This window comes from Phocoena phocoena, chromosome 11, assembly GCF_963924675.1.
Source record: "Phocoena phocoena chromosome 11, mPhoPho1.1, whole genome shotgun sequence".
Taxonomy (NCBI): domain Eukaryota; kingdom Metazoa; phylum Chordata; class Mammalia; order Artiodactyla; family Phocoenidae; genus Phocoena; species Phocoena phocoena.
Window position 1 is genome coordinate 38122712 of NC_089229.1, and position 281702 is coordinate 38404413.

General features: G+C 35.7%; 1 protein-coding gene and 1 non-coding gene across 2 annotated transcripts; one reads left to right on the plus strand and one right to left on the minus strand.

Annotated features, from left to right (window-relative positions):
- Positions 1–9189: 9189 nt before the first annotated feature.
- PTPRQ (protein tyrosine phosphatase receptor type Q) lies at positions 9190–205552 on the minus strand. Its single transcript, XM_065887336.1, has 45 exons — positions 205499–205552; positions 205037–205148; positions 204139–204365; positions 203735–203804; positions 198944–199143; positions 197546–197795; positions 195623–195751; positions 192499–192645; positions 186500–186672; positions 177707–177887; positions 176155–176316; positions 175872–176051; positions 175162–175269; positions 174740–175018; positions 166669–166851; positions 166211–166312; positions 161958–162078; positions 143972–144132; positions 143137–143282; positions 139055–139223; positions 137290–137580; positions 136745–137020; positions 136221–136372; positions 131828–131969; positions 128944–129213; positions 99925–100248; positions 82028–82149; positions 75001–75187; positions 71552–71796; positions 69145–69211; positions 66027–66185; positions 65242–65464; positions 63146–63219; positions 53875–53974; positions 51259–51387; positions 35930–35956; positions 35199–35280; positions 31994–32084; positions 26781–26857; positions 20374–20508; positions 19997–20122; positions 19036–19184; positions 15558–15693; positions 9478–9601; positions 9190–9227 (listed from the first exon to the last, which is right to left on the minus strand). The coding sequence occupies exons 1-45, from the start codon at positions 205550–205552 to the stop codon at positions 9190–9192; spliced, it is 6900 nt and encodes a 2299-aa protein (XP_065743408.1).
- A 31482-nt stretch (positions 205553–237034) lies between these two features.
- On the plus strand, positions 237035–237141 carry LOC136131708 (U6 spliceosomal RNA). The gene has a single exon (XR_010656434.1). It is a non-coding gene; the product is annotated as a U6 spliceosomal RNA (small nuclear RNA).
- The last annotated feature ends 44561 nt before the right edge of the window (positions 237142–281702 follow it).

Consider the following 281702-nt stretch of genomic DNA (forward strand, 5'->3'; position numbering starts at 1 on the left):
TTGTTTTCTCATCTGTAAAAGGCAAATCACGGCACCTACTTCCAAGAATTGTTAGGAGATTAATTAATATTTGTAAAATCCTTAAAAGAGTGCCTGGGACATAGTAATGATTCAATAAAGAAAGCTATTAGTAATCACAATAAATAAAATTATGTCTATTTCATGTAAATTTTTCATATCACAGTTGTAAGTGTATTTTTTTAACATCTTTATTGGAGTATAATTGCTTTACAATGGTGTGTTAGTTTCTGCTTTATAACAAAGTGAATCAGCTATACGTATATATATATCCCCATATCCCCTCCCTCTTGCGTCTTCCTCCCGCCCTCCCTATCCCACCTCTCTAGGTGGTCACAAAGCACTGAGGTGATCTCCCTGTGCTGTGCAGCTGCTTCCCACTAGCTATCTGTTTTACATTGGGTAGTGTATATATGTCCATGCCACTCTCTCACTTCATTCCAGCTTACCCTTCCCCATCCCCGTGTCCTCAAGTCCATTCTCTACGTCTGCGTCTTTATTCCTGTCTTGTCCCTAGGTTCTTCATAACCATTTTTTTTTAAGATTCCATATATATGTGTTAGCATACGGTATTTGTTTTTCTCTTTCTGACTTACTTCACTCTGTATGGACTCTGGGTCCATCCACCTCACTACAAATAACTCAAATTTGTTTCTCTTTATGGCTGAGTAATATTCCATTGTATATATGTGCCACATCTTCTTTATCCATTCATCTGTCGATGGACACTTAGGTTGCTTCCATGTCCTGGCTATTGTAAATAGAGCTGCAATGAACATTGGGGTACGTGACTCTTTTTGAATTACGGTTTTATCAGGGTATATACCCAGTAGTGGGATTCCTGGGTCATACGGTAGTTCTATTTTTAGTTTTTTAAGGAACCTCCATACTGGTCTCCATAGTGGCTGTATCAATTTACATTCCCACCAACAGTGCAAGAGGGTTCCCTTTTCTCCACACCCTCTCCAGATTTATTGTTTGTAGATTTTTTGATGATGGCCATTCTGACTGGTGTGAGGTGATACCTCATGGTAGTTTTGATTTGCATTTCTCTAATGGTTACTGATGTTGAGCATTCTTTCATGTGTTTGTTGGCAATCTGTATATCTTCTTTGGGGAAATGTCTATTTAGGTCTTCTGCCCATTTTTGGATTGGGTTGTTTGTTTTTTTGATATGGAGCTGCATGAGCTGCTTGTAAATTTTGGAGATTAATCCTTTGTCCAGACACTATAAAATTCTTAGAGGAAAACATAGGCAGAACACTCTATGACATAAATCACAGCAAGATCCTTTTTGACCCACTTCCTAGAAAAATGGAAATAAAAACAAAAATAAACCAATGGGACCTAATGAAACTTAAAAGCTTTTGCACAGCAAAGGAAACCATAAACAAGACAAAAAGACAACCTTCAGAATGGGAGAAAATATTTGCAAATGAAGCAGCTGTAAGTGTATTCTTTAAAACATAAATAAATAAAAACTCTGGTGTAACAGCCCAGGGAGTAGATGTTGATCCTGTTAGCATGCACCAGCTTTATGAATGTGGTGCCCTCAAATTGATGAAGCTCTGTTTTCTAGTATGAGAGTACAGCAAGTGAATTCATCATATCTTCCATGGCAGTTCACCTGGTTATAAATACTAAGTGAATAAGGACTTAGTGAATTCTGTGGAAAGCACTTGCAGCATGTCAAGTTTTATTTTTAATGTTTAAGACACCGATTTTAGAGCTTTGGGAATGGAGTAAATAAATAACAAAGTAAGTAAATATTTCTCTCCATATTGCCCTCATTCAAGCAGGAGAGCAAAATACTTTGATAGATTCGTGAAAATAGTCCATAAACATTTAAGTCATTGTTATAAATTATTAAAGTTTAAATTGTACTTTTAAAATTATGAAATATTTCAAACACAAAACTTTAGAGAATAATATAGTTTTTACTCATTATTTAATTTTAACAAATCTGTGTTGCCACATATGCTTTAAACTTTAAAACAAAATTTACGAATGCGTTTGAAACTCTTGTGGATCCTCGTGATTTCCTGGCAATCCGTCTTCTCCCTGCATTCCTCCCACATCAGAGGAAGCCATGATTCTGATGCCAGTACCTACATTACCATTTATGATTTTATGTATGTACTATAATGAATGAATCCATAAAAATATGTACTACTTGTATTTTAAAAGCATAAATAGCATTCTGTAAATACTTAACTATTTTTTCATTATTCTATTTTTAATCAACTTTATTGAATTATAATTTACATGGAAAAAATGCATTCACTGCATGTACACAACTTAAAGCATTTTGACAAATGAATATACCTGTATAAATAACACTCCATTCAAGATACAGAACACTTTCCTCACCCCCCTAAAGTTGCCTTTTGTCCATTGCAGTTGATTCCCCACATATATACCGCACTTCAGGTAAACACTGATTTGATCTTCATCACTCTAGATTAGTTTGACCCGCTCCAGAACTACATCTGAATTGATTCTTACAGTATGCATTCCCTTGTATCTGTCTTCTTTCACTCAGTATGTTCTCATGTGTATCAATAGTTCATTTCTATTTTATTGTCAAAAAATACCACAACTTATTTGTTCATTCCTGCTGATGGGTATTTGGACTCTTTCCATTTTTGGCCATTATGAATAAAACTACTAAGAGCACTATTAATACAAGTCCATTTCTGGAAATATATTTTAATTTCTCTTGGATAAATGACTAGGAGTGGTAATGCTGGGTAATATGGCAATAGGGTATTATCTTTTTTTTTTTTTTTTTGCGGTACGCGGGCCTCTCACTATTGTGGCCTCTCCCGTTGCGGAGCACAGGCTCCGGACCTGTAGGCTCAGCGGCCATGGCTCATGGGCCCAGCTGCTCCGCGGCATGTGGGATCCTCCCGGACCGGGGCACGAACCCGTGTCCCCTGCATCGGCAGGCAGACTCAACCACTGCACCACCAGGGAAGCCCCCTACCGTATGATTTTTTTAATGACAAAAATCTATATTTTAAAAATATTTTTATGTCCAAACCAGAACAACAAAACAACTCCCAGTTAGTTAGTTGATGACATGCTATAACAAACATAATTAGTACTACTAATAAAAAGGGATAAATATGGACAAGTGAAATACATAGAAACCTGTAACAGTTAATAAACTTTTCCCAAATACAACTTCTAGCATGTTTATAAAAGAAATTAATTTGGTTCATTTTCCAAGCTTCCCAAAGGCTAAAGACAAATCCATTTAATGAATTATTTTCTATATGCCTATCAGTATAAACAGGGTAGGATGAGTAGTCAGTAACAGTGCTGAAGGATAACTGGGGCATGTGGGTTTCAGTTCTCCTATAATCCCCATCAGCTGCCATCCCCAAGACCCTGTCCCCACCCAGAGGTTTATAATGTAGGAAAAGAGAATGTCTGCTTTGCTAATATAGTTCAAGTCCATGTCTACCAGATCACTGCCACTAAGATCCTTCCAGGCAGAAATTCTAGAGCTGATAACTGCTTGAAGTTTTAGATATCTTACCAGGTTTTGTACCATGCACATTCTATCACTTCTCAGTTCAGCTACTAATCCATGTATATCCACATATCCATATATATCCACATATCCATATATATGCTTTATGCATATATATCCACAAAATCATGATCATTTATATGTTGTGTTAAGTGGTCCAGAGCAATAAAAACTCCTGTTGCGGAGCACAGGCTCCGGACCCGCAGGCTCAGCGGCCATGGCTCACGGGCCCAGCCGCTCTGCGGCATGTGGGATCTTCCTGGACCGGGGCACAAACCCGTGTCCCCTGCATCGGCAGGTGGACTCTCAACCACTGCACCACCAGGGAAGCCCGGGTATTATCTCTATAAGAAACTACCAAACTGTTTTCCAAAGTGATTGTACCATATACCATGCAGTTCCAGCTGCTCAAATTCCATGGTGGGATGACTTGATATTACCAGTCATTTTAACTTTAATCATTCTATTAGTATGGTTACTTCATTCTGATTTTTATTTGCATTTTCTTGATGACTAATGATGTTGAGTACCTTTTCATGTATTGGCCATTTATATGTGTGTGTGTGTGTGTGTATTATTCTGTAAATATATATGTATTCTGGATACCATTCCCAGGACTTGCATCTTGTCACATTTATTGTGAATATTTTCTCCCATTCTCTTCAGCCTGTGGCTTGACTTTTCATTTTCTTAATAGTGTCTTTTAAAGAGAAGAATGTTATAATTTTGGCAAAGTACAATATGTCAGTTTTTTCTTTTATATTTTATTTCTTTATATTCTGAGGAATCTTAGCCTGTCCCAAAGTCATGAGGATTTTCATACTTTTTTTCTATAAGCTTTATAGTTTTAGCTTTTACATTTAGATCTGTGTTGCATTTCAAGTTAATTTTTGTATTTGTTATATGGGCTAGAAATGAAGGTTCATGTTTTTCCAAATGGGCATCCAGTTGTTCCAACACTGTTTATTGGAAAGACTATCTTTTCCCCATTGAATTACATTGTCACCTTTGTCGAAAACTAATTGACCAACTGTGTGAGAATTTATTTTTTTACTTTCTATTTTTTATTTTAATGGAAATGCTGTAGATGTGTAGTATAAGTCATTCAACTGTGTTCTATTTGAATGTTGTTTTGGCTATTCTAGATCCTTTGCATCATTTCTATATAAATTGTAAAAACAAGTTTATTGATTTCTAGAAAAAAAGCCTTATGGGATTAAGATTGATATTCCATTTAATCCGTACATCAGTATGGGAATTGACTTCTCAGCAACATTGAGTTTTGAGTTCATGGATATGCATTTAAAAAATTTATTTAAGTCTTCTTTAATTCTTCTCATCAATATTGTTTTTAGTGTGTGAGTCTTGCATATACTTTGTTAAATTTACTCTAAGCATTTCATGTTTATGGATGCTGTTGTTAATGGTATTTTTAATTGCAGTTTCCAGTTCATTGATTAATATGTAGAGATAAAATTGATTGTATCTTGATCTTATATCCTGTAACCTTTTTAAAGCTATTTATTATACCTAGTGGCTTTTTCTCTTTTGTAGCTTTTTCAGGAATTTCCTCATACATAATTATACTCTCTACTCATATAGACAGTTTTTGTCTTCATTTACAAACCTTCCTTTTCTTTCTTTTTTTTTTTTCCTTATTGTAATGGCTAGAAACACCAGTACAGTGTTGAATATAAGTTGTGAAAGTGGGCGTTTTTCTTGCTCTTAGGATGAAGGCCTTTAATATTTCACCATGACATTAGCTCTAGTTCTTTTGTATTTGCCCTTAATCAGGTTTAGGAGGTAATTTGAGCACTTTGAATATGTCATTCCATTGTCAGTTGGCTTGCATTGTTTCTGAATAGAAGCCAGCATATTTTCTTATATTTGAACACCTCAGTAGGTCTCTATTTTCTTTGTTGCCTTTAAAATTTTTATCTTTATAATTGGCTTTCAGTAACTTGATTATGATATGCAGCTTCCATCTTTACTAAATGTGGTCTCTGGCACATCTGTTAAGCTTTCATTATATTTATCTGTAATATGGGACACTGCAGATCTTAGAGGATTTTGTGAGGATTAATCAGGATGATGGGGGTAAAAGTATTCTGAAAAGTTTATAATTTACTAAAATGACTTCTCAATCTAATACTTTCAGTAAAAAATTAAAATAATTTAAGCTTGTGATTCTAAAGAAACATAATCTCATTAACAAGGGAGAATAATGCTTTTCATCACCTTCTATTAAGTTACAGTTTTATTTTCAAATGACTGTATTGTAGACAGTGATTTAGTATGTCCATTTGAAACACCTGAAATGGAAATTTTCTTGATTTGTTTTCTAAATCACGATTTTTTATTTGTTTATTCACTTTAGTCCAAACATGCCTTGAGAATGCTCTTAATCATTCATGAAAAACAAAGTATCAGTGGTTTTATTTAGCAGAAATCAGTATATCTGCCATAATTTTCTCTTTAACATTTGCATGTGAAACAGACATACAAACATAGAATTAATATCACAAATACAATACAATCTTATAATGGGGTGCATTATCTTACTGATAAACATTACATACTGTCCAACCCGGGTAAAAAATTATCTTTGTAGAGTTCTTTGTACTTTTTGAAACACCTTCATATGTGTGATCTAATCTATTCCTCAGAACATCTTCATGAACTGATGGGTATATGAGTTTTGATTCCAAATGGAAGCTCTATGCATATTCATGATGTTATTTACCATGAAATATTACTTGTGCTAAGAAGGCAAGCTGTTTTGTCAAGATTATGCTTTATGAACTTTTTTATCCCACATTTTCACTTTTTAATACCATTCAGTTGAGAATTTCAGATCATTTTGTGTTACTGGCATCATCAAAAACTTTACTGTGAGTTTTCTAAAAGTTGAACTACAAAAGTGGACCTATCACAGTAATGTCATGGACGTGTAGAGTAGCTTGCTGAACTTAAATTTCATTTTTAAAATCTAGTGTTTGGTACCAGATGTGAAGAGTGAATCACCATCTCCTTTATGGAGAGGGAAAGGTTTAATTAGCTTTTTCAAAAGTCGTATCACACATTTCACCTATAAAGTGAAAGAAGAAAATTCTGTGTTTTAAAGCAGGATGAAAGTAGAGGTGATACCCACAGCTGCTCTCGTTTCTGGCAAACCATTCTGAGAGGCTCCAGTTTCATTTGGTTCAGATAAAACACATGTTGCTCATTTATTGTACATATGCTTCAAAGTATTTTGACAAATCTGATCTAAAAATGTTACAGATGTTCCTCATTATTTTAATTTGCACTTAGTAGCCACCTATAAAAATTTGGCTGTGAACTAGCATTTTCACAATATAATTAAGAGAAAATTTAGTTAACATTAATGTGTTTCAGTTCAATTTCAGTTAGTTTTGTGGTATAGCTAGTGAGCTATACACATTTAACAGGTGCTTTGTTATGTTTTTGATAATGAAGACAAATCTTTTTTAACATGTTTCAAATAATTTCAGATGGAAATAAAATTATTCTGATCCTGTCTTTTAGAGATTTGCTATTCAGTGTATGGCCCGAGCTCAGGCAGCAATACTATTACTTGAGTACTTTCTAGAAATGAAGAATCTTAGGTGCTCTCCTGGACCTACTGAAGCAGAATCTGCATTTTACCACAATCTGCAGGTGGTTTGTATACACATTAAAGATTGATAAGCACTCTTTTAGAGGAGGCCTTGTATTAAAACTTTTTTTATATGCACACACATGCATATATACACGGGTCAACTCTATTCTGTTCTCTCTGTTTTATATAGATATTATAGAAAATGGACTGGCTTGTGGATTGAAGGATTTATTTTCTTACCATTTAATACATTTAAAAGTAGACTCACCAGTACTTTCCACAGGCTGTTATCTGTCTTCCATGAATACAAAAACCCACATTAATAAGTACTGGCTTACCACTCATTTTCAATGACTGACACGTGAAGCAAACTGAAGACCTTGTCACTCAAACTTGAATCTTTTTTAGAGTTTTCATCATTTCTTATTGTTTTCTGTAACTTTCTATAGAGTAAACTTTTTGGTTGGAACATTAATGGATTGTATTTATTTACACACCCTTGCCATAAAAGACAGAAAGCAGGATTGCTTGTAAGACTAAAGGATTTAATTTCTTGCATAATAAATTCGATTTTAAAATTACTATCTTTGGATACCTTGGGAAATTATTATATCTTAATTATTTATACCACATTATATTACTGTATTGTACTTATACTTCATTATGTTAAGATAATTATTAATTATATCTTAATATGTGATACAAAGTCAAATTTATGTTTATAAGGACCTCTGAAATCATGTTGCAGAGTGACTCAGTTCCTTAAAATTCAATTTTATTGGCCATCACTTTTTCTATATGTATATTCCAGCAGAAATAAGTAAGATATGATTCTTACCATAAAAGAAATAAAATAATTAATACTATTTTATGACCCTTAATTGAAATCTATGACAAAATAATTTCATATAGTTCAAAACTTACTTTGTACATTGTTACTGTCTAACAAAAAGGAGGGTGAATTATTTGCTTTTAAAAAAAAAATCTCTAATTTGCTACAGTCTGGTTAATTTCTTTGTGTTCAGTTCCACCTAATACACTCCTCAATAATCAACCTTGGGAAATGAAATAAAGACCGTTTTATGTAATCTATTCAGAAGTCTCTGGTTGGCACCACAGCAGCACATCATTGGTTTATGACCTTGTAACACATCACATTTTTATTACTGTTTTCGTGCATTTCTGCTGAAGAAACCCTTCAAAATTGTTATTAGGTTGCATACATATCTAATGGACAAATACTGATACATTTAACTATGTATTCAAATATACAATATAGTGGTACAGCTTGTTCCTGAAAATGTACAAATGCAGACAGGCTACAAAAGTACTCGACAACTTCACATGAGCAACTGCACTGTTTAATTTTTCCTTTTGTTTTTCAAACTAAAGATTACAATGCAATTGAAATAGCCCTAAGTGTACCCGAAGAGCTACTGTGTGTTGTATAAAGGCTAAGTAATCCCAGCAGTGTCAGGGGGTTACTGTTCAGCTGTTCGAGATCATGAGATGATATCTCAGCAATCATAAAACAGGGGTTTCAAAACACAGGGGCATACATGGAAGTACAGATCATTATGACAGTCCTGGAAGTTATCCACGAGAAAAGTCAACACCCTGGAGGCCAAAATAACACTACTGAATCAACATTTACAACTTTTGTTCAAGATCAAATCCAATATGTAGGGAAAATTCACATTGAAACATTAATGTAAATATAATAATAATTTTATATTTGGCTCATTCCCAAAACATAGAAGGCTTCAAAAATCTCTGGGATATCTCTTCTTAAACATTTTACATGTATAATATTTATTCTGTACAAAACAGATAACTATCCGGAATTAGCTATTTCCTAGAACTATTCATAAAATGTCAATCCATTTAGTAAGGCACAGTAAGGGAAGCGTAGAGTTTTATTTAAGGTTGCACATTTTAATTCAGAAGAGTAAGGGGGTATTTTGGCCCCTGGGATTTGAAAATATCTTCCAGTTGTAATCTTTGGTCTGAATATTTACATGGTGGTTTCTTCCCATTCAAGCTCAACATCACCTATAATATAAAGTAACATGTCACAAGAGAGAATTGAAGTTAACAGTTCAAAAGATTTAAATGTTTCATGACAAAAATATAGTGTACCGGAAAGGCTATTATCCTAACTTGGATTAGAGAGAAATTAAAGAATTGATATGTGTGCCAGCCAAGCTTCTAAAACATTTTCAACATACGGTTACTATTAAATTAATGCTCCTGCTATAGGTGGTAAACTAGTAGTAAATTGATATACATTGCCTCTGTTTACCTTCCATGGTGTCCAAAGAGTCCATCTTTTGAAGTGCTGAATAGTTAACAAAACAGATGGGCTGATTACTTCCTTTACTTGATAAGAGATCCAGAACACACTGATGTAAAAAGATATACTGTGCCTAGACACCAAAGAAAGGATGGTTAAATAAATGGACGGGGTAGGGATTTTCTTATACGGGGGCTGGGGGGGGGCTATACTTTTACAGTGAAAAGTAATATTGAACTCAACAAATGTTAAATAGCTAAATTAGAGGCACAGAATTTACCATGAATATAAATGATTTTTTATCATTTCAAACATAAGATTTACTAAATTCCTGTGGCTTTTTGTAGTTTCCAGTTTTTAAAATTACTTGTCATTAAATACTAAGTGTTCATATGTTCTTTCTTTCTGTAATTTTAAAAAGTAGCAAAATATATTATTTAAATTTGTTTATAAGTTTCCTTTTTCCTGTTAGGCATAATTGAGTAATTTTTCTTATAAATATTTTTCTTGTTAGAATGGCTGTTGGAATGCAGATACTAAATTTACTTTCAAAAGCTGTGACTGAGCATATCTACACACGATCAGCATATTTAAAATATTTAACAATTCTGTTAATCACCCAACATTTGGCCTACTTAATGTCAAGGATCTGGTCTCTATTTGTAAATATAAGGCAGGACTCCGAACATTTCATCTAAAGTTAGGATGAAATTCAATACCATCTGGGTTCTTTAAGTTTATTCAATATAATTCAATAAACTGTTAGCATTTCTGGGTTTGGACTTTCCCAAAGGTAGTTAAGGTTAGTCATAGAAAAGCACCCTCATTTTTACATAGGGAAGGGACCTGAGGTTAAAGGAATAACCAAATGTTTAAGATTCACACACACACACACACACACACACACACACACAAACACACATACTGACAACTGATTTAAATAGAATGTCCTCTAAAGTGACCATCTTAAGAAATTATATTCATATCTATTGCTACTACACCTCAAACCCTTTTGGGAACTTCACTATTGAAACTGTCTCTAGAGATTGTTGGTCATTATTAGGAATACCTATTTCTTCGTGGATTACAAAATGTTTCCACACACATCTCATCACTGTCAGCTCTATGAGGACAGAACTCTGTCATATTCACTGCTCTATTCCCATTGTGTGTAATAGTGCCTGGAATGTGGTAGTTGCGTAATGAATGTTGACTTAGCCTCATTTAATTCTCACAGTTAGCAGATCTTTACCATTTCAGGACAGACTTGATTTGGAGAACATTCAGAAGTCATTAGGGATCAAGTTTGTGAGGTGGATGATCAAGTTACATAATTCAGTTTTGGTAAGAAATGAAGGATTGTTATAAGGGAATAAAAATTCTATTGAAATTGCTGTTAAATTTCTTAGGGTAATTCCAAATGAGTATTTTAAGATATGCACTGCACAATGAATAACATTATTGACAGAAATATATTGACATGGTATAATTTCTTTGAAAACAACAGTCATTTAAGTTTATGAGTTCTGGTATTTAAAAAAAAAACACATTTGAATTTGAAGTCACATTTGATATGTGAAACTTCTAACTGTCCCAATCTCATCTTTCTCCACTGGAAAGAATGATGGGTATAAACTCTGCCAGCAGGGCAGGATGAGCTCCACAGGGCAGTACTACATTTTCCAAGATCCCTTTGCCGTGGTGTGTTATTGCCAAAGAGGCAGTGAAGAGTTCAGTTCCAGTTTCTACCCTAGATAGTCCTGTTACCTTAAGAATTAAACTTTTCTGATGTTCAGTTTCCTCATCTGGGGGATCAGGAAAGCTATGTTGTGAGATTTAAGGCCAGCCATGTATATATGTTGGTGGCAAAAAATTAGGCACCAAAAATATGTTATTCTTTTTTCTTCTACCTCAGGAGTTCACATCAGTCAATTTTCAAGAGAACCAGAGCAGGAAAGGGATTCATCCAGACTAATCCTTTTTTTCAGGCAGGAATAGTATCTCAGGATATTACCTCACTGCAGAGTATTCTCTCAGAAAGCTCTTTTACATCTCCTGGGGCTGCTATGAACTGTGTTTTGGTAGACAGTGAAAGAACTTTAGGTTCTCTCCAGGGTCTGGGCCCTCTGGTGTCTTTTAGTGGTGATATATTGCTGAGGTTCCCACCTCCCCACCCCTGGCCATGGCCACTGTAGTATGTGCTGAGACAGCATTCTTCACAGAAATTGGAATCATTCCTAAGTGCAAGAGAAGAAACTAAGAAACCACTCTTGTGCAAGGCAATGCTGGTTTATAAGGACTGGAGCCAAGGTGTGGTCATTTTCCTTTCTTTCATCACAGAGAAAAGACAGTAAAGAGCATAGCTTCTGGGAACAAAGTCCGGTGAAAGAGAGCTTTGGAGTACCACATTTTAAGCGAGGATCTGAGAATTGTGATTTATATTGTTTACAAAATGGAGGCTAATTATTTAGTAAACATGGATGTATCTTAATTTTATAACCCCTTATGGAAGGGCTACCTATACTTTTTTTTTATAAATTTACTTATTTAATTTTTTGCTACATTGGGTCGTTGCTGCTGCACACGGGCTTTCTCTAGGTGCAGTGAGTGGGGGCTACTCTGTTGCAGGGCGCAGGCTTCTCATTGTGGTGGCTTCTCTTGTTGCAGAGCACAGGCTCTAGGCGCGCGGGCTTCAGTAGTTGTGGCACACAGGCTTCAGTAGTTGTGGCTCGCGGGCTCTAGAGCACAGGCTCAGTAGTTGTGGCACACGGGCTTAGCTGCTCCGCGGCATGTGGGATCTTCCCAGACCAAGGCTCGAACCCGTGTCCCCTGCATTGGCAGGCGGATTCTTAACCACTGAGCCACCAGGAAAGCCCTATACTTTTCTTGAATATCGATGAAGATGTACTTATTTCAAACATGCCAACTAATATTCATGACTTCTACCTGTTGATTCAGTAAGTGTTTATCAGGATTTTAACGAACTGCCACCTTTTTATCTTAAAAAGCGATCGGCACAACTACATTGTCAGACCTTTACTGCACGCTGGGCGTTTACTGCATGCTTGGTGCTTTAGATACCTTCTCTTATTTAATACTTACAATAGACTTGTGAAAAGTGTAACACAGCTATTTTACAAAAGAGAAATAACTCAGAGAGGTTAATTAAACAAAGTCACAAAGCCAGCAATTAGCAGGACTGGAATCTGAACTCAATTCTCTGACACCAAAATTCAGGCTCTTTTCATCCCCCTACCCAACCTGCAACATTTTCCTCTGGCTGGTTATTCCAGCATAATGTACGAAGTTTATAGCATATACTGAATACTAAATTGTGTGCAGTTATTCACAGGCATGCTTGAACACACTCTTTACAAAGTTTGGTTCCACAAAATTGTAGAGCATGACAAAATTCGACTTCTGTAATTTGAAGACCGAATCTAGTCTCTACAAGGAAATATCCCAATCATTTGCACCCTCTAACCTATCCTAGAGAGCCAACCAATCTCGATCAATGCCAAGAACATTGATCACCAGTGCACATGTGTACACCCAGGGACATGGGAGGAAAATGCTAGCTATTTATTCTTGTTCTCAACTAAAAATAAGAAAGAATTTGGTTTTAATAATCATTAATGGTAGTATTGATCTTGAAGCCCTTAAAAGATCTTTGGATAACAACCAGCTGCATAATTGGTGGGGCCCACTACAAAATGAAAATACAAGTTTCCTTCCTCAAAAATTATTAAAGATTTTCAAAACAGTGTCAGCAAACATTAAATCAAGTGCAAGGCCCTTTTGAGCGTGGGGACCCGTGAGACTGCATAGGCTACATACCCATGAAGCCAAGCCTGGCCACAAGTTGAAGTCCATTTCTGAAGTTTCCTAAGGGAAGAGTGATACTTCACTCATGTGCTCCCTTTCAGCATATAAGGGAATGCACATGGATTACAGTACCTAGTTTTACCTAGCCATCACATAACTGAAGTGGCTTAAAAAGATTCCTACAAAGAGACTGTGGATTAAAGATAAGATCCGTCAGGCAAGCACCAATGAATGACAATAAAATGGCAGTGCTGACACTTTTCATGCTCCTAGAATAACCGTCTTAGAGCCATGCTGTGAGGTGAAAGCAACAACAGCGTAATCAGATCTGACAAAAAGCTAGATCACTTTTTAAAAAAATGACAAAGAGGGCTTCCCTGGTGGCGCAGTGGTTGAGAGTCTGCCTGCCGATGCAGGGGACACGGGTTCGTGCCCCGGTCCGGGAGGATCCCACATGCCGTGGAGTGGCTGGCCCCCTGAGCCATGGCCATTGAGCCTGCGCGTCCGGAGCCTGTGCTCCGCAACGGGAGAGGCCGCGACGGTGAGAGGCCCGCGTACCGCAAAAAAAAAAAAAAAAAAAAAAAAAATGACAAAGAATTTAAAACATGCATTTAAAACCACTATTGAAACAATTATTTTCTGCTAAGTATTTATCTTTTGAAAATACCTTATGATAATATGAAGCCACCAGTATTAGCAAGGTTGTCAGAATTGCTTATTTGACCTTTATCTCATGTTTTTCAATTTCTTGTGTACGCTTTATAATTTACATAATTGCACAATCTACATTTTAAGAATAAATATATATGTATTGGAGTTGAATGCTCAAACATTTCTCCTGAAAGGGATGTGTGTTCCTAAAAGTTTGGATGTCTCTGGTCTAGAGCAGTATCTTCCTAAGAACATTAATGTTCCATGACATCATGGCATCATAAGTTTTGGGGTCAAAAAGTGTTCAAGGATTTCATAGTCATATAAGTCTGGGAAATGTCCACAAGGGCTCTGTATTTATAATTGTCAATGCACATTAGCATAGAGGCTGTAATTCTAAGAAAGTCTTTCTCAAACTTATTTTAGCAAAGAGCCTGTTTTCTCACACCTTTAATGACTGTAAAGCCACTTGTGTTTTCTAGTAGGTACCCTGGAAAATACCATTACAGAAGAACTGTATATTTACTATGAGAAAAATCTCTCTGTAGTATAAAAATATCAATCCAAAGATATGACAGGAACATCCTATGTATTATAGTTAGACAGACTTGGGTTTGAATTTTAGCTCTGACCTTGAAATATCACTGAATTCTTGAACATCTGCTTCCCTATTTGTAAAGCAGAGACCATAATACCTAGTCTGTTGATTAGTTTCATTGGCCCTGCCTTACAAATAAAGAATTAAATAAGATAATACACGTAAAGGATCTAGTATAATACTTGGAACCTACTAGACACCCAACAAGGTTTTTAGTTTCATTACCATTATACTGTATAATTTTTTAATTTTTATTTTTTGCGGTACGTGGGCCTCCCACTATTGTGGCCTCTCTCGTTGCGGAGCACAGGCTCTGGACCTGCAGGCTCAGCGGCTATGGCTCACGGGCCCAGCTGCTCCGCGGCATGTGGGATCCTCCCGGACCGGGGCACGAACCCGTGTCCCCTGCATCGGCAGGCAGACTCAACCACTGCGCCACCAGGGAAGCACCCTATCGTATGATTTTTTTAATGACAAAAATCTATATTTTAAAAATATTTTTACGTCCAAACCAGAACAACAAAACAAACAACTCCCAGTTAGTTGGTTGATGACATGCTATAACAAACATTATTAGTACTACTAATAAAAAGGGGTAAATATGGACAAGTGAAATACATAGAAACCTGTAATAGTTAATAAACTTTTCCCAAATACAACTTCTAGCATGTTTACAAAAGAAATTAATTTGGTTCATTTTCTAAGCTTCCCAAAGGCTAAAGACAAATCCATTTAATGAATTATTTTCTATATGCCTATCAGTATAAACAGGGTAGGATGAGTAGTCAGTAACAGTGCTGAAGGATAACTGGGGCATGTGGGTTTCAGTTCTCCTATAATCCCCATCAGCTGCCGTCCCCAAGACCCTGCCCCCACCCAGAGGTTTATAATGTAGGAAAAGAGAATGTCTGCTTTGCTAATAGTTCAAGTCCATGTCTACCAGATCGCTGCCACTAAGATCCTTCCAGGCAGAAATTCTAGAGCTGATAACTGCTTGAAGTTTTAGATATCTTACCAGGTTTTGTACCATGCACATTCTTTCACTTCTCAGTTCAGCTACTAATCCATATATATCCACAAAATCATGATCGTTTATATGTTGTGTTAAGTGGTCCAGAGCAATAAAAACTCCAGTTCTTCCAACTCCAGCACTGCAGGAAGAGTGAAATTACATGCAAATTATTCAGCAAAAAGCCTGTTTATGTTGATTGTGATGAAGGAAGTAAACTATGATAGCAATAAATTATAAATAGTTTCTTTTCTTATTGAAGGTGGATTTTCTTTGGAGCTTCTTTGGATTTATATTGTTCCCAAGACTGTTTCGACAGAGCAAGATGATTATCGTTAAATACTCTGTCAAATATTTGAGTTTTTTTTTTAACCAGTTGAACCTTCCCTCTTCTTTCATAATATTTTAAGGGTTGTAGTTGGAGAAGTATGGGGAAGAGTTTTTAAAAGTCATTGAAAATTCTTAACCCCAGAAACTTTTTATTGAATATATTTTTGGTTACCAATAGGAATGCTAAACATGAAAAATGTCAACTGTAATATTTAGCCCATATAGTACTTCCTCTGCATCACATTGATAGATTCTCATGTGTTCTTTTCACCTTCCCTAGAATTTTCTTTTCCTTCCTATAGATAATAAAATTGGAAAGCTATTTCCTTTTAAGAAATTAGTTTAATACTGAAGGACAGGTATGTGCTCCATATAAACTGTTAATTGATAAACCTGACAGGATTTTTTCAGAAATTCCAATTAGAAAGACAAGACTCCTAGGTACTTAAATGGTTAATATAGGAAGTAAATCTGAAAAAAAAAAAAAAAAACATTTGAAAGGTCACCTAATCTTAAATGTCATTTTGAACATCACGAAACTGCCATCTTTGTAGGTGAAAAATATTCTCTAATGTCGACAATACCTATGATTCAATCTAAGAAATAGCATTACAACATAAATCTGATCACTATAACACATACACATATATGCCCGAACAGAGTAATCAGTCATTACATCATTCAATATATTTTGAGTGTCAGACACTGTCCTAGGCATCTGGGGTACAGCAGTGAACAATACCAAGTCCCTGAACTTATGGAGCTTATATTCTAGAGGATGGAGAATGGTAGTCCACACAACAAAGAAACATGCATAGGATACACCCAGCCGCAATAAGTGCTATGGAGAAAGATAAATTAGGTTAAGGAGATAAAAGGTGATAGGGTAGGACAGGGTCATTAGAGAAAGGTTCTCTGACAATGTGATATTTGAAAAGAAACTTGAGTAGGGTTAGGGAGTACACCACCTGGGTACCTGGGAGAGGAGCATTACAGCCTGAGGGTGCAGGAAGAGAACAGATCTGAGTGGGAGAGTGTTCTGTGTGTTCAAAGAAAAGCAAGGAGACCAGGGTGGAGAGAGTGTGTGAAGAGGTGATGGGGGGCAGGGATCAGAGTATTTGCTGTTGGGTTGGATGTGGAATGTAAGAGGAAGCAGAGAGTTGAAGATGAGTCTAGGGTTTCTGTACAAAGCAGAGTGGACTGCTGTTTACCAAGATGGGGATGAGAAGGAGGGAGTTTGGAGACTGATCTAAGTGTTCTGTTTTGGACACATCAAATTTTCAGAATGTTGTGGTTAAACTGGAAGTTAAATGTATAAGTCTAAAGTTGAGGTGAGAAGCTGGGGTTGGAGGTAATCATTTAGTAGACAGTTTTAAAATGATATTTTAAAATGATCATTAATATAAGCATACTTTTTCTCTGGTCTCTTTTATGTATTTAAATCACAAAGGAGGAGACTACTCTTTTTGAGGCTACAAGAGAGATGGTACTTTTCTTTTTTAATGGATTTTTAAATCCACTGTTTTAATCCAGTGGCAGTGTATATGTAAAATATGGAGAAGCTGAAGGAAGGTTACTATCCGTTTTAATCATCAGTGATGCCAGTTTAAAATCAATCACTGACTTTATAAGCAAACTGTTATTCTATTTATACTATATACTGATCTGTTAAAAATTTTATATATATGGAGGGGATATGGAATTGGGAGGGTAAGAATGAGGCTTTTACTTTTAATTCTATATGCTTTTTAAATGTAAAAAAGATATCTCATAATGAGCAAGCATTTGTGTATTACTCTTACAATTTAAAAAATCTAAAATATTCCTGGAAGATGTAGACTCATTTAAATTACATGTTGAGTTTTTCCTCTAAAAAAAAAAGTTTAAAAATTGGATGGATTAATATTTTCTTACATATTTAACCACATTAATTATAGTATATTCCCATTAGAATAATTATCCATCAATTAATTTCTGGAATTATTATAATTAATAATAATGGGTTAAAAGATATTGTTACTTAAATTTTTTTATTGTAGCAAAAGATACCTAACATAAAATTTACCATTTTAACCATATTTAAGTGCACAATTCAGTGGCATTAGGCACATTCAGTCTTTTGCAGCCAACACCACTATCTGTTTCCAGAATATTTTCATCATCCCAGACAGAAGCTATGTATCCGTTAAACAGTAACTCTCCATTTCTCTCTCTCCCAAGTCCCTAGTAACCACAATTCCAGTTTATTGTCTCTATGAATTTACCTCTTGTAGGTATCTCATATAAGTGGGATCATAAAACAGTATATTATCACCCACTTTTTCTTTAATTTACAAACTACAACTGTTGACGAAACTCATGTTGAGATTGACTTAGATATATCATGTTATAAATCATAAATCATATCAATATGTCCAGAACTCTGAATTCTAAACAATTGTGAGTTTTATTTCTTTTTGCGGGGGAGTATTGGTATTTCAGTGGTATAAAATACCAGTGAAAATAAAGAGGGGAAAAATCTTCATTTATGGTCACATTCTATTTATCATATTCAAAAAGCTAGGTCAAAGAAAGATATTTGAATAGTTTGTAAAAACTTTGAATCATGCTTGGGTTGGTCACTTAATTTGATCTTTATTTTAAAGTTCATTTTCTTTATTCTTTGTAAGTCAAATCTAGAAACTTGCTTTTGCAAAAAAGTTTAAATTAGTATATTAGACTAATATCAGTTGAAATAATGAAGGATCAGATGTTTATTCGTAAAAATAAAAAAATCCTACATACCCAGACGCATCCATTTGATGTGTAGCCACATCAAAAATGGGCTACGATTCTTTCGTTTTTAATTTGAAGGCCTTCGAGAGGTATAATCCAGTCAAGATTTCAGGAAAATTCCTGTACCAGGATATATATTTTCCCTTGCTTTTAGACATAGTCATTACTCATTTTATCTCTACCATCTAACCTGTTATAAAACTACATCTCGATTTGTTATAACCAGTAAAATATCTGAAAAGTAAAAGCTGGATTGAATCTACATTAACATTCTGCCAGAAAATCAATGGTGTCGTGATAATAAAAAGGTCAGGCTGAGTTTCAGTACCATTTCTAGTGTTTCTAGCGTTGAGAGGTTCTAAAAATCTCTCTTTCTTACCTGCAGTGAACAACCATAGGTGTGGTGTCATGTGCTCTGCTTGCTCGAACCAACTTCACAAAGTGAACTAGAGGGGTACTGTTTTCAGGAACCCCATGCTCAGGCCAAGCAGTAAAGTTACACTGTCTAATGGTCATGCAATCCCCATGCTAGACAAAATGACATTAAAGAAACATGGTAAGACAGCTGACTTGCCAGGTTTTCAAGGTGATCTTTTAAAATGACAATTTACCAAACAGGAGAAACTGTGTTTTCATAGTTTCCTATAAGAGAAGCCTTCTACTATTGCTACAATAAAGAAAATTGCCTTTCTGTATGAATGCAAACAATGAGAAGGCTTGCAAGCAGATGATAATGTAGGGTATTTAAATTCAAATATAATGTAACGTTTTGTAACACCAGAGTAGTAGATTTTGAACAATTGTGACCTAACAACTTAAACACACTCACAAATTATTCACAACACAGGTATAGAGTATCTGATAATGTCAGAAAGTATAAAGATCCTTATATCATTTTCTGTGTTTATAGGCCTTTACGTTATATAAGTGGGATCCTATGCTATCGCTTCTGTATTGGTTCTGGATTAAACAGAAAATCCAGTTGTTAGGGTGTAGACAGAGATAAGTGATTTGGGAAATTCCTGTTTTAAATCAGATATTACAGTTTCTTTATAAAATAAGATAAACTTAGTGATCTAGTTGTTTCCTCCTTTTTCTTCCCCTGTCTACCTAAGAATTTGATATTAACTGGTTAATATGAACTTTATATAATTTGGAATTAAACACAGTGACGTAGACATTGAAGGCAGGTGCCAATTCAAAACTTCTATTTTGAAAATAATAGAAAAGCATTATTGAATATACAGGTATCAAGCAATATGTCTAGAAATTAATTTTACTTTAGACATTTAGAACATTCATATTTTATATCATGTTTGACTTCCCCTCGTTTTTTTTACCCTTTCAATTTTCAGATCTCTGATGGTCCAATCTATTTGAACATCCTCCATTAGCTTTGTAATCACTATATCTCCGAAGACAGTAACTGGTTTGTTGTCCTCTGGCCAATACTGATGGCATCTGATCTGTATTCAGAAAAGAATCACCAGTCATAAGAACCGTAGTTTTATATAGATACATTTGTCTGTGTGTGTGTGTGTGTGTGTGTGTGTGTGTGTGTGTGTGTGTGTGTATAAAATATCACAGTTATCGCTGCTAAGATAAAACTGCTTTATAGATGTCCAAGTCATTGATGACTCAAAGTATTAGCTAAAATTGTCACACATATATTAACAGAATTGTAAAAGTTTTGTGAAAAGATTTTCAAATAACTTACCCGCCCTTTTTCAAAACACTGTGTTAGCATTACTAATGTTTTTGCTCTGGTTTCCCACACCATTCTCCAAAAATCCCCAACTGTTCCTGGTAATGGACCTTGAGTAGCAATGAATTCATTTGGACATAAGTAGCCCTAGAATGATATAATTATAACACTGCATCAATATTTACATATATATAGTATTTTTTAGTTTTTGAGCAACGTAAGAAAAACATACTAGTTTAAGATGACCTAATATTTTAAAATATTGTACATTTTTGAATGCTAAATAATAATAGATACTCAAAATTTCCAATATTAATTTTAACCTCACAATGTAATATACTATTACAGCTAACTGTTCTTAAAATGTATTTCTAACTCTGAATAAAGCAGTAAAGACTAAAAAATACCACTTTACAGCAGACAATATGCTAAGCATCTTATAGTTAGTATTTCAATTAGTTTCTTATAAAAACCTTGAGAATTAGAACTATTATTATCCTCATTTTAGAGAGGAAGGTACTGAAGCTAAGGAATGTGAAGTAATTTGTGGAAGATTTCACAGTTGGTAAGGTAGTCTGAGTCCAGAGCCAGCGCTCTTACCCATTCCACTAAGTTACTGTCATATATTTAAAGACTGTGCAGATATTTTCATACTCTTTCTCCAAGAAATTACTTATCTATGTAAACTATGGCATTAGTAATTACTCTCCAGAGCTCCAAACCAAGAGTAATGTGAATAATAAGAAGGTTCATTTAACTACTATAGGACCTGAGATTTGTCTCAACCCTATTACGATAGCTCTTGTAGCTTTTATCAAGTTATTCTAAAACTCAGTCCATTCACCTGGAATGTAAGTATGCCACTTGAGTAATATCTGTGGATTTTTCTTAAAGGTACTGTATAAATAAAATATAGTAATGAAATTACATGTATTCCAAACATCAAAATATTTTGAGGAATGAGGATTAAAGGTGAATTTTATTTTTAAATTGGAATTGTCTCAGTAGCCAGAGAATATAGTATTACACTGAATAAATATACATTTTAAAGTTCAAGGGGCCCTAAAATCTAATCCAACTAGTGTATTTTACTTTAAAGAATAATGAGCTACTTGAGGTGATTTTCCCAAAATCACCCAGTGACAGTTTCTGGTATAAAACCTTGAGTCTCTTAAATAAACTATATGCTAAAGCATTTCTATGTTTCCAGTCTCAGTTGAAATATATAATTATTTTACATTGTAAAGGTTTTTTTTTTTTAGGTTAAAAAAGTAATATATAGTCAGTGTAGAATGTTTGGAAAATTCAGAAAAATACATAATAGAATGTGGAATTAATCTGTAATCTCACTATCCATAATGAAGCAGCATTAATATTTTAGTCACTTTCTCTGCAGACTTTTAAAATATGCACATTCCTCCATTCAAATAATATTTATGAAGGTCTACTGTGTGTCAGGCACTATTCTAGGAGCTGAGGATTCATCACTGACTAAAATTCCTACTCTCATTTATCTTATATTCTAGTTAGGGGAAATAGACATCAAGCCTATTAATAAGTCTATTAAATAAACAATTTACATAGAGTTTTTTAAAGTGATGTGTTGTGAGAGAGAGTTTTCAGAAAATAGGGTGTTCAGAAAAGACTCATGGGTGAAATCTGAGGAAAGAACTGAAGCAGAAAGGGGGTAATCCCTTCAAGATCTGAAGGAAAAGTGTTCCAGGTAGAAAGTCAAGTATAACAGCATTAAAGGAGAGATGTGTCTGGAATGTTCTAAGAACAGCAAGTGGCTGGAATGAGGGGGACAGTAATAGAAGGTGATGTCGGAAAGAACAAGGCAGGGAGGACAATGGTGCTTTAGGTCCTAGAGTAGGTAATTATAAGATCTTGGATTTTACTCTGAATGATATGGAAAGCCTTTGAAAGATTTTGAACATACAGAGTATATGGTTTAAGAGTTTCATCCTGGTTTCTGTAAGACAAGCTGATATGGTTTAAAGGAGAAAGGAGGGAGAGTAGTTAGAAGGTTATTGCAACAATCCAACCAAGGGTTAGTTTGGGCGATAGCAATGGGGATTGTGAGAAGTGATAAAATCTGGATAAATTCTGAAGACACAGCCAAGAGAATTTGCTTATGGATTGGATACTGGGTATAAGAAAAATAGAGAAGTCAATAATGATTCCAAATGAAGATGGGGAAAACTTCAGGAAGAGCAGACTTAAAAAATCTTTTTTTAACCTAAGTATAGTTGATTTGCAATGTTGTGTTAGTTTCTGGTGTAAAGCAAAGTGATTCAGTTATACATATATTTTTCGTATTCTTTTCCATTATGGTTTATTGCAGGATATTGAGTATCATTCCCTGTGCTATACAGTAAGACCTTGTTGTTGTTTATTTTATAGATAGTACTTTGTATCTGCTAATCTTGAACGCCTAATTTATCTGTCCCCTACCCCGTTTCCCCTTGGGTAACCATAAATTTGCTTTCTATGTCTGTGAGTCTGTTTCTGTTTTGTATATAAGATCATTTGTATCATATTTTACATTCCACATATATGTGATATCATATGGTATTTCTGTCTTTTTCTTTCTCTTTCTGACTTACTTCACTTTCTCTTTCTGACTTACTTCACTTAGTATGACAATCTCTGGGTCCATCTATGTTGCTGCAAATAGCATTATTTCATTCTTTTTTAATGGTCAAGTAATATTCCTATGTATATATACATCATATCTTTATCCGTTCACCTGTCGATGGACATGTAGGTTGCTTCCATGTCTTGGTTACTGTAAATAGTGCTGCTGTGAACATTGGGGTGCAAGTACCTTTTTGAATTAGAGTTTTCTCCAGATATATGCTCAGGAGTGGGATTGCTGGGTCATATGGTAATTCTATTTTTAGCTTTTTAAGGAAGCTCCATACTGTTTTCCACAGTGGCTGCACCAATTTACATTCCCACCAACAATGTAGGTGGGTTCCCTTTTCTCCACACCCAGGATAAGCAGGTTAAAAGGAAAATCAAGAATTCATAATGGAAATATTACACTTGAAATTCCTTTTGGATATTCAAGTAGGAATGTCATGAAGGCAATTGGGTATATGAGCTTGGAATTCAGAAAGAAGTCCAAACTAGAGACATAATTTCAAAGTAGTTACCAAATAGATCTTACTTAAAATCACAAGAATGGTTGAGATCGTCAAAGAAATGAGTTTGGAAAGAAAAAGTAAATTCAAGGATTGGGCTGCAGATAATTTCAGTGTTTGGTGGCCAAGGAGATAAGAGAGAACCAACGAGACTGAGATGAAAGTGTCAAAGCTGTAGATGGAAAATCGAGAGAATGGTGTCCTGGAAGCGTTTTAAGGGTGAGGACAATTAACTGTAATTGATCAATTTATTAAATGTTTCTCCTAGTTATTTGCATTTCCCTTTTTCAGGGATTCAGTGTCCTTTGGTACTATAATCTTCTACCAGAGTAGACGAAATCTGATGTTTGTGATACGATTACAGCTCCTTTGCATCATAGCCTTTAATCTTCAATCTCCAGCTATGGTAAAAGCCATCCTCAAATTGAAGTAATTTCAGGCATCTCAGGTTGACAGGAGAGATAATCTGGGGTGGCAGAGTCGGGGTCTTGTCCCATTACATAATGTTCTTATTGTTAGCTTTCTTGAAAACATTCCTAAAGTCACGTGTGCAATTAGTGGTTGTTTACAAGGATGCAGTATCTATTTTCCTCCCTACCTCTCTTCCACAGTCCATCCTTAATCAGCATTTTCCAGGCTCTCTTTGAGTCCTAGCTTCAGGAGCACAATTCCCAAGAAGAGCCAAGGGCAGAGAGATAAACATATAGTAATCTAATTACAGACCCAGGCCTGGAGTTTCCTAGTCTTAAAGTACATCCTTCAGACCACCTACTGGTCTTCCTTTTCCATTCTCCAGACTTCACTTTTTCTTTTCCATCTAAACACTAGTTATTTTGCTTTTTCTCTACCTTGCTCTATAGTTCTTCTCCCTTTTCCTCCAGCTTCCAAAGAAATAGGAATTCAGAGTCCATTTGTAGATGGCCTTTCTCTTTTTCTCCTGGAACAAGTGTTCATGAACTTTCAGATGGAGGTGCCATGGAACAAAAGTGGGGAGTTGGGGGAAACTGGGGTGTCAAACATTCATTCTGAGAAATCTTCACTATTTCTGAGGTGAAGACTGCCTGAATTTGGGGATAGAGAAGTGAGAGGCCACTATGGTATTATGACTTTGTCTATTTCCATCTGTTCCTGACATCCCAGGCGAAGGAGATATCCCTAGAAGTAAAAGCAATACAGCATACTGCCCACTCCAGTACTGAAACCTGCCTTAATATAAAGTGCTTTCCATCTAGGCCGGCTTACCATGTAGCTCAGTAATGATTACGCATATCATTACATATGGGTCATAGTGACTTTGTTGTAAAATTTATTATATTACAACATCACTTGACCACAGCAGAATATATATATATATATATATATGTGTACTCAGATTTAGTTTATTGCTCATCCTGTATTTTGATCTTCTTATGGTTGTCTCCTGACAACTTATAATATTTAGAGGGAACCCTGGGGGTTCATGAATATTCCTTTGTTTATGTGTGGTTCAGTTATACCTCCTAAAACTGTCTGGTTGCCTTCCCAATCATATTCATAACCTATACTGTCATCCCATAACTGGATGAACATTATAGGATATAAGCTATTCATTTGTATCTACTTATTGGTGAATAAAAATGATACGAATTAATAGATCACTGATACAACAATTTGTTCTTGCTCTGTTCTATGGTATCACAAAATATATGATCATTGATTAACTCTAAATATCTAAATGTATATATGCCTCATTCTACAAATCAAAGTAAAACTTCTACATGCTATATTGTTTAGGATACAATTAAAATTGGTAAGCACAAGATTTCACCAAAATCTTTAGAAAAGAATTACATTTTCAGGGAAGTCAATGATTTGATAAATGAATAAAATGTCATCACAATAGTAACTTTGGGTTTTCTTCAAAATAGATTTAAAGTTCTAGCACAAAAATAGGATGAAATTCAAAGGATGCCTTATTAACCTCTGCAACTCCCCTGTCACTTCTCCTATTAAGAAATCTTAAATGCTCCCATTGTTCACTTCTTTCACAATAGGATTCAATATATAATTGTAATTTTGGAGTAATTATCAACCAATATAAAATTTAGGATGAATTCTTCTTTTCCCCCTTAACAGAGTCTTGGGGAGAATGGGACATAGGACAGGTTATGTTTGATGTTGGGGAAAGGATGGAGCATCACATAAGCAGAGCCCCAGTGGGACCAAATGAAATGGCGGGCCTGGGTTAGAAGACTGAATAAGGAAAAAATAAAACACCAGTGGGAGTGTGGGCAGTAGAGGGAACCTTCAGGTTTCTGTATATTCATGATAAGAAGCATAGTTAACCTTGGTATGTATTAGAATTGAAGTCAGTGGTGAAAATGTAAGGGAACATATCTTGTTTTTATAAAACAACTGTGTATTTGAGTAGTTCAGTGATAGAATCATCTGCCTTAAGGAGGAAATAGGTGAATCAATGCCAAGAAAGGCTAATATCTAATTACAAGTAATTTTTCAGAAAGATTTCCTGGGTGAATGGTTGGATTAAATAACCACAAAAGCAGTTCCTACTCTCGGATTTTGTGATTGTGTCAACCCAAGTGGAGATCTTGGGTGCATCTAAGGTTTCTGTGTACCTATGATAGTGGTGAGCATTGAGAGAACAAAAGAGCCATGGAGAAGGAGAGGGAGAGATCCTTAAAACACTTTGGTTTATTCAACTTTCAGTCCAATGCAGCAAGCATTTATTATCTATGATGTGCAACATAGTATACTAGGCATGTCACAGTTCACCCCATGTTGGTTCACTTAAGATATGCTTGTTGAGTAGCTACAATGGAGTGCACGTTCTGTAAGTAGCTGAGGATGAAAAGAACAAGGCATCGTAGTCCCCTAGAAGGACTGAAAATCTAGAAGGGAGGAAGAGCATAATAGGTTTTTATATTATATGGACATGACTGTACATATGACTAATTTTTCTTTGAAAGAGAGGTTGGCCGACCTCATTGTGTACAGAGAATATTCTGACAAAGTAGGAAATAGTGGAAAGACCAGGGGATGTGTAGCTAGAAGTTGTACATCTGCCACTTATTAGTGAAATGATCACTGGGTAAATTGCAATCTGTTTGGAGCCTCCGTTTCCCCATGTATAAAATGGGGGTACATAATGTTGTTGTAAGGAACTGGTGCATTAAATTCATAGAGGTTGTAATGAATTTCTTGTTTTAAATAGTTTGAAGAGTAATACTGCAGTATTTATATTTTATAAAAATATATATAAAAATAGCAACTTACAGAAACATAGCTGGCATTAATATAATCCGATCCTGGAATACTGGCATCAGCTATCAGTTTCACTCTGTTATTGTTATCTAGAAGAAAATATAAGAAATTAATGCTAATTCACTTTGCTACTTTCTTACTATAGCAGTAATAGAAAGAAGTTCATGATATAACATCAAAAATTATAGACGGCTCTAAAATTTTAAATAGAAATTCCCTCTTATTCCATATTTCCACTACCCAGAGACAATGACTATTAATATGTTCTTGTATTTATTTCCAGGATTTTCTATATATATTCATATAAAATTGACCACAAGTGGGCAATATACACACTATTCTGCAAAAATTTCTTATTTACCTGTATCTTTCCATATTAGCATAAACAACAATATCTAGCTCATTACTTTAAAAAGCCATATAGTATTTCAGTGTTTGAATATAACATACTTATTTAGCTCTTTAGGGTGATTTAAACTCATCTCATTTTGTTATTATAAAAAGCTGAATAGGGGCTTCCCTGGTGGCGCAGTGGTTGAGAGTCCGCCTGCCGATGCAGGGGACGCGGGTTCGTGCCCCGGTCCGGGAGGATCCCACGTGCCGCGGAGCGGCTGGGCCCGTGGGTCACGGCTGCTGGGCCTGCGCGTCCGGAGCCTGTGCTCCGCAACGGGAGAGGCCACAGCTGTGAGAAGCCCGCGTACCGCAAAAAAAAAAAAAAAAAGTTGAATAAATATAACTGGACTTTTTGCACATATGTAGGACTGTATTTGTAGAGTACATTACCAGCAGTAAAATTCCCAAATCATATTGTGCATCTCAAAATTTGAAAGATATTGACAAATTGTTCTCAAGTTATATCACTCTGAACAAAAGTGCTTGAACAGTTTGAACTGTTTCCTCTTACTTTCACTGTCATATTATTAAACATTTTAATTTATGACCTTTTGATAGAAATTGATGTCTCGTAATATTTATATTGATTTTCTTAAATATGAGTGAAGAGCTTCTTTGCTTATGCTTTGGCCATTTTAAATAGATTTTCTATTAATTACATTTTCATATGATACTATTTTTCTATTTTTAAAAATATACTAAGAATGTTTTACATGTATTGAATTTTTCTTTTAGTTTGTCATTTGTCTTTGCCTCTAGCTATTAATCAGTTTATCTGCTAGCTACCTTCCCATAGATAAAATTTATATATTTTGTAATCAAATTTCTCATTATTTTTCATTATGGCTTCACTATGGCTTCTTGTGTGATATATACAAAGGTCTTTGTCACACCAATATTCTTATTTTCACAAATTCATTCATAGTTCCTTCTGGAACGTTAATAGGGTTTTCTTCTTTTGTTTTAAATATTTTGATTTTTGATCCATTGGGCTTTTTTTTCTTTTGAAACAGAATGAGGTAAAATCTACCTTTATTGTTTGTTTGTTAACATTTGGAACAACAAATAGTCCATCCTTACTCCCTTGTTCAAAACACCACTTTTATCACACACTAGTTTTCTCTATGTGTTTAGGGCTATTTCTGGACCATTTATACTCTTCCCTTAATTTATCTGCCGATTCTTTCTTTAATACCAAACTTTTAATTATTATTTTTTAGACTTTTAAGGTATGGCAAAATTAGAGAACCTTTACGCATTACTTTTCTTCAAAGAAAGGTATCAAAAATTATTTTTTCCTGAGAATTTTTACCGAGTTGGTATTATAATTGAAATGTCCAGTGCTAATTTTAACTAGACCAGAGAATGATATAAAGTATCTATTACTACTTAATTATTTTGAAGGTTTTTTGTTTGTTTTGTTTTGTTTTGAATCTTAATGGGAAGGCACTCGGTACTGAAGGAAAAATAGGTAAATGTGGGTTTATGTTTGAATTACAGATGATCTATCTACTATTTATGGCATTGGGCGAATTGCTTAAGTTCTCTGTTCCTTTGTTACCTCAGCTATAATATAATATAGTTATAATATTTATTTTGTAGAATCCTCTGAGGAAAACTTATACGAAAGCTTATGGAACTCATAAAGCTGTATAGAACAGAAAACACGTTCTTATGGTCTTAAAATTAAGCACGTTGTATGTTAAATGACTTTGCTGTACCATTAGTAATCATAATGACCTGACCAATGTGTTTGAATCTAAAGAAGGGGGATTGTTCAAGAAAATTTATGTGAATGATTTATATCCCAAAGATTTTGAATTTGGTATGATCTGCCTATTTTAATGACGTTGTGGCCAGTCATGTAACTAAGGAAGGGAAGCCATCAGGTTTCTATTCACTCGATATGCCTGCTTATAACTGAGTCAACAGCAAGCTAAACTTTTCTTCATGGTGTTGGAACACTTCTGAAGGTCATAGTGTCCTGTCATAGAGAGACTTGGAAATCTCTTCTGCACACATTTGCTGCTAATTCTAGTATCTTAAAGCCCTGTAAGCTAATATCTTCTAAAATGCACTGTGATATTTGAAAGCCTACTTCCTACATTACTCAGGGGAAACAATGAATCTCACTTAGCTGGCTCAAGCTAAAATTCAGACTCTATTAAATGAATTCACTCTCTATGGGAGAAATAAAACATTTCAGCTTTATGGCTTCTCTGCAAGCACAACGGGAGAATGTATTTAGTTTAAACATTTCATTTTCTTGTTCCACGTATATGTGGGCAGGGGCGAGGGTCTGTTTGTCCATATAGGCAGAAGTGAGTTTATAGCTTGTCTTCCTACCGAGGTTAGGGAAGTAGGTTTATCATCTCCAGACCGTAGACTCTAAGGGCCTGTTACTAAAATTTTTTCACCCAGAAAGTTAGAGGCTTTTAAAAATGAGCAGTCTATTGATCACTAACAATCATAAGAACTAATATTTAGGAGAGCTTCCTGTGTTCTGGTATTGGGCAAAGTGATTTACATGGTTATTTCATCTACTCCTGAAAGTTAGGAGGTCAACACCACTAAATAATATGTCCAGTCACTAAAGTAGTTAGTAGGTAAACAGAACTGCAGCTCAGGAAGTTTGATTAGAGCCCACATGTTTTTAGTCATTTTACTATACAGCAAGCAGTATGTATTAGTTGAATTAATAAATTATTCTAATAATATTCTTGAAAAATATAACATTCTTCCTAACAAAATTATTTCTTATAGGACCTCCAACTCTTTAAGAGGACACTTAAGAACAAGCCTTCCCCTAAAAATCCATTAAAGGATATTGGATGTGGATGTAGTACATTATTAGAAAAATTACCATAAGTTTTCTGTACTGAAATCAAGAAGAAAGCAGAATACAATTGGACATTATCCATTTGACTCTAGAAAAGGCGAAAAACATGCATGCAAAGCTTTTAATATTCCAAAACGTCCTTGGTTTACAATATAATTCCATCACTACTTATTTTTTGTCTTAGCTTTAGGTATCTGGATAATCTTACCCCTCAGTTCTCCTTGTTGTTTTAAGGATGTCTGTTTAGTTATATTGACCACTCGTATTCACTTCTTATGCTGTAAGAGCTAGCAAGCTAGCATTATGTGACTTTTCCTATGGCCATTATGTGAACCCCGAAAATAATGCACTGAGATCTTAATAATAAAAGACTGAAATGACACATTTTAAAAAATGTCTAACATATCAAATTTTTATATATATTTTTAAGTCAGATACTCTTTAGTCTTTGGAAATAAGTTAGATATATTTGATTTACTTATATATAGTGATACACATTACTTCAGCCAAATACACAATTGTAAATAAATATTAAATATTCCACAGTAACTGTCCTTCAATCACACTATAGTACTTGTTTTCACAGAATATCACTAAGTAATCATGAAGCAGAGAGTCTGAAGGAAATTTAGGTATAGGTGAAAATAAAAACATGAGAATTTCCGTATCTCTTAAATTTATGATGCATCCAACTCAAGTTAACTCTCTGAAAGGGAAAACAAAAGGACTTATTAAGAAAGGTCATGCCACAGGAATTGAGAGATGTAATACTAACATTCCTTATTTCCTACAATAATGTCTTATTTGTCAACTTACTCTTAAAGTCATTTACCTTTGATTTGTTTTGTTCCGGGAAGGATTTTAGGTGATTAAAGCTATTTGTATTTTCATCCTTTTCTAATTCTTGGGAATTAAGAGATTCCGTTAGATTACTACCTGCTATATCATGTTTCCCTAAATTTGTTTACTTCATGCCTCTAGTTCTAGAATAACAGAATATGGTCCATTTCTTCCTATCCATATCCTTATGATTTTACATTCTGTGATTACACCCTTCTTTAAGTCTGTGTCTTTCTAGACAGAAGAGTTCAATTTATATATATGTGGAAGTTTCTCCAATACAGTTTTGAAAAGGCATAGAACATAGAAAAATATATATACACTAACTCTAAAATTAGGAATATTTTAAAACTCTAGATTTTGAAACAGTACTATTTCAGAGCTTAACAAATACCACTTTTTAATTTCATATATAAAAATGTATTGAATCAGAATATAGTTAGTAGGAACATCTGTTGAAAAAAATATGATATCAAACATATAGCTATTATTAGCAGAGGAATGTTATATTTTTTTTCACATCACTGCTAAGTCTTAAAGCAATAATATGGTTTTTTTATTTCACATCAGTAGACACATTCTTTTTAATGATATATAAGGAATAATAACAGTGTACCATGTAAGATGGTTTCTTTTCTTATTGACTGAAAAATGAAGCCATGTTCACTGTGGTAAGGCACAAGCCCGCCTCCTTTGTAAAACCAATCCTGGTAAGCGTACCTTTACTCTGATCTTCAATGAATATTTTGCAGTGCATTTTTTATATTCCTTAACAAAGCACTGCCATGCTTTTAAGAAAACTAATGCACAAAGTTATGTGTGAACTTTCTCTTTTCATTTGAGAACTAGGTCTGTAGGAAGATATTAGAGAGGTTCGTTACTTGGGTTAAATTACAAAGCTAAGAAACTACTAGGTCTACAGTTTCTTACACCTGCATGAGTAAACCTTGTGTGAATAAGCTGAAAACCATGTACATTCACTTTAATAAATATTAACAAAGCAAAAGAGATACAATTTAACAGCTGCTAATAAAATGCATTATTATAATCCAATTAATACGTAATATATATTTAAGAAAAAATGCTAAAATGCATTTTGCTCTCATTTGAAAATGTTTCATTATCTAAAACCAGAAATAGTATGTACACATACATGGTTTTATGTTTGGAAAGCGGTTTTTTGCTCTGTTCCAAGGCAGATCAGCATCAGTGGAAGAAAGATCCTGAAGAAATTTTGGTAATTCCTGTGGATTGAAGTCATTGCAAAGTTTAGATTTATTTCAGAGGTAAACAAGAAGTTCCACTTAGTAAAAGACTATTCTTTATTCTAAATCCTTTTACTTTTAAAATGAAAACACTTCTCATAACTGCAGAAGCAAGGTCAAATTAACAGTAATGAACTTACATGAACTTTCACTGAAAATTCCTGAATAGAATTGATTAGTTGAGCTACTGCTTTCTCTGGCATAATTTCTTTGCCCTTTGGGAAGCTCTGGGGTGCAGCAACCATGTTAGTAACTCCTTTCATAATTTACTAATGGTTTTGTCAAATACATACTGTGTATTATTTAATATTTTAATGTCTACTTAGTAGGGTAAGGGAGTCAGTGATTTATTTTTTGTTTTTTCTCGTCAGGCAGTGTGATTTCACGCCTATTAATTGGTACAACATTGGTCAGTTTGTGAGAAAATGCCAAAGGTCAATTCCTGTTCTTAGTGGGCATTGTTAAATCGATAGCGGAATGCAAAGGTGTGATAAAGAATTATCAGAGGAAGGGTCAAGATCTGTTATTGACATTTTGGTGAAAAACCACGATATTATCCATTCATCATAAAGAAAGCTGGTGCAAGAAAATGTGCTCACTATTTTGTTGAACTGATGATTTACATTTATGAAATTTATAGTTTTCCATATTAGAAATGCCTCAATTTACCAAATTCCTTAAAAAGTGTTAAAAACGTGGGGTTTTGCGATTTTTTCCCACCTTATTATAAATGATTTCTTTTAATTGGATAATTTTCCCTTCTCCCTTATTTTTCCTCAAAGAGAATTCTGGACAGCATTTTACATGAGTGTGTATGTGTTAGAGAAGAGGGACAGTATTAAGCATCTGAATTCTGGCGTTTTGGCACTAGAGGCTTAGAAAAAAAATTTTTAACCAAGTGAGGAATCCTAGAACAGCTTCCTTGTGTTAGGTTTTGGGAGTATATGTCAGCATATTTATAAGAGACAAAGAAATAGAGGGGGAAAAGAAGATGAATTGGAATCACCTGAAAAGTGGTACCTATTTTTCTGTAGTTACAGAAGTTTCCATTTATAGATTTAAATGATTATGGCCTTGATAATTAACACCCAATTACTAGGTTGACTGTTTGGATAGTAATGTTACACTCAGTGGTCTTAGTCTTATCAGAGCACACAGGGCCTCAACCAACCTTTCCTATTTAGCTCTTTCTCCTACAGTTCCCACTTTTTAGTGGGATCACAGATGAGTGGAACTGCTTTGCATCCTTATGTTTTTGCATTCATTCTCTCTCTCTAGAATACCTTTCCCCCTTTATCTACTTATTGGACTTCTGCTCCATCCTAAAGTTCATCTGGCGGGTCACCTTTTTGTAAAGTCTTTTCTGACAGCTATCCAAACAGAGTTGAGCCTCACTTCTTTCTGCATACCTCCATCATGATACGGTGTCATTTGAGTTTTTTTAAATACATGTCTGCAGTTCTTCTTCATCATTTGAACTTCTTTATGAAATCATCACTATGATGGCAAATAGTTATGCCAGCCACTATTCTTAGTATTACACACATTCAATCAGTTTAGTATTTACAATTCAACAAGATAGATACAGCATTTTACAAGTGAGGACATAGAACAACAGAGAGTTTAAGTGATTTACCCAAGGTCACTTAGCTGTTCAAGTGTTGAATTCATATATATCAATAGCTGTCACGTAGTGGAGCTTATTAGTATTTAAGGTATAAGCGAATTACAAGTTTTATCAAACATATGCATCAAATATGCATTTGTTTATTAAAACAGTTTAAAAAATACAGCACTATAACTAAAAGCAATTAAAAAAACCGTGTTCCTTACATGTGAATATACATTTACCTAATATATACACACAACCTATATATTTATATAAAAACACCCAAGTACTTAAAACCATGATCTCCAAAAAAGTTAAACTAGAAGCTTTCTCATTATATGAGAAAATGTTATTGCTAATAAAACTTTTCATCTACTCAGTCATGTATAATGTTAACTATATTCATTCCTATTCTAATGAAACTACCCTCTTGTTCCTGAAAAATTGACAGTTCTTGCTGCATAAATGCTAAGAAGAGTTTTATGGTACCACTGATTTTGTTAAATCCAGACCAATATTACTTAAGAAGCATAACCAAAAGCTGTAGGAAATAACATTAATCTTCTCACATTTTTTGTGATTATTTCCTGAGAGACTGAAATATTACAATCCTGAATTATTCAAGCCAATTGTTTTTGTTCACACACTAAAAAGTTCATGAAAAACTAGAAATAAAGTTTTTGGTAACATTTAGAAATCTGTTTTATTTTTACGATACAAAATAAGTTAGGAAAGAGCCTCACAAGTTTTAAAATAGCTTGTAGACTAACACATGCCTTATGTTTTAATGTAATTTCAACTTTATGGATATATAAGATGCTAAAAGCAATAAAATTAATCTTAACTTTCAAAAAGTGTAAAAGTAACAAGTTCTTAACTTCATATATTCTCCATAACGTGATACTGCATTTATTCCATGATCACTTAAGTAATACCTGTGTTTTATAGGCTTCTTTTTATCTGTTTTTTATTTTTTAAAGTTCTAAAAATAACATTTTAAAAATAATTTCTGGAAACATCAAGTTCTGTTCTCAGGTTCATCTATACCACTAACATAAACTAAGCAGGCAAATATGAAATGGAATTATTTAGTTTCTAAATCTAAAATAGTTATTTAAATATAAAGCCACATTTACGGTACCACCCAAACCTCGTACACACACAAAACCTGATGCATACAGCATTCTAGAGTTGCATGTACATCTGGGTGAGAGAGCAAAGAAGAAACAGGGCCAGGCTGCCCTTGCTGGGGAGGTCTCTGATCCGGAGCACCTTTTCCTGACACAGTAGGTGAATAATTCTGTTCAGGTTGCACCGGAGGCTGCCCAGTGTAACGTTACTGTCCAAACAATCAACCTGGTAATTGGGTATTGATTATCAAGGCCAGAGTCCTTCATGGCCTTGCAAGCTTAAACTGGACATGAAATGTGACACATGAAACGACTGGAGGTCTGGCAATGTTGTGACAACTGCTAGTAACATACCGAAAATTCTTCTTGAAACTTTAGGTTGTTGTTTGTGCAAAGCTCTTCAACATGTTGCAGAAAGGATTTCTTGCTTATCGGCCTCCAAGCAAAGAAAGGTATAAAATGGAGTCATGTTAGGTTGAGTTCTTTTCCTTTAGCCTGGGCACTCTCTTTACAGTTGACAAGTTAGAGGACAAGGGGCATTTCAAAAGCACACAGCCCTTTAAAGTCACTCTATCATATTTACAAAATTAGCTTCCCCCTTTAAGTTCACTTTCTTTGTATTTCATGGTATAAAAATCCTTCAAATTTTAAGTGACTTTAAATGATTTAACATTTTAATGAAGAAAGTTTTTCAAGCAAATGTAAGGGCATAAAGTCATCATTGAATCCTAAAACACATAAAACCTCTTTGTCATACAGAAAACATTTTATACGTTACAAGGTTTTAGAAGATATAAAATATTGCAGTGACCTCATTCTCGTAACGACATGGTTTTTAAACCCTAAGGAGTTTAAATATCCCTGTATTACTTCCCAAGCTAAAATACAGACATGCAGGCTTCACCCCAGAGAGAGAGAAAGCATTTCTCCAGTTACCATGCAATTAGTCATGCTTTTATGATTTATATCCAGCTTGGAGGTTTTTCTAACAAACATACAAAAAAGGAACCACACATTGAGATTCATCGAATTAGGGAATCCAGAGTTGATACTCAAAAAGAAGAAAAGATATTTAACAAACTTACTTGATGGATTTTCTATAACTAAGTAACCTGCAACAGAGATTGTGTTAAATGGATTATGAGTTGAGGGTACAGCTCTTTCTGAGTTTTAGATTAAAATCAGAAAAACAGGGTAAATCAGCAAAATATAATATGCTATGCCTTTAATTGATATTTGATCATTATTTTAAATTCTATATCATTTTTGAAATTATATTATTTGGACCCAAATATGGCCAGATAATAATTTGGCTTCTTTCTCAAGCTAAGGAGGTACTATTTTATATTGTTAGGCATTTGGGGCATTACATCAAGAACAGGTCACTTTTAAATACATTGCATAGTATTTATTGGTCTAAAAAAGTTAATGTGAATTAAATTTTTTTCTTTGTTCATAAAAAGTGCTAAATCAGGGAGGGTGAATCTTTGAAAAATGACATCAGATTGCCTAAGTCTCGTTTCATGAGTGAGTTTTCATGAATATATAACCATAAAAAATGACAATCATTTCAATTACTTTAGATCTTTTGTGGCAGTTCATTGGTCAAGTTATTTATACTCTGAAAAAAACTGAAATAATTTTTAACAGCTAGACTATGCAACACACAAATTCAGAGATGGGTACATCTTTAATAACATTTGTCATGCACAAGTTAGCACTGCAAAAAAACACAAAAGGCACAAAGTACGATGCAATAAAATGAAGAACATGTACCTTTATCATCAAAGTTTTTAATTTGAAATATTATTAGAGATGATTTCACTGTATTTCTTAAGTGACAGATATTTACAAGAGGATATAGTTTTTGAAGTAAAGGACAAATGAAAAAAATTAGATTGAAAAATGTGGCTTAAATACTTTGAAAATGGTCACAGATGTGTGTGTTCAATGAAGAAAATGTGAGTCAAAAGAGTGTATTTCATTACAGCACAGGAATTGGTGAAAAATAATATGGAGGTGCTGGAGCAAGTATTATGAAGAAAAGTGGTAGAATTCTTGGTTAATGCTATAGGTGTCCCCAGGCAGAAGGAAGTATCTCTCAGCTCCTCAGGGTATAACCTAGTACAGCAACATAGCATAGCGTAGAATCATAGGTTAGAGCAAAGTCTTAGTGGATGAGCTTGTGGGCTTCTCACAATACCCTAGAGTGATTCTAAGGAGGCACCAGAGATATTCTGACTCTAACTAGATTGATATGGAGATGCCTGAATGGGATATTGAATCAGAAGAATCCTTAATTTGGGGACAGGAAAACAGAGTGTATGAATTGGAGGGCCTGGAAAGACTTCTGACACGTGCAGTGGGGACTAAGGCAGCAAGCAATCCCCGTTGAAAATAATTACGCCTCAGCAAAGAGCAGCAAGAAAAAAAGACAACCATGAGCCAGACACACACTACCCAAGACCCTGAAGATGCCTGATGCCTCAGTGTTCCTATGCCATGATATTCCTCAGAAATAGGAAAGGAACGAAGGTCAGGTTGGGCAAATACTAATGAATTGAGCTTAAGATAGAAATGAATGAGATACTTGAATTAGCAAGATCATTTTCCCTGCTACCACGCAGAAATGGGAATGCTTGAGTTAAGTGGAGATCACTTTTATAATAGGGAACATTATTGAGTTTGTGATTGGTGAAATTCAAACACTACATCTGCTTTAATGACAGCCATCCTACAGTGGGGAGATTCTCTTTTCCCAGAGGATCCAGGATTATTTGAGGTAGTACTGGCAAAAATATTTTTACTGTGCTATCTAGAACCTGAAATAGAGCTAGTTTGTAGAGCAAGAAATAGCTAAAGCACCAGATGATTATTCATATCCTTGTTCTATTTTCATTAATGTTCTATTCTCTCATTTAGAAATTATGATTAATACCTTTTAGCCAATTTCATTTCAGTGAAGAACTCCACAGAAGGTTGCTTTTATTTTACTATTATTATTTTATTTTGCATTTGAAAGATCTCTCTAGAGATACTGATTTTAAACCATAACTGGCTAGCTATTGGATTTGGGTGGATATTTGTGAATTCTTTTCTTAAAAAATACAATGCCCTTTGAAAAATGCTTTCAAATACCTGATCCAACAATTACCAGCTATATTATCTTGAGCAAGTTACTTAATCCTTCTTAGTTCCTAATTTAGAAAATAGGGCAAATATATGTAAATCAAGCTCATGTATGTAAAATGCTAGGAAACGCCCACCCCTGGCTTTGGAAGCAGTACGTAAATGTTAGTTACTATCATTAGTATTAAAATTGCTATTTCTAGTTTTATTGAACTCAAGTTCCTCCTACTGCTCTGTTCTACGATTGATACTGATATAATGATTTTTTTTTTGTTTCCAAAAAAATAAATTTTACTCAAAACTGGAAGACTAGATTGCACTAAATTAAGCAGCAAGATTTCCTATGGTATTCTTCCTAATCAGAGTCCCAGAACAAACAGTGATCACAAATATTTCAAAGCAAGATTTCCTATGGTATTCTTCCTAATCAGAGTCCCAGAACAAACAGTGATCACAAATATTTCAAAGCAAGATTTCCTATGGTATTCTTCCTAATCAGAGTCCCAGAATAAACAGTGATCACAAATATTTCAAAGCCACGTTTGGTTTTCTAGCTCTCAATTCAAATTCTAAATAAATCCCTAATAATATAAAGGCTGTAATAATTGTTTTCATATTATCATGTGAAAGCATTTCTAATCATGCCTGCATTTCTTACATTATTCCTTATAACTACCCTTCACATTACCCTGTTTGTACTCCAGATATTTTCACTATCAGTTTCTTCTACCGTTCCAGGTGTTTCCCCACAACCAGATTTTCCTAATTGCTTAATGGCTGATTCAAATGTTAACTCCCCCATGGACCTTACCCTGTTCTGTTACAGAGAAAATCATTTCTTCCTTCTATGAAACTAAATTTCTATGGACAAATCATCTTCCACCTTCTCTTACGGCTATATAAAAGTACATGTATTAAGGACACATGTATTGAGATTCATGTGTGCTTGAAGGCAGGGGCAGGATTAACACTTGGCTTACTACAAGTCTCTCATAAACTTATTCGTAGTAGACAGTGAATAAATCATTGTTAAATATAAAATTGTGGATGAATTCAGACTTAAGATACATAGTAAGCTAAATACAACTGCTCTGATTATTATGAGAAGATATCTGAATTAAATGAATTTTCCACAAAAGTATTAAGCGATTGAGAATTCTCAGCAGATCCTACTCAAAGGTTTAAATAAGTATGATCAATAGATGCATCAATAAACAGTATACAGGTCTAAACAAAGCCATATCAGATCCTCTCACATTAGAAGTTAACAGGTGCTAGATACTTAGGAAATTACATGAACAATAGAGTCACTCTTGTCTAGACAAGTAATTAAAAAAACAGGTTTTAAAAAATAAGATCTGTTTGGCTTTATGTATTTTTCAGTATCACTGTTTATCTAAACCCAATCACTTTACATAAGCTGTTCTTCACACTTGTATTTACATAATGTGAGAAACGAGGATTCTGACAGTCTGTTTTTATGTAATTTTCCAGTCTATGCTTATCTCACAATTGTGTGTGAACTGAAATCAAAATACCTATCTGGAAAGCTTAAATAGAGAAGACATTTTGGCATAAATGACCTGTTTCAAATTAAAGTTAGTTTTTTTCTTGTTTTTGTCTGTAGTCTCCATGTCATTGTCTTGATTCTTAGCCTCATATTGTATATTTTTCTCTTAACTAGTGGCTGCATTCTAAATTTTATTTTTCTTTGAAGTTTTAAAGTTTTGTTTGTAAACAGGAGAAAATAGTAATGTGGACAATTTATGCAGGGAATTAGAAAAGAAGGTGGCATATAATATGAAGAAAATGCATTGACTTGTTACTGATGAAAAAATTAAATTCCTTTAAGAAAAATTATTTGGTTAGATAAGCATAAAAAAAAACTCATAGAAATTGATGTGTATGAAAACCAACAATGTTATTTCAGGAGTGCTATTTTCAAATAAAGTGATCTATGGAGACACTATGAAGACACAAAAAACTTTCTATTAATATTTTTAAAAACTTAAAAAATTGTTACATGGAGAGCATGTTAGACTGGTATAGTCCTCTTATTTTATTCACTTACAATACAACAGTGAAGGATACTGTCAAATCATATTCAGTTCATTAGTGTATAAATCAATTTGGGAATTGTTCAGATTTCAGTAAGATAACTGACCACTTTCCAATATAAAGGGCTAAACACTTTTTATTACATGAATCTTAGCTTAAATCCTGTGCCCTTTTGTTGAAAAGGGTATTATTTCATGTCTGGGCTCATTTTTTTTTTTCAAAGTCTATCAAAAACTTAAATTCCGCTCAGATTACTCTTGATAGATCCAGAGAGGAACCATTTATTTATGTTGGCAGTGGTGATTGAAGACCATATTGTCACAGAGACTGAGCTTTACCTCAAGGTCAATTAGTTGAAATCTATAGGGAATTAAAATATAGTGCAAATAGAGAGCCATAGATGATAGCCTATAGATGAGCAGCTTAAATCAGCATTACCAGTGGAATAAGACAAATTGAGAAAGTGTTTTCTACTTAACTGGTTAAGTTAGGTTAAAAAGAAAAGAACCTCAAATTTTATTGCCTTAATGTAAAAATATGTATTTGTCACACTAACATACTTCATATTCAACTAAAAATGTTTGAAGAATCTTTCTGGTAAAACATGTTAACTGATCTTTCCAAGTTTTGTAAAATATTGAGTGTGAGGTTTTTAGTTTATATATTTCAATTCACTATTCCAACGTTTACATTTATTTCTACAATGATATTCTGTTACTTATCCAAAGCATTTACTGTAATGCTTTCAAAGGGATCTTAATTTTTGTTTTTTTCTATTGTTTTTATTTGTTATAGTCTTTCAAATAGTATCCTTTCAGACCCTCCCCCTTTCTTTTATCAAATCACCAATGACTTTTCTCTGGTCCTCAATACAAATTAAAAATATTATCCCAACCAGTGGCTAGTACTATACAGCTGACTCTAAAACTTCACCTTATAAGGTAGACATGCCACCTGAATAAGTAGTAATGCAGTATTTTTCTTACTATCTAGAAAAATAATCAATTAGTAAAGGCTATCTAAGTAGTTCCTCAGCATGTCTCTTTATATCTGTAAGGACAAATAGGTTATAAGGGAGCTTAGCTCTTTGAAGGGCAGCTCGTTAGAGGCAGTGCCCCTTCCTTTTTCATCACAGTATTTCCAGTGCCCGGCACTTGTAGGTGCCCAACTGATAGTTCTTTTATTCAAACAAGGTGAAATGGTCTTTTAAATACATATAGAAGAGCAACATTCTTGCTGACGTCAAAGAGGTGAGGTAAGATTCCCAGGGTGGCAAGAGTTGAATTTTCCTTATTACTGAAGCCTCTCCACATTAGCACATGTGAAACCAAATTCTTGACAGATTCTTATTTTGTAAACCATGTATTCTAAATTAAAACTGTGGTCATAAACCTAGCTACCTCCGGGGCAATAAGGCAGAAACAGTAGAGAGGATGAGGACACTGCCAACAGCTGTGTGAAGAGATGGGCAGAGATCTTAGTGAGGGGACCTAATGAAGAGGAGACAGATGACATAACACCATTTAAAAAGAAGTCTTGCCAGGCAGGTAAGCACAGAAATTCCTCTGTCAGGGGTTAGAAGGTGACCTCAAAAAACTAGATTTGAAAGAAAACTACATCTATTTTGACAAATGTGATTTATATAGAGGTGTTTAAAGGTTCTGATTAACCTGAACTATTAAGTTTAGTTCTATCGAAGTAGAAGCTCTGACTGAGCAGGACACTGTTCACTGATTCCAGGGGAAGAAAATATGGCGATAGAAGAGATACAGAGAGGGTTCGATAAAAATGGAAGCATTTTTCTCTGAGGTTAGCTATGATTCCAAAATGCTAAAGGTGATTAGAGTAGAAAAGGGCCTGGCTTCCTCTGTTTTAATCACGCTGAGTACTACTCACGGTCAATGGGAATGTCAGGAGTCTTGGCCCCATCCCATCCAGCCTTGCGGCTCACGGGACTAACTCTGCTGTAGTAGATCTGGGATTTTGAAATCAAATGCATTTTCACTCTCTGCCTCCATTCATATCCTTTACATGAAGAAATTGAGTATCTCTGGGGCACTCAATCAATTGTTGGGTCCCTGCTAATGCTGACATTTTGCTATGCTACCTTCAGAATGTATACAGCAATTTTTATCCTAGGATACAAAAGGCATTTCTGGGCATTAGGGCGATGCCTGAAAGCATGCACATTGGCCATCCATTGGTCAGGATAGAAGTCAAATTTCTATGAAATGTGTTGCTCAGTATATGCCCCAGAGTCAGAGAACAGGGAATGTCATTGTCTTAGGTCCTTACAGATTAGCACCTGCAGTAGTTGAAATGAGCTTGTGTGAAGTGTGAACCCAGACTCCACCCATCAGACAGAGAACTCAACTCTTGTGTCATCGTAATAGGACAAGAAGCATGTGAAGAAATCTAGGTAAAAACTTACTTTACTATCAAAGTTAACACAACGTGATAACACAGCAAATTCTTATGACATGCACATTGCAAGTCAATGTGCATTTTGATAAGGTTAACTTTACCATATCAATAGCATGCAATATCATAGAGGACACTTAGTAAGTAGAAAGTTTAGAGTATTTTGTTTTACAGTTTTTTGGGCTTTGGAAAAAATAGCACATTAACCAACAGCACTTCATATCTTGAATTTTAAAATATAGAGCACACCACCTGAAAAGATTAAAATAATCACAGCAGAGCTCTGCATCACCACAGTAACTTACTGGATGACAAAAATCTCCTTTCGTCTAAAGAAAAATGAAGAGTATCTGGAAGTAAAGATTCATTATTTATTTAGTATAAAAACACACTGCAGTATTTTTGTTTTGCTGCTATAAGAACATGAGCAGTAAATATCTTAAATTTCGTTCTACTGTAGGACATTTCTTGTCCCAAATTCACATTTTGTCCAGACATTTCTTATTTGGATTCACATATTTTTGCCATTGCTTGCAAAATAGTTAAGACAGAAGTAAAATTAATGACCAGAATCTGTCAAAGAACTGATGGCAATTAACATGCTAACAATTTTACAAAGAATTTCATATATCAGTCAAATTTTATGTATTCTTACTGAAGTCACAAGAATTGTACTACTATTTTCCAGTTTCTGCAAGATTGAACCTACACTAAAATGCCATCATTCCTTTGCCCCATATCACTAGAGAATAAGTAATTCAAAAGAAGTTCTTCCCTTAGAATCATTCTCTGTATAGAAAATGCTACTTGAAGAAGGATGTCATGGGCCCTTGTCTTTTTAAGTGGGTTTATATTGATTTAATCTAGTATGCTTCAGAGTTAAATACACACACACACACACACACACACACACACACACAATTATAGGTGTATGTTGATACTTCAGAATCAAACTGACCTGGGATCATCTTGGCTGTCCTATTTACTAGGTGCATGACCTTGGACAGTTACCTAAATTCTCTAGGCATCTTTTATTTTTCATCTGTAAAGTGGGGATAAGAGTACCTACCACAAATGATTGAATGCGTTGGGTGAGATCATTGCATACAAAATTTAACAAATAGTGATTGCTCATAAACAGTAGCAATTACTGTGTTAGCAAACCCTGGATGTGAAAGTAGACTGGGGTCATTCTTAATTTTACAGATATTATAAATAACAATAATAATACCAAATGTATTCTGATTTACAGTTTACAAAACACATTCATAGGATTCTTTTGAATGGTAAGCTTCCTGAAGGCATATATATTTAATAAAAATTTGACATGCAAACTTCTAAAGTTATTGAAGAAAGAAAGATACTCTTAAAATAGCCATTCAATTGTTTGCTTTATTTTGTTGAGAATTTTAATTCCATTCATGATTACTGGATTGGGCCTTGAGCCTTAACATAATGCACCATTACATTCACTCAACTAAAATAGGCAAGATAATTAGTATGGAATGATGCCTAAAATTTGGGGGAAAAAATTGAGGACTGGAAGAAAAGGAGTATCTGTCAAGTAAGAATAGTAGTGACATTGATCAATATTATTTTATTTTTTTTCTGATTTAGTCACTGAAAGAAACAAAACTTCTAACTGAAGTGTAGAAAGGAGACAGTGAAAAATAAAAAATTTTTAGCCAGTAGTATCTTTATCTTCTGAAAATTTTGTTGGGTTATTTAATTTTAAGTGTTATAACTCTCTTGGGAAGGTAATCTGTGTTACAGTTAAATTAGTTAAAAACAAACCACAGGGCCGGCTAGGCTCGGCAATGTTTTTGCTTTTTAAATTATATCTTTATTCTTTTAAACTTTCCCAAGAGTTTAATCCTAGATTTAATATAGGAATTATTTTGTAGAAGTACAGATAATCTATACAATTAAAATACTAGATCTTTTCAACTTCATTGGATCTTTTTAAATTGAAGTATGATTGAATTACAATGTTATGTTAGTTTCAGGCGTACAGCACAGTGATTCCATTTTATATGTGTGTGTATATGTATATATATTTTTTCAGATTCCTTTCCCTTAGAGATTATTACAAAATATTGAGTATATTTCCCTGTGCTATACTGTAGGTCCTTGTTGGTTATCTATTTTATATATCGTAGTGTGTATATGTTAATCCCAAACTCCTCATTTATCCTTCACCCCTTCCTTTCCCCTTTGGTAACCCTAAGTTTGTTTCTATATTTGTGAGTCTATTTCTGTTTTGTAAATAAGTTCATTTGAATCTTTTTTTTAGATTCCACATGTAAGCGATACCATGATATTTGTCCTTGACTTACTTCACTTAGTGTGAAAATCTCTAGCTCCATCCATATTGCACCAGATGGCATTATGTGGTTTTTTTTATGGCTGAGTAATATTCCATTGTATGTATGTATGTGTGTGTGTGTGTGTGTGTGTGTGTGTGTGTGTATATATATATATATATATATATATGGCACATCTTCTTTATCCATTCATCTATTGATGGAAATTTAGGTTGCTTCCATGTCTCAACTATTGTAAATAGTGCTGCTATGAACACTGGGGTGCAGTTATCTTTTCAAATTAGAGTTTTCTCTGGATATATGCCCAGGAGTGGGATTGCTGGGTCATATGGTTACTCTAGCTTTATTTTTTTAAGGAACCCTCCATACTGTTCTCCATAGTGGCTGCACCAATTGACATTCCCACCAACAGTGCAAGAGGGTTCCCTTTTCTCCACACCCTCTCCAGCATTTGTTGTTTGTAGATTTTCTGATGATGCCCATTCTGACTGCTGTGAGGTGATATCTCATTGTAGTTTTGATTTGCATTTCTCTAATAATTATTGATGCTGAGCATCTTTTCATGTGCCTCTTGGCCATCTGTATGTCTTCTTTGGAGAAATGTCTATTTAGACCATCTGCCCATTTTTTTGATTGGTTTTTTGATATTGAGCTGCATGAGCTGTTTGTATATTTTGGAGATTAATCCCTTGTGGGTCACTTTGTTTGCAAATATTTTCTCCCATTCTGTGGGTTGTCTTTTTGTTTTGTTTATGGTTTCCTTTGATGTGCAAAAGCTTTTGAGTTTAATTAGGTCCCATTTGTTTATTTTTGTTTCTATTTCCATTACTGTAGAAGGTGGATCAAAAAAGATACTGCTGTGATTTGTGTCAGAGAGTGTTCTGCTATGTTTTACAACTCTGTTCTAAGAGTTTTATAGCATCCGGCCTTACATTTAGGCTTTCAGTCCATTCTGAGGGTTTGTGTGTGTGTGTGTGTGTGTGTGTGTGTGTGTGTGTGTGTGTGTATGCTGTTAGAGAGTGTTCTAATTTCATTCTGTTACATGTAGCTGTCCAGTTTTCCCAGCACCACTTATTGAAGAGACTATCTTTTCTTCATTGTATATTCTTGCCTCCTTCATCATAGATTAGTTGACCAAAGATGAGTGGGCTTATCTTTGGACTTTCTGTCCTGTTCCACTGATCTATATTTCAGTTTTTGTGCCAGTACCATACTGTTTTGATGACTGTACCTTTGTAGTATAGTATGAAGTCAGGGAGTCTGATTCCTCCAGCTCCGTTTTTCTTTCTCAAGATTGCTTTGGCTATTCGGGGCCTTTTGTGTTTCCATATGAATTGTAAATTTGTTTGCTCTAGTTTGTGAAAAATGCCATTCATGATTTGATAGGGATTGCATTGAATCTGTAGATTGCCTTGGGTAGTATAGTCATTTTGACAATATTGATTCTTCCAATCTAAGAATATGGTATATCTTTCCATCTGTTTGTGTCATCTTCAGTTTCTTTCATCAGTGTCTTATAGTTTTCGGAGTACAGGTCTTTTGTCTCCTTAGGTAGGTTTATTCCTAGGTATTTTATTCTTTTTGATGCAATGGTAAGTGGGATTGTTTCCTTAATTTCTATTTCTGATCTTCCATTGTTAGTGTATAGAAATGCAACACATTTCTGTGTATTAATTTTGTATCCTTCAACCTTGCTGAATTCTTTGATGATCTCTAGTAGTTTTCTGGTAGTATCTTTAGGATTTTCTATGTATAGTATGTCATCTGCAAACAGTGACAGTTTCACTTCTTCTATTCCAATTTGGATTCCATTTACGTCTTTTTCTTCTCTGATTGCCATGGCTAGGACTTCCAAAACTATGTTGAATAATAGTGGTGAGAGTGGGTATCCTTGTCTTCTTCCTGATCTTAGAGGAAATGCTGTCAGCTTTTCACTGGTGAGTATGATGTTAGCTGTGGGTTTGCCATATATGACCTTTATTATGTTGAGGTATGATCCTACTATGCCCACTTTCTGGAGAGTTTTTATCATAAATCAGTGTTGAATTTTGTCAAAATCTTTTTCTGCATCTACTGAGATGGTCATATAGTTTTTATTCTTCAGTTTGTTAATGTGTATCACACTGATAAGCAGATACTGAAAAATCCTTGCATCCCTGAGATAGATCCCACTTGATCATAGTATATGATCCTTCTAATGTATTGTTGGATTCAGTTTGCTAGTATTTTGTTGAGGATTTTTGCATCTATGTTTGTCAGTGATATTGGTCTATAATTTTTTTGTGTGGTATCTTTGTCTGGTTTTGGCATCAGGGTGATGGTGGTCTCATAGAATGAGTTCAGAGTATTCCTTCCTCTGCAATTTTTTGGATGAGTTTCAGAAGGATAGGTGTTAATGCTTCTCTAAATGTGTTGTAGAATTCGTCTGTGAAGCCATCTGATCCTGGACTTTTGTTTGTTGGGAGTTTTCAAATCACAGATTCAATTTCAGTTCTTGTAATTGGTCTGTTTGTATTTTCTATTCCTTCCTGGTTCAGTCTTGGAAGGTTGTACCTTTCTAAGAGTTTGTCCATTTCTTCTAGGTTGTCCATTTTATTGGCATATAGTTGCTTGTAGTAGTTTCCTGTGGTCCTTCATATTTTTGTGGTGTCTGTTGTAACTTTTCCTTTTTTGTTTCTAATTTTATTAATTTGGGCCCTCTTCCTTTTTTTTCTGATGAGTCTGGTGAAAATGTAATCAATTTTGTTTATCGTTTCAAAGAACCAGCTTTTAGTTTCATTGATCGTCTCTGTTGTTTCCTTTGTCTCTATTTCTGCTCTGATCTTTATGATTTCTTTCCTTCTATTAATTTTGGGTTTTGTTTGTTCTTCTTTCCTCTATTTGCTTTAGATATAAGGCTAGGTGGTTTGAGATTTTTCTTGTCTTGCAAGGTAAGCCTGTATCGCTATAAACTTCCCTCTTAGAACCGCTTTTGTTGCGTTCAATAGGTTTTGGATCGTCGTGTTTTTGTTTTCATTTGTCTCAAGGTATTTTCTGACTTCCTCCTTGATTTCTTCAGTGATCCAGGCTCAGCAATTTTAAAGAGATAGGTCTGCGTTACCAGTGTGTGTATGCTCATCTTGCTAATATTTCCTCCTAGAAATGTTTCTCACTTCATTGTGTTAATGGCTGTGTTTTGAAGGAGCCATCACAAAATGTTGTTTTGTTCATCAAATAGCAAAACCCAAGGGTTATTTTCTAATCTGGTAAATGTGGAATAGATGAGCACAAATATCAAGAATTCTTCCCAAGAAATAAAGCTTGCGTTCACTAAACTTATATAGAAAATGTGCATAATGAAATGATGTCATTATCATTCCAAATAAGAACTTAAAAAACATTTTCTTGGCATATCTCTGAATGTTCTCATGGATTTATAGAGTATTAAATCTTTGAATTTTGTTCTCTTTCAAGAGAAGAAGAATGAGAGAATTCTTTTTCAGGTCCTTTGTGAAATAAGATATAATCAAATGATGAGAGCTTATACATATAAAAATTATAGGACAAATCTTAAAATGTATATAAATATATAGGCAGATATAAAATAAATAATTTCTTAACCACAAAACCCTAAATCCTGAAGGGGATTTAGTAACCAAGTATTGTAATGACCATTTTTGGTCAACTAGGGGACTCCCTGAAGTTAATATTTTAACTACTGATTAGATATTTTATCATTGCTGTTATGGACATGTGAAGACGTATAACACTGAGGAAAACTGCAAGTCCAATTAGCATCAAGAGAGTAGGCAGGTTGGAAGGAAAAGAATAAGCCTATGCCTCACGTATAAAGAGCGTATGTTAATTGGGTAGATTTGAAGGAAATTATCTAAGTTCCTTCTTGTAAATAACAAAGACATATGGCATAAGTTACTCAACAGTTTGGAAGCTGACTCCAGCTCTTTGGTTCTTCTGCCTCAGAATCTACCATTAGTCTTTGTGGCTCTACCCTCATCAGACATGTATGGCTTTGAATAGATTTAGATTTTCCAGCACCTGAAATACATGTGAAGAGCTTTAGAGCTTCAGTGAAGAATGACCACATGCATATGTGCACATGGCTAATTATGAATCTGTTAATTACTGTTTTCTCTAGTCTTATTGTCTAATGTATTAGTGACTTTATTAACATGAAAAACCTTCAGTAAATAATAAAGCTGGAGATCTCTATAATGAAAAGAATTACTACCAAACCACTTGATAGTTATTTTAATAAATTTCTGTAATAAATCAAGCAAATCATATTAGTATGTGCCATTGGAATTACCAATGAGAAAGTTTTTACAGTCACGAGTACTAGAATCATAACAAGTAAATGAGAAAGCAAAAAGCATGAAAACAAATTTCTAAGTGTGCTATGACTAGTGGTTAATACCCGTTTTCTATATGCAAAAACAGATAAAATTGTTTGAAATATACTTTAAAGGCAATTGTACATCCATGTACAAATAAAGTGACATATATGTAAATAAACATGGAACAGGAAAATAAATGAGTCAAGTATAAGGCTGTCCCTGAATTATAAGTACCTGATGATAAACAACCTATACAGTCTTTGCCCACCTTTTCCATTAGCTGTCATGACAGTCATTGTTTAAAAAATATATATCTTATCCCTTTTTGATAATGGCTGTGTTCAGCAGTGGAGTAGGGGGCAAGCTGTGAAAACACATAGAGCTTAGGGGATCTGACCTCACGTAGCCTCTATAGAATGGTAACCTCCTCGAAAAAGAATACTTTCTCCAATACTGACTGGCTTTTTTTTTCACTGTGTTATAACTCCTAAAGATCTACTTACTAGAGACTTTGGGGGATTAATAAAGAATCTTTTTAAAATGCTGTAAAATTGTTTGGGCACTTAGAAATTCACGTTTGAGTATGAACAGATTCATCTAAATTGTTCAAGAAACTAAAATTAATTGCACTCAGAGATTTGAAGTTCTATCCCTTGTATACTTTCACTTGTAGAAGAAAGAGATGGAGATCCCAGGCCTGAACTCAGAAAGGAGTGTGGAAAGGGAGTTGGGCCCACAGGGGTAAAGGAGAAGAAACTTCCTTTTACTATGCAGTATGACCCTTATAGAACTGAGACACAGAGCCTAATACTAGTAATGCTCTATTGTTGCTATGATATGATTTAACTTTGACAGGTTACCCTGAAAATCGGTTGATCTTTCATGTGGAAAACTATGTCCTGCTTAAGATATAACCATCTTACACATAGTCTTTGGAGCACTATCCATTTTAGATAGGAACAACCTGTATTAGAACATAAACAAATGTAGATAAATATAAAGAAGTTTTCATATCCAACAAACCAAATTTCTTTGTAATTTACTGATAAAACTGAATAACTTTCATTTTGTCACATTTGGAAGGACCCTGCTTATCAGATGACACTTCCCTCTATAGCACGTATATATACTTATACGTATATCTACGTATAGCACGTAGATATTTTTAGACATACTGGAAATATTTTTGTAAAGTCAGTCTATTAGGTAAAGACCAACTTTGGTAAATGACAACTATAAATGATTAATTCCTTTTTAAGTTTAAGACCTTTGATGCCATATTTTCAGAGTTGGTAACAATTCCTAAAATTCAGCACAGCTGTGCAGGTACTTTGTAACAACTGTCATGTGCTTGTAAGCATCACAAAATATTGGATCTCGTAAGAATTGAAACTTGTTAAGACAATCTGATGATAGTTTTTATTAAGAATTTGGAAAAAGAAAAAACTATCAATCACTGAACAAGCAAAAAAATAAAAAATATAAAAGAATTTGGTGAATTATCTTAATATAAGTTTTTCAAATGTGCTAACATTTTGAATAATTTATCTTTACAATTAAGCATTCTATTTCCAATACATATTGATGACATATTTAGTATACATATTTTTACTTTTCCTTTCAAAGGTAATTTTAACTTTGTATTTAATTCTTAAATACTAAGCAATTTAAAAAAATGAAGTGTTAATACACAATTTAGACTTCTAATGTCATTTTATACTAAAATAAGGAGGCATAAGACAGGCTTTTATAAAAATGATATAAACAATATCAAGTAGTTACAAATTTAAATTTGTGATAAAAAATGTGGACACCTCCAGGAAATCCAATGTAAAAAAAAAAACTGTCATCTGAAGTGGATTATTAAATATAATTTTAAAGATTTAATGTGTACAAATATTTGTCTCAGGAAAAAAAAGCTTGGTTGAACATTATAGTCCAAGGTTCCTATTGAACTCGAAAGTATTAGGAAGATTGATTCTCCGAACACCAGTGAGAAGTGTGTAGAAGATGGAGGTCACCCTTTGAAAGAAGATCTCTGCGACCTGTGTAAATAGGAGCCCCACAAACACTTCCAACAAGCATAGGTCAGAATAGGGTCATGGCTCCGGGCCCTCTGGACCACTGTTCGCCCAGAGGAGTGCTCACCGCGTTAATCTCTCGTCCTTCAGTTCCAGGTCTGCCACTGTGATGAGCTGATCTAGGTTGAATTTAGTGTCAATAATTTCTGCATCCCGAGGAGAATATGTCCCACCTTCTTTCTGCTTCTGTCGAATTCTAATAAAGTCCAAGAAGGGAATATCATAGAAAGCATATGAAATTACTTTTCTTAAGACATTAGTCAGATAATTTCTTTGTTGGGATCACTTCCCTGAGTATGCTGCAAATTTGCAGCTACTCAACTCTTTTTCCTGTTTTAATTCCACAGAATGTATTCTATAACTTTTTAACATGCTGCTTTTAATGAGAATTAGTTCATCAAGACCTGAGCCATTGGCACATTTAAAATACAGAGCAACTGAGACTGAGGCTGTGAGCTTGTTTCTCCTCCCTCAAGCTGTCTCATATGTTTGTCATAAAAAGGAAATATGCCAATGTGGACATAGCTCACTGCTATCAGCACCAGTGCTAAAAGACAATGCTCCATTGATTTTACATAACGTGAAAATACATAAAAATGTGTTTTGAATTGTCTCATTGGCTTTTATAAATAAAATGTAATACCTAAGTATAATATAACTATACAGATTATGTAATCTAAGAATATAATATATAACCAGAAAACTCAGGTTCAAAAATAAAATCACATGCATCTGCGAATCAAATCAAAGTCGCTTCATTCTGAGACCTTTTACACGTTTATTTTTATATGACATAGTACGGTATATTATAAAGTAATATTTAGCTATTCTATGTATCTTTTGCACTTCAAACATTTAACATTTATTATGATTTATGTGTTGAGGATGATATAGGAAGTATAAAATATGGTCCTTATCCTCAAGGACATAATTTAGTTGAGAAGTAGGATCTAAATGTAGAAAAAGCATAACAAAAGAGAAAAAAAGTCAAATTACAACTCCTAAAACAGTAATTGATTAGTTATAAAATGTTACATACGTGATTACAACTATTAGTATTTAGAGGAAGTAAAAAGTAGGATTTGACTTGAGTGTTCCAGAATCAGAAGGAGGAGGAAGCACACTTCCAGCTGACTGAACAAAAGCAGAGTTGTATGAAAACTGACGGAATGTTTAGGTGAGAACAGACTCTGTTGGCTGAAGAGCCGTATGTAGGAAAGTTGTAGGGAATAAGAGGGGCCCATTTCCTGCCCACAAAAGGAGTTCATCCTATAAAGAAATGATTTTAGAGCAGGAAAACGATATCAATATGGTGGATGCACATCCCTCAGGGACAAGGACCATATATTACACAACATAACTTTAAAAGTGCCTAAAATAACCTCTAAAAGTGCCTCTCACCATCTTCTGGCTGAATCTGAGAACACTCTCTGGTATATGAAAAATATCTTTCAAGAGCCCTTCAAATTATCCATCAAAATGATAATTTAAAAGATTCAAGATGAAACAGGATGCTTGGCAAACAGAATACAGGACACCATTCTTCGGATAAAATAGAGCCTATTGAGCTACTTAGGAAATTAGTATAATGGTTATTTTTACAAATGTAAGGTCCCTTTAACTCGGCAATCTACCTTATGAAACTAATTTTAGGATCACAACTAAGGTTTCTCCTGAGGTCCTGTAAACAACGGGAATTTTAAGAGACTGATACCGAGAATTTGAAAAGACACTTGGAAAACACAGTACAGACATTTTGATAAAGTAAACGTGAGAAAGGGGCCCACCGTATAAGGAAGTTGGACATTTTTTAAGTGTTCTTACTGGAAAAGTGACCTCTTCTGTATAAAATCTGAAATTTAGACCTGATTAAAATATTTTTCAATTAAACCTATCAGAGTTATAAAATATTCAAAAAGATGGAGAAAGCCTGGCAGCTTCCGCTTTTGGGTTACCACTTTGTCTCTCAGCTCTACATCCACACTTCTTTGCCCTGCTTTGTGATACTGAAATTAGACTCTAACATTTCTCCTTTGCCAGCTGGCTGGACGTTAAACTTTGTCAATAGAGGACACTGCAGTCATCCTGCAAGGCAACAGGGACAGGGAGATACTTCCCTTGAGTGTTCTAGCGCTGCAATATTCTTATTCATTGTGGAAGCCCAGCAGCCCACCTGCGTGAGCACTAGCTGCCTCTTAAGTTCATGCTCTCTCCATCAGTGAAGGATTCCAGGTAGCTCCAGCCCACCTACGTGATCAGGCAAGAGTGGGCTGCTTCCACTGTCTGATTCCAGCCTGCCAACTCTCCAGTAACGATGGGTAGCTTCTACAGATCAGCTCCAGCCCTTCCTCTGTCATATTTCTTTGCACAAAGGTAGGTGATAGGGCTGTGTGTGCCTGTGGTAGCCATTCCATGTCAAACTTGGGAGTGAGATTTCTTCTAGTTCTTTGTTCCTCTATTGTCCACTCTTCCTTAGCCTAGAGAGAGTAGCTTTGTTGCACTTGCTACTTCTGGATCCCTTAGTGTTTTCTCTTACCCCCTTCAGTTGTTAACTATTTTTACTAGTTAACATATTATTAAATGTTTCCCATTAAAGTAACCATTGTGGCTTCTGTCTCCTGATTGGGCCATGACTGAATGATGTCCATAAAGCATCTTAGGAATAAGTACAAATAAGTCTTACCTTGCAAATGCAAAAATAGCTGTTCCAAGAAGAATAATTGAAAGGATACACAAAGTGACTGAAAGTATAATCTCTACAGATCTTTCTGAAAGCCCTTCACCTGAAGAGGAAGACGTATAAAATCATTAATCATTATTATATGTAATACTACATTGGGTCTCAAAATACAGAAAAAAATTTGGCATATTTCTCAATAATGCTAATGAAGTGTACAAATGTGTTTCTCTTCTTCTCCTAGATCTTCTAACTTTGGAGCTCAAACCTTGGTGCTCCTCTTTTTTTCTATTTAAACTCACACCTTTGGTGAACCTGCGCAGCCTCATGGTTTTAATTTTCATCTATATGATGATGACTACTTAACTGTAATCTATATCTTTATTTAGAAGTGTAATTAAATTTTAAAAATCAAAATTTCCAAAGCTGAACTCCTATTCTTCCCTCCTTTCAACTGCATCTTTCTACATCTTAGTCGATGGCAACTTCATTGTTCTAGTTGCTCAAGCCAAAAATCTTGGAGTCATACTTGACTTTCTCTTTCATAGAACACATCCAAAATCTCTGAGGAAATCCTGTTGGCTCTATGTTTTTCACTAATAGAAACTAGGGAAACTTGGAGAGATAGTAATTCCAAAGTGTGATTAGGGAACAAAAGGAATTTGGGATATCTAATGGGGCAAGAAAGCTAAGAAATGATCAAAGCCTAATGGTATGGAAAGAACAAAAGATCATCTTGAAGAGGTGGCCAAAGATGGAATAATTTAAACTTTATAATGAATAAAAACTGAAATTGATTGAAATAGATTCAATATAAAAATCCATGAGTTCTAATATTATTCAATGAAAGAGAAATGAAAATTAAAACCAAAAAGGTACTAATTTGTAACCTCTGGTTTTAGCTAAACAACTCTTTTTTTCACTCTAAAAATTTGTAATTAAAGAGAAAATTAAGCATTTTTTCCCGTGGCTTTCTCATATGAACTGTTTTTTATAAATTAAAAAATAGCCCCAGTTAAGGAGATAAAGCTCCTTATTAGAGGAGAATTCTGTTTAATAAATGTGGAAGAAATAATAAAATTAGAAATTAATTTTGCATTCCTAATGAAATAATTGACTCAGGTAACAATCATAAGTGTATCTCTAAATGACTAGGAGGAAGGTTGAAAGGCATTTGGATATTTAGGGAATGTCAAACTATCATCTCACAGATTATCTGCTGGTTATAACAAGGGAAAAAACAACTTTCCAGTGAAAGGTCCTGCTGTCATTCCCACTAAACTTACTGATCAATTTTAACATCACTGAAAATGTGACAATCAGGTATTATACACCTCCTGATGTGAGGTATTTTGATCTACGCAGCAACACCTGTAAAGGAGCCCTGCCAAAAATGTTCATTGTGAATATTCAAACCTTTAGATCTTATCTCTAATTTATAAGAAAGTAGGAAAAGGAGTTAATGACACCAATAAAAAGCAATCAGACAAATTCAAAATATGGAACCTCTTGATCCTGTTTTAAACAAACTACAAAGAAAAAAATCAGAGGATGATTTGAAACTATATAGTTTTACATAATATCAAGGATTTATCATTAATTTTGTTGAACTGCAACAATATAACAACATACTTATTAGAGAAATATGCTAAACTGTTTTGGAGTGGAATATATAATGCTTTCTGTGATTTACTTTAACATACTTCAGAAGCAAAATGAAAAGTGTGTAATTAAAACAGATGTGGCAAACCATTAAAAATTATTAAATTTAATTAATAGGTATTTGGGGGTTCATTATACTATTCAAAACTTTCATGTACGCTCTACTCACTTCTCACTACCTCTGCTGCAAGCATCCTGATCGAGGCCACCATCCTGTTTTGCATGAATTGTTGTATGGACACCTAACAAGTCTTCCTATATCCACCCTGTCCTCTTTCCATCTATTCTCAACATAGTAGCAAGAGTAATGATTTTAAAACATTACCTGTCTACTTAAAATCCTCCTTATCTCTCTACTTAAAATCCTCCTTATCTCTCACAGACAAAATCCAAAGTCCTTCCAGTGGCCTATGGCCATAGGTTAATGGCCTCTGGTTCCCTGTTATCTGTTTGACTTCCCTTCCAATCTCCACCTTGCCTACAACTCTGGAGGCAGACTGGCCTCCCTATTGTTCTTGGGACACACCAGGTAACTCTTGATATAGGGCTTTTGGCCAGCTTCTTCCTGTGCATAGAAATGTATTTCTCTTATAGATCTGCCTGGGTAGCCATTTCATTACCATGAGGAATTTGCCCAAATATCACCTAGTCAGTGAAGCCTACACTGACCACCTCTTACGGACTGAACGTATGTGTCCCTCCAAAATTCATATGTTGAAGCCCTAACACAAATACAATGTGACAGTATTTGAGTAAGGAAGTAATTAATGCTATATGAGGTCACAAGGGTTGGGCTCTAATCTGATAGAATTAGTGTCCTTTTAAGAAGAGACACCAGAAAGCTAGTTCTCTCCCTCCGTGTGCACATGCTGAGGAAAGGCCATATAAGGACATAGCGAGAAGGAGGCGTTCTGCAAGCCAGGAAGAAAGCCCTTACCACATACTGAAGTGTCTGGAACCTTATCTTTGATTTCTTGCCTCCAGAACTGTGAGAAAATAAACTTCTGTTGTTTAAGCCACTCAGTCTATAGTATTTGTTATGGCAGCCCAAGCAGACTAAGACATTACCATATTTAAGATTGAAAGCTGCAACTCCTTCACTTCCTGCCTTCCCCCTTCTACCTCCTCTACACTCTGTTCTACTTTTTCTTTTCTCCATAGCCCTTGGTAACATCTTATAATTCATTTATTTATTATCTTATTGTTTATTACCTGTCCAGAATGTAAGATCCCTGAGGACAGGAGTCTTTGTTGTATTCAAAACTGTATTCCAAGTCCTGAGAACAGTATCAGGCACATAGCAAATGCTCAATAAATACTTTCTAAATTTACTGATATATAAAAATATCGATTTTGAAGTATACTAGAAATTAAAAGTTTTCAGGTTGAAGATTAGGCATTAAACCAAATAAGAATATATAAATTATTAATTATTTTGATACAACTAGTAATTATAACCAATTTTAAGTTATATAATGTATAATTTTACTGTAGAAAGTATTAGTCAAGTGACAAAATAGGTTAACTATCTGTAAAATACGCAGGGGTTAATGTTTCATCTTTTCTTCCCTGGATTGGTGCTTATGAAATGTTAACACTATGAAAGAGTTTCTGTGGCTATTCTGCATGGTGGATTTGAATGAACACTGAATCTTGAACAGTTATCAGAGTTTCACGGTCATTTAGAATCTCCAGCTAAATTTAGAAGACGCTAAAGGAGCATGTAGCTCATAAAGTATTTTAGATACACCTTTTTCATACATTAAAATATAAATGGTTTGTTTCATGAATTTTCACATGCTGACTCCTAACTGGATATGCTTGGGAAAGGAAACATGAAGATGAATAGAATCATCTTTATCAGGTAGTATTGAGTCACTGGACCTTGGAACCTAGTAGGGAAAAAATGATTTCATAGACCACAAAAAATTTTCAGATTAGATTACCATTTCAAAGCACTAGCCAAGTGAAGTGAGGAAATGACATATGATGTATTAATAAACAATAGGTAATCCTTTGGGCACATGTATTACAAATGTACTACTAGGAAAGGACAAAATGTACTATGACTGTCCCGCACAAATTTTGATTCACTGCTATGCATGTACCCACAGAGCATTACCAGTACAGAATGAGGTCATTTCTCTAAATCCTTTCACAGAAAACAAAACTCTTTCACTTAAAAATATAAACATGATTCTTTTTGTAACGTGTACATTTCCTGATTAGACTTAAAATCCATTGAAAGGTCAAATTAAATTGTTTTATTTGCATAACAGAATGTACTACTGTAGTAATTAAGCAAATCATAAAGTACTACCTAATTTTTCATAGTATTATCTTTTGATTATCATTATTTAAACTCCTCTATGGATCTGACTTTTTAATGCAGCTTTATATCTCTAAGAAGCTTGAACTAAATGAGTTATAAAGCTCCTAGGACAATGCCCGGCTCTTGATATAGGTACTTACTGCATGAAAGATCATCTTCTTAATATTATTATTAATCTTAAAAGAAAACAACTTCTTAGAACTTAAGTATGAAAAGTTCTTCTCTTTTAGCCCAGTATTAGCCATCCAGAATATTCAAATACTGCACAAAGAACTTACTAAGGTTCTCAATTTCATAATTCAAGAAATATAAATTAAAATACCCTAAATGTTTTTTAATACATCATATTGGCAAAATATTAGAAGTAGATAATAAACAGTGGCCAGGTTGCAAAGTCATACTTAGTCACTGTTAAAACAAACAAAAAGGAATTATTGCATCTTTATGTGTAAAAACAGTATACTTATGTATGAATGTTAGCCTCAGAAAGCTAAGATGAGCAGGTGCAAAGAGAACAGCTAGAAATAATTTAAAATGTTGAGAAGAGAAAATGGTACAGCAAAGATAGGAAGTCTGTGGGAACAGAAAAATCAGAAATAGTAATGAAATCAAAAGCTACTTGGACACTTAGTGATTTCCAGGCAACGCAGTACAGTGGTTATAAGCACAGCACTGCCTGAAGTCAGGTTACCTGGGTCTAAAAGCTGGTGCTGCCACTTCCTAGCTCTGTAACCTTGGCAAGATGCTTAAAGACCCAGCTTCAGATTTCTTACCAGGAAATTGGGGATACCTATAAACAGGAAATCGTGCTATAGGGTTGTAGTGAAAAATACATGAGGTTATATACAAAAAAACTCATAAAGGGCTTGTCACATAAATAATGTTTCCTATCTTTATTAATAACATTTCATAGTCATTAATCTGTCCATTCATCTGAGTTAATCTCCCAGTTAGTTTATGAAGTAGGTATTTTTATTCTCATTTTGGAAATAAGATTGCAGAAGTTAATTTGTTAAGTAACTAACCCAAGGTCACATAAATTCCATATATGCCAAAACTGCCTGAAATATGCTCGTCTGACTACAGAGTTTGCGAGGTTCACCATCACATTGCCACTGCCTCATTAACATCATAAAGCCTTCCCCTGCTCCTCTGGTGTGTGGGGGGGCGGGGGGCAAGTGATCCTTTTGCTGCAAAAAATATATAGTGACTCCCTATCTCTGTTCCCAAGTGAGCATATTGAAACTTTTCATTGTTAGCACAGTAATTAAATGAGAAGTATTATGACAAAAGAAAACAATCACAGAGCGCCTTTGCCATGAGGTTTAAGGTTTCAACTTGTTCAGTTTTAATGAAGCCCTGTGAGGTGCAGAAAGCAGTGTCTGGTTTTCAAATCACAGGAATCCTCTATAATTAAACCTTGCAATCAAAACATTGCCTACAAGCAGTTTCCATAAACTGAGATGCCTAAGGAGGTTTCTTAAAAAAAAATTTAAGAAGGATTCTTGGGAATTTTCTTAATAAAAATCCTAATGCTCAATCCTGAGTGAAAACAAAATCAAGTAAGTTGTAAGTATTTCTTTAGGGTCAAAATGATGGCACATGTCATTTCCCATTATTCCTACAGGCTATAAAGATTTCCCAACGTGCAAACCTCTTCCAGGTTATCAATCCTTATCCAGCAAAGCCCTGTCTGGCCCCTTCTTACTTGTACTGCTGTTAGCCTTTTTCCCAGAACTTAAGCCTTTTAGTTCATCAGTGATTCTTTGCCCCTAATTTTAACATCCAAATAATCTCTCTGACAGGCACAACCACTATCAAAATGGTCTGTCTTGTAAGTGTATGTCCTATACTAACTTAGAAACACAGCTTTGCAAAGGCACTTAAATCCTGAAGATTGTATTGATAGGCGAATCAACTTGAAGCTCATTGCCTGTGGTGTGCAAAATACCAGTACATCCATTGGTGGTTTGATGACCTAGATGGGACCTAGACTTCTTTCACTGAAGTGTGAGATGCACACCTGAGTGTTCGGAAGACCTGTTAGAAATGCTGGGAGCCACTAGCCTGTTGCAAATGCTATCCTATATCCCAATACATGACATGTTTGAGAGAAAAAAAGGACTCAATCATCCTTTGTATGCTTACGATGACACCAATGCATTTTACTATTTGCTTGCCTCCATTCTTATAGCCATGAAACCATTCTTGCCATTGACCACTGCCCACTGTAGAAACAGTCAACTTTATTTCCTTTTTGGGTCCTTCTACGATATCCTCCTCGGCAATATTCTTTTCCCAAAAACCCTATGACTCCATGGCCTTTTATTAATGCCAATTATAGACCAGCACCTTTTCTGGAGGGTGTTCTTTGGTTCCTGACTCAAGAGTGAATCTGATATACACAGAACCACAATATCCAATAGCCAGGTAGAAAATTAATATGAGGCCAGAAATTGATGGTGTTACATCCATTAACCAGCAAAATGACTGGGCTACTTTGATGGACATCAAGGAATTCTGCTCCTGTGGTACACACCATATTCCAAATCTGAACATTTCATTTCACCACAACTGAGGGTTGCACTCCTTTTAATTTCCTCCACTCCTGCCCGGCACTGTTTTCCTAGCTACAAATAACTATCTAGATAGCAGAATTTTATGTGGTCAATTGGAATAAGCATTAGAGAGCAAACTCCTATTATAAAGCTGCTATCTATCAGGAGAGAGCCCATGGGAGGCCACCCTAAGGAGGAGCCTGAAAGGCTATCGTGGTGTCACTGGTCTCCAAATAGCATATGAACCCTGAAAAATTGATCGTAGATACGTGGGACTCTTCCTTGTCACAACCCCTTACCAACCCAATGGCATTTCACTGACTGTGCCCAGCCTGTGTTTCCCTAGTCCCTCCTATTCTGACCTTGACAGGATCTGGTGCTCTGCCGTTCATTATACATCTTACATCCCCTTATACTCCTGCTGTTACCAGGGCACACAAACATTAGCACCTGGATGACTTGGGTGGTGGTGATGATTCCAAAAGGGGAATCAGAGAACTGACGGTGTATTTCTTCTATCTTCTAGAATTACTTATTGTATTCCACTGCCTTGGCTGAGAGACAAAGAAAGAAAGAGAAGACCGTCGCTGAGGGACATCTTGAGACTACCTGTGGCCAAAGTGATGGATGAGGCCCATCCTTGGCCAAACGGAAGCCATTTAGCAGAATCTGGGAATCACGTCCCTGTACACCTTGGTTCCTGATGCTTGGTTTCCCTCTTCTTTCCTTCCTATTAACCTAGATGTCTCAACTTTACCTTTCAGATAACTGGCTGAATATGTTGTCCTCATATCCATAATCTACATAAAACCAGCAAGCTATGAGATGAACAGCAAACAACACAACAAAGTGATCTCTTTTCAGCACCGTATCCTCAAAATATCATCTCTCTAAGACATATGAGCTAATCCACTTGTACTATGTTTTTTATCTTCCATCGGTAAATATACCGGGTCACCATTTAGCTGTGATAATACGTAGTTTCTGAATGCTGTAACCTAAAGGAAGTTAAGTTGATGCCATCAAAACATTTACTGTGGTGGTGTCAGGGTGTGATAAACTCACCTATCAAATGCAGAAACGCTTGACACAACTTCAAAACCACAAGTCTAGTCAGCTGATTTAAAAATGATTGACTACGTAAAATTAAACCAGTGATTTTATGGAATTTAAGCAGACAGCACAGCCAATGAAATCTATAAGTTATTCCCCTATAAGCATTAATGTAGCAAACCGTGTGCCCCTTCATTTCTTCAAGGTCCAAAGTTTCCTTAACTAAGTGGAGGTTGCAGAAACTGGTTTATACAATTAATGTTCCACAACCAGATGAGAATTTCTAATTGAAAAGGGTGGAACATTTTTCGTCTTCTTCCAGCCATAAATCTATTGCATTCATGATATACTGTGGATATACTGTGGATCAGAACAACACACAAAGTTCCACACTCTCAGAGCCTGACACAGAGGAAATAGAAAGCTGTGATTTACTCAGAGAAGTCCCAGGGAAACAATTTCTCCTAAGGAAATATATTTTTAAAATCTTCCATTATAACTCATCCAAAAAGAAGCTATTAAGCACTGAACACTTTATAACTATAAAATATTAATATCTTTACCTATATTATTTTACACAAATCTTTCAAGGCAGGAAATATCACCATTTTCCAAACAAGGAAACTGAGGTTTATAGAAGTTGTTTTCTCAAGTGGTAGAGCCAAGATTTGAATCCAGGTCTAAATCCTGCATTTGTATTGTAATGGTTGTAAAATTTGTGCCGGCAGAGCCACGTAATTACTTAATCTGGGCCGCGGTTTCCTCGTCTGTAACGTGGAACCAACACTGACACCTAACAGGGTTTCTGAACCTCAGCACTATTGACGGTGGGTTAGATAACGCTTTGCTGGAGGGGCTGTCCTATGCACTGTAGGATAGGTAGCAGCATCCCTGGCCTCTCCGCTCACTAGATGCCACTAGCTCAGCCTGCACAATTGTGACAACCCAATCAAAAATGGCTCCAGACATTGCCTAATGTCCCCTGGAGAGTAAAATCACTGGTTGAGAACCACTGACCTAAATTAAAGGACAGCTGTGAAGAGCCTCAGAGTATGTCTGGCCCAGAATATTTAATGTTAGATAGGTTGGTGGTGAAGAAGGACGAGGGGAGGAGGGGGAAGAGAAGAAGTAGTAGCCATAGTAGGGAGAGCAGGAGGGGGAGAGGAAGGGGGAGAAAAGGAAGAAGAAGAAATATACTTGCATCTGACTAAATTGTATTGATGTTTTATTCAGGCCTGACTGGGTGGATATAATTGAAAAACTCAGAGTTGATCAGAAAGAAAATAAAATTTAAAAAGACAGGTAGGCTTCTATCTTTTAGGATTATTTCAGGAAAGTTTCCATAATCCTTTTTCTTTTTTTATGAAGTAAAAATGTTTTACATATAAGATTACATATTAAACAGCCAAATAAACATTTGCTTAGTGTAATATTCCACACATCAGCCTAGACCAAATACCATATTGAAGTCTATGTCCAGATTTGAATAGATGGAACGTCCGTCACTTAAAAGAGTATTATAAATACTATTTTTGTCCTTAGGATAGTTAACCTTGAAATGATTTTATCCTTGAGAACATTTGTCATGGCTTAATACATTTACTAATGAATGTTACAGCTGAGATTAGCGTGTTGAGATTATAAATGAAATTAACTACAAAATATGTCTTACCTAAAGTCTTAACAGGATCAGAGTAATCAGAGTCAGTAAATTGTCCCATGACATTTGTGGCTCTAAATTTAAACCTATGAAATAAAAAACAACAACAATTTACATACCATATGACTTTTTTTTCTATGAATAATTTAACAAATGGCTGTGAAGATGACATTTTTGTTAAAGAGAAAGTTAACTTACAAAGCGTAAACCTGGAAATCAGTCACCATCAGGACAAATGAATAATATCTTTACGTGAAATTATCTTGTACATGGACCTCTTGAACTTCATGAGAGAGTGACCAAAAATTTGACCAGACTCATGAAGAGTCAGCAGGTTAATCAAATGAAGTAGATCACCTCCTTCATAGATTTATTTGGATGAAACCACTGAATGTCTGCACAAGCACACTTTATAAATATAAAGCATAATAACTGTTATACCTCAGCCACCTTTGAAAATGCCAATAAGCCAGATGTAGAATAGTCATATAAAACTCATCCTGTTCAAATATAAACAAATGAAGAACAATGCTGCTTAATTCCGAGTGTGCACAGCTGTATTTTCACTTTCTGTGCTTTCATGGCATATGAAATACAAAGTGGATGCAGAAGAAAGTCAATCTTAAAAATCACTGGTTGATTCTGTCACCACAGAGACAACCGAAATTTACCTTATTTTAAAACTATGGGACTTCCCTGGTGGCACAGTGGTTAAGAATCCACCTGCCAATGTAGGGGACGTGGGTTCAAGCCCCAGTCCAGGAAGATCCCACAGGCCTTGGACGAACTAAGCCCGTGCACCACAACTACTGAGCCTGTGCTCTAGAGCTCATGAGCCACAACTACTGAGGCTGCATGCCACAACTACTGAAGTCCGTGCTCCTAGAGTCCATGCTCCGCAACAAGAGAAGCCACCATGGTGAGAAGCCCGCGCACCACAACGAAGAGTAGCCCCCGCTCGCCACAACTAGAGAAAGCCCGCGGGCAGCAACGAAGACCCAACGCAGCCAAAAATAAATAAATTTATTTAAAAAAGGAAATCTTTAAAAAAACAAAACTATGAACCTACAAGAATTTTAAAATATAAAACCAATCTATATTAATAAATTGTACTTCATAATTTAATCCCTACTCTTCTCAAATTCTTATGATTTTATGGACTATATGAAATGTTTTGGAAAAAATGTAAAATCAACAATTCTTGGATAAATATTTAACTTTGTGGTATATCATTTCTGTAACTGATATTGTATGATGATTAATTTCAGGCCATAACTTAGTAACCCAAGTAATTGTACCTAATAACAGATAATAGAGCATTCTTTTTTCAAATGCCTAACTTCTCTAACTTTTCTAATGTTAACTTGTCCTAGGATGTTTATGAAGAACTTAACAGTGCTTTAGCAGGCAAAAATGAAACTAGCTGTATTTTTCAAATTTAGTAGTAAAAATTATATTTTGAAAATTAAATAATTTTAAAAATTATAGTCAAGACACAAAATAACAGTCAATTTAGTAGGAGAAAAATAACCAATTTAGCAAAATATTTAATAAAGCTAACATATCAGCACTGGTTTTTATATTAGATTATTATAATCTATACAATACCAAATATTAAAGTGAATTGTAAAGATTTCAATTCCTCATTCAGTTGTTTGATAGTATGAAAAGCTGAAAATGATTGCTATGACTGAGGTAAACTGAAGCCATAATTAACTGAAAGACGAGGATCATGTTTCTAAAAACCTGACATTAGCATGCAAAGCAGAGAAATGAGTGAAAAACACAAAATAGTACACATTAGTCACACTGCCCTTTACAGAAAGAATTAAATTCTACCTGTGTTCTCCAATTTGCACATTTTTCATATTGCCCTTAGTCACTTAACACGTCAAACCATAATTACTTTTAAGCTTGCCTACTTTCCCTACAACTGTATGTTTACGGGATATAAGTACAATGCCTTGTTGATCTTTATCATGCATTAGGTCACAATACATTATGGATGCCCAGCACTTACAGGAAAGATGACAGGAGGGGTAGATGGATGATGAAAGTTGTCAGCTAGCTTGCTAACATGATGCATAGTAAGCATAAACTATACTTACAAGTATTGCTTTTTTGGTTTCAGAGGTCCATTGCAGATTTTGTCTTCATTGCCAGGAATCATACATGTGTTATCAGCACCTATGATGTAAATTTCTTCATTGCCGCTAAACTTTGTCTTTTCCTCTGTACATGGGGGATTAGGAAAGCCTTCATTTGTAAAATATGGCCTTGGCTTATTAAAATATGCATCATACCACTTTGTTACATTTCCGTCGTGCTGAGCTATTTTCAGAAAAAAGAATAATGATTACAAGTAATATCCAAATGTATTTCACATTTATAAAGGGTGTTTCTATAATTGCATGAGGAAAATCTGGATGCAACATCTGTCACTCTATGAACCACCAGGGATGATTCAGCTGATCTACCTGGATAATTAGGGAACCCTATCCATTCCCATCACACATGAATCCATAGGCATTGTGGAGAATGACTTCTCGGAGAAAAAACATTCCTCAATCAAGGGTAACTAACTCTCTTTCACACCTCCAAAGAAGCTATCAAGACTCCATCCTGCCAAACTCAAAACAATCCTACCAGCATATGGAATAAATAAATCACATATTTTAACCATGCCTTTTTAAATTTTGGTAAAATATTTTAGGCATATATTAATGATCAGTAAAATTGATAATAAATTAATAATATTGACAATCTGTTAAACTCAAGAGATGTGTAATAATCAGGAGTCAACCTTATATTACTAATTTTGAGTTGAAATGTCTTTAGCATTCAGCAGTTCACACACTGCAATTTGACAAGATAAGCTGGCATGTGATGATACCTCCTGCTTCTGCTACAAGCACCTGTACATTTTTGATTGGTCCATGGTCATCATTATAGTAACATATTGGCATTCTGATTGTAATTGTTGTTGAAGTCACAAGAAGTTTTCCCGTGGCATCATAAATAGGGGTTGGTTTGGTTTTTGGTCGCGCTGGAGCTATAAACAAAGAAGAAATATCACTACCAATTCATTTTTTGTTTCTGCAGAGAAAATCATTTTGAATTCTCCTTTCATGCAGTAATTTACAGATAAGGTGATGACAAATATAAATAACAAGTGAAACAGATTTCTGTTTGGATACAGCAGATATTTAGCAATTATTACCTCCTAATGGTATAATTATATATTTGAGACTTGCCTAAGATAATGGGACCCAGGTGTGATTTTCAGACATCTGACTCCTCTTTATATATTAAAGAAATTCAAACTATAATTTTCACAAATGCATTAAATCATACTAGTATTTTCATGTTTTTTTTTTCTTTTACTTCCTTTAGCTGATTTACCAGTTTCTATTCTAGTCATACCAGGAGCCCTGCCCTCTAACCCTGCAGTTATCCATACCAAACATCTGGACGGTATCCTCACATATTTTTCTCTATGTTCACATAATCATATAAAAATACATAAACTCATACATAATGGATTCTTCTCACTGATATGTTTTAATGGTGCTATATTAAGTAGTATAATTACCCCACATATTGTTTTTCTCACTTAAATAAGACTTGTGTAAATCTTTTCAAGCCACCAAGTTCTGGCTAACTCATTCTTCTTAATGACTATGTTGTACATCATGGTGCAACTGCATATTTATTCAGTCATTCATCTAGTGATGGGAATTCACTTTTCCTTCAGGTTTTGAACATTTGCTTCACTACTCAGCCTTATACATTTAGCCTTATTTACTGATCCTTTTATTTCTATGGAATATATTCCCAAGGGCAGAATTTCTGGAACAAAAGAAACATGTACTTTTAACTTTAACAGATATTGCCAGAATAATCTTCTATAAGTGCCATGATAATTCACATTTTACCGTCAATGCATGCAAGTATCTCCAAAATCAACATTTGTAGAAGCTCCTCTTGTTTCATTTCATCTTATAGCTACATACACTAGCTGAGCATCAGTAAGTTGCCTAAACTTCAATTCTCATATTTATAAAATCTTTTTAAAAAGCCTCTCCGACAATGCCGTAAAATTGCCAATATCATTTCCATTTTATACATGAGGAAAATGGTCTTATGCTACGTAGCGGTAAGAGGGAACTATCAAGACTGGAACCAAATCTTTCTGACTTGATCCCTTAGCTCACTCCTCTGAGACGTAAAAGTTACGACGACATTAGATGTATAGAAGTCTATTGGGGAAAATTATGAGAATCAAGGGGCAGGGAGCAATAGCAGGTGGCACGATCACAGGCCTGACACTTGTGAATGGGGAGAAGGAAGGAAGAAAGGATCCAGCAGGAAGGGCCTCAGGTTTCAGGGAGTTCTGAGAAACTTTGAGAAAGGCCACTGGGGAGTCCCCAAGACAAGGTTTCCTGTTAGAGGAATCTGGCATGCGACAGTACTATCCAACTCGGTATTATCTGTCAAATGCAAATCTAATGAGACAACTATTAATCCAGTGTCACTCCATGTCAATAAAATCATGCATATTACTGGAGAAAAATTCATTTCTCTAGGGCCGAACCACTGCCCCTTAGTACTCATATATCTTCCCTAGATAACTGGTCATGAGTCTATCCACCCTATGTAAGGCATGGAAAGTCAGAACTAGTCATGTCTACCTGAGGATGAGCAAGTATCTGAAATGGGAAGTTTTACTAAATAAATATAATGCATCTATTGTTACCTGTATACTGAATATATGCATATGTCTGCCACTAAATAACAAAGAGAAATTAGGACGGTATGAGGTAAGCTCTTCTTTATGAAGTCATTTTCTAAAGTAGCTGATATTTTTTAGACTTCAGGAGTTTGTACATTCCAAGTACATATTTATCAACTAAAAGCAAATAACACAAATAGTATTATAGTTATATAAACGACCCATTGATAAAAAAGTCAAATTTATCAGCTTCATCTTACAGTGATCATTTCTTATTCTTAACAATGCTTGTTTCCAGGCACTGTCCCATGGGTTTTTCAAAGATTATCTCTTTTAATCCTCACAGCAACTTATGAGGTAGGAACTAGTATTGTCTCCATTACAGGCTTAGAGGTGTTAAGAAACTTGTCCAAAGTCAAACAGGTATCAAGTGGCCAATCCAGAATTCAACCTCAGCAACTTGACTCTAGACTCAGCCTAAAAGCTGGCACTGTTAATCACTGTGCTGTGCTACGCTTACCAAAGACTGAGAAAAGTTACTTTTTGTTTCAGAGAGAGGAGCAGCAGGTGGAATTCTACTAAAGGTCAATACACTTTTTTTTTTTAATCTCTCTGCAGGTTTTACACAGGATTTTAGAGAAGTGGCAAAACTGTGTGCATATTTTCAGTCTTGAGAAGGCACCTTGAATGACTGAATGCCCCTGAGGTCCTCTTAGTAATCTTTTATGGCTTTTGTGGAATTTGGTGGGGGAGGCAGTCTCCAAATTTTTGTATATTTTCTATGAAAAAACATCCCTGTCAATAATGAATTGTTCTACTTTTATAGTCAGAATCATAAAGTTGATTATATGGTAGTTCAGTAAGCACTATTTGATTAACTGAAAAGAATCTGACTTTCAAAATAAATAAAGATCAGTCAAGGAATCTAATTAGAACTAGTCAAAGTCTAGTCATGGGTAATTTAAAGGAGCTTTCTTTTCAATAAAATTTTAAAAACATAAAATACAATTATAAACCTTGTCTCAGAAAAGTTTAAATTTAGCAGAAAAGAAATATAAATAGCAGTGGGCATTCTCTGTAATTAACATGGTAATTTGCATTATGATTAAGACATTTTAATTACAGCCTGAATAAGCATATATTACTTATTACTTAATATATGCTTATTATATGCATATGCATGGTTTAAAAGCTTAACTACATCCTTAACTCTAATACAGAATACAAATTATAATTACTCTTTGATTAATAGTATTTCATGGGAAGGCAGCTCATGTACCTTTAATATCCATGGTTATTCTCATTTGAACGTTTGGCCCTGCACCAGCACTATTGATCGCATAAACCTAAAACAAAGAAACACCTTGTTATTATTTTCAAATTATTGCATATGTGTATGTATAACTGATTATGGTTATATGTCATTTTAAAATGATTGCACTTTTGAAAACAATTCATATAGTCTGTTAATTATATTTTCTTGCACTCAAATTAACATAGGGAGGAAGAACGTTAGCAATAAAATAGTTCTCACAACTGATACTATGGTACTAAGCCCTGAGAACAAAGGCTGAGTGACCTAAACAGCCCTATCATACAGACCAAGAATGATGTGGCTTCAGTTTGAACCTTTAGGAGGAAAGAGCAGAAAAGTCACTATGTCTACACTCTCTCCATCTACTCTAACATCTGTTCCTTCTCTCTGTAGCTAGGTTAACTCCGGCTTTCTTTAAATCCATATTCAAGACGCTCTTTTTTTTCCTTCTCTGAGATGAAACCCTATTCCTCAGCCTCCCAGTTTTCCTGTATTAAATCATCCCTCTGAAAGTTGGCCTTTATACCCTGCTTCACCCCTGCCCCAAAGTATCTGACGCTACACCCTGCATAATGCAGCATATACACATAAAGCATTTCTGTTTGTATCTACAGCGGGTGATTTACACAAATGTGAATCCTTTCCATTAACTTTGTGCTTAGGAAGCTGCAGACACAGGCTCTTCTTTTATCCACTTTATCTTGCTATGTAAAATAAAGACTGTGTTCTTGGCCAATTTCATTGTATTCAATAAACGCAATTCAGAATATATCATTTTTGGAATTAATAAATTTGTTTCATACGTTAGTGACCCACCCTCCACCCCCTGGATAGTTTTAGAAGTATTTTGATTGAATTAAAATAGTAATATACGTGATGTGGTAGGTATACTAAATAAACCAAGCCCATAAAATGTAGCTTCAAAATATCTAAAGGAAATATTTATTGGTGCATGTAATTTTAAAAAGGAAGTATTCAAAATAAAAGTGATGTTATGAAGTGCTTAATTATTTTTATTTCTTTACAATCTAACCTTTAAGTGAGATAATAAAGTTAGGCAGTGCTTCTCAACCTGCAGTGAGCAAAGAAGTCACTTGCAAACCCTGTTAAATAAGGATCTGTAGGTTTTGATTCAGTAGGTTGGGACAGGTGCGAAAGTTACACATTTCTAATAAACTCTCAGGTGTTGAGGACACTATGTTGCACTTTGCAAAGAATCAGATTTGTTTTTCTTTAAATTATGAATTGGTTGTACTTTATTTCCTGTATTTTTTTATTTGCAAGAGCCAAAACTGTTACACTTGCTACCTACCATAACTATTAATATCCTACATAGAAATTACTATTCTTATTACTAATTTTTCAGATAAGGAAACTGAGGCACAGATTTGAGGAAATTGCCCAGAAAGAAACTAGCAGAGCCAGAATTTGAACCTAGGTCAGTTCATTCCCTTAACCACCACCTTCTCTCTAATAGATCTTCTACAACGGGGGTTCATTTAATGGTACGTGCAGCAAGAATCCTAGCAAGTCAGATTACATAATGAGATATAAAGTTTGCGAGGGAACACAGATTATTAATGACAGTTTTCTGATATAAAGAGTTGATAGGAAGATTAGTTATGGAGCTACTTGAATGTATAGGGTGAATTCTATGTTGCTTAAAAGATGATTTTCTGAACTTTATGATTGTTTGAAAATTCCAAGACATGCAAAAATAGTGAAAGGATGAAACAAATTGTGTATGTGTTTGGGTGTATGTATATGAACTCACACACATATTTACTTTACCAAATGGATAATTTAGAATTAAGATGTAAAATAATATTAGCTTTTAGTAATAGTTGTGTGAAATACACGTGAATTTCAATCACATAGTTATTTCTGACTTCTGCCTTTGAAATTTGTTTTTCCATTTTCCACCTATAATCACACAGAAACAGTTTTTCTTTAGGCAGAATCATCTCATTATATATATCTGCTCTTTAACTTTTATTTATCGATTTTATTTATTTATTTTTGGATGTGTTGGGTCTTCATTGCTGCTTGCAGGCTTTCTCTAGTTTCGGCGAGCAGGGGTCACTGCTCTTTTAACTTTTAACGTGGATTTTCTTCCTGCTTTATTTCTGGATTTCCACTATAATTGTGCAAACATTTTTGTTGTTTACATATTTTCACAGGACTTGCTGTATTAAAATAGGAAAGCAGCAATTTTGTTTCTCCAAATTTATTTTCAGTTGGTATGTCTTAAGCGATCCCACGAAAAGATAGGAAAAATGTATTATGTACATAAGCTGCAGTATTTTTGAATGCTGAGTTTGTAAACCAACTTTGTAAGACAGGTGAATAATTAAAAGCTATGTATTCTTACACTGATGTTGTATGTATGTCCGCCTTTTAGTCCTTCTAACATCGCAATGACAGATGTGTCCGTTTTCTGGATAATACTGAGGTTGCGAATCTGGACAGCAGTGGGATCATCTTCTTGGTAAACCAAAGCTTGATACACTTGGATATTTCCATTAGGTTGAGAAGGGGGAAGAAATGTTAACTGAAATTTTGTAACTTCATCGGGTATCTTCTGAAATGTCATGTTGTTCGGTGGGTCCTTAGGCACTGAAATGAAATAATTAGCAATTACAATTTTTAAAAAATTTGTGTTCATTTTGATGTCCATATAAAACTGATTTGCTTCAAGTTTCTGTTTATAAAGAGTATTACACAGATCATTTAAGCCATTTAATTTTGAAAACAAGCAAAATGGCTCATGCATTATAGAATCACTGACATCTATAAATCACAGAAACCATAACAGTGATCCAATTTATTTGCTTATTTATTTAGCCTTTTATAATATATGTATTTTTATACAGAATGCATTTCTATGATACCCTGAACTTAAAAATAATGTAGACTCACAGGAAGTTGCAAAAATCATACATACAGTCCCCTGTAACCTTCCCCCAGCTTTCACCAGTGGTGATATCTTATGTAACTATTGTTTAGTATCAAACCTGGAAACAGACACTGGTACAATAATGTTGACTACAGACGTTATTCAGTTTTCACCATTTTTCATGCTTTCCTGTATCTGCATGTAGTTCTATGCAATTTAATCCCACGTGTAGATTCCTGTAACCATCACCAGAAATGAGATACAAAACTATTCCATCACCATAAAGAAATGTCCCCTTAGACTTACACTCCATGCCTCCTCACAACACTAATCAATCTCCATTTCCATAGTTTTGTCATTTGCAAAAGACAATAGCACAGTGACCTGGAGGTCCATCAGGGTTGTTGTATATCAATAGTTCATTCTATTTTTATTGCCGAGTAGTGTTCCATTTTATAGATGTACGAGTTTAATTTATAAAAACATTTGGGTTGTTTCCAGTTATTTTGTTGTTGTCATTACTAATAAATCTTCTATTAACATTCATATACAGATATTTGCATGGACATTAAGTTTTCAATTCTCTATGATAATTGCCCAAGAGTGTATTTGGTGGATCATGTGGTAAGTGCATTTAAAAAAAATTTTTTTTTTTAACATCTTTACTGGAGTATAATTGCTTTACAATGGTGTGTTAGTTTCTGCTTTATAACAAAGTAAATCAACTATACATATACATATATCCCCATATATCCTCCCTCTTATGTCTCCCTCCCACCCTCCCTATACCGCCCCTCTAGGTGGTCACAAAGCTCCCAGTTGATCTCCCTGTGCTATGCGGCTGCTTCCCACTAGCTATCTATTTTACATTTGGTAGTATATAAAAGATCACCAAACTATTTTTCCATTGTAGCTATACCCTTTTACATTGCCACTAGCAATGTATGAGAGATCTAGTATTTCTGCATCTTTTCCAACATTTGGTATTATCACTATTTTAAAAATTATTATTTCATCTGTTCTAGTAGATGTATAGTGATATATCACTGTGGTTTCAACTTGCATTTCCCCAATAGCTAATGGTGTTGAAAACCTATCTTATCATGAGTTTATTTGCCAGTCATATTTCCTCTCTGGTAAAATGTCTGTTCACGTTGTCAATTTTCTAATTGGATTCTTTTTAAGTGTTGAATTTTAAGATTTCTTTATGTTCTAGATATTCCAGTTTATTTTTGATAAATAAAAGTTATCCTAACATATAACTAGCTAAATATCAATAATTTTAAAATGATACACATGAGGATAAAATTATTTATGAATAATTTTATGAAAGACTAGTTTTTGTTGTACTACATGATCAGTGTTCTTTAAATAAATGACTCATTGAATGAACATATCTTATTTTGATCACATTGAAATGGATATTCCATTCTAAATTCTAAAATTCTAAGTAAAGAATTTCCATGAAAAGGCTGTTGATATTTGGCTGTCAATGATTCAGATATTCAGATATTGTTGCAAACATCCCTAGAGATTAGTGCCCTATGGCAAGCAAAAAATAAGTAAATAACAGTGAGAAAAAAAAAGAGAGAGAAAAGCAAATAAACATGTCATTGTGCCAAATATCACAGGATGAAAAAATGCATAGCTGAAATAAAGGTTACATTGGTTCAACACACATTTTCACAACATTTGCTGTTATACATTTTTGATACATAAGAAACATATATATTTTTTCTTTTTATAAGAATTGTTTCTCTAAAATTAGGATCAGCTTTAAAAAGTTGAATACATGAAAGAATTATCTGAATGCTAGAAAGAACCTTTTATCCGCCAAGTATCTTTCGTTTGACATCTCAAATTCTACTCTTAGAGGTTTAGTAGAAATTTATTAAACTATGATATCCTTGGAAGAGTTAGCACATTAGGATTTGCAATCAGTGCTTTGTGGTGTGAATGTGAATAAGTTTGGCAGCAACTTTCCTCACAGATAGGCAGGATGGGGGAGAAGTGCAAAAAGCATAATAAGAAAATAAGTACCTGGAATATACATGGCCACAAAATGGAAACAAGCAGAATTTTAGGGTGCTAAGGATAGGATGTACTTTTCAATTTAGAACCATAAGTTTATAGACAACAGAGTATGTAGCATAATGAAAAGACTAGCTAAAAAATATTTTACCTCCTATACTTACCTTACAGATAGCAACAAATAAACTATAGCAACACATCCCTTCATGTGCTCTTTCCAAAGATATATCTGGTGGCAAAGAACATCAGGAGTCTGAAGGAGGATGGGGCAAGCGAGTTCTAGGAAGTTGACTTTCCACATTAAATTCTTACTGGTTACAATCTTATTATTCATTCAGACCCTGTTCATAGGAACTGGAGGAAATCTGTACAGATTCTGACATTTATCAAATAGATTATGTAATAAAACATGTCACTTAACTAAGTGAAGAAAACAGATACGGTGAAACAAAACCTTCTACTTTTGAATTCTAGATTATTTAATAATGGAGTATTATTACTTTAATGTGCATTTAAACCATGGGAGAGAAATAATTAAAATGGAATTTAAGGTGAAGCTTTATTGGCTATAGACAGTTGGACAAAATCATCTCTTAGGCAAGGTAACTCAACTTCTGAAATAGTGTTTAAATAAATACAAAAAAGTACAATTGATTACCTTACTATGAACTAATTTTTGTATTTACAAGTATTGATTATTCTACATAATTCCACTTTGCTTCAAAAATGTAAATACAAAGCTTTACTCTTGTCAGTCACAGTGAGTCACTGAAGTTTAAACTTATATGCTTAAAAAATTTCTTTTAACACATATGCTTTGTAGGGTCAGGTGTGAGAAACTGTAAGAAAGACACCTAACTCAGTCAATTTTTAGCATGAAAAATAAACCTTACCTGATTCTAAAGTAGTAACAATCACTTCAGCACTCGACTTTCCTTCCACATATGCAGCACTAATATTTCCAGTGAATGCAGTGATCACCACGGAATACCTTGTGAATATTTTCAAATCTTTAATTTCTATGGTTTTATTTTCTCCATTTGACTTGATTAAGGAAATATTAAATTCATCACTATCTACCTACAGGAAAAAATAGCTAACAATTAAAGGAAGCAGCACTTGAGATACAAATCAATAAAACATAAAAATAGAAAGCTATGAGTGGTATATTTTTCTAGCCAAGATTTAAAAATTCTTTTATTTACAGTCAGACAGACCTGGGAAATCCGAAGTGCTACTTTAACAGTTTACTAATTACAATTATTTCAACAATTGAAAGTAAAAGAAAAAAATCAATCACAATTAATCAGAACAAGCAGAAATCATCTTCGCAGTCAATGAAATTTATACTCCTTTTTTTTTTAACATCTTTATTGGAGTATAGTTGCTTTACAATGGTGTGTTAGTTTCTGCTTTATAACAAAGTGAATCAGCTATATATACACATATATCACCATATCTCCTCCCTCTTTCATCTCCCTCCCACCCTCCCAATCCCACGCCTCTAGGTGGTCACAAAGCATTGAACTGATCTCCCTGTGCTATGCGGCTGCATCCTACTAGCTATCTGTTTTAGATTTGGTAGTGTATATAAGTCCATGCCACTCTCTCACTCCGTCCCAGCTTACCCTTCCCCCTCCCCGTGTCCTCAAGTCCATTCTCTAGTAGGTCTGCGTCTTTATTCCTGTCCTGCCCCTATGTTCCTCAGAACCTTTTATTTTTTATTAGATTCCATATATATGTGTTAGCATACAGTATTTGTTTTTCTCTTTCTGACTTACTTCACTCTGTATGACAGACTCTAGGTACATCCACCTCACTACAAATAACTCAATTTTGTTTCTTTTTATGGTTGAGTAATATTCCGTTGTATATATGTGCCACATCTTATTTATCCATTCATCTGTCAATGGACACTTAGGTTGCTTCCATGTCCTGGCTATTGTAAATAGTGCTGCAATGAACATTGGGGTACACGACTCTTTTTGAATTGTGGTTTTCTCAGGGTATATGCCCAGTAGTGGGATTGCTGGGTCATATGGTAGTTCTTTTTTTAGTCTTTTAAGGAACCTCCATACTGTTCTCCATAGTGGCTGTAACAATTTACAGTTCCACCAACGGTGCAAGAGGGTTCCCTTTTCTCCACACTCTCTCTAGCATTTATTGTTTGTAGATTTTTTGATGATGGCCATTCTGACTGGTGTGAGGTGATACCTCATGGTTGTTCTGATTTGCATTTCTCTAATGATTAGTGATGTTGAGCATTCTTTCATGTGTTTGTTGGCAATCTGTATATCTTCTTTGGAGAAATGTCTATTTAGGTCTTCTGTCCATTTTTGGATTGGGTTGTTTTTTTGATATTGAGCTGCATGAGCTGCTTGTAAATTTTGGAGATTAATCCTTTGTCAGTTGCTTCATTTGCAAATATTTTCTCCCATTCTGAGGGTTGTCTTTTGGTCTTGTTTATGGTTTCCTTTGCTGTGCAAAATCCTTTAAGTTTCATTAGGTCCCATTTGTTTATTTTTATACTCCAATGTTTTACAGAAGAAAGAATATAGGTTGGTTCCCAGCCATCAGGGGTTCAAATCCCAACCTGGTCACTTAATAACTCCTGTAGCATTTGATAAGTCATTTATGCTGTCTTACTTTCTGTATATGTAAGATTGAGGTGATAATATCTACTTAAAATATTTTGATGATTCAGAAAAAACAGATCTGAAGTAGCCGGCACAGAAATTTGCAATTTTTTTTTTTACCATGATCAACAAAAATGAAACATTTTGCAACATAATTCAGGATGTGTGTGTGTGTATTCTTTATGACTGAAAATTGCTTTTCAAAAATACAACTTCTGAAATGCACCTTGATATTTTCTGCTCTTTTTAATTTTATTCCAATTCATTTAAAAAATGCTGGTCATAATTGAAGTTTGAAAAACTGATCTAGCACCATGCAAGGCACTAAGTAAGGAATCAATTAATTAACATGATGTCATAATTATTAAATGTGTACAAATGAGTATGCTTAGGTATATTAAATATAGTTGTATAATTTATTAAAACATAGTCTGTCTTTGATGGAGAGTCTGGCCTATTCACTGTAGGAATTAAACACAGCTAAAGTTTCTAGCACTAAATAGAAGGGCTTTGCCTGAGATGAACAACAGCAAGTTTGAAATTCTATTATGCCTGCTTCTCTCAAGTACTTGAAAGACTTAAAAACAAGTTGGATACACTGTCCTCACTATCAAGTTCATTTTCAACCTGACCCTCTCTCATAACTTTGAAAGATGTTTTTTTGTTTAATATGTTCTTCAAATGCTCTTTTCTAAGAACTTTTTAAACTAAAAACGATGTTGCTATGAGAAACACAGCACAAGGCTGAAAAAGATCAGATCTGCAAAAAGTCAAAACAGATCGAACCAGAGCAGTGGAGGGAGGTGTTCCACTTCTAAAATGTCAGAAAAACAAATCAATCAGTGTAGGAATCCAATTGATCGGGTGCATGCACCCACTGGTAGAAAGTGTGTATTTAGTATTTAATTAGTTGTCAACATCTAAATATCTCATACAAATCGGGCTTTTAAAATTTCCCCTATGACTAGGCTTATATTCATGCTGGGTAACAATTATCTAGAGATGAGTGACAGGTGACTCCTCTAATGGGGCAGGGGTCTCCAATTCATCACTGAAGCTTCATTGTGACTGTTCCTTGATGTTCCTTGCCCGACTACTATAGCTATTTCAACTCTGATTTTATTGAGTTGAGCTGAATTCCTCAAGGTTCCATAGCAACTTGGTAGCTGAGACAGGATTTACTCCCAGGTCTTTGAAGAGTCCAGACCTCTCTACACCAAGTCATGGGGCGTGGTCTTATAAAGTAAAACGAAATTATTCCAATGCCTTCCATTAAAAAATGGATAACAAATAGCAAGTAGTAAAACATGAAATAACATGCATGTGGTCTACTATATCTTAAAAAATATACAGTAAAGTTCAAAAAGAATGCTGGGCCCTCAAATACTGCATGTGGAAAAATTCATTTTCTTTCTTCACTAAACCTACTATCATTAACTAATATTCGTCCACTTACCCAGGACTGAAACCCCAGACCTTTTTGACCCATCATCTCCCTTCAATCAGTTCCAGATTTGTTTGCTCACATTTGCTCATTGATTATGATGATGAAATGTCTGCCATATTTTTTGAAGTGTGGTTGTTTCATATACACTGTCAGTAATTAGATTCTGGTTCTATTTTCCTCTCCTTTGCCTGCCCCACCTGCACTCTTCCCCACCTGGTACACCCCCATTTAATTCTTACATCCCAGAACAGAACAAATTTCGTCTTCTCTGTGCAGTCTCCTCTATATATTATGTCCCCCATAATTAATTACTTGGTTAGTTTATATTCCAAAAAAGACTGCATACCTCATACTCTACAACTAGTTCTTTATATTCTGGTGTCATTCTCTAGAGTGTGAGCTACTTGGAAGCAGAACTTTGTTTTCCATCTTTGTCTTGGTGAAAGAAGCTACTAAGTATTTGCTAAGTTAAAAAATAAAGGGGCCGACAAACAAAGGGCCACAAAATGCATTAATTTCCAGTAGAATCATCCAGGATGATATCTGAGCCCATATATCTTTATTCAAGATTGTCAATTTTTGCTTAATTTGAGTCTTTTAAGGGAAGAGTTTTATGCCCTTGCGGTTAGTATTTGGCAGAGGCCAGGCTGCAGCATAAGTCCTAAATTCAGTGATATACGTTCTTCTTTGGCCTGCGAGCCAATGACTTTTGAAGGTAGATAGTTATATATTCATGAAATGAGCTGCAGATAAACTCTATAAGGATAATGACCACGTCAGACTTGTTCACTTCTACATACCCAGCACGTACCACAATGCTGGCATTTGAATGTATTTAAAAGTGTGTTGGGAGTTTGGGATTGACATGTACACATTGCTATTTTTAAAATAGATAACCAACAAGGAACTACTGCATAGCACAGGGAGCTCTGCTCAATATTCTGTAATAACCTAAATGGGATAAGAATTTGAAAAAGAATAGATGCATGTATATATGTATAACTGAATCACTTTGCTGTACACCTGAAACTAACACAACATTGTTAATCAACTATGCTCCAATATAAAAATTAAAAACATAAAGTGTGTTGAAAGAATGAAGGGAAGAAGGAACAAATGACAACTTAGTTCCAAGAATCCTAGGGAAACTCTGAAGTGTTAGAATCTGTTTGAATTTTTGCTATCTTTGATCCAAAGGTGTTTTGGTGAGCAGATATTTCAGTTTGGCAATTTTTATTTGCTTTTTGATGGGTTTTCCTATTTTCCATCACACCATTGTCTACTGGTTTTAGCCATGTCTTAATATTTGAGAAGTTATTTTTCATCTCTGTGCCTCAGTTCCCCTTTATGCAAAATGAAGATGATAACATTTACATCAAAATGTTATTAGATATGATAATACAATGCATATGAAGAGCTAATATGTAACTGAAATAAGCAATTACAATATTAGTTATCTTTCCATCCTTCTCTTTCCCTTGCTCATTTTTAATCTCAGTAAGAATGCTAAGAGAATGAGGTTATAAATCACTATTTTTACTGTTTTATTTTTCTCTCCTTTAAACACAACCAAATTCCAAGAGAGAGCTATTTTCCTTAATAAAGTGTCTTTTACTTGATAAAGCACAGCATTAACTTTTTTTTTTTGCGGTACGCGGGCCTCTCACTGTTGTGGCCTCTCCCGCTGCGGAGCACAGGCTCCGGACCTGTAGGCTCAGCAGCCATGGCTCACAGGCCCAGCTGCTCCACGGCATGTGGGATCCTCCTGGACTGGGGCACGAACCCGTGTCCCCTGCATCGGCAGGCGGACTCTCAACCACTGCGCCACCAGGGAAGCCCCAGCATTAACATTTTATAATTTGCTTTTAATGCTATTCCCAGAGCATTTGTCATTCGTGTTGATTATTTTTGGCTAATTATTAACTAAAAATCTTCACAGATATGCTCTAAAAAAGGAACATAAACTGAAGACTGAATGGGAGAACAAATGTACCAATAAACCCTGAAACTTTCTTTTAATCATGACACGTCTTTTGAGAAAGAAGTATTTCCTTTAAGAAATAATATAAAGACATAAAAAAATCATAAAAGTTAAACAAGGGATGGATAGAGACAGCAAGAAGGAGAGGAGAATTCACCATGAATTACCTAATTTAACGTGTTAGACGCAACCGTAAGAGACTGCTCATCAGGTCCAGTAAAGCTCAAGCAGGCTGGCAAGGAGATCTTTCCAATTCTAACCCTAGATAACAACTCTGCATTATTCACATTGTGCAGCACCCTGTCTTAGGTGAAAGGCTTGACTCTCATGCTTGGGTCTCCTTCTGTCCGGAAGGCTACTCCAATTTGGTGTCTTCAGGGACATCTTATTTAAATGTTTGTATTCCCCAGGATACTATCCTCAGCTTAGTTCTTACAGAAGAGGCTTTACATGTTGTGTAGTTAATCTCATCTACTCATATTATTTCATCTATCATCGAAACACCAACACTTCCCAAATCTGGGAATACAAACTTCCTCTCCGGAGCTACAGATCCACAAATAAAACTGCTAATGGGCTATCTTCATCTGGAGGATTCCCAGGCATCTTAAAGTTGGTGCATCTAGTACTGAATTCATGCCTTTCCTCTACAAATTTGTTCCTCCTCACAATTTTCCAAATCATATATCTTAAAGTCATCCTTGATTATTCTCTTCACTCACCATCCACAGATTTTTTTCACCAAATCCTGTAGTTTTAAATTATTTTTCATTCTGTTTTCCTCACTCCATTTCCTCTGTCCTTCTTTTCTTGTTCAGTTTTACTCTTTTGTGTGTGTGTGTGTGTGTGTGTGTGTGTGTGTGTGTGTGTGTTATGCGGGCCTCTCACTGTTGTGGCCTCTCCCGTTGCAGAGCACAGGCTCCAGACGCACAGGCTCAGCGGCCATGGCTCACGGGCCCAGCCGCTCTGCGGCATGTGGGATCTTCCCGGACCGGGGCACGAACCCGTGTCCCCTGCATTGGCAGGCGGACTCTCAACCACTGAGCCACCAGGGAAGCCCCAGTTTTACTCTTATAGTTTCCTGTCTCCTTATTTAATTTTGCACCCCCAGGACTTCTCTAAAACTATTCTCTACAATGCACCCATACTGATCCTGTAAAACAGAAATCTGTATCCCAACACTGCTTTAATTCCACAATTGGCACCCCACTGCCCTTACCATGAAACCCACACTCCATAACATGTTATAAGCCTGCCTCCTGATCTGGCCTCATCACTCAGCCTTTTCTTCTTGAAAGTTTTGACCAAGGATTCCAGAACTACTTGCTTTTTCCTGAAGGAAGCTAACTTTTCTATTATTCTAACTTCTATTACCATTTCCTTTTCATGTTCTGCTTCAGTTATTTTCAAAATTAAGCTCTGATGCTATCTTATTTGGGAGATATTTCTCCTAATGCCTTGTCCGTTCTCCTTTTATGTTTTGAGTTCGTTTTCACTGTATTTTAAACCAATATATTATTATCAACTTAACCTCGTTTATATACATCATCTATACCCTGACGATAAATACAATAATAACCATGGTGACAATACTTTATTTACATTTATTGAACACTTACTATGCGTCAGGCAATGTTTTAAGTTCTTTAGGTAAATTTTCTAACTCAGTCCTCACAAAATCTCTCTACACTGGGTAGTATTATCAATCTTTATTTTACAGATGTGGACACTGAAAGACAAACAAGTTAAGTAAGCTGCCTAACAGAGCTGAGATTAAAATTCAAAGTCTGGTTCCAAAACCTATATTCTTAACCATGCTCTATACTGTTTTTTGTAGAAGGTAAGACACGCCTTACCGATTTGACATCTATCAAATAGAATGTTGGTCCAGTAATGACAGCAGGTTCACTCCAGCTGATGTTGATGCTAAAAGGTGATGTTGCTACTACATACACATTTTCAGGAGGACCATCTGGAGCTATGAAAATAGAAAAAAATCGATTACCTTGCTACACTGAAGCTAGTATTTGCCACAATACGATAATAGAAAAGACCATAAAAAAGGATAATCATGCTGAATTAATTATACACAAATTTATAGTTCACAGCGTGCTAAAAGGCATTGGCAAATCAAATGATGTAATTACTTTCAAAATAATTACTACGCATAAAGAACTTCCATATGAGAAATTAATGGTCATAAATACATGATTTTTAAACTTGAAATAACAGTTGGAAAAGAAAGCATTACTATTGCTAAAATAAATCTTTTTGAACAAATCAATATTTTATTTTAAAATAATTAGCTTAACAATGTTTTAGGAAAACCTGCAGAAACTAAACATATTTGACTACAGAAAAGTGGAACTGGTTCAAGTGAATTATATTTAAAATGTATTGTCTTACAAATATATCAATAAATTGGGTTGGTTTATTGTTTTCACTGAGGGGGTAGCATAGGAAATAGGTTATACAACTGATCTTATTATTACAAATGTAAACATTTCCTGAGTTCATTATGATTCCAAACAAATTCTTTAATTTGTCTTGCTTTTATTATTGTTGTCTTTCCTCAAGAGTGCAAAACAAGAAATAATATTTTAAGGAACTGACTGATGAAAACCTGTGTTGAAATTTCAATTTGTGAAACTACTAGGAATTAGAAGAGTTTTCAGTATGTTAAGAAGGATTTAGTCACAGTTACTTTGACATAGACATTGACCTAGAAACACTGTTTACACATCCCTGTCCTATCACGGCCCCTCGTCAATTCCAGGGATATTAAATATTGGGAGATGAGTATTTCCCAGCATTTCTGATTTTTAAATCCACATGAACAAACATTACTGAACAATATCATTCCTTAGATCCTGAGAAGGGGTAAAGAAGAAGAGAAAATATTCACTTCCTCAAATTTATAACAGCAACAAATTGTATGATCTTGGCCAGACAATAAAATTTCTGGACCTCAGTTTCCTCTTCATATGCATACTTCACAGTGTTTTAAAAAGAACTGCGAACACAAAATGTGTGAAAGTAGCCCATTAGTTTAGTGTTTGGCCCTTTTTGTAAATTAATACAAAATATTATAACAAAGGGCAAAGTAAAGATAAGAACTAATTAGAAATACAAATAATCTACTATGAGACGGCAAAGACAGTGGTGAGTACAGTTGGGTGGGGAGTCAAGGTAAAGTTGCAGAGAGGAGCTGGGGATTGAATAGACTTTGAAACATGAGAAGGATTTCAATAATCAGAGGGGCAGGTTTGGGGGCACTTCTTTGCTAAGAAGGTCCTAAGCAAAGCCACAAAGATATAAACAATGGGATCCACAGGCAGAATACTATTTCTGCAGAACGGCTTTCTTACGCTCATTAATCTTATGCTTATTATTTTATAATTGAAAAATATAACTCTAGGAAGGGGTCCACACACTTCACCAGACTGTCCAAGGAATGCATGGTACAAAAAAAAAAAGAAATCGGAACCTCTAAATTTAAGGAATAGAGATATCACAGAAAGACCAGCATTAATGGAGGGACAGGGTAGGGAACAAGCCTCAAGCAGTCATTTGGGAACTAAGTTAGGGAGCACTCGATTATCTTAAAGTGTTTGAAGTTCATTCTTTAAACAATGGGATGTCACTGAAAGTTCTGAGAAGGGAAGTATTTTTCTAATGATTTAGGAAGAAATCTGATGCAGCTATGAAAAAAGATATGTGCTCTGAAGCAATGAGTCCAGATAGGCTATTTCCAAAAAGCCAGGTGAGATCTGATGAGACCCAAAAGTAGAAGAGTGACAGTAGGTAGAGATAGGAGGAGATGAATCCCAGAGCCCTTAGAAAATCTAATAAAAAGAACTGAAGGGCAGATGAGATGTGAAATAGAGGAATGCAGTAAAAGCTGACTCATGTATTAATCCTGGGAGAGTATTGCTAGAATTCACAACAACAGCACGTTCAGGAACAGACACTAGTTTTGGTAGGGATAAGACTATGGCAGGAGATGACAAATTTGGTCTGTACTCATTAAGTCTGAGATACTCACAAGGATTCAGATGCCTGCCTGGCAACTGGAAAGATGAGCCTAGAACCAGGGAGACAGGACCAAGATGGAAAAGGGTTTTAAAATTTTTCAGATAATTCTTTACAAATTGGGATAGTATAAATATGGCAAGTATATCTGGTTCAAGTGAGTCACAGGCTCTGAAGAAAGACAGAAGTTTTATTTCAACACCAGGTAGCTGTTTAAGATGCTAATAGTAGTGACAATCTTTGAACTATGAATGAGTTATTGGTACTTAGAACGTTTCCAAGAGAGATGATCAAATGTTACTATAGAGGACTCTAGGAAATGTATAAGAAAGTTTCTGTGGTAAAATGCTTTTGGGGTGACAAACATATGCTTCCTACTTGTACCTTTTCTGAACTTTGTGCAATACTCTGAACATTGACTCAGAGATCCAGTCTATATGGTCTCCAGGGGAGAGAGTGAGGAGGGGATGCTCCTGGATTCAGAGGTACGATAAGCTGAGAGGTGTTAAAAATAATGACAGAATTAGGCACATGATTTCTCTGGTGACTAAATGTGGAGAGATCATGGAATCTCAGCACTTAAACACACCCTGCATGTCCTGAGATCTTCAGTCTTATTCTAACTTTAGGGTCCTAGATTTAGGAAAACTGCCTCAAATTGTAGCATAATTCATTTAGATAACTATACACATAACAAATGAGAGCTACAGGAGGTCTCCTGCCACCAGCATAATTGTTTTTGGATGCCCTCACAGAATAATGCACTCCATATTCAAAAGTGGCAACTCTCTTTCCTTCCCAAGCTGGATATTCCTTAGAAATAAGGAGTGGATAGGCTTCAGGATTAGGTACACCATTACTGATCATCATTATATACTTTCCTCATGGAGAAATGGCTCTGAAAAATGTAAGATGTTTTGTGGGTTTCAATGGCCTGTCTCCTGCCTTTGACTCTGTAAAAGGGGATGGGCTAGAAGCTAAGTAAAGCTTTATTAAGGTGGCTATTGATTAATTATTTATCCTTTATTAATGTTTTTGCAAAACCTGCCTTCTAGCTCTGTGTGGACCATTGTGGAGAGGAAGAATTTTCTGACAGGCTGCACGTTTCAAGTGGTATGAGACAGGAAAATATTTTAGCCTACCTTTTCCTTTATTTCTACCAAAATGTTCTGTTGGCTTTTAGGTGAAATTTATGCATTTATCCAATCAATATTTATTGAGCATCTTCTATGTGCCAGGGACTGGGAAGACACCAAACTTATAGAAGTGATCAAGGTAGCTGTGGACCTATCCATACAGAGCTTCTAGTATGTACCCACTCTTCTTCACTCAGCAACTGTTTATTGAACACCTACTCAAGGCAGGCATTTTTGAGGTGCTGGGAATAGAGAAGAAAACCAAAGATACAAAGATCATGGAACCACTATTTCAGTGGAGGGAGACAAATAATATATAAGTATATTATTAAAAAATTATATAAATTAATATATAACATACAAATAAATGGTATACTATGTTAGGAAGTGATATGTACCATGACAAAAAATGAAGCAGGGTAATTGGGATGGGAATGTAGATAGGAGTTACTATTTTAAAAAATATGGTGGTCAGGCTATGCCTCTCCAAACAGGTAACATTTAAACAAAGATTTGAAGGAGGTGAGGGAGCATGGGAATGTTTGAAGAAGGAGTGTCACAGGGAGGAGAATGGCCAGTGCAAAGACCCTGAGACAGGACTGTGCCTGGTGTATTCTAGGAATAACAGGGACTCCAGTGGGGCTGAAGCCAAGTAAGTCAGAATGTTAAGTCAGACAGGAAATGAGGCCAGATTGTGTAGGGCCTTTAATGCCATGGCTAAGGTCTTTTAAGAACTGCTGTCACAGACAAAAAAGATAAACGCCATAGTTTAATAAACTAATATCATGAACTAGAAGGAGCCTCTATAGATTTTGGTGCTTGGTATCTAACTCATACCAAGAAGATGGGGCAAAATTCATTATATCAAAAGAGGACAGATTATCTCCAGAATGTTATTCTTATACCTCTATAACATATATAAACTCGATGGCTGTCGGGATTACACTTTTAAACCTAACTCATTCTAGCAGGCAGGCAAGGTGGTGCATTATTGTTGCCCAGATAACATGGACAGCTTACTGAGAATTTTCTGTGATAAGAAAGCCGATGAGATTTTTCTGTGACTAGGTTGATGGTAGCTTGTTTTTACAAATATTTTCTGGAAATATTCTTCTATGTCTGTGTCTTTTCTGCTCTGTAGTCTGGATCTTTGGGGTCTCAAATGAGGACAGATCCAAAACCATTCGCCAAGGAAAACCTCAGCTAGTCTTGCAAACATGTCTGTAGACCAGCTCAGAAAGCAGTATGATGCCTTGCTTCAACTTCTCGTCTTTCATAGTAAAATGTCAACCCTGCAATCATTCCTTTAATACCAGCAATCAAAGCCCTCATCAGGGAGTGTCTGGTACCCCAAGCAGAGCTGACAGAAAAACGACATTCAAAGATCATTCATGATACATACTAACCACTTGAACTACTAAATATTTTAGGTTCTATGCACTAATCAATCATTATAAAAAGGCAAAGTATTTAGCCCCTCACTGAGCTGTGCTTTAATTCTTGAACTTTCCTAAAGTGTTTTTTTTCTTTCTTTTTTAAGAAACAATCAGATTCTCTTAATAACATTTGCATTTTCAGTATACTTGATAAAATTGCCTGTTTTGTTACACAAGTGTTCCCTGTGTTAAAACCTTTATGAAATATTTCTCTTAGAACATATTATATTAATCTATATTCTTGAAGAATTATAATATGATGGAATAAGAACTCCTAAATCTGAAATTAAAAAAAGTAAACACATACCTAACTAAACTGATATGAATATATTATATGCACATAATATATAACTGAATATATATTTCATCTGTGTAAAGCAATGAAAGATAAACATTTGATTAATTCACGGATATTTTAAGAAAAATATTTAGAACACCAAATGCTCAAAGTATACTATAAAATAGTATCTAATTATTTTAATATTGTCCAAATATTATAATGTACTTTTAAGCAAATAACATTTTCAAGTTTCTTTTATGCAATTTTCTCTTGGAATTTATCAAAATTCCAAAAATGCATAATAAAATAATTCAGTATTATTTTTTTCTTTTATTCCAGTGTGTAGTAAACTATTATTAGAGTTACATAAGGGGGAATACAAAATTACAATTATGAATGTCAACAATCAAAATAAAGGAAGCTTAAAGCAGTAAAGGTATGGGGAACTGAAAATATGCCAGTTTAAAAGCTTAGTAATATATAAGCATCTTTGGGAGACTTTGTCTCTCCATAAACTGTCACATTCTGATTTAGGATTGTTTGTGAAATGAATCTAGTCAGTAGTAGGCCAAGATATCACTATACCCTTTCTCTTATAAATCACAGCAATTTACTCAGTAGGAATGATCTATCCTTATTCTCTCATTCCCCATAATCCAATCACTTCCTCTCATAAGCACTTTTCCCCTGGTTTTCGCAATAATGCATTTTCTGTAACTAACAACCATCATTTCCTGATTATCATGCTTCTATCCTTGCACAGGAATGTAGGTCTTATGTGGGTCAGGGTCATCTTTCCCATCCATCTGTGTCCCCATGCTAAGTGTGTTAGCTGAAAGGTGAGTCTGGATAGACCATCATTATGCCTAGTACATATAAAAGTTTGAATGCCCCCAAGTCTATGACACTTTGATTAAGAACCATCAAATTTTGGTGTGTCTAATACTACACTTTCAGAATAAGCACATTCAAAGAGTTATTAGAAACTTTGCCTTCTGCAGATCCCTGTAAATTTTATTTAATGATGAAAAATGTTGTAGAAAATACTCTGGTTTTTAATGCATGCTGTAGTGACCTTCCTAAAGAATAAGCATAAATAAATAAATGACCTGACAGCAACTCACAAGACAAAAAATATTGAGCTCTGTACACATGTATGATTTAGATTGTCTGCACATCTATTTGAATTTAAGTTCATTTCAAGTTTATTTAAAGGTCCTTCCCTTCAGGGTACTTTAGTTTCAGGATGTGGTACACTGGACCATCAGATTCCTATCTACTGTCATCACTAAATGAAGGACTCCCATTCTTTCTCAGCTTATACAAGTATTAACAGCCTCTAGGACTGTGAGTTGCCTTAGATTCACCATACCTGAAGGAATTTGCTTTAAGTTTTAGATGTCTCTCAGGACTAAACAAAATCTAATTGGCTGGGTGGTTCGGGTGGCTTCCTTACATCTTAAATAATTCAGGGTATCAAGAGCCCTGAAGAAGTTCAGCGATTAGATTGACCATATTGATGGAGGCCAAGAGCATCTCAGGTCACATCCGACTGGTTACAATACTGCACTAATTGGCTATCCTTCACTGGTGTTGAATGTTTCCCTAGAGCCCAGTGATTTCACTGCCCAGTATGAGATACTACTGTTGGTGTATGAAATATTTCCTACCCTTTTACAAGATTTTAATTTTGTTTTACAGTTAGATTTCCCAACAGCAAGACAGTAGCACAATGGGCAACTATTACAATCATAAGAATCTGACCTATTAGACTGTTTGATGAGTACTGAGAATGATTGATGGATGCCCACAGTATTAGACTTCATTGTATGACCATTTTCTTTGATGCTGAATGAGTAATTTTCTGAGTCATTTCAGGTTAGATTAGGTGGAAAAAAATACAAAATACAAAAAAACTCTCACTTCCAATATTAGCCATGCCAGGTAAGAATGGAAATATTCTCATATTAGTTCCACTGCTTTTAGGATCAGATAATACAACTTTTTCTAGAGTAGCATTATGTTCATAAAACAACTTTCTACAACAGTGGTTCTCAAAAATGTGGTCTTCAAACCAGCAGCATCAATATTACCTGGGAAGTTGTTAGAAAAGCAAATTCTGAGATCACACCCCTGACTTACTGAATCAGAAGACCTGGGTAGGGCCTAGCACTCCGTGTTTTAACAAGCCCTCCTGATGATTCTAATGCTCGTGGTACAAGTTTAAGAGCCACTGCTCTGTAACATCAACGTACTATTGGAAAAAGCAGTGGCACTGCTCTTCAGATCAGGTACCAATGATTAGAACTCTTGGTAACAAGGTTAGAAAGGGGGATTACTGTTTCTGTGAAGACTGGGAATGTAGTTAGTGGTGGAGGGCTTGGGAGCTGGTGATAAACATGGAAACTTGCATCCAGCTAACAGACACTCCACACACTGGTCTCCTTGTGCCTTTCATGTATTTTAATTCTGAATAAACGATGAAGAGGTTTTCTCCCTACCATCACTCCCTCTCATTCCCAAAGTTTCTAGAGTAATAACAGGTCATCATGTTCCGTAAGAACATAAGAAAACATCATCATTTCTATGGTACCTTGAAGCTATGTGCAGGAGCAACCTGGAATAATTCAGATAAGGCCATCACCATCACAGAGTGTTAGGGCTGGGATAAACATTGCTACTTCATTCTCCCATGCATTGTATGCAGGTATAATCAGGGTAAAATGACTATCAAGGGTATAATTAAAGAGAAGAGAAACTAAAAGTGTAGTTAGAGGTTATGTGTGTTAGGGCAAGTCCCATTTAATTTGTTTGGGAATGGAGATGGTTGGATCATGTATCAGAAGCTTGTACAACATCTCCAGGTCTTTCTTAGTCTCAGTTTTCAAAGCTAATAATGCCACATACTGATTATCCTTTAAGTTTCCTTTAACTGTTTGGTTTTTAGTGCTTTGCTGAAAAAGACATTCCACTTGTTCATGCAAATGGGGATTTCTAATTATTTTTATTTATATTCTGGAAAACTTGCTTAACAAACAACCTGGCAAAAGTTTTTTGTTTTTGTTTTTTTTTGAAAATAAATATAGAGTTCACCTAATCAAACTTACAAGCTTTTGCACAGCAAAGGAAACTGTAAACAAAACAAAAAGATAACCTACAGAATGGGAGAAAATATTTGCAAATGATGCGACTGACAAGGGCTTAATTTCCAAAGCATACAAACAGCTTATACAACTCAACAACAAAAAAACAACCCAATTGAAAAATGGGCAGAAGATCTACATAGACATTTCTCCAAAGAAGAAATACAAATGGCCAATAGGCACATGAAAAGATGCTCAACATCACTAATTATTAGAGAAATGCAAATAGAAACTACAATGAGGTATCACCTCACACCGGTCAGAATGGCCATCATCAAAAATCTACAAAAAATAAATGCTGGAGAGGGTGTGGAGAAAAGGGAAACTTCCTACACTGTTGGTGGGAATGTAAGTTGTTACAGCAACTGTGGAAAACAGTATGGAGTTTCCTCAGGAAACAAAAAAACAGAATTACCATATGATCCAGCACTCCCACTCCTGGCATATATCCAGACAAAACTCTAATTCAAAAAGATACCTGCACCTTTATGTTCACAGCAGCACTGTTCACAACAGTCAAGACATGGGAACAACCTAAATGTCCACTGACAGATGAATAGATAAAGAAGATGTAGTACATATATACAATGGAATACTACTCAGCCATAAAAAAGAATGAAATAATGCCATTTGCAGCAACATGGATGCAAGTAGAGATTATCATACTTAGATTATCATACTAAGTTAACTAAATCATAAAGATACCATATGATATCACTTATATATGCAATCTAAAATATGACACAAATGAACCTATCTGTGAAACAGAAGGAGACTCATGGACATAGAGAATAGACTTGTAACCACAAGCCAAGGGGGAGGGGGTTGGGGGAGGGACTGAGTGGGAGGTTGGGGTTATAGCTATTATATATGGAATGGATAAACAACAAGGTCCTACTGTATCGCACAGAGAACTATATTCAATATCCTATGATAAATCATAATGGAAAAGAATATAAAGAAGAATGTATATACAACTGAATCATTCTGCTGTACAGCAGAAATTAACACAATGTTGTAAACCAACTATACTTCAATAAAAAATTTTTTTTAAAAGAGTTGAATGCTTTATTAAATAGTTTAATTTTACATGCATTCTGTTAGTTCCTTTAAATTAGGGTTTCACCTATCTTCTCTTTGTATACTACTTAGCACCCTTCCATCTCTTAGTACTTTCATACCACCATGAGGCTTTACCCAAGTCTTTGTCAAGATCTAAGAGCACAGGCTCTAACCTAGAAAATGAGGTTCATGAATAAATCAATGTGTGTATAGTTCTTAGAATAGTACCAGCACATAATAAACACCTGATAAGCTTAGCTATTTCTGTCATTATTCTTAACTATCCAGCCAAGGAGTCTCAGCTCAGGTACTGTGCCCAACCAAAAGGTGCCCTCAACTACCAGACATAGCAATCCTATGGTTCTTCAGAAATGGGAGTTTTCCATAGTCAAATCAGAGTTCTCCCTTCTTCCTTAATAAATGCAGAAGAAAACAGAGCTGAAAATTTGTTGGCCTAGGGCCTAATACTGAGGCAGGCCTGAACTGAGGTTAATGACCAGAAATCACAAAGAATGAAATGTACTTCACACTTCTTTCTAAACCAAGAGAAAGAAGATTCTCAGAAAAGTCAAAATCAATTCAATTCAACATGAAATTTGAAGTTTGAGATGAGAAAGTGGGAGAATTCATTGAATTTTTAAAAGATAAAATACAGGTAGCTATTATTGGGAGAAAGATTGTTTCTTCTTTTATTCTTTTAATAACCAGGCTTTCTAGAGGCATACTTATGTCTTTTCATGTACCTTGAATGGTTCATCTCACAAAAATCCAAATAAACTGAAAGAAACCCCGATATGGGCAATAAAAGCATATAAGATTAAAGAAAAAAAAAAACCCCAGGCTTTCTATAATATTGATGATTTAAAAAATAATATAGTGATCATTCTTACCCTTTGATTTTTAGTGATTTTGCTGAAAAATACATGCTTATGTAATAGGATTTCAAAATATTTTTATTTATATTATGGAAAGCTGTTTAATAACCTGGCAAAAGCTCTTTTAAGTATACAGTTGAATGCTTTAATAGACAATTTTACATGCTTACTATTATGTTCTTTAAATTATGATTTCATGTAAATATCCTCTCTTTGTAATTATACTTAGCAACCCAAATTTATACATTGGTCTCCTTTGTTTTCTTCATGGACTATCAATCACAGTTTATTATCTCAGTTAATCATTTTGATACTATTAAAGCTTCAATCCACTCTGAAATAGGCATTTATTATTTTCTTTCATTGTCTGAAATCCTCCTCAATTTATTATGAGCAGATTCCTTTTCTACATGCAGTAATTCAAACTTATGTTAATTAATGAAAAAGAAAAAAAAATCAACAATATAAAATAGACTGGGTCTTTCTCACCTTCTGAGATGGCCCACACTCCGTCTGTGGAGTGTGTTTCTCTCTAAATAAATCCACTTCTTCCCCATCACTTTGTCTCTCACTGAATTCTTTCTGCAATGTGACATCAAGAACCTGAGCTTCATTAAGTCCTGAGACCAGCTAGACCAACTCCTGCTCATTGTCAACACCGTTGGGGACATCTTCTGTGCCGTTTCTTTGCGACAACTTTTGGGGCACTAACAACTGGTTGGGAGACTACTTTGAAAGTGATAGCAAAATCAAACTAAGGCCCCCACCCAGGTGGAAGGTGGTAACTTCAGGCAGAGTATAATTCCTGAAGCAACACCCTGTTACCTCACCACCAACCAATCAGAAGAAAATCTGCACACAGTGGAAGATAAGACTCTTGACACCCCTTCCCCAAATGATTAACTGCGATTAACTTCCCCTTCTCCCTTTAAAAACTTTCATGGTCAAGCAGAATCTTGGGAGTGGTTCTTGGATATGAGTCTGCCTTCTCCCCAGGTTGCTGGCCTCCTGAATAAAGCAATCTCTCCTTTACAACCAACCAACCAATAAATAAATAAATACATAAAATAAAATAAAGTAAAATAAAATAAACTGGTTTTGTGAAATAAAAGAAGCTGAACATGTCAAACATGAATGGAAACTGACCAGGAGAATTTTAATTTTGACAATAACCATGTAAATATTTGAAAGACAAGCTATAGTCAGAAAGAAAATCTGAAGAAAATTTGTACATTTTTGCAATATGGAGAATTTTGACATTGAAATACTTTCCAATTAAAGTCAAATGTCTTCCTTGAGTCCAAATGCCATATTCATTTAGTCTTAGATATTGAATAGGCATGAAGATTAGAAACATACATAAGACATGATCACCTGTCATCTCTGCCTGTAAGGAGCTCAGAGTTCGACAAGAGAGAGAGATAAACAATTATGATGTAATACGTTCAGTATTTAGAAACAATTTTTGGAAGGTGGGAGTGGAAAGAGGAATTTATAGATGGCTTTGCAAAGGAGATATTTGGTCTCCTTTGCAAAGAAGAGGCAGTTGGTCTCCAAAAGAGGACGGAAAGGACAGTAAGAAAGAACACACATACTTTGCTCTTTCTCTGGAGCACAAAGGAGAAAGAGCAAAGTACGTGTGGGGAATATGAACAAAAATCATAAATAACCATATAGAGCATACTAAAAATATAATTTTTACACAACAGGAAAATAGAAAACTATCAGATTTTAAGCAGAGGAATAATAGATAGGTGTATTCAAAAACTAGGTTCAGGTGGAGGGTAGAGGAAATGGGAACAGAAAGACCATTTAGATATCTTTTGTAATAATCTAGGAGACAGCTGAATTTAGGGAGCCTTAACAGAGAAACATAAACAAATTCAAGAAATATTTAGAAGGGAAAGTCAGTAGGAGTTAGGTATGTACTTGGGGGTGGGAAAGGCTAAAAAGAATTAAGAATGATTCCTAGATTGCTGGCTTGAACAATCAGACGAACAATGGTACAATACACTGAAACAGGGAACACACAGGTAGGAGGAGGCTTGCAGTGGGGCAGGAACAGTGGTAATATGGGGTTTGAGATGTCTGTGGAAACCTAAGTGGTCATACCAGTAACTTCAATCTACAGGTCTAGAAGAGAGAGAGATGTCATCTTGAATTACACATTTGGGAGTCTTAGGCAACTAACTTAGAAGACTTTCAACAGCATATAATTAATTTTGCAGAAGTACAACCATCATGTCTAGAATAAATTATATTCAATTCCTTTACTGGCACCAGGATAGAGCCTATTCTAAAAACCCACTGCCACAAAATGGGCTTCTTCATGTCATGAATTATATTTTCCTATTTATTTATGGCTAACATCTCTTCTTATCATTATATAATTGCTTCTTTATAGAAAGGAGAATACCTACCTCTGTTATGATAGCTTTCACCACTCTATAAGTGCATTATACCATTTAGAATATATGAAGAAAAATAATTGAATATACAGTAACTCATCAACAATGTCTCATTTTTAAAAATGTTAAGGAGTGCTTTGCCCTCTATTTGGTTTTTCTTCTTTTTAAATCATAAAGTTGCATTCCTTGGAAGCTTCTTTGATGAGGCATGTTTTGCTGAATTTTTTTTAACCTAACAGATGTTTGGGTAGTTAAAATTCCTCATGAGTATGGTATCCCGTGGTTTTCACAACCTAAGTGTTACCCCAGGAATTTTCCTTTCTTGCTGTCTTCCAGTCCTGGTGGTCTATAGGAGATGCACATTATGAGAGTCCCATTTCACTCCATACTAAATTTCACACCCACACTCTTTTAAAGTTGTACATTCCCTCCGCATTATAAGTACCTATTGTGCACCACAGAGATATTTAACAGCTTCCATTGTGCATTCCTCCCCCACACACAACTCAAATTGCTTTTGAGTATAAGGATAATCAGAAAAATAAGAGATGAGTAAAATAAGCTATAAGACTTTAATGTTTCAAGTTAAATATTTCTGCCATTTGTAATTTCTGTGCTTATGTTTGTATCTCTGCACACTTAGCATGAAGTACAGAGTAATGGCTATTATACAGATGATTTAAGCAGAAAAACAATTTGGTTTCAATTATCTAGATCAGAGTATGTGGGAGAAAGAAATGCTAGCTTGAGCTGACCGAATGTTGTTTCTTTTATTCACTCCAGTGTACAGTGGCAGATCTAGATTCAGAAAGTAACCCAATGTAATTCTCAGCTTGCATTCCAGCTTTGCTCCCTGCATCTTCAATTTGAGTGCTCTTCTTTATGAGCTCAGAGAGAGTTAATACAACATATTTTCTTATTCTACAAGTCATTTGAGAACATCATATAATATTTATTATTCCAACTGGGTGGTCTTCTTCTTTGAGCTATTCAAATGTTGAATAATCTGACCTCAAACTAGCTATCAATTGCTAGGCTCCTTATCAAAGAAGCTCCAGGTTTTGATAAGAAGTTCTGGGAATAAGTGCTTGGGCACAACTTGATGCTATTAGAGTAACATGCACAAATCTGAAATAGTGATTTTATACTAAGTTATACTGTTGTTTAGTGTTTTCCATAATTCAGAGGAATCATTCATTTTCATTGTTTTATTTTCTTATAAAACAACATAACACTTTTTTGGAATCAATGACATAAAAAACCGTATTAAATTTCTTCATCCAGATTACTTTTTATGTTTGCAAAATGTCTGTCATGCTTTTCATCTTTGGTATGTAGAATCAACATCTAAGCATTACTTGCTTTCAATCTTAAAAACATTACTACTCTTCAAGATTTTTGTTGCTTGACTGTTCTTATTTCTCATATTCTTATACAATATGTTAGTAGTTCACTATATATATTGTCTTGCAATAATATATGTAGTGTCTTTCTGTCTTTCATATCAAATGCCACCTCAGAGTATCTCTCCTTGGCTTAATAAATAAAACTTTTTTACCATACACTTATGAAATTCAAATACATTTATCATTAGAAAAATGTCCCTTTCATTTCTGAGACTAAATGAAGAGTGACCAACTCATTCTCATAACTTTCAAAATTAATTTATTATTACCACCCCCATATGACTACTCAGCTGAAAAGCTAATGTTTGAGAATGCCAAGAAAAATAGTAAGTCTGTTGTAACAAATTCTGAAATATATAAATCTTTTCACTTTTCTCTCTTAATCACAGTGGTAGAAAGGCAACTTTCCATGTATCCCCTTAAATCTTATTGATAAAGAACAGAGTAGAAAATTAGTCCTTAAGGATAAAGAACAATAAAAGGGAATAGGAGTAGCATAGAAAATCTACTTAACTACTGATAAATTTTTTTCACACCCAAGTACTCTCTGATGGAGAAGTCAAATTGTGGCAGTGAGATACCAGACCGAGAGAGAAGAAAAGTACCAGATAAAAGTCAAACTGGTACTCCATACGAAGGCACTCTTTCGATTAGTCATCAAGTAAAGATCTGGGAGCTGGGGTGAAAAAGAAGCCAAGATTATCCTCTCCATTCCATCAAGAACTAACAAATCAACCAACTAACCACCGATGGCAAAGGAACACATCCTAATAAAACTAGAAAAATAATGCTATTTATTTTTTAAAAAGCTCACACCGATTGTGAAATATTTGAAATATTCTACCATTATTCTTTTAAACTAGAATAGGCAAAGTGGAGTAGTAGGGAATTGAAAATGACCAAATTCTAGTGAGTGGGTCATAGACCTTAAAGTGGGGTTGGAAGTGGAGGGACTCCAGCGGGGGTGGGGGGGAAGAAATGACATTCAAGCAGAAAGACTCTCAAATTTTCAGAATAAGAATGGGGGATTCTTTAAAAATCCAACTTCCCGGGCTTCCCTGGTGGCGCAGTAGTTGACAGTCCGCCTGCCGATGCAGGGGACACAGGTTCGTGCCCCGGTCTGGGAGGATCCCACATGCCTCAGAGCGGCAGGGCCTGTGAGCCATGGCCGCTGAGCTTGCACGTCCGGAGCCTGTGCTCCGCAACGGCAGAGGCCACAACAGTGAGAGGCCCGCGTACTGCAAAAAAAAAAAAAAAAAAAAAACCAACTTCCCAGTTTCATTTACCAGCTTTTGAACTGGTCAGATTATATGTTGTTTTACGCTAATTGAACATCTTCCACCATCCTGTCTAGAGTACTTGAGGAAATGATACATTTAGAAATTCGAATTCCTGGCTCACTGTAGCAGGCTTCTGTCCAAGTGAGATGCTCCTAAGGAGTGGGACGGGAACCCTGAGTGGCAGCAGGTGCACAGGCATATGGTCTATTTTAATCAAAGGTAACAAATTAGCTGCCCACAGGCCAGATGAGGGCTACGGACGTTTGGTTTGAAAAACTAAATGTTTTTAAATTTTAAAAACTTGTTACAGCAAGAAATTAAGTATTTTCACATTAAAAAATCTAACTTTCCTGTTTCTTTGAAAACATCCTAAGTCCTAATAGCATGACTTCTCTATAAGACAGTAATCAGACAGAGGCGAGTAGTGGTTGCCCCTGCAGATGGCACGTTCTGTTAATCTGCCAAGGTTTCCACCACTCTCAATCGCCTTACATCAGCCTGCTTCATTCATTATGGTACCTGACTGATGTCTTCAGGTAACTTCAAGCTGTCCCTGGTCACTTGTAATTTTGGTTATTCTTACTGGCTGAAGCAACTAAAATTCCGAACTTTACCTATGTTCTAATCTCTAAGCATCTGTTTCTTTCTGTTTTCTAGTCAATTAGATTATCATAGTTATTTCTTCTCAAAGTTAACAGGCTCAAAATAACCATAATTACTGACTAAACGCAACCTGGATTTGATTTTTCCATATCTTCCTTTTCTTTTTTATGGCACTATCATCCTCTCTATCCCCTGCACTGGAAAACAGTTCATTCTGCCTCCCCCATTTTAGCTTATTTAATCAAGTTTAACGCGTTCAGGAAATATTTATGGAGTGCCTACTGTTGCCAGGCACCATTCTAGCCAATAAAGAAACAGCAATGGTCAAGACACCTTCTAAAAATAAGCAAATACATATAACTAAAAAATGATCAGGTAATTATAAATTTTCATTAAGATAAGATGATATTCTAGAAAAAACTGTATGGCTCTTTTAGATTGGGTGGTCAAGGAAATTCATTCTTAGCAGGAATCATTCAAGTAGAAGTATACATTATAAAAAGCTGCTCATGCAAAGACAGACGTGGAAAAACATTCCAATCCAAGCGAACAGGGCCAAGTTCTAGTACTTTTGTGTGTTCAAACAACACAAAAAATATCCAGTATGAGTGGAGGATAATGGTAAGTGGGAAAATGATTATGGATGAGGTTAGAGTGTTAGGTAAGAGCCAAGTCACATAGGGCTTTGTTAATCATGTTAAGAAATTTAAATCTTATTCCAAGAGCAATGGAAATTCACTGAAAGGCTTTAAACAAGGAAGTGACATCATCTGATTTACATTTTAAAAGGTCAGCGTGAAAGCTAAGGAGGTCAGGTTAACGCAGTGGTAGCAGTAATGAAGGATAGGACTAATATGCTGGTAATGCAAATGGAGGGATGTGTTTAGATAGCATGGTTGAAATAAATCATTGGCGGAGTAGAAGAGGAGAAGAACAGTGCCTAAATTTTCATTTTCTGCATTCGGACGATGAGACTTAGTGTTTAGACTACGTTAATTTTGAGAGGATATTAGACACACCTTCCCAATGATGTCAGTTAAATATACTGATTGGGTTCCAGGGAGCAATCAGAACTGGAAATAGATACTTGAGAATAATCACTATATAAGTAGACTTTAAAGCCATAGGACAGGATAAGGTCACTTAAGGTAAGATCTCATAGGGGTTGTGTGTTGATAAAGAAAAGGGCCAATGAAAAAGAAAAAAAAAAAAAAGAAAAGGGCCAAGTATATTATCTCTGAACACTCCAACACTTAGATTTTAAAAATGAGAGAGAGAGAGAGAGAGAGAATAAGCAAAAGAGACTGAGAAAGAGCTATCAGGGAGGTGAGAGAAAAACCAGAAGAGCAGATCTCACAGAAATCAAGAGTCCAAGAGCCACAAAGAAGAGAGGTTGGACGACTGTGTTGAAGGCTGAGTTGTCTGGATTCTGTCTCAAATGTTGAATTGCAGTAACAAACATTCATTGAACATTTACTATATAAACATTATGCCAGGTACTCTGGGGAATAGTAAGAAGATACACATTTGGCAACCTAAAAAATAAAACCTCTAGATCAAAGTTTATTTCACTGTTTATAAAGGTCTACAACAGCATCTATTTATCACTGGAACTCTATGTGTGTGTGTAAGCCTAAAGTCACTGAAAACATGGTAAAGCCTGGCATAAAAGCAGCAGAGCTTCCAGATATGAGGGGGAGATGTAGGCATAGATGAAGGGTACTTGATGGCTATCAGTATAGCCTAATGACAGACCACTTAGAGGATCAGAATGCTTTTTGTTACAATATAAGACTCTAGGACCTTGGTACCACTCTGGGAGTTTGCGAAAAGCCCTAATAATGACTGAAATTGAATTTCAGGGATTCAATTAAGAAAAAATAAATGCTATTATGGTTAATGATGTTTAAGCAATTAGGGCGACCAGTTAATTTTAAAATATAAAACTAAAGTTACAAGAGCAATTTTTACCTATATTTTAAAGTTACAAGAGCAATCTTTACCTATATTTTGAATGATTTCTATGGAAAAATATTTAAAGAGCTTTTTCTTGAATGCAGAAGTATATATACACATACAGAACAATACTTACGACCAGGCAGGGTTTGTGTAGATATCCAATTTGAAGCATCGCCATAGCCGGCATTGGTGCTGGCAGCCACTTGGAATCTATACCATCTAAATTTCTTTAAATCATATACTGTCTCTTCAGTTAGGTCAGCTTCGTAGAGGTATTGAATTTTTTGATATTCAACACATTCTTCAGATTCCCATTCTCTGCATTTTTGAGCCCGAAGTTGAGTGGTAATCTTATAATTTTGGAAGTAGCCAAAGATAGTGTCAGGTCTCATCCATGTCAATGTTGCACTAGTTGACTGAACATCAGAAAAAGCAATATTTGTGGGAGTGCTGGGAACTAAAAGTTGAAGGGAAAAAAATGGAAAACAATTGGAATTACCAAACATTGTGTGAACAGGAGGGAGAAATGGGATTTACAAATATTTCTTTACTATGCACGTAGTGGTGATCTCTTATTACAACTGCCCTTAGATTAATATCCCCACATTTAATAAGCAGAAACTTAAGGTGATGCTTCACAGAGCAATGGTCCAAAAGATTAGGGGACAAAACAGTTGTGATGTTTTTCTTCCTAATTTTGCTCCCAAATTCACTCACAATTTACTTATAAAAACTTACTTTGGTTCCTTATATAAGCACTGGTACAAAGAAAAATTGCATGCTCATATAATCCTATGTACTTTCCGAGGAAGGGTCTGAGTTTTTAATATTCAGTTCCCAAGAAAGACGTTCTTATATTTAAATGACTAGATAGACACAAACACGTCTTACATATAGTAGATGTTGATTATAAAATAACTTAAATAAACAAGATTATTAAATGAATTAATAATCTATACAATTTTATCTTGAACATATTTAAAATTAGTATAACCCTTTCTAGAACATCATCAAGCACACTGACATTAATACACAGAATAAAGTATCTGTATATCACCTACAATCACATGGTCCTACTTGGAGTCATTTATTAGATTTCGTATTAACCACTGGTTTGCTATATTCATACCATGTGTCAGGCTCTGAGGCTGGTGTTAGGAAATCAAGATACATAGGCTTATGTCTTGTTTTCAAGAAACAGTCACTTATTAGACAAGAATAATAATATAAGTGTGTTATGCTTAGAAATATAAAAGAACAATGAATTAAGTGACATGGGCACTTTTTTCATGCCTGTCCTTGTATATGTGCAAGGACCTTTTCTCAGAAGGCTGAGATAGGGAGACTGATAACAATGACTTGTATGAAAATTACACAATTCATAAAAACTATATGTTAATATGTGCAGTAAAGATAAGAAAATTAATGAGTTAGAAAATTCATTCGTAAAAAGGTCATTTATTCCTAAACATATCATATTGATTCAGATTTCAATAAATACCTAATGAGCATCTAATTTATGCCAAGTACTACTGTAGGTGCTGGGAATACAATGAACAAAATAGACAAAAGTCCCTACCCTGGTGTAATTTACATTCCAGAGGTTTATATAAAACACAAGTATAAATAAGTATTATATACAGTATTTTGGATGATGATTAGTGTTATGGAAAAAAATAAGAAAGGGAAAAAGGAGAAAGAGTTCAAGGATAATGAAATGAGGACGGCCCTTGGCTAAAAAAAAAAAGAAAGCGTGACTGATTAGGAGACATGAAGTTCCTGATGAAGGTGGGGAAACTAACCATGTGACTGGAGGAAGAACATTCCCAGCAGGGGGAAATGTGTGATTACAGGCCCTATGTTGGAATCATGCCTGGTATATCTGAAGAATAAAAAAGAGGCTAGCGTGGCTAGTAGGACGTGAGGTCTGAGAAGAAACACCGAAGGCTTGATTATATACGACATTGTAGAACTTTAAGACTTTCACATGAGCAGAGGAGTTACAGGCTCTGAAGTATGTTTTCACTCTAGCTACTGTGTTGAGACTAGACAAGGGAGAGAAGGATGAAAACAGGGAGAGTAATTAGTAGGCTACTGCAGTGTCAACACAAGAGATCAGGATGGCATGAGGCAGGACTGCAGCAGCAGAAATGAAAGCAAGTATTCAGATTCTGAATGTAATTTGCAGGAGAGCCGACAGGATTTGCTGCTGTGTGACATGTCAAGTATAACAGAGAGAAAGGAGTAGAAGAAAGCTTTAAGGTCTTCGGGTTGAGCAAACAGAAAGACGAAGTCACTTAACCAAGAAGGGGATGACTGAAAGAAGTAAGCTTTGGCAAGTAAGATTAAGAATTTATTTTGAGCATGTTAACTTGGAAATGCCTATCAGATACCCAGAAGGAGATGTCAAATAATAGATGGATGCATGAGTCTGGAGTTCTGTAGGGAGATCTGGACTTGAGTTAAAAATTTGGATTTCCTCTTAATTTTTTACTGAACTATCTACAGACCTATTGCTTGTAAATTTGCCTAAACCTGGAAAAGAAGAGAAAGTCTAATGCAATGGAAAACAAGTAGTAAATTACTTGAAGCCATGGGATCAGATTCAATTACTCTGTTTTCAAATACTAATATTTATCATCAAATCTTATTGTATTTAATTGAACAGTAACCTTTAAAAAGGTAGCTCTACAAACAGAACACTTATAATATGACTTACAACACACTATCTTTAGTTATGCATAAGAGCAATGAGAGAAAAAGTTATTTTAAGGAACAATTACCTTTATAGAGGAAGAAGTTTTAGAATTGACTAAAAAGTAGAGTTTCCGTAATTTATTGAAATCCTTCAGCTACTAGTTTGAATTCAGACCTCTTGGAGATAAGGCACATTTTCAAAATATTCTAACACAAAGCAGAGAAATATGACTGATTTGGGGGTTCAGGAAAAGTGTTAAGAGAAAAGGCTGCATGTGAGAGGAGATTTCACTAATAGTAAAGGTAGAGATTCAAGAAGAGGTGGGTAGTGTGATCTAAGTCAAGTTTACAGCTTATAATTGACACTGGCAATGACAAAGAGAAATAGTCTGAGGACATACTATGGCACAAGATCATAGATAGCTTCTCAGGCAATGGAAAGCTGTCAAGGTGACAGAATCAGATGTTCAGCAGTGCATTTTATCAAGTCCAGTCTGATAACTGCAAACAGGAAAAGGGACAAATTCATAGAACATTTGATTTGTTCAGCAAAGAAGAAATAAAATGATAGCAATAGGAAAGAGGTGAATTTTTAGATCTGTTTTGGTGGTAGAATCCATAGAACAGGCAAATGAATCAGAAGATCACAGAATCAGAATCTGAAGGAAACTTAGAGATCATCTTGGTCAACCTGTCTTGTTACGTCTGACCTTTATGGAGGCAGATGTCCCCCAAGAATTTTGGTACCTACACCCCTTCCAGTTTTTCAACCAAACGCTGATAGGTACTGATGCAAAAAAAAATTTTGCAGCTGTAATTAAGAATTCAAATCAGTTTACTTTAAAATAAGGAGAGATAATCCAGTGGGCCTGATTTATAATGAGTCCTTTAAAAGCAGAGAGTTTTCTTTGGGTAGTTACAAAAGAGGAAGTTAAGTATTCTAAGCAAGAGATTAGATTCAATGTACAAACATTTCTCCACTGCTGGCTTTGAAGAAGGAAGGGGCCACCAGGACATATTTAGGAGCTGAGGACAGCCCTTGGCTAAAAGCCAACCAGGAATTGGGGATCTCAGTCCTAGAACTGTAAGAAACTGAATTCTGCTGCAACCATGTGAGCTTGGACGAGGACCTGTACTCCACATGAGAACACAGCCCATGGATAACTTGATTTGACCTTGTGAGACTCTGAGTAGAGAATCCAGGCACAGCATACCCAGACTCTGACCTACAGAGCTGTGCTCTAATAAATGGGTGCTTTTTTTTTTGTGGTACACGGGCCTCTCACTGTTGTGGCCTCTCCCGTGGCGGAGCACAGGCTCCGGACGCGCAGGCCCAGCGGCCATGGCTCATGGGCCCAGCCGCTCCGCGGCATGTGGTATCTTCCCAGACCGGGGCACAAACCCGTGTCCCCTGCATCGGCAGGCGGACTCTCAACCACTGCGCCACCAGGGAAGCCCAATGGGTGTTGTTTTAAGTCACTAAGTTTGTGATAATTCATGACACAGCAATAGAAAACTAATATAATACAACTTCACTCTGCCAAATGACAATCTCTACTTATCTAGCTTGTTCTTAAATATACAGAGCAAAATCTTGAGGGGCTTTATTTTAAAATTGATTTCCAGATCGCTCTATTAGTTTGTACAGCCTTCATTATTTTGAACAGATATCTACCTTCCTATAAATCCTAATTCTACACTGAACACCCACCTCGAATAGTCCTAATCCTATTTTCCTCTCCACTTTACTCCAACATTTATACCGAAGAACTAGAAAGGTTTTTATTCTGCATTCATATTAATAAAAAAGATTGAGCAATTACTCCAAAATATATGTTTATTTACATATTATATACATATATGAATGCCAACCATAATTAGATTATGTCTCTGAAGGTCTAGATTAATTCTTGGAACACAAGAGGCATTTAATAAATATTTTTGAAAGTAGGAACAAATGAATAAGAGGGTATAACAGGAGACTTGATTTAGATAGATGGTCAGGAAAGGTTTTCCTGATGAATTATAATTTAATCAGAGATCTGACAGATAAGATGTAACTTCCCAGGGGAAAAGCATCAGGGTGTAAGACTCTGAGGAAGAGAATATGGCACACTGGAAACACGTAAAGAAGGCTGCTACATCCACAAGGAGATGAAGAGGAAGACAGAAGGTTGGAGATGTAGGCCAGAATCAGATAATGTTGAGCCTTGCAGTCTGGATTCAAGATTTTTAGTTTTATCCTAAGTGCAGTGGGAATACTTGATAAGTTTTATATTGACTTTTCATTTGCATTAAAACCATAGACAAGGGCTTCCCTGGTGGCACAGTGGTTAAGAATCCACTTGCCAACGCAGGGAACACAGGTTCAATCCCTGGTCCGGGAAGATCCCACATGCCGCAGAGCAACTAAGCCCGTGTGCACAACTACCAAGCCTGCGCTCTAGAGCCCACGAGCCACAACTACTGAGCCCACATGCCACAATGACTGAAGCCCACGCACCTAGAGCCCGTGTTCTGTGACAAGAAGCCATCACAGTGAGAAGCCCGCGCACCACAACGAAGAGTAACCCCCACTCGCCACTAGAGAAAGCCCGCGCATGCAGCAATGAAGACCCAACGCAGCCAAAAATAAATAAAATAAATAAAACCATAGACTCTGCTCTTCCCCATGAGAGCAAGGGACTGTGGTCCAGACGTTTCCCTTTCTTTCCAGTCCATCACTAACTACCCCTTTCATGTTTCAATTTCCTTTACCTAGGGTTTACTAAGCAACTAAAGGTGGAAGGAAAAAAGGATGCATTAGCTATTCAATGAACTGGAGAAGGTAGAGGAGGCTACCCTTTCCCCATATTTCATCAGGGGGGATGACTAGATGCCCATGGCTCTCTAACCAACTTTTTTAATACCCTCCAGTGTTTAGATTTCAGGAAAGAAAACTAATGGCAAAGTTTGTTGCACAGTAAAAAATTTTCAGCAGATTAATATTTGTCCACAGACTCCACTATTCTCCAAATAAGTGTTACAGAGAAGAAGAGGTCTAAATAGGACAGTACTTTAACTTGACAAAGAAACAAGATCCATACAAGAGTTATTTTTAACCTGGCTAAAGGAAGGGTAACAATAATTGCAATTGCTTTCCATGTGACAAGCACAGGGATGGGCCTTGCACGGGACACCCAGAGTCTGGCACGTATGGGCACTCAGTGAGTGTTGATTATATGAATAAATCATGGCTCATGAAACAGTCCTTTGGTTTCATGCAATACAAAATTTTGTCCACATTTTTCACTCAAGTGTATTTATAAAGATGAACAAGAAATAAATCTAATGAGGCCAAATATGTATAACTTGTAGACAATATTTTTCAACAAGGCTACCTCAGACGCACACAAAAATGACCAGCAGTATGTAGGCCTCATTTATATCCAGCATCTTCTCTTTTGATGAACCGTGTGTTGAACTAGACTATTTCAAGGCAACTGCCCTATTGAATTACAGATACAAAAAGGATTACACTCATTTTAGCATGGAGAATCAGATTTCCATTCTTTAAGAATGACTAAAAACCTCAAACTTTTTCTATCCACAGATGGTACTCATTTGAACACATCATTCCATGCTTCCTGGAATAATCATGCAGCTTGTTTAGATTTTCTAAACATGACTGAACTGTGATGAAGCGATCAACATTCTCTGCCAAGGTATTCCGTAAATTACATTTTTATTCATAAATTATTCTTACCGGCGATATACTTTCATCATGGTTGAATTGAAAGTCTGTAGATCTATCTATACAAGTAAAAATTTGTTACACTTTAAAGGCATGTCAGTTTTTAGTGATTATTTAGTATATTTCACTTAGAAGATGAAAATGTGTATAAAATGTAATTATTCTCTAAACTTCTGAATATCAATTATAAGAAGTTGCCAACCTCTTATGATAGGATGGTAGTTTGTACTGACTTCTCACTGACCTGGTTAAGTATACTAACATGGAAGACCAAGTTTCCTTAAATCTTTAGTCATGACTATATACATGTATCTTCAGGCAAAGATATACTCTCTTTTAAGCAAAACAGGTGTCCGAAAAATATATAAATACTTATAAAAGTTACAAAAGTATCAACACAATCTTTCCTAGTTTATTAAGAATATTTTTGTCTCTACTAATTTTTAACAAACTACAAAACACAAGGTACAAATATATGATCTGAACATACACAAACAAAAGTACAGTTTACTAACACTAACATAATATGGATCAATATAAACATAGAAATGCCTGAAAAGTCAGATGCAAAGAATATTTCCCAAACCAGATATACATTTTGCACTAACCTGAATTTAATCAATATCATTTACTAGACATTCAGATTGAGTGGTATTGGCAAGTTGTAAGTCTTAGGGTATAAGCCCTTCTTCATACATATATAAAAGTAATTTAGCTAATAGAAACTATCACAAATAGGTGATGCCAGGAGGAAGGCTCCATGGAAGGAGAAGATCTGTGAGCTACAACTTAAAGGAACAACTGATGATTAGTACAGGTGAGGAAGAAATAATGTTTTAAGTACATTAATATAGGGAGAGATACATAAATGGCAACAAGATGTTTGTCATGGTCTGGAAAGTATACCAGACTGGAGAAAAGAAAGTCTAAGGAAGTCATAAGAAAAAAGTTGTGGGCGGTGTAATATCAAGTGTGGTGCTACTGAAGGGCACTGAACGTTTGAGAGATGAATTTAGATGACTACTGCAGAACACAGAGAACAACCGACAGATTCACCGGTAAAGTATAAACTTAAAGAAAATCCTGAGCCTCCATATGGCTAGTCATTAGGAAACAGTAAACGTGATAGAAACTGGTTAGATACTGTATATATGCAGTACGATGTAGACTACAGTAATAAAGAATAATTAGGAATAGAGCTAAAAGGCCAAAGAATATTGGCAAAAATGTGATGATTTATTGGGCAGAGAAAAAAATAGGAGTAAAGAAATGGAATCAACCCAGCAATTAGGTTAATAGATCAAATGTACATTGTACACGTCCTAGAAGTAGGCTATGATTTGGCTCTGACGTTACAGAAGATAATACAAAGGAAAAAATTAAGACTGTAAATCTCTGTGACCATAAATAAAGACAAATTAAATAAGCAAGAAACATGAAATAAACTCTGGTATTGAGATCAAACGTAGATTTCTCCCCCAGAAAAGCACATAAACAATACCATGTAATTTAATAAACAGCGTCCTCAACAACATCCTTACATAGTAAATTCTAAGTATGTTTAACTTGGCTCTTTCTTATAATGTCTCTCAATATGGGTGGGCGGAATAATTATCAAACGCATTTTTGTAAAACTATTTCTTTATAAGTTCTAATTATTCAGTTCAGGTATACTTCTCTCTGTCGGTCTGGCTTAATTCAGAGATAGATTTTGGAGTAGCTGAAGCAAAACTTACCAAAATAGGCTACATAAACATGATTTTAGGTGATACTACAAAGCTGAGAATATGGAATGACACACTTATTAGTATGCCAAATTAAGTCATTTTAAAATATCCCATCTGCATGTCTTTCATGCTTGAGAAAATATCTATAAACAGAACTAAAGTTTTCTAAAATAATTTTTAAGTGTCTGTCACAGTGCATGTATAGATGGACAATTGGGGACCCAAAATTCTATGGACCACAGCTATAACAATATTAGTTATTAATCCAAAAATTATTGAAACATAACTTATTTATAAAAATATCTCAGTAAAACTTCTGGGGAAAATGTCACTTTTTCTTGGAGAACTCAACAAGGAAAATGATGAAACATATTCTATTTGGAGACAAAGTGAGTTGATTTGTTTTATAGAGTCATTAATTTGACAGCTCTATATAGCAAGTCATCTCCTGAGAATACCTATCAAAAATGACAACTTTGGGGGCTTCCCTGGTGGCGCAGTGGTTGGGGGTCCGCCTGCCGATGCAGGGGACACGGGTTCGTGCCCCGGTACTGGAGGATCCCACATGCCGCGGAGCGGCTGGGCCCGTGAGCCATGGCCGCTGGGCCTGCGCGTCCTGAGCCTGTGCTCCGCAACGGGAGAGGCCACAGCAGTGAGAGGCCTGCGTACCGCAAAAAAAAAAAAAAAAATGACAACTTTGTTTTGAAATAGTTCATCACAAGCAGTTCTTAGGGGAATAATTATATAGCAGAATTAATCATCTATTAAGACCACTCCTATAACACCTGGAGACTAAATTGAACCATTGACATTGATGAAACAATGAGAAAGGTATACGGGTTAGTGATAATGTGCTTGAGGATGGATATGAGTAAATAAAATGCTAGTTTCATATCTTGTTAGCATGAATAAATAGAGCTGTTTTGGGAGAAGCTTAGGTTAGAGAAAAAGGTAGGGGAAAACAATTTGGGATAAATATGTATACATAAGCTTTGAAACCATGAGAGTGAATGAACATATAAGGGGGTGGTATTTATAGTATCAGAAAAGCAGGCGATAAAAAAAACAAACTGAGTCTCTGTCAAGTCAATAGTCAATCCAGGGTAAATTATCAATAAAATAGGAAAAAGAGATCATAAGAAACTCACATAAGCCAATAATGTTTGGCACACATTGGTACTTAAGAAATATTTGTTTAACAAATGAATGAATAAATGAACAAACTAATGGATGGATACATGGATGCATTGATGAATGCATGGATTTCAAGAAGAAAATATCACCAATGTTGACTGATGAACAAGTGTCACCAATGCTGATTATAATCAAATGCTGCTTAAAACCATTCTTTTCTAAAAATTGGCTGTACAGAAAACCTTGATAGAGTAAAGTATACAAAAGGAGTCCTGGATGTAAGTTTGGGGAAAGCTCTACAGGACAGAAGAATTTGGATTTTTCAAGGATTCCATAAGAGAAAGAGAGAGACAGAGAGACAGAGAGACAGAGGAGGGGGGGGGAGGGAGGAAGGGAGGGAGGGAGGGAGGGAGAATACAAGGAAAGAAGGAAAGATGTAAGCAGAAACAATCAATAGAGGAGAAAGGATCAAAGGATAGAGACTGGAGGCACTGTGAAATAATGTAGCCAGTAGAAACATTCCAGATTGCCAAAATATTTTTAAGAACAAAAATACTGTTTAATTTAAAGTCATGTATATTATTGCAGTGTAAACCCTTCCTCTATGTACTCACAAAATGTTTGGTAAGGCTATTATACATAAAAGTGCACAGTGTGATTAGAACTGTCAAAATCGTGCAAAAAAATTTTGCTGCAGTAGTCAAAAATTTATGTAAAAATATTCCATTATCCAAACCTGATAAGTTTGAGGGATGTTCTGATGATGCCAGAATAGCTTGTGTCACACTAATCCTTCTGCAGATAACAGCTATAAACTCTGTGGCGGAGGGAGGGACAGCTTCTGGCTTGTGCTGTCAGGGAATGGGATGCAGGATTGCCAGAGTAGTTCAAAAAGGAAGAAACCACAAAGGCGTTAGACCCAAAATTACAGTTCTAAATTTCCTGAAAATCCTTGGCCAATCTCATAATTATGGAAGTATGAAGGACATGCCAAGAAGCAAAGTGGAAGGCAACAGATGAAAAACTTACTAGAAATTTTAGTTGCTTCCCAATGCAGAGGAGATAAAATTCAGAATTTGAATCCCACCAAAGTAAGGAATTGGTAAACAGCAGGCTTCATTTTAAAATCCCAAAAGGGCCACACATTTACTTTGCTCTATGTCCCAGGATTAAGGAATTCTCTCTACAAATAAGGTTGAAACCAAAATCAAACATTCACAAAACTATAATTCAGTAATTTAATGGCCTATTTGAATAAAAAGCCAACACCCTTCAAAAGAAGATACCAAAATCCAGAGTTTCTGCACAATGTCACAAACAATATCCAATATAAGTTTAAAAATTTCTAGGCAGGGCTTCCCTGGTGGCACAGTGGTTGAGAATCTGCCTGCTAATGCAGGGAACACGGGTTTGAGCCCTGGTCTGGGAGGATCCCACATGCCGCGGAGCAACTAGGCCCGTGAGCCACAACTACTGAGCCTGCGCGTCTGGAGCCTGTGCTCCGCAACAAGAGAGGCCGCCATAGTGAGAGGCCCGTGCACCGCGATGAAGAGTGGCCTCTGCTTGCCACAACTAGAGAAAACCCTCACACAGAAACGAAGACGCAACACAGCAAAAATAAATAATTAATAAACTCCACCCCCAACATCTAAAAAAAAAAAAAAAATTTCTAGTCAGGCAGGAAAATTACTATTGACAGGAAAACGTGACTTGTAGTCAGGAGGAAAAAGTGTTCAATAGAAAGAGATCACAGGATAATGCAGGTGTATGAAGTAGTAGAAAATTAATTTAAAGAAGCCATTATAAATATTTTATTTGACTTAATGGAAAACAAAGCAAATGGGGAATTTCAGCAGAGAAATGGAAGTAAGGAAACAGAACTAAAGGGAAATTCTAGAATTTAAAAGTATAATACCTGACATGATATTGGATTTGTTTAACACCAGATTAAAGATGGCAGAATACAGTCAATGAACATCATGTCACATCAATAGAACTCCAATCTACAGAATAAAGGAAGAAACGTGAAAAAATTTAATAAAGCCTCAGTCACTTAAGAGGCATGGAATTAGAGTCCCAGAAGAAAAGAAGATGGCAGAAAAATAATTTAAAAAATAATGGCCCAAAATTTCTCAAATTTTAGAAAAATATTAATTTACCAATACAAAAAACTAAATGAACCCACAGCAAAATAAATGAAACAAAACCCACACTAGCCATATTATTGTAAAACTGCTTAAAAGTAAGATAAAAAAAAACTTGAAAAGTGTCCCCCAAATAACATTTCATACACAAGAGCTAATGATAAAAATGGTGGTTGACATCTCATCAGAAATAATGAGTACTAGAAGACAAAGGAATTACATCTTTAAAGAGACAAATATTGGGTGGGAGAACTATCAACCCAGAATCTTATATCCACAGAAAAAGACCCTCAAAAGTGAAAACAAAATAAATCTATTTCCAAATAAATAAAATCTGAGAGAATTTGATGCTAGCATACCTGCACTAGGAGAAATTCTAAAGTGAGTTCTTTAGTTGAAAGGGAAATATTAGCTGTAATTAGCTGTAACTCATAACTACTGGAATAGAAGAACACCAATAATGGTAATTATATGGGAAATACATGGTCTTTTCTTAATTTATGTAAATGTCTACTGGCTCTGTAAGTAAAAATAATACCACAAATTGTGGGATTTACAATGTAAATATATGTAAATCATTTAAAATATATAGATGTCAAATGTATGACAAAATATAGGAATTGTACTTTTGCAAAGTTCATATATTTTATGTGAAGTTGTAGAATATTAATTTAAATACAATAAACTAAGGAATTATATTGTAATCCCTTGATCGACCACAAAAAATAATGACAAGGAAGCATAGATAAAAATCCTATAAAGAAATTAAAACAGAAAGCTAAAACCATCCAATTAACCCAAAGGAAGGCAATAAAGAAAGAACAGAGGAACTAAAAAAGAGCTAGAAAACAAATAGCAAATAGAACTAAACTCAACTAACTTAATAGTGACTTTAAACATAAATAGATTAAATGCTCCATTTAGAAGACAGAGATTGTCAAGTAAGATAAAAATAAAAGACTCAATTATATGCTGCCCACAAGAGACATAATTTGTCCACCAGACACACAAATTAAATATGATACAAATAATTCAAAAGTAAAGATAAAAAAGGATACAAAGCAAACCATAAACTAAAGAGCATGTGCCTATATTAATACCAGACTAAAGAATCTTTAAGACAAGGAATGATCTAAAGATAAAAGAGACAGTTTATAATGATTAATGGATCAGTTAGGAAGTTATAACAATTATAATATGTGTGTTTAATAAAAAACTTTGAAGTACATGAACCAAATACTGACAGACTTGAAGAAATAGACAAATCCACAATATATGTGGATATTTTAATATTTCCTTATCAATAATATATCGAATAATTTTTGTTGAAAAGTGGTAAGAATACAGATTTGCAAAACATTATCACACTGAATTAATACATAGAACATTATGGACAACAACTGAAGAATAGACATTATTTCAAGTGTGCATGGAAGAATATTCAACAAGATAAATTATATGCTGAGCCACAGAAACTGTCCCAACTAATTTTTAAAAATTAAGTGTTACAGACATATTCTCTAACAATAATGGCAATAAATGAAAAATTGATGACATGTGGATATCTAGATAAGTCCCAAATATTAGAAATTAAATATATTTTTAAATAACCATGGCTCAAAGGAGAAATTTCAAAGGAAATTAGAGAATATTTTTATCAAAAGTAAGAAGTCAAAATTTGTGATATATAATTAGGAGATTTATAGCTGTAAATGATTATATTTGAAAAGAAGAAAGGCTTAAAATCATTATGTAAAGTAAAATAAACTAGCTACAAGAAGATAAATACTGCAAGATCTCACTTATGTACGGACTCTAAAAAAGTCAAACTCATGGAAACAGAATAGAACAGTGATTGCCAGGGGCCGGGGGAGTGGAGGGGAGATAGTGGGATGTTTGTCAAAGGGTACAACTTTCAGTTATATGAATAAGTTATATGAAAAAGCTAATGTACGGCATGGTGACTATAGTTAATAATGATGTATCAATATTACATACTTGAAATGTGTTAAGAGAGTAGATCTTAAGTGTTCTCACCACACACAAACAAAAGGTAAATATGTGAGGTGATGGACAGGTTAATTAGCTTGATTGGGGGAATCATTTCACAATGTATACATGTATCAAAGCACTGCACTGTATACCTTAAATATATGCAATGTTTATTCGTGAATCATACCTCAATAAAGCTGGGGAAAAAAGACAGAAAGAAAATTAGGATAAAAATACAGAAAAAAAGAGCATATTAAAAGCAGAATATTTAGAAGGAAGAAAATAATAAAGATCAGGACTCAGTGAAATAGAAAATAGATAAATAAAAGAGAATATTAACAAATTCAAAAATTAGTTTTTCAGAAAAATTAATAAAATTTGTAAACACTTGTCAAGCCATATATAAAAGTATAGTGCATCTGATCAAGTGTGGTCTATCCCAGGAAGGTAAATTTCACTTAATATTAAAAAAGCGAATCATATAATTTACCACAGTAACAGAATAAAAGAGAAAAAGCATTCAATCATGGGCATCTACAGATATCCTACAGCACACATCATACAAAATAGTGAAGGATGGATGCTTCCCCTTTTGATTGGGAACAATGCAAGGATGTCTGCTTTTACTACTTCTATTTAATATAGTACCAGAGAGTCTAGCCAGTGCAATATGGTAAGGGAAAAAAGTCACAGGCTTTAGAAAGAAAGAGATAAAAATTACCCTAATTGTAGATGAAGTGACATTTATAAATGTAGAAAATTCTAAAGCAATATATAACAAAACTCTTCTCGGACTAATAAGCAAATTCAGCAGTTGTAGGATACAATACCAATAAACAAAATCAACTGCATTTCTAGATTCTACATCAAACAACTGGCGACTAAAATTAAAACGTTAAATAGGAATAATTTTAACAAAAGACATGTAAAATTCATTTGCTGAAAACTACAAAGCACTGCTGAAAGGAATTAGAGTCTAAAAATAGAGACATATACCATGTTCATGGACCAGATAACTCAATATTAAGATGGCATTTCTCCCTACATGAATGAATAGATTAAATGCAATCCCAATGAAAATGCCACAGGGTTTTTTTGGTAAAAATCAACAAGGTGATTCTAATAATAAAATTTATATGGAAATACAAAGAACTAAAATAGCTAAAACAACCTTGAAAAAGAACACATTTGTAGAATCTACACTACCTGATTTCAAGATTTGTTATAAAACTGTAGTAATCAACACAGTGTGGTATTCATAAAGGTATACAAATCAATGGAAGAGAATATATTCCAGAAAGAGATACAAGTGCATAGGGTCAACTGATTTTTGACAAAGCTACCAAGGTAATTCAGTAGGGAAAAGGAAAGTCTTTTAAAAAGTTTTGGAAAAATTGAATGAATATATTGAAAAGGAGCTTTAAATCATATCTCATACTATACACATACACAAAATTTGAGATGAATTATGGATATAAATATAAAAGCTAAAACTGCAAAATTTCTAGTATAAAAGACAGGATAATATCTTCATGATCTTGAAGTAGACAATATTTCTTAGGACACAAAATGTACTAATGTGAAATTAAAAATTGCTAATTTGGATTTCATCAAAATTAAAATAATCTGCTCGTCCAAAGGTACCATTAAGGAAATAGAAAATCAAGCCATTGACTAATAAGAGACAATATTTGTTATATATACATCTAATAAAGGACTTGTATTCAAAATATATAAAGAGTTCCTGTAACTCAACACCAAAAAGAAAAGCAACTTAATACAAAATGGGCTAAAGACTTGAACGAAAACCTGTCAAAAATGACAGAACAATCCTCACGTTGCATGTTCTAATATGCTTGAATTTCTGTTTTTATGGTTTAATTAAATAACACCTGTCTGCCCAAAACAGGAGTTAAACTTTGTTACCTTTATATATTAACTATGAGTTCTTGTATAAAGTACTTCACTGCTAGCTCTCCTGTCCACAAAATTGCTACCAACAAAGACCTACTGTATAGCACAGGAAACTCTACTCAATATTCTGCACAACCTAATTGGGAAAAGAATTTTAAAAAGAATAGATACATGTATATGTATAACTGAATCACTTTGTCGTACACCTGAAACTAACACAACATTGTTAATTGTACGCCAATATAAAATAAAAAGTTTAAAACAAATAAATAAAAAATGATTTGGTTTCACACACAAACAGATGTACATCATAATCAGAGACCAATAATATCATTTCTTTTGAAACCTATCATTGATTGGTCACTGTGCATCTGTTATTTAGTTCATGCACAGGCAGCAAAGTGTGTAGTTATGTGGCCTCCTTATCTCCCATGTGCATATGTCACATGCCCATATGCACGTTCAAAGCTAATCCAAACTTTGCCAAGTCATAGAAAAGATGCTCTCTCTATATCATAAGCTAAACAGTGAGAAAAAGCAAGTAACCACTCTTGATGTTTTTAATAAAGTGAAAGCTTTCATTCTCAGTTATTTCTAATGTTTTAAATTACAGTGTACTAAATATTGTTTTTGTTGTTTTTTCATTTCTATGTATTTATAACTGACAGTAAGAGAGTTTTTAATGTAGTGACAAAACACTTTGAAGGTTATGGAACAATCATCATTTTCCCTATTGATTATTAAGGTTGCTTTGCACACATTTTACAGACAGCTTTACAGTCATTTTTATGGTCCCACACTATCAGGTAAAGCAAAGACTGTCTTTATATGAATTATCAATAACCATGTTAAAGGATTTAACATCATTAGTCATCACTGAAATGAAAATTAAACTTACAATAAGACAGAAGTTCTTTTATACCAGCTAGACTGTCTAAAATTAAAAAAGACTGATAACACCAAATTCTGCTGATACCGAGAAGTAATTAGAACTCTCACATATGCTGTTGGGTGAGTATTTAAAATAGAACAACCACTTGAAAATCATCAGTTTCTTGAATAGTTAAACATCCATCTGGACTATGACCCAGCAAGTCCACAAAAAAGTTTTATACAAAAATATCTTTAACAGTTTTATTCATAACACTTAGTTTGGAACAATCCATATGTCCATCAAAAGAAAACAGGGCTTCCCTGGTGGTGCAGTGGTTGAGAGTCCGCCTGCCCACGCAGGGGACATGGGTTTGTGCCCTGGTCTGGGAGGATCCCACATGCCGCGGAGCAACTAGGCCCGTGAGCCACAACTACTGAGCCTGCGCGTCTGGAGCCTGTGCTCTGCAACGAGAGAGGCCGCGATAGTGAGAGGCCCGCGCACTGCGATGAAGTGTCCCCCGCTTGCTTGCCACAACTAGAGAAAGCCCTCACACAGAAACGAAGACCCAACACAGCAAAAATTAATTAATTAATTAATAAACTCCTACCCCCAACATCTTTAAAAAAAAAAAAAAGGGATATTAAAATGGTGGAAAATGACTCAATAATAAAAAGAACAAATTACTGAAACCCTCAACATGAGCTTCACAATTATGTTGAAAGAAATAGACCAGATATAAAAGAGTAAATATAGCTCAAGAACAACTGAAACTAATCTATGCTGATTGAAATCAGGATAGTGGTTGCCTTGGGGAGTGGGTGTCCAAGGGAACTTTCTGTGGAAGATGGAAATATTCTATATGTTGCTGAGTGGTGGTTACATGGCTGTATACATGTGTGGAAACTCATTTAATTGTATAATTAAGTTCTGTGCATCTCACTGTATATAAAATAATTTCCCATAATTAGAAAATGTTAAAAAAATGAAAAGAAAAAGGCTTTCCCATTAAATCGTACCAACAATATTCAAAATGTTATACATTTATATAGAAAATTAAAATCCTAGATACTAATACTTTCTAGCTAATATTTTATAAATCTAGACATTATGGAAAAAATCATGAGCTTTATTGTATTTCTCATGTATCCATACTAGAAAAGAAGCCTTACAGATTAGTCCAAGTACGTCTACAACTACTTTCAATTCTCTTTTGGTAACTGTTCAATCTTCAGACAAATTTTCTAATAGTACTTGTAAGAACAGCATTCTATCCAGCTTCTAGGGAGTATGTCTCACACAGTTAATAATTTCTCTGTAATAACATCCTAAATACAAAATTAGTTTTAAATTTCAGGCTAAACTTTAAAAATGTCAGACTGTCATACATAGAAAATATTAATGTAGTTACATTTTTAAAATTACTAACAACCTTCGCTTTTAAAAAATCCTATCTAAAGTAGGCTAATTTAATTAGTAATAAATGTCAGAAAATTGAGCTACTGTTTTTTAACATATCCTTTAACTGGTATAGATTTCATTATTGTGATCCATATGGAATTACATTTATTATCTTTCTAACACTGCAAATTGCCTTTAAAGTAGTAATTCTTCATAATAAGGTATCCAGGCACCGAACTAATGGGTGATTCAAGGATGCAGTGAATAGGAGGTGGTGAATATTCAAATTACCATAACATTAATATACTAAGAAATGTTACTTTATTTGAATTCTAAAAGTGGCTGCTATTTATGCATGTCTTATATTTATAAAATAGCTTCCTCCAAAAGTTGTTTTCTTATATACCATGAAACTTGTAATATTTTGAGATTAATGATAATTTGCACAACCTACTATTTGTTTAAAGCCTTTTCTTTGTATTCATATTGCATTTTTAAATTGTCTAAATTAATGTAATATTGTTAATGAAATTTTGCTATCATTAAAACTCATTTATTCTACATTTCAGAGTTTTTCCACCATTAGTAAATGTTTTTCCCTGAAGCTTATAATCTCATAGAAACAAGGAGCACATTCCTGAAGCTTTCAAGTCGTATGGCTACCAGAAAGAAAGAAAGAAGAGGAGCTTTTGCATGCACACACACGTGCATAATTTACTTAAAAAGGGAAGTAAAAGAGAATAAGAAAAAAATGAGGTGAAATGGAGGAGGAGGTTGATATGTAAAGGCTGTTATGAAAAGTATCAACTACAGCTGCATAAGACAGGAATGGAAAATAGGGTAATAAGATATGCCCCAGTTCCTAAATAAGTTAATAAAAATGTTGCTTGAAGAACAGCTGGCCTTAGCTGGAGCTGGGATGAAGAAAAGAGTGGTTGCCTGGACTCCACTTAATGAAAGGTATTAGAGCATCAGTGGGGTCAAGGAGAATTATGCAGAGTAACTCAGGTTCATTATTTTACAAAAGGAATTGCATTTAAAAGGACTTTTAAATTTATAATTTAGAATTTGATACCTAAGACAGAAATTCATAATAGCAAAGATTACACTTTTGGAACTGATCCAGGATAAAAAATGTGATATGTGGCTAGAAAGTATAAAATTTCCCAGAATGGCTTCAGTATTTTACAGATCTTACTATATTAACTCATAGTATTTTTAGTATTATAGGTTAAGCACGTATTTGATAATAGAAATTTAGTTTTCCTAAATTTTAAAACCATATTTGGACAAAAGTATGTATATACTCAGAACATATATATCCCTGTACAAATTAATGAAATTCGTATGATGAACCTGAATTTCCCCACTCCATAATGACTCTATTTAGATATTGTGAAATAATGAGAAAAACATTTTAATTCCAGTAAACACAAATGATCGGTTGAATTTCTAATGTAAGGGAAGTACCATAATATGGTAGAAAGAGTTCTGGATTAGTAAGAGTTCTACTAATAATTAGTTAAAGCACACTCTCAGCAGACACTAAACCTCTGTGCTTCATTTTCCACGCTTGCAAAATGAAATGGCTGAATGGGGTTATCTTTGAAATCCAATAAAGATCTAAAATTATGTAATTCTAAAGTTTAAAAGCACAAGAATATAATTTTATTTCATCATAGTCCTACCAGTAGTCTCTGGCAGAGTACTTCATATGTATTAAATAACTTCATCTTGAATATACGGATTTAAAAGGGTACCACACGTGATATTAAGCATATCCCCACAAATGAACTTCAGGCTTTGAAGATGGAGTAGATATATTTTCCCAGTTCCCTCCACTGAGTACAACTAAAACCTTGGACATTAAATATGAAACAAACATAAGAAGACTCTGAAAGGTGGTGAGAAGGCAAAGCAACTAGGGAACTCACGACCCAGGGAACAACACAGTGGTGAGCTCTCTGGCTTGTCTTTTTGCCTTGTATAGCCCCAAGGCCAGCAATCTCCAAATGCCAACCAGCTCAGACTAAAAAAGCCTCAGAAAAAGCCTCCTCCCTCTAACAGAAAAAAAACAGTGCAGCCTAGCAAGACAGAAAACTTTTAGACAATAACAACTCTACCCAAAAACTACAGAAAAAAGCTGTGGTCCCACTCCCTCCCATGACGACAAAGGTCAAATGAAGAAGCTAGTCTGCCTTTACTAGGCGGTAGTGAGGTACCTAAACCATCCTTCATAGAGTGAGGTAAAATAGGGAGCCAGAACTTTCACCCTTTCCGGAGGTAGTAAGTCCCCTCCACCGTGTCAGTGGAGAATATGAGGCACTCCTATCCTCCTTAGTGGAAGCCTGGTGGGCAGCCCTGTTTCTCATGCTCACCCAACATCCTCCCCTTGGGTGTCAGCAGAGGCCAAGTGGGGAATTTGGATTTCTACATACATCTGGCGGTAATGGAAAGGTGCCCTCCTTTTCTCTACCAGAGTGCTATCAAAGGAAACCATCACAAATTTAGTATCCTTAATAGTTGTAGGACTAGTCAAATCATGTATTTCATATTAACTGAGCTGTGGTCATTGTGATTTTAAAGAGTAAGTTCATATATCAATGCATATATGTGGAATCTAGAAAAATGGTACAGATGAACCTATTTGCAGGGCAGGCATAGAGACGCAGACGAAGAGAACGGACATGTGGACACGGGGGGCAAGGGGAGGGTGGGACGAATCAGGAGATTAGGGCTGACATATATACACTACCATGTGTAAAACAGATAGCTAGTGGGAACCTGCTGTATAGCACAGAGAGCTCAGCTTGGTGATCTGTGATGACCTAGAGGGGTGGGATGGGAGCGGGGTGGGAGGGAGATCCAAGAGGGAGGGGATATATGTATACATAAAGCTGATTCACTTCATTGTACAGCAGAAACTAATACAACATTGTAAAGCAACTATACTCCAGTAAAAAAAAAGTTCATTTCATCTAAGGTATAAAATTCTTGATATTATTCCCTTATTATCCTTTTGATGTCTGCAGTGATTTCATTTCTAAATATTGGTAATTTGTGACTTCTTTTTTTCTTTGTCGGGCTCGCTAGACATTTGTCAATTTCATCTTTTTGAAGAACCAGTTTTGTTTAACTGATTTTTCCTACTGTTTTTCTGTTTTCAGTTTCACTGATTTCTGTTCTTATTTTTATTATTCACTTCCTTCACTATATCTTCCTTTTCTTTTTCTAGCCTCTAGTGGAGGGGAGAACCTTAGATTATCGATCTGAGACTTTTCCAGTGTATGTATTTAATGCTATAAATTTCCCTCTCTTCACTGCTTTAACTGTTTCACACGTTTCGATATATCGTATTTTCATCTCATATCAATTCAACACATTTTAGTTTACCATATTTCATTATCTCTTGAGACTTCCTTTTTGACAAATGTATTATTTACAAGTATCACTTTCTGCAACTGATTCGATATACATTTCAGCTCCAACTTTGCATCCTGAGAACACTTAAACATAATTTTAAAACTCCCCAAAAAGAGATCTCCATGCCTCGATAGTTTCACTGGAGAACTCAACCAAATGTTTAAAGAAGAATTAACACAAATTCTACACAATCTCTTCCAGAAATTGAAGAGATTTGTATTATAAAGCTAGTATTCTCTGATACTGATACTAGACAAAGACGGTGAGACTCATCAAGAAAAAAGAAAGAGGGCTCAAATCAATAAAATTAGAAATGAAAAAGGACAAGTTACAACGGACATAGAAATAAAAGGATCATGAGAGATTACTACAAGCAACTATATGCCAATAAAATGGACAACCTAGAAGAAATGGACAAATTCTTAGAAAGGTACAATTTCCCAAGACTGAATCAGGAAGAAATAGAAAATATGAACAGACCAATCACAAGTACTGAAATTGAAACTGTGATTAAAAAACCTCCCAACAAACAAAAGTCCAGGACCAGATAGCTTCACAGGTGAATTCTATCAAACATTTAGACTTCTCTAAAGTTAACACTTTAGAGACTTCTCTTAGTTAACACCTATCCTTCTGAAACTATTCCAGAAAATTGCAGAGGAAGGAACACTCACAAACTCATTCTCTAACGCCACCATCACCCTGATACCAAAACTAGACAAAGACAGTGAAAAAAAAAAAACCCGCAAAACTACAGACCAATATCCCTCACGAATATAGATGCGATAATCTTTAACAAACTATTAGCAAATAGAAATCAGTAATAAGTAAAAAGAAGTACACCATGATCAAGTGGGGTTGATTCCAGAGACCAAAGATTTGTTCAGTATTAGAAAATCAATCCATTTAATCCACCATATTGACAAGCCATATTAACAAGAAAATTACATGAACATATCAATCAGTACAAAAAAATTTATATAACATTCTTAACATGACAATATTACAGAAAATGGAGAGCAAATTAGTGGCTATCAGAGGGTTAAGATGAGCAGAAGTACAAGGAGAGTGGGCAGGAGTTGGGTGTGGCCATAAAAAGGCAACATGAGAAATTATTCTCACTGAAATATTCTCTATATTGATTGCATTGATATAAATATGGTGGTTGTGATACTGCACTGCAGTCTTAAGAGATGTTCCCATTGGAGGGAACTAGATAAAGGGAGCACAGGAGTTCCCTATATTATTTCTTATATATGCACGTGACTCTATAACTATCTCAAAATAAAAAGTTTAATTAAAAAGATTTACCACAGAAGACATGCCTTTCTTAGATATTTTACCACATAATTGTCTAAACATAATTTTGTGGCTGAAAGTTTCTACTTCAGGCACCCAAAGTATGCATACTGAGTATTCACTGTGTCTCTATCACTCTTCTAGGCCTGTATATTGATTGGCTGATTCATTCATTCTTTAATAATATATTTATTGAGTATCACTGTACACCAGATGCATTCCTGGGCACTGAAAACAAGGGTGAAGTGCACAAAGGAAAATCCCTATTCTCATGGAGCATGCATTGTAATGAGGACAGATCCACAGATAATGATACCTATAACAGAGAAAAGTAAAGCAAGAAAGAGGCATAGAAAATTCTAGCTGGGAGGAGTTTTAATCATAAATACGTTAGATCCTCTTTGAAGAGGTGGTATTTGAGGCTAAATTTCAAAAGATGAAGGAAGAGACACATACATTACTAGGGAAGAGAATGCTAGGTTGAAAAAGGACCTTACGGACCATTAAAATGACTGTGGATTTTATTCTTTATGATTTGAGAGATTCAGTGAATTTGTAATGAACAAATCCTTCTCCATCTGAAGAGATTACTGCAGGGTTTTAGGAAAAGGGCCAAAAAAAAAATCACTGTTTTCAGAGTCAATTTATGTTGCTTCCTACTCTAAATTTAGCAGAATACCCAATTTCCATAATATTGTATTCAAATTTCTGCTACAACTATACAAAGCAGAGTAAGGTCCACCTGAGTTATTCGATCTCACGTCCTATACTCTTTTCAGTACAGCACCCTCTAGTCAGGCTTCCATCTCAGCCTTGACCCCTTATTACATTCCTTTGTACTACTATGTGTTTTCCCTTGCTGTGTCTTGGAATTTCTATTTACTCCCCTCTATCTATCTCACCATTTTCATGAATAGCGATGGGGCCACAGAGTGGCTTACCATAAGTGCTTTAGCATACCCATAATCTTCAGGTCTACCTAACCTCCGCCATCTAAGATTGCTCAAATAAAAAGAAGAATGTTCTTTGATATGTACAACTGACATTTTCTCATAGCATATTGAGGAACAACAAAAAGAATATATAGTAAACTTAGCTATTTTATTGATCTATACCAGGTAAATCTAAGTAAACATTAGTATACCTGACTATGAAATTCAAGTTGCAAAACCATATCATCATCTTCTAATTAGGTTACTGAGTCTAAACTTCTATAAAGCAATTCCAAAGCTATCAATAAGCAACATCCAGTTGCTATTCCACTTCTTCAATACGGCCTTCCATAAAAGGTATTTCTCCTGAATTCCTATTTGATTCAAGCTTCAATCCACACAACTGACATATTTATGTAGGTTTGTGTTTAATTGCTTTATATTTATTAGATATGTCTTTACAATAATGGTGGAGTTATTTGGACCTGCAGAGCCGAGATCACCAATGCCATTTGGGATTCAAACTTGAGTCTTGAACCCCAAACACAAAGCCTGGACTCAGTAAGCATTACATGAGTATATGCTGGTCAAATGTCCACCATACCACAAGTATAAAGGATACTTTTCACCTGATGTTCACTCTAAAGGAAAGTATTATATTTAATAATTAAGTCTGTATGAAATATATTTTGTAAAGCATTTGAACTTCAATTAAAGTAGCAATGCTAATAGCTATTTCTCTCTGATCCATGACAGGCAACTATAATGGCTTTTGTGCTTTCTACAATTACTGACTGGTAAGTAGAATGTGTCAATTCACTTGCTTAAGAACAAACAGGACCACACAATTTTCCTGCATGTTTGACTTCTCATCTCGACTGACAAGAGCAATGTCGCTGGGATGCAGACAAAGGAAAAAGTAAACTTCTTTTGAATTAGCACATTAATTTGCAACCTTGAGAAAACTTTTACCATCCACATCCACTCTATTAAATGGTACTTAAGAATGGTCTAAATTCTCATAAATGGTATATCTTATTTTTTTTAAAAAGCTGGTAAATGGAAGTTAGATTTTGTCCTAATCACAGTTCGCCCAGTAATCTCTACACTGCTCACAGAGGCCCACAAAATAGGGCTCCAAATAAAGTACATAACAAATACATTTCTTAAATAATTCTTAGGGGAACGGCGGTCATGGCTTTGTAGAAGAGGCCTGAGAGTTTACATATATGCTATTAAACACTACACAGTTATTTGAAAGAACCAAGAGTAGAAGGGGAAAAAAACAGGGATATTAAACACACTCCCATTCGGTGCTGATCCATTAATATATCTGCAAGCTCAGTGGACTTCCAGTGGGTCCATCTAGGTGCCTAATACCTCCTACTGAACAAAAAGCTAATAAAGAAATCACTGCTGAAAAGAACACCCCTAAAAACCACAACTGAGTATTTCACTTTCCCTCAATTAAGTTTTGGGCATCCAAGGGATATAGCTTATTTTCCTCTTTTGATTCTAAATTACTGAACTTGGAAGAGCGTTGAATAAATCCAAACTGTAAAATTATCTTCCAGAAAAAAAGAACAAATTTTCAAACTCAATATTAAATCACCATATTTACTAAGATTTGAAAATAATATGGAGAAGTGCACGCATTTTGAACTAATTTGAGATTTTAAAAGTTAAGTCCTGTATGCACTTGAACTTGCTATAATATTTCTATTGGTACATATAATATACTTGGACAGAAAATGCTATTAAAATTACTAGGTTTGGGGGCCTTCATCTGTATTTGCCTTATTCTGACGTGTTTGACTGCGACAATGGAACCAGTTTAGACACTGAACACTAATCTCCTCATAAATTCAATAATCTATGATGCATGTTTAACTGTGCCCGATATGACCAAGTTTACACTGAGAAAAACACCCAATAATCCCTGGAAGGAATGTTAAGGTCAGACACTAGGCAGCAAGGGAGTGAGAAGTACAGAGTCAGTGACTCACAGCTGACTCTACACTGTGACTAATCTTAGACCACCATAAATTAGAAGTTTGCAACAGCTATAAAACTGCTTCCATTCTGAGCAATGAATCTCCAGTTCTTACTAATGTCTTACCAACAAACAATTCATGTGAACCCAGATAAAAGCAAATTATTTACCTAGTAAAAATTGTAATCATAAATACAATTACATGCTAGATCTGAAAATTAATTTTAAAGATAAACAAATTATTTAAATATTTTTAAAGCAGCAGTTAATACTCATGTTTCATATGAATGACTCTCCTGAATTGAAAAAAATTACATCTGCCTGGGAGAAAATAGCTATAATTTTGCCTGATGAAAGTGTGGAAATAATACATTGCAGTGGAGTAACACCCTTATGAAAAATTATGAATTTCATGAGAAAACAATTCATTTCTTTCTTTTACAAAAATTTGAGTGCCTAGAATGCCCAAGGCTCTTTGCTATGAACTGTGAGTAAAATAAAGACAAATAAGACATAGCCCCACAAGCAAAGAGTATACAGTGGAATAGAATGGTTCTCAAATTTCAGCACTGTCTCTCACCTCACATACCTTGTTTAAAGGAAGATTTGTGAGTTTTATTTTCCAAACTCTGATTCCACAGGTCTAGAGTAGGGCCTCGGGGATGTACCTTCTGATGCAGGGAGAGTCAGCAGTCCAAACTTTGAGCAACATTTGTCTTCAGTAGTAAGGGAGCACATAATACATGGTACAATATGCCTAATACCTTCCTAATTCATTGGTTTAGAATTCCTTCCGTCTCCATTCATGCGATCTTTTAATCCTGACTTAAAATCTAATTCAAATCCTTAAAGGATTTTTTTTTTTTTTTAAACAAAGATCTGTCCTTAAGTTCAGGTGGCTCTACATCAAGTGTATATACTTTGATTATGCATCTCTGTTCTACTAATTAAACTTCTGCTTCATTCCTGTGACTGAGCAGTCACCTTGAGTACCAGTGGAATCAATAATAATGAGTCCTCTGCCCTGTTCTCTGAGTTCTGAACCTCTCATTTATCTCAGAATTACTGTCCTGTCTTTCGTTGCCAGTTCTCTAGGACTCAGCTCCCGTCCAATGATCAAGACCATTTCACCTGGTACTAGACCACCCTGATGCAGACCACCTGCCTGCATTTGAACATATTTCCTTCTCTCAGACTCTGTATAGCAATGATCTGCTGCCCACCCACTGAGGAAACACCTGCTACCCCTTTCTGGGCCTCTCTGACACTGTTTGCCTGTCCTCACTGCTACACATCACCTGCCATCAAAATTCCTGGGTAATCTAGTCCAGTAATTCAGAAAATTTACAGAGAATCATCAGAGAGATGCTTAAAACTACAGATTCTTGGGCTTCATCTCTTGAGGCTATGATTCAGCCAAGTCTAGGGTGAAGTCTAGGAATCTGTAGTTTTAATGCTTAGCATGTCATTGAAGACTTAAACACACTCACACACATACACACACACACTTAAGCTGGGCTTTTAAGAACTAATACAATTTTGTGTGACGTAGAAAGGGAGTAGGACAATCTGATGGTGAAAAGTATTGAGCAAGTTTAAAGAAGAGAATCTAATCAATTATTAGCCCATAGCAGGTGCTTAATAAATGTCTTTTGAAATGAATACATGAAATCTAACGTGCTGAATAAATAAAGTTTGGCTACAGGTATCAGTTATATGAAGAGATGCAGTGGAGGAACAAAAGAATGAAAAGCTAAACAGAAGTCAAATCTAACTGGTGATGAATTCTGGGCTATATTTTGTACACGACGAGAATAGGTAAAACATTTGGAGTATTCTGGGCCATCTCTTATACATAGTACCTTTCATTATCACCTCTATGCTTCAGATACTTAAATCTCCATGTCTACTTCTTACCCCTCAGGTAATAAAATTCAACAGCCAACACATAAATGCTCTAAATTGTATGTTAGGGCCAATTCAATCAAAATAAGTGGGTGGAAAGATGGTACTGACAGGCAGGCTGAATGAGTATGGGTGATAAGGCCCCTTTGGGTATTACTACAGGAAGCAACAAGTCTGATATAAAATGAGGGCAGTCAAGTTGAAGAAGGGGCAAATTGCAGAGCCATGGCAGAGACTGAATTGATAAGCTCTGATTATATGTAGGAGAGATGGGAGGAAAAATCACATAAGAATATGAGGCTTGATCCCCAACTGATTATAAAGAACAGGTACAGAAAAGTGAGGAAGAGAAGGAGAATTCATGTTACATAAATTCCATTTTGAATATGTTTAGGGTTGATATACCAACCAGGTCCTCAGCTGAAACTTTCTAACAATTTGTGTGGCTGTTGGTGTGTGTTTGTGTGTGTGTGTGTGTGTGTGTGTGTGTGTGCAAGAGACAGAGACAGAAGATAAAATGCAAGAGAAAGTAGATTAAATTGATGGAGTTATGTTCTAGAGGAAACGCGAGTTTGAAACAAAAATGAGCAGTTAGATTCCTGAAAAGAGGAAGGCAATGAAGTTCCCAAGGGAGGCTACCTTGAGAGCATAAATAGAGATATCGGTAAATTTTGAAGGAAGGCAAATCAATTCTCTTTGATGCTATTAGTAAAATGAATAATAACATCAAAGATGGATGATAGTGGGGGTAGACCATGTTCAGAGGAAGAGTAGAATTTTCCTATGGAAAATTGATTAAGTGTAAACAGGGATGTAGAGTAGATTGTGGAGCAATTGGGAGAGTTAAAGAATAGGTGAACAAGATAGAACCATTTACATTTTCTCCAGCACTATTCATCAGCCAGCATCTAGTGAAAACAAACAGTGGGGTCCTTTCAGAGTTGGGAATCTCCTGGAAGATGAGTTACAGTGACACGCCTTGCGATGTAAGGAGCAAGAGACAGTTGTTGTTGCAACGTGTCCATTCCAGATGAGTAGGTAAGACACTAAAGTCTCAAGAAATGTTGCCTTGAAAGGATGAGAAGAAAAAGATACTGAAATCAGAGAAGGTACACCATGTCTTGAAGTTCTGTGGTTTATAGCCTCAAAGATAGAAAAGTAGAGTAAAACTGGGTGATGCTGATTTCAAAAGGAGGAAAGGGTTAAAAGATATTTCAAAGATAAGGATCCAGAGGTGCCAGAGGTAAACAATTACGTCAATACCTACAGTCCCCAGTAGGGAGGACCTCCAGGGAAGTGGTGTTATTGGGAAGGAGTCAGGTTTTCATTTATATGAAGAGGTACAATATTAGAGAAGGTAGAAGATGAAAGAGATTATGACTTAGGGTGGATCACTGTTAGAGAGAGTAAGAGTTTTCCTCTTTAAAGACTAGAGCTTAGTGACCTAGATATTTTTATTCCAATAATACAAAAGATGAAGGCTGGTATAAAGAGAAGGAAGGAGATGAAACTGAGTCTGACACTGCAACTTTGGAATTCAGGGAAGCATCAAGAATGCCATAAATCAATTTAAAAAAAGATATATATGTGTGTGTGTGTGTGTGTGTGTGTGTATATATGTTACATATTCATTCCCTATTTTAAATTACAATAAAACATAGTTCAGTAAGTTTGGTGTTTGTATAATAAGAAATAGATACTTGTAAAAACACAATGAAGCAGATTTTCTCTTTTTTCCTTTCAGCCTCCCATTGCTATGGAGGTGGTTCAATGGACCACACAGCTGGCCCTCAGGTAACATGTGGGATGAAAAAGTATGTGTTATATTTTTTAATATTTCTTTTAAAGTTTTAGACAAATGTGCTATAAAGATTACAAAGGTTATTGACAAACGTAGGACACAGTCCAGGAACAGTTTTGTGTTTCAGGTTAGTTCTTTCAGGTAAATTACATGCTTCAGATCAGTTACCTGTTTCACATTTGTTACCTGTTTCGGGTAGCGTGCTGATGTTGCATGCACTTTCATCACCTTCACCAGCTGAGGTTGAAGCTCTTATTTTAAAGACATACGAGGTATTGGCGAGAAGTTTCATGAAAGTATACATGTGCTCTTGGGGAGAGATTTTTGTAGCATTCCTTTCAACTGTTATCATATAATGTGTAATTATTCCATTTGCCTTTTTGGGTGGATCCCACTTCACTAAAGCTGACTGCCAGCTAGTTGCCATACACTGTATGTTCTGTACAACATCTGGAACTTAAGAGATAAGCAAATGCCCAAAGTTAAAATTTATACACATGTAGTAGAGAAATGATTTCATTATGCAATTGCTAGAAAAAGTCATGTTTAGGAGTAGAGACAGAATAAAAATTTAACGTATCAACCTTTCAATGTGCGCTCAAAAAATTCTTAACATGGGCTGAATCAGATGGCAGTTGGCCCATTTTCTATGTTACCATATTTATCCTTACAATACTGAATCCATCACTGAATATTCTCCTAGGCCCAAGCAGCAATCACATCCTCAAATCCTCAGTAGCAACTATGTAGCCAGCCTCAAGCTCAGGCAGTGGTTGAAGCCTGCCCTCTTTACCTCTTAATGGGAAGGAGCAGTCTTAGCCATACTTTATGATGGAACTTTTTAATGCAAAACGTAGATGTAGGTGCCTCACTGAAATGGGTACTTCTCAGGGAAATGTCTGATTATATAATGTCCCCTAATGTAAGCATAGCTCTTTTTGTCACACTAAAAAGAGGAAGCTATAAAGAAAATTTGCATAGAGTCAATTTGTGGATTACAAACAGCAAGCGGTGAAAAGAAACAACTTGTCGTTGTGCAAAACATAGTTATTTAAAGAATATCCAAGTAATCTTTGACTTGCCTACAGTTCTCTCCTGTGGTGTAAATTTCTATCTTTACAAACGCTTCTTCCTCTGTAAGATAAAGGCATCAAAACTAAAAGAGAATAACTTGGGGGGGGGTGGCATTTAAAATGAAAGAAAAGCCAATTCCTAGGCTGATCCAGGGCTCTGGCAGTTAAATATGGTTAATTATTTGCTTTCTTATTTTCAAAAACATATACTAATACCAATAAATGAAAAAGAGACAGTTGCTAATTTACTTAAGTTTAGATTATAAACCTGGATTTTGTGAACAACTATTTCACTGACTCTCCAAACTTAAAAACAATTAATTAGCCAGCTGATAACACTTCAAGTTGAGAATTTTATTTAACCAATCAGGGCACAGGACTTTGTGGAATTATTTTATTTTGCTGGTAAAAAAAATTTTTATTGGTTTACATAATACTGTCTACAAGATTAGCCTTGATTTTTATCTATCTGTGTGTAAATAGTTAAAATGTTTTTTTCTTTACGGGTTTAGCCTTTTTTCTATAGTATCACTCAGTTATGATATGCATTTCCTACAGTCACGTCCAGTTTGTACTAGAGGTCAGACACGGATGTTCTAGTTCAGTTTCTTTACTAATTTTCTCAGCCCTTTTCATCTAATCTGCCTGAATCATGGCTTCTTCATCTGAAGTATGGGCACAGGGGCAACCGTAATGTTTTTTTAGTATCTGTGTGTCCAACACTCTAATAAGTGCTTCATATGGGTCTTTTCAAATATTTTTCCCAACAACCTTCTGGGTGGCTACTGCTAATGTGTGTTTCTTTTCAGTTAAAGATACAGAGGCTCAGAGGAGGCACGTGCCTTTGCCAGGGTTATACAACTAGCAAGTCACAGAGCTTGGATTCCAATCCAGGCACTGACTGCAGAGCATGAACTCTTATCCACTATAAATACTACTTACTTAGCCTGTCTTATAGGCATGCCATGAAAATAGTATCAGGTATTCATAAATTAATGTAAAATGGTTAATTTATCAGTGAGTGGTCTCCAATTTCAATTTAGAGATTCACTAAAACAAAAAGAAATGCACCCAGAGGTACAGGGAAGAAATGACTAGAGCAGGATCTTGAGCTTATTCAATAATCATTGACCAAAAAAAAAAAAAAGAGCGAGGAAGAGTTGCCTTTAAAAATATGGTCCAGGGCTTCCCTGGTGGCGCAGTGGTTGACAGTCCGCCTGCCGATGCAGGGGACAAGGGTTCGTGCCCCGGTCCGGGAAGATCCCACAATGCCGCAGAGCGGCTGGGCCCGTGAGCCATGGCCACTGAGCCTGCGCGTTCGGAGCCTGTGCTCTGCAACGGGAGAAGCCACAGCCGTGAGAGGTCCGCGTACCGCAAAAAAAAAAAAAAAAAAATACGGTCCAGTTGAGAGAAGGAAAAGTATTAAATCATTAAATCAGTTATAAATTAAAACTATTCAGTACACAGTTGAGTTATGACATGTAGGTGATGGACAGGTAAGTTGTTTAATTAGAGCGATGGTATTTCAGTCTTCACAGTCCCCTCCACATGTCACAAATGGACTACGGGAAAGTAAAAGCTTACATACTGACTAGTGCTCTTCAAATGTCACAACACATCATCTTTAAAAAATTACAGATTTTTTTTCATGAAAATATAAATCAACCTGTTAAAAGTGATTAATGGTTCATTTCTTTTTTCCCCAGCTGTCTCAGATGGTACTAAGAAGTAGGTAATTTTTACATATATCTAGAAGCCTACTTTGTTCCTAAAGTAGTCTTTTATTTCAGCTTCCTCAGTTCAAAGTGAAAAACCATGTGTAAATATGTATCTATTTGATTGCAAACAAGACAACCCAGCCTATCCTTAAAGCACTGAAATTCAACTTCCCTTTGAATGAACAATTAAATATTGATAGTCAAATAAACTGAGAAAGGAAAGGGAAAAGTGTTAAAATACAAAATCAAACATTTTAGGATCCAAAATCCATATCTAACCTGATTCTTGGGTTGTGAATTTTACTACGTTACTAAATTGATTGCCATTTCCAACTTTAGTAAAGGCAGATATGCTGATAGAATAGGTGCTGATGGGTTCCAGTCCAACAAGTTTGGCTTCAGTTTGCAAACCTGAAATATTCTGAAAAGCAGAAATAAAATTCTTTGTCACAATGCATCATCAAAAAACTTATTTATAACTGGAAGAAATATTTAATACATCAAAATTATGTCTTCTGTGTTTAGCCTATGATTTAGTAAGCACAGGTATTTTTTATTAAAAATTTAAAAATTAAACATTTTGTGTGTGTGCCCCAGGGTGTGCTCAGCTGATAAAGCAAGGATGAACTGGATACCCTCTCAGCACTGAAGAATCTCATAACTGCCATTTGTTTTTAAAGCTGAAGTGTTTTGTTTTCATTTTGTCTCCCTGATTTTTACTTGGAATTACATACTGATTACTTCCTTAAAATTGGCTAAAATTGAAGTCCTCAATTGAAATCCAACTTAAGAGCAGTCAGTGGTACTTGATTTTTCTTGAATTCATCTAAATTCATTTTTTAATTCTCAGTAGCATTTTGTGTAAATTAATTTATTCATCAGCTATTGTATGGTAGGCACTGGAAATACAGCAGTGAATGAAACAGAACCTCTGCTCCTATGAAGCTTAAACTATGAGTTTTCCCAGACAACTCCTAAATTTCTAATTTTATGCAATCTCTTAGGAAAATGAAAAAAAAGAACAGTTATCACAGTTGTTCAAAAGAGGATATTATTTCTCATAGAAAATTTTACCATCAAATATAAAGCCTTCATTCAAAGAGAATTGTCCTAATAGAAAGAGCACTTAAGATTGATAGTTACCCTATGGAAAAAGAAGACAATCTCCTATGTGGTATAATTTTAAGAATACTGCATTATATCTAATCCGAAATATAAACTACTTTCACTTATATATTAAACATTTCAGTGGCAGAAATTTAGCAAGACTACTAATGCTGAGGGCACTCACAGTTAGAATCATTATTTTAAATTAATCTCTTACAAGTCACTGACATACTTTATGAACTCACTGTATTATGCTGTTTTCTTTCATTCTTCCACAATTACTATATAGATAGTAAAAGATATATAGGACATGGTCCCTGTCATCAAGGAATTGTTATATTAATTAGAGAAATCTACCAACAACTGCATTCTAAGAAGAAATTAAACACAAGCAGGTAAATTTTGACTTGGGTTAGGAAGGGTGAGTAAGTACCCAGAGAAATGACTGAACTCAGGAGATTGTAATAAAAAGTGTGAGTAGCTTATTGGATAGTGGACAGACTGACAAAGTAAGTTGTAAGATGGAGACATGAGTAAGGAATATTGCCAAACATAACAGAAATTTTTTACTGAATAAAAATTTTTTTTCGGTATGTGTGAGTGACCCGAGTTACCAGCAGACCTGGGTCTTATTTATCTCCAAATGGATTAAACTGGATTGACTGAGATGGCAGGAACATTTGAAGTGGTTCTGGAATTATTATGCCTCCAGGAACTCACATACAATCTGAAAGAATAGAAAAGAAAAGAAAAGAAACTAACAGTTGGGACATAGAGGTAGCTGAAAACATAGAAAGGAAAACAGGACGACACACTCAAAGAGAAAGCCACACAGAGGGAGGAAAGCAGATAAAGAAAACTAGATGTTGAGAAAGGAAAAAAGATGGCACGAGGATACATTTAAAGGAATTTGAAAGAAAATAAGGCTATGAAAATTCAGGGAAGACACAATAGATGTAAAAAGGAATAACTAAAAGTAGTAGATTTTAAAAGAAAGCTACTCCTTCCACCCCAAAAAGGATATATTTAATACTTTATGGTATAAAGATTATATCTTCGCTACTAGTGAAATTTCAATGGTAGCATTTCTATTGAGAAAACAGATGTCTAAAACTCTTAGAATATAACCTACCCTCATATTCAGGTAGAGGAGTACTGTCATTTCAGGCTTAGTGCTATTACAATGCTGAATGGAATTTGTTCTTTTTTTTTAAACCATATACAAAAACAATAGCTACCACGTTTATCATATGCTGAGGATTGTTCTAAATGCTTTACATAGATTTTCCCTTACAATCTTCACTTTTTAGTGGATGTATCTTTACAGCTCCCATTTTGCACTTGAGGAAACTGAGTCATAAGAATTTAAGCAACTGCCCTAAAGCAGAACAATAAGTCTCAAAGTCAGGCTTCTAACCAGAAAATTTGATGCCAGAGTCCTTAATTCATGACTGTGCTAACGGTGTTGATGGTAGAGATCTCTGTTCTGAGGAAAAGATCACACATACACATCCACCCTTCAATATACATACATGTTCATCCTAGGAATGATCACATTCCTGGGATAATAAAGATTATTATCTTTAAAATATAGAAATATAGAAAATGATTCCTTCCTCCCCATTTGATACCTATTTACCAGTGATCCATACAGACAAAGCACGTTAAAAAAAAATGGAAAATGTTAAGATTAGACTAGAAATAGATACTAGAGGGCTAGAGACTCAGCACCATTAATGAAATTTCACACTGCTGGGAAACAGATTCCACATTTATGAAGAAATACAATTTGAATTCTACTCAGCCTATCAGATTTTAGAGTAGTATCTTGACTTCCAAAAAGAAAAGCATTATTCCTTATGACATAAACTTACACACTGCTTCTGATTTTTACTATTCACTTTTTAAGCTACACATGCTATAAAAATGATTTACCATCAGTAATAAATTATAATGCATATAATATTGGGGACAATGTTTATGCAAAGTTTTTGCACTCTCCTTGCTGCAACTAAAGAGCATTCCAGTACTTCATTTGCCTTTGGAAAAAAAATAAGAACACTTTCGCAAATAAATGCTAGTTAATTACAACATATTTTGGCAATTAAATGCTAGAAATCATATAGCTATATTTGAGACCCTTTGTTACATCAGTTCTTTGGGTATTTTTCATTGATTCTGAAACCTACAAATGGAGGAGTGAAAGGGCATTTAGCATTGAAACTAATTAGCATTGAAAGAAAAAGAATAATGATATATTTTTAAAGACCGATTAGTGTGGGATTACATGCTATCTGGAAAGGTTAACAGAAGTCCAGTATAAACACTTTTCTGAACAGGTTAAAAACATTCATTTGGTACTTCTTTTAACAACAAATACAATAGTCCCCCCTTATTCACAGTTCCATTTTCCACGGTTTCAGTTACCCACAGTCAACCATGGTCCCAAGATATTAGATGGAAAATTCCAGAAATAAACAATTCATAAGTTTTAAATTGTGAGCTGGTCTGAGCTGCATGATGAAATCTCGAGTTGTCCTGCTCCATCTTGCCCAGGGTATCAATCAACCCTTTGTCCAGCATTTCCCACCCATTAGTCAGTAGCCTTTTTGGTTATCAGATCAACTGTCAGATAGCGCAGTGCTTTTGTTCAAGTCACCCTTATTTTACTTAGTAATGGCCCCAAAGTACAAGAGTAGTGATGCTGGCAATTCAGAGATGCCAAAGAGAAGCCATAAAGTGTTTCTTTTAAGTGAAGATGATGAAAAATGTTCTCAATAAGGAAAGAAAAAGTAATCATATGCTGAGGCCGCTAAGATCTTCGGTGAAAATGAAGCTTCTGTGACATTCTATGAAATTGGGAAGAAGGGGGAAAAATGTACAAGTTTTGCTGTTGTACCTCAAACTGTAAAAGTTATTGCCATAGTATGTGATAAGTGCTTAGTTAAGATAGAAAAGGCATTAAATTTGTACAAGAAGATGTTTTGAGAGAGAGAGGGACCACATTCACGTAACTCTTATTACTGTTTGTTATAATTTTTCTATTTTGTTATTAGTTACGGTTGTTAATCTCTTACTGTGCCTTATTTATAAATTAAACTTTAGAAATTAAACTTGATGTATAAGAAAAAACACAGTACATATCGGTTCAGTACTATTCATGGTTTCAGGCATCCACTGGGGGTCTTGGAATGTATCCCCTGTGGGTAAGGGGGATGAATGTAGAAATATATTACCCTTAAGACAATAACAGATTTTAAATAGTCTGAAAAAATTTACTGTATACTTTCCAGCATTAACAAAATGGTGCAATTACTTCCTAACTTATAGCTATCTAGAAGTTATAAATTCTAAATAAAACGCTATATGAAGTACTTCACTTCCATATTTGACAAACGTTTGCTGTGTTTTCTGCAAGCATCCTTAAGTTGTAGGAAACCAAAAAGATTTTTTAAAAAGATGGTCCTTGTGTTAATTAAAGCAGTCCATTTTCCCCCTGCATGTCAATACTTTAATTGACTTTCTAAATTTTTGAAATAAATATATAGTGTTATCATCAACCTACCTTATAAAATATAGTATCAGTTTCATGCTCATGAATTTTTAAACTATATACTTTAACAATACCGCCTGGAACAGGACTCGGGCTCCATTTCAGCCATACAAGGTCTGAAGTGTAGTTGACTAAAGTCAAATTTTGAGGAGGTGCTAAAGGCACTGCAGGAAAACACATTATAAAACTTATATTCATAACATTTTTTAGCAGAAAAATATCATCGTGACTCTAGCTTCTTGAAGACACTAGTTAAGAAAGATTTATAAACTGATCATTTTAATTTCAGAAATAAAGAGCAGAAGTAATCATGCTTTTGTACTTGGAACTCAGTAGTTCCAAAGTAGCTTTAAACAGAACACCCTGTTCTGAAGATCACATTAAAAAAAAAAATGTTCAGCAAAGCAGATGAATAGTTGTCAGGCTGTTACAAATAGACAATCAAATATCCTTTCATTTTCCATGCTGTTCCTTAAAAAGAGAGAGCAAGTGCTGCAACAGTGAAATCATTGGAAGAAATATGGATTCTGGCTTACCTGACTCATCTGTGTAAAAGAAAAGAACACTGGAAGGACCCAGTCCTTTTATAGTTCTTGCAGCAGCAAAAAAACTATATAATGTAAATGGTGAAAGCTCGTCCAGTATTACATAGTTATCAGAAGTAACAAAAGAATAATTCTCACTTGGTCCTTGTAAAATTAAATCATAACTTATTATTGCACCATTTGGTTTTACTGGGGGATCCCATGATAAGAGAACTGAGGTAGAGGAAAGGTTTTTAAAAGTGTTGATTATTGGTGAAGTTTCTGGGACTATAAAAGAAAAAAAGAATATTAAGTGAAACAAAAGTGAGTTAGCATCAAGAAGAAGAGGCTTTAATAATAATGGGACTTAATTTTTATCAACAGGTAATTATTTTAATTTTAAGAAACTTAGAGCTTACTGTGTTTATTGAAAGGCTAATTACTTAAGAACAAACAGAATCTATGTAGTGACAAGAATAATGTTTTCTATCAGAAAGCAATATAAATAAGAAAACATCAACAATCTGCTTAATAGGCAATAAAAGGGTCCAGCCTACCATCTTCTTCAGTTTTGATGTGTAGTTGGGCAGTATAGGTATCAGAGAATCCCTTTTCTGTTGATGGAGTGATTTTTAATATATAATCAGTATATTTTTCCAGATTATCAAAATACATGCTTCTCTCATATGTAACTAGAGGTGGTCTCACGTGGCGAGGAGTTTGCTGTGAGCTCAGAGAAACATAGTAGAAGACTAGACCGTTTGGTTGAGACGGAGGGCCCCAGCTTACATTTATTGCAGTTGACGAAATGGACTTGTAAGTCAGGTTTCCAACAACTCCTTCAGGTACTATGACAGGTAATGTGCAAAATATAAAAATCATCAGTCACCCTAAATAAAATATAAGTAAATTCACAAACCGGAGGATAACTGTTGAAATGGCAACTACTACATCACCTGCTCTTACATTATTTAAATCCACATGTGGTAACATCATCTACTACAAAATATCTTCTAAATAATTATATTAAAATCATTCAAAATAAACCCTGTCACCTTTAATACGTGTGAGAACAGTTTTATGCAATATTTTCTTGGCTTTTCCTTCCTACAAGATGGTGATTATGAGTCTGTATATGAGATTATGAGTATGTGATGGAAATTATGTGTATGAGATTAGGAGTACGCACACATGTATGTGTGCATGTATACTCAGATATTTAAATATTTTGATAATGTATATTATCTAAACAATACTTTTAGTTTCTTTCTTCTAAAGATTATCCTTATTGTACATATGAAGTCATCCAGGGCCTCTCACTGGGAACAGTGCACAGTAAGTGTTTATTATTCATGGTGCTATAATAATAACTGATAAAACGTTATAGGTTGGTGAAAATCTTGGGAGAGATCTGCATTTAAAGAATTCCTGAAATGATATTGACCACAAATTGCACTTAACATTTTTGCTAAAGACTCCCCAAACTTGTATTTCCACATATCATATCTACTCTGCTGATCAATGAGTAAACAATTTAAAAGACTGTTCCAACAACAGGGAGAACATTCATTCTTCATACTTAAAGTATCTGTCAAATTTATAATCTTCAAATAATACACATAGAATTCTACTCTCAGCAGAAATTTAGGTCAGTATCATTTCTCAGTAAGAAGACTAATCTTTAAAAAATAAATGGACCATAGAAACAACCACAAGAAGAAATAGACAATGATCCATGTATCATCGTATTCTTGAAACTGAAACCTAAAAAACAGGAAGAGCTTCAGTCATTATAGTTTTCTGAATACTCAACACAAACAGGATTCTGCAGAAGCCACAAATGAGAAACTTCCAGAGTTAAAAAAAAAGATATTTTGGACATATTAGTCACAAACACAATAAGAACAAAGATGCTGCATAAAATCCTTTGTGGGTTCAAAGACTGAAAAGGAAACAAGTTGCTAGAGAGAAAAAAATGTCATTTCTAGAGCAAATGGATATTAAGTATTGGAAAATCCATCCACATACGCAACGGTTTTTTCCATGCCCATAACCGATGGCTGTGACATCTTTCGAAGCAATGAAAGTGACAGAATTTTTATAAATGGATGGTAGCAGTTTTCAGGAATAGAAAAGGCTGTTACTATTGTAATAGGTTTATAGCTATATTAAATGCATTTTCAAACTTCTATGACTGGTTAAATGTGCCTAAATAAAACACATATTTTATTACCAATACATACAAATAGAAAAAGATTCTGAAATAATTAAAGTTTTAAATTAATCCTATTAAACATTAATGAATGCTTTTCATTTACATACTGTCTTGATCTGTGTATACTTGAACTATGTCACTGCTTTTATTCCCATTTCCAACTGAAGTACTTGCTGTTACCCAAAATGTATAGTAGCTGAATATTGCCAGTTTATCTATTATTGCAGATACGGTCATATTGTCAAAGTCATTGGTTACTTCATGGAGTGTAAAATTCTGAAAAATAAACATATTGTTTTAATTGTTCAGAGTATATTTTTAGTATACATGAGCATTTCAAAGTAATTATTATTCATGGATTGGTTGCCTCAGTATTTTAATATGTTAATTTTTGAGGAAAATAAACAAAGAACTTTTTTATTGCAATAATTAAACTGGAAATATGTTTGTACTAAAAGAGGAATAGATGGTAGCAGTTTTATTAAATCAACATACAGAGTAGCAGAAACTCCAAGCTTAGCTGCAGTGAGGAAGGTCTAGTGGTGAACTGGAAATGCTACAATGTGCTGACCAGTGTCAGTTTCCCTTATGAAACATTCAAGTATTTTTCAAAACATTGACTATATAGTTTTAAACAAGTTTGGGAGTATTATAAAAATTTTAAGTGTTTTCTTCCTGTTAACAGTGTAGGAATTACGAAAGTGTTCACCTCTTTCTATGAACTCAAATGGTTATTATCTTTCATAGACCCTCTTTTTTTCTACAATCATGTAGAGAAATGGGAAGGCAGTTGGATACACTCTCATATGTGCTGAGTAAGAGAAATTTTAAAATTCTCTTGCATGACCCTAGTTATATTTGTCCCAAGGCATTTTTTGATAATTAAGGAATTACAATCATCCCTTCCTTGACCAAATTTTAAACACAAAACACATAGTCAAAATCAATTCTAAAATAAAGGAAAACAGACTTTTAAAAAAGTCACGTAGGTAATTAAATATGAATTAAGTATGAATAATTTTATAATAATGTCTACTTATACTGAGAAATCTGAATCATTCCAATCTGCACAAAGCCCTTAGAATCCAAAGACCTGCATTCAATTCTGGCAACAGCTCTGGATAAATCATCTGATCACAAAGCTTCTCCAACTGTAAAATGGGAATAATCATTTCCACTTCACAGAGGGCTTTTGAGGATTAGATAATATAAAGCATATAAAACAATACCATCTCTGGCACACGATAAAAAACTGATAATTAGTAAAAAGTTCATGAAAATTAGTAACACAGGATAATCAATTTGACTAAAATTTATAGTTATCGTGGTTCTGCAATGTATCAACAGACTAAATTCAGCAAATTTTTGTGGTTCTTTCCCAGTATAGGGAGTGGGGGAGAGTAAGTGTCAGAAAAGATCTATTTTACTTTTGTGGTGACTTATTTAGGAACAGACAAGTTAAAACATATTTAATCTCACACAAAATATGATCTGTGAACTTAATATCTTCCAACACATCTACTTTACACATGGCATAACTGGCTTACATAAATTCTCTCTTAAAATATTAATAGAGCTTTTTGACTTGACTTTGCTATAAAATTTATTCCGACTACCTATGACCTACCTTGATGACAGTATTAAGTAACAAATTATTTTTAATCACCCAGAAGTTATTCATGCTGAGTGTGAGTAAACATGCACAGACATGTAACAAATTTAGAATTATACCAGTTATCCAGATGATTATTCCATTCATCTATTTATTTTTGGAAAAAATGTCTTGTGGCTCAAACTATCTAATTAAGGTTTATTCTTTGTGTATATGAATGCAGTCAGAAGGTATTTAGTAAAAACTTCTCAAATTTGATTAATCAGCCAGTACTCATTTAACACTTTTTAATAAAAGACACTATGTCAGGCAAACTGAGGAAACATAAGTGAGTAAATGTTAAAATGTAGAAGAGTTAATATACTATACAAAACACAATATACCACAATTGGAGGAGGGACAAGATGTATTGCCAAGTAGTAGCAAAGAGATTAAATTCCACAAAGTCAGAAGAAGGAAAGATCACTTCACAACAAACTCAAGTGCTCCAAAATTATAACTAAGTACTGAAAATAATGTTGATCTGTTATAAGAATTTTATGTTCTATGATTAAAACATTTATTGGGCATTATCATACTGTACCAGAGGACTTCAGGGGATGGAAAGACAAGCGTCACACACAACTCTTTTCTTCATGTTATTTGCTATGGGATGAGGGAGCTAAGATAAGTAGCAGATACCAGGAATAGAAAGCAGAATATGATGTGCCATGCATGAGATATGCCACAAAGTTCTATGGGAAGAAGAAAGAGAAGGAAGAAAACAGCTCTACATCTATTCTGCTATATAATTTTCATTTTGAGGATTTCTTCTATTCTACCAATCCAAAATAGAAAATTAGGTAGTGAAGATTTTTATGCTATATTTAACGTTAACTTCAGAAATAAATTAAAGCACGGATGAACTTCAAGAAATATAAGAAATGTTTTAACATCATTAGCCTGTGTGCCCTCTTGCAGCTGTCACACCTAAAAGCACTCTTAAGATAATTTAATAAAAGATTACATTTTCTAAGATAGATGAATTGCAAATGGTATCATATTATATACTCAGGTTTGAATAAGAAGGTTCATAAAATCATGTTGAAATCATAGTTAAACATTTATACTCGATTACCTAGATGTGGACAAAGAGAACCAAAATTGAATCAGAGACAAGCCATAAAGTAAACTGTACAGAGGCAAAACCTTTGCTAAGATTCAGAACTACTGAATTTCGAATACTGAATATTGGTTAAATGCATGAAAAAAATCTGCAATTTGAATGGCCTCTATGACATAATGACACATTATTAAATTTGTGAACACATTGTGGTAAAAAAAAAAAAATTGCACACTGATCCTCATTCTTCCCCAAATACAGAACAAAAAGGAAGAGCAAAAATTGCTTGATGTACAGAGTTAAACAAACAGATCCTCTTTTCTTATGCAGTCCCACTCTGAGAGGGCCTTGAGCAGAATATAAAAATAGAACCAAACTCTGGACTGTCTTTTACTCACTGCTGAGTAAGGCTTAAGATAGCTTGCAAAGTTCTGCTCTGACCTTATTCATTAGCCTAAACTGTACTAAATCAAGTCATACTTTAGTCCCAGAGATTTCTGCTCACAAGAACTCTAGCGGCTACACATGGGTTGTTAATCACAAATGGAATTAGGCAACTTAGAATTAATAAGACTCATCTCTATCCTCCTTCTGCTTAAAAGGATGCAAACACTTAATAATGGTCAGAGTCATAATCAACATGCAGTCAACAGTCCGTATCAGTAAGGTACATATTCTGTGAATTGCAGTATTTCTTCTAAATTAGTGTTTTCCAAGTTATATTCCAACTCTCTCCATTCCTGATTCAATCACAACCAGTCCAGTTTTAATCTTTTCATCTACTAGAGTTCTGTGAAACAGTTTGGAGAAATAAAAGAATTTGGCTGAAAAATTAAAACTATTTCTTTAAACAAAATGCACTTTAGCTATTTTTATAACTGTTATTGTTCATATCTCAGAAAGTGTCCATCTGCAAAGTGTGCGACCCTATAACCTTGCATACCTCAAGTTAAATAAGCACATTTTAATAGTTTCATTACATCTGATACGAAGCAATGACGATGATGATGATGATAAGCCCTCCTGCTAACAACTGAAAATATTTTTAGAATTGAAGAAAAACACACAAACACATCCAAACATGAAAACTATTTATATTATATACAAACAGAAAGAAATTTTTTTTAGCTGAGAAATAATTGAGGGTAAATGAAACCATTAACTCTCTAGTGAACACTTCTTGGAGAAGAGGCACTCAGGGCCATATTTACATACAGAATTTTTAAAAGGTGGCAGCTTCATTGTTGGTAACACATTTGAAGCTGATAGAGAAACATGTGTGTGTTTGAGTATATGTGTGCATGCTTAGACAGTTTAAAATGTATTTATTTCTCCACCACATTTTTCTATGTCAATGGCAGTTCTACAAAATGTCTACACAAAATTCTAATAAGCAACTTTTTCTACCATGCCAAGTCTTTATCAACAGAGCTGAAGGATGTAAGTAAAGAAGCAGGAGAAAACTCAGGTCTTACCTGCACAAAAGTACCTGAAGTATTCCTGTAATAAACAGAATAATATTGTATAATCCCATTAGGTTTTGAAGGAGGCGTCCAAAAAAGAAGTACTGATGAAGAACTGAGGTTTGCATAATGAACATCTTTGGGAGGATCACTTGGTGCTAGAAAACAAATGATCGAACAAAAAACTGTACTTGTGTCTCTAAAATATGTGTGAAATGTTCTAAATGTTACCTGCCTTTGATTAGTTATGATAATTGTTTAAAAACTAAGAATAATATCTAATTAGAAATCAGAAATGAAATCCACAAGGCTCATTGGGCCATCCCCGTAACACTCTACCATAGCAATATCTAAGCAGAGACAGACGGATTTCTTACTCATAAAACACTATCCCAGTTCTAAAACATGCCTACTGCCCTAGATTTGAAAACAACATTATGACAAGTTTCCGATATAGAATGCATAATATGAAATTCTAATTTAACTTGCAATTTTGAAATTGAATAATAGAGGACAAAGGCAGAGAGCCGACTTCATGCGTTTTACTTTGTTTCATTTAAAAACACTAAATGCTTACTAAATGTTGAGTTCTGTGCTGAGTGCATTTACAAATATAAATTCATTTAATCCTCATAAGGACCCTGTGAGGTAGGTAACATATCGTTTCCATAATACAGATGGGAAATTGAGGCACAGAGATTAACATCACATAGGTAGAGCGTGAGCGAAAAGCAATTTTGCATGTAACCGTGACAGATATTAGGTTTAATGAGACATATTTATATTTGACACATTTTTTTTCTGAGTATGATATTCTTTTACTTGGCCTACATCCATAAGAACTCACCTCCTTCGGGTGTTCGAAAGTTAATGATATTGCTTCTCGTTTTCCCTTCACCAAATCGGGTGCTAGCTGTTACGTAAGCACTATATTCAACATTATAGTCCAAATCTGAAAACTCCAATGATGTTTCAGTTACATTAATGTTCTTTAATGATGATCTGTCCCTAAGAGGAAAATAAAGGATTATCTGCACAACTGACCTTTAAATTAAACGTTACAGATACATTTTGAGTACAAGTACATTAAAAATAAGCAACATTTATGCACAGATATTAATCCAGATTAATGGGATAAAGATGCTACTTATCCAGAAATGCTGAAAAGGACGAATTTCAGAATAATTCAGTGAGTAAATTCTTTTGTTTTCAAGTATACCCAGTAATTCAATCAAGTGTTAATAGGATGTTCATATTAAGAGTTTGCTTGGACTGATTTTAATGGCTCTCTAGGAATTCTGTGTGTTCAAAGTAATTACAGCATTCTCTTTCATACGAATGTTTTAGTTGTTCAAATATGTGTTCTACTGAAGTGTTGGCAAAATCTAATTTATACCATATATTTATCAAACACATTTTACATATATTGTACAAAAGTAACATTTACTTCAGACCAATTCAAATCAATTTCAAATGATAAATACCTGAATAGTAGTATCTAAAATAATGAGTATGGGTTATCCTTTATTTATGTAATTAGAAACAAGATTTAAAATAATGTATGTATAACATAACAGGAAAGCAAAAAGTAGAGCTCACATCTCTCACTCAATTAAAATCTTAAATGTATCTGAAATATCACTTCAGAAAAGAAAGTAAATATTGACTTAAACTCTCCAAGTAAGTACCAAAATGCCAGGAGAGGGGGGAAATGTCTAAAGAGCATACTGTTGCTAAGTAATACAGCACTACAATTAATTTCAGTCATGTTAATTCAGTTTCCATAGAATTGGGTATAGATTAGAATTTAAAGAATGAATATGTATATAATGGTACTGAAAACTATGCATTTTAAGAAGAAATTTTGATTTTTAAGAGCAATAAAGCGAGAGAGAGGCATGGACATATATATACTACCAAATGTAAGGTAGATAGCTAGTGGGAAGCAGCTGCATAGCACAGGGAGATCAGCTCGGTGTTTTGTGACCGCCTGGAGGGGTGGGATAGGGAGGGTGAGAGGGAGGGAGACTCAAGAGGGAAGAGATATGGGAACATATGTATATGTATAACTGATTCACTTTGTTATAAAGCAGAAACTAACACTTGTAAAGCAATTATACTCCAATAAAGATGTAAAAAAACTAATTATTAAAGAATTTAGATAAGAAAATATGAGTAATATCACAGAAAAGATACAAATCTCATGTAATCTCAGTTTTTTCTTCTTTCGAAGCACAAGGCATCCGAGAGGTAAATGGATATTCCCTCTGAACATAAAATGCACTTTCTTTACCACTGAAATATTTGAATCCTTGAATCATTAAGGGGAATAACAGATTCTAAGTGAATTAAGGATATCCACAGAGAGATACATTTCAGCCATGGTTTTACCATTACAAAAGCATCAATTCACTCCAAATATAAGTATGGTTATCTGAAAAATAGCTGGAAAGCTTACCATGGTGAGAAATATGGATTCAGAGTATGAGATTAGAGACAGGCAGGATTAGCCAGGCTATTCAGTAATTTGAAAGAGTTTCATCACACATCCTTTTTCAGAAGCCATAGGGAGAGCTGAGTTCTCTCTTTGACTTCGCTGAGACTATAGGAGAGAACCTTTTAAAACTCTTAATGCTGTGGCTATTAGGCTATTAGTCTGAGAAAGATGCCTTGTCATAGAAACTTTACCCAACTGCATACTCCTGTCATTGGTCACAGGTCATTAGAACACTACAGTATAGCTAGTCCAATTCAGATCTCTAAAGCTATGAAATTAGCTAAAGCAACCTAATTGCATTATATCTGTTTCAAAACTTTCTTTTCAAGCATATTTTTAATAATATCTGCTGCCTTGTATGACTACTTTCTTACCCTGATCTTCACAGCAAAATAGTGCAGATAAGGATCTGCCTACAATAAGAAAAACCCCAATTATGTTCCATAAGTAACACAGAATCGAGGCAATTAATTACCTGGAAAATGCAGGTCAAACATAAATTTTGTCTTAAATATCTGGATATTTCAGTAAAAAGAAGATAGTCTTTATAAATTATCTGAATAACAAATTCAATAGTCCACCTCAGCATACATAGGTATAGTTTCCACATCTACTCCAGTTTATCTCCAGGGACAAAACAGTGCTAACAAAAATTTTTCAAATACTGATATGTCTTGTCTGTTTGGCGTTTGTAGTTTAGAGTTGTGGCTGATATTTTCATAACTATGGTAGAAAAATATCTGAGCACAGATAATCTTCAATTGAAGCTTCAACTTCTGGTACAAGTTAAGAATGTATCTTGGGTACATAAGAGATGGTCTGCCATAAAACTGAGAACCCAGAAGTAGGAAAAGGAAAGAGAAGTGATGCTGTTCCCAAGGATCCGACTCCACCCTCCTTGCTCTTATGCTGCTGCCAGATTGGCGGAAACACACAGAAACCTCTGGGCTGAGGCCTGAGCTCTCTGCTCTCTGAAGAGCCATCTCATGGGCAATCCTACAGTTTCTCCCATGCATAAGAAACCCAGCTTTGACGCTGCTGGAATCAGTTGTTACTCCTGGTTTTAGCTGGTTTAGTTTTAAAATGTCTGTTTTGTTCTTATTAGTTTAAAAATATTATAATAGGATTATGATGTGTTCCACTACAGCATTTTATTTCCATTTATAAAAGTATATGTTCTATATCTTGATTTTTCTCATGTTTAAACAATAATCTATACCATTATTTTCTTTTTAGTTGCCTAATTTGGATATAGCATATTTCTTCAGCCTTCCCTCTATAAATTAACATTTAGGTTGTTTCTCTTTTTTTTCATATTACTATCAGTGATGCAGTAATCATTCTTACTCAAATATCTTTCCATAACAATACTTTTATTTCTGCAGGTTAAATTCCCAATAGTGTGACTGAGTCAAATGGTTTTATAAAATTTTTATTTTAATGATAATTAATAAATCATTATTATCTGGAGTCACAGCAAGTGTGCAAACTTTCACCACCTGTCTGGATATTAATTTTCTTAATTTCTGCAAATTTAACTGACCAGAAACATTTATTTAATTTGCACATCTCTGACGATGAGTAAAATAGATTATCTTCTTATTGGTCATTTGCAGTCCAATTTTTGGAATAACTTATTCATACATTTTCTTTTATATATTTTATTTTAGTCTTTTAAATGGAATACAGTATATGTCAGGGAGTTAAGGAGGCACTGTTCTTTTATAGTGCTCCAAATTGAGAAAGATAGATACCTTCCCCACTCCTTCTGTATTTAGTGATGATATGTATACAATCAATATTCAACAAAATTCAGCAAAATTCTTTGAGCACCTATTGTATGTCAGGAACTATTAAGTGAGTAAGAGACAGGCCTTACCCTCAAAACAGAGAGACAAAGCAGTAAGTAATTATAAAACAACTCATTAATAACAGTGTGATCCCCTTAAGGGCAGTAATTTTTCCCCTAGTGGCTAAAAGCAAAGAAAAAGAGAAAGAATGAGTGAGGAAATTAATTGTGACCCAAAAGTAGAAAAGGAGAATAAAGCACAGCCCCCAGAGATGCAGGAAACTGTTCACTAGAAAGCAAGTTTGTGAGGTTTGAGAGTAGAATAGGGAGTTGAGGAGGGAAGAGGAAGAGAGAAGGCCCACCTGACAGAGCAGGTCTAACTCTTACATATCCAAAGTCATAAACTGTGTGGAAATGGGAGGACCATAAATGTCACACAATACTTAACCTATAAAGTAGATAACTTAGAAAATCAGCCAAACCGCCCACGCAGTGCAGATTTTCAAACTGAGGGAAAAAAAAAAACTTGGGGAGTCTTCAGTGCTATCATTTTACTGGCCTCTCACTGTTGTGGCCTCTTCCGTTGCGGAGCACAGGCCCCAGACATGCAGGCTCAGCGGCCATGGCTCACGGGCCCAGCCGCTCCACGGCATGTGGGATCTTCCCGGACCGGGGCACGAACCCGTGTCCCCTGCATCGGCAGACGGACCCCCAACCACCGCGCCACCAGGGAAGCCCTAAAGCCTTTTTGAATTTGAGAAATCAAAAGAATTTGAATGACTTTGAAATTATTCTGAATAAATATAAGATGGAGTTTTTCTGTTTGTCTACACTCATTGGTAACATCAAGAAAACATATTGGGATGAAATTAATGGAGTCTTTAAGATGAAGTTATTTCCTAGTTAATTTACACTTCTTTTCAAAAGACAGACCACATTTTGACATCTAGGGCATAAAGGAAATTCTAGAGCTTAAGAGCAGTTTCTTTGCTCTGCTTTACCAATTCCTTTGCTCATTTCTTATCATATCAAGACTATGGTAAGCAACAACTGCCTAAGAGGAACCATGAATATCAAAACCATATGGAAAGACTTAAACAAAAGTCCCCATTTCCCTAACTGTGAACATGAATGGTTTCCTAGACAAGGTATGAGACTCTTTGAAAGGTCATGGTCTCAATTCTAATCTTCATCATTTGGTATTTTGTTCCATGTGGGCAATCTAGCCTGATGATACACCCATTCCTGTACATTCCTATGAATTTATTTTTAAAACTTTAATCTGCTATTATCTAAATATTCTACACTAATCCTTTCACTCACTAAATACCACTCCCCCAAATAAAGAATTTCAACATGCATTTACTTGACTATCAAATCATTTTCTCTCTCACATGACCCAGCAACTTCACAAATTTTCCTACTCCAATGACACTGGTCTTCTATGTTGCAATTACTCTAGAATAGTTACTCTTCATAGATGGATTGAATCAGTAGGTTAATAATTACATATCAAAGAACCCCAAACTAGCATAAATAGCTGCATATTCTATGATCCTAAAGCTTTACTAGAATCTCAGAGAAAGTCTGAGTGGAAGTAGGGTATTCATTTATTGTTACTCTTATTCCTGTTGTCATCATTTGCTTGGCTGGTTGATTTCACTTGATTTGGTTTGACTTTGTTTTGCTTGTTTGCATTTAGCAGAAAAGACACATTTATAAGATTAGAGGAGAATGAGGTTGAAGCTCACTTATACACTTATAAACCATCCTCTTGAAGCCAACATAGGAATTAGGGTCCACAAGACAGGAGGAGGGACTGTACTTAAGCTGGAGGAGAAAGATTTCATCCCCTGAGGACAGACACAATCCCTCGGGCCAAAATAAAGCATTTGGATTTTATTCCAAGAGTAATGGAAAGTCTTTTGAATGTTTTCTCCTGGGTGTAATCTTTGGGTGAGTGATGAAAATAAAATTTAAAAATCCCATTCAATACTGAGATTCATTCTTCTCTCTCTCTAGATAGACACACACAGGGAGGGAGGGAGGGAGGGAAGGAGGGAAGGAGGGAAGGAGGGAAGGAAGGAAGGAGGGAGGGAGGGAAGGAGGGAGGGAGGGAGGGAGAGAGGGGGGGAGGGGGGGAGGGAGGGGGGAGGGGGGAGGGAGGGGGGAGGGAGAGAGAGAGAGAGTGAGCGGGAGAGAGAGAGAGCTCCTTATTCAAGCCTCAAGTCTCCATGTATCTGGCCTGCCCACCCCTCCAGTTTCATCTCTTTCCACTTTCCTCCTGTGCCACTACACTCAAGACACAGGGTCATCTTGCTGTTGCCCACACCAAGCTTCTTGCTGTTAACCACACTTGATGAAATTATTTGAGTTTCTACATCCAGTTAGTATACCCCTGGACTTTTCAGCTAAATATGTCATTATTTTCCTTAAGCCAATTTAGGTTGGGCGCAATCATTCGAAACTAAAAGAATCTTGGCTAACACCTATTTCCATTATTTAATAGCTTATCATATGCCTCGATCTTGAGTATTTCCACCATCATCATCACTCCTTGCTGAACAAGCCTGCTTTGTCCATTTACCATTGTAACTGTGAGGACCAGTTACTCAACTGGTTTACACATAAAACAGTATGATCATGCTCTCATTAAGGGATAAAGTCCATGAAACTATGCAGACCAATATCAAGCCAGTGATTTCTTTTTGGTAGAAATATGCCATATGAGTTGACGCACTAAGCTTAATTTATTATAACTCCATTAGTCTTTAATCACAAATGCTGTTATCAAACTAAGACTTTCCCAATCCTATAAACATACTGTTGAGTTTTTAGAACAAAGGGCAATTATAACACTTATTCCTAGTGATTTGGGGAAAGCATGATCTGAGAGTAATACAGATCTGGTTATGATCCTAGTTCTGTCATCTTCTAGTTCTGTAACCTTAATCAACACCTTAACCTCATCAAGACTTAATTTCCACAACTGTAAAATGGTGATAATACTCTTCACTTCAAGGTTTTGTCATGAAAAACAAGTGACAGGTAAGAAGCCAAGCACAGCATTTGTCCCAAAATGTTAACTATTCCACGATCCCTCTTGAGTCCTTTTCTTTAGCTCTCCAAGATATTTTGTTCCCCAATCACAATCTTTCCTAGCTTTGTACATTTCACAAATGGGATGAGAAGACCCCTGAAATTGAAGGTATAAAAACTCAAGATCCACAAAGGCAAAGTAAATGACTAAAATGATTGAGTTTAAAACAGAGTGTGGTGGGAACTGAGGTAAACTGCAAAGCAAATGCTCCACCTAAAGACCACCTCTATTTAATTCCCGCTGATTTATTTTCATGGGGAATATGGCAAAAGAATTCTGATTTTTGTAAGAAACAAAGGAAGTTGAAGTTTCACTAGATATCTACTCACTATACTGACAGAATTCTATTCAGAATTTATTAACAGTTTGCTGGTCCAGCAAAGCGTGGGTGGCCTACCAATAGCCTGCTTGTCGCCTCGGTACCCAAGCTTCATCCAAGTCATTCAGGAAAATGATTAGCAAAAAAAGAGCTGAGACAGAGTTCTTAATATCCCACTAGAAACCTCAGGTTAAATGATCAAAAGCACCCTTACACTCAACCATTCCATCTACCTGTGTTTGTATCTCCCACCATCCTAATCCTGCCCCACTATTTCATGTCTACAATGCTACTTATCAACTTCTTGATATAGTTCATTCATGCTGCCTCCAAGCCTTCATATACTGTTCCCACTGAGATGTTCTCCTGACTTATCAATCTGCCTTTACCAACTTCATTCCAAACGGGAGGTGAACTCAGGAAATTTGAAACAGCCCCCTCCCCATTCTGATTATTGATCTATATCATATGTTCAAACTATTAGGTAGTTTTAATAGAGTGAAAATCGTTTAGAAAAGTGGAAGAAATAGGACTAAGCGTATCTTTTTAGCATAATGAAAGCCATTTCCAAAGGTAAGCTTTTATGCTACAGGGGGAATCATTTGACCAGTGACATTTAATAAAATGCTGCAGTAAAACTGCTTTGACTTCCTAATATATTGCTCAGCACGTATTTTTAAGTTATCTCACATGGGCATATTTTATCTCTAATTAGTCTAAATTATTTTAAGGTTCTATATACTTTTTATCTCCCCACAGAGTTTAATAAACATTTGTCAGACTGACTGATTCAAAGTTACTTCTCATAACAACTACTAAGAAGACCAAGAAACATTTAAAGGCCAAGGTTTGTATATAAGCTAGAATTTTCAGCATCACTTTCATTCCACAGTCTTTTAGCTACACCTTATGGGCCACTCACTTAAAAGTTTTATAAACAAGGAAGAAAACTACTGTTAAATTTTACTGACATTATGAATTGGTAAACAAATCCAAGTTGAATTCAACTCTAAAATAAATAAATAAGTTGTATAATCAGTCTACTAGAATACCACACCTCAATCCGAAGTGTATTAAAAGAATAAGCTTAGAGAGCTCTAGTAGAAATTCATTTATTTAATGGTGGCCGCCCTAGGAATGAAAGGATTGCTTCTCATTTGAAACCATATAAACATAATTTACCAGTATTACTGAAGAAAAAGTGCTACTTAGATGACAAAAGTTATTTCACAAAGCAAACTTTAAAAGAAAACATTATTTTAAAATGCAATGGGTCAGGACTTCCCTGGTGGTACAGTGGTTAAGCATCCGCCTGCCAATGCAGCGGACACAGGTTTGAGCCCTGGTCCGGGAAGATCCCACATGCTGCAGAGCAACTAAATCCATGCACCACAACTACTGAGCCTGCGCTCTGGAGTCCGCGAGCCACAACTACTGAGCCCACACACCGCAACTACTGAAGCCTGTGCGCCTAGAGCCCGTGCTCCGCAATAAGAGAAGCCACTGCAATGAGAAGCCTGCACACTGCAATAAAGAGTAGCCCCACTCACAGCAACTAGAGAAAGCTTGCAAGCAGCAATGAAAACCCAACACAGCCAAAAATAAATAAATAAATAAACTTATAAAAAATGTAATGGGTTAAAGATTTCTGAACATGCCATCTACAAATCAAATGTGATTCACACAGCAGTGGTTATAAAATGATTGCACAGTAACCCTCGTGAGCTATTTTGTAAAGAAATACTCACGACAAAGGGAGGAGTCACCAGTATAACAAATATAACAGGTAACCTGCAATTTGCAGACATACTGAAAACAGCAAATATCCAAAGATGTTGTTTTTCAAAGAAGTTAGTAGTTATTGAAAGAACTAAAATAATGGAAATTGAGAACTGTGAGAGAAATATGGACCCCGAAACAGGAACTCTGCCAATAAAGATAGCCACCACTTATACAGTATTTTAAGAGAACAACACAGATAATTTAGTGGCTGTGCCATGACTCAAACCTATGTCTCTCTGACTCAGAATGCATGTCCATTATATGGTGATACATGCCTCCTTTTCTCTCCAGTAAAACTGATACAGCAAGAATTCAAAAAAAGCATTAGTGATTAGTGACAGTGATACGAAAGAACCCAGGATTATGACTATCCCTTTAACTACAGTGGTTCCAACAGGTATCTTAGGGAAGAAGATGCTAGAAACTTTAAACTATCTCTGTATATACTCCATTACCATTTATATATTTCAGTCTATTATAGATAATATTCTTTAAAATGTTAAGGTGTTTTTCCTTCTTTGTTTTTTCTTTGTAAGACCTAACTCTATTCAACTGAAGGTATTCATTGTCTGGAAAAGCATCACTACTCTTATGTCAGAAATGAAAAGCTAGTAAGTCTATATTAAGTTTTTAACTCTTAAAATATATTCTTCATTCATTCATCCATTCAACAAATATCTAGCTTCAATTATGAGCCAGGAAGTTTTCTGTTCCAGATACAGCAACTAACAAACCAGATCTTGAAGCAGATAGGATCTCAATCTCTTTCTGTCTCTCTCTTCTCTCGCCCTCTCCCTCCCAGTGTGTGTGTGTGTGTGTGTGTGTGTGTGTGTGTGTGTGTGTGCGTGTGCGTGTGCGTGTAAGATAAAGCGAAGTTCTACTGAGGAAAAAGTGTTTTTTACATTCTCTTTCCACATCGAGAGTCAATCCTGCATGATTTTAGACCGTAAAGTTTTATAGTAAGTCATGGTATAGAAAGGAAGAAGTATACGCAAAAAGAAAGCTTTCAACAGTCAAGAACAAGAAAAAGTTTTGCTCCACTAAGAAAAGGTGAGAGAAAGAACAGGACAAAGCCTTCAGACAGGAGTGTCCCGGGAACTTAAGTTGAGGGTAGTGTGGTGAAAACAAATAGGTTTGTGAAGGAAATACCAGTGTAGAGCTCCTTCTTCTCAGGATGGAAAGGAAAATGGCAAACCTCTTAGAAAATATGTCTTTCATATGGCATTCCTTATGTCTAGTAAGTAATTATGTCCAGTAATTACTTATGTCCCCGTAAGATCTAAGGGCTCTTCTAGGAGATCATCCAGAGCTAGGGAACAGTGTGGAAGTCATCTTCCCAGTCCTGCACACTACAGACTGGTTCAGAGAAAATGACCAAGAACATCTAGCTACCTGAGGGTTGAGACAGACATGCTGAGAGAGCCAGGGCACTAGAATAAGCCTGAGGCTGGATCAAGGCTAAAACAGAAAATAAAAACCTTGAAACTAGAAGCTATGATGGGAGATGGGTCCCAGGATGATTCCCAAAAGCCAGGTGAGAAGAGCTACTATATCCCAGACTTGAGATCCCCTCATCCTACTTTCAGTGAGCTTCCCCTGTATCTATAATCCATCTTAGGAAGAGAGACAAAAAACGGATATCAAAGGAGACAAAAAGCACTACTGGGGAGTTGAACCCACACAGCATGATCGCTGTGCGACAACTCCATACAGAGTAATGACATTGTTCTCACAAGTGGAGGGCTGGAACCCCAGCCAGAAAAGTCTTGATTCTCATTTTCATTATTTTTTTTCACTTTCAATTTTATTTCTAACTTAGCAAAATGGTGTCAAAAATCTCAGAGTTATCACCCTTTGATTCAAAAATCTAGAAGTCGAGATTGGTTCAAAATGGCAGAGTAAAAGGACATGCTCTCATTCCCTCTTTGGAGAACACCAGAATGCAAAGACAAAGGAGAAGCTCAGTGAGATGGTAGGAGGGGCGCTATCACAATAAAATCAAATCCCATAACTGCTGGGTGGGTGACTCACAAACTGGAGAACACTTATGCCACAGAAGTCCACCCACTGCAGTGAAGGTTCTGAGCCACACGTCAGGCTTCCCAACCTGGGGACGTGGCAACGGGAGGAGGAATTCCTAGAGAATCAGACTTTGAAGGCTAGCGGGATTTGATTGCAGGACTTCGGCAGGATTGGGGGAAACAGAGACTCCACTCTTGGAGGGCACACACCAAGTAGTGTGAGCATCGGGACCGAGGGGAAGGAGCAGTGACCCCAAAGGAGATTGAACGAGACCTACCTGCTAGTGTTGGAGGGTCTCCTGCAGAGGCATGGGTCAACTCTGGCTCAACAAGGGACAAGGACACTGGCAGCAGAAGTTCTGGGAAGTACTCCTTGGCGTGAGCCCTCCCAGAGTCCCCCATTAGCCCCATCAAAGAGCCCGGGTAGGCTCCAGTGTTGGGTCGCCTCAGGTCAAACAACCAACAGGGAGGGAACCCAGCCCCACCCATCAGCAGACAAGCAGATTAAAGTTTTACTGAGCTCTGCCCACCAGAGCAACAGTCAGCTCCACCCATCACCAGTCCCTCCCATCAGGAAACTTCCACAAGCCTCTTGGATAGCCTCATCCACCAGAGGGCAGATAGCAGAAGCAAGCAGAACCACAATCCTGCAGCCTGTGTAACAAAAACCACATTCACAGATAGACAAGATGAAAAGGCAGAGGGCTATGTACCAGATGAAGGAACAAGATAAAACCCCAGAAAAACAACTAAATGAAGTAGAGATAGGCAACCTTCCAGAAAAATAATTCAGCATACTGATAGTGAAGATGATCCAGGATCTCAGAAAAACAATGGAGGCAAAGATCAAGAAGATGCAAAAAATGTTTAACAAAGAACTAGAAGAATTAAAGAACAAACACAGATGAACAATACAATAACTGAAATGAAAACTACACTAGAAGGAATCAATAGCAGAATAACTGAGGCAGAAGAACGGATAAGTGACCTGGAAGACAGAACGGTGGAATCCACTGCTGCAGAACAGAATAAAGGAAAAAGAATGAAAAGAAATGAAGACAGCCTAAGAGACCTCTGGGACAACATTAAATGCAACAACATTCACATTATAGGGGTCCCAGAAGAAGAAGAGAGAGAGAAAGGACCCAAAAAAATATCTGAAGAAAATATAGTTGAAAACTTCCCTATCATGAGAAAGGAAACAGCCACCCAAGTCCAGGAAGTGCAGAGAGTCCCATATAGGATAAACCCAAGGAGAAACACACCAAGACACATACTAATCAAATTGGCAAAAATTAAAGACAAAGAAAAATTATTGAAAGCAGCAAGGGAAAAACGAGAAATAACATACAAGGGAACTCCCATAAGGTTGACAGCTGATTTCTCAGCAGAAACTCTACAAGCCAGAAGGGAGTGGCATGATATACTTAAAGTGATGAAATGGAAGAAACTACAACCAAGATTACTCTAATTGGCAAGGATCTCATTCAGATTCGATGGAGAAATCAAAAGCTTTACAGACAAGCAAAAGCTAAGAGAATTCAGCACAACCAAACCAGCTCTACAATAAATGCTAAAGGTACTTCTCTAAGTGGGAAACACAAGAGAAGAAAAGGACCTTCAAAAACAAACCCCCCCAAAATTAAGAAAATGGTATTAGGAACATACATATCGATAATTACCTTAAACGTGAATGGATTAAATGCTCCAACCAAAAGACACAGACTGGCTGAATGTATATAAAAGACCCATATATGTGCTGTCTACAAGAGACACACTTCACACCTATGGACACATACAGACTGAAAGTGAAGGGATGGAAAAAGATATTCCACGCAAATGGAAATCAAAAGAAAGCTGGAGTAGCTATACTCATATCAGATAAAAGACTTTAAAATAAAGAATGTTACAAGAAACAAGGAAGGACACTACGTAATGATCAAGGGATCAATCCAAGAAGAAGATATAACAATTATAAATATTTAAGCACCCAACATAGGAGCACCTCAATATATAAGGCAACTGCTAACAGCTATAAAAGAGGAAATCGACAGTAACACAATACTAGTGGGGGACTTTAACACCTCACTTACACCAATGGACAGACAATCCAGACAGAAAATTAATAAGAAAACACAAGCTTTAAATGACACAATAGACCAGATAGATTTAATTGATATTTATAGGACATTCCATCCAAAAACAGCAGATTACACTTATTTCTCAAGTGCGCATGGAACACTCTCCAGGATAGATCACATCTTGGGTCACAAATCAAGCCTCAGTAAATTTAAGAAAATTGAAATCATATCAAGCATCTTTTCTGACCACAACGCTATGAGATTAGAAATGAATTACAGGGAAAAAAACGTAAAAAACACAAACATATGGAGGCTAAACAATATGTTACTAAATAACCAAGAGATCACTGAAGAAATCAAAGAGGAAATCAAAAAATACCTACAGACAAGTGACAACGAAAACACGACGATCCAAAACCTATGGGATGCAGCAAAAGCAGTTCTAAGAGGGAAGTTTATAGCTATGAAAGCCTACCTAAAGAAACAAGAAAAATCTCACACAATCTAACCTTACACGTAAAGGAACTAGAGAAAGAAGAACAAACAAATCCCAAAGTTAGCAGAACAAAAGAAATCATAAAGATCAGAGCAGAAATAAATGGAACAGAAACAAAGAAAACAATAGCAAAGATCACTAAAAGCTGGTTCTTTGAGAAGGTAAACAAAATTGATAAACCATTAGCCAGACTCATCAAGAAAAAGAGGGAGAGGACTCAAATCAATAAAATTAGAAACGAAAAAGGAGAAGTTACAACGGACACCGCAGAAATACAAAGCATCCTAAGAGACTACTACAAGCAACTCTATGCCAATAAAATGGACAACCTGGAAGAAATGGACAAATTCTTAGAAAGGTATAACCTTCCAAGGCTAAACCAGGATGAAATAGAAAATATGAACAAACCAATCACAAGTAGTGAAATTGAACTGTGATTAAAAATCTTCCAACAAACAAAAGCCCAGGAACAGATGGATTCACAGGTAAATACTATCAAACATTTAGAGAAGAGCTAACACCCATCCTTCTCAAACTCTTCCAAAAAACAGCAGAAGAAGGAACACTCCCAAACTCATTCTACGAGGCCACCATCACCCTGATACCAAAACCAGACAAAGATACTACAAAAAAAGAAAATTACAGACCACTATCACTGATGAATATAGATGCAAAAATCCTCAACAAAATACTAGCAAGCAGAATCCAACAGCACATTAAAAGGATCATACACCATGATCAAGTGGGATTTATCCCAGAGATGCAAGGATTCTTCAATATACGCAAATCAATCAATGTGACACACCATATTAACAAATTGAAGAATAAAAACCATATGATCATCTCAATAGATGCAGAAAAAGCTTTTGACAAAATTCAACACCCATTTATGATAAAAGCTCTCCAGAAAGTGGGCATAGAGGGAACCTACTTCAACATAATAAAGGCCATATACGACAAACCCACAGCAAACATTCTCAGTGGTGAAAAACTGAAAGCATTTCCTCTAAGATTAGGAACAAGACAAAGATGTCCACTCTCACCACTATTATTCAACACAGTTTTGGAAGTCCTAGCCACAGCAATCAGAGAAGAAAAAGAAATAATACAAATTGGAGAAGTAAAACTGTCACTGTTTGCAGATGACATGATACTATACAAACAGAATCCTAAAGATGCCACCAGAAAACTACTAGAGCTAATCAATGAATTCGGTAAAGTTGCAGGATACAAAATTAATGCATAGAAATCTCTTGCATTCCTATAGGCTAATGATGAAAAATCTGAAAGAGAAATTAAGGAAACACTCCCATTTACCACTGCAACAAAAAGAATAAAATACTTAGGAATAAACCTACCTAGGGAGACAAAAGACCTGTATGCATAAAACTATAAGACACTGATGAAAGAAATTAATGATGATGCCAACAGATGGAGAGATATACCATGTTCTTGAATTGGAAGAACCAATATTGTGAAAATGACTATATGACCCAAAGCAATCTACAGATTCAATGCAATCCCTATCAAATTACCAATAGCATTTTTTACAGAACTAGAACAAATCATCTTAAAATTTGTATGGAGACACAAAAGACCCCGAATAGCCAAAGGAGTCTTGAGGGAAAAAAACGGAGCTGGAGGAATCAGACTCCCTGACTTCAGACTATACACAAAGCTACAGTAGTCAAGATAATATGGTACTGTCACAAAAACAGAAATATAGATCAGTGGAACAGGATAGAAAGCCCAGAGATAAACCCACGCACATATGGTCAACTAACCTATGACAAAGGAGACAAGGATATACAATGGAGAAAAGACAGTCTCTTCAATAAGTGGTGCTGGGAAAACTGGACAGCTACATGTAAAAGAATAAAATTAGAACACTCCCTAACACCATACACAAAAATACACTCAAAATGGATTCATAACCTAAAGGTAAGACTGGTCACTATAAAACTCTTAGAGGAAAACATAGGAAAAACTCTTTGACATAAATCACAACAAGATATTTTTTGATCCACCTCCTAGAGTAATGGAAATAAAACCAAAAATAAACACATGGGACCTAATGAAACTTAAAAGCTTCTGCACAGCAAAGGAAACCATAAACAAGACAAAAAGACAATCCTCAGATGGGAGAAATTATTGGCAAATGAATCATCGGACAAAGGATTAATCTCCAAAATATATAAATAGATCATGCAGCTCAATAACCAAAAAACAAACAACCCAATCCAAAAATGGGCAGAAGACCTAAATAGACATTTATCCAAAGAAGATATACAGATGGCCAAGAAGCACATGAAAAGCTGCTCAGCATCACTAATTATTAGAGAAATGCAAATCAAAACTACAATGAGGTATCACCTCACACCAGTTAGAATGGGCATTATCAGAAAATCTACAAACAACAAATGCTGGAAAGGGTGTGGAGAAAAGGGAACCCTCTTGCACTGTTGGTTGGCATGTAAATTGATACAGCCACTATGGAGAACAGTATGGAGGTTCCTTAAAAAACTAAAAATAGAATTACCATATGACCCAGCAATCCCACTACTGAACATATACCCTGAGAAAACCATAATTCAAAAAGAGTCGTGTACCACAATGTTCATTGCAGCACTATTTACAATAGCCAGGTCATGGAAGCAACCATAATGCCCATCGACAGACGAATGCATAAAGAAGGTGTGGTACATATATACAATGGAATATTCCTCAGCCATAAAAAGGAACAAAATTGGGTCATTTGTAGGGACGGGGATGAATCTAGAGACTGTCATACAGAGTGAGGTAAGTCAGAAATAGAGAAACAAATATTGAATATTAACGCATATATGTGGAACCCAGAAAATGTTACAGATGATCCGGTTTGCAGAGCAGAAATTGAGACACAGATGTATAGAACAAACGTATGGACAGCAAGAGGGGCAAGCAGCTGATGGGTGGGGGTGGGGGTGTGATGAATTGGGAGATTGGGATTGACATGTATACACTCATGTGTATAAAATGGATGACTAATAAGAAAATAAACATTAAAAAAAAGAAAGAAAAAAAATCTAGAAGTCATCATTGATTCCATTGATTTCTTTTTTTTTTCGTTCTCACAGCCAATCCATTCACCAAATCTTATCAACTCTTCTTCCTAAATGTTATAAAAAGCTGCCCACTTCTTTCCTTCATCCCAGCATCATCCATGGCCCAGACTCCTTATCTCCTACCTAGTAACACTGTTAACACTTTTGCCTCCTGCAATTCATTCTCCATAAAGTATCCAAGGTGCTTGATATTCTCTAGTAAGTCCCATTACAACTGAAATGAAAACAAAATCCTTACAGTGGCTTAGCTCCCGACCTTTTTTGGCCTCCTACCCTCCAGGATAACTCTCCTCTGTCTCTCTCTCCAGCAACACTGACCTCCTCTATGGTCTTCAAAACGACAAGTGTGTCCCCCACCGAGCCTATGCGGTTGATGTTCCCTCCTCCTGCAGATCTTCTCTTGACGAGAAGCTCCTTCTTGGCATTCAGACCACAACCCAATGCCACTTCTTCAAAGAGGACTTCCAAAGCACCCTATGAACAGTAGCCTTCTTTCCCCCAATTTCCCCTCATTTTTAAATTTCTGGGTATATAATCCACTTATCTCTTTAGAATATGAGCTCCTTAAGGGCAGGGGCCTTGTTCACAGGTAAATAGATACTCTATCAATATTACTGAATGAAGGAATGAAAAACTGAATCGATAAATGAATGAGCAGGGTAACAGAGGGGAATGGTTACCTTCTTCTCACTGCTTCTCTTCCCACTAACATCCCTCATGTCACTCCCAATTTTGCCAAAGAGTAAGCAAAATGACTACTTATCAGGCAATGAATAATACAGGACATGTCCTAAGGAGCAGTATGCAAAGGGTATAAACAGGCATTGGGGGGGCAGGAAATCTTAATTTAGGAAAGAGAAGAATAGACTTTTTAAAAACACCATAGCCTCTTACTCAATGATGAACCTTCCAAGTGAGGAATACAAAAGTAAGAAATGCCTATGTTCTATAAAGCATTATGTAAATTGTATTTCCTGAGTTGAAATATTTAAAATACACTAGGAAATACGTTATTGAATGGTGAATCCTTTTACAAGGATTTATATTAGATCAAAGTAAGCATTTTTATCTGTTGAGCTTTCATGAAGCAATATAGCCATGTTGTTAATTGATGAGAAGCACTATAGGATTACATCTTTTTCATGATTGACTCATAAATAGGCAATTAGGGTAAAGGTGATCAGTAAAAAATAAATATACTGCTTACATCTCAATAGAAAATTGACCTTAAATAATAGATTTCTGGAGAAATATCTTTTAGTTAAATTTTAGTTTAATTATTCTGCTCAAGGAAACTTAAAGAGACAGTGGCATAGAGAATATTGGAGTAAAACTGAAAGCCTCTGTATTCACTTGTAGTCACATAAGCTGACCAGTCCATGACTCTGAAGAGCAGAATTTTAGTATAATTGCACATAATACACATTTTTTTGTTTTGGTTACAAAAATCATTATCTGACTATGCTTGGACCTCTATGTAATATAGGAAAAAGTTGTTTCTTAATAAAGGCATATTAACTAGTCTATTAACAATCAGATTCCTAATGTACCTTCACAATCTGAAATTTAAAAACTGCATTCCTATTATGTTACAGATTAATACTTGTTCTCAGAACTATCTCCAAAAAAGAAAAAAATTCTTACCAGACATAAACTGTGTAATACAGGATAATTCCATTTGGCTCCAGGGGTGGTTGCCATGACAACTTTACCGTGACACCAGACAACTGTTTTAGAGAGAAGTCTTGTGGGGGAGAATCAGGAGCTGAAAAGTTAGAAAATATGATAATGCATTTTATTAAACATATATAAGAAAAAGTTAAAATAGAAATGCACAAAATTTTTATTATGAACTTTCTGGTAAATGAATCAGGTACAGTGCCTTTCTCCACGGGCTTGAGAGACTGTTTACTTTCAAAATGAGATGATAAAAGAAGATTTTGCATGGTGGTGTTAGAACATCTGTTTCTGTGATTCAATGGAAAAAAATATTTCATGAGAAAAAAAGAACAAGGGCTATGTCACTGTGATTTACTTACTGTTCAAGTACATCTTGGTAAATTATCATCCTCTAATAAACATAAAACTATTGGTTGGGGTGAATAAATATACAATAAAAGAGCTCCACAAACAATAAAAAGAGATGGGGGAAAAACATGCATCCAAGAAGTGGGAAAGTGATAAGTATAACACTGTGAGAGCAATTAAAATGACGGACCTCACAAATGAAAACTACATTCCTCAATTTCAGTAGTGTCATTAAACTGCAAAATAATATCAAAATCTGTTGAGTCTTCAAAATTGAATGGGTTACAAAGGAAATGCCAATGTAGCACATAAACAAGAATATAGACATTTTAGGGTCTACTTCTAACTGTGCTATAATAGTGTAAGAATTTAAATATTTTAGCCATTCTGAATTGAATAAACACTAAAAAAATTACTGTAAACTAATTAGCAAGTTTATATTTCCACTTAGATAAAACATTTAGAATGGCACTTCTCAGATTCTTTATAACAGCATAGTAATGTCTTAGAATATTAACACAATTTTTCTGCATGTAAAAGAGTATAAATTACTACAATTTTGATCATTGTTTTAGTTATGCATGGAAAGTGGACTCATAGCTAATTGAAATTCCAAGAATTTATTCAGATCTTTGAACAATGTTATAGATTAGTATTTGTGCAAATCACTTTTTCCAATAACTTGGAGAAAATGCTGCCTGAATTATTATATTTTCTTTCTGATTTTCTGAGTAATCCCCACTATAGTGTACACATACGTGTGTGTGTTTTCATTATTTTGGTAACAACAGTTTTTTTTTAAAAATTTATTGAACAGAGAAAAGCTTTATGAGTTCTATAGAATAAGTGACAGCTAATTTATATTTTCAGTTGGTATTCTCACCGGCACTATAATAAAAATGCTAACAAATACTGATTATCACAAGAATCCATATATCATTTGGAGATGTTTCCCAAAATATGAATTACCTCTAACCAAGAACTCTCTTTCATCTGTCAAAACAAAAACCTAGAATACTTTTTTCTGAATATCATTGCAAAACTTAACTTTTGTTTATTATTGGAAAAAAACAATTTTAATCAAAACTAGTAGTGATACAGAATATTATATGAGCATTTTTCTTCTATAATATGCTTTAAGATGTTTATGTGGAATATCAGTTTTTGGTGTTTTATATTTAATCTTCAATATAGTCTTGGGTTTTTTTTATGTAAAACATTTTATTGCTAAATAAATGTAATTAACACGCCTTTTTTTTTTTTTTTTTTTGCAGTACGCGGGCCTCTCACTGTTGTGGCCTCTCCCGTTGCCGAGCACAGGCTCCGGACGTGCAGGCTCAGCGGCCATGGCTCACGGGCCCAGCCGCTCCGTGGCATGTGGGATCTTCCCAGACTGGGGCGCGAACCCATGTCCCCTGCAATGGCAGGTGGATTCTCAACCACTGCGCCACCAGGGAAGCCCTAACGTGCCTTTTTAAATAAAATACTGAATATCTACTACAGCAGACTAAGTTTCAATCATTTTAGCATTTGTTAAAATAACCTTTGTACTCAGAATTGCAGTTTTAAAAAATGAAATTGGAAAAATTAGATTAAATAAATGCAATATCTTTTGCAATCTATCCAAGTCATCAAGACAGAGCACATGAGGACAGATAAGGGTCTTCCTAAGGCTCTTACTCACTCTGCTTGGTATGATCTTTCCTATCCCTCACCCTTCCTCTACTCGTCTGTCTTCAGGTCACAGTTTAAACATAACTTAATCAGCTACATTTTCCTGGATGCTTCAGAGTAGCTAAAGTTCCTTGGTTTTGGTCCTGGTGAACACTTAAACCAGTAATTAGAATAATAAAAATTACTTGTCTACACATTTGTCAAATTTAGATCTCTTCTGCTGAACTTCAAGCTCCATGAAAGCAAGGAGCTCCTACTACCCAATAAAGCAAAGCTTTTCAGCCTTTATCCATTCTAGATTTGCTATAATTTTTCTAAAAGAGGTCTTGTTCTTCACCCTATTCCATAGCAATTATATCAATAACTGGGCCAAGGACTTAGATGGAAGTTTACCATGACTGCATTTTTAACAGCCCAGGTAATTTGGATGCATAGTATAATTTGCAACTATTGACTTGAGTGGTAATAAACTCTGCCTGTTCAAAATATATGTTCACTACTGGTCTAGGGTCCTTCATATAAGACCTCAGATTCTTACTATAGGGACTATTTCATTAGATTGGAAATAAAGAGGGTACTATGTCTATTAGGGCATTGCTAAAATGATTTAATACATCTTTCTTAGACATTACTAAGAAAGAAGGAGAGCTAACCTTCTTCCCTAGCCTTTAGCCATGGTCTCTTTGGAAGAACTTTTTTATTTGGTTAATTTTCACTTTGAGAGCAAGAAGAATCTATGAAAAAAATGAAAATTTGGACAGGTGAGTTTTTCTGAAGTAGAGGAAATAACTAAGGAACGTAGAAAGTGGAAAGTAGAGGCAATAACTAAGGAAGACTAACCCATGAGAAGACTTAGAAACTGGGGCAACCAGTTCTATGTTTCTAGAAATGGGGGTAGAAGCTAAGATCTACCAGTTTCTGACCCTGGTAGATCACCTTAACAGGATGCTTTGGTGAAGTATTTTGGTGGAGGGGAAAACATAGAGGGACCTGAAACGGGGGAAGAGGGCTTCTGAAGACTTTATTACTCGGAGTAAAGTAAGAAAAATGCAGAGAAAAGCCTTTCTTCTTCTAGAAGTAAGTAACATACATTTTGTCCTGGTGAATGACTAGAATCCGAACCACAGAGTGCAGCTTCCTGTGAAGCTGGGGAAACCTGAGAGGGTGAAAAAAGATATTCTCCAAGCGCGTTACATCCAGACCTGGCCCTCTTCGCAACGGGACCTTCTCTTACAGAAGAGAAGTAACATTCTCAAAATACCCAATGTAAAAAACACAAAACGTAAATCCAAATTCCAAATATATCTCTCAAAAGTAATTTTCTTAGAATGATATATGCCTGTAACTTGGTGAAGTAGTATTGTAAAGTGGTCTCAGTAGTAAAGTGGATTTTATTCAGGTTAGGAAAATGTACGTTTAGATATTCAATATGAAGGCTATTAACATTCAGGAATAGCATCTTGGCAAATTATGTAGAGAAATCTGGAAAATTGTCTGAAGTCATTAGCAAGCTAATCCTAACAACAATAAAAAATGCTGCAGGGGCTTCCCTGGTGGCGCAGTGGTTGAGAGTCCGCCTGCCGATGCAGGGGACGCGGGTTCGTGCCCCGGTCCGGGAAGATCCCACATGCCGCGGAGCGGCTAGGCCCGTGAGCCGTGGCCGCTGAGCCTGCGCGTCCGGAGCCTGTGCTCCGCAAAGAGAGAGGCCACAACGATGAGAGGCCCGTGTACCGCAAAAAAAAAAAAAAAAAAAAAAAAAAAAAAAAAATGCTGCAGGTTGACATAACAGAATCTACTACAAAACTTACGTAAATGTCTACTCTTACGAATGTTAAAGTTGAAAAACACAGTCATAACATATCCTGATTGACGTTCAAACTATTCGCACCAAGATGTTAGCCTTAAAAATTCCCATGGAAAAAATATTACTGATTTTTTTTTTTTTTTTTTTTTACAGAGCATGGATGACTTCAGAATTTTTAAAAAATGCATTTTATATATCTGATTTTACTGAACATAAATCTGACTCTGCAAGCTTCTTTTAAACCATGACAATGAAATCTCTGTAGAAAGCTGGTGCAGCACACAAGTGCTACCCAAGGCTGGAGAATTCTTATGTTGTATCTTCATTCTGTATACATGTTTTTTGAAGTGTGATGGATTCAAAATATATCACTATTCACTGCTATATTTACCATCTTCTTCAGTCAGCACACTTATGGGTGCACTCCGAACTCCTTCACCTTTGAGTGTACTAGCTGACACCTCAATTATATATTGTGTATACTTCTTCAGTCCTAAATAGAAATAAAATAGATAAGACTTACAAAATGGCCCTTAATTATATGCAAGAAGCAAGCTATGAAATGTCTCTTAACACTCTTTCAAAAGTAAAAACTAAATGAAAATGTAGTTCTTGGAATAGTAACTCCTATTATGCAGACAAAATATTAAAAAATGTAGAAAAAACTGACTTAGAGTAGTCTTTCACATGACCCGCCATAAGCTTCTAGTTTATTTACCAGAAGGCCAGAATTGTCACACCCTGTATAAAGCTAATCACACTCACCATTTCTAATATAACAACAAGCTAATATTTTGTGGCCACTCTGTCAATATAAATGTAAATATCCAATATTATATATATTTTTACCTTTAATGTTCTGGGTCAAAGAGGTTGTATTTATAGTTCTTTCCTCGTTTCCATTACTTTTCTTGAGATAAATTGTATATTTTTGTATAATTCCATTGGGACTATTTGGGGGAAGAAATGATAGCTCAATCTCTCCAGAGGAAATATTTTTGTAAGTAATATTTTCTGGTGCACTATCAGGCACTGAAAAAAACAAAAAGATACATGCATAAAACAATTCCACCCTAATAGTGCATTCTGCTGAAGTTTTCGCTCCAGTGGATAAGGATATGTATACATGAACATTCATTAGAGTGCGATTATAAGAAACATCTTAAATGCAGTAAAATATGGGTAAATTATAGCACTTACAACTGTTTAAGACAAATTTCATTTCAAAGAAAATTCATACTACAACTCTACAGAATAATGTTTATAGGATGATTTTTTTTTTTTTTTTTTTTTGTTTGGTACGCGGGCCTCTCACTGCTGTGGCCTCTCCCTTTGCGGAGCACAGGCTCCGGATGCGCAGGCTCAGCGGCCATGGCTCATGGGCCCAGCCGCTCCGCGGCACGCGAGATCTTCCCGGACCGGGTCACGAACATGTGTCCCCTGCATCGGCAGGCGGACTCTCATCCACTGCGCCACCAGGGAAGCCCTACAGGATGATGTTTTTATTAAAATACCTGAGACTATATTAAGCTGTCTTACATTGCAGTACATGCAGGTAAAGTGGTCCCTTGGTATCTGCAGTGAATTGGACCCTCACCCCCACGCCCTTCGTGGATACCAAAATTCAAGGATGCTCAAGTCTTATATAAAATGGCATGGTATTTGCATATAACCCATGGACATTCTCCTGTATACTTTAAATCATCTCTAGTTTACTTATAATACCTAATACAATATAAATGCTATGTAAATAATTGTAAACACAATGGAAATGTTATGCAAATAGTTGCCTGCCAGCATGCAGCAAATTTAAGTTTTGCTTTTGGAACTCACTGCAATTTTTTTTCAAATATTTTCAATCCACAGTTGGTTGAATCTGTGGATACAGGGCCCACAGATACAAAGGGCTAACTGTACAAGAAGGAGGACTGAAAAACACTTAAAAATTGATTCTGCCTTTCATTAATAATGATAATAATACATAAATGATTAATAGATTAGTTTTGATATATAACAAGATCTATGACAAGACAAGGATCCTCTTCTAGATATAAGGCTGCATATAATAACCTGGTAACAAAACAGTCTACTAAGGATACAGGATATCAATAAATAAAACACTAGTTTTCTGTATCTATTAATGTTCTTATTATATTGAATGTAATGGTCACAAAATGGTTTTCTACATATATTCAAATACCAATACTACATGTGGGATTCCAATTCTGCCAAAATACTGGAATAAACACTAAATTGAATGACTATTATAATTAAAAGAAGTAAAACTCTGTATAAAATTAACATTTTTCTTGTCACGTAAGGAATTGCAGAGCTGACAAGGGAGTTAGAAATTTCTGGTGGTCCAAAAACAAATGCAAAAAAACAAACAAAATAAAATCAAACAAACAAAAAACAAAGTAAAAACAAGAATCCTGAGATGGAAGCTGGTACTAAAGCCTGCTCTGCCTTGGAAGGTACTGGTCAATCCTGGTGACTTGGAGTTTCTGTATTAACAGCTATGTAGAGTGCCAGAAAAAGAATATAAAACCTTGGGCCAGAAGAAGGATAAAGGATACCCCTGCATCAAGAATTAGAACCCCAAAAGAATGCAATTTCAACTAGGGCCATGATATTGGCCAACTCTAGGGGCACCTTGAATTCTTCTGCAGAGTACCACAGACCTCAATGTGAGTGGTAACTCCTAGGCTTGTGCAATGTGGTGTATTCATTCTCAAGGACTAGGGGGTGAGAAGTAAGCCCACCGCACAAAAGAGGCCAGAAAAGTAACTTTTTTCCTCTTGCCACTCCTCTGGATGAAGAGGTGGAATAGAAAGAAAAATTACACATTTTTGGAACTGTAAGCCTATCCCTATGAGCATATGTAGCCTAAATCCATGCTACCCATATAGCCTGAAAAGACCTCTACTTCAGAATATAAATTAAAATGAATTTGAGTTGCCATTACTCAAAAGCAACTAGCAGAAGCAAACACACATTTTCTTGGAAGAAACTCAACTTCAACTCAGTCTACATAAATTTCCCACAGATGAGGTTTCAAGGAATATGAATTCACTGATAACAGTCACAAAACACACAGGCAAATCAGCCACCAATACTTAAAGCCAGCAAAGAAAAAGGAAAACACACACACACACACACACACACACAGCAGTCAGACTTCAAAAGACTTTAGATACTGAAGTTATCAAAGAATAAAAATACAAACGTTTAATATACTTCAAGAAATCAAACATTTAAAAGTATGAGTAACGAATTCTTTAGATAATAATAAATAGTGTAAATAACCAAGCAGACTTGAAAGAGAACCAAATAGGACTTGTAGAATAGAAAAAAAATAAAATTAAAATTCTCTTGATGCACATAAAAGCAGATTAGATATGGTGAAAGTTTTAGCAAAAAAAAATTTACAGTATTGAATAAATTATCAAAAAGTAACTCAGAGAAAGAAAACGTAGAGAATATAAAATGGCAGTTAAGAGACATAAAGGATATACTAAGGGGGTCTAAGAAAGTAGAGAAAATGAAGAAGAAGAAATATTTGAAGGGATAATGGCTGGGACTGATCAAAATTGTTGAAAGATATCAAGCTTCAGAACAAGGAATCCCAATAAATCTCAAGCAAAATTTTCTTTAAAAAATCATATTGGGGCTTCCCTGGTGGCGCAGTGGTTGAGAGTCCGCCTGCCGATGCAGGGGACACGGGTTCGTGCCCCGGTCCAGGAGGATCCCACATGCCGCAGAGCGGCTGGGCCCATGAGCCATGGCTGCTGAGCCTGCGCGTCTGGAGCCTGTGCTCCGCAACGGGAGAGGCCACAACAGTGAGAGGCCCACGTACCACACACAAAATAAATCATATTTAGGGGCTTCCCTGGTGGTGCAGTGGTTAAGAATCCTCCTGCCAATGCAGGGGACACAGGTTCGAGTCCTGGTCCAGGAAGATCCCATGTGCCGCGAAGCAACTAAGCCCATGCACCACAACTACTAAGCCTGCGCTCTAGAGCTCGTGAGTCACAACTACTGGGCCCGCGTGCTACAACTATTGAAGCCCACGTGCCTAGAGCCTGTGCTCCGCAGCAAGAGAAGCCACCGCAATGAGAAGCCCACGCACTGCAACAAAGAGTAGCCCCAGCTCCCCACAACTAGAGAAAGCTCGCACGAAGCAACGAAGATCCAATGCGGCCAAAAATAAATTAAATTTTTAAAACTCATATTTAGACACGTAATTGTGAAAGTACATAATACCAAAGAAGAGAAGATCTTAACAGCACCAGGAAGAAAACAGATCATCTACATAGGAACGACGATTAGACAGAAAAGTGACCTCAGTTGAAAAAAGAATGGAATTCTAAACCCAGAAAAATTAACAAGAACAAAATAAAAGCCTATTCAGACAATCAAAAACAGAGAGAAAGCCATCAATGCAACCTCAACAGATGAAACTGTAAACAATGCACTTTAAGCAGAAAAATATTTGCTGGAGATGACAGACCACAGTTGGAAAGGTATTGGTTTAAAATTGCCTTCATAGAACAGTAACAATAATGACTAACTTGATGGTTAAACAACATAAACTAAATATGTGCATATTATTGCCATTATAGAGTCCCGATATAAGTCCTTTCCTTTCAAAAGAAAGAATAGAACCTTTTTTATTGGTAGTCTAAATACAATGGATATAAAAAATGCTACTAATAAATTTAGTAGAGAAAATTCAAAAGCCTTAAAAATGTAGAAACAGTACCCCCTCACCCCCACTGTTACCTGTTATGAAGTGCATTGCATCTAAAGCAGACTTAAGGGGAAAAACTGAGATAAGAATGTTGATATTTCTAAAATTTTGGGAAGAACCGTAATTCAATACATAACTTGATATAGCAATATATAGCAATATAATCCTACTATCCCTTCCCAACGAGTCAAAATCTTCTCTACTATCTTTCCAAGCCAAACCATTAAATTGAGAAAAATCCTCAACTACTCTGAATGCTCTCTTAGCCTTCTGGCTCTAAGTGAAATCTTGGAACTGCTTGAGAACACTACAACTCAGCACTTTTGGGTAACAGATAGCTATTTGTTTTTCTCTCATCATTCTATAACCAGAGGGCCTGGAAGTCAAGTTTTTATGCTTTTCTTTGCCATATCCAGATCTATTATTCTTCCTGAAAAACCTGAGGTGTTACCCCTCCTTTAAGACAATCACCTAGTGGTACTCTTCCACTTCTCCACACGTCTTAAAAAGTTTATCACCTGTATGACTGACTTCCTCTCTACCACTCTCAGAGATGTCAACATTGATGGAAATGATCTGTGCTATTCCGTGGACTCTGTATTCGTCGAGGTCCATAATTTCAATAATCTTTTCCTCCACCTCACTTTAACCACTAGTTTTCATGGCAACACCTGAGGGCTTGTCATTACCTATAACTGTCAGTATTCCTCTCTTTGGCAACCACCTATCTTTCCAGCTGACTGACCCTCGTATTGCCGATCCAACAAGTCTTTGACCCTCATCAAATCTTCACTGTCCATCACCTCCCTTATGTCCTCATCTCCCTACTTACTCAGGTCAGAGTCCACAGTCTATCACTAAAATCACTCCCTAGCAATCTCCAGAAACTCCTTTTTCTATCTTACTTTTCCTGCAAGATTCCAACTTAGGTTAAACTGAACTCAGGGCTAGTTCTACATCTGCAATATAACAGCTAAAAATGTCTGAATAAAATACCACTCCATGCTCACTAGCCTTACTTTAATTTATAACCTCAAATCTCAAATCAATCTTTTTCACTGCTTGGCAGCCTATCTATTTTTTAGTTAATTTAGTCTCCTCTGTTATGTATGTTTTCACCATATTCTCTCTCCACAAACATCCAATATCTCCTCTCCCTCCTTATTCGAAGCTGATAAACTTGCCTCTAATTTCATTGAGAAAATAAAAACCTTCAGAAGAGGACTACATACGTTCCTGCCACCCCTCTTCCTTTAACTGTCTTCTCTCCTTACTCCTTTCTAAAACCCAGTCCACTTCAGCACTAGATTCCACTCCGTCTACCTAGTCAGACCTTAGACTTGACATTCTTTCCTCTCTGTTGTATTTTTAGTTTTTCTCTCTTCACTGAATTCTTTCTATCATTGTATACATGTAAACACACATCAGCTATTGCACTTCCAAGCATTAGTAAAATAATCAAGATAAAACATCTGAACAAATAATGTACTCCTATTTGTAATTAGCAGCATTAACACATTACTGAGTTAGCACAGCTCTCAATTTCTCATGAAACAATATTGAAAAGTGGGATCTTGTTTTTTATAGTAAGAGTAGAGGGTGTATTTATTGTATTTAATAAGAACATTGAGCCCTGGGAACAAACAGATAGTTGCTCCTGAGCACATCCTGCTTCAAATGACACCTTGAGACTGCTTAAAATTACAGCTTCCTCTTTTTCAGAAAGAACTGAACTCGGTGGTCCAACTTAGCAAACATGATCTAGGAAAAGTCATTAATGTAGATTCCATTGCCTATGAAACACCCAGTAATTTATATTAACTTTAGGAGGGTGGAAATTCATTTTCTTTTACAGTGCTAATATAGCCCAGTAAGGGCTGGTATACTGTAAATTATTTGTTGAATATTTGTTGCAAGGATGAACTTCTCAGACCTCAGTTTTTCATTAGGAATGAAGATAATAATACCTTATTGCTTTATTCTGGAATTAAAAAGGCAATTTTTGTGAAAGCCGATAGAAGAGCCCACAATGGTATGTTGCAGGTACTTAAAATATGCTTCATTCCTTGACATGGTGTAAAATGAAACCAGGTAGAGTAAGATATTTTTCTCAAAAATACTTATTTTAAGTACAATACTTATAAAAGTAATGAAGCATGCCAATATGTATATCAATTAAATTGCACTATAATGGATAACTTATAATAATAAAAAATGTTCTTTTCATTACACTCTTATTCCTGCCATTACAACTACTGTCGTCCTCTATGGTCAATCTTATTAATTTCTGTGACCAGTCTGAAGAGGATACTTTTGCTGAAAGGTAAGCCACTTTACTAGATTCCTAGTTCCTCAAGGTCAGGGACAAGGCCTCACCTATAGCATCTGTCTGAATCAGAAGAAATTGTTGATATTTGGCCAATTATGACATATAGGAATAGCAACTCCATATGGTTCAGCCAGTATCTAGGCAATAAATATTTATTTTTTACAATGCAGGGATCAAACAGTAACTTTACTGTTTGGCCTAAGAGTGATGCTGCAAAATATATGACTATAACCATAATACAAACAGTGCACTAAGATCATCAGGCAAATGTCTTGCTTTGTGCTATTTGCTCTTGCATCACTGAAACACAATTAATTCTTTGCTTGCGTTATTTCCTTTATATAGGACACATCCCCTGGCCACCCAACAACCTCTGTAATGTCCATTCCACCGACTCCTTAAGACTCAGGTCAAATGCTACCTCCTCTGTAAGCCTTCTCCAGGCATGTCCTTTCTGTGCTCAGACTCTGCACCTCTGTCTATACACATACCTCAAGAATGTATATAGACTATAACAGCTTCATCAAAGAATATATTCCCAAAATAATCAAATTATTTTTATTTAAAATATATTTAAAGTAAACTTATTTTTCTCTATTTTTAAAAAGAGTTTATGTTATCCAACTTTGAGATAGCTTATGTACTGTGTTAACATAACTGATATTACAATTTCTAAATAAAAACAAGTTTAATTACCACAAAAAAAGAATGTAGGGACTTCCCTCGTGGGGCAGTGGTTAAGAATCTGCCTGCTGGGCTTCCCTGGTGGCACAGTGGTTGAGAGTCCGCCTGCCGATGCAGGGGACACGGGTTCGTGCCCCGATCCGGGAAGATCCCACATGCCGTGGAGCGGCTGGGCCCGCGAGCCATGGCCGTTAGGCCTGCACGTCTGGAGCCTGTGCTCCACGACGGGAGAGGCCCCAACAGTGAGAGGCCCACGTACCTCAAAAAAAAAAAAAGAAAGAAAAGAAAAATCTGCCTGCCAATGCAGGGGACACGCGTTTGAGCCCTGGTCCGGGAAGATCCCACATGCCGTGGAGAAACTAAGCCTGTGCACCACAACTATTGAGCCTGCGCTCTAGAGCCCATGAGCCACAACTACTGAGCCCATGCGCTACAACTACTAAAGGCCGCGCGCCCAAAGCCTGTGCTCCACAACAAGAGAAGCCACTGCAATGAGAAGCCCACGCACCACAACAAAGAGTAGCCCCCGCTAGCCACAACTAGAGAAAGCCTGAACGCAGCAACAAAGACCCAACGCAGCCAAAAATAAATATATTTTTTAAAAAAGAATGTATGTAGATATATGTATGCGTCTATACACACACGTACATATATATGTATAGAATTTATATATATAGTCTCTATACATCTATATACATCTATCTATAGATATACACTTACATTCAGCTTTACGTATATGTACATCTATACATATATATGTATAAATATAGATACATCTATATCTATAGGTAGATGTATATGGATGTATAGAGAATGTATACAGTTTATATATAGTATAGGAGTCTACTCTTATGAACGTGTCTCTGCTATTACCTAATTTGAAAGCAACCAAATTTATAGGTACACTGAAAAGACCTTTGATTTCTAAAGGTATTTCATTTGAAAAAAAAATCACTGATTTTTATTCTGGAGTTCCCTTATATGTAAATCAGACTTTAAAAATTTGCACAGCAAGTCTTTTCCCACACTTTACCAGAAAGAGCATATAAATTCCTGGATTATACAAAACAGAATGACAGACTTTAGGTTATGTAAAATATAAACAATAATCAGCCATGTTTACTTCCTTACTATGTATTAAACAAACAAAAACTTACCAGTCTCAGAAGTCCTTACAGAGAGTAAAGATAACTGATTGCCATGACCAAATCTGGTATATGACCTTACAGAAATGTTATAGAGGGTGTAAGGTTTTAAGTCTCTTAAAATTATGCTTGTTGCTGAGGTGTTCTTCATGAATAAGGTATCTATATTTTTATAAAGCACTTCATAAGCAACAATAATCCCATTGGGTTTCTCAGGTGGTGACCACTTCAAACTTATTTCACTAGCAGTAACATCAATAACTTCAACATCTTGAGGTGATGATTCTGGTTCTGGGGGGAAAAAAACAAAACTTTAAATACATGTATTTTTTCATGCTTATTACTTCAGACACTAAAAGCAGCATGAGGTAGATGGCAATAAGCATGCAACACCATTTGCTTCTTTTTATTAAAACTGCACCCGATACTCTTACCATCTTCTGGAGTTCTCACAAAGATGTCATTTGCTTCGGACAAAGAACTTTCTCCAACACTGGTTGAGGCAGCCACTCTCATTTTATATTTTGTATATTTCTTTAACCCTATAAGGACAACAGGCAAGTTGTTTAAAGTCCTTAAAATAATATTCTTGTATTAGTGCCATTTAACACAGGACTAGTGAAAATAACTTCTTTGGGAGACTGGTTCTCTAAATCAGCCTCCTTATAATCCCAATGTCCCAAACTTCCTTGGGATGAGAGCCTTTCCATCTTGATGACGTTTTAGTTTTTTCCTAAAATATTAAGGCGATCATCTGAGGCTGAAGAAATCATTTTTGGCACCCTGCAAGGAGTACAGTTGATTTGGCACAAACACCATGTCAGCTCAATTACTTCAGCTGATTGGCACATACAATCAATCAAGCCATCAATACTGAGTTATATTGATGTACCAGGCATAAAATCCCTGGTTAAGAGTATATTCTTAGGATACCTGTTATCTGATGACTTTATTTGCAGACAACTATAGTTAAAGAAAAACACATCTAATCAAGTAATTTCTGCAAGTATTTTTCAAGATATCCATGGGAGCATAGCACAACAAAATCTGGAATGATGCAACACGTGCCCTGCTGTGTTTAACGGCATAGAGAGATGTGTATTTTCCATCAGGAAAAGAATGTCGAAACAAAACTTTGTTCTACCTGTTATGAGAAAGCTGTTATCTATAGTAGTCATCTGGAATGCTCTGTTCGTATCCAGTTCCATTGCATAAATTGTATAATGAGTTATTTTTCCATTAGGATATTCTGGAGGATCCCAATATAACAAAATAGATGAAGAACTAATATTTTTATACTTTATAACTTGAATGGAGCTTGGCACTTGAGAAGAAGAGTGAACAATTAATATGAATGAAAAGAAAAGTATTACAGTGTACAAGAGCAATATTTGCAGGTAATTATTTCAAAGGAAACACATTCTTACCTTGCTCACGTGTCCTAACATTGAGAACCGTTGGTGGTCCTTCTCCCATGATGGTGAAAGCAGATACACTAATCCTGTGCTCAGTGAAAGGTACAAGTCTCCTGATAACGTAAGACAGCTGTTCCGCAGCAATGTCAGCGATATACTGATTCCTTGAAGCTCCTATTTGAAATCAGTTTTTAAAAAATGTTTGGCTCTGTGATCAAGATCATTCTTGCTCACACAGTGAAATTTTAAACCCAATTTCACATTATTCATTAATCTCTCCATGTAATCCTTTATATGAAAGGTAGATATATAATTAATAATAAATATGCCAAATATACCCCAACAATATATATAAATAGTTTGTGATCATAATATAGTTTTGCTAGTTGTTATACACTATCCTGGAACAAGAGATGAGTGTTTTGAGAAAATATAACTTTCTAAAAAAGACAGGCTAGGAGTTTTTTCTGAAAAGACCATTAGGCAATAATATCAAATTTAAATATTATAAGTCAATGCTGCGTTACAATTTGAAAATCATAGAAATAAGGTTTTATTTGGACTCAAAATTCGCCACACATTTGCTAAATCCATTAGTGATTTAAAGCAAGCATGCTTATAAAACTGCCACATAAATATGTCTGGACAAGGATTTCAGAAAATGTTAGTTCTTTAGAACTTGCGCTTACAATGTTAATTAGCATTTAGGCCAAACAAAGTATTTGAGGAAACATCTACATCAGAAATCATGGGCCTCTAATTTTTAGTGTCTTCTAAAAATTAAGTCTTCTTTGCTCAGGAAAAACAGATCAAAGAATGAAATAAACATATATTAAATGCAATGTGATACTTCTGCCTAATTCCATCATCAATAAAATAATATAACACTTTTAATTTGGAACGGAACAAATCAGAGAAAAAGCAGTAAGAAAAAAATTTTTTTCTCACTTAGAGAGAGATTTTTTCTCATTTTAGAAAAACCAGAGAGATAATTTAGATTTGTGTCTTCTAACCAAGTATTTTTAATTCGCTATATATGACATTCTCTTTTTAGAGACAGTAAGATCCACTGACCCTGAAGAGCAAGTGTATACACTAATGACATCACCACATCATTGGGGTCACCTACACCTGTTTATCACCCCATGCACTAGAGTTGTAACTTTCTGACCTATTTACCTTCAGTGACATTTGAAAACCTATTAGTCAAAAACTGCAGAGAGTGTGAGGCCTGTAAATGATTTGAAGATATGTTAATCCCTTCCCATCACACCTGCTTTGGCAACTGTAATAACTGATTGTCTATGCAGCTTGGCTAGAGACTCTAGGGTGCTACTTTCTCTCCAAGGAAGGTCAGATGGGTTAGGAGGGGCCAGCTCCTGCCTGTGTGGCATTTCCATTTGCTGTATGAGGTTATCCGACAGTTAAAGAAGAAAAAATCTGACTCCAGCCCATGGACCATTAATAATTGGGTTGAACTCCCAGCTAAGGTTCATATCTGTGCTAGCTAGTACTGGTGGTTTAAATACATTTCACAGAACAACAACAAAAGAAATGTACCTACCAACTGCTGAAGGCTGGTCTTCAGCTCTACTCCTCACAGGAAAGTTATGATGTGGATGACTGCTATACATAACTGAAGCAATCGAGTACAGGTCAGAAGACATCTCTGCTGAACCCTCAAATAATCCTGCCATTGACTCTACTATGTTCACAGTTTCTGGAGCCATGGGGCCTTTTATATACTGCAATTGAAAACAGATATTTACAAAGACTGCTCGTGACAGTTATGTTAATAACGGCTTCATTCAAGGACTAGTTTCAAAAACTAGTAATTCTGGAATCACGGTTTTTTAAAAACTAATATTATTTCCATGACTGCTGTCTCTTTCACATTCCAAGATTTCACTCTGAAGCTACTAAAATCCTGCATCACTGTACCGACTGTGATCAATTCCATATCTTAAGAGACCAATACTGTATTGTGGGGAAAAGGAGATAATTCCTTTCTGACTTAAGTTAGCTTCCTTATGGTAAAATTAGACATCCTCATGCAAAGCTTTCAGGACTAAAATATTTTAACTGCTCACCCCCCAAAAATAAGTGTTCTAGGCTTACTGCTTCATTAATATGTGTTTTGCTTTGCCATCTATATGTCCTCATTTGTATACGAGGTGTGAGCAGCCTGCATGCCTGGTAGATACATATCACTAATAATAGTTTAATCTATCATCGAGAGAAGTTACAGACATGAACAAAATTACATAGCAATAATTTTCAGAGTTCAAGGCAGACCTCTCCAAGGCTCTGGATTTAAGGAATATTTTGGGTAACTGTGATTGTTCCTAGATGCCATAACGTATCTCACAAGTGTCGAGTTCACCGAAGGGGCAAATAATGAAAACAAAGTATCAGGAGCAGATTACAGATATACACAGTAGAGTTTTATGTTGGGACAACAAGAGGACTCTCTCCTTTCTTTCCCGCATAACGGATGGAAAGAGAATGAGAAAATCTGAATGTGGTCTACGTTTCAGATGGTACCAAGACAATATCAGTAATTGTGTCAATTGTGGTAATGGAATTATCGAATAAATTAAAATGTCCATGTCTTGTAGGAATCCATACTTAGGCACGTAAGAGCAAAAAGATATGAAGTCTGGAATTTATTTCGAAATAGCCGGCATCAACAGCAACAACAACGAGAGACAGCTGGGGCAAGAATGGCAGCATGCTGATCATTACTGAGTCCAGGTGATGGGTTAATGGGGACACATTTTATAATACTCTTTTTTTCTCCATTTATACCAGTTCAAAATTTTCCAAAATGAAATCGTTTTGGGAAAAAAAGAAACTGTTGCAAGAACTACTCTCTTTTTGTCAATTCCTTTTCAAGTTCAGTTTCAAAACTCACTCCAAACCCTTTTTTTAAAAAAGAAAATTATTCTATTCCTTCTCAATTCCCTGCTCTTATACCCTCAGAATTTGTAATTAATTCATAGTATAGGTTTTATTTATTTATAAAATTTTGGTACACCTGTGTTTTAATTATCTTACATGTTTTGGGATTGTGTTTACTCCGAGAGCCAAAAACAGGCTTTTAATTCCTTATTAACATAAAGCACTTAGTATCGTTAAAAAAGTAGTAGATACTCAGGAAAAATATCGGGAAGGCAAGAAATTTTAAGGCAGTTTCCTTATTTAACTAGCTACAAAGACAGCTCATTTAAATATTAACTTTTCTGAAAAATAAAAAAATGGAGAAAAGATGCAAGGATATCTCTAGTTCTCCAAATGATATTTATAAAATAAAATTATCTAAATCTTGTTACATCTTTAGCCAGAAAAGTATTGTGATAAAAAATAGGGAGATACCAATAAGATTTACTCTAAGAATATTGTGATAAAGCACTCTGGATAAGGAACCCTATATGGAACAAACTAAAGTTCTTCCATCTTTCAAGGCACACTTCAGCTCTGTCTCCACTGGGAAATCAGAGAAGGCATGAATCACAAACACATAATTCAGAGATGCTCTGGTAGTCCAGTCAATAGTTTATGCCTGAACCACACAGCTGTTTCCACTATCAATCAGCCACCCTTTGAGAATCCAGGGTACAAAGCACTTTATAAAGGGTACGATGGGGTAATACAAAGAATTTCCCCTGAACTATGATTTTGCATTAAATCTCTCATATTTTATACCAATGTCAGATAAGCTTTTGAGAGTTAAACCATCGTATCCTATCAATTAACTAAGTTAAGCATCTCTGTTGACAAACTGCTGTTCCAGCCTAAGAGCTGACCTGAGTTAATTCTATCTGAATTTTCCCAAATTCATTGGAAAGACCCTCCCTAACTACAAATGATTTGAACATTGGTTTTGTAAAAACCCAGAATGTTACTAATTATCACCAAGTGTGCCGTGTTGTGAATATTTCCCACACTTTGCCTCTCTAAAAAGGTATTAAGTATTAGGTTTTTCAAAGGATGAAAAAGAAAGAATTTTAAGAGCAAAAATGATGGGAAAGAACCAGAACTTAAGAGGGTAATGAGAAGGGGCTGAGAAGTAGGAGTGGAAATGAGGGATATAGAAGGGAATAAAGGCCCATCACAACTCCCGAAAGCTTGGACTCATTGAGTTAGTCCAGCATTCTCAACCTCAGCAGTAATAACATTCTGTGTTAAATAATTTTTTGTTATAGGGAGCTGTCCAGGGCATTGTAGGAAGTATAGCAGCATCCCTGGTCCCTACCCACTAGAAGCATCTTCCCAGTAGTGACAGTGAAAGCTGTCTTCAGAGATTGCCAAATGTCTCCTGGAGAGCAAACATGCCCCTGGTTGAGGACAACTGGGTTAGGCAATGTCACAATTCATCAACATGAAAAGCTTCTCAGATGCTACTTAGGAATCTTCAGAATTTACGTGAAAGAATTAGAAGTCTTCAGAGTTAAGTTCCTAATTCACCTGAATAAACCAACCTGATTCTACATGTAACAGTCTTCATTATAACTAATGTGATTTTAAAAAAGAAAAGAAAAAAACTCTAGTACATCTATCAACTTCCACTCACTAGAAGTCTGCTCAATTGAATCAATGAAGATGTTGACTTATTCTTAAGAAATGCTTCTCTATTTTATTATAAACTATAACATGACTTGTGCTATTATCAACCAGTGGTAAAAAGAAGTTTACAATTAGCATATGTTTGGAAACCTCTAATGGATACTATGTCATTCTGCACATTATTTGGGTGATAAATCCTTAAGACTTGATTCTATTTATGTTCCTAATAATCAATGAAGTAAACTTGTCTCAAGCATTCCTTAACTACCTTCAAGTCCTGTCCTCAGCCTCAATCTGAAGCAACTGTCCAAGCATTTAGCTGGCTTTCTTCTCATGCTCATCACTGACAAGCACTGATATACCTGAGAAATAGGTTGGATGAAAGGATGTATCTATACAAATCTCAGAAATCTGTAACACTACATAGCAAAGCAGTGTCTTTGGGGATAAAATGTCCCAGGGTTCGATTAGAATAACAAGTACAGGATGAGATTTTAGCGTGAAACTCAGCTAGAGAGCAATCCATGGAGAGATGAGTTTAGGGGTTTTCTAACTTCTGTCTCAGCAGAATGAGTCTCCCAAAGAAATTAGTTTTATTCTTTGCATTGACAGAAGTAGAAAGTTTACACAAAAGGAGAAAATAATTCTGCTCAATTTGGCTCTAGTCAAACTACATATAGAATATTGTGTTCAGCTGAGAAAGAGGCTCATTGACAAATTGGAAAATATTCACAGAAGAGTTATCAATAATATGAAGGACCTGGAAACCATGACTGATGAGAGCCTGAGGATGTTAAGCCTTAGGGAAGCCATGACCATTATCTTCAAATGATAAAAAGTTACATCACTGTGCACTGTTATTACTACTGCAGAGACTAACATTTAAAGCTACTGTGTATCAAGTACGGTGCTAAATACTTTTTCCCATGTGATATCACTTCATTATAACCGAAAGGGAAAGATATTATTATCTCCATTTTACAGTCATCCGTTCAAGTTCACAAAGCTAGTCATAGCAGAGGTGGGGTTGGAACACATTTTCCTGGTTGCAAATCCCAAACTCAAAGTCATTATAAGCTACTGTGTGGGTCTATAGAGGAGAGATGGGACAAACTAGTAAACATTAGAGGACGAATACTTCAGTCCAAAACAGTTAAAGAACAGGGTAGTTTTTTATTTATCTATGTATATTCTGAACCTATTACAGTGCCTAGAACTTTATAGTTACCTAATAAACGCATGTCTGTGAGACCATAAGGAAGCATGGTTTAAGGCTTAAAGAACAGGAGCTGCTTTTGTAGTAGTTGATTCCCTATTGTCAGAGTTGATCAAATATTTTAGCAGAGGCTGGATTCCCAATCATTTATTAGGCATGTTATAGATGACATTCATATATAAGCTTGGAAGTTGAAATAACAGTCCTCAAACGCTGAGATTAAACTTTCTAATGTATTTCTTCAAATATGTTTTTAAATATCGAGAGTAAAATCTTATATGTATTTCAGAATGCTTAAATAACCTCTGTTTATTAAGAAACAAACAACTCATGAGAGGTCACTGGAAAAAATTTCAATAAGGATGATGAGATCAGGTCAAGCCTAGCATAGGGTGATTATATTTTAAAAAGTGTCATCATCATGATATATGCACATGGCTAAAAATGCAAGAGGTGATGAAGGATTTACAATGGAAATACTTCCTTGTCCCTACTTTTCCAGTTGCAAGTCTTATACTCCAGAAGCAACATTTTTTTGAGATTTTGAAATCGTTTGCTTATTTTAATTGAGATATACTGACATATATTACTTTCAAGTGTACAACATAATGATTCAATATTTGTATATTTGTTGGAAGCAACATCTTTAATCATTTCTGTTTTCAGTTCTTATGGCGTTATTTCTAAAATTACTAGATAGCATGCTTATACTGTTCTGTTAAGGCTCACTTACTTTAGACAGCATCAACTGACTTTCTGCTACGACAGGAAAGCTAGATTACTTAACTAGATGCATATTCCCATTCCCAGGCCATTCTCATTTAGTTACTTTTTTAGTTTAAGTAATATACTTATATCTGGAAGGGTTATTCTCATAGACGCGTGAAACACAAAACAGTGGAGAGACTACAGTGGATGGCCTCTCTCGTGATCCCTCCACTATCCCTACCTCCTGTTGTTCATGCTTTTGTATAATCCCTTCCTCTTGGGTGGGAACTGTGGTTTGCATCTAACCAATGGTGATGTGACGTCACTCTCACAGTTATATTATACAGACTCTCCCCGCTGGCTTGATGAGGTAAATGGCCACGCTGGGAAAGTTTTGTAGCAAGAAAATGTGGGGGATCCCTATGAGCTAGAGCTAAGGGTAGTCTCTAGTCAAAGGGCCAGAAAGAATCCAAGGCCCTCAGTTCTACAATCAAAAGGAAACGAAATATGCCAAAATTCTACATGAGCCTAGAAGTAGATTCTTCCCTAGTCAAGGCTCCAGATGAGAACACAGGACAGTAAGCCACTTAACTGCAGCTGTATGAGACCCTAAGTAGGGAACCCATCTAAGCTGTCTGGATTCCTGACCCACAGAAACTGTGAGATGATAAATGTGAGTTGTTTTAAGCTTGTGGCAAATTGTTATACAACAATGGAAAACTAACGTAGTAAGCTAACAAAAATAGTCCAGGCAAGAGACTATTCAATCCTGAGCTGGGGTGGGGACACAGGAATGGAATATAGAGGTATGAAGGTCACACTGTGGAGGCAGAAATAACTGGCCTTAACACTGAGTGGCTATTAAATGCTAAGTATAACCAAAGTCAGAGGTAATTCCAAGGTTTCACGCCCTCATGAAGAGAGGATAATGGTGCCAAAAAGAGAGACATCAGGCATGTAAAACTGCCATGAAAGCCTTCCAAATGCTTAGACAATGACCTTCAGATCAGAGATCTGTGGTGTGCCCAGTCCAAGGGGTTAGGAATTCTAAGCCTGTTATTTAGTACCTGGGTTTCAAGTCAGCCTCTCTCCAGGCCTTGTTCTTGACCACTAAAACTATTAATTGCCTTTACAGACTTTCTTCTTGTGTCCTGTGGGAAACTTTAAATGCCCCCATCACTGTCCCAGAACCTCTGTCTAGTACCTCTTCTTCATTCCAACTTCATCTCCTCCTTTCAATCAAGAACCAAGTCCTGTTATCCCCCAAAGGATGCTTGTTTTGTTTTGTTCTGTTTTATGAGTTCAAATGTGATGAGCCCTGGCAGAACTTCACCACAAATGATTTGAATTAGGGATGCAGAGTGTCAGAGAGAAAAATCATCATGGAAAACAAGGCAAAAGAGTCATGAAAATAGGAAGCAGTGATTGAAACTGTGCGGTTATCAAAAAAAAAGTGTAACGACATGGCTGAAAACAGAACTCTCTGCAATATCCTTATAATGAAGAAGTTAGAAAATTGTAAAAGAGCTTTTTTATTTTATTCATTTTTCATTGCACAAGGCCAAAATTTTCGCATAGTCACAGTGTATGAAAGTGGAGCAAGTATTAGGGAGAAAATGGTTGTATCAAAAGCTGGAGAGTAGGAGGCAAACAAATGGATTTTGGAGGAGACAGGGAAGATGAGGACGGCTAAAACTGTATTACCACCTTATCTGACACTTAGGAGGCCACTGGTGACTTCTAACAAGATTTCAAGGATTTAAACAATTCTTGAGACAGGGTGTGGAGGCTATACTCTGAGAAGCTGAAGACTGAATAGAAGAGTCCTTATCCTACATCAAGGTCAAGGAAGAGGATAATAAATGAATACACTAAGCCAGAGGTTTTATCTGTTATCTCCTTTATTCCTCATCATATAAGGTGGGTATATAAGCTCTGCTTTAAAAGTAAGGGCAGCAAGTCTCCAAAAGTTGCCTTGACCAAGGTCATAGATCTAGAAAAGGGCAGAGCCCGGTCTAGGACCCTGGTTCATTTGGATTTAGAGCCTCTGCCATATGCCTCCCCACATCAACCTCTTGAAAGGTGAACCCAAACACCAATCACATGGGGAAGCAGAAATATCAATAAAGCGCCTGATCTAATGAAGAAAGATACAATCACAGAAATAAAGAGAAGTATAATGTCTCCTTTTACTGAGACCTAAGGAAACTAATATTGAGTCCCAATGAGGGTGAAAGGTCCAGTGCCATGATTAATAATCAGAACAGGTCACAATTACTTAGCACCAAACTTACCATATGCCAGGTATAGTTCTAAGCTCTTTACACACATTAATCCACTAAACCTTCATTAACAATCCTGTGTTATAGGGACTCTTAGAGTCCCTATCTTAGAGAAGAGGAAACTGAAGTTCAGAGAGGTCAAGCCTACTTTCTCAAGGTTAAACCATCACTACGGGCAAAACCAAGGTTTAAACCTAAGCATATTTCCTCCTAGGTCCATGCACTTAACCTTTCTGCTGTACAGCCCAGTAAGTGACCAAATTAGGATATAAGCCCAGATCTGTACAGTACCAAAGCTCATGTTCTCTCTACTATGTCACACAGACCGCAGATCATATAGATATAGGCAGAATAACAAAGAAGTCGTTCCAGAATCTCTTACTTTCAAGAGAAAAAGAGGTGTGGCTTGCCATTCAGTAGATGTCATTACAAGTGAGAGACCTGTCACCCAGTCCTAAAATAGTGAAGTATCTAATTTAAGGCCTTCTCAGCAGGAGCAGAGGATTAAGCTTTTGCCCTTTGCCTGAACTGTCAACTAAAGTATCAGAGAAATCATAACTCAACATTTTTGCACAGAGGAATGGAGTCAACATTGGATTAAAATTTAACCCTGGGCCAGAAATGTCAAACGACTTGGAGTAATAAGTCCTGGGTGGCCAGAATGCATTAAGCACATAGTGAGGTCAACTTTCAGGTAGGTGTCAGAAATGGAGGAGAGCTGGGACTAGAAATAGAATAGATAATATATGTGGAGATAGGAAAAAACAGTGATTCTGGACCAAAGGAGTGGAACCTAATTACTGAATAACGATCAGGTAGTACCTCTAAGGTACAGAGATTGCTACACTCACTGGTCCCAAGTATATTTAATTTTTGTGAGCCCCAGGAGCCACCAATATCTGGATACAACTAGTCTGCAGTTTTAGAGGGAACCCACAGGTGAACAGCTGGCTGGATGAAGTGAATGAAGACAGTGAAGGAAAAGCAACTGCTTCCTAACAGAAACAAAGGGGGAAAAAGACTCCTGGTGTGAACAGAAGCAAACATTGTCCTCTTACTTTATATCTATGAAACGATTTCATCTCTTTTATTTATTTGATTTCTTTAATCAAATGTATATTGTTCGTTTGTTTTTAAATGAGGCAGCTTTGAGAAATCTGGCTTCCTAAGTAGGTCAAATCATTTGTCAACAACGGCTACTAAAATTACTGTGCCTTTCTTTGGCAACTATTCCAAATTACAAGCACAGCCTTAGAAGGAGTACTTACATCATAACAGGAGTTTCCAAACAATTCATTAACTTAATCACCATAATAATATTCACTTATGGAAGTACCTTTAGTCCTGCTTAATTCCTCAATTAACATTTTTCATTGCTGAAAAAACATAATAGCACTTAACTAATAATATATGTCCTAAAATGAAATATGATAAGCTAGATTATCGACATAGCCTAAATTTACTTCATTTTGTACTTTGAAGCTCGTCAAATATTTTATGTTTGCATGTTGGCAAATCTTCCAAGTTATCAGGGCCAAAACCAAGTAGAAAGGGCTCCCCAAGATAAGAAATTAAAGTGCAATACCTCATCTTTTCCTGTGAGCAAAGTATTCTCCAATATTACTCCTGTCTCAGAAACTAATACTTTCACTCGATATTGGTTAATGATTCCATTTGGTTGTCGTGGTTTCTTCCAAGTAATGCTTATTTCTGTGGCTTCTACTTCTGCAACTTGCAAATCAAATACTGTACCCGGAACTAAAAAAAGAGAATAAGAAAAGGGAAATTTAAAAATACATTCTCAAATTTTTAAAAATTCCCTTGATTCTTAGCTCACGATTGAAGATATATAGGCAATTCTATTAGAAAACAGACTAAAACAATTTACTAATTTATTAATAATTACATTTGTATCTGATCATTTAAAATATACAGATATTTAAATTTCTACACGTTGTTCTCAAAAAGTGTACACAAGAAACAGAATAACATGGAATAATTTTCCCAAATCAAAATGTCACAACATTTGTTCAAAACAAATTAATAAAAACAACTTCCCAGGGAAAGTTGTTTATGACTGATGAATGCCCAGTAGAAATCCTGAAGACTTTACAAAAATTACAACATACCAAAAAATAATATCCAGAATACCGTGAATGAAATTACATGTAGTTGGTAAAAATCAATTAGGCAAATTTTAATTCATTAAATTGTTTGAAGAGTTGATTGATATTTTCCTGCTGATTTTACAAATTAATTATGTGAATCTCAAATTTCAGATGCCCTCACTCTTTGCAACAGTAAAGAAAAAGAGAGAAAAACTGACAATTGGTTTAAGATAAAGCAAGAAGTACTTAAATTCTAGTAAGAAAGTCATCAAGTGACAATAATTTTGTAATGTATAAAAGTATAAAATCACTAAATAAATGAATGAATGAATGAATGTATGTATGTATGTATCTATGTATGTCACCAAGAGCAACCTCTAGGAAACCTCCCAGGGCCACAGGAGTAATGAACCACGAGTAAACCTGCTCTGGGCACTTGTCCACTTTCTGTCTATAGTTGTGTGATTATAAATAACCAATTCACCCCTCCACCTTTAGTTTCCCTATCTATAAAATCCGTGTGATTAAAACTTTCCTATCACTATACAAAGTTAGGAACAAATTCAAAAGACTTTATAATACGTTGGTTCAAGAAAGAGAAAATGAGATGTAAAAATATTGTCCTTTATGATTAGGACGTGGTCACACATTAAATTCATTTCCCTCATTTCCCTATTTCCCTAAGCTATTTCACAGTAGTACAGGTTTACCAAATCCCAGTTAGAAGAAAGACATATTGGGGGTATAATACAAATGAAGAATGACTCTGTTCTCCTTTAAGATAACAAAAAGGAATTGAAAATTAATGTCACAACTCCCATAAATATTATTATAATTAATGAACCTAATTATGCTTAAGTTAACCATGTAGTAAGCTCCTGTAACCATGTAGTATTTTATCCAGTAGATTGAGAGTTGTTTTTTTTTTTCTTTGTCTCTATGAAGTAATCAGTAAAAAAAATCTCCCTGGAGATTATAACAATGTAAATATTTCTAAATGTTTGTTGACTAGTTAATGGCTAGATGGATGAATTCTGGACTAAGAGCATATCTGATTACTGCAGTCAAATTTCCAGTGTCCATGGGCTTCCCTGGTGGCGCAGTGGTTAAGAGTCCGCCTGCCGATGCAAGGGACACGGGTTCGTGCCCCGGTCCGCGAAGATCCCACATGCCGCGGAGCGGCTGGGCCCGTGAGCCATGGCCGCTGAGCCTGCGCGTCCGGAGCCTGTGCTCCGCAACGGGAGAGGCCACAACAGTGAGAGGCCCGCGTACCAGAAAAAAAAAAAAAAATTCCAGTGTCCAGTATGGGTAAAACCTGTGCTCAAAACTGAAATAAACATAACATGGGTACACCTATAATTTGCCAATTATTTGCATCTCCTTTTCTAAAAACATTTTGGTATATCTCTATATAGAAGGATAACTCTTTAGACTGATTTCCCCAAAGGTGTTCAAATCTGAAGGAAAAATAGTTTGACCTTTGAAAGACTGAGGAAGAGTTCTAGGCTAGAACCCTACAATCACTGATTGATTCATTCATCATTCAACAGACTGAGGACTCATCATACAGTCACTGTTCTAGGTGCTTGAGGATAGAGGAAGGAATGAAACAGATAAAATCCTTTGCATAGGTCACCTCTTACACGTTTTATTTCATTAACATACACTGTTCCTAAAGCTTATGTTTCTATCATCATATATGCCAATATACATTTTTCAAGAGTAGAGGACCTTTCTAATTAACCATGTAGTGTGAGAACAACACAGCTATTTAAATAGCAAAACTCCAATTCCACCTTGCTTTGACATTTTATTTTGGGGTCGCTATGTAGACAAACTCTCAGTATTGCATAACCTAAATCAAAGAAGAGACCTGGCACTTCTCCATCTAATTTGAACACATGTAGAATCTTAGCTGAAAAAGCCAGTTTAATAAGTACATTGATCAGATTAATCAGATAACTAAACCCTACCTACTATAAAATAAGTGAAATGGTCAGTCCCATGTGATATAACATAATAATGTAGTAGGATCCCAAACATTACCCAGTACGGCAGTATATTTAAAATGTACTGTCTCTTATTCTGTTAGCCAAACCTAAAAATAGTAGCAGATACTGTTTCTCTATCTTTTGATTTATACTTTTCAATATAACTTAGTAAGTATTGCCCCATGACACTAATGCCTAAAGTTACAACCCAACTTTAAGTGGTTCTATGTTACCCTAAAAATGTACCCCAAACTTGAGTAAGAATGATTCTAAGGCTGTCTCTTTTTTTCATGAAAGAAGAAAAAGCTTAGGGGATAAAGGAAATGGAGTAGACAGCATTGTATCTTGTCTTTAGAAAGACACTTGACACGTTACACCACAAATTCTTATGGGGAAACCAGAGAAGTGTGGATTAGATCAAACTTCTTTAATATTGATACCAAATTAACTAAAGAAAATCAAACACACAAAGCAATTATTCATGGTTCAGCATCAATTATAAAAGTGTTGTCCATGGGGATGACCTAAGAATCATTCTCAAGTCAATACACCTATAAATTTTACTAAGAAATGGGAAACAGAGTACACATATGATTGGTAAAAATATATTCCAAATGATTTGGAGTTTGCAAATGAAAAATTCTTAGAAAAAAATGAAATGGAGACGACTGGCATTGGGGTAGAGATAATACATTAAAATAAGTCTGCCATTATCTAGCAAATTAAACTTCCATTAGAAGTGAATTTTGCAAAAATCTACTGAAAAATAAAAGTCACGGAGAATCCTGAAAAACACAAAGTTCAGAGTTTCTCAGTGATCTCCCTACAAAGATGTTGCTACTATTGGCAGAAAGTAGCAAATTGAAACTACTAAGGACAAATGTCTTCACTTCCAATATCTATGTATGGGGGAGTAAATATGGATTTCAATACTTTGTTTGTTTTTAAGGAATGATGTTAACCTCCTTAAAAGATATTTGACACTAGTGGCAGAGAAGTTTTAGGGGATATTGAAGCAACAAAATTTACTTAAGTTTCTTTAATCCCGATACAAATAATAAGAAAATTCTGTTGCCTACGTTATATTCAGCAGGTTACCTCATTTTGGAATAGGCAACTATGATGTTTTATAACATTAGAGATTATTAAATCATTTTTTTCCAAAACCATCTCTTCTTCATGCCTATGTAGAAATCTGCTCAGTAAAATATTAACGGCTATGTAGAAACATTATGAAATACATAGGATAACTGCTTTAACAACATCATGTTGATTTTCTTTGATAGTCAAAGTAGACCATGGACCATATGATTCTCAGTATTAGAGAAATCAGCCCCATTAAAATGTGATAGCATATATTTTCTATAAGAAATCAATTCAATATTTTTCTATGAATATCTGGAGATTTGTTAGAACCCTAGTTATTTTAAAATATATTAATTTAAAAGCTGGTCCTAATTAATTTTTTAAATAGACTATAGACTACTTTTAAATATGGAGAAAAAAATAAATTCAGTAACTTTAATTAGAATACAAAGAACCCTGTTGTATTAATGAATAAAAAGAATAATCTAAAACTAAGGTATAAATTTTACTTGAAAGTATATAGTTCTAATGAATTATTAGATTGTTCTCATATAGTCTAAAGATTCCTTTATGGCAAAGTTTTAATTAGTAGGACCAGGATTAATTAGTGTTTGACGTCAGAGTCTACATTCACTGCATTTGCCCCAGCATTCCACTGAAACTCCCTGAGAACTCCATGGAGAAGCAGGCATGCAGAGGTAAGAACTGTGCCACACCTGCCCTTAGAGAAACCCACCTGTTGCCAGTGGGTTCTCCTGGAAGCCACCTGGATGTGGTCTACATGGTGAGCAGTTCAGGAGACAGTAGGATAAAACTTAGGATACACTGCTCATTACACAGGGCAAGTAGAGTCAGATATTCAAAATAACTTGGTGTGAAAAATAACCCATGTGAAATATGTTGAACAATGTCCTTAAAATTCTACTTATTATTTTGTCAATAAAAAGTACAGATATAAAGAAAGGGAAATAAATGCTTAAACGATATCCCAAACAAACAAAATGGCACTGTATGTGGCAATGTATTATCTATTTCCCTATTTTGGTCAGATGCTGTAGGCCAAGGATGATGACAATAAAACAAAAATCTTAAATTGTGGATTCAGTTTAGGAGCACCAAAATCAGCTTGGCTTGAAAGAAGACTGAATTTATTTAATTGCATAACATGAGAATAGAAATTGGTCAGTTGGGTTGGTTGAGAAAAGACCAAATTCAAGGGCTCTAAGTATGACGAAGGCCAGATTGCTCTGTGGTGTTTGACAGCCATCCATAAATCTGTCTAGATTTCTTGAAAATGCTTAAGAGCAGGTTTAGGTGGAGGTGGGAGAAATTTCAGGTCTGATGGAGAAGACATACAATGCTAAGACTCTTCTGATAGAAATACAATGAAAAGAGTTTTGATATGAAAAAATGAGAACATCTTGTTAATGAGTGTGCGTCTCTTTTTTAACCTGTGTATTGAAACCGTATACACATTAGAATTTTCATTTGAAATCGATGTAACATAATTTTTACGTTCTTTCAATAGCAAAACATTATCAAGGGTTGTTCTTTGAAATGGGGGAGAAGTACAAAATTCCCTAACAGTTGCTGCCCTCTCATGGTGAAACACTTGAATGATTTATTTGATAAAGGTATGCCCAGCCTCGTGTGTGTGTGTGTGTGTGTGTGTATGCACGTGCATGTGTGCACTGTGTACTTAATTCACAAGTTACTGTATGTTAGCTATCACACAAAAACTGAAAACTTTTTCAAGTGTTAGTGTGACTGTAAAAAAATTATTGTATTCTCCTAAATAATTACAATCTCTAAATAGAAATGAAGGCATTGAGCAAGTTTGGTGTGGGCCCAGAAAACAGGTTGTGAAATGGCATGGTAACGTTTTTTTAAACACTACAGTTCGCCTTAGACTGTGACGTTTAATATATACAAATTAAAAATTTCTTCAGGAGAAACTTTTAAAAATAATTTCAGTATATTCTGGTAAATTTATATTATGCACCTTCCAGAAATCCTCACTTCCTTAGAATATCCTTTTGATTATAAATATACTTTGTTATAGGCATTGTGGGATACATGGATTTCTCTGAACGTTATTTTGTGGGAAGATAGAGTCAACATTAAATAATGGGGTTTAAACCATGTTAAATGTGTTCATTTGTTTAAGTATTCTTGAGATTTTGCCAGTACTATTCATTGTGAATTATGCAGGCTGATACTGCATGTAATGTTGATCTTTGGTTCCTCTTACTATGAAGCACGCTATGGGTTTAGTGTTCTAAGGAACACATGTTCAGAATGCACTAGGTAGTAATCTGATAAGGAAATAACATGAATTAGGTAAATATCAATCAAATAGCTTCTAATACAATGTTTAACCGATGCAATAAAATTCTCACCTTCTGGAGGAGTGAATACCAAAATACTTGACTTGGGTCCAATCCCTGCACTGGTTTCAGCCGCAACATACACGTCATACTTTGTAAATGGTGTTAGATTAGTGAATACAAACTTAAGGTCTTTTGTGCTATTATCCAAAATCTGACCTGCAAAAAGCAAAAGATAATTGTGGATTATTTACTCTTCAAGCATGTAATCATTCTTACATTTAAGTATAGAGCAATTAAAGTGCTAACCTATGCACTAACATTCACTATTACAATTTTAAAAGTGAATATATCTTAAACATTTAGCTTAGTGTCACACTGGTGTCAATTTATTTAAAATGGAAAAACAAATCTTGCAGTATTTAAAATTAATTTTTTTTTTTTTTTTTTTTTTTGCTTTTTTGCGGTACGCCGGCCTCTCACTGCTGTGGCCTTTCCCGTTGCGGGGCACAGGCTCCGGACGCACAGACTCAGCGGCCATGGCTCACGGAACCCAGCCGCTCCGCAGCATGTGGGATCCTCCCGGACCGGGGCACGAACCCGTGTCCCCTGCATCAGCAGGTGGACTCTCAATCACTGCGCCACCAGGGAAGCCCTAAAATTAATTTTATATAAAGCCCTATTGAACCATAGTGTTATTTTTTGACATAGTTAAAATGAACACATTAGGTTTTACCAATATAAAAACAGTGACAGTGCTTGATACTTAAATTCATTCAATTAAAATGCTAAATATTCTCACTATCTTCTATAAAAAGATATATATAGAAAATTTCTGTAGCTTAGCTTCTGAGCAAAATTTCTTAACTGGGCCATCATCAAAATTCCTTAAATCCTCAACTTTATCTCTGAATCGTTTTTTCCCCTTCTTGCTCTAACTGAAACCTAGCTCTCCCCTGAGACCACTGCTTCTGTTCCCTACAGCCACCCTGAATGGTGGTGACTGATTTTTCCCCGCAGCCCTCAAGGGACTAGGCGGTCAGGTGTGGTATGTGTTCTCCTTGCTCCTCTTTGCTCTTAGACAATTCTAGCTCCTCCTTAGAAAAGCCCACAGCTTCAGCTCTCATGCCATCGGTGACATCCACTGACTCTCATTGTTGTAGTGATCTGTGGACCCCAGGGTCACTCACTCTCATTCTGGATGGTTTAGCTCCTGCTTCAATGGCATTTTCTTCAATGCTACCATCTTAATTTGTGGTGATTTCAATATCCTTAGAGATCATCCTTAAACTACTTCAAGCTCTCCTTAAATAATCTAGTCCTCCACCTGATCTCAGTCACTCCCTCACAGTCACAATAGACATGGCTATTACCAATAACTGCAAATCCTAAATTATCTCAATTTCACGCAGCTGTCTCTGACCACACTTCCTGTCTCCTGATCACTACTCTAGAAGCCAGAACCAACAATTCTTTGGGACCTCCAATCCATTGATCTTACCACCTACTTTATTTTGTTTGGTTCCTCACCACTTGATGTCTACTCTTTATCCATTGTCAGTAATAATCACTGCCTTACATAAGCCCTCTCGTTGAAGGGAACTGGAGAAAAACACAAATCCACTCGGACTGATATCACTTTATTCATTACCACACTTCAAATGAGCCCTAAATGGTACTCAGCCCCTTACCTAACTTCAGTAGTACAGTCACTCTCTACTCTTCTAGGTGAATATTTACACTTTTTCTTCCCAGTTGATTAGTTGGAAAAATTAATCATTCAGAAGACATGTCCCACATACTCCCACCAACGCAACTACCTATGTACAGCATCTGCACCCACAGACTCTGCCTTATAACCTGTTACAATGGATAAACCGTCTGGATTCTTCTTCAACCTAATCCCTACATTTGAGCAAAAGATCCCATTTTCTGCCTACACAAAGATATCTTTCCAATAATTCCTGCCTTTCTTATATCATCAACATATCCCTTTTTTAATTTATTCCCATCAGCAAACAAACATGCTTTGCTTGTTCCCTCTGAAAAGAAAACCTGTCGATGCTGCTTACCCCTCACCCCCACTACCCATTTCCATTCACTGCTTCACTTTGCAGCAGAACTCAAGAGCTGTCCATTACCCACTGTTCCAATTCTCTTCTCCCATTCTCTCTTCAGTCTACTCCAAGCAGGCATTTACCCCACATACTCCATCATAACTGCTCTTGATAAGATCGCTAATGACTTCCAGTTTGCTAAATTCAATAGTTACTAAATACATTCTCTTGACTTACCAGCCTCACAGATATAAGAGTACTTTGTCAAAATTTTGTAAAATAGTACTGATAGAAAAGCTATGTCTGGGTATCCATGTGTGTCTATGTACTGAGGAGGGAGGGGGAAAAACAGACTACCATATCTTTAGGCCTGCAAATATTTCAGAATTTTAGGAGCATAAGGTACTCAGGGATGAGAAATAAAGTTTACTCATGTGTTTCATGATAGATTCCTAGAAGTTCCCAAATGAATAATTTGGACATTTGTCGATTTTTCCACTCTTCCAAATAAATGATGATATGTGAGTTTATGTTATTTCATTACTATCTGAAATAAACTTATTTCATAGAACCATAGAATGCAGATTATGAAAGAATTGTAGAGTTTAATCAACTTCTACTAATATAGTTTTTGAACCCCTTAAAATAGTTGACAAGTGGATGTCCAGCTCCTCCTTGCTCAGAAAGATGGTGAACTCGCTACATTATGAAGTTGCCCATATTACTTTTAGAGAGCCAATTATTAGAAATAGTTTCTTTCTTCTAAGCAGAAATCTGATTTAATATAACCGAAGCCCATTGTTCTTCATATATTTGCAATCAGAGTAAGTCAAGGTCCTCCTGTTCAAATATGTGAAGACATGTATCTCCTCTAATACTTCTCTTCTTGAGGGGTTATCCTTTGTTCTTTCAGCTCCTTATCATGAAATATGGAACATGGACAATGTTTTACCCTCCTTATACTTATTTATGATTTTAAACAAAAAGTTCAAAGAGCCTCACTTCCTTATTACTTTTTTACTGTTTGCTTCAACTACAGGGTCTTTTAAAAACAGTTACTTTTTAAAAGTTTGATCCTAGTAACATATTTTATATAATTCTTACTCCAAAAGGTAAACACAAAACTGATTAAGACTTACCTGATGGTCCATATAATTCAACTCTGTAACTAAATTTTCCTGTAACTGTAGTTGGTGGGTCCCATGAAACTGAAAAGGACTTCCCTGTAATGTTACCTGTTACACAGTTTTGTGGTGGTCCTTCAGGCACTAAAATGATTACAGAAAAATAATGAATAAATAATAGATATATATATAAAATTTAAAAGCACCTTATTAAATACACAAAATAAAACACAAAATCAGAGAAAAAATAAAAGGTCACACAGTAGGGGCTTCCCTGGTGGCTCAGTGGTTGAGAGTCCGCCTGCCAATGCAGGGGACGCAGGTTTGTGACCCGGTCCGGGAAGGTCACACATGCTGCAGAGCAGCTGGGCCCATGAGCCGTGGCCGCTGAGCCTGCGCGTCCAGAGCCTGTGCTCCGCAGCAGGAGAGACCACGACAGTGAGAGGCCCGCGTACCACAAAAAAAAAAAAAAAAAGGTCACACAGTAAAGTGTTTGTTTTTTCAAACTACAAAAAGAAAAAATAGGCTATAATTGAAGAATTTGAATAAGTGGTGGACCATTAGATAAACTCCTTATTTGCAACACTTACTATTTTTATTTAATGCTGTATATGATTGCACAGGGTGTTTTATTCCTATATAGTTCATTGTACAGTTACATTGTCTAGAAGCATTTGTATGTATTGCATTCAACAAGGCCTGGGCATCTGGCTTGATAAAAGCTCTCCCTCTGGTGTACACAGGTAGAAGGGGCAAAGAAATAACTCAACCTTCAGAATCTGTTGGCAGTGATTTTATTTTTTTATATCAATATCTGTATTTGGTTCTGAGAGGAAATTTATAACCTATATTCGAATGTAACATTGGTAACATATAAAAATAATAATGATATTTTAAAATAGTCTTTTTCATAGATGTTTCTATATTTTAAAAAAACAACTTTCTTTTAATTGAAATGAAACATTCCAAATATTTTTTAAAACAAAGTTCTTGTCTACCAAATTTCACTTTGTGTGACCTTCATGAAATTCTTTCTTTCTTTTTTTGTATGAAAAGAAGGAGTACAGAAGAGGAAATGGTCTGATTCAAAGATGTTTAATTCAAGAAAAATCTTCAAATTTACATGTACTTAAACGACACCTATGTAATCAGAAAAAAATACTATGCTTTAGTGAAACTACCCTACAAGTAATAATTTCCAGTAGCCTTAAAAATCCTCAATCCAACTGAATTTCTGATACTATATATTTAGTATGGCATTATGTAGTGTGTTTAGATGTGTGTGTCTATATATGGACACTGACATATTATCATAATTAAATATATAAATACCATACCTAGAAATACGTACTCTTAGAATTTAGTAGTAATAATAATATCTAATCATACTCATTTAGTACTAACACCATCTCCATAAGGAAGATACTATTACTGTCTCCATTTTACACAAAAGGAAACTGAAATACAAAGAGGGTACAGGTAGGTATTTTTTAACTACTGTTTTTATCTGATGCTGAATGTTAATCGCATGGTATTTCTGTTACTGCAGGTGTTATCTCCACATCTGGCAATAGCAATATCAGTGAGAGAAGTCATCTACACATGACTATAGAAGATGAAGGACAGGATGATTATGAAAAATTGCTGGGGTCACAGAATGATAAAAGCTGATCTTAGGATCAAGGCTATTAGTCCAGCAGTCTCTTCTCTCAAATCTCCTTTCTCATTTTAGATGCTTATGTTAGTATCATAAAAGAGTATTGAAAGTGAAGATGCTCCAGAAGGGATACCTATTATCTGTTATTAGGGCAAAAAAGAGTTATTGAAAGGGAAGGAAGGTTTTAACAAAAATATCTTCATGAAAAAAATGAAAGGTTATTCTATGAATAATTTAACTTCTTTTCCTACCAAAAATAAAAAGAAAGAAAGAAACCATACCTGATTCTGGTGTTCTGACAATCGTACTATCAATGTAACCTGCTTCAGTTGTAACAGCAGAAACTTCAAAAAGATACGTTGTGTAAGGTCTCAAATGTGTCACTACAAAACTGATAGGCTCTTTCCACACAGAGCTAATCTTCCTCCCGGGCAACATGCTCGATGGGTAGGTGGTACGTGATGGAGGCGTCACCCTCCCGAGGGTTGGAGAAGGGCTGGTTGTACTCCATAAAAAGGATTCATTATTCTCCTAGTGAATAAAATAAACATCAATGGGAAAATAATGTGGTATCACTTGATGGCAATGATAAGGGTATTCGTTTTTTCTTTATACTACAAATATTATTCCTAATCTGTGTGTGTATGTGTATGATTGGGTAAGAGTTTAACAGATTCACTTACCCATTATAGCTACAGACAAATCTGCTAGATTTTAATTATACCCACTTACCGTCTAGAGTTATACCATCAATATCATCGTCCACAGTTTTAGAACAGAATGTATTTACTGCATTCTTTACACCTTAATCTTTCTTATAAGTAGGATTTCATGTGGCTTTGAGTAAAGGTATAACTATAGCAAAATCATTATTAAGAAGTTTTAAAATTCCTATTAAAAATGCAAGAGCCAAAGAGATGAAATGTTTTCCCTATTGTGAAATTTCAAACACAACGTCACTTTCTTACCGTTATGATCATTTTTTCTGCAACAGTATTCAAGACAAAGCTAATAGAACATGTGTTTGTGTGTATATGGGTACATGTGTATATGTGTTTATGTGTATTAGATATCCAAATTAAAAAAATATTTTGTGACTTCTACAACTTAAAGCATTTAAAAGAAAAGTAATTTTGGCTGTTTTCTCATCAATAATATCACAAAGATAACCAAAATTAACTTTAAAAAAGCATTATTACAGTACTTCCAGGGATTTCCCATCTATGACTAGAGTAGTAACAAATTCTTCACTAAAGATATACACAACAAAAACAATCTACTTTCACAAACTTAACCTTGACTATTCCCCTCCCCTCGTCTCCTGTCACACAGAAGTATTATCTTTTTTTCCAGTGATATCCTACGATTTCCTACTTCAGGGCTTATAAAGTATCCTCTACCTCCACATAATCTCTACCTATCCTTACTCCAAGGCCTATCACAAATGCCATGCCTATCATGTAGTCTTTCCAGAGCTCCCTAAGTGATCTGACATCTCACTGCTGAAATCTCAAACCTTTCTCTTATTCTGCCTTGACTATAGCCAATTGTATATCATATGATACTATAAGTAATCAAATAGCTAAGAATCATTTTGGTAAAATGGAAATTTTACCAAAACTTCAAGATGTAATTTACCTAAAATTTTTGAGACATAGAAAATGTTCCATGATACTTACAATACATTCTGGCAATTTCCCGGGCAAAATGTCCTCTACTCTGATTGAAACATCTTTCACTACTATCCCACTTCTGGCATGTTTGACGCTAATCTTGAAGCTGGTAATTTTGCCATTTGGTTGCCGAGGTAAATACCAAATCAGGCTTACTGCTGAATAGTTAAAGGCTTCGACTGTGAGATTCACCACTTTTCCTGGAGCTGGGGAAGTGAGAGGGATTGAAGGAGAGGAAAAACATTGTTATAAAACTTAGAATGGCATTTATATAACTTTGGGATGTTACGTTTCCCATGTTATATGAAATTAAATGTATAACACATTGTATAAAATCTACTTGGGTAGTACTTTTTGAAATATATACTTGAGTATACTTTTTGAATTGACTTTTGCCTAAAATAAAGAACTGGAAATTGGGCCCATAGAGTTGTGTTTAAGAGGCACATAAGCTTTACTTCAGGATTATTTGGCCAATACACCCATCAATAGACTATTTCAAATAAGTCTGAAAAAATATTCAGTCAATAGTTGTTTGTGGTTATAGAAATTTGAATAATGAATATCTTACTTTCTGAAATACTTTGGAATTATGTAAATTCCTTAGATAATGAAGAAGTGGCAAATTCAAACAATTATATAACCATGTGCACCAAAAAGCACATTTCTAGAATGTATGTAAATATTTAGTGTCTAATATATAATGGATACCACCTAATTGACTGTGGTTATTATACTTTGACTTTCATACACCCTCAAAATCAACTTTCATCAGAATTCATGATATTTTGTTATTAATTATTAATAATCTGCATAATAAGCTATATACTATCTTAGTTGAAATGAGATAAACATGAGGCCAGAGTGAAGAAAAATGATACTTATTAATTCAAGGTTAATTATGCAAAATTGACCAAGTAGAGTGAATAATCAAGGTCCTTTAGAATATAGAACAACCATGACAAGTCACTATTGAAAGAAATAAAAACAAAACAAGATGTTTGGTGTAAAACAATATAAATGGTAGTAGAAGTGCCTAGTATTGAGAAACCAAATAACCAGAGTTTAGGTATACACTGTAGAGAAGAATACCAAAATGTGATTTGTAAATGAAAGCCATATAAAATATATAAGAAAGTTAGGCCCTGGGCAGGAGAGCTGTATGTGAATGGGCAAGAGAGCTATGTGTGAATGATATGAGTTAAACAGAAATTAAGAAACTTAACAACAGCTGCATTTTAATAGAAAAAAGTAAAATACAACAATTTGGGAAGATGATTAATCATTAATAATGGATGTCATAATGGATAGAAATTTTTTTCTTCAAGAGAAACTGATCAATGGAATTAAAGCTTAAGAAGGACAGTGACAATATGAAAACTCTCTGATACTAAAGATTTAGCACTTAAACTTCTTTTGAGTGGATAAAATATAATAAAGCAAAGTTTATTAAATACATGATGCTATGGAATTATAAGAATCAAAGCTTTTATCATTAATCTTAATCATTGTTTTAAATTTCTCATTTGTCTAAAGTATGCAAATTTTATAAGAATGCCTGAAATATATATCAATAACAGACTGTATACAAGCTGGCACATTTCCACATCGGCCTTAACAACAATCATGAGGAACTGCCCAAGTGTAGAGAAATTTGAATTTACAAGGTAACCAAACTTTTATTACATTCCAAAACATGATTTCAAAATATCTTTTAAAGTACACAAAATATATTAGATAAAAATTAATTAAATCTGCTAAACAACAGTTAGTGAAAAAGAGGTTATTTTTATTTACTTAAAATTACATTATTTTTGCCTCAGTAAAATCTGTGTGTTTTCCTTTTGTGACTTCGTGGTGTCTGAAGACTAATCTTGGCTCTTTTCTGTAGCTGACAGGTGTTCCCCTACTTTAAATATTCTAGTTTCTACTTCTGGATTTTTAGGTACCGAAATCCCATCATCTTTTGATTTTTATAGTCAATTTATCCATCTTGGTCCAAGTAAAGATCTGATACTAAAGCACCAAAAAATTCTGTTTATAAATCACTTCACCTTTCAGATAAGTCTTCCACACACTTTGAGGGCATAGCTAAACAAGTGACTTGTGTAAATATATAAGTATGTGAAACTAATTAAAACTTTTCAAAGTGTATACTATACAAAACATATATTTTCTTGAGCCAGAAAAAAAAACTTCCTAAATCAAATATAGAGACTTCTAAAAGAATCTTCTACATTTCTAAGGACCCATCAAGTTAGAAATGAAGGTACAAGAGATATTTCTAATATTTTAAAGCTAAAATTCTACATTTGTCTGAAACAATGCTGTGTGAGAAGTAAGAATGTTGAGATTTTTGTGCTTGTGGATGTAATATCAGCTCAGTATGGTATAATGGGTTAACTTTATACTTTAGGAGTATTTTTATTCATGGAGAAAGAAATTTGGTTTAATAATAATAAATGCAATTTATTATTCCACAGAAATTTTCCTTAAATTTAGTTCTGTGTAGCATAAATAATAAAAAGGAGTCCTTGGGGGAAAACTTGGACATAACTGATCTAGCTAAATTCAGGTTTATATTTTTACCACTTAACATTTTTTTTTTTAAAAAAACAAAAGATAAGGCAAGACTGATTATGTGATTATGTAATTTCCCCAAGAAAACACAGCAAGTCAGAAACAGAGTGAAACTTCTGTTCCGGTATTATTTTCACACCATCCTAGAGTGTTAGTCTGTCCCAATCACAATTTGCCAAGAGAGCAAATAACTCCAGAAATTATGTCAGTTAGTAGAGTATAAAATATATAAAGTTCAAAATACTGTCAAGTTGAAATCATAATCTGCATGTACCAGGCTTTATCAGAAGCTGTATCAAGATGACAGTTTTAAAAAAAGAATAAACTATTTGCTAAGTCATTCAAAAATTATTCCAATTATTTTCCCTGAAGCTAAAAACATAATTTTTCTTTTATATCCTAGTGAACATTTAATTTAAAATAATAATTTTCTCAATTTTTAGTTGTGCTAATAATCTGAATGTCAGTAGGTTCAATATCAATAGGAAAAAGACTTCATGAATCATTAATTTCTAATCTTAAATAAACTCTAGAATTTTCTCTTAATTCTTTCTATGGCATAGAGCATGCATTCACATGCTTCTCTTGATGGGGTCTCAAATAAAAACTGGGCCATAAAGCTTGGTACATGCTTCTTTTAACATTATAATTGCATGATCCCCTCTAGATATACAGGGCCCATTTCAATGTAACCCTTCGGCAGTGAACCACTGGATATTTTTATCTTGATCTGTATCTTTACGCAGAACATTTATAGTTGCACAAAATTACAGAAATTGTTTTTATAGCACTTCTCACCAATCTAGTATATTACTTAGTAACTCATTTACTTATCTTAGCCCACTAGAATATAAGCTCCACAGAGAATATTTGCTATTGATTGGAGGTGCCATTCTTGGTGCCATTTTTCTATTTATTGGTTCTGACTGTTTGCTATTATAAATAAACAGCTGAATTACTAAATAAATAAAATTACCTCCATTCCATAACAACTTATTTTTATCACAAAGCTTATGTTCTACCAGGCTAACACATACAATAAAAAGTAAGCAAGTAAATGTGTTACATGTCAGGCTTGTCCAATGGAGAAAAATAAATCTGTTGGAAATAAAGATGGACAGAAGGAAACAGGGGCTATTTTAGAAGGTGTAGTCAGGAAAGGTAAAGTGAGATCTGGATCAACCGGGGAGAGAGTTCTGCAGATATTTAGTGAAAGAGTATTCCAGGCAGAGGGAATAGCAAGAGAAAAGACCCTAAGATGGAAGATCAGTATGGCTGGAGTAGACAGAGGGAGAGGAGAAAGGTAAGAGATGAAGTCAGAGAGGGGAAAGGGCATACAGAGCACTGTAGCTCATGGGAAGGACTTAGGTTCTTGCTCTGAATAAGACAGGAGCCATCTTACAAGGAAGAGAAGTAACATAGTCTAGCCTCTGTTTCAAAAGATTATGTGGCTCTTGTCGGTAGAGTAAACTACAGGTAGGTAAGCTGGAAACAGGAAAACCAGTGAGGAGACTTTCGATTGTTCAGGCGAGAAATGATAATGGATTACATAGGGTGATTAACAATAGGGGTGAGATTCAGGATATATTTTGATATAATGTTGGCAAGGTTTGTTGACAGATTACAGTATACTATGAGAGAGAGGAATCAGGATGATATCACATTTTTCCTCTCAGCCATTGGGAGAATGGAGGTAGCTTAAATTGGTTTGGTAATGATTGCATGTTATGGAATAATATGATAACCATTATAATCTGTATTTCCAAAAGTCTAATGTCATAATAATACTTATGATTTGATGTTAAGAGGAAAAGGCAGGCTATAAACTTGCATAAATGGCACAAGCCTACTCTTACTAATATATAGTCACAAAGACATATATTCATTGGGAAAAAAAAAGATCAGCCAGAAATGGACCAAAAGGGTAACAGCAATTTTATATAACAGGGTCATGGATAAATTTCATTTAGGGTTTTTTTAATTTCTGTTTTTTCAAAGTTTTCTAAGACAACACTTAGTGTTTTTATAATCAGAAAGAACAATATACATTTTAATGAGTAAATTTACTATCCAAGAAGACTCTAAAAGTAACTGAAGGGCCATATTGTTGAAAATTTTATGCATTTTAGTGCCGGATTTTGTTTATATCCCTATTTATTTTCAATGACAAAAACTCATAACGAAGCTAATTCAGAATAAATGATTTAGGAAAATTACCACTTTCTGCAGTTTGGAAGAGAAATGGGTCACTAAACACTCCAATGCCAGCACTGTTTTCAGCAGCAACCTAGAACAGACCAAAAGAATTACATTCAAGCTTTACACTCTGTAATTAAACAGAATCTGAAATAATAAAACTTTGACTTGTCCAGAAGATAAATGATAAAGAGCTGTCAGTAGGTTCCATATCAATAAGAAAAATAAATTATATAAATACACATAAAAATGAAAAGAGATTATAAAATTTGTTCAAGTTTTAAAAGCCCAGATGGGCAGTGAGGCCAAGACTCAGATGATCCTTCTTCAGTCACTTGCTGCAAAGGCTTGACCTGGTGGGATAAAGCTCCTTCACTTTTAAAATGAATGAATATTCTAATACTAACTATTTACAAAATAATTACCTTGATTTCATATGTTGTTCCAGGTTTAAGATTAGTAAGAAGAACTTCCAGACTGTCTGGCTTTGCTCTAACTTGTGTATACGTTGCTTGCATCCATGGACAAACTTCCTTATATTTTACAACGTAAGATATAATCCTTCCATTCGGATTAGGTGGTGTATTCCAAGACAGAAGAATCCCAGCAGATCCGACTCTTTCCCCTGCTAGGAAGACTGGAGGCCCTGGTTCTATTTTTTTTGAAAAAATTCATGTTGTTATAAGGTCAAACAACTATTATTGTATTTTCACAATCATATGTAAGAAAAATATCTACAAATTGTAGACTTCTGAAGTTCCCAAAGACTAATAGTCTCATAAGTGTAAGTTTACCCTCCCGAGAGCTTTGCTACCACAAGAAAAAAAAAGATTAAATGCTTTGGGGAATACCAAAAATAGTCTTTTATAAGAATGTAAAAAATGGAATGCTACTAAATACTACATGCCAAATATACTTTTAATGCCAAATCATTTTCTAAAAAAACTTACTTGATGCAAGGCTTATACACAAACACTAAGAAAACAAGAACCAGTATTACAAACTGAATAACTCTTTCAGAGCAACTATAGTGAGTTTATTTTCACGGCTTTGTATTATTTAAATATTACCATTAACAGTGTTTCTGATCCATTTCACAAACAAGTAGAGAAAAATTATCTTTGCTCTTTGAAAGTAATGGAAGATAACTAGTAGAACTCAGGTTCTAAACAGATCACTTTCTTGTTTCCATTTTGCTTTAATTACTAAACTGTTCTCATGCATACAATGCACATATTGCCAATGTAAATATTTCCATCCAACAGATTTATAATGGTTCCAAATACTTTGTAAAAAAAAAAAAAAAGGAAAACATATACTTACTTGTCACATTCGTTGTCACTGTTCTACTAACAGGTAAGCTGTATGTTGTAGCAGAAATGGAAGAGATGGTTACATCATACCGCGTACCAGGAACAGCATTAGAAACATCAACCTGGAACACCAAAAGCAAGTGATTGTGTTAAAATTCTGAAAAGCAAGAAAGTTAAAACCACAAATCTATCACAATCAATAAAACAAAGTAACACTTCACTACATAACTCTGAGCTATTTAAGATATCACAATATATTTCCTATCACTGTAAAATATAAATTTGTTATATCACATAACTATTTACCAAATAACAGATAACAAAAACTTAACAAAACATACCGCATTATCAAAGACTAAATCAGTATTTCTATCTATCCTAGTTCATTGTCACAAGAAACAACTATTTAAGAGTCTTAAGAAAATTACAGTCCATTGCTTAGCCCTGGTATTTAAGAGTGTGTACAAAATACCTGTGTCTTTGAAGTTCCAATAAAAAGTAAAAGAAAAATCATAAGAAAATCCATCATTATTACATTTTTCAGGCAGTGGAATCACATTGATGGCTCTAGAGAGAAATGTTGCCTGCATTAATGATTTAAAGACAGATCCTCCTGGCAAGTGCACAATTAATGAGCGTGGATTACTCAATAGCTCTGCCCTTTCATTGTTAAACTATTCATGAACCCTTGGATCGTTGGCTGTAGGTTCAGGGTAGACTTAAAAAAAGAGACACAGACGTTACTAAGGTAACAGTCCACCAGTGCTGAAACTTAAACTCATCAATCCGGCATCTGTGTTTTTGTCTTCATCTTATGCTTTTAAAAAGTCTCAAAGGAGTAAGTTTTCATGGTGGATGAGTTTCATAAAGAACTTTCCTATTTGGACCAAATATAAATACAAGTTAGTTTGGCAAGTACGATAATGAAAACGATACCTGATATTCTCCACCTCCAAGATCTTTGATAGTAACAAAGCCACTGTCAGGAACAAGATCCACGTGAAACCCATCCACATGGCCAGAGGGTAGGCTCCAGTGCAGAGAAAAGGAATGTGCAGAAATATTGAAGGCTTTAAGTTTCTCAGGTTTTTCCGGTTCTGATATTGAAAAACAGAGGTTTAAAACAGTTATTCTCCTAAACCTTCAAAGAAAAAAGGAAAATCAATAGTCTAAGGGCCAGGTTTCAAAATAACCAAATTGTCAGAAAGCATCAGATCCTTTAAATTATCTCTAGCTCTATGTAGGTGTTAGGCATGTGTATCTTTAAAATTAGCTAGTTTCTAAGCTTAATTATCAAAAATGATACATCAATTCATATATCTATTTCTGGGATATTCCTTACCTACTGAAATCTTTTGGTTGACCAGATAGTATTTTTAAAGCTTATGCTCTAATTGAAAAACTGAATCATTTTAAAGAAAAGTACAAACTACTATCCAATTACCTGGATATTTATCAAACTGAAATAAATACCCAAAAAATATCAAAATCTGCCAAAATTTCATATTGGAAATGAAAAGAAGATAGTTTTTAAACAGTAAGTAGTAAGTGTCCTAGCCATTTCAACCATATTTTTTCTACCTTTGCTCCCACTGTTTCCAAAGTTTTGTTTATGCTGCCTGTACCTACTTGAAGGGAGTTTTCTATGTAAAGTTCTTTGGATTGATTGCCAATGAGTCAGATTTGTACTCTTCTTATCTTTAGTGCAGATTCCAAACAATATACAGGGAGGGACAGAGATTATGAAGCCAAGCATGTGAAAAACATCCTGATACAGATCCAATCTAACACTATTTCCAAAATAAAGTAGTCTGGAATTAGTCACTGAACTCCATTTATCATTTTAAGCACTCCTGCCCCCCCCGCCCCCCCCAACCCCGCCACCAGAGATGATTTGGAAATCGATATATTAAAAAAAATAAAGTGTACATTTCCTAACAAATCTGATAGGGCACATTGCATAAAATAGGTAACAGGTCAGTTTCCTAGTACTTTTGGGGGGGGATACACTTTTAGAATGGTTTTCCTTATCTCCTTTCAAAAAGAGTCACGTACCAAAATGTTCATTGAAAAGTTCCTTTAATCCTTATAATACAACTGTCTCCCTAGGGGCCAAAGCTAATATTGATCAATTAATTTTCACATGACATCCTCAAAGAAACAAACATTCTCTTGGTATCATCTCCAAGTTGTCCATTCAGTGAGCACTACAGTTTCATAATACCTCTTTAGAAATGCTGTAAACCTAAGGTGAAAGATCAGAGAAATACCCAGTGTGTGATGGGTAGAATTTCTTTGTTGTACATAGCTGCTGGCATTTTTCCTGGATGATTCTGCACACAGACCTATGTCTTCTGTATTTTCAGGCTTGAGAGAAAAGAGCTTGATTCTCCTGGCCAGCCCACTTTAAAATGGACAGAAGTCTAACATGACAGAAGTCCGACCACTAATCACACTTGCTGGTTTATGTAAGTGTTGATACTACCTCTTCAAGAGTCCTAAAAAGTAACTAACATTTACGACCTCTTAGGCAAGAAACTAGAAAAAGAGCTGGGATGAGACTTTGGAAGAAAAATGAAGACAGAAGTGAAGGGCTGTTTACTGAGATGGTGGGGAGATAGGATGCAGTTTCCTAGACTGTGGCTTAAGATTACACACTGAAGAACCCTTGGCCAAGGATGAAGTGTGTCTCACCAAGAGGAGGAAGAATATATTTGTCTGGAAATTTGCCAATCTGATAAAAAGGGAAGGCCTGGAAGCTTCAGGACAGTTTGGTAAAGACCTTTCAAAGCAAAGTGAATAGAAGCCCTGGAAATGGACAGAATTTAAAATGACTGAGAAAACCAGCCTGCCTTGTGGGATCATTTAAGAAAGAAGAACAGTCTGATGATCATGTAGGCCACAATAAACATTTTAGATTTTTTTCCCCTAAATGCAATGGAAAACATTGAAAAATTTTAAGCAGAAAAACAATCTGACTTTTTTTTTAATTTTAAAAAGATTACTCTAGAATATGGGTTACGAATTGGACAGAAGCAAAAGCGGCAGCACGAGGCCAATTAGTAGGATTTTGTGGTAGTCTGAGCAGAGAGGAGGGAGGCTTGCCCTCAGGAAAAGGTAGTAGAGATGAAGTAATGCTTAAGTCATTGTGAAAGAGTGTAGCTTCCTGAATATGAACTGGAAGATTCAATTAACTGAAACAGATTCCATAATAAGTACATTATTTGCACTCCACGGAATTTAATCTCTGAAAAGGTAGGAAAATATAAAGCAAAAATATCACTCTCAATCTAATTGTTATTAACCAACAAAAGTCAGATCATGAGGTGGATTTTGAGTTCTAAAAGAAAAAAATCACATAATGTTCAATTTAATTACGGCTAGCAAGAGGAATTCTAGGCCTAGTCAGTTTTTTTAGACCAGAATTTTCCAAAAATTAATCCTTAATACCCTAAATCCCTAGAATTGAATACATGTCTTATGATCAAACCATTTTGTTAAATAATTCCTTTTCTAAGTTAAACATCTTCTTTTATTGCAGGGTAGCTCAGAGCCCTAAATAGGCTTAAGTATGTGTCTTGTGATTCATACTTAAGCAACGTTGTTTGATAAAAATACAATGTAAGCCACATTAAACAAGTAAAAAGAAACATGTAAAATTAATTTTAATAATATATTTTATCTAACACAACATATCAAAAACATGATTTCACACATAATCAATATGAAATTATTAATGAGATAATAATATCACTTTTTTTTCATACTAAGTCTTTGAAATGCCATGTGTCTTTGGCACTTAGAGCACATCTGAATTTGGACTAGTCCTATTTCAAGGCTCAACAGTCACGTGTTGCTAATCACTGTCTACTGGACAGTGCAGCTCTAAAGCATCTCTCAACTTTTCTCCTTGGCATTTCAGTGAATTTACTTCAACTGCATTTCAAGAAACTGAGAAAAAAACAGAAGTATGATCCTATGATGTCTATACAGGAAAAGAGCTCAAAAGAGTTAAAAGGACCTCACATACAAAGTTCTGATACAAACTATGGTGGATTAACGTTTGAGACAGAGAGTAAGAAGAGATTCAAAATGGAAAAGCAAGCTTCTTAGGGAGTTCCTCAGTAGATTCTGATTCTTAAAAGAGTGTATACAAAATGAGATCAAAATGTTACATACTTCAGTATACCCGCAAAAGAGTCAAACAAACCTATCAGAACAGTACCAAGGAAACAAAGCCTACAATGGACAGACACTTTAAAATAAAATGTGAAGGCTTAAAAGTCCCATCACCATTATTATTAACTTTTATTTATAATTCATATGTACCAACACTGTATATGATATGCTTTCAATATCACATTTAAGCCTTTTCATGATTTATCACAGGTTGGGTATAATATATGTTCTGACTGAGGAGATATCAGACATGTAGAATATTAAGAAGTAACTCATATCAAGTTTATGATACACTATACACTGCACTAAGCTTTTTCACTCATTGTTTTATGTAACAGCTGTAACAAATCATAAGGAGATACTATGATTATTGTCATTTAAAAATGAGAAAACTGAGGAACAAAGCATTTAAGTAACTTCACCAAGGTCTCAAAGCAAATAGGTAAATAGTAGAGCCAGGATTTGGACCCAAGAGCAATAGCTTCAGAGCTCAAGGTTTAATCACCTTGATAACTTTGCGTCCCTCTAACCTTCACAAAGTGGCTTATGAATAATAGCACATTGAAAAATCCTAAATGTATTAACATTTTAGAAAGGATTCAAGCATTAATAGGATGATCTATAATTTTCCTTTAAAGTCTAAGATTATTAGTTGAAGTGACCTCCAATTTAACTTTAGGAGACTCCATCCAAATATGTCCTTATGTCAAGGCAACATTTATTTATCAAGTTCCTGTAGCTTCTTCCCTCTTTGGAAAGGGGCTAGGTATAGTAAAATAAACATCCTCTAATAAGTCAGCATCATATTAGGTGCTACAATTGTCTAAAAAAATCAATTTTTAGTAAGGCACTGGTCACAGGTCCTATAACTGGATAACTAGGTTCAAATCCTAGCTTTGCCACATAAATTAAGAATTTAGGCAAAACTCTTAACCTCTCTATTTCTCTCTGGCCTCATCAACCTCAAGGTAATAATCCTCCTATCCCACACACTGTTGTGGGAATAAAATAAGTTAACACATGTAAAGTGCTTATAAGAGTGGTTTGAACATAGCAAAATCTTAGTAAATGCAAGCTATAATTAAAGCTATTGTTCATTCTGCTATCTTTCCCTATAAACCCTGGTCATCTCTTAGTAAAACCATGCATTACTGCCATTTCATTTCTTAGCTTTAGCTCCCTCCTCGTATCCACTCAGTGCTCTGCCCAGCATCGCTCCATGATCACCACTCTCTCCTTTATAAAAAGTAGGGCAGTAAAACCATTTTCTGCTCCAGAGGTACATCAGAAAACCTAGATAACCACCCTTTCCCATTTCCTCTTATCAGCTCACCTCCCAAATCACAGCTCTCCATTACCTACATCTAATCTCTCAAAACCATCACCTAAACCACACAATCCAACCAGAACATCAAGTTCCTGCTATTTCATAAAGTGCTCTCTTTAATTAAAATGACCATTGTTATTCGGTATCTTCCATGAAACTTTCCTGATATTGGCATTACCTTGCTCACTTTTTCCTCTGATCAAAATCTAAGTGAGCGACTCCTGTCACTCACACTAACCACACTGTCTCCTTGACTTGTGCGTAAGCAAAACATTTTATTTATCGTATCTTTTTTCAACCTTTGCTCAGTGGACTATTTGATTTTTCTATCTAACCATACAGATCAGTGCTTACCATACATCTGTTGTGATTTTTGCCAACTTATGGCAATTTCTGGACTTCTGGGGATTTCTAGAAAAAAATTTGATTGTCACAATTAAGAGGATCCTACTGGTATCTAGTAGGTAGAGGTCAGGGATGACGCTAAACATCCTAAAAAGTACGGATCCCCACAAGACGGAATCACCAAGCCCAAAATGTCAATAGTACTGAGGTTAAGAAACCTTGCCATAGACTAAAACTTCTACAGTGAGTCCAGTTTTAATGTGTTTGATTGTGTACTTTACCTACTGCAAAATCCTGAAGAAAAAGACATTCATCATTTAATGCACATGCTTTTTAAGAAATAAAGATGTGCCTTATATATTGATATAGAATATAAAAATTAAGTGTAATAGAGTGTTTAAGGGCCATAAGGAATCTCAGAGATCATCAACTCTTTTACTAGGTAACTTGCCCAATAGTACTCAGCTAGCAAGCGTCAAATCCAGGAGTAAAGTTGGTGTATGATTTCTGAACTCTGCTTGCTTTGCATTATCATATATATATATGTGATACATTAGGAGAACAATATATACATTTAGAAGAACAATAGTATGTAAGACACATAGGATAATGGGCTCCCAAGATGCCCACATTCTAAACCTTGGAACCTGTGACAATGTTACATTACATGGCAAAAGGGACTTTGCAGATGGAATTAAGATTGTGAACCTTAAAACAGGGAGAGCAACCTAGATTATCCAGGTGGATCCAATCTAATTACAAGGCCCTTAGAAGAGAAAGAGGAGTCTGAAGTAATGGGGAAAAAAGGAAAAAGAGAATTGAATCATGACTGCAAGACAACCTCCCTTTGTTGTCTTTGAAGATAGAGGAAGAAGATCACAAGCCAAGGATTGAGACGTTCTCTAGAAGGGGATCAGATCTCAGCTGACAGCCAGCAAGGAAATTGTGACCTCAGTCCTACAGCCACAAGGAACAGTATTCTGCGACGACCTGAATGATCAAAGAGCCTACAGAAAGGAACACAGCCCTCACAATATCTTGATTTTAGCCTGATGGGAACCATTTCATATCAGACTTATGGCCTACAGAACTCTGACACAATCAATTTGTGTTATTTTAAGCCACAAAGCTTGTGGCACTTTGTTACAATACCAATAAGAAACTAATACAGTGTGACACCCACATAACAAATATCTATAGACTGAGTTATCATCATATGTCTGCTTTGGGTTATCTGTCAGATCCATAGCCTTAAAGATCATTTAAGAGTAATCGCATTAGTTATTACTGCAATCTTGTTCTCTTTTGAAAAATTTTAAATATTAATAGGTTTCACAACTTCATTCAGATATAAAAGTGATGCTTTAAGTTATTCAGAATAGGATTTTGTTCTCTTCTCATATAAAAACAATAAAATCTTGCAATGTTGAATTGCTTAAAGTTCCACAAATACACCGTATCATTTACACCTCCATAATTTTGCACAGACTGTTCCCTCTCTCTGTGAGTCCTCCTTTCCACACACCCCACATGCCCTCTAATCTGATTAGAAACTCCTTATCCTTTTGCAGCCCCAGAGAGGCTTTTCCATCCATTCTATGAAGGTAATAATTCCCTATTAATTTGACTTATACTATATGTATTTCCATGCTTGTATCCTTTATTACTCTCCACACACCCTAAGACTATGCTTTTTCATGTGTATAGCACATAGTGGAATATCAAAGAACAAGGTTTTAGGAGAACGGATGATCCCCAAATCAACCACCTAATTTCATTAGCTGGACCTCTCATCTGATGTGAAACTATGTATAGTATTAGCTACATTTATTGAGCACTGACTATGTGCCAGATACTATGTTATCCAATTTACATCTTACATATCTCAAAAATCCTCAGAATATCCCAGTAAAATGAGTATTTTTACCCTCTGAACTATCCTATAGACTGTAAAATTTCAAATTTCAAAAAATGCATTGAAGTTTTATCTTGAACAGTATAATATGCAATACAAATGTAAATTTTTTAAATATCAAAAACAATTTGTATACCTGCAACAACTCTGATAAAGGTGCCGGATCCTTCAACATTGCCGCTCATTCTATGTACTGTGATGTTATATATTCTACCAGGAGTCAGATCTGTAACTGTGTGCTCAGTCATCATTTCCCAAATAAGATATTCTTTAGCAAATGTTCCGTTTGATATATAAATCTTGTAATGAGTGAAGTTGGTCTCTGTTGGATTCCACATTAAATTTGCAGAAGAAGTATTCACAGCTTTCAACGTTAAGCCACATATCCTGGATGGTTCTATTGAAAAGGTAAATATATGTAAATAAAAACGGCACACATATATGTAAAAATAAAGCAAACATAAATAGTATAATTTAAACAGCTACATAATAATCCTTGAATTTATTCATGTACAATATAATGTCTTACATGTTCAGCTCTGCAAATAGAGAAATAGGCTATAATATATACAAGAGTTTTATTTTAAGTGACACATTAACATCCTCCCTAGTTCCCAAATATCTTTCCTTAATCAATCATGAGTCACTTCCAATAGTCATTCCTTTAGAATTGTGCCTCCTGAGTGCTTGTAACCAGAAATATCCTTATATGATACAGTTACAGGTTCATTAGCTACCACCTAGCAGATAGCTAGATGGTGGTTGAAGATGAAACAGAATAAGAGAGGGTGTGAGGGCCAGAAGTAAGGGCATTTTCAAATGTGGTTCTTTCTGCTACATCAAAGTTTTCAGCATGCCTATATCCCTGCATTTTTAATCCATTCATCAGGTGAAATAATATTGTTTCTTGCGTTATCATTTAGTTTCCACCGAGAGGGGATCCTGTAAACATCATAAACTTTCACATGACTTGGTGACAAACACTATTACTCCACCCCACTCCAAAACATTATGAAACTGATTTACAACGAATTTACAACCATCAGGGAAGAAAAACTAGAAGTTCTCTGCTTATCAAACCCCCACCTCAATAGAAAATGAATTGCATTTATATCATTATGACATGGTATATATAATGTGTGTATATGTATACATATATTCCATATGTGACATACATGATATGTATGTACATACATATATATACATGTTTGCTTCAGATTAGAAAAAAAACTCTATGTAGTTCCCAATACATTTAGACAAAGACTTTTTTAAGTTCACATATATCTTGAGAGCTCTCTTAATCATATTATGATCATTATTCCTTAATTATCAAGCGTTATGTTTAAAAATAGCTTTAATTATGCTGGGCCAAAATACTTTCAGTTCTTATAAAACTATAAAGCAAAAATTTTATTTATGACATTTCCTTACTTGTAGCCACTTTTTTCATTACAGATATGCTGTAATCTTTGCCTCTAACTGTCTTCACGTGGAACAGATATTCCATACCCGGAGTCAAATTCTTGACTTTGGCTTTGTTGCTATAAACAATTACTTTAAATAGTTTTTCCTTTCTAGATGTCACATAATAGGATATCTAGAGAAAGAGAGAGAAAAATACATGTTTTTCATGATTTAAAAATGATTTGTCACGAACTCGATACCAGTCACATCACATAGATTAATACTGCAGAGCAGATTTTGTGATCTGTCCTATCTTCACCAAGAAGTAACCTGGTAGTTCCGATACCTTGGGGATTTTTTAAGTCATTAAAAGCTACTTATAACAATCTTTACTCTTTACTCTATATTTCATGTTGTAAAAGAAAAGATACATCTAAATGAAAGTAATCGCATTAATTTTATAATTTAAATTACACTATGCTTTAAAAAACACTTGTCATGTGGTAAGAGTCAGAGAAACAAATTTCCTAAGCAAACATGTTTATCACTGTCTTGTGGGAAGAGTGTTTTGTTACTGAAGGAAGATAATCATGAGGTCTAGAAGCATATCATTGCTTATTGATTTATAAGGTGTCACTGGCGATTACCTTGCTTGTCTGGCATATGGGAAGATAGGAATAGTGAATAGAATGCTGAGAACTTCTGGTATGAAATGGTAGGGAAAAGTACCATGTAGCAGAGGAAGAATATAATCTTAATGAAGTGCTAAATTCAGACATACAAAGAATCATAGTAAGGCATTCATGAAGGGTTAAAAGAAAAAGAAATTGACTGCAGTGATCTCATGATAAAATGATGTAAATTTTTAAAAATAAATTTGTAAAATAGAAATTTGTTTCCCCAACTATGTGGACTTCATACATCTAATAGAAATCAATTGAACAAAACATAATTTGTGCTTTATTTCTACTTTTAAAGCATAGTTTGAAACCTGGGATGATTAATTTTAAATGATTAGGAAAATGATCCCAATTATGCAAGTACACTTTGCTAAGCAACCAGGATACTGTTGCTTAATTCATTAAAATTTAACAAATAATTTCATTGGTTGAGAAAGACTAGAATAATCGTTAGTGATATAATATAGTTAATAAACAATCTGAGCCTGAAAGATTAATGTGATTTCTTAAAATAAGTTTTACTTAAGAAATACATAAATTACAGTCTCTGAGAAAAAATGTGTTCATATAAAAATAGTAAAAACATAATTCTAGGGATATATATTTTATCTGACAACAAATAAATTTATGGCTTCGGTTAACCCCAAGGAAAGATCATCTTTTTAGGCACTTGTCTTGAAATATAAGAATTAGGACAAACAGATAAGGGTAAAAAATGTGGATCTTTTACAATTAACATTATAAGTGCCTAGAATTTTCTCTAGAGAATACCTACACTAAAACAGGAATGAATTAAATCATTCTAGAAAGGCTAGAATTTTTCATGAATCATTTATTATTCAAGATGCCCCTATCATTGAATGACATTTACGAATGACAAATAGAACGCTCTCTCCTATCTGTGAACTTCCTCGTGTAGAATATCCTCTCCTCTTTTCCGTGAGTCTGAACACTACCCGTTCCTAAAAGTTCACCTCAAGTTCTACCCTTTGCTGGTAACTATATTCAGTATTGATATCCTCCCTCCATAATCACCCCAATCATATATGGGAACACTGTTATGCAAAGTTTTATTTATTTACCAAATACTGGGCTGGCCAAAAAGTTCGTTCCATAATATCTTATGGAAAAACCAGAAAGAACTTTTTGGCCAACCCAATATTTATTGAGCATCTATTACAAGGAAAGCATTACTATTGGTACTAGGTATTTTATGGTAAACAAGACAGGTAAGGCTTCTGATTATAGGGAACTTACATTCTAGTGGTGACGCCAAACAACAAGCTACTCAATATTAACAAATGAATGAGATAACTCAGCTACATCACAGAGTGAATAGAAAGAGTGATTTTATTTAGATTAGGTAATCAAGGAAGGAGATGAGAATATAAAACAGAATGTTGCTCACCATTTAATTCTACAAGGATTAAGTCATTAGCCACTGCAGTTGCTGACGTACAATACACCCTGAAAGGAATCTGGGATGTAAAACAGAATGAGGCACTCTGTGCTTTGGAAACACAGGCCCCTCAGAAAGTTAGACGTATATCTCAGGAAGAATTTTAATGAACCCAGATTCTTACATTTTCCCATACACAGAAAAGCACTAAAATCATTATCTGTGTCTTGTGACTAACTAACCTTTTACGGAGATGTATGCTTCACTACACGTATTTCTTAGCCCCAAACCATATATGTACTGGCTTCTCCCCTACCTCTGCAGAGCACTTCCCTCGACCTACTTGAGAGGCTGTTTCCTAGGCTACAGTCCTCATTAAATTCCCTGAGTAAAATGGAAAGTCACAGCTCTTACAATGTGCATTTTTCTTTTAGTTGACTAGATGATTCTTGAGCTGAGAACCCAATGATTGGAAAAAGTCGACCCAAACTGGCGGCAAGATATCCATGCAAAATGAATGTCAAGCACAAAAACCCTGCAACGGGGAAGTGCTTGCCATGCTAAAGGAACAGAAAGAGAGCCCAATATGGTAGCAACATGGTAACCAAGCAGGCAGCATAATTAGATGAAGATCCAATCAGGTGAGCTCTTGGAGACCATGGCAAGGAGTTTAGACTTCATTTGAGGGCAATGGAAATCTAATGGAGGTTGTTAAACCAATGAGAGATACTATGTTTTCAACAGTGCTCTCTCGCACTCTGTTTCTTTCTCCCTCTTTCTGGCTGTTGTGTGTGCAAAGTAGATTATATGGAAATCAAGAATGGAAACAGAGAAACCAGTTAGGAGGTGAGAGGCTACCGTCTGCCACCTAGGCTGCTGGTCTCCATAAGAAATAAGAGTAACTAGGACAAGGGTGGTGTAGTAGAGATGAAGAGAACTGGACACATTAATAATCCATTTCAGAGGTAGAAATGACAGAACCAGGTGATGGATTGAGGAATGAAGGAATGGGAAGAATCAAAGATAATTGAGCAAGTGATTTCAGGACAGCATCCTTTCCTGAGATGGAAGACATTGGTAGGAGCTGTGGTGGAGTCACAAAGGACAGGGAGAGCCTTGAGCCATGGTAAGGAATCTTTCAAGCACAAGAATGACATTTTATTTACTTTTAAGAAAGAGCACTCTGATGGCTGTGTGGCAAGGGAGAGGGTAAGGAGGGATTCACATCAAAATTAACCTTCCTTCAACCTAAATGTCCATCGACAGATGAATAAAGAAGATATGATACATGTACACAATGAAACATTACTCAGCCATAAAAAAGAATGAAATAATGCCATTTGCAGCAACATGGATGGACCTATTATATTAAGTGAAGTCAGAGAAAGACAAATTTCATATGATATTGCTTATAGGTAGAATCTAAAAAAAATGATACAAAGGAACTCATATACAAAACAGAAATATGCCCACAGACATAGAAAACAAATTTATGGTTACCAAAGGGGAAAGGGTGGGGAGGAATAAATTAGGAGTTTGGGATTAACACATGCACACTACTATATATAAAACAGATAACCAACAAGGACCTACAGTATAGCACAGGGAACTCTACTCAGTATTTTTTAATAACTTGTAAGGAAGAAGAATCTGAAAAGGAATACATATATGCATGTATAACTGAATCACTTTGCTAAACAAACTACTGCAACACTGTAAATCAACCATACTTCAATAAAAAAATAAACAAATTAATTTAAAAAAATTTTAAAACACTAAGCTTCCTTGATTGTGAAATATGAACTGTGAAAACTAATAATTATTCAGTCATCAAAATATTTACTGACCTCTGCTGTATATCAGATACTGGTCTCAATAATGTAAAAACTGGTGACCAAAGCAGATAAAAAAAAGCCCAGTCCTCACAGAATATGCATGCCAGAACACTTGCCAAACACATGATCTAACTGAATACCCTAAACAATTCTATAGAATAACAATAATCTTCATTGACAGATGAGGAAACAGGAACAAAGAGGATCAAAATTTGCCCAAGGTCTCACAACAGAGGTGAAGTTAGGATTCAAAGCAAGGAATTCCAGGGCCTTAATCCTTCCATTGCACCATACTGCCTACCACACCTTATAAAATCACAGGAAACTGAACACAGGCATGTATATCAAAGTTGCATCAAATTAGTGTTTTCATTTTCTTTGGATAAATATCCGGGAGAGAAATGGTAGATCATATGGCAGTTCTATTTTTCATTTTTTGAGGAATTTCCATACCATTTTCCATAGGGGCTGCACCAATTTACATCCCCACCAACAGTGCACAAGGTTTCCCTTTTCTCCACGTCCTCATCAACACCTGTTATTTGTTCTCTTTTTGATAGCCATTCTGACAAGTATGAGGTGGTATCTAACTGTGGTTTTGATCTGCATTTCCCTGATGATTAGTGATGCTAAGCATCTTTTCATGTGCCTTTTGGCCATCTGTATGTCTTCCTTGGAAAAATGCCTAAACAGGTCCTCTGTCCATGTTCTAAATGGATTGTTTTTTAGATATTGAGTTGTGTGAGTTATTAACATATTTTGGATATTAACCCCTTAGCAGATATATCATTTCAAATATCTTCTTCCATTCCATAGGCTACCTTTCCATTTTGTTGATGGTTTCCTTTGCTGTGCAAACATTTTTTAGTTTGATGTGGTCCCATTTGTTTATTTTTGCTTTTGTTTTCCCTGCGTGAGGAGACAGATCCAAAAAAATATTGCTAAGACCAGTGTCAAAGGGCACACTATGTTTTTTTTCTGGAATTTTTATAGTTTCAGGTCTTACATTTAAGTTTTTAATCCATTGTGAGTTTTTCTTTGAATATAGTGTAAAAGAGTGGGCCAGTTTCACTCTTTAGCATGTAGCTGTCCAATTTTCCCAACACCATTTATTGAATAGACTGTCTGTTCCCCATTGTGTATTCTTGGCTCCTCTGCTGTAAATTAATTGACCATATAAATGAGGGTTGGATCCTTTATTTCTTTCCAGTGATCTGTGTTAGTTTTTGTGCCAGTACCATACAATTTTGACTACTTTAGCTTTGTAGTATAGTTTGAAATCAGAGAGCATACAACTTCTAACTTTTTCTTTCTTTCTTAATACTGCTTTGGCTATTCATGGTCTTTTGTGGTTCCATTTATGTGAAAAATGCCACTGGTATTTTGATAGGCATTGCACTGAATCTATAGATTGCTTTGGGTAGTATGAACATTTTAACAATATAAATTCTTATCCATCAAAATGTATACCCTTCCATTTATTTGTGTCATTTTCATTTTCTTTCATCAGTGTCTTATAGTTTTCAGCACACAAGTCTTTTGCCTCCTTGGTTAAATTTATTCCTCAGTATGTATTTTAATCTTTTTGATACAACTATAAATAAAATTTTCTTAAATTCTCTTTCTGAGAGATCAGTATTAGTGTATAAAAATATCACAGATTTATGTATATTAATTTTGTATCCTGCAACTTTACTGAATTCATTTATTAATTCTAATAGTTTTTTGGTGGAATCATTAGGGTTTTCTATATATAATATCATGTCATCAGCAAGGAGTGACAGTTTTACTTCTTTTCCAGTCTGGATGCCTTTAATTTTGTTTATGTGTCCGATTTCTGTGGCTATGACTTTCAATATTATGTTGAATAAAAGTAGTGAGAGTGGGCATCCTTGACTTGTTCCTGATCTTAGAGGAAATGCTTTCAGCTTTTCACTGTTGAGTATAATGTTAGCTGTGGGACTGTCAAATATGACCTTTATTATGTGAAGTTAAGTTCTCTCTATATGCACTTTGTTGAGAGTTTTTATCATAAATGGATGTTGAGTTTTGTCAAATGGTTTTTCTGCATCTACTGAGATGATCATACAATTTTTATCCTTCATTTTGTTATTGTGATGTATCACACTGATTGATTTGTGGATGTTGAACCACCTTGCATCACTGGGATATAGACCCACTTGATTATGGTGTATGATCCTTTTAGTGTATTGTTCAATTCAGTTCGCTAATATTCTGTTGAGGATTTTTGCATCTCTGTTCATCAGTGACAATGGCCTGTAATTTTCTTTTCTTGTAGTGTCTTTATCTGATTTTGGTATCTGGGTAATGCTGGCCTCCTAGAATGAGTTTGGAAGTATTCCTTCGTCTCCAGTTTTTTTGGAATAGTTTGAATAAAGTAGGTGTTAACTTTTCTTTAAGTGTTTGGTAGAATTCACCGTGAAGCAGTCTGGTTCAGGACTTTTGTTTGTTGGGAGTTTTCTTATTACTGACTCAATTTCATTACTCATAATCAGTCTGTTCATATTTTCTATTTCTTCCTGATTTGGTCTTGGAAGATTGTGTGTTTCTGGGAATTTATCCATTTCTTCTAGGTTATTCAATTTGTTGATATATACAGTTGTTCATATTAATCTCTTATGATCCTCTATTTCTGTGTGGTTGATTGTAACTCTCCTCTTTCTTTGACTTCTGATTTTATTTATTTGGCCCTCTCTTTTTTCTTGATGAATGTAACTAAAGGTTTGTCAAGTTCCTTTATCTTTTCAGTGAACCAGTTCTTAGTATCACTGACCTTTTCTATTGTTTTTTTGGTCTCCATTTCACTTATTTCTGCTCTGATCTTTATTACTTCCTTCCTTCTACTAATTCTGGGTTTTGTTCTTCTTTTTCTAGCTCCTTTAGGTATAAAGTTAGATTGTTTGAGATTTTTCTTGTTTCCTGATGTAGGCCTGTATTGCTATAAACATTCCTCTTAAAACTGCCTTTACTGAGTCCCATAGATTTTGCAATGTTGTATTTCCATTACCATTTGTCTCCAGGTATTTTTAACTTTCCTCTTTGATTTTTTCATTGACCCACTGGTTGTTTAGTAGCATGTTACTTAACCTCCAGGTGTTTGTGTTTTTTCCAGTTTTCATCTTGTAACTGGCTTCTAGTTGTGTACTACTATGGTCAGAAAAGATGCTTGATGTGATCTGTATCTTCTTAAATTTATTGACACTTGGCTTGTGGCCTAACATGTGATCTATCCTGGCGAATGTTCCTGTGTGAAAAGAATGTGTATTCTGTTCTTCTGGAGTAAAATGTTCTATATAGACTTATCTATTAAGTCCATCTGGTCTAATGTGTACTTAAAGGTCAATGTTCCCTTACTGATTTTTCATCTGGATGATCTGTTCATTGACCTAAGTGGGGTGTTAAAGTCCCCTACTATTATTGTATGACTATCAATATCTCCCTTTATGTCTGTTAATATTTATGTATTTAGGTGCTCCTATATTGGCTGCATAGGTATTTACAAATGTTTTATCGTCTTCTTGGACTGATCCCTTGATCAATATGTAATGTTCTTAATTGCTCCATTATAGTCTTTGTTTTAAAGTCTATTCTGTCTGATATAAGCATTGCTCCCAGATTTCTTTTCATTTTATTTGCATGGAATATCTTTTTCCATCTCCTTACTTTCAGTCTGTGTGTGTCTTTAGATCTGAAGTGAGTCTCTTGTGGGCAGTATATACTTGGATCTTGTGGGGTTTTTTTAACTATTCAGCCACACTTTGTCTTTTGATTGGAGCATTTAGCACATTTACATTTAAATTAATTATTGATAGAAATATACTTACTACCATTTTCTAAATAGTTTTATGGTTGTTTTTGTAAATTATTTTTCGTTTCTTTCTTCTTGTCTTGTTCTCTTCCCTTGTGATTTGATGAATTTATTTAGTGTTATGCTGTATTGCTTTCTTTTCATTTTATGTGTATCTGTTACAGATTTTCAGTTTGTGGTTAGCACAATGTTCATACATAACAACTTATGCATATAACAGTCTATTTTAACAGACTGAATGGATACAAAAACAAGACCCGTATATATGCCTTCTACAAGAGACCCACTTCAGACCTAGGGACGCATACAGACTGAAAGTGAGGGATGGAAAAAGATATTCCATGCAAATGGAAATCAAAAGAAAGCTACAGTAGCAATTCTCATATCAGACAAAATAAACTTTAAAATAAAGACTATTACAAGAGACAAAGAAAGACACTATAAAATGATCAAGGGATCAAACCAAGAAGAAGATATAACATTTGTAAATATTTATGCACCCAACATAGGAGCACCTCAATACATAAGGCAAATGCTAACAGCCATTGAAGGGGAAATCGACAGTAACACACAATAGTAGGGGACTTTTTAACACCCCACTTTTACCAATGGACAGATATCCAAAATTAAAATAAATAAGGAAACACAAGCTTTAAATGACACATTAAACAAGATGGACTTAATTGATATACATAGGACATTCCAACCAAAAACAACAGAATACACTTCCTTCTCAAGTGCTCATGGAACATTCTCCAGGATAGATCATACCTTGGGTCACAAATCAATCCTTGGTTAATTTAAGAAAACTGAAATTGTATCAAGTATCTTTTCCCACCACAATGCTATGAGACTAGATATCAATTACAGGAAAAAAAATCTGTAAAAAATACAAACACATGGAGGCTAAATAATACACCACTAAATAACCAAGAGATCACTGACAAAATCAAAGAGGAAATCAAAAAATGCCTAGAAACAAATGACAATGAAAACATGACAAACCAAAACCTATGGGACGCAGCAAAAGCAGTTCTAAGAGGGAAGTTTATAGCAATACAATCCTACCTTAAGAAATAAGCAACATCTCAAATACACAACCTAACCTTACACCTAACGCAATCAGAGAAAGTAGAACAAAAAAACCCCAAAGTTAGCAGAAGGAAAGAAATCATAAAGATCAGATCAGAAATAAATGAAAAAAAAAATGAAGGAAACGATAGCAGAGATCAATAAAACTAAAAGCTGGTACTTTGAGAAGATAAACAAAATTGGTAAACCATTAGCCAGACTCATCAAGAAAAAAAGGGAGAAGACTCAAATCAAGAGAATTAGAGATGAAAATGGAGAAGTAACAAGTGACACTGCAGAAATACGAAGGATCATGAGACATTACTACAAGCAACTCTATGCCAATAAAATGTACAACCTGGAAGAAATGGACAAATTCTTCAAAAAGCACAACCTTCTGAGACTGAACCAGGAAGAAATAGAAAGTGTATCAACAGACCAATCACAAGCACTGAAACTGAAACTGTAATTAAAAATCTTCCAACAAACAAAAGCCCAGGAACAGATGGCTTCACAGGTGAATTCTATCAAACATTTAGAGAAGAGCTAACACCCATCCTTCTCAAATTCTTCCAAAATATAGCAGAGGGAAGAACATTTCCAAGCTATTTCTATGAGGCCACCATCACCCTGATATCAAAACCAGACAAAGCTGTCATAAAAACAGAAAACTACAGGTCAATACCACTGATGAACAGAGATGCAAAAATCCTCAGCAAAATACTAGCAAACAGAATCCAACAGCACATTAAAATGATCATATACCATGATCAAGTGGGGTTTATCCCAGGAATGCAAGGATTCTTCAATATATGCAAATAAATCAATGTGAAAAACCATACTAACAAATTGAAGAAGAAAAACCATATGATCATCTCAATAGATGCAGAAAAAGCTTTTGACAAAATTCAACACCCATTTATGACAAAAACCCTCCAGAAAGTAGGCATAGAGGGAAATTACCACAACAGAATAAAGGTCATACATGACAAACCCACAGCCAACGTGGTTCTTAATGGTGAAAAACTGAAACCATTTCCACTAAGATCAGGAATGAGACAAGGTTGCTCCCTCTCACCACTATTAATCACCACAGTTTTGGAACTTTTAGCCACAGCAACCAGAGACAAAAAAGAAATAAAAGAAGTCCAAATCAGAAAAAAAAAAAAAGTAAAACTGTCACTGTTTGCAGATGACATGACACTATACGTAGAGAATCCTAAAGATGCTACCAGAAAATTACTAGGGCTAATCAATGAATTAGGTAAAGTACCAGGATACAAAATTTAATGCACAGAAATGGCTTGCATTCCTATGCACTAATGACAAAAAATCTGAAAGAGAAATTAAGGAAATACTCCCATTTACCATGGCAACAAAAAGAATAAAATACCTAGGAATAAACCTACCTAAGGAGACAAAAGACCTGAATGCAGAAAACTATAACATACTGATGAAAGAAATTAAAGATGATACAAACAGATGGAGAGATATACCATGTTCTTGGATTGGAAGAATAAACATTGTGAAAATGACTCTACTACTCAAAGCAATCGACAGATACAACACAATCCCTATCAAACTACCAATGGCATTTTTCACAGAACTAGAACAAAAAATTTCACAATTTGTATGGAAACACAAAGACCCCGAATAGCCAAAGCAATCTTGAGAAAGAAAAATGGAGCTGGAGGAATCAGGCTCCCTGACTTCAGACTATACTACAAAGCGACAGTAATCAAGACAGTATGGTACTGGCACAAAACCAGAAATACAGCTCAATGGAACAGGATAGAAAGCCCAGAGATAAACCTACGCACATATAGTCACCTTATCTTTGATAAAGGAGGCAAGAAAAAACAATGGAGAAAAGACAGCCTCTTCAGTAAATGGTGCTGGGAAAACTGGACAGCTACATGTAAAAGAATGCAATTAGAACTCTAACACCATAAACAAAAATAAACTCAAAATGGATTAAAGACCTAAATGTAAGGCCAGACACTATAAAACTCTTGGAGGAAAACATAGGCAGAACACTCTATAACATACACTACAGCAAGATCCTTTTTGACCCACCTCTAGAGAAATGGAAATAAAAATAAACAAACGGGACCTAATGAAACTTAAAAGCTTTTGCACAGCAAAGGAAACCATAAACCTTTCTCCCTCAGAATGGGAGAAAATATTTGTAAATGAAGCAACTGACAAAGGATTAATCTCCAAAATTTACAAGCTGCTCATGCAGCTCAGTATCAAGAAAACAAACAACCTAATCCAAAAATGGGTGGAAGACCTACATAAGAAGGTCTTTAAAAAAAAAAAAAAAAGTCTTAAAAAAAAAGTCTATTTTAATTTTATGGTTACTTAAGTTTAGAGCACCCTAAAAGCACATTTTATTACTTCCCCCAACAAGCACTTTACGCTTTTAACATAATTTTTTACATCTTTTTATTTTGTTTATTGCTTAAGTATTTAGATATATTTTACTTCTTTTGTCATTAAACCTTCATAGTAGCTTTTACAAGTGGTTGATACACTACCTTTACTTCACGTTTGCCTTTACCAGTGGAATTTTTTTTCATAATATTCTTGTGTCTAGGTATGGCCTTTTCTTGTATGTTTAAAGAACTCCATTTAACAGTTCTTGTAAGGCTGCTTTAATAGTGATGAATTTCTTTAGCTTTTGCTTGTCTGGGATAGTTTTTATCTCTCCTTAAATTCTGATTTATAACCTTGCTGAGTAAAGCATTCATGGTTGTAAGTTTTTTTCCTTTCAGCACACTGAATGTATCATGCCAGTCCCTTTCGGCCTGTAAAGTTTCTGCTAAAAAAATTCATCTCAAAAGAGGGCTCCCTTGTATGTAACTACTTGTTTTTCTCTTGCTGCTTTTAAATTTCTCTCTTTAACTTTTGACATTTTAATTATAATGTGTCTTAGTGTGGACCTCTTTGGGTTCATCTTGTTTCAGTCTGTGCTTCCTGGACTTGGATGTCTGTTTCCTTTACCATGTTAAAATTTTTTTCAGCCATTATTTCTTCAAATAGGTCTACTAGAACTTTCTCTCTTTCTCCTACTGGGAACCCTTAAAATGTAAATATTGGTATGCTTAGTGTTATCCCAGAGGTTCCTTAAACTATCCTCATTTTTTAAAATTCTTTTTATGTTCTGATTGGGTGATTTCCACTACCCTGTCTTCCAGGTGCTGATCCATTCTTCTGTATCCTCTAATGTGCTGTTGATTCCCTCTAACATCTTTATTGGAGTATAATTGCTTTACAATGGTGTGTTAGTTTCTGCTTTATAACAAAGTGAATCAGCTATACATATACATATATCCCCATATCTCCTTCCTCTTGCATCTCCCTCCCACCCTCCCTATCCCCCGCCTCTAGGTAGTCACAAAGCAGCGAGCTGATCTTGATCTCCCTGTGCTATGCGGCTGCTTCCCACTAGCTATCTATTTTGCATTTGGTAGTATATATAAGTCCATGCCACTCTCTCACTTTGTCCCACCTTACCCTTCCCCCTTGCCACTCTCTCACTTTGTCCCATCTTACCCTTCCCCCTTCCCATGTCCTCATGTCCATTCTCTAGTAGGTCTGCATCTCTATTCCCATCTTGCCCCTAGGTTCTTCATGACCATTTTTTTTTTTTAGATTCCATATATATTTTAGCATATGGTAGTTGTTTTTCTCTTTCTGACTCACTTCACTCTGTAGGACAGACTCTAGATCCATCCACCTCACTACAAATAACTCAATTTTGTTTCTTTTTATGGCTGAGTAATATTCTATTGTATATATGTGCCACATCTTTTTTACCCATTCATCTGTTGCTGGACACTTAGGTTGCTTCCAACTCCGGGCTATTATAAATAGAGTTGCAATGAACATTGTGGTACATGACTCTTTTTGAATTATGGTTTTCTCAGGGTATATGTTCAGTAGTGGGATTGCTGGGTCGTACGGTAGTTCTATTTTTAGTTTTTTCAGGAACCTCCATACTGTTCTCCATAGTGGCTGTGTCAATTTACATTCCCACCAACAGTGCAAGAGGGTCTCCTCTTCTCCACACCCTCTCCAGCATTCACTGTTTGTAGATTTTTTGATGATGGCCATTCTGACTGGTATGAGGTGATACCTCATGGCAGTTTTGATTTGCATCTCTCTAATGATTAGTGATGTTGAGCATTCCCCTCTAGGGTATTTTAAATTTCAGTTATTACATTCTTCAGTTCTGCCTGGTTCTTTTTTATATTTTCTACTTTTTTGTTCAAGTAATCACTGTATTCACCCATTCTTCTCCTTAGCTCAGTAAGCATCTTTATGACTATTACGTTCAACTCTTTCCTTGGTAAATTGTTCATCTCCATTTCATTTTATTCTTTTTCTGAGGTTGTGTCTTGTTCTTTTGTTTGGAAGGTTTTTCATTGTCTTCTAATTTTTCCTAACTCTCTGTGTTTGTTTCTATGTATAAGTTATATCATCTAATCTCCCAGTCTTGAAAGAGTGGCTTTATTTAGAAGGTGTCCTGTGATGCCCAGTGATGCCGTCCTCCTTGGTCACCAGAGCCAGGTGCCCCAGGATTATCTCCCATGTGAGCTCTGTGTGCCCTCCTTTGGTGGTTGGGCCGTGCTTGCAGCAGGCCCACTGACGGTTGGGACTGGCCCCAGCATGACCAGCGGTGAGGCCCAGCTGTGACTGCTGCAGGTATACTGGTATGCAGAACTGGCCCCCCCAGAGTGGGAGCTGCTTTGGAGGGGCATGGGGCCAGCCAAGGCCACCTGCTGGGTGAGGTGGGTTAGGAGCTACTTCGGATAATCTAGCCAGGGTGGGTGACTGGGCAGGACTGGCGTTCGGGGGATACTGGGGCAGGCACATGGTGTTGATTAGGCTGATTGAGAGTGATAGAAATGGTACCTGCCAGGTAGGTGGAAGGAGAGTTAAAAAACAAATTGCACCCACCAGCCCTTCCATTCCCAAAGAAAGCTCCACCAGATCCCTGCCCCTCCAGCACACACCCTAACACTAGTCAATGAATCTTCTTGTCTTATGACTTAGCTGCTTTTCAAGCTGCTTCCTCTGCACTGGGACTCAAGAGTCAGCGAGTTTGTGTGTGAGCCCTTCTAGAGCAGAGTCTCCATATCCCATGGCCCTCTGGCTCTCCCATACATAAGCCCTGCTGGTTTTCAAAGCCACACTTTATGGGGCTCTTCTCAGTGCAGGGCCCTCAGGCGGGGGAGCCCAACATGGGGCGCGGACCTCTCACTCCTCAGGGTGGACCTCTGTGGTTGTGATAGCCCTCCCACTTGTGGGTCACCGCACTGGGGGTGTGGGTTCTGACTAGACTGCATCTCTGCCCCTCCTACCTGTCTCACTGTGCCCTATTCTTTATATCCTTGGTTGTAGAAAATGTGTTCTGCTAGTCTGTAGGCCATTCTCCGAGACAGTTATTCTATACGTAGTTGTAGCTTTTGTGTGTCTATGGGAGGAGGTGAGCTCAGGATCTTCCTACTCCACCATCTGGATCTAGACTCTCTATAATCTCCCTATTTTAAAACCTGCTAATTAGCAAACTTAATTCCATCTGCTTCCCCTTTGCCACGTCATATAACGTATTTCAAGTTCTGTGAATTAGGCTGTGGATCTCTGGAAGGCCATTATTCTGCCCACTACATCCCTCTTTGTCTTTAGTACCAGATACCTTAAATAAGTGTGGATTCTTTTTATATCTATCATATAGTGACTAATATCTTGTTTCTCTTATGAACTGTCATTGTTAAGAAGTTCATACTCAAATATAAACCCAGATGTACTAATTAGTTCATTTCAAATGTCTGGTAATTTTACTGCTCTGGTTCCTTTTAGGCTGTATTGATTCTATAAATTATTAAACTTTATATTGTTTTTCATTTACAGGAAACACCTTTTGTTGTATCTGCTCAAATTCTAATGACTCTATAACCCCCATCACCCACAGACCCACCGCCACCACTTTTACACCACAAGCACAGTTGACTGAAACTGGACTGGGTGTCTACAATATGGAATAATCACAGTCCCTTCCTTGGGAATTTAGGGAGCATATCTGCCTTTCTCTGTGGTTCATAATGCACCATTTGTGCTTAGAAGTTGTACATGGCATTCTTCCACTCACCACATGGATTGCTTAACAGAGAAAGCTGGTCATCAGGAAAAATAAGTAAATAAAAATAAACTACGGCTGATGAGCAGAAAGAAGTAGACAGTAAGAAAATAATGCATGGGGCCTCAGTAGCCTTAAACATCTGATTCCAGTTCTCCCCAACACCTTGTTATATTCTTTGCCTTGGTGTCCATGACGCACTCTTTCATTAATACAATAAATTTTTATTTCTTAAACTATTTCAGGTTGTTCTCTGTTATCTACAACTAAAATTACCATCTCCTACCACTATGAAAATATAGAAAACTCGTTTGCCCACGTAGAATATAAAGCAATAGTGCTATCTCCAGAAGCTTACTCTCTCTGCAAGCCACACAATGCAGGACGTAGGGTGTGTATAATATGTCCTCACGTGATGCCAGGTCACATTATTAACAGCAAAAGCAACAAAAACGTACACATTTACTTCACGGACACAGTTGAAAAGCGGTCTCTCTGTACATCTTTCTCTCCTACCCTCTGGGCTGCAAGTCTCCACTCTCAACTAAAATCTGTAGAATGGAGTTGAAAGGGAGCCTGTGGCACATCACCTGTCTTTAACTTCTGGAATCTTCGTTGTGGCCAGTGCTGTCACAGAAGCACTATCTTCCAGCACCAGCATTTCTTTATTCACGTTTTTGTACTACAAAAGCACGTGTCTATCTCCATTGAAAACCTGAACTCATTTAAAGTCAAGTACCAGCTTTTACTCAAATTTGAAAACCTCCCATGACAACTCTGTACTTTTAAAGCAACAAACAGAAAATTTACTTTGGAGGAAAACCTTACAGGAAAGGAGTGGTACCATAATTTCTTAAATTGTTAAGAAATGTACAATGAAGGACAAAAAGGAGCGAAATAAAGGCCTCAATAAACATCAAGGTTGCATGATACCAACTTTACCTGAAACCTTTCAAAGCCTCCTTGTGGGAGTTTCCAAGACAAATATATTGTGTGTTCTTCCTGCCCCAAAATCAGCAAATCTGATGGTGGGTCTGGATCTAGGGCAAGGAAATAAGACACGGAAATGAAAGCTTTGAAAAAAAAAAAACATTTTCTATCATCATATTATCTGTACTGGACTGATAAACTTGAGTGTCACACGATGGAAGACAGACACGATACGCAGGCTTTTCTAGTCAGTTTAGCACTAAGTGATCTTGCACAGGCTGTTTACCTTGAGTCTCAAGTCTCCTCATCTCCACAAAGCAACAGGAAAACAAATTTTCTAGAAAGCCTTTTTCCACAATAAAATTATATAAAGTATGGATTTTCATATTTATTTTTGTCAAAGCAGAATTCAGTATGAAGTTATTACAAGTGAGATTTTTAACTTAGAATTTTATGCACTGCATAAGTTAAGAGATATATCTAGCCCCCTTCCTTAAGTTTCCAAACTCCTTTTCCCTTTAAACATTTTATCTGAGAAGGTTCTAGAAACTTATTTTTTCAATTCAGTAGCATGTCTCTATTTCTAATTTATAGAAATTTCAAATGAAATGTAGCATTTCTTTCCTTAACTGGAAGAAAAGCCACACTAAAATTTTATTGGAATAATCTCACATCTAATATTCAAATTCTGTGTGAGATTTTTTTTGTACTTACTTACTTATTGATTTAAGTCTATTAGAATTCAATCCAGTGGTAGATTTAAACCTGTGTCACTGATTCACAATCCTTTTTATTCTACTTTTCTTTGATGTATATTCCCTTTCAACTGGAATTAACTTACTATTTCCCCAGAGTCCCATAATATTTTAGCTTTTTTTTTACATTTATTAATATTCCATCTACTTCCAAATGGATTTGAGGTAGCTTGCAAAGAAAGAGAGGTACAAAAAAGACCAAAAATTATTAATATACAATAGAAGACAAAAGTCAAATTGTAAAGTGCGAAGGGTGGTGGGGGGGAAGTTGCCAGGTTTGTTTGGGAAAACACAGCCAAAGCAACAACCTCTTAAAATACAGAATGTATGGACTTCTCTGGTGGCGCAGTGGTTAAGAATCTGCCTGCCAATGCAGGGGACACGGGTTCGAGCCCTGGCCCGGGGAGATCTCACGTGCCACAGAGCAACTAAGCCCGCATGCCACCACTACTGAAGCCTGCACACCTAGAGCCCGTGCTCCACAACAAGAGAAGCCACCACAATGAGAAGCCCACGCACTGCAACGAAGAGTAGCCCCCAATCACCACAACTAGAGAAAGCCCGTGCACAGCAACGAAGACCCAATGCAACCAAAAATAAATAAATAAAAATAAAATAAAAATTTTTTTAAAAATACAGAATGTACTATTAAACCTAGGGTAGAAATGAGGAGCTTGAGGTCCAAATAGAATAATGATTTGCACAAAGCCATAGAGCTAAGAATGGGTAGTGTCAGTCCTTCCTATAGCATAGTGGCCTTTCCACTAAAGCAGAGTGGTTACAAGGACAGAATTTGATGTCAGGGAAATACAGGTTGAAATCTGTCATCCTGTATAAGCTGCTGAAATTCTCTAAGCCTCAGTTTCCTCATTCGTAAAAAACCATGCATCTCATCATTATTAGTAGAATGAATATCATGATTGAGAATTCAGTGACATAAAGCACAGAAAACACTAGCAAAGTGCCTGACAAAGAACAAGCACCCAATGTGATGGTGATGACAACGGTGATGATGATGGTGCTGACAATGATAACACAACCAAATCCAAGCAGCAATCTAAGACGCTTTCACTGACATAAAACATGAACTACCATTTTTTTACAAAAGCCTTTTCTCATCTCTTGCTGATGGTTCTTAGGATGGCCTTTGTGAGAGGCAGCAGTGTCGTGTCAGTTTGAGAGTTAGATACCTGGATTAAATCTCACCTTCCGTAATGAGTTATGAACGCCTATGAGCCTTAACTTACATTTTAGAAAGCTCCAGGAGATTCAACACAGTAACTTAAGCACATAGTACCATTGCTGCTGTATAGTAAGTGCTCAAATTTTTTAGTTTATTTTCCAGGAATTGATTTGACTGTTGCTGCATTTTCCAGTGCTTTCCCATCCTCCACACTGCAAATCCTGAGAGGAAGCCTCCTCTCACACTGGTAGGGCATGGGTACTTGAGCACACATTCGACTGTGACCCACAAGTGACAGGGCTCTTTGGAACATCTGTGTAAGTTCAGGGCAGGCATACGTGTAAGTGATGCTAATAAGGTCAGAAGAGGCAAACTGAACCCAAGAAATGCAACTGAAAAGACAGTGCCGGACTTCCATGGTGGTGCAGTGGTTAAGAATCCACCTGCCAATGCAGGGAACATGGGTTCGAGCCTTGGTCCGGGAAGATCCCATATGCCGCGGAGCAGCTAAACCCGTGTGCCACAACTACTGAGCCTGCGCTCTAGAGCCTTCAGGCCACAACTACTGAAGTCCCTGTGCTCCACAACAAGAGAAGCCACTGCAATGAGAAGCCTGCGCACCACAACAAAGAGTAGCCCCTGCTCTCAGTAACTAGAGAAAACCCACATGTTAACAGATATAGTCAAAATATTAGAAAAATATCGAGTATTTCAAGATGACAATACCTTAGGGTTTCAGAGTACTTTGCTCTTTTCACAAAGAGCTTTGCATTTGATTTTAGTAACAAGATTTTATACCTAGGCAGGAATAATTATTCTCATGGTTTAAGTAAGAACCTCATAGTTTTGCCCAAGGTCACATAGTGTTGCCCAAGGTCACAATAAATGATAGAGAAAGGAATATAATGCAGGCATTCTCCATGTAAATGAAGTACTCCTTCTCTTCAAGCCATAATGTCATAAATCACTTCTATATTGATTGTTAACTAGATATTGGCTTTAAACACGACTATTTTCCCTTAACCCATGAAAAGTTAATTAAATATAAAATGAACTTACAAGTGCTAACCATGAGGACAGTAGGATGGCTTCTCTTTAGTCCCTTGGTAGCTATAATGCTAATTAAAAAGTCAGTCCCTGGAGAAAGGCTGTTAAATGAGAATGTCCTACACATTAAAGAAAAATCAAACATTAAGATATTTAGCTCAGAAACATTTGGAAAACTCCATCTTCTCACACTATTTGCAGAAAGAATTTTATATATAAGTTTTGGTTTTTTATTGTCTATTATGGAAACAATTTGCTACGCTTACGAACACAGTTACTGAGAAAGCATAGCTTCTTACGTGGAGAAATTTAAGTCAAAAAGTGTGTATGTCATACATACAAGCATGATGAAATCATGAATTCATTACTATCTATTAGCATAAATAATTTGGTACTGTATATCAGATTTAGTTATTCCTATCACACTATAGTCCAAAAAGTTCTCTTGAAAAGTTTTCTAATTTCTATTTATACTAAACCACTAACATAGCTTTCTAACAACACATATAAAATGTTCATCTTGTGTTCCATGTGACTTGATATAATTTCTTTTCAATATTTTCATACCTTTTTGTGGAAGGCAGGATTTCTTCTTTCATTAAGATTTCACTGGATATTGAAATAATGTATCCGTCCAGAAGACTTCTAGCTGAAGGCCAGCTAACGGTTACTGCATTTGAATTCCTACTGTGATTCAGAAATTCAACCGCACTTGGGGCTATATCATTTAAAACATACACGTAAAATAACGTTTTCTACCGTACAAAGCACCTATTTTATAACCACCCTGAAATACTCTCAGGATTTGTTTGACTCTTTGCAAACTCTGAGGGTAACCAAGACATTCCTTTTATTCTTCCTGGTAGATATGAGAAGTTAAAAGAGTGGGGGGGGGGGAACAAACAAACAAGAATCATTGTAAACTTTGAAACAGAGCCGATATGTACCCCAGCAGTGTTGTACTCAATATTTCCCCTGCTTCTATAATGTAGGAAGAGGTGATATCTTGGTCTTGTGTAATCACCAACCTCAGAAATAGTTAATGATTTTTAGGACTCATTCTAATTAAATACCAAACAGTGACAAGGTTAATCAGCAGGGAAAGTTAACTGCAATCTAAATATGAAATGCCTCCCTTATTTTCTGAAAAAAAAAAAAGTTAAAATAGTGTATAATATATATTTTGTTGCCCCTTTAAAATTCTCCCATGTATAAGAAACGAACAAAATTGCCACGATATTCTCTCAATTCCATTCTATGTTATTACAGTAAAAGAATACCAGACATGACCAGTTTCTAAATACATAAATCAATGTTCCCATACCATCCATGTCAAGAATATCTAAAATAGTTATATTAGTCGAATAGTTGACAATTTTACTTCACCTATATTTGAAAACGTACACATTTTGCATACACCCTTCCCAATCATCCTTTATTTCATACGACTACCATGGAATAAATCACCATCTGCCACTGGGAGTAAGTTGCTAATGCTGGGGAAATGGCACTTCACTGTCTGTTTAACTGAACAATGGAAAAATTATATCACAAATGGAGACTCTGGCCAGAACCCAGACAGTTAGCAACTCTATTGTCTGGAAACAGACACACAAAAGAGACTGTGCTAATTCATACAAGGGGAAATAGAAAAAGATAAGAGGAAATACTGCCTGCCCATTAAGAAAATTTGAGAAGAATGAACTATTTATTAAATCTTCCCTATAAGAACCAAATGAATATTTGAACATTGAAACTTATGTCAATGGTACCTCAATCAATAAATAAATGAATTTTTTTAAAAAGAAAGAAAATAATACATAAAACCAAAGCATTTTTATGGAATCCTTCTGATTATACTAACAATAAAATATTTTAGAAAATTGGAAATTAAAAAAAATATTTGAACACTGAATAATACCCAAAGTGCTTACATAGGCTGTACCTGTCTGTATTTCTTTTATGTAGGGAGGACTGTCTTTAAAACCTTCTTTTTCAGTGCGAATTGAAAAGGTGTACACTGTGGCAGGATCCAGGTTAGAGAATGTTGCTGCTTCTTGAAATACTTTCTGGACCTATTGATCCAAAAGAATAACTTACCAAGTGTTCATTTAAGAAATGCTCCACCATCAAACACAAGCAAAAAAAATGTTGGGGGTTATTTAGTTTCACTACTACCTAATATAAGAATGCAGCAATACTGGCTTCAGAATAAAAGTTATTCCTCTGAGAACCCCTTATAACGTACCATGAAAGCAGCAGCACAGTTTATGCATGTGATTTCATAATGCTGAAAATTCCCATCAGCTCGATTCCAGAGAATTTCAATGGAAGAGTTTGTAACTTTGCCCTCATGGATATTTGATGGTGCTTCCAGACCTACCCAAAATACACGAAACACTTGAATTCCCCTGCATGTTTTCTAACTGGGTTTTTTTTATTATTATTATTATTTACCCCTTTAAAGGGAATAAAAAGCACAGTGTAAAAAAGGACAATAGTTTAATAATGAATTATCTATCCTAATTGAAAATAGCTGTTTACACATGACAGCTTGTAAAATATGATAATCTATTGCAGTACTCAGAATCACTGTAAATACCATTACATGCAGCTAACTTTGATGTTGCAGTAAAAACTACATAACAGCAAATTCACAGGAGTAAATGTACAATATTCAAAGGAGGAAAAAAGAATTAAAGCTTTCTGAAACTATTAGCATAAGCTGAAAAGACAACAGAGAGAGAAATATGAAGTATACACAAAGAAGAATCCCTTTGTATTAAATACTGGATGAAGTTAAAAACAAATTTTATCTGATGAGTTTTAGTTTTCCCAGTTTAAAGATCTCATCTAGCATAAAGGAAAACAATTATTTTAGAAAACCTGAAAAATGTCAGCTTTAGACAATCATCTCATATATTAGTATTTCTGCTGATTGATATAATGACATTGATATAGATGATCAAGTATAAATTATTTTTAAAGAAAAGAACTGTCAAATAGAATGCTTCCCACAATGATTCATAATATAAGAGAGACAGAGAATACAGATACAAAAAGTTACAAAAATTACAAGCAGAAGTAAAATAAACATATACTGAGCTGATTATGAACATGTTAAAATGCTATTGGAATAACGTGATTTGTGACATCAATTTGAGATTATTTTGTGGAAAAAACTGAGTTTAAACAGTAAGGGAAGGATTACAATTTGGGGGAAGAAGACTTGTAGTGGTATAATTACATATGTGAAGATTTATAGTCAGGAAGAGCAAATCATTAAGAACCTGGACATTTATTTATATTTATATTCAGAAATATGTTTTTAGGATACCACGTGATTTTTATATGGCATTTATTATTCTTTGCCATTTATTTCTACATCAAGTAGATGGATATCTTAGAAAATTTCAAGTATCCCAAAATTTCGAAATTAATATCTGTAGAATTTTTGAGTGACTTAAAGACAAATCAAAATCAACATGAATCTGAAAATGTAGGTATTGGTATGAACAAATATTAAACATATTAATTTAAAATATTCAAAGAGGTAAAGAAAATACAAGCTAGTTCCTTCCAGACAAATAGCAGCATGGGATGAGCAAACACACACTTAGATTATATGCTTTGAGAGACACTATCAGGGCCCCTACACTCAAAAAATATGATCTAGATTTCATAATCTGCCTAAATATTACTCACATTCCTCACTCGGATTAAGTCATTGAAAATTCTGATTAATATGCAAGTATTCTTTTTCTGTAAATACGTAAGAAAAAATTCATGACTTACTAATTTTAACAAGGTTAGCTCTATCTGCATACTTGCACAATTAAAGATCAGGCTCAGTAATGAGGTTTTTGCAAATGTTTTAAAGGATCTTTGAAAACAACTGTGTTAAAGTGAATGTAGACTACTAATTTGAAATGACACACAAAATCAAAATCAAGAAGCAACTTAGGTGTTCTCTTTGGCAGCACATATACTAATATTGGAATGACACAGAGAAGATTACCATGGCGCCTGCACAAGGATAACACGCAAATTCGTGAAGCGTTCCATATTTTTAAGAAAATGGTACTAGGAACATACATGTCGATAATTACCTTAAATGTAAATGGATTAAATGCTCCAACCAAAAGACACAGACTGGCTGAATGGATACAAACACAAGACCCATATATATGCTGTCTATAAGGGACCCACTTCAGACCTAGGGACACATACAGACTGAAAGTGAGGGGATGGAAAAAGATATTCCATGCAAATGGAAATCAAAAGAAAGCTAGAGTAGACATTCTCATATCAGACAAATAGACTTTAAAACAAAGACTACTACAAGAGACAAAGAAGGACACTATGTAATGATCAAGGGATCAATCCAAGAAGATGTAACAATTGTAAATATTTCTGCACCCAACATAGGAGCACCTTAATACATAAGACAAATACTAACAGCCATAAAAGGGGAAATCGACAGTAACACAATCATAGTAGGGGACTTTAACACCCCACTTTCACCAATGGACAGATCATCCAAAATGAAAATAAATAACGAAACACAAGCTTTAAATGAGACATTAAACAAGATGGACTTAATTGATATTTATAGAACATTCCATCCAAAAACAACAGAATACACTTTCTTCTCAAGTGCTTATGGAACATTCTCCAGGATAGATCATACATTGGATAACAAATCAAGCCTTAGTAAATTAAAAAAAAACTGAAATCATATCAAGTATCTTTTCCCACCACAATGCTATGAGACTAGATACCAATTACAGGAAAAATAATCTGTAAAAAATATAAACACATGGAGGCTAAACAATACACTACTTAATAACCAAGAGATCACTGAAGAAATCAAAGAGGTAATCAAAAAGTACCTAGAAACAAATGACAATGAAAACACGATGATGCAAAACCTATGAGATGCAGCCAAAGCAGTTTGAAGAGGGAAGTTTATAGCAATACAATCCTACCTTGGGAGCAAGAAACATCTCAAATAAAAAACGTAACCTTAAACCTAAAGCAGTCAGAGAAAGAAGAACAAAAAAACCCCAAAGTTAGCAGAAGGAAAGAAATCATAAAGATCAGATCAGAAATAAATGAAAAAGAAATGAAGGAAATAACAGCAAAGATCAATAAAACTAAAAGCTGGTTATTTGAGAAGATAAACAAAATTGATAAACCATTAGTCAAACTTATCAAGAAAAAAAGAGAGAACACTAAGATCAATAGAATTAGAAATGAAAAAGGAGAAGTAACAACTGACACTGCAGAAATACAAAGGATCATGAGAGATTACTACAAGCAACTCTATGCCAATAAAATGGACAACCTGGAAGAAATGGACAAATTCTTCGAAAAGCATAACCTCCTGAGACTGAACCAGGAAGAAATGGAAAACATAAAGAGACCAATCACAAGCACTGAAATTGAAACTGATTAAAAATCTTCCAACAAACAAAAGCCCAGGACCAGATGGATTCACAGGTGAACTCTATCAAACATTTAGAGAAGAGCTAACACCTATCCTTTTCAAACTCTTCCAAAACATAGCAGAGGGAGGAACACTCCCAAACTCATTCTATGAGGCCACCATCACCCTGATACCAAAACCAGACAAAGGTGTCATGAAAAAAGAAAACTACGGGCCAATATCTCTGATGAACATAGATGCAAAAATCCTCAACAAAATACTAGCAAACAGAATCCAACAGCACATTAAAATGATCATACACCATGATCAAGTGGGGTTTATCCCAGTAATGCAAGGATTCTTCAATATATGCAAATCAATCAATGTGATACACCAAATTAACAAACTGAAGAATAAAAACCATATGATCATCTCAAAAGATGCAGAAAAAGCTTTTGAAAAAATTCAATACCCATTTATGACAAAAACCCTCCAAAAAGTAGGCATAGAGGGAACTTACCGCAACATAATAAAGGCCATATATGACAAACCCACATCCAACATTGTCCTCAATGGTGAAAAACTGAAACCATATCCACTAAGATCAGGAACAAGACAAGGTTGCCCACTCTCACCACTCTTATTCAACATAGTTTTGGAAGTTTTAGCCACAGCAATCAGAGACGAAAAAGATATAAAAGAAATCCAAATTAGAAAAGAAGAAGTAAAACTGTCACTGTTTGCAGGTGACATGATACTATACATAGAGAATCCTAGAGATGCTACCAGAAAACTACTAGAGCTAATCAATTAATTTGGTAAAGTAGCAGGATACAAAATTAATGCACAGAAATCTCTTGCATTCCTAAACACTAATCATGAAAAATCAGAAAGAGAAATTAAGGAAACACTCCCTTTTACCATGGCAAAAAAAAAAGAATAGAGTACCTAGGAATAAACCTACCTAAGGAGACAAAAGACCTGCAGAAAACTATAACACACTGATGAAAGAAATTAAAGATGATACAAACAGAGGGAGAGATGAAAGAAATTAAAGATGATACAAACAGAGGGAGAGATATACCATGTTCTTGGATTGGAAGAATAAACATTGTGAAAATGACTATATTACCCAAAGCAATCTACAGATTCAATACAATCCCTATCAAACTACCACTGGCAGTTTTCACAGAACTAGAACAAAACATTTCACAATTTGTATAGAAACACAAAAGACCCCGAATAGCCAAAGCAATCTTGAGAAAGAAAAACGGAGCTGGAGGAATCAGGCTCCCTGACTTCAGACTATACTACAAAGCTACAGTAATCAAGACAGTATGGTACTGGCACAAAAAACAGAAATACAGATCAATGGAACAGGATAGAAAGCCCAGAAATAAACTCACACACATATGGTCAACTTTTTTTTGATAAAGGAGGCAAGAATATACAATGGAGAAAAGACAGTCTCTTCAATAAGTGGTGCTGGGAAAACTGGACAGCTACATGTAAAAGAATGCAATTAAAACTCTAACACTATACACAAAAATAAACTCAAAATGGATTAAGGACCTAAATGTAAGGCCAGACACTATCAAACTCTTAGAGGAAAACATAGGCAGAACACTCTATGACATACATTACAGCAAGATCCTTTTTGACCCACCTCCTAGAGAAATGGAAGTAAAAACAAAAATAAACAAATGGGACCTAATGAAACTTAAAAGCTTTTGCACAGCAAAGGAAACCATAAACAAGACGAAAAGACAACCCTCAGAATGGGAGAAAATATTTACAAATGAAGCAACTGAAGCAAAGGATTAATCTCCAAAATTTACAAGCAGCTCATGCAGCTCAATATCAAAAAAAAAAACAAACAACCCAATCCAAAAATGGGCAGAAGACTAGATATTTCTCCAAAGAAGATATACAGACTGCCAACAAACACATGAAAGAATGCTCAACAGCATTAATCATTAGAGAAATGCAAATCAAAACTACAATGAGATATCATCTCACACCCGTCAGAATGGCCATCATCAAAAAGTCTACAAATAATAGATGCTGAAGATGATGTAGAGAAAAGGGAACCCTCCTCCACTGTTGGTGGGAATGTAAACTGATACAGCCACTATGGAGAACAGTATGGAGGTTCCTTAAAAAACTAAAAATAGAACTACCATATGACCCAGCAATCCCACTACTGGGCATATACCCTGAGAAAACCATAATTCAGAAACAGTCATGTACCACAATATTCATTGCAGCTCTATTTACAATAGCCAGGACATGGAAGCAACCTAAGTGTCCATCGACAGATGAATGGATAAAGAAGATGTGGCACATATTTACAATGGAATATTAGCCATAAAAAGAAATGAAATTGAGTTATTTGTAGTGAGGCTGATGGACCTAGAGTCTGGCCTACAGAATGAAATGAGTCAGAAAGAGAAAAACAAATACCATATGCTAACATATATATATAGAATCTAAATATATATATATATTGTCATGAAGAACCTAGGGGCAGGACGGGAATAAAGATGCAGACCTACTAGAGAACGGACCTGAGGACATGGGAAGGGGGAAGGGTAAGCTAGGACAAAGTGAGAGAGTGGCCTGGACATATATACACTACCAAATGTAAAACCGATAGCTAGTGGGAAGCAGCAGCGTAGCACAGGGAGATCAGCTCAATGCTTTGTGACCACCTAGAGGGGTGGGATAGGGACGGTGGTAGGGAGGGAGATGCAAGAGGGAAGAGATATGGGGATATATGTATATGTATAGCTGATTCATTTTGTTATAAAGCAGAAACTAACACACCATTGTAAAGCAATCATACTCCAATAAAGATGTTAAAAAATAAATTAAAATTTTAAAAATTTTGAAATAAAGAAGCATCTTAGACAAGTCCTAAAATACTTACATGTTTTTACTGCTGGCACATAATACATATTACTTAATTTAGTCCCACTGATGGTAGAAACAAAGAAATTATATTCTGTGCCTGGGGTTAAATTGTCAATAGTTATTTTATTGTCCTGTTTCAAAAACCTGGTTACATTTGGCCCTCTGTCGCTTGCAATATGTATGCCATCAAACACTCCAATATCAGGCATCTGAACATATAAGATTACAGAGGTACTGTGACTTTCATGAGGGATAACAATTTGAACTGGTTTCGGCTCTGAAAGATAAAGAGAGATATTTATAATTAGTATTTTCTTAAAACTTTCATATTTCTCTATATTATGTCTAGCATGTTGTAGAATTTGTGAAAAAATTAAATGCCTATATATGAAACTTGTGTTTACTAGGTCACCACTAGACAGAGGAATAAGGTGTACATTCTGAAAGATTGTATGTACATATATATTGAAAGGACCTAATTAACTTTCATTTATTGATTCTCATTAACAGTCTGAAAAAAACATAAAAATCTGAGATTTTCCCATTTTTTTTCCTTTTTATCTATTTATTAATACTTTTGAAAACCTATATACTAGGAGGAGTGCTCAAATAAAGAAGGCCAGATTCCTGCTTTCAAAGAGTTTCCAATCTCAGAAAAGACATGCACAGATCGCTAACTATAGAGTCCCAAATGGTTAGAGTGACATGAACAAAAGGCTGTTGAGAATAGAGGAAGAAATCAACAATTCTAGCAGAGATAATCGGGAAAGGCTTTCCAGAGTCGATGATGATGTTTTATCTGAGTCTTATAGGATAGTACAAGTCTACCGGAAAGAGTGTGCGTGGTGGGGAGAGGTAGTCAGGAGGGAATCCCAGACCAAGAGAAAAGCATTAGCAAGGCCTGGAAACCAAAATGGGCATCATCATGTATTCAGGGAATACCAAGTTCTTCTCACTCTTTACTAGCAGGGCAAGTTACTAGTCACTAGTCCTTGGCAACTAGTTTCCAACTTCTAGTCTTTGGTAAGTTACTTAGTCACTCTGTGCCTTGGTTTTTTCATCCCTAAAATGGGAAGGACATCTACTTTGCAGTGTTCCTGTGACAATTAAGTGAGAGACTGCATTTATGCATAAAGTGCTCAGAGCAGTTCCAGGCACAGGGCAGGCACTCAGGGTGGTTCAAGCACAGGGTGTGTGTGAGGAACAGGGACCAGGCATGAACGGGCCACCTCTGAGGCTGGCCGCTGTCTGTGAGAGGCTTTGCATACCATGCTCTCGAGATCAGACTTTATCCTGTCTGCACAGCGATTGTGAGCTAACGTTTCATTTCATTTTTAGGAACATGGTCCTGGCAACAGTTTGGTGGAAGGATTCATTTACATTTTATACTCTCCCTGACCTCTATTAGAGAGCTTTATTGTACCACAACCCTCTATTCTGCTATTTAGAGCAGATTTGAAATTTTAGGTGACTTCTATTCACATTATTTTTCCTCAGGTCAATTTTAATTTCAATTCTATTTTTAGATTATTGGGACACCATCTAGTATATCCTTAAGTCTGTCTTCTTCCAAATAGATATCTTCTATCTTCTTCTAAAATATACATTCTGAAAAAGTTTTTTTTCCCTTCCAGAAAATGACACGGCCTTTCCTTTTTTCTTTTCTTTTTTTTTTTTTTTTGGTGACATCTGGTTTGATGCAATGGAACTTGTTCTAAGTCACTGTTAGAACAGTGACAATGTGATCTGACAATGTGATTCTGTCACTTTACCCAGAGCCAGTACTGTCTAAAAAGATTTAAACACACATCAATAATTAGAAATATAGAACACAAAATCTGTGCAATCTCTCCCCCAATTCATTCAGCTGTAATATATAACTTTCCTTTTATGTTCTTGGTGGTTATGAGGAAACGTTCAATATACTAACCATAGCACATTCTATATGGTATATTACTAGGTTTCAAGGCACTTTTACCATGTTTTTCTTTTTCCAGTTATGTTTACTTTTCTTCTGCTGTCATCACTAACATTTTTGGTGGGTTTCCTCTTTAAATTCTTTACAGCTTTCTTCGGCTACAAAGCTCTCACAGTAAGCATGGTTTTGCAAGACTAGCATGACATTCCACAAGTATCCAATCCATCTGAATCTGTGGGCAATGATCTATGAAAGCTTCTAAATGTACTTTGAGCAACAATGAAAGACCTGCAGATTGGAAATGAGTAACCGGTGCCCTCACGGAGAAAATTCACCTGCATGCTCTTGGGTGCTGAAAACATTTTCTAGGGAGAGACAAGCCTTTAAATAGGCATAGTTTACTCTAGGTCCTAAAAGTATACAGAGTCAGCAACATTCCCTCCAGTGGGTAAATATAAGGTTTTACACCAACTCCACTTGTCCAAGGAGATATAGTCAACAGTATTAACACATGACATGTTAAAGCAGAGGGACACCAAGGCTGGACAGGTGTAGAATAGGATAAAGTTATTCCTTCTCTTCAAAACTATACCCTGAACTTCTGAAAACTCAACTGGGAGAAGATTTTGCCATTTCTGGTGGATTCCAGTGGGTCTCCACCTCTGTGACCATGACCTCCATCCTTACCTATTTTCCTGCAAAAGCTTTTTCAGAAGAAGTGGCAGCCCAGAGGGCTGTATGAGTTTTTTTCAATATGAGATAAACTGAACTAGGTCAAATTCAAAGGTTTTTATTATAGGTAAGTTAGAATGAGGCCTCAGAGATGCCCAGTCTATCTTAAAATTTATTCTTCTAAAACGAGAGGAAGAAAACTCAAACACCAGCTCTCCTATAAATTTCCTTCCCTCAAGAAAACGTGGATGTAGCTAACTCCTTAGACAAAGAAAGACCACATAAATAGCTAAAACAGCTTTACTAAGAAATAAAAATTATAACAACCTCAAAGACTCTCAGAGTGCTTGCTTGGTATCTGAGCCCTTAAATTATATTAACTTCATAAAGTAGATAAGATTATTATAATTCTCATTTTAGGGAGAAGAAAACTGAGGACCAAAAAGGTTGAATGACTTTCCAAAAGACATAAACTGATCATCGTGGAGCTGGAGCTGTAACCCAGGTAATCTGGTTCCAAGGTCTGTTGTCATAAGCACCAACTTCTCTCAAAGCGCACACTTTACAGTTCAGGTGCACAGTAATAACTGGAGATCAAGTTTTGTTTAGTTGCTTTCAGGATAACTGAGAAAGAGACAAAGAGAGAAGGTTCAAAGGAGAAAGGAAAATAAATGTGTAAATTTTATTTTTTTCTATATGTCTGTAACATGTAGACGCTCATTAAAAGGTAAATGTCCCTCTATGTTTGACAGCCTCAAAGTGTATGGAAGAAAGAGAAACAGGACATAGTAAATAATAGTTATCAACAACTATTTCTGAATGAAAACAAAGAAAGAGTTAATTTCCACCTTTGCACCTTGGGATAGGTCAATATTTGCTTAATCATCTTGACACAAGTAAAAATGATGAATGATAAATAATCAAGTGATGCCAAAAGTGATTATAAAGTTTAAGAACTGAATAAATAGGCTTATAAGAAATAGTGGAACACTTGAAGGAACTAGAGAAAATTCACCAGAAGGAAAGAAAATATAGACACTACAAGCACCTAATGGGTGTTTCCAAACATATGATGGACTTTTACGTGAATCAGGGAGCAGATTTGCTTTGTGATACTCTGGAGAACAGACATGGCTCCAAACTAGAGGAAAATTACAGGGATGCATTACAAAATGATCAGAGGAATTACATATCTTATGAGAAAATCTCTGTTCTAACTTCAAACCCTAAAATTCTATTATTCTTCCTAGGATTTATAAATATTAATCCATGTTTCAGCATCCATTTGGATGGTGACTTTATAAATAAGTATTTGAATTAACCAGAGTCGAGAACTATGCATACACCTGAAGATAGAGAGCCTAATAAGATTTCAAAAGAGCTCACTATATAGAAAGGATGGCAAAATTTGGTTTCAGATGGTAGATGGGCTGAAATATGCTAAGTTCCCTACAGTCAAAGAAGAATAGGACTTTAGAGATGAAAACCAATTTAAAAATATACTCAGTGGGGACTCCCCTGGTGGCACAGTGGTTAAGAATCTGCCTGCCAATGCAGGGGACATGGGTTCAATCCCTGGTCTGGGAAGATCCCACATGCCACGGAGCAGCTAAGCCTGTGCGCTAAGCCTGTGCAACTACTGAGCCTGTGCTCCAGAGCCGGCGAGCCACAACTACTGAGCCCGCACACTGCAACTACTGAAGCCCGCGCGCCGCAACTACTGAAGCCCGTGTGCCACAACTACTGAGCCCACGTGCTGAAACTACTGAAGCCCATGTGCCTACAGCCCATGCTCCACAACAAAAGAAGCCACCGCAATGAGAAGCCCGGGCACCACAACAAAGAGTAGCCCCCACCTGCCGCAACTAGAGAAAGACCACATACAGCAACGAAGACCCAACACAGTCAAAAATTTTAAAAATAAAATAAAATTTAAAAATATTAAAAAATAAAGTGTGTATATACACACACACACACACACATACACACACTCAGTGATTTAAATCTTGTGGAGCAAAAACCTAGACCCTGAGACAATATGGGGAAAATCTAACCTCATACTGGTAATAACTGGTAATGATTGGTGGCTCTAAGACTACAGTTCATTTTCCATTTATGCATTTTAATTTTAGTACTTGTTCTGACTATAAATTTGCATTGGGTCGTTTAATAGACATGAAATACTTTTTTTTTTTTTTTTAGCAATATCTCTTTCTTAATTGTCTCCTTTTTCACAACGGTTTCCTATGATATTTATCTTTAGGTAGGTTTTCTCAAAAACTTAAGCTGGAAAGTTATGGAACTAAATTAGGTTTAGTCTTTGGAAGTTAAAACACGAAGATCTGATGCGGACCCTGCTAAGACACAATTTTTTGAACCAATTCACTTTTTCCATCAGGCTGCCCTTTTTGTTAGCCAAAAGGCCTGTGAGGTCCAATGAGCTTTCCTTCCTCACAGTCACCACTATCCACCCAAGTTAGTCAACTCAAAACCCCAGTTTCTCCCTTACTTATCACAAGCACTCCAGTGTGAAAGCTCAGACTTCTTACTTCCATAATATAAAATGTGTCTCCTATTTTCCACCTGCACTTCCCCATCGTGTCCACCATAATCTTTTGCCTATATTCTACAACACCCTCTTACCCAGTTTCCCTACTTCCACTCTCACCCCTATACAAATCATTCTTTGCACATATCAGCAGAGACATTTTTGTAACATAGGTCGCCTTATCACTCTCCTGCATAAACCCCTCAACGGCTTCCCATTGCCCTCAGAACAAACTCAAAAGCATGGCCTACAAGCTCTATGTGCTCTGCCCCCTGACTACCTCTCCAATATCATTTCCTACTACCCTTCTCCCTCTTCCTTAGACAACACTTATCCTGGCCTTTTTCTTCTCAGACACACCAAGCTTTCTCCTGTTTTACAGCCTTCATGCCAGCTGTTCACGCCTAAAGTACCCTTCCTCCACCTTGTTCTGCTCTGGCGCCTTCTCACGATTTAAGCCTCCATTCAAATGAAACTCCTTCTGTTACAGCCCATCTCCAGTAGAACCCTCCATCCCACTTCAATTACTCTTGTAACACAAGGAATGTCACTTGCCGTACTGTTACACCAGGATTAAGTCATTAGCCACTGCAGTTGCTGACCTACGATACACCCTGAAAGGAATTCAGGATAAAGAATAGGATGAAGCACTCTGTGCTTTGGGAAAACAGGCCCTTAAGCAGTTAGATATATTTCAGGAAAAATTTTTATGAACCCATATTCTTACATCTTCCCATGCTCAGAAAAACAGTAAAATCATTAACTGAGATATCTGTTCCTCATGACTAGCAGTAACCTTCTACCAAGACGTATGCTTGATTGCACGTACCTCTTAGCCAAAAATCACATATGCTATACTGGCCTCTCCCCCTACCTCTTTGGAGCAGTTCCTCAAAGCTCTCTGAGAGGCTGTCTCCCAGGCTACAGTCCTCAGTAAGATCCCCAAATGAAACTGAAACTCGCTGTTCTTATGCTTTATGTTTTTATTTCAGTGGACACTCTCTGACATCACTTTTCTTTTTTCCTTCTTAATATTTACCATAATTTATAAATATCTATAAACATTCTTTCATGTATTTACTTTTCATTTTTTCCTTTTCTTTCTTCCTCCTTATTAAACTTTCAATAATTACTTATTGAGTATATTAATTTTATTTGAGAAAAAAACGGAAAATTTTTGTCAGTCCTAAACCTTTTATACACTGTCAATATTTCCATCCAATGTGCTACAGCATGCCTTTGTGGATGCAATAAAAATTATAAAGACGTCCAGCTGTATGTCAGGCACTGTTCTAAGTCCTTACATTTATTAAACCAGTTATTGTCAGGACAACCTATGAAACACACACTATTATTTTCTCCCGCTTTACAAATGTGGAAACTGAGTCATAAACAGGTTGAATACATTGCCCAGGGTTACTCAAACAGCTGAACCCAGATTCAAACCTAGGTAGTGTGGCTTTAGGATCAGGTTCTTAATCATAAACAATGCTGCCTTTATACAAGCACAGGACATTTTCAGGATACAAGAGATGCGAACTGCTCCAGATCCTGAAGCACAGTAACAATCTAGTTATCGTAAAAACATAAAACCTGCTACCAGAGGGCTCTTTCAGCAACTACTTTACAATACCCCCAAACCAGCAAGTATCTGTTAAGAATGAAAAGTACTTGATTCTCACTTAGAGTTTGTTGAATAGTGACCAGCTCGCTCAAGTTCCCATTCATTACTGTTGCCATTCCAATGTCATATGTCATTCCAGGGATTAAGTGATCAACCTTGACTCTATTAGCATCCTTTACAAAAAGATTCCTGACTTCTCTTCTATCTGATATGGATGTGATTTGAATGTAGACCTCGTGGCCGTCTGGTGGGGATCCCCAATGAAGAATTATACTGTCTTCTCCCACATCTTCAAGTTTAGCATAAACTTCCTGAGGTGGATTAATACCTTCGAGAAATAGATAAATGGATACATACATTTTAGTTTATTGTCAGCGTTATTCATGCTGAGTAAAAATATCTCAGTTCAATATTAATTCATGTTTAAAATGTAACAAATCCTCACGTCACCATGTCTTGAAAAGGACTAAATTTTAGAGAAAAATATGTCTTTGTGATTACTATGCAAGCATTGGAGAATCTTCTTGATACTCTTTTGTAATAACCAAAGAAAATACTTTGGTTTATCTCCTTACACAATTTATTTGAATATCAGGCTTGGGGATTTTCAATACTATACAATTCTCTGGAAATTGTAATGTCTTCCTTTTAGTCTCATTGTCTTGTGTTACATGCCTCCCCTAAACTTTTGATAGTTCTCAGGTACAATGATCAATCATTAGTTCATGTCTATAAGGATAATTATGCAATTTAAACTGTTCAACAGTTCACTTTAAATAATCTTTAAAGAATTCTCTATGATATTCAAAATTACTTTGTCTTCAGAAACTATAAAGTGATTTTTAATCTGTTTTGAAGTTCACCTCCTTAGAAACACAATTAATCACCACATTTTAATTTCTTAGGAAAATATCCTGGGTCAGACCCATAGTCTATTCATTCCATACCTTCAATTCACAAAATTGGAACCAGCCTGACTTTAGGTGTTGAAATTGATTATTTATGTAAAATTATCAGAAAATGCCAGAATAGTTCAATTAGAAAACTATTCACAAGATTCCATGGTGAAACAGCTTCAGATATTTTTTTCTTACATACCTACAAAACTTATGAGTCTGTTATAGTCCTGTAATTACTCAAAGAATTTTCTATCCATGCCTGTGCATTTTTATGGGAGAAAAGTCCATTATTTTTTCCACATTCTCAAAGGCTCCGTTAACCCAGAAGAGTTAGATTTTATTGAATAAAAATATATTCTCTATATCATGCCCTTCATGTTGTGTGCCTAGCTTACATTTTCTAAACTCTCACTACATTTCCCCGGTCCTCTAGCCATGCCAATCTACTCCCCATTTCCTACTGTTCAGTTGTCAGTCTCATCAAAAAGCCTTCTCTGGGGCTTCCCTGGTGGCACAGTGGTTGAGAGTCTGCCTGCCGAGGCAGGGGAAACGGGTTCGTGCCCCGATCCGGGAGGATCCCATGTGCCGCGGAGCGGCTGGCCCCGTGAGCCATGGCCGCTGAGCCTGCGCGTCCAGAGCCTGTGCTCCACAAGGGGAGAGGCCACAACAGTAAGAGTCCCTCGTACCGCAAAAAAAAAAAAAAAAAAAAAAAAAAAAGCCTTCTCTGACTTTCCCAGTTATGGTTAGATAGATGCCTCTTCTTCGGTCTTCACCATCTGTGCACATGCTGTTTGCCCTACTCACAACATCCCTCTGCCTCCCCATTGCCACCTGGTTCACTCCTACTCTTCCTTCATGACTCAGTGCATCACTCCTCCAGGAAGATTTTCATGGCCATCCCTGTACCCCAAGTCTGGGTTAACTGACGCCTCTCTATGCTCCCACAGTACCAAGAGCATAAGCCATATAATAGCAATTATAATACAGCATCATCCTTTTTTAAAAATTTGTCTCACTCCATTAATATGTAAGCTCTCTGAAGGTAGAAGTCTTATTCACCTTTGCATTTCTAGTACCCATTGCAATTCCCCACACTGAAACATAATCTATTGAGTGAATAACGAATGAAAAAAATGCATATTGCTTCAACCTCAGGAAAGTAAAAGAGCACTGGATTACTAAATCCTAGACATGCACAGTTGTGTCAGTTTAGAGTCAACATACATAGCAAATGACATAATTAAATGTGCAGACTCACATGTACCGTTCTCCTGTCCCTATTAAACAAATAGGGACATACCATGGAAGATTTTTTTTTAAAGCTTTATTGTGACTTAATTCAGGTACCCAAAACACCATTTCAAAGTATATAATTCAGTCATTTTTAATATACTGACAAGGTTTTGAAAGCATCACTATTATCTAATTCCAGAACATTTTCATCACCCCCAAAATAAACCCTATACCCATGAGCTGTCACCCACCACTCCCTTCTTTCTCTCTTTTCCCATTCTTGGCAACCACCAATCTAATTACTGTCGCTATGGACGTGTCTATGGATTTCATATAAATTGAATCATACTACATGTGGTCTTATGTAACTAATTTCCTTAATATGGTTTCAAGGTTCATCTATGTTGTAGCATGTATCAGTACTTCACTTTTTAATTGCTGAATAATGCTCCACTGTAGAGATACACCATGCTGCGTTTATCTATTCATCAACTGATAGACATTAGGGTTGTTTCCGTGTTTTGCCTATAGGCTATGAACATCCATATAAAGTTTCCTTTGTGAACAACTGTTTCCAATTGTCTTGGATATATAACTAGGAGAGGAATATCTGAGTCATATAATAACACTATGTTTAAATTTTTGAGAAACTGCCAAACTGCTTTACAAAATAACTGTACCGTTGTACATTCCCACCATTAGTACAGGAAGATGTCAATTTCTCTGCATCTACCATGGAAGATTTTAATGTGACTTCAAAACTAATGAATCTGTGAGAAATCCTCCTAGTCTGCCTGTCAGTTAAAAATGAAAGCATCTCCCTAAAGTGCAAGGGAGTCAATCAAGCATTTACCAATTGACAGATGCTTTGGGCTCAGGAAAGAGAAAACATCTGCTCTCTAGTATCCAATTGGAAAAATACTTTTGATTAGGATTTGCAACAGCGAACACATGTATCTTAAGCATTTGCATTCAGTAAGCAGGAAATATATTTTATTACTTACTTTACAATTTATTATTGTTATTCAAAGAATCCCAAGTATTCCCAGCAAAGAGGTTAATTAATCTACGTCTGTGCACGTGCAGGTTTTCCTTTCCTCCTCCCTCAGTTCTAGTGCATTTAAATTTTAGCTCGTGCAATTTCAAAGAACTTTGCATACAGACATGTAAAATACACATGTACAGACAATACACGTGTTACACACACAGGGATATGCCAAAACGTGCTTAGTTATGTACTTTCATAAATAGTGTTTTCGCTTTTCAAAAAAGATTGACTTATACTTAATGGGGTAAATAGAATGCTTAATTAAAAGATAGATTATATTCTAGACAATGATTCAAAAACTGCCGTGTGGAGGTGAGTGGAGATTAGAAATGCATTTGCCAAAAGTCCTGGGATAACACTGCCCCCTAGAGGTCAACTCACAACACTGCGTGAGGAAAGAAAGAAGGACCAAGTAAAACTGATTAAATGTGCAGATCTACTTGTTGGATCTAGTGCTGTTAAAGAGAACTGGGTGAACTAATCTTCATCTCTTAGGATAATTTATTTTCCAGCAAAGGCTATGATACGAAACATGTCTTCTAGGAACTCTGGGAGGAACAACACAGATGTTTACGGGGTTCATATAAATCTAAATGAATTTAGTCTTTCGAATCCATGCTTAGCATTGTGATTCAACATCCAAACAAATGTTCAACCCGATTATTTGTACCTATGAAAGGATCGACATTATTAAATTTTGGCAAAATAGTATTTTTAAATATGCAGTTTGTATTTTTGATCAAAAGGCAAAACGTGCCCACACTTACCTGTAATGGCTGAAACAGGTTTCTCAAAGCAGCTTAAAGTTCCTCTTTCTGCTACACTGAATAGATAGATCAGATAATGATGGAAAGATCTTAGATTTCCAATTGTTGTTGATGTGTTTGATTTTTCAACAAACACCTCTTCCGATTTATTGTTTACAACATCCAAAATAGCCACAAAATAATGGTGAAAAGATACAGGATCTGGACCATCCCAGTGTAAAAATATTTCCGTTGGGGTCACATGAGTAACTGTGACATTTTGGGCTGATAACGGACCTAGTAGATGGATGAAAAGAAACCAGAAAAATACATTATACTAGTGATCTTGAGCCTCGGAGTTGTTTTTTTTTTTTTTTTACTATAAAATGGGAATTATAGGAGTAATTATGAAGATTAAATGAGATAAGGAGGGTAAACCACTTAGCCAAGTGTTTTACACACACTACTGTTCAATTTTATTACAAGCACCACCACAATGGTACTTCTGGCATTCAGTGATCATACATTATATATGTTTTTTACTTCTGTCTTGTCAGACCAGAGGGCAGGGACTTCATATTATTTATTCTTCATTCCCAACATCACCAGAACTCAGGCATTCATCCTCTTACTGAAATGTTTCCCAACTCCAAATTGTTTCATCCAGTGCCAGTGATTTTCCTAGTTAATCCCTCCAGATTAATTTTCTTAAAACAGCACCTTGCACGTATCAGTCTCAAACCTGTATCTGTTCCCTACCCTCCCAACTCACAGATATGCACGCACATTCTTTTTGATTCTTTCTTTAGAAGCAATAACTGGAGAGTTAAAACAAGACCATCTGGGTTCCTGGACTCCCATGTGGCTTAACAAAGCATGTTAGTCTAGTCAGTTTACTTAACCTTTCTGAAGCTCAGTTTTTTCATTTCTATATAGCTACTCCAAAGGTTGAGATAAAGACTGTGAAATAATGCATTAAAACTGTTTGTAAAAGGCAAAAGGGGAAAGAATGCATTAAAAGTGTTTGTAAAAGGTAAAACAAGTCTTAGAAACTATAGTCTTCATGGATTTCCTTTGTTTCTAAGGTCAAGCCCAACCATCTGAGACAGAGACCCCTGGCGTGCCCAAATCTGACACCACCTACCAGTCAAACTGATTTCACCCTGAGGATCTCCAGTCAATCCACACTGTTCTTTTCCTACAAATTCCTACCTCCATGCTTTTGCTTAAAACGTGCTTTTCTTCCTTCAAGTGTGCATCTAAGCCTCTCCTTTCCACGAGTCTTCCCGTCACCCACCTTCTGAATTCTAGAAAGCATTTATCAAATGTACCACTGGATGGGAATTTAGGTAATTATATTTTTCTATACAGTTTTATTTGCATTTAATTTTATTCCTTACTAATTCTCTCCATTGTAAGTCCCTTTAAGTCTGGGATGCATGTCTGTTTATCTCCTGCTATTGGCACATATCGAAAATTCAGCTTCCCCCAAATTTACTGATTATCTACTATGAACTGGACACCAGTCTAGCTGGTATATAAAACAAATAAGATACAGTTCCTGTCCTCCTGGGTGTTTAATTTAATAGGAAAGCCAAACACGTAAATAGATTCATTTTAACCTACAATGGTTAAAGGGAGAGATTTCCCAGAATGTTATGAGAAAACAGCAGACCCTCAGGAATTATGTGCTAATGATGATATTAAATATTTGAAAAATTATACTTTCAGATGTCTTGTAACTTACATGTTTCAACAATGAATACTGGACTTAAAGTAGTCTTTGCCTCCCATTCACTTATTGCAGAGAATAAAAATCTGTAAACACGGCCAGGAGACAGTTGGGTAATTGCTTTTTCTGTAGTATTTGGGGGCACGCTTTCAAAATGCTGTTCTTCTGTATAGTCTAAATAATATTTAATGATAATTTTATACCCCAGTTTCAGCCACTTATTCAAATTATTCCAACCACTCAAATCATTCCAACTAAATACAACCTCAGTTGTTCCAACATCCTTTACATAAAATAAAAGGTTTTCCTGTGGAGAAGGTGCTAAAAAATATAAAGGAAAATTATTTTTATTAGAAATTATAATTCTGCCTTTAAAGTAATAAGAGTAAGATGCATGAATATAAGAATACTAATAAAATAATTACATTCATATTCACAAACATACGGCAAGGGAACATAACAGAAAAATCCTGTAAAGAAGTAGTTTGATCCAGTTGCATTTTGCTGTAAAATGTAGCAATCTGTTTCATTCTTGGGTAGTAGTGGAAAAGAAAAAATTTCATTTTTCTTAAGACCAAAAGATGATCCATCTGTCCATGTGAGATGACCTTCTTTCTGTAATAAGATGTACAAATTAAGCCAATTTAAAGGAAATGCATCATGTCTTCAAATATGTGTATAAGATTTTTATTAGACACATCTATACTACAAAATTTTCTAAGACTGTTAAATCATCAACCAGTTTCACATTTTTATGTGGATTTCCTTCACGATAAAGATTCTGAGCTGGAAACAGAGTTCATTTTCATTCACTCATTAACCATGTCTTCAGGAGAATTGCTAAATTTCACATTAAACCTCTATTTTCTCAGCTGTAAAATGGGTATACTACATCTAAGTTGTGGCGAGGATCACAGGCAGTGCAGCATGCGAAGGGCTCAACGCAATGCCAGGCACAGACCCATTATTCCTTAGATGTTAGTGATTTTGTTTCAAGTCAACAAATAAGTCTTAAGCATCAGAAGAGGCTGTTGTTACCTTTCTGCTAAGGATGCCACTGGTGAATATCATCAACCTCAACTCTCACAGGTAATGAATCTATCTTTAGATAGTCACGTGGCTACTCTCCTTGAGTAGGAAAAACAGAAGCTTCAACAAAGATACATGTGGATTCTAATCAGTGTTTCTGTCACTTACTATCTGCTCCCAGATACCTCTTAGAAATGAAATGTTTTCACCTATGCAATGGGACTAATCATGACTACTCTGCATGGTTTAGAGAAGACCTCTCTCAACAGGTTTAGAAAATATGTATGTAAAATGCCAGGCACATAACAGCACCTCACAAACAAATATAATTCTTATAATGAGCTCGGTAAAACAGAGACTATGTCCGTATTGTGATTATGACACTATCCCCAACATCAAGCATGGTGCCAAGCTAGTTGCTTGGGTGAGGACTAAAGAGACCTGCTCCCTCCTGAAGAGATTTTAAAACAGTACATTCCAATTCCACCAAATAGAATGGAGGAGTATCGTTTCCTAAAGAGTCTGCTTTATTGCATATATCGTACTGCCATTTTGAAAACAAACAGAGGCTCAGAGGCAGTATGGTCAAGTGATTAGGGCATGAGGGTTGGTCAAACAGATACAGGTTCAAGGCCTGGCATGGCCATTTATTAGCTATGTGACCCAGGATCTTTCTGAGTTCATTTTCCTTATCTATAAAATGAGAATAATGATACTGCCTATCTCATTAGGTTGTTGTGAGAACTCAGTGAGTTTACCCGTGTAACCCTCCCAAAGTAGAATAAAGAAACTATTAATCTTTCATTCGTTAAGTTCCTACTGAGTGGCAAGGTCCCAACTGGAAGCTGGGAATGCAATGATGAATAAGACAGTCTTTATCCTTGACATCCAATAACAAATTCACACTTACTCAGCATGGGTTTACTTAAAGGGGTGAGTACTTTCTTAATCTACCACAAGGATTAAGACCTAGCAGCTAACTCTGATGTCAACCTCAAGAGACCAGCTTCATGCAGAGGTCGTAGAGTACAGTGGTTAAGATCAGACTCTGATGCCTATCCACATGTGCCCCAATTTCCTCTTACGTCATACAAGTAAATCACATAGAATTGCACTTAGCACTTAGGAGACACTATAGGACTCAGTTATTACTACAAAGGAAGTTTTCTTTTTTAATAGTTACTTTGATGGTTCATTTGCTTCCCAAATTATTTTTAAGTATATCGAAGCAGAGTCCATATCTTAGACACCTTAGAAAAATTCATAGCAACCACGAGGATGCCTTGAGAGCCTCACTTTAGCTATCATGACCATGTGACCTAACTATAACAGAAACCAGGAACCGTAACTATTGCAAGAGAACATTGTAATTTAAACAGTTTATAACCACAATAACTAACAGCAAGAAACAACTATATATACACTAACTGGCCTACTTGGAAAGACACTGGCACTCTGGGAGGGGGACTTCTGAGATGAACTGTGGTTTGAGGAATCTTTATTAGAATTTCATTCACTTCCTATTAAAAGATAAAGGAAGCTCATTAAGAGAATGATGAAAATGCAATCAAAGATTGCCAATAGTTTCTCCCAAGTTCCAAAGAAAAACTGGTATCAAACTGAGTGAATTTGCCTTGGGTCACTAGAGATCAGCATATCTCACGGAGAACAGGATTTATTTTTGAATGGCAGGAAATAACAGTAAACGGATCATCAAGAAGAAAACACAGACTAGACAGACAATTGTGTTAGGTCTCAAGTTTTCCTACAAAACATGAACCAAAATGAGATTTCATTAGCTCTTCCATGGTATTAGGAATTTTTGGAGAAAAATGTCACACATTCCTTATTTCACTGGGATTGACTAAAATCATCAGATCTTTCTGTCTCTCTCTTAGTGAAACTGAACTTCATAAACCTGGATGTCTACAGTGAAAGAAATAAAATGAAGACCGCCATGTTTTGGGGTTCATATTATGGTATTGTTCACAGAGGTGAGAAATAGATGAAGTGGAGCAGGTTTGATGGGAAGGAGGTAACACGTCAGTTTTAGCAATGTTGAAGTGTCTGGAAAATTCCAAAAGGGATAAGTAGAGGAAAATTAGATAGGTGTCTGGTAGTCATAAGAGGGAAGTGGACTAGGTAAACATTTGAGACTAACTGGTTTAGGTGGTAAACTAAGTGAAGAAATAGATAAGATCAATCAAATGAATTTAAGAGGGGTCTGGGAAAGACCAATACGAAGAGAGAAATTAGGTAAAGAAATAAATGCCTACAAAAGAGACTGAAGGAGGTGGGGAAGGAGTGAACAGACACGGTACAGAGGATTCTTAGGGCAGTGAAAATATTCTGTACCATACCAAAATGATGGATACGTATTATTTCATATTTGTCCAAACCCACAGAATGAACACCACCAAGAGTGCAGCATCATGTAAACCTTAGACTTTGGGCTATAATGACGTACCAGTGTAGGTCCCGGGGTTCTAACAAGTTACTACTCTGGTGGGGGAGGTCACTAATGGGGGGCTGTGCATGCCTGGGGGCAGGAGGTACATGGGAAACCTCTGTACCTTCCCCTCAATTTTTCTGTGAACCGATGACTACGCTAAAAAAGAGAGAGATTGGAAAAATAAAAAGTGTTGGCTTATAAGAAGTACTCAAAAATGGGACTTCCCTGGTGGTCCAGGGGGTGTGGGTTTGATCCCTGGTCGGGGAGCTAAGACTCCACATACCTCGTGGCCAAAAAACCAAAACATAAAACAGAAGCAATGTTGCGACAAATTCAATAAAGACTTTAAAAAATGGCCCACATCAAAAAAAATCTTTAAAAAAAAGTACTCAATAAATACTTATTGAATGAATGAAAGAAGGAATCAATGAATATAGATAAAACAGTTTTATCACAATATACGTATTTCTTTATATCTACTGACCTTCAAATCGTTAAGACCAGTCCATATTATTATTTGATTCTTTGACCTGAGATGTGAAAACATAAAATGTTTTTCCTCTTCATTTTTTATATCCACAAGGTGTGCAGAAATTAAAGATAACTTACAATGTTGCTGGGCTATATTCCATGGCTTATTCTCTTTGCTAATTCTATAACAGTTATTTTTTAATGCTACCCATCCTTGCGAACATGAACCTACCAAAAGAAAAATGCTTTGTTAAAGATGGATTCGGCAATACAGCATTTCATAATTACATTTCTGAACATCTACATAAGTTAACTGTGAAAACCTCATAGTATTAACTGCACTTTCCCTATGTTTCTCCCAAACCAATAAAAGTGCTAAAGCTGTCATTCAAGTAGTAAATGAATTAGCACCAACTAAAACAGTTTTAAGTAGCTGTAAGAATTAATTATGCAGAATTATCATCCAATTATAACTTAACACGAGACAACAGATGTTTTTCTTTCTAAATTACTTTTAAGTTACCTTTCCCTTCCCTTACTCTTGTACTGGTAGAGAACTTTTAAAGTATATTTCAGCCTTCTTTTTAATTTAGAGAACTAGACATCACGCTTGCTTAGAATTCTGCTCTCTGTCACTTGACTTCAAATGGGTTCACCTTCCAGAAAAAAACTGAATGGCCAGCCACTTAGCCTTTTTCTCCAAGATTACACATCACAGAAAGACAGGAAAATATCAGCCTGTTCAGAGTAGAAACTGTACTTCAGCTCATGCTTATGCTTCATCAGTGCCCAACCCAACATATTAGGAAGATGTAAGAAGGATCTTTTGAACTGCTGTCTTTTTTTTCATAGGGGAAAAAGAAGAATGGGGAGAGGGAATGCTTAAACACCTTATTGTCTTTTTAGTACCAAAATATTATAAAAAATATTGCAGTTCATTGATTATTCCTATAGAAGGTATTAAAATGGGATTCTTAGCCCATCACAGAAAATGCACTGCCCCCACTAGCCATCTATGACTCTGTCTTCTTCTCATATCTTTTCCTACCATACGAGGGAAGGAATAGGAAATAGGTAAACACCAGAATATTGAACACATTCACCTCCCCCTTGCAGTATTCCAAATTTGGGTCAGGTCTGATCAGGGATGAGTAATGGAGAAACTTTAAATAGGATGAAGGATTTATATATTTTTTTTTTCCTTCAGTAAAGAGAGATTTATTTGACTCAGTTTCTTAAAACAACTTTCTTTTTGGAGATACAGTCCATTGACATACCATAAACCAACGACTCTGGACTAGAATATCTCTAAATTCCATAGCATACAATTTGATGCTATGTTTCTAAAAAATATCTTGAGACCAAAGGAGTTAGCTCTCTAAGTCTGCTGAGCTACACTTTTCACCTCTTATTATGTATGAGGGTCCATTGCATTCTGGGTACGCTGATGAAAGATTTATATTTTTATACTAGATTTTAATGATCTTTTAATATCTGAAAATGAGAATGTTCATTGATATACTGAAGTCACCTAAAAAGCCATGGAATCTATATGAACCATTGCCAGAGTTAAAGAAAAGAGAACCCACTTGGTTCAGTTTAAAAGAAGAGGTGGAAGAAAAAGTTGGTTCTTACCTTTACCCTGCTAAATCAAGCTTGTTCAGTAAATCATTCAAATATCAGAATAATATAGTTAGAAAAAGAGGACTATATTAATTCATTTACAAGCAGTTTACAGTGGTTAATACTTGGCTGAATCGTATTTTAAAAGTTGCCAAGTTATCTACAAAATATATAAGTTAATAAGAAATATCTACATACCTGTTTCAATTTGAACATCCAGTCTCTGAAATATATTTATAAAATCCAAATGCAATTGTTTAAATTCAAATGTAAAAACATATAAGGTGGCAGGTTTCAAATCATCCCACTCATAAAACATGACATTATTTTGCATAATTTGTGAAGAATTATTAAGTGATATTGACACTAAAGTGTCATTGGAAGATAGAACACTCCAGTTAAAAGAAACACTCGTACTTGTTGCTATTGTTTTAATATTTCTAGTTGATATTCCACCTAAAAGATCAGGGAGAATAATTAGTATGGTTTCAAATAAAACTGAATGAAACACAAAGGATATTGAATTACAAAAGATTCACCATGATGGGAAAATATTATCTAACTATAAAACCTTTTCTAGACTATATGGGAGTTTCTTGCACTCTGCTTAGAATGGATGAATTAGACTACAATCCACATTATAAGATTTTTAAGAATAATCTGGATTACATGTAATACCTCCACTATACCTATCTATTCATATTAGCACACATTAAATGTCAAAACTGAAAATCATATTCTTACCTTAGTTTACAATTTCCTTTAAATTTTGAAATTTAAATTATAATCAAAAAACAAAATACTATTGGGATGTGATTTTTAATTACCATTGCATATCTATTAATCACTGTAAAATTCAAATGATCTGGTAATTAAAAATTTTCCCTTTTATAATTAGGTAAGATAGCTGAACAACACATACATATTACTTACGGGTTTGAAATGACTTTTCACTTAAAATTTGTCCATATTTTATGGACTGGATAATGATGTGACAGTCTTCACTTTCTTCTAGTGTTATTATTGATTTTGGAAGCCTTTGTGGGTCTACGGGAATCCTTTTCACATTCTGTAAATAATGAGATTCATCTGCTTAAGAAATGTTTATTAACTCTATGTAAGATGCATTATAATTAGAGGTTTGACTTCTCTACTCTTCATAAGAAGCAGTTTTTCCAATATGAAATGCAAACATAAACTATTTATTTTTACATAAAATATTAAGTTTTAAATAGTTGCTCTCTGTGTAGTACATAAATTCTAAAAAGGAAAATACATAACCATTCTGATGATAAAACAGTCAAATATTATTTTGATCTAGTTATTAAAGATATTTCATAAAATGCTAGCATTTATATATTAGTAAAATTAAAGTAAGATATTGCAATGACTATTAAATTCCTGTTTATGATGTGGCATTCAGTTACAACAAATTCACACTATGCTCACTTTTATCAGAGCCAAAAAATAAAACATGCCTTACTTTTTGAGCAAAATTATTAACAAGCTGGTATTTTAAAAAATAAAATTCAGGATTTCCTCCCTTAGGAAATTCATCCCATTCAATAAAAATTGTTGTTGTTTGTTTATTCTTTGGTATAAAATGGAAACTTTTTGAGATCTGAAATGGGAAAGAAAAGTAACAGTAAATAAAAATGCCTTCTTTGTTATTTTTTATAAGCAAATTTACAAAAAATGAAACCTAAAATATACCAAATTATGACTGAAAAATATTTCATTAACATCAATTTCTACACATAAATTAAATAACATCCATTGGATACTGTATTTATAAGCATAGTTCAGGAAATAAGAAAGGCAAGTAAACATCAAAAAGAATGAAATAATGCCATTTGCAGCAACGTGGATGGACCTAGATATTATCATACTAAGTGAAGTATCAAGTATCATGATACCGCTTATATGTGGAATCCAAAAAAAGATACATGATTTATTTATGTTTATTGATTTATTGAATGTTTTTATTTAAAAAACAGAAATAGAGTCACAGATGTAGAAAACAAATTTGTGGTTACTAGGGAGGAAAGGTGGGGAAGGGATAAATTGGGAGATTGGAACTGACTTGTACACACTCCCACATATAAAACAGATAACTAATAAGGACCTACTGTATAGCACAGGGAACTCTACTCAAGGCTCTGTAATGACCTATATGGGAAAAGAATCTAAAGAAGAGTGGATACATGTATGTGTACAACCAATTTACTTTGCTGTACAGCAGAAACTAACACAACACTGTAAATCAACTATACTCCAATATAAATTTTTAAAAAAAGAAAGGCAAGTAAACTAAGAGCAGGCAAATTTTAGATGCATATCTCTCAAATGAGGAATCACCAGGATCCTGGGGTCAGGGAGAAGGAAGAAACAAAGTCACAGCATACCCTCTTAGCATGTCAAACTGTGTACCCTGATGATAATGGATTCTTCTTCTTTTTTTTTTTTTGCAGCTCTATTTATTTATTTTTTTAACCTCTTTATTGGAGTATAATTGCTTTACAATGGTGTGTTAGTTTCTGCTTTATAACAAAGTGAACCAGTTATGCATATACCTATGTTCCCACATCTCTTCCCTCTTGCGTCTCCCTCCCTCCCACCCTCCCTATCCTACCTCTCTAGGTGATCACAAAGCACCAAGCTGATCTCCCTGTGCTATGTGGCTGCTTTCCACTACCTATTTTACGTTTGGTAGTATATATATGTCCATGCCACTCTCTCACTTTGTCACAGCTTACCCTTCCCCGCCCCATATCCTCAAGTCCAGTCTCTAGTAGGTCTGTGTCTTTATTCCCGTCTTACCCCTAGGTTCTTCATGACTTCTTTTCTTTTCCTTAGATTCCATATATATGTTAGCATACGGTATTTGTTTTTCTCTTTCTGACTTACTTCCTCTGTATGACAGACTCAAGGTCCATCCACCTCACTATAACTCTATTTCGTTTCTTTTTATGGCTGAGTAATATTCTATTGTATATATGTGCCACATCTTCTTTATCCATTCATCTGTTGATGGACACTTAGGTTGCTTCCATGTCCTGGCTATTGTAAATAGAGCTGCAATGAACATTTTGGTACATGACTGTTTTTGAATTATGGTTTTCTCAGGGTATATGCAGGATAGAAAGCCCAGAGATAAACCCACGCACATATGGTCACCTTATCTTTGATAAAGGAGGCAAGAATACACAGTGGAGAAAAGACCACCTCTTCAATAAGTGGTGCTGGGAAAACTGGACAGGTACATGTAAAAGTATGAAATTAGAACACTCCCTAACACCACACACAAAAATATGCTCAAAATGGATTAAAGACCTAAATGTAAGGCCAAACACTATCACACTCTTAGAGGAAAACATAGGCAGAACACTCTATGACATAAATCACAGCAGGATCCTTTCTGACCCACCTCCTAGAGAAATGGAAATAAAAAAAATAATAAATGGGACCTAATGAAACTTCAAAGCTTTTGCACAGCATAGGAAACCATGAACAAGACCAGAAGACAACCCTCAGAATGGGAGAAAATATTTGCAAATGAAGCAACTAACAAAGAATTAATCTCCAAAATTTACAAGCAGCTCATGCAGCTCAATATCAAAAAAAAACAAACAACCCAATTCAAAAATGGGCAGAAGACCTAAATAGACATTTCTCCAAAGAAGATATACAGACTGCCAACAAACACATGAAAGAATGCTCAACATCATTAATCATTAGAGAAATGCAAATCAAAACTACAATGAGATATCATCTCACACCAGTCAGAATGGCCATCCTCAAAAAATCTAGAAACAATAAATGCTGGAGAGGGTGTGGAGAAAAGGGAACCCTCCTGCACTGTTGGTGGGAATGTAAATTGATACAGCCACTATGGAGAACAGTATGGAGGTTCCTGAAAAAACTAAAAATAGAATTACCATACTATAATGGATTCTTGGCAAAGCACTTAGAATGAAAATAAGTTTGAGTGCAAAATGTTCGACTCTGAATTATTTTAAAACCTTGGTTCGTTTGTAGGTAAAGAAAATGTTAGCAACTGAGGCAAAATAGCCAGACCACATTATCAGAGACACTTTACGTTCCCTAGATGACAAAAAAATAATTCAACTCCCAAGAGAATGATACATTCATCAAAATTCCTACCAAAAACAACTTGAAAATGCCTCACTATACCTTGACTTCTACCAAATTCTGATCTCTCTCCCTCTGCACTGATCATCCCCCAAAACAATTTACAAGCAGTGAAAACAGCTGCCACCAATATGCATGTATTTGTGCAGCACCTACCAAAGAAAACTTTTCTTAGGTACTAAATCTCATATTTAGTGTTACTTGTCTTCAACATACGCTTTATATCCCAAAATGGATAGACTCAATGCAATAGCATCTTGCCAATTCCAAAAAGAGTACATTCAAAAATGTCTTACCTTAAAAACATATTGTATCCAGAGCAGTAGGATAATTGATTTCTCCATCTGGAAAATAAAGTATATTCAGCTCAATTAAACATGTATATTTTTAATTTCAAAACTAAACTATTGGAAATTCTTTAGGTTGTGGGTGTGTATATATCACTTTAATGTCAGGTCTTTTCAATTTAGACTGCCCATCGAACCGCAAGTTAAGGCATTAATAAGTAGGTGCTTCAAAATATTGTCCACCCAACAAAACTGGAAACATCAGTACTTTTCAACTAATAACAAATAGCAAAACAATTTGCTTCTAGAAGCTGCTATAATTAAATATAAAGATGTTAGCAATAAAATGAATTATCAGGCAATTACACAAAATTACATTGCATTGTGTGAAACTATTTAAGCTTAATGGATGAAAATCTAGAACACCTACACACTGCTACTTTGTTGGCAGTAATTCCTCACATTTTTAAATTATACCATCATTATGAAAAATATTTCAAATACAGTGGATGCAATTGAAACTTAAATGGAAAAAACATTCAACATTCGTTCCAACTGAATTTATTTTTAAAATGCATTGATCCAAAAAGCTTGTATAACTTTTCCCAGGAACCTTGAGTCCCTGGGGACTTAGGAACTGTCACGTTCAACTTAAGGCATAAAGGAAAAAATAAACACCTATTTTTAAAAAAATACATATTTCTGAACCTGAAAAAATATCATTTTAATAGTAAACAGGTCCCCAGGATCAATTTTAAAGCTCGCTAAAGCCCAATCTAAAGCAGGTTTCTTCCTACAAAATCCTCTGTGGGTCTCCTTAAGCAGGTGTTCACCTCGGATAAAATGCGACCCAGCTAAAAAGAAATACCTAATCATTCAATCCACAGACTCCTCCACAAAACTGCAAAGCTTTAACCCTGTTCTTTATTCTCAGCAACCTGTTATAAGCGTTCCATTCGCGGGGTTGGGGTATTAATTTTTTCCCCCAAGTCTAAGCTGTCAGGTAGAATTTCGAAGGTTTGGGTGCTGCATAATAAGAACGCCGCTCCCTGCTGCTTGTTGAAGTCCAAATCCCCGTTCAAATATAGCTCTCAGTCAGGGTTTGCTCCCAAGGTGTAAAAAGAGAGCAACTGGCCCCGGCCGCGCGGTTTCAGAAATAGTCCCAAACTTTTGACCAATGGAGAAAAGAACAGAGTTTAAAGAAAAGGGCGGCGGTTTTAAGAATGGTTAGACTGGTGGGGAAAGGAAAAAGACCAGGGACCTGGAAGCCGACTGGTGCTCAGTGGAGGAAGCCTGTTGGGTGCCGCGTGCCCCGCGCAGCCAGCACTTTGCAAGTTTCGTGCGCCGCGTGTTGCGCCAGGGTGACGGGGTCGGGGGTTGCGGGGGGAAGGAGCTCGCCATCGCCCCCACCTCGCGGCTGCTCCGCGCTTCTCCTCCAGGCCTCGCTCAGCAAGCCTCCGCTCCGCTCCAGCTCTTCTCGCCGCTGTTCTGGTGGATTTCGCTCCCGCCAGCAACGCCCTTTCTCTCCGCGGGGTTAATTAAGTGAAGGTCTCCATGGAAACGGCAAGCTGCGGGAAGGGAGAGGCGTGGGAGGCAAGTCCCCAAACACTGATGTGGAGGAAAATTACAGTACATGCAAGAAGGGAGGAAAGGGTAGGGCGGTGAAGGAGGACTCAAATTGGCCTCAGGAAAAACAGAAGTCGACCGCCGTGGCTGCGAAGAATCCTGGCTGAGCTCACTTTTAAGTTCATCCAATGTGGCTGTGTATGAAGCCGCTTTCTTTCATTGGTAACAGTTGTGTGGTCTGCTTACTTGTTTTTTGCAGTTTTTTAACAGAATTGACTGAACCTTACTTCCATCCTGAGAGCTGTTAGCTTCCCTGACATCACCCTCACATGGTTCTTCTGTCTTCTTACGTCCACATCATCCTTGACATTTGCAACTTAAAAACTGACTTGACCCATGGTGCCTTTTTTACCACTAGGGTCTTTGGACTCTATGTTTGTTACAGGCCAGGGTTCTTGGACTCCTTCATCAATAGAATTTGATGAGAGGCCAGATAAGAAATTCAGGCAAGGCTTTATTGTTTCAGCAGGAAGGAGCGAAATCAAGTAACAGGTGTCCTTGCTCGCTCCCTTGGGGGGTGGGGTGCATGGGCTGATTCCTCATATAGGGTGGCGGTCTAGTGGTCAGGATGCAGGGATGACTTGGGTGGTCTGCCCACCCCCTTGGTGCTGTGTGCAGGCTGCATGCCCAGTACCCCGCTTTTGCTCCTGACTCCTCAGAAGGGGCAGTTGAGTTTTTGGTCTTTGTGTATGTTGTTGTTCTTAACTTTCCCCAACTGCGCATGCGGAAAGTTATTTTTAGTCCCTTATAGTTTCTTTGTATTTTGTTGCGGAAGGAGACCTTTGTCCAGGTGCAAGCACTACAGCAAAGGGTCCCAGATCCCAGGTTTCAGGCCCCAGGCTGTCTCATGATCAACAGAAATTGGTAAGAGGCCGGACGAAGAATTCAGGTAAGGCTTTATTGGGCTTTATTGGGACTCCTGCTACAGCTGGAGGGAGTGAGGACAAGAAACAGGTGTCCTTGCCCATTCCTGCAGGGGGAGGGGGTGGGCTGTTTCCTTAAACGGGGGTGAGGGAGGGTTGGTGGGCCTGGCACAGGGGTAGCTTAGGTGGTCTGCCCAGCCTCTGGGTGGTTCGGTGTGCAGGGCTCATGCACAGTCCCCTGCTTTTGCTCTTGGCACCTCAGAAATGGCAGTTGATTTGTGGCCTTTTTGTATCTTATTGTTAATATTCGCCCCATCTGTGCATTCAAGCAATTATTTTTAGTCCCTTACAGTTTCCATGTATTTTGTTGCTCTTGAAGACATTGGCCTAGGTGCATGTGCAAGCACTCCCAGGTCCCATCCAACCCTTCATGAGTCGGGGTTATTTCATTCACTTTTATGTTTTTCAGTCATATTCAGACTCCCAGTCATGCCATCTTGGATCCCATTTCTTTCCAGGGCTTCAGAGCAGTATTTACAGGTCTGCATTGGCCATTTCCACATGGATGTCCCCCACAGTCAACTCAAAAGCATCCTTCCAAAACTAAATTCACGATCTTCCCTCTCCCAGGCTTTCCTGAGCAGCGGAGGGTCAGCCAACCAAACAAAAAAATCACCAACTCTACATCCTCAGATCTTTTCCCTCGCTACTCAAAGCCAAGTTGTCCTCAAAAATCCCTTTGGTTCTCCTTCTAAAATATTTCTTAGGTTGATTACTTCCTCTCTATTCCCACAGTCATGGGCTTAACTGAAAACCCAATTACCTTTCTCTCTGGAAAGTATGTGCCATGTTTAAGAGTTGGAAACTCAGTTCAGATCCTATGGCTCCCTTTACTAGCTGATCATCTCTCTGAAAAGTTGGCTGTGGCCAAAAGTAAGCTTAAACAGTGCTTAGTAAAGTGTAAACACTTAATAGAGTGACAACTAATATTGGTTCACTGGATTAATGCAAATAAACTCATACTTGGACTGTCTCTTTATCTGATATCCCCAGTTTCTCCTATACACTGTTAGCTAATGTGATCTTTCTGAAATACACACATGAGCATACTTAAAAACTTACTTTGGGACTTCCCTGGCGGCCCAGTGGGTAAGACTCCGCGCTCCCAGCGCAGGGAGCCTGGGTTTGATCCCTGGTACTAGATGCAAGCTGCAACTAAGAGGCTGCATACTACAACTAAGAGTCCGGCATGCTGCAACTAAGACCCAGCGCAGCCTAAGTAAGTAAATAAGAATGGTTTGAAAAACAAAACAAAACAAAGCTTACTTTTTAGGTGCGTACTTAAAAGTCTCTTCTGACTCTTGGTTGCTTACGATGTACCTCTGGCCAAATTCACTTTTCCAACTTCACCTCTCTCCTCTTACTTGGCACGCTAATTTATATCCTCAGTGAAGCAACAGGCCATAAACCTTTGCACTTCTGTTTTCCTATAGAACTCTGTTTACATTGTAACACAAAAATTTACTTTTTATGTATTTATATATATTCTCAGCCAGATTAGGAACTTCATGATGTCACAGACCATGTCTTAATTCAAGCAGTTAAACATGTGAACTATATTTATGTTGTTTTAATTCCTGAGGGCCCTACATATCTTTAGTCTTTAAAAGTGGAAAGTGTCAAGGCATTATATCACAAACGATTTCATTGCCAATGAATTAGCTTTTAGTCTGTGAGAAATATGATCAAATTAAAAATCTATCAAGGATGTTAACTAAACTTATTGTGGTAATCACCTCACAATAGATACATCTACCAAATCATTTTGCTGTACACCTTAAACTTATACAGTGTTATAAAACTTGGGGGGATAGAAAAATCAGGAAACTGGTCTGAAAAATAAATAAAATTAAAATCCATCAAGTGAATTAAATAAAAAAATAAAGTGTATATATTTCAACATGGCTTTTTTGTCATACATTTGCTGTGCAAACAATTGCATTTTAAATAAGCAGCTGTCAAAAACTTCTGTAGTTTACATCAGTCTCTCCACTAGGTCGATAAACTTGGTAGCAAGTTAATCAAGGAGGTTTCCTAAAAAGCTCTCCTTCCTGAAGGGTTACCCCATCAAATAACAAGTATGGCCTTGTTCCTGCCTTACCCTTTTTTTGACCTAGGAACTTAGTTATAGAGAAATGAAGTGAAAGATTCAAGAAAATCATGGATCTTTTCTTTTGAGAAAACGGAAAGTGTAGATTTAGTACAATTTCAGGGCATTTATTCTCAAGGAAATTAATGTATTTTTCAGATGGAGAAACACAAACGAAAGTCATTTAAGCAATAATGGAGATCACTAACGTCTTACAAGGTGAATTCCCTATTAGGAAATGTGTTGTTTGGGGTCTTATTTATGTATCTGTTATGAAAGGTAACCGTTGTCTTCACCAGAAGTTGGGTGGACATAGCTGCATTAACCACATCCCTGGTGGAAACATGGCAAATATACAAGTAAAACAATACCCACCCCTTCCTCACATTTAAATTCCAGTCATTTATTCAGTCAGAAATATTGAGTGCATATTATGTGCAAGCACGGTGCTAAGCACTGAGGGCTAGCAACAGGTGCAATTAGTCCTCCCCTTCATGGAGCTTCACTTCTAGTGAAGGAGCTGCTGAGTGTTGTATACTCTGACTCTGTGCGTAAACTTACTCCTCTTGGCTCCTGCTGTTACTGTCTCAATCTGGGCCCTCTTTCCCTGTCATCTAATCTTTCGGATTCCGGAATCTAATTCCAACATGTGAGGTGTGTGTGTGTGTTAAGGGGGGCACACCTCTGTAACACCAGGCAAAGCTTGGGACACCACCTAGGTGTCCTACAGTTCAGTTCAATCTGACACTATCTACTCAGAGATAGCATCAGATTCCACAGGTTAAGGGTTCAGTCCTACAAGACTGACCCCTGCCCCCAGATGCCAGTCGCAAGCCCAGGTTGTTAACCGTGCTTCTCACCAACCAGCTACAGATCGGAGGTTGCCACAAACCTTCCTTGGGTTCGATTTACTTGCTAGAATGACTCACAGAACTCAGGAAACCTGTTTACTAGATTACCAGTTTATTATAAGAGGATATAATTTAGGAACAGCTGGACTGAAGGATGAATAAGGTAAGGTATGTGGGAATGGGTGTGGAGTTTCCATACACTCCTGGAGCAAGCCATTCTCCCCAAATCTCCAAGTGTTCACCAACCCAGAAGCTCTTCAAACCCTGTCTTTTTTGGGTTTTATGGAGGCTTCATTACATGGGCATGACTGATTAAATCATTGGCCACTGGTGGTTGATTCAACCTCCAGCCTCCACCCCCCTCCAGAGGCTGGGGGCCAGCTTGAAAGATCAAACCATCTAATCACATGATTGGTTCTCCTGGCAACCAGTTCCCATCCTTAGGCCCCAAAATTACCTTAACATAACAAGAGACACTTTTATGGCTCTCACCACTTAGGAAATTCCAAAGGTTTTAGGAGCTCTGTGCCAGAAATGAGGACTAAAGCCAAATATATATTTCCAAATATAAATCACAATATCACATCTAGATATTTGACCTCCCTTCATCTCTTTTTATTAGATTGATCTAAAACAGGCCTCTCTAGCTCTAGTTTTTCCCCTACTTCAATCCATTTTCAACTGTCCTCAGATTAATCTTCCTAAAGTAGTCAGTTCTGATAATGTTAATCTCCTACTCACAGTGTCTTCAATGGCTCCTCAGCCTTCCTAATTCCTTACTCTGCCCATTGAAGTCTTCCAGAAATATTTTCAGTTCACTTCATACATTTTTGGTTTTGTCCTTAAAAGTTCCCTTCTATCTTACCTTTTTCATGAAGCTTTGCCTGGGTCCTCCTCACAAGAGTCATATCCCCCTCCTCTGTGCTTCTGTGGTACTTAATGCCTCTAATGGATGCTTCACTGAATTATATTTTTTATATAGATATCTGTGGACATCTTCTCTACCAGACTATAATCTGCCTGAAGGTAAAATTTATGTCCCATTGATCATACTACCTGTGGAGCCAATCATGGTACCTTATATAGTAGGCACTCTACAAATATTTTTTGAATAAATACTTGTTGATGGAATATTATAAAACTCCCTTTTCTAGGTGGCACTTGGGACTTACCAAAATGTAAAGGATAAAAATGTTTTTGGAGGGCTTCCCTGGTGGCGCAGCGGTTGAGAGTTCGCCTGCCGATGCAGGGGACACGGGTTCGTGCCCCGGTCCGGGAGGATCCCACATGCCGCGGAACAGCAGGGCCCGTGAGCCATGGCCGCTGAGCCTGCGCGTCCGGAGCCTGTGCTCCGCAACAGGAGAGGCTGCAACAGTGAGAGGCCCGCGTACCGCAAACAAACAAAAAAAAATGTTTTTGGAAATATTGAATAGAAATTTTAACATGAATCATGCCACTCTGGAAAAACCCATGCGTGATTTATAATATTACTGTAAACTTCTGCCTTTGCCATGAACTCTTAAGAGTCTTTTTCAGAGTCCTTTGCAATATTCATGAGAAACTTTCTTAATGTTGTTAAAAACAAGACAACAGGCCCCAAGTGGAGTCACTTATGCTAAGCTTTACATCACCAAACGGAGACTTAATTACAGTTTCAGCTCTCACAGATTGACCGGAATCTTACACCAGTCAATCAGGAATCTCCTGATTAGTACTAGTTAGGTAATCTGCCTGATAGACTCCTGCCATTCCCTAAAGGAAAGTGACCTTGTCATAACCAACTGCTCTTTTTCATCTAGCATAACTTCCTTGTTCCTGATCCCTTCTGCCTGTAAAAATCTTTCATTTTATACAGCTCCTTGGAGCTCCTTTCTGTCTGCTAGATTGGATGCTGCCCCTTTCATGCATCCTTGAATAAGCCAATAAGATCTGTAAAATTTGCTCAGTTGTATTTTGTTTTTTAAACTATGTGTTAACCTTTAGAGTGGCCAAGATCTGTCACATTCCAGAGTGTAGAAAAGTGTACTGTTTTAAGATTTAAATGGAACTATACTTAAAAATTAAAGACCAACATAAAAACATTCTTCCTTAAATCTTCTGAATTGGAAAACTAGTGGCACTATTTTTTGTCTTTCCTTGTCTCATGTTTCCTGTTCTTACAGATCTTTTTAAATTTCCTCTTTCAAAGAAGATATTTTACTCAAACTTTTCTCACAAAAATAACACTTTTACAAGCTGATATGTAATCAAAGTGAGCCATATTTCTATCACTATTTAATGGGAAGCTATTGTTGCTATAGAATTCCTAAGCTTTATTTTGCTGGCGTAAGTTAAAAGAGAAAGAAAATAAAAGATGGATTAGCAGCATTTTTTCATCTGTATTTGATTTCTTAAATGTGGTGCCAAAAAGATTGGCTTTTTGGTTCTGTAAGTAGGATTGGCCTTTTCTACAATGTAAAACTTCCTTAAAATGGGTGGTAGTCTCTTTTAGCATATTCATTTATACAATATGAAAAGTAGTTATTTTGATCTTTTATGAAAATATTTAATTATCCAAAATAATCCAAATTAATTTACTTTGAGTGAAAATGTTATGTTTAATCAAGTGTTATTGGCTGTGTGTCAGAATCCAAGATTAGAAATTGGTTTTATCTATATCTATTGGTGTGGACTAAAATGCAGATGTCATGTTGAGAATCAGGACTATACAAAGAGGATCTTCATCTCCAGAATAGGGGTGGTTGTGAAGTAATTCAGAGGTCTGGTCCATTAAGTTTATGGCTTTCCTGCTAGATTTGTTAACAAGTATGCCAGGATGGGTGGGAATTTTTTTCTAAATGAGATTATCAACACACTTAACATGTAATGAATTCAGTTCAGTAAACTTTTACTGGGAAACTTTGATGCAGAAAGTATCTTAGGTAGAGGGAAAGAAAAGGAGAGGCAGAAGTGAAATCCTGACTTACTGCAAGGGCTTTATATCCAGAGGGAAAGTCCATTATCCTTACACCTTGAAAAATTAGAGAAAAAGATTAAAGACCAACATAAAAACATCCTTCCTTAAATCTGCTAAGCTGGATAAATTAGTGGTACTGTTTTTGTCTCCCTTCATAGGAGAGTAGAGGATGACGGAGCTCTGTGAGCTTATACGGATGGCCAGTGATACTGGCTGGGCCAAGCATAATACTCTAACCCTTACTGTAGGCAGAATTCTAGGATGACACCCAATATTCTAACCCTAGGTAGTCACACCCTGTACCATCCCCCTCCTCTGAGGGTTGGTGGGACCTGTAAAAATAACAGTCACTTCCATGGCTGTGTTACATTATATAAGACTTCACTGTAGCAGAACGAAAGAGGGATCTTCCTGCCGGCCTTTAAGAAGTAAGCAGCCATGATGTGAGAAGGCCAAGTGGTTAGAATACAAGCGTAACCTCCAGTAGCTAAGGGTGTGCCCCAGCCCACAGCCAGCACGAAAACAGGCCTCAGTTTTCTGCAATCACAAGGAACTTAATTTCTGCCAACAACCTAAATGAGCCTGGAAGAAGAGGACCCAGAACCTCAGATGATGGATCACAGTCCCACCTAACAACTTAATTTCAGCCTGGTGAGATCCTGAGAGCCCAGCTAAACTCTGTCCAGACTCCTGACCCACAGAAACTGTCAGTTAATGAACATTTATCTTCAAGCCACAAAATTTGTGGTAATTTGTTTCATGGCAATAGAAAGCTAATACACACCCAACAGTCGATGTGATTGATCAGGTGATAAGCAAGCCTGACCAATCATTGCACAGGATTTCCCAACAAGAGCTCAGAGACAGATGCCCCTTCCTCTCTGTTGACAAACATAATAAAGATGATTTCACCAAAGCTGCGTAGCTGTGGCTGTATGCAAGGTTGCAGTTATCAAAGCTGCACATGTGACAACTTGGGATGCAGTGGGAAAGATGAAGCTAGCAGAGTAAGGGAAGCAGAGGTCAATGCATACAAGTCCCAGCATTTCATTCTCTCTTGCCCATCTCAAAGTCCGGTTATCTCAAATTCTCAAATTCTTTGAAGGAATCCATCGGACTGGCACTCATGCTACAGCTCCTCTCCCAGAGTAGTAAGTAACATCACTGGGATTTGAACCCAGACACTCTAGTGCCAGAGTCTGTTCTCCTAACCATTAATTACATAAAGAGCTATAGAATCTCCTTGCTCATTGACTAAATAATTTTGTCTTATTTGATATAATTTAGAGCTGAGGCTAGATCAAGGAAATGAATATAACTTAAAAAGTACAGGTATTTAGGTACTACTTTTAGCAAAAGGTCTAATATATTTATAACCTATGTACTTTATTTCTTAAGTTAAATCATTTTCTAAATGTTGATTTTATTGTACTGTTCTCATCATTGAATAATTCTCATATATTTGGTATTTATTATCCTAATATTATGGTCAGTTTATTTCCTTAAGACTTCTTTGCAAAATTTTATAGACATTTTATTTAAAGTTGATATTTGATCTCGGAGTTTGTACTATTCTAAAATAAAATCAGTGATAAGATTTGGGTGCTAAAAGTATACTATATGTATTACAAAATATATAATTCTTATCCAGGAAAGAAAAGGGCACAAAAAGTAAGTGTTCCACAGATGACAAGAAAATGTAGTGCTTTATTTCAACTATGTGTGCCACATAAACACGTAGTATATGCATGTTATTTTAGCCAAAATCAAGCTCTTGAAGATGGTCATTTTTTGACAATGATAGATATAAGCAGTGTTCCTTTTCAATATCTTCTAATTCTTGTGTTTTTTGTTTGTTTGTTGCGGTACGCGGGCCTCTCACTGTTGTGGCCTCTCCTGTTGCGGAGTACAGGCTCTGGACGCGCAGGCTCAGCGGCCATGGCTCACGGGCCCAGCCGCTCCGCGGCATGTGGGATCTTCGCGGACCAGGGCACGAACCCGTGTCCCCTGCATCGGCAGGCAGACTCTCAACCACTGCGCCACCAGGGAAGCCCAATATCTCTAATTCTTAAGTGAAGAGAAACAATTACCACTGTAGTAAATTTTAAAAGGCTGGTGAGCGTTTCTCTTTTAATACAAACAAACATCATTCTTAAAATATGGGCCACAAATTCCACATGAATCACAATATAGACTCCTTTACTTAAGCTAACCAGTTTTCTATTTTTCTCTTCTATTAAGTGTTACAATGTTTGTTTGAGGTTGATACTATTCAAAATGGCTAATTCTAAAGAAAAAATGCAAAAATGAGTAGAATTGTTTATGTATTACTTAAGTAATAAAATTTATACTTCGGGGTAATTTTGATTTTAGTCCCATCTACCACAATTGTTTCTCTAAGGACTTCACTTTCTCCTTAAAAAGAAAAAAGAAAAAAAATCTGTTTTTTCAAATCCCCAAAGAAACACTTGCTTTTTAAAGAGATGTATACATTTTGTATACATTTTTGGTACACAGGTGTATACAAAAGATGTATACATCTTTGTATACATGGAAAATGTACCATAATTTACCATAAATTTACCCATAATCCCACCAGCCCAAGATAGCAAGTGTTGAACATATTCATCTGTTTCTTCCCGATATTGTTTATGCAATGCATATATATATTTTTTGGCAAGATTGAAATTATTTACTTTTATATTTTGCTTTTTTTCACAAAACATGTTGCTTCAGTAAAGAATCTTTGAAAATATAATTTTGAATTGTGCATAATAATCCAAGTTATGAATATCATATAATTTATATAACAATAACTGAACTGTAGAACTGTAGATTATTTGTTTCCAAATTTTGGGCACCATAAAAAAAATGTTTAAATGGATCTTCAAGTTTAAAATGGTGTATCACCAGCACTTCAGTGTAACCCTGGCTAATGTATCTCTAAACAGTGAAGAAACAGAAAAATATAAAAACAAAAAAATTCATAAACTAAAATTGCTTAACAGAACAAAACTGATTTTGGAAGAAATTCTGTTATTTATAATAGATCAAAGTCTACCAGGAAAAGGGAAAGGAAATAATTTACAGCTCTCCCATTTCCAATTCCTTAACTTGGAGTTTTGAGATCTGTAAATACCAGAAACTGGTCAGAAACTGTATTATTACAAAAGTGCATCTTTCAAAAGTACCTGAAGTTTCTTTCATTCCAACTGTCTCCCTGGTCTTTCTATATCTATTCAGACATAGTAGCTGCCAGGAAACAACAGGTTTTAACAGCATCCCACTGTATTTTATGAGTGGCCATCACAACACAAACATTAGAGATGAAGAAAGATGGCTAACAACAAAAACAGTAGCTGTGAAAGAAGGAAATTGTAGTTTTTCATGAATTTTGACAATTTGGGTGATCAGAGGAGCATGAAAGGATGTAAGGAGGAGCAAACTATCACCTCAGGTTTTTATACTCACCTAATATATATCAAGTCCTTTTTACATGTTAAACACTATAGTAAGTGCTTTACAAGCATTAAGTCCATTAGCCTTACACTAATCCAATGAGAAATTTGAAAAATATGAAGTGCAAAATCGTTAAATTTACTTAGAGTCACACAGCAAAAGAAGGTATCAGGAGTTGAATTTGTACGTACTTGGTCTGAGAGCCTGAAATCTTAGCTGTCATGATACACTGTGATTAAAAATTTAGAAAATATACACTCCATGTACTTTTCTAGAGAAAAATTACTTGGAGATTTAAATCAAGCAACCAGGAAATAAACATAAGCAAATACTGGAGCCATTGACACTGATGGTAAGGATTATAGTTTACTCACATATAGAACTATTAACTTGGGTCACAAAACTACAAGTTATTTATATGTGTCATATATAGCTTTTAATAGAAAATATAGACATATAATTTAAGATAATTTTGACACAAATATGATTGAGAAAGCAGAAAACTTAAATTCCATACTCTTTAGTAAGTATAATTTATTTTTTTATCAATCTCAAGATTTGCTAATCTCTGTATTTTCTGATAATAGATAATCTAATAATAGGACTTTTATGTTAGCTAGAACTTAAAGCTTTCTAGTTAGCAGTTGTTGAAGAAAAACTGAAAGTTAAGGGTTTTTTCCCCAGAGATGCAGTCTAGAGGCAAGATTTCAAGCACTATAGTCATTTTTAAGACTTTATTAGAAAGAAATGAAGGCTGGAAACAGACAGTTGCTGACCTTTGTGCAAATTAGGAAAAGGTGCCTACTCATGACAGGTGTATTAGGGAAAGGCACAATGTCTGATGGATGAATTAGAAAATGCCTCCCCTTTCTTACCTCAGGAGTTATTAGAAACAGGCTCCTCCCTCTGGGAAGATACAGTCCCAAAGACGGGTGTTTGGCTTGGCAAGAGGCCAGTGCCTTTGTGCAAAGAAAAGGGAATTTCATCCTCTCAGTAGAAACAGTCTCTTGTCTTGGTTCATGACCTGGCTTGAGGAACCTGAGTCAGATTTCAGCACAGCTTCGCCTCTCAGATGAGCACTTTAATACTGGGACCAAAATGTACGATCATTCACAGCGACCCTGTCTGGGAATATTAGCACAAACATGAATCCTAATCCACTTGGGCTACATACAGGCCCTCTGATCAGAGTCATATTTATTCTGTATCTTGAAATCTTCTGAATCTATATATTGTAGCCACACATGTTCTCAATAGATTAATTTTAAGAAATTATTGAGATATCTGGATTTCAATAGTGTTATTTTCCGTGTAATGTGAACATTAATCTTGAAACATTGCATGGTAATTAATTTCATATGAAAAGCTCAGAAAGCTATATTTCCTGTACTGTACAATATATCCTTGTAGTTTATTCATCTTATACAGACTAGTTTGTACCTCTTAATCCCCTACCACTATCTTGCCCCTCCCCCTTCCCCCATTGGTAACCACTAGTTTGATCTCTATATCCATGAGTCTCTGTTTTGTTCATTTATTTTTTTAGATTCCACCTATAAGTGATAACATACAGTACTTGTCTTTCTCTGTCTGACTTATTTCAATAAGCAAAATACCATCCAGGTCCATCTATGTTGTTGCAAATAGCAGAATTTCGTTCTTTTTTATGGCTGAGTTATATTCCATTGTATGTATATACCACATTTTCTTTCTTTCTTTTTTTTTTTTTTTTTTTTCTGGCGGTACACGGGCCTCTCACTGTTGTGGAGCACAGGCGGCTCTGGACGCACAGGCTCAGTGGCCATGGCTCACAGGCCCAGCTGCTCTGCGGCATGTGGGATCTTCCCCGACCGGGGCACGAACCCGTGTCCCCTGCATTGGCAGGCAGACTCTCAACCACTGCGCCACCTGAGAAGCCCCACATTTTCTTTATCTATTCATCTGTTGATGGAAACTTAGGTTGTTCCCATATCTTAGCTATTGTAAATAATACTGCTGTGAACATTAGGATGCATGTATCTTTTCAAATTCATGTTTTCATTTTCTTTAGCTATATAGCCAATAGTGGAATTGCTGAGTCATATGGTAGTTCTGTTTTTAGTTTTTTGAGGAATCTCCATATTGTTTTCCATAGTGATTGCACCAATTTACATTCCCACCAACAGTGTACTAGGGTTCCTTTTCTCCACATCTTTGCCAACATTTCTCATTTATAGACTTTTCGATGATAGCCATTCTGACATGTGTGAGGTAATATCTCATTGTGGTTTGATTTGCATTTCCCTGATGATCAGTGATGTTGAGCATTTTTTCATGTGCTTGTTAGCCACCTGTATGTCTTCTTTGGAAAAAAGTGTCTATTTGGGTCTTCTGCCCATATTTAAATTGGGTTGTTCATTTTTTTGATATTGAATAGTATGAGCTGTCTATATTTTGGATATCAACCCCTTATACGTCATATCATTTGCAAATATTTTCTCCCCTTCAATAGGTTGTCTTTTTATTTGTTGATGGTTTCCTTTGCTGTGCAAAAGCCTTTAAGTTTAATTAAATCCTGTTTGTTTATTTTTGCTTTTGTTTCCTTTGCCTTAGGAGACAGATTCAAAAGTATTGCTATGATTTATGTCAAAGAGTGTTCTGCCTATGTTTTCTTCTAGGACTTTTATGGTTTCTGATCTTACATTTAGGTCTTTAATCCATTTTGTTTACTTTTGTATATGCTGTGAGAAAATGTTCTAATTTTATTCTTTTACATATAGCTGTCCAGTTTTCCCAGTACCACTTACTGAAGAGACTGTCTTTTCTACATTGTATGTTATTGGCTCCTTTGTCATAGATTAATTGACCATAGGTGTGTGGGTTTATTTCTGGGCTCTCTATTCTGATACATTGATTTATGTGTCTGCTTTTGTGCCAATACCATGCTATTTTGATTACTGTAACTTTGTAATATAGTCTGAAGTAAGGCAGCATGATAACTCCAGCTTTGTTCTTTTTCCTCAAGACTGCTTTCACTAAAAATTCTTAAAGAAATTAAAAATTATATTCAATTTAATCCCAGATCAGGAGGGGCAGGGAGAAAAACAAAAATAAACAAAATGACAATAGAAATTATTTATGTGTATGTTTTGTATTATTTTTCTCCTACAAACAATACAAGAGAGTTTGTTTTTACTCTTCTCCCTTCCAAAATGACTCAATAAAGAGTGTTAGCTGTTTAAAAAATCTAAGCTAAAAATCACATCTTGTAGTTTTAATGCAACACACACACACACTAAATTTGACAGTTGTCATTTACTGAGGTGAAGAAGACTCTTCAAGGAACTGATTTAAGGAAAGTGAGGCAGGAGAGGGACAAAAGCTAATACAAGTCAGATTGTTAGAGAGCAGGCCACTGCTTACACAAAACAGATGTATCTGGAAAGGCCAAATGGAACCACTGCATCTTGGAATAGTCATTGAGGATGAGGGGTGACAGTGAGCAATTTACCTGCTGGCTCCTGGACCTGTCCATTGTTCAGAGTTTACTTCACAGGGTATTAATTCCTCCTTTTTTCCAGGCTGCATTACTCAGTTCTTCATGGTAATCAGGGGGCATGATACTTCTTCCAGGCTCAGAAGTGGCAGGAGAAACCAGAGCCCCTAAGGCAGAATGGGGGAGGGATGCGGTCCTTCCTCCCCAGAAGACTGAGACAGTGGTCAGAGTAAGGCAAGGAGGTCAATGGCTTAGTCTGGGCCTGCTGCACATGTGCTGTGCTGTTCCTGCCTAGCTGCCTCAGGCTGCCTGGGAGGGGAAACTGTCATGAAGATGGGGGCAGGCGGCACCAGCTGCAGAAACATAAGCATGTGTTTGAGTGAATCTGGGCATGAGTACATCAGGAGCAGTGCACATATTGAGTCCAATTTATCATCTACTTATCACCTTTCAACTCATTTGCAATGGGCTGAATGGCCATGTCCCCTCAAAATTCATATGTTGAAGTCCTAACCTTCCATATGATGGTATTAGGAGGTGGGCCCTTTGGGCAGTGAGTAGAACATGAGGGTGGAGCCCCCACGAATGGGATTAGTGCCCTTTTAGAAGAGACTCCAGAAAGTTCCTTTACCCCTTCTGTCATGGAAAGGATACAGCAAGAAGACTGCTGTCTTTGAGCCAGGAAGCAGACCCTCACCAGACACCAAATCTGCTGGCACCTTGATCTTGAACTTCCCAGTCTCTAGAACTGTAAGAAATAAATGTCTGATGTTTTTAAGTTGCCCAGTTTGTGCTGTTTTGTTATAGCAGCCCAAACTGACTAATACACCACTTCATTATGGCTTTTGTTCATAATAAGAAACACCAGTGAACTCTTATTTCTATAAATCAAATGACTTTTCATCACCATTTGACAGAATAACTCCAATTCCTGGCTTCTATGACCCCCATTAAGGCTCCAGGCTTTACTCCAAACTCTATAACTATTCTTTCTCAGCCTCCTTTCCTGACTGTTCTTTTCTAAGATCCCTTATACTTATTTTATAACTAATTTAAGTGTGAGGAATATGTGATACAAACATAATCCAGAAATCAAAAAATATATTGTTCTACATTGAGAAGTTCATATCCCAGACTCCATATACCCTGATCTAACATCTCTTTATTCAGTTTACTATTCAGTTGTCCCAACACCATTTATGGAAAGTCCATATGTACCCCTCTGCTGATTTGATGGCCACCTTGAACTACATTCCAAAGAATTTTGGGTTTTCCTTCTGGACTTTCCCTGCAGGTGTGTTTATTTATGCAATACCTACTTTCTCACTAGACTCTAAGTTGCATGAGGGTGAGCCCTGTGTCTATTTTGTATTGCCCATGTTCTCAAGAGCTTAGAACAGTGCCTGACACATAGCAAGTGCTCAATATAGATTTATTGTATTTGAGAATGTTTATGAAGTTCTAGGAAAATGTTTCCCTTTTTCCCCACAAATAGGTTTAAAGACAATTCAATATTTTTAATATAATAAATATTTAACAGAGCATGAAAATAAATGAGTGGTAGACAATATACAATATTCTGTACCTCATTTGAGGTAAATACAGTTTCTCTTAAGCAAAATGTTAGTATATTAACCAAATAGATTTGATTCAATCTATATGTTAACAGGAATCAAAGAATATTGAAATGTTAATGTCTAGACAGAACACTTATAAGTGTTATTAAGTGCAAATAAGATAAAATCAATTTTTATATACAGTAGATACTGGGGCTTTGCAGATGCAATGTTCATTTGATTCTTTCATCCATTTCTAAGTAACCCTGGGGGTCCCAAAATATCTAATCTGTTGTAATTTTTCTGGGTAGCATGATTTTGAAATAGAAACAAATCACCTAGCTCAGCCTAGTCATCAGGCTCCCACAACCACTTTTCAATGCAGTTTTACTCTTCTCTCATTGATGTTCAACTTCATTTGATCCTCACAACAATCATACCAAGTGGGGCATTCTCTCCTTTTTACAGATGAGGAGAATCAGATAATTATATACTATAAGTGGCAAACAATTGGGGGGTTTGCAAAGATCTTAGAATATATTCCTTGCAAATGTCAATAATCTACTGTCTTTAAAAAGTGCGGCATTCCACTGTAGAATTACTAATACATTCAAATCATTTTATTTCATCCTTCATTGGCAAAACAGCAGCATGAACAGAAAAATAGCATGCAACTTCAATAGTTAGGCAAATACATCTCAAAAATCAGACGTCTGTGAGACAGTAAATAGCTAACTAAATGTTAAATAATAACAACATATTTGAAAACAGTTTTAATGGTACAAAAAATAAAAGCCCGAGATTTCCCTCCTCTATTTAGCAAATGATGCTACATTTCCCCGTTCCTTATTATTCAGGTAACTATTACATATATGTATATACATATGTATGTGTGGCATTTTTTCCTTGTTTTTAAAGGAAT

Bases quoted from the DNA above. Each gene is read 5' to 3' on its own strand.
- PTPRQ (XM_065887336.1), bottom strand. From the start codon at position 205,552: ATGGATTTTCTTATGATTTTTCTTTTACTTTTTATTGGAACTTCAAAG. The intron at 205,149-205,498 runs GTATTTTGTACA...TTGGTGTTCCAG, and splicing joins TTGGAACTTCAAAGACACAG to GTTGATGTTTCTAATGCTGT. The intron at 175,270-175,871 runs GTAGAACAAAGT...TTGTCCTTATAG, and splicing joins TAACAGCTTTCTCATAACAG to GGTTAAAGAAATATACAAAA.